Source organism: Vanellus vanellus (genome assembly GCF_965231255.1).
Source record: "Vanellus vanellus genome assembly, contig: HAP1_SCAFFOLD_70, whole genome shotgun sequence".
NCBI classification, from domain to species: domain Eukaryota; kingdom Metazoa; phylum Chordata; class Aves; order Charadriiformes; family Charadriidae; genus Vanellus; species Vanellus vanellus.
In genome coordinates, this window is record NW_028128467.1 from 201,590 (window position 1) to 438,262 (window position 236,673).

The 236,673-nt window shown below is 52.2% G+C and overlaps 10 protein-coding genes across 10 annotated transcripts; 6 read left to right on the forward strand and 4 right to left on the reverse strand.

Moving 5' to 3' along the window:
- Positions 1-14,472: 14,472 nt before the first annotated feature.
- On the reverse strand, positions 14,473-224,548 carry LOC309684387 (olfactory receptor 14A16-like; the record flags this gene model as incomplete). Its single annotated transcript, XM_082500311.1, has 2 exons — positions 14,473-14,478; positions 223,703-224,548. 2 exons carry the CDS (start codon positions 224,546-224,548, stop codon positions 14,473-14,475), a joined length of 852 nt encoding a protein of 283 aa, XP_082356437.1.
- Positions 20,824-21,759, forward strand: LOC309684388 (olfactory receptor 14I1-like; the record flags this gene model as incomplete). Its single annotated transcript, XM_082500312.1, has 1 exon — positions 20,824-21,759. The coding sequence occupies one exon, from the start codon at positions 20,824-20,826 to the stop codon at positions 21,757-21,759; it is 936 nt and encodes a 311-aa protein (XP_082356438.1).
- LOC309684391 (olfactory receptor 14I1-like) lies at positions 32,094-46,527 on the reverse strand (the record flags this gene model as incomplete). Its single annotated transcript, XM_082500315.1, has 2 exons — positions 32,094-32,729; positions 46,234-46,527. 2 exons carry the CDS (start codon positions 46,525-46,527, stop codon positions 32,094-32,096), a joined length of 930 nt encoding a protein of 309 aa, XP_082356441.1.
- On the reverse strand, positions 54,670-55,629 carry LOC309684392 (olfactory receptor 8A1-like; the record flags this gene model as incomplete). The annotated part of the gene is made up of 1 exon (XM_082500316.1): positions 54,670-55,629. One exon carries the CDS (start codon positions 55,627-55,629, stop codon positions 54,670-54,672), a length of 960 nt encoding a protein of 319 aa, XP_082356442.1.
- Positions 63,032-63,967, forward strand: LOC309684435 (olfactory receptor 6E1-like; the record flags this gene model as incomplete). Its single annotated transcript, XM_082500353.1, has 1 exon — positions 63,032-63,967. The coding sequence occupies one exon, from the start codon at positions 63,032-63,034 to the stop codon at positions 63,965-63,967; it is 936 nt and encodes a 311-aa protein (XP_082356479.1).
- On the forward strand, positions 76,234-77,169 carry LOC309684394 (olfactory receptor 14A16-like; the record flags this gene model as incomplete). The annotated part of the gene is made up of 1 exon (XM_082500317.1): positions 76,234-77,169. The coding sequence occupies one exon, from the start codon at positions 76,234-76,236 to the stop codon at positions 77,167-77,169; it is 936 nt and encodes a 311-aa protein (XP_082356443.1).
- LOC309684395 (olfactory receptor 14I1-like) lies at positions 86,703-87,632 on the reverse strand (the record flags this gene model as incomplete). The annotated part of the gene is made up of 1 exon (XM_082500318.1): positions 86,703-87,632. One exon carries the CDS (start codon positions 87,630-87,632, stop codon positions 86,703-86,705), a length of 930 nt encoding a protein of 309 aa, XP_082356444.1.
- On the forward strand, positions 110,142-152,692 carry LOC309684396 (olfactory receptor 14A16-like; the record flags this gene model as incomplete). Its single annotated transcript, XM_082500319.1, has 2 exons — positions 110,142-110,286; positions 151,902-152,692. The coding sequence occupies 2 exons, from the start codon at positions 110,142-110,144 to the stop codon at positions 152,690-152,692; spliced, it is 936 nt and encodes a 311-aa protein (XP_082356445.1).
- LOC309684397 (olfactory receptor 14I1-like) lies at positions 124,176-125,111 on the forward strand (the record flags this gene model as incomplete). The annotated part of the gene is made up of 1 exon (XM_082500320.1): positions 124,176-125,111. One exon carries the CDS (start codon positions 124,176-124,178, stop codon positions 125,109-125,111), a length of 936 nt encoding a protein of 311 aa, XP_082356446.1.
- LOC309684398 (olfactory receptor 14C36-like) lies at positions 213,790-214,758 on the forward strand (the record flags this gene model as incomplete). The annotated part of the gene is made up of 1 exon (XM_082500321.1): positions 213,790-214,758. The coding sequence occupies one exon, from the start codon at positions 213,790-213,792 to the stop codon at positions 214,756-214,758; it is 969 nt and encodes a 322-aa protein (XP_082356447.1).
- Positions 224,549-236,673: the final 12,125 nt, after the last annotated feature.

Sequence of the window (236,673 nt, forward strand, 5' to 3'; positions counted from 1 at the left end):
GGGCACCTCTGGGGCACGAGTCAGAGGCAGAGTCAGAGGCAGAAGAGAAGCTGACCCGCACCCCCTCCCAAACTCCTTAGATGCAGAGTTCAACAGAGGGGTGGGGAAACGAGGAGAAACACGTCTGTGCTCTGAAAAAATGAAGCGAGGAGAGGGAGTCAGGCAGGCGTGCAGTGAAGCCTTCTCCTCAGTGACAGTGTCTCCAGACAGAGACGCTGCAGGGCACTTGCTTTTATGTTGTGCATCACTTGTAGGACACAAACACATCTCCTGGACTGGAGGTGCAGCTGCTGAGAAGGCATCTTGGGCTCTGGACCCTTTGGCTGTGGGGCGGGCGGGAGAGAAGAGCAGAGGCTTCCTGCGGAGAAGTTGTCTGAAGTTCAGGGGGTGGCCGGAGGTGCCAGGATCATCCTGCCTGGGCACTTCTTGCAGCAGCTCCCTCTCTGTCCCTGCCTGTGTCTGGGCTGCCAGGAGCTGCCCCTGCCTGGAGCTGCTTCTCTGCCCCCGGGTCTCCTCCCTGCCAGTGCCCCAGAGCCCATCCCACCCGCTGTGTGTTCAGCTCTGCCCTGCAGACCCCTCCTGGCAGCACAGCGCTGCCCGGGGGCATCTCTGGGTGTGTGGGGGCTCAGGAGCAGCTCAGGGAAGTGCTATCGAGAACGGGGGTCTTTGTGCCTTCTCCACAAAGGAGAAATCCATTCTCACCACCCACTGCCCACCCAGCAGCAAAGAGGAGAAATCCCACAGCACAGACTTGTTCTCTTTCAGGGGAAAGGTGCCTCGATATCCTTCTTCAAAAGGGCCCTCTGCAAATGTCCTGGGGGTGATGTGGATCTGGAGCAGCCCTGACCCACACAGGTCCATCTCAGCAACAGAAGGCATCTGCCTTGCTGGCAGTCACTCCTTCCACCCACTGCTTCTCCCCACAGAAGCTCCGTGGGAGCTCCCCGGGCAGGCGCAGAGCTGACCCTGGCAGAGTCCCTGCCCCGGCACACAGCCCCTGGGGTTCATGGACCCTGCTGGCAAGGACAGCCCTGGCCACCCCTGCCTGCACACCCCTATGCACACCTCCACCACCATCCCCAGCAGAAGGCAGCCCTCGGGCCCCCTCCCTCTCACCGGGCAGCAGGGAAGCCCTGCTCTGGAGCACATCCTCCTCCTCTACAGCACTGAAAATGAGAGAGTCCTCCTGACAGAGCCCAGCAGCTCTCAGATGGACCAGCTTGAGGAGATCCCTCCAGGAACTGGAGCTGCATAGCCTGGCACCCCGACACTTACCACGCAGAGGGCGGTGAAGATTTCTGCCCCAGTGAGCTCTCAGCACCCCCTACTCCAGACTGCCTTTAAGCTCTCCCTGCCTCGCAGGTCTCCCCTCTCTGCCTGCAGGCAGTGCCCCCAGCCCTGCTCCTGGGCAGAGCTGTCTCTCTGCAGCGCTGCCCACTTGCCAGGAGCTCCCTCCGGCCCAGCAGCCTGGCCCAGCTCAGCAGCAGAGGACCAGCTCATGGTGCCACTCTCTCTGTCCCCTCTGGGCTCCTCCTTGGAGGTGTCCCTGGGGCTCCAGGGCAACCGCCTGTGAAAAAGCCTGATGCAATCTCTCATGTTCCCTCCCTCTGCTGCGCAGAGACACTTACTTCCAGCAGTGTTCTTTCTCTCAGCAGAAGAAGAGCTGGCCATGAGTACCCCCTCTTCTTGTCCCATCAGTAGCACACACGAGGTCTTGGACTCTTGGTACCAGGAGTCCTTATGGCAAGTCACCGCTTGCCTGGTGCCACAGCTGGGGGGCTTCAGCCCAAACGTGCAGCAATGATCTCAGCCAGGGGCACAGACAGGACGAGCTGGAGCCGTTCCTGTGGCAGACAGAGCTGTGACATGGTGGCAGAGCTCAGTCCAGCTGGTCTTCAAGGACAGCCTCCTCCAAGCTCTGCTATAGTCCAGATCGCAATTCAATCTAACCCTGAAAGGCAATTCAAGGGCACCAGAATGAGTGTTTACTCCTTCAGGAACAGTTTGAGGAGAAACAAAGCCACTGTGTGGCCACTGCTGAGTTTCAGAGAGCGGGTGGAGCTATATGGGAGATTCTCTACATCCTCTTTGCCTCACTCTGCCCCAGCAAGGTCTCCCAGGGCTCTGAGACAAGGGGCAGGAATCTGGAGGAACGCCACCAGCAGTGGATTGTTCCCAAGTCACCTTAACTAAGACAATCCTTACCAGTCTATGGGACAGGAGGGGTGGCAGCTGAGGGAGATGACAGGGTAAGCCAATGTCCCAGCGTGTCCAATGACACTCCGTAATCATTGAAAGGCCATGGAGGTTGAGGGAGGGAACTCCCTGATGACTGGCAGCATCCAAATATTGCATGCTCTTTTAAAAATTGGCCAACGGATAAGCAGGGGAAGTCAAGGCTGTGCCCCAGAGTGTGTCCACTCAGAACCCATTTGTGGGTGTCTGAAACCCTGGATTTACCCAGGGCTGCTTGTGTCCCACCGTTCTCTGCTTCCTGTGATGAAGGAACAGGATTGCTCAGCGCAGGGAGAGAAGCGCTCGTCTTTTAAGTTGGAAGTCAGCAAAGTTTTCAACATCTTCCCCCACAATATGCTTGTGCCTGAATTAGGATGTCATCGCTTGCATGGGTGCATAAGGAGATGGGTAACTAACCAGACGGCTGTTTTGGCTCAGAGGTGTGTGGTCAATGTGTGGTACTCTCCCTTGAGGCATCTAGCTTTAAAGCTCCTGCAAGGGTCTGTCCTGCCACCTGCCCTGTTTATCATGTTTTTAAGGACCTGGAGAAGACTCAAGTGTTCTTTTTCATAGGATTTGCAGACACTACTCTGGCGGGAAGGGCTGGCATGCCAAAGGACATAGACAGGCCAGAGGGATGGGCCAAAAGTAATATCATGATGTCCGATAAAGAGAACTCTGAAGTCCTGCCCTTGAGGTGCACTAACCCCATGCAATGACAGAGGGCAGGGGCGGTGTGGCTGGGTGGCAGCTTTGCGGGAAAGGCTCTGCTGGTCCTTCAGTTTCATTAGGCAAAACAGGAGCAGGGGGCAAAGAAGGCCAACAGCATCCTTTGCTTCTCTTTCCATTCCCTGAAATCCCGAGTGCTTCTCTTTTATTCTCCTTATGCCCTCCCAAAAGAACAGCCCACCTGTGCTGGTTTGAGGTGAAACAGAACCCATTTTGTGTTCAGTAATTTGACTTTGCAGCCAAGCCTCCTCGAACTAACTGAACTCTCTGAAATTTAATGCATATTGGCCATAAGCTGTTTGCTTACCAGGCCAGGTTGGCCGGGGCTTGGAGACAGCTCATCCAGTTGAAGGTGTCCCTGCTCATGGCAGGGGGAGGGTGCACTAGATGGCCTTTAATGGTCCCTTCCAACCCAAACCATTCCATGATTCTAACCAGAGCTCGTTTTTACTGGGAGGGGACCAAGTCTGTACTGGAAGGGTTTAATGAAATCCAGTTTGAAATGGCACAGTGCAAATCGTACTGGGAGGGGATGAGAGGATGCAGTTTATACTGGGAGCATGCTCAGCCTGTACTTGGAGGGGTTAAAGAGGACTAGTTTGTAGTGGGAGGGGCCAAGTTTGTACTGGCAGGGGTTAAAGCAACCCAGTTTGTACTGTGACAGAGACCAGACTGTAGTGGGAAGGGGCCAGGGGCTCCAGTGTGGACTGGGAGGGTGGCCCAGTGTACCCTGGGAGGGTCTAAAGGCATAAAGTTTGTACTGGGACAGGGCCCAGTCTGTTTGTACTGAGACGAGGCCCAGACTCTGCTGGGATTGGCTCAGAGGATCCCATTTCTACGTGGAGAGGGCCCAGTCTGTACTGTGAGGAAACTGGGGGATCCAGTCTGTACTGAGATGAGGCCCAGTCTGTACAAGGCAGCGTTAAAGCAATCCATTTTGTACTGGTACACAGAGCAGTCTGCACTGGGAGCTGGGCTGGGATCCACTTTGGACTAGGAAGAGGCTCTTTCTCCACTGGGAGGAATTAAAGGGATTCTCTTTATACTGGGACAAGGCCCCTTCTGTACTGGGAGGGAATCAGGGGATGCAGTTTGGACTGGGACAGGGCCCAGTCTGTCCTGGCATAAGTTAGAGGATCCAGATTGTATTGGAGGTGGCCAGTTGGTAGTGGGTGGGGACCGGGGAGTCCATTTTGGACTTGGCATTGGCCCAGTCTGTACTTGGAGGAGTTAAATGGAGTAATCTCTATTTGTTGACAGTCAGTTCTGTACTGGGAGGGGAGCACGGGATCCAGTTTGTACCAGGAGGGGACCCAGTCTGTACTGGGAGGGGGCCACAGCATCTAGTTCGTACTGCCATGGGGACCAGTCTGTAGTGGGAGGGGTTAAGGGATTTGGAGTGTACTGGGAAGGGCGCAGTGTATACCGGGAGGGTTTAAAGAGGTAAAGTTTCTCATGGAATGGGGCCCAGTGGTTACAGGGAGGGGGCCATGGGATCCAGTTTGTACTGGCACCTGACCCAGTTTCTGTGTGGAGGGGATGAGGTGGTGGAGTTTGTACTGGGACAGGAACTAGTTTTTACTAAGAGGGGATCGAGTGATCCAGTTTGTACTAGGAGAGGGCCCCATCTGTACTGGCAGAGGTTGAGGGGATCCACTTCATACTGGGTCAGGGCCCAGTCTCTACTGGGAGGGGTTGAGGAGATCCACTTTCTAGTGGGACAGGGGCCCAGTCTGTCATGGGAGGGGTTAAAGGGATGCAGTTTATACTGGGACAAGGCTCAGTCTGTACTGGGAGGGGATTGGGGATCCAGTTTGTACAGGGACGAGGCCCAGTCTTCTTGGGCTTGGTTCAAAGGGCCCCATTTTGGACTTGAAAGGGCCCAGTCTGTGCTGGGAGGTTGCCAGGAGATGCAGTTTGTACTTGGATGGTGCCCAGTCTGCATTCAGAGGGGATCAGGGGATCCCACTGACACTGGGATTCGGCGCAGTCTATACTGGGACACGTTAAAATGATCCACTTTGTACTGGACAGGACCCAGTCTGTACTGGGAGGTGTTAAATAAAGGCCGACAAGGCAGATATCATGGTGGGAGTCTGTTATAGACCACCCAACCAGGATGAAGAGACAGATGAAATATTCTAGAAGCAGCTGGGACAAGTGTCACGATAGTCAGCCCTTGTCCTCGTGGGGGACTTCAACTTACTGGATGTCTGCTGGAAATGCAATACAGTGGAGAGGAAACAGCCCAGGAGGTTCCTGGAGTGTGTTGAGGATAACTTCCTGACACAGGTGGGGAGGGAGCAGAGGAGGGAAGCACCCCACTGGGCCTGTTGTTTGCCAACAGAGAAGGGCTTGTGGGGGATGTGAGGATTGGAAGCCGTCTTGGGCATAGTGATCATGAAATGACAGAATTTTCAATTCTTGGTGAAGTCAGGAGGGGGGTCAGCAGAACTGCCACCTGGGACTTCCGGAGGGCGGGCTTTGGCCTGTTTAGGGGTGTGGTTAACAGAGTCCCTTGGGAGGAAGTCCTGAAGGGCAAAGGAGTCCAGGAAGGCTGGACATTCATCAAGAAGGAACTTTTAAAGGCACAGGAACAGGCTGTCACCATGTGCCAAAAGACGAGCCATCAGGGAAGAAGACCTGGCTGAACAGAGAGCTTTGGCTGGAACTGAGGGGAAAAAAGGGGTTTATGACAGTTGGAAGAAGTGGCAGGCAACTCGGTTGGACTGCAAGGATGTCATGAGGTTATGCAGGGAGAAAAGTAGAAGGGCTAAAACCCAACTAGAAATTAATCTGGCCATGCCATAAAAGACAATGAAAAATGTTTCATAAATACATCATCAACAAAAGGAGGGTTAAGAAGAATCTCCATCCTTTATTGGATGTGGAGGGAAAGATGGTGACCAGGGATGAGGAAGAGGCTGACGTACTTAATGCCTTCTTTGCCTCAGTCTTTAAGAGTAAGACCAGTTGCTCTCTGGGTACCCAGCCCCCTGAGCTGGAAGACAGGGTTGGGGAGCAGAATGAAGCCCCGCAATCCAAGGGGAAATGGTGAGGAACCTGCTACATCACTTAGAAATACACAAGTCTATGGCGCCGCTTGAGATCCACCCAAGGGTACTGAGGGAACTGGCGGGAGTGCTCAGCAAACCACTTCCCATCATCTATCAGCATTCCTGGCTAACTGGGGTGGTCCCAGTTGACTGGAAGATAACAAACGTGGCGCCCATCTACAAGAAGGACCAGAAGGAGGACCTGGGGCATTACAGGCCTATCAGTCCGACCTCGGTGCTGGGAAAGGTTACGGAGGAGATCATCCTGAGTTCCATCATGCAGCACATACAGGACAACCAGGCGATCAGACCCAGCCAGCATGAGTTTATGAAAGGCAAGTCCTGCCTGAGAAACCTGACCTCCTTCTATGACAAGGTGACCAGCTTAGTGGATGAGGAAAAGGCTGTGGATGTTGTTTACCTGCGCTTCATTAAAGCCTTTGACACTTTTTCCCACAGCGTTCTCCTGGAGAAACTGGCTGCTCATGGCTTGGACAGGTGTACACTCTGCTGGGTAAAACACTGGCTGGACGGCCGGGACCAAAGAGTGGTGCTGAATGGAGTTCAATCCATTTGGCGGCCGGTCACAAGTGACGTTCCCCGGGGCTCAGTACTGGGACCGGTTGTCTTCAATATCTTTATCAATGATCTAGACAAGGGGGTGGAGTGCCCCCTCAGTAAGTTCGCAGATGACACCAATTAAGGTGGGAGTGTTGATCTGCCTGAGTGTTGGAAGGCTCTACAGAGGGATCTGCACAAGCTGGATCCATGGGCCCCAAATAGTGTGGGGTTCAACAAGGCCAAGAGCCGGGTCCTGCCCTTGGGTCACAACAACCTCACGCAGCGCTACATGCTTGGGGCAGAGTGGCTGGAAAGATGCCCAGCAGAAAAGGACCTGGGGGTGTTGGTGGCTGAATATGAGCTGGCAGTGTGCCCAGGAGGCCATGAAGGCCCACAGCATCCGGGCTTGTACCAGTAATAGTGTGGTGAGCAGGACTAGGAAAGTGATCGTCCCCCTGTACTCTGCATTGGTGAGGCCCCACCTTGAGTACTGTGTTCAGTTTTGGGCCCCTCAGTATAAGGAAGACATTGAGGTGTTGGAGCGTGTCCACAGAAGGGCAACGAAGCTGGTGAGGGGTCTGGAGGACAAGTCTTGTGAGGAGCGGCTGAGGGAACTGGGGTTGTTCAGACTGGAGAAGAGGAGGCTGAGGGGAGACTTTCTCGCTCTCTACAGTTCCCTGAAAGGACGTTGTAGCGAGGTGGGGGTTGGTCTCTTCTCCCAAGTAATGAGAGAGAGGACTTGAGGGAAATGGCCTCAAGTTTCTCCAGGGGAGATTTACATTGCGTATTAGGAAAAATTTCTTCAGCTAAAGGGCTTTCGAGCACTGGAACAGGCGGCCCAGAGAAGTGGTTGAGTCACTATCACTGGGAGTATTTAATGGATGTGCAGATTTGGCACACAGGGACATGGTTTAGTGGTGGACTCGGCAGTGTTAGGTTTACAGTTGGACTCTATGATCTTAAAGGTCTTTTGCAATTCTCAATGATTCTATGATTCTTTTGGGACTCTGGATTTTGTTCTGTCCTTGCCCCTTTTTGGGAGGGCAGGAGTTGTCACAGAATTTTCCTACACTCAGGCTCGCTCACCCTCACACCCCACGGCGACCTGGAAGAGCCCTGAGCCACCAGTGGGCAGGACTTGCCTTCCCAGGGCCTGAGGGTCAAGGTTTGGCCTTTCTGCTGCATCAACCAAGCCAAGGGGTTCCTCAGCATTACAGCCACCTGCACAGTGCCTTTGCCTACCTGCAGCCACAGCCTCCAGTTATCTCCTCTAACGAGTCCCTGGGGAGACTTTGGCAGTAAGGACCCTCAGTGGGGCCAATCAAGGCTTCAAGGTACTTTGCTTCTGACTTGGACTTCTGGAGCACTTTGTTCAATCTTCTCTCAGTGCCTGAGGCTCATGGACTCAGCACCAAATACACCGTGGGGCTCATTAAAAGACAGAAAGCTCTAACAAGGTGTTCATTGTTCTTGTACTTTTCTTCAAATCTTCAAGACTTGTACAGCCAATTAGAGAGGTTTCAGAGTGTAGTTAAGGAGGAGATTTCAAAGTGCACCTAAGAAAAATGTCTTTTTTTATTTTAAAGGATATACTATATTACTCCCGATTATCACTTACGATTAGGATAGAAGCATTCTCTGATTGTTCTGGATACAGGGTGTCCCTTCAGGGGGTCTGGACAGGGAGGAGAAGCAGTCCCTGGAGGTCTGACACTGTAGGACAGCTTTGCTCCTCACCTCCCCACCCTCCCCATTTCTGACATTGGCCACCTGGGACTGACACCCCTGGTCCTTGCATCAGACTTCTCCACTGAAGTCTGCAGCTGGATGTCACAGCTCCATTGCCCCATCTCCCACCTGCGCTCCTCAGAGCCCTGGCTGCACCCAGGCGCAGGAGAACTTTTCCTGTTTGTAAGAAAAGAAAAGTAAAGCATAATCAGTTTTCCTAAACAATAACACACAGTCCGCAATCACACGCTCAGGACAAGCTACCTCTAATGAGGCTGCCTTTCTACAAGGGAGTTCTTATGAGAAAGAGTTTAGGAAGGTAGATAGACAAGACAGATATAAACACAATTAAGGAGTTGGCTGAGGAGACAATTAGATTGTTGAAAGACAGGCAAGCTTTGAACTCCTTGAAAGTCAAAGCAGCAGCACAGGTGAGAGGTATCTGAGCGAAGAAAGAGTAAGGGGAGGAGAAAACTGGCGAAGAAAGGAAAGGGCCTTTGCCCAGAGAGTCTGCATCTGCAAAGATGACTTTAGAAATGAACATTGTCTCAGGAGAAGGGTAAGCATCTGAAAGATTAGAGAAAGTACACACAGTGTGTAACAGGGAGAAGAGTGGTAATGAGGTTACAGGGGAAGATCAATATTTCTTTGGAATATCCCTTTTGAAAGGTCATGGGATTGCAGAGGTCTCTGGTGAGAGAGGACAAGCAAGTGTAGCACCTGTCTTTGAAAGAGTCCAAATGTGCAACCCAGGGAGCCACTGGCTGTACAAGCTCACTTTGGTGAGGAGTGTTGTGCCATCAGTCAGAGCCCTCCTTGGTGGCATTTCTGGACACCGATAACAGAAGAATGTGTCGAAGAAACATCAGCATGGATTTCATAGAATAGAATCACAGAATCATAGAATTGTTGAGGTTGGAAGGGACCTTTAAGATCATCAAATCCAACCATTAACCTACCCTGGCAGAACCACTTCTAAACCATGTCCCCAAGTACCACATCTACCCTTTTTTTAAACACCTCCAGGCATGGCAAATCCATCACCTCCCTGGGCAGCCTATTCCAATGCTTGATAACCCTTTCAGTGAAAAAAAAAAATAAAATCCTAATATCCAATCTAAACCTTGCCTGGCATAACTTGAACCCATTTTCTCTTGTCCTATCACTTGTCACTAGGGAGAAGAGGTCAGCCCCCACCTCTCTACAAGCTCCTTTCAGGGAACTATAGAGAGCAATAAGGTCTCCCCTCAGCCTCCTCTTCTCCAGGCTAAACAACCCCAGGTCCCTCAGCCGCTCCTCATAAGATTTGTCCTCCAGACCCCTCACCAGCTTCGTTGCCTTTCTCTGGACACGCTCCAACACCTCAATGTCCTTCTTGTAGTGAGGGGCCCAAAACTGAACACAGTACTCGAGGTGGGTCCTCACCAGCGCTGAGTACAGAGGAATGATCACTGTCCCAGTCCTGCTCACCAAACTATTTCTGATACAAATCAGGATGTCATTGGCCTTCTTGGCCACCTGGGCACACTGCTGGCTCATATTCAGGCAGCTGTCAACCAACACCCCCAGGTCCTTCTCCCCCGGGCAGCTTTCCAGCCCCTCTGCCCCAAGCCTGTAGTGTCCATGGGGTTGTTGTGACCCAAGGGCAGGACCTGGCACTTGGCCTTCTTGAACCTGAAACCTTGTTGAACCTAAAGCCTTGTTGAACCTGTTCTTATGGAAATAAGCACAAATGAAGAGTTTCCTAAAACCAGAATTCAACAGACTACTGACAGTCAAATTTTAACTGCCTGAAGCTCAAAGCAGCAGTGGGATTGTTGAGAGGTGTCTGAATGATGAAAGAGGAAGGGGAAGGGGAATGTAGAGAGCAGTCGCAAGTGCTTCTGTTCACGTGCATTGCTGGAAAGGTGCCTTCAGACATGGTCACTTCCTTTAGGATAGGTGGAAATACGTGAAAGGTGAGGGAGATTAAATTCAGAGGCTGAGAGAGAGAGTCCTGACAATGCAAAGAGAGGGAAAGGTCAGTAGCTCTCGTCTTGCTGTCAATGGACATCCTGAAAACTCCTCATCTACATCTCATGGGAGAACACCAAATGTTTATTAAAAGTATTCTCTTGTTTTAGCTGATGAGGTCATGCTCATACACATGTCAAAATGTCTCAGGCTTCCAGGCAGCGCTCCGCTGTCTGACCATCAGTACCCAGTGGTACCTCCAGAGGACCCTGTGTCTCTGAAGCACCTGCCTGGGCCTGGCCGCTGTCCCAGAGGAGCTGCTGGAGACCAGAGCCCCTGGGAAGCTGCAGCTGGAGCCTGAGCAGAGGGTCCCAGGCACCTACACTGGCACCGCACTCCCGTGTCCCTGCCAATGCATCCCACCCCAATTTTATGATCACTTGCCTTTGCAAACAAAGGCAGCACACAAAATCGCTGAGAAATCACTTATTAAAACAAGACAAAACCAAGCAAAGAGAATAACAACACCAAAAATGTTTGAAGTTTAGAGTTGCAAGAGGAGATCAACCAAAGCACAAATACAGGCTGGGTGCAGAATGGATAGAGAGAAGCCCTGAGGAGAAGGACTTGGAGGTGTTGGTGAATGAGAAGCTCAACATGAGCCAGAAATGTGTGCCTGCATCCCAGAAAGCCAAGCACATCCTGAGCTTCATTAAAAGCAGCATGGCCAGCAAGTTGAGGGAGGTGATTCTTCCCCTCTACTCTGCTCTTGTGAGACTCCACCTGGAGTACTGCATCCAGCTCTGGAGCCTCCAACAGAAAAAGGACATGGAACTGTTGGAGTGAGTCCAGAGGAGGCTCACAAAGATGATTAGAGGGCTGGAGCGCCTCTCCTCTGAAGACAGGCTGAGAGAGTTGGGGTTGTTCAGCCTGCATATGAAAAGGCTTCAAGGAGATGTTATAGACCCTTCCAGTACCTAAAGGGGGCCTACAGGAGAGCTGGGGAGGCACTGTTTTCAGGGAGTGTAGCAATAGGATGAGGGGTAATGGTTTTAAACTGAAAGAGGGGAGATTGAGATTAGATATTAAGAACAAATTCATTACTCCAAGGGTGGTGAGACACTGGAACATGTTGCCCAGGGAAGTGGTGGATGCCCCGTCCCTGGAGGTGTTCAAGGCCGGGCTGGATGGGGCTTTGAGCAAGCTGGTCTAGTGGGAGGTGTCCCTGCCTATGGCAGTAGGGTTGGAAGTAGATGGTTTTTAAATTCCCCTCCAACCTAAACCATTCTATGATTCCATGAAATATAGAGATGACATAAGCTCTCTGAGAGATCTCCTCCAGTGCTTGACTATCTTGATGGGGAGAAAGATTTTCTTCATGTTTTTCAGCTGATGCCCGTTGGCCTTCCTCCTCCCATCATGCACAACAAGGAAGAGCCTGGCAGCCTTTTAATGCAAGAAGATACGGGGCAAGTCATGAAAGAGGATGAAGAGATTTGTCAAAGTGTTGGTGATGTTCCCCATTTGCAGGAGGGGAAACTGCATCAAGGAGGTTTGATTGTCCCCCTCCCCTGAGCCTGTCCAAGGCAGGTGAGATGAACCTCACTGGGATAGTGGGGGTTGTTCCTGAAGTCAGTCACACAAATGTCAGGGCTGTGAGGAGTCCCCACCTCATTTGGCCTCATGCACTCCTCGTACACACAGGGGTGTTTGGAGACACGAGTCCTTCCCTTCCACAGGCAGAGGCAAAGCACTGCAGCAGTCGTAGTGTCTCCCTGGCCTCCTGTTGCCAGTGCCAGAGGCTGGCCGGCACCTCAGCCCTGTGGTGTGTCCTCCTGCTCTTCACTCATCTGAGATGCCCCAAATCGTGAAGAATGAACAGGGGGACCTCAGTTCAAGGAAGCACATTCCAGTGCTGCATTATGGGGGTTTCCCAGGGGACCTTACTCTCCAGGTGGAGTGACCTCAAGACACCGTCTGTCCCACAGTCCTTCATGGCATCCCTAAGAACAGCTGATGGCGTTTGTGCTCACTTGGGTTCATCTTACCACCCGCACGCAATGTGTATACTTCTGTCTCCTCTGTACAACGCAAACATGGTCTTCACACCTCGTCTTTCAATGTTCCTCTGTGGAGGGAAGAACAACCTCTCTGAGCTGGGCAAGAGGGCAGTGCTGGAAACGGTGCTTGTTAGTGGCTGCCCTGTGACGATTGCCCCGGGGCAGCTTCCCTGGGGTGTCCCATGAACAAAGGCAGAGACATCACCCTGCTCTGCTGCTCCTGTGTGTCTCTCCCAGGAGCCCGGGCTGTGTGAGGACACTGCTGTGTGCCCCTACCCTGCACGCTCACACACTTTAGCTGTACATTGGTGTTTCTTCCTCCCCAGCGTTTCCGAGCCCAGCCGTCCCAGCCCCTTCCCAGCTCTCCCCACTCCTCTACCTTCTCCCCAGCCGAGCAGAGCAGCCCGGTCTGGTTGGGCCCTGCAGCAAGGAGGAAACGGAGGTAAGTAGCAGTGTCTCTTCTGCTGTCATGTCCTGGAGATCCCATCCCAGGAAGCGTGCAGCCCCCGTTACCAGCGGCGCTCCCCAGGAAAGCACAGAGTCCTGGCCCCGGCGCTCCTCTGGCAGCTTCAGCTGTCCCAGCCGCAGGGCAACCTGGCCCAAGCTGGCACTCACAGCCAAGTGTTTCTCTTTCCATGTCTCCCCTGCACACACACCGTTCCCTGCTCTTCTCCCAGGACATCCCACCTGCCCACAGAGCCTTTCCCAAGGTCAGCACGTCTGTGCTGGCTCAGCCAGTCATTGCTGCGCCCTGTCCCCATGGTCCCCACAGCCCCCGAGCTGGTGATGCTGCTCTGCAGAGCAAGTGAGCTGTGGTGCCCAGGACCAATGGGGTGATTCTGCTGGGCTGTGCTGGTCAGGCTGGGAGGCAGACCCAGCTGATGGTGGTCACTGCCACTGAGCACCTCCCACACAGGCTCTTATGTGGCCATGGAAGGTGCTCAGAGGTACCCTGCCTTACTCCAGTGCTGTGAGATGTGTTTGGGTGCTGCGCTGGATCCAGTCTGTGAAAGTTCACTGAGGGTAAAATGAATCACTTGCCAGACTCCTTTCCCTGTGCCAGCTGTCTCCCTCGCGGCTGCAGAGCTCTCATTTGCAGGCTTATATACAGACTTGGTGTATTGTCTGTGGGTGACACCACAATGGACAGGCTCGTGCTCAGTCGGCACCATTCACTGCTGACTCCCTGGCACACGCTGTCCCTGCAGATCCCTTGTGCTCTTCTGGCAGCTCCCAAGTCCCTCCAGAAAAACGCTGCTCTGCCATCAGCCCTATGAACTGCTGCAGAGCCCCAGGCAGGTTCGTTGGAGACCATTCACTGTCTGCATGGGCCCTGGCCACCAACAAGCAACACCTGAACCAGCCCTAAGTCCCTAGAAGGCCATCCTGGGACCACAGTCTCATGGCACTGAGCCCACAGAGAACAAACAAACAAGGCTCTTTAGAGTCTATTCCTTGGGCATGTTCCTGAGAGCAACTTTGGAAGAAGACCGAAGATTTCAAGCACTGTGCTGAGGACATCCCCTGTCATGATGGAGATGCCGTTATAGAGGTCAGCTGTGTCACAGAAGTGCTCATGGCCTGTCCCTGCCTGCAGTCACAGGACTACCACACAGCAGGACTGTGACCCCTGAGGCCTTACACCTACACAAGGGCTCCAAAGGAGAGCGTGGGAGTGGCAAGAGAGCAGCTCTGGCAAGACCGAGGCTGGTGCGCCCTGGCAGTGCTGCTGTGCTGGGACTCGTTCCCCTCCACCTCTGCACACAGGCACTGCCCTGTGTCTTTACAGAGGTCTCAGAGGAAGGATCTAAGACAAACAAGTCACTGCAGGATCCTTTCGTTTGTTTGAATACACAGAGAGCACTGCACCTGATTTACACAGTCTGTGGGTCAAATTTTACAGGTACACAATGAATTACAAGTGGGAAGAATAATAAAATTTTGCTGAGCACAACATTATAACAAGAAAAACAAAGAAGCACACATACACACAGCAAAAACCTGAGAAGACATTCTGGGCCTGCTATGAGTTACACTCTGAATGCTGTGCAGAAGAAAACAGGCACTCTGTTGCTTCTGAAAAACATCCAACCATCATTTTTCTCAGAGCACCCTTGAGCTCCTGGTTCCTCATGCTGTAGATGAGGGGTTCACTGCTGGAGGCACCACTGAGTACAGCACTGACACCACCAGGTCAAGGGATAGGGAGGTGAGATAGACAGGGGCTTCAGGTGGGTAAACGCTGATGTGCTGACAAACAGAGGCCATGAGGAGGTGAGGGAGGAACATGGGAAAGGCTTTGTGCTGCCCCTGCTCCGAGGGGATCCTCATCACAGCCCTGAATATCTGCACATAGGACAGCACAATGAAAACAAAACCGCCAAATCCAAGAACGATACTAATCACAAGTACTGCATCTTCTCTGTGGTAGGTGTCTGAGCACGGGAGCTTGAGGATGTAGGCATTTCACAGAAGAACTGGTCCAGAGAAAGCTCTGCTGCAACACAGAAAATGAAAAAAAAAAACAACCAAACACCTGAAGAGCACATCCTGAGTAAGAGATGGCCGTTGTGTCCCACAGAGAATTGGCCATGGCTTTGGGTACGGTGGTGGAGATGCAGCCCAGGTCAAGAACAGAGAGGCTGATGAGGAAGAAGTACATGGGGGTGTGGAGGCGGTGGTCGCAGGCGATGGCGGTGATGATGAGGCCGTTTCCCAGGAGGGCAGCCAGGTAGATGCCCAGGAAGAGCCAGAAGGTCAAGAGCTGCAGCTCCCGAGTGTCTGCACATGCCAGGAGGAGGAACTGGGTATTGGAGCTGCTATTGAACAGCTACTCTGGGCATGGCGCACTGCTGAAAGAGAAGACATTGACAAGTTAAGGGAGACATCTTTGAGCCCATCCTGTGCTGTTTCCCAACAAATCCCCCGATAATGACTTCTTTTTTCTTTGGCATAATTTCCTCCATTTCTGGGAGGACATGTGTTGAAGGACATGTGTCTGAACAACATGTGTTGGGCACAAGTACTAAAGGACAGCAGTAAAATGATGAGGCTTCTGGGTCAATACTTCCTTCAGTGAAAACCCTGACACAGTGTCCCAGCCTTCCTTTCCACAAAACCCTTCCGGAGGGGATGATGGCCAAAGGGCCATGGTCTCATTGCAATTACAGAGACATGGTGGGATAGCTCGCAGGACTGGAATGCTGTCACGGACGGCTACGTACTGTTTCGGAAAGACAGGCCAGCAGGGTGAGGTGGTGGAGTTGCTTTCTACAAGACAGAGCAACTGGAATGTCTTGAGCTCTGCCTGCAGCTGGATGAAGAACGTGTTGAGAGCTTATCATTAAGAATTAAGGGACAGGCGATGTGGGAGACACTGCTGTGGGTGTTTACTACAGACCACCAGATCAGGAAGAGGAAGTTGATGAGGCCTTCTACAGACAGCTGGAAATAGCCTCATGGTCACAGGCCCTGGTTCTCACGGGGGACCTCAGCCACCCCGATATTTGCTGGAAACAACACAGCCAGTCACACCCAGTCCCGGAGGTTTCTGCAGAGCATTGATGAGAACTTTCTGACACAGTTGGTGGGGAAACCAACGAGGAGAGGTGCACTGCTGGACATATTACTGACAAATAAAGGAGGACTAGTTGGGGATGTGAAGGCTGGGGGTAGCCTTGGCTGCAGTGACCATGAGATGGTGGAGTTCCCGAAACCTATGTGGAAGAAGCAGGGCAAAAAGTAGAATTACAAGCCCGGACTTCAGGAGAGCTGACTTTGGCCTCTTCAAAGACATACTTGGAGGAATCCCATGAGCAAAGGCTTTGGCAGGAAGGGGGGTGCAGGAGAGCTGATTAATAGAAAAGCTCCACTTCCTCCAAGCTCAACATCAGTGCATGCCTATGAGTAATAAATCAGGCAGAGGAGGCAGGAAAGCTGCATGGACAAGCAAGGACCTTCTGAAAAAACTCAGGTGCGAGAGGGAAGTTTACAGAATGTTGAAAAAGTGAGTGGCGACTTGGGAGGAGTATATAAACATTGCGAGAGTAAGTAGGGATGTAACGAGGAAGGCTGAAGCACACGTGGAAATAAACCTGGCCAGGGATGTCAAGGACAATAAGAAGGGCTTCTCCAAGTACATCAGTAGTAAAAGGCAGACCAGGGAAAATGTGGGCCTGCTACTGAATGAGGTGGGTGCCCTGGTGACGGAAGATGCAAAGAAGGTGCAGTTACTGAATGCCTTCTTTGCTTCAGGCTTTACTGCTAAGGCCGGCCCTCAGCAATCCCAGGCCCAGGAGCGAAGAGAAAGAGTCTGGAAAAAGGAGGACATTCCCTTGGTTGAGGAGGATCGAGTTAGAGATCATTTAGGCAAACTTGACACCCACCGCCCTGATGGGATGAACCCAGGGGTGTTGAGGGACCAGGCAGATGTTATTGCAAAGGTGCTCTCCATCATCTTTGAATGGTCACAAGGGACAGGAGAGGTGCCTGAGGACTGGTGGAGAGCCAAAGTCATGACAGTCTTCAAAAAGGGCAGGAAGGAGGACCCAGGAAACAGCAGGCCGGTCAGTGAGACCTGGAAAGGCTGGAGAGCTGGGTGGAGAGGAACAAAATGAAATACAACAAGGGCAAATGTAGAGTCCTGCACCCTGGGAGGAAAAATGCCATGCACCAGTAAAGGTTGGGGGTTCACCTGCTGCAAAGCAGCTTTTCTAAGAGGGACCTGGGAGTCCTGGTGGACAATAAGTTGACCATAAGCCAGCAATGTGCCCTGTTGGCGAAGAAGGCCTATGGTCTCCTGGGGTGCATTACAAAAGAGTGTGGCCAGCAGGTGGAGGGAGGCCATCCTTCCCCTCTGCTATTCCCTGGTGAAGCCACATCTGGAGTACTGTGTCCAGTTCAAGAAACACAGGGAACTACTGGAAAGAGTCCAGTAGAGCGCTACAAAGATGTTCAGGGGACTGGAGCACCTCTCTTATGAGAATCAGCTGAGAGAGGTGGGTACATATAGCCTGGAGAAGAGAAGGCTGAGAGGGGATCTCCTCAATGCTTATCACTTTCTAAAGGACGGGTGTCAAGAGGAAGGGGCCAGACTGTGCTGCCCAGTGACAGGACAAGGGGAAACGGGCACAAACTGGAACAGAGGAAATTCCATCTGAACACAAGGAAAAACATTTTTACTTTGAGGGCACCAAAGATCTGGAAGAGGCTGTCCAGAGAGGCTGTGGAGTCTCCTTCTGTGGAGATATTCAAAAGCCGCCTGTCTGCATTGCTGTCCAGCCTGCTGCAGGGGACCCTGCTTTCGCAAGGGGGTTGCACTAGACAATCTCCAAGGGTTCCTTCCAACCCCTACCATTCTGTGATTCTGTGATCCTGTGATTCTGTGATCTTCTATGTTTTCTGTTGGCCAAAGGGATTCCCCACCAGTGCCCACCGATGCTGCCCTGTCTCTCACAATTGCTCCATTAGAGCATGCAGTTCTCTGTACATGTCCTGAACCACCTCTGGCACCACAAATGTCACCCGGTGTTTGCATCGGAAAAGCTCCCTCCTGGCCTCTGTCTCCATTACTCACAGGGCAGCTCAGAGAAGGAGCTCACACTGATTTAGGGCAGCTGAGCTGAGGCAAGAGGAATCCTCCCTCTGGTGGGTCTGTGGGGTGCACTGGAGAAGCTGAATGTCCCTCCGGCCTCAGAAACACTGCTGAGAGCTGAGATGCCTCATTGACTTGGCTCAATCCCTGCCCTGCACTGGTGGAAATGATCCCTGGCATGTCACTGCCTCCGTGCCCTGCCTGGCAATGGGGCAGGAATGGGGGTTTCCAGAGGGGAACACGGACGCCTCCTGTAGGTCCGTACAGCCTGGAAGACAATTCCCACTGCAGGAATCAGTCCGTCCAGGGTTCAGAAAGAGACAGTCAGCGATGACTTCATTCTGCTTCAAACTCTGCTACCCAGGGGAGACCCTGCTGCCTTGGAGGAGCTGTCAGCCCTGGAGGCGCAGGGACACCTCGAGGGATTGGGACAATGCGGGGAGGAGGCAGAGAAAGGCCCAGCGGGTCCTCTGCTGCTTAGCTGGGCCGGGCTGCTGGGACGGAGGAAGCTTCTGGCAAGCGGGCAGCGCTGCAGAGAGACAGCTCTGCCCAGGAGCAGCTCCTCTGCACAGCGCAGCAGGGCTGAGGGCACTGCCTGCAGGCAGCGAGGGCAGAGCAGGGAGGCAGAGAGAGGTTAAGGGCAGTTTGGAGAGGGAGGATGCTGAGGGCGAATGGGGGCAGAACTCTTCCCAAAGCAGAGCAGCTGCAGTAGTCAGAGAGATCTCCAAAAGTTGGCACCTCCCACAGCCCGTGGGATCTTTCAGGAGGACGCTCAGAACTTCTCTGCTGTGGAATAAGAGGACATTTTCTAAATCGGAGCTTCCCTGCTTCACCATCAGAGGCACGAGCATGACGGCTGCCTTCTCCCAGGAATGGTCAACGGGCTGTGAAGGTGGGTGTGCAGGCAGGGGTGGGCAGGGCTGTCCTTGCCAGCAGGGTCCCTGCACCCCGGGGGCTGTGTGCCAGAGCAGGGATTCTGCCCCCTGCCAGGGTCAGCTCTCCGCCTGCCCAGAGAGCTCCCACGTAGCTTCTGTGGGGAGAAGCTGTGGGTGGAAGGAGTGACCCCTGGCTGGGCAATGTCCTTCTGCTTTGAAGAGGGTGCTGTGTGGGTCAGGGCTCTTTACACCTCCAGATGACCTCTGGTCATTCCTGGAGGGACTTTTCAAGATGGAGTTCCCTTAATATGAAGTTAAATTTCTTTTGCTGTTTCTTCTCTTGGTTGGCTGGGTGGGCAGTAGCACATGTCCAAGAGGAATTTCAAATGAAAGATCAAAGGAGGGTTCGTGTAGAGATAAGGAGCTTTCCTGAGGCTGTGTCTTCGGTTTCCAGCTCCGGGGGCTACAGACAGCACCAGCATCCCCTTTCCAGTCTCACCAGGGTCTGTGGGACCTGCCCTTTAGCCCCTGCACACACGCAGAGACTGCAGGGCAGAGCTGGGCACACGGGGGCTGCCATGGGGTCTGCGAGCACTGGCAGGGAAGAGACGTGGGGGCAGGGAAAAGGCTGCTGGCAGGGAGAGCTCCAGACAGTGGAGATGGGCAGGGAAGGAGGGAGCTGCTCCTGGAAGCCCTGCTGCAGGGGAGATAGGGGCACCTCCAGCCACCCCTGCAGTGCAGATGCCTTCCCTGAGCCCCCCATCACAGCCCTCAGCCCTCACGGCCATGGGCTCTGGGGTGGGAGTCAGCTCTGTGCCCGGCAGAGCAGCAGGAGAGGCGAAGGGCATCCCTCCTGCCACGTGCCCCATTGCTGCTGCCCAGCGGTGGGGCTGAGGGCACCTGCCCTGCATGATCAGTGTCTGGGTGGTGGCGTGCCCAGCAGGGTGAGGGTAACGCTGTCCTGAGTGCCCGGCTGCCTCTCCCCGTGCCTCTCCCAGCCAGACCCTCATGGGATTTCTTCTGGTTTCTCCACATGTCTCCTTTAAAGTTATCTTTTTATTGCTGTCAGCCTCCCTGGGGATGGGAATTTCAGCTGCAGAGTCCCACACTGATCTTCATCCACTCATGACTGTGTGTCCATGGGAACCAGTGTCCCAGCTTTCCTCTGACCTGTGGGGCTGTGGGCAATGCAGGCCGTGGGGGTGGGGAAGGAGTCCATTTTCTCTCACTGAGATGCCAAAAACTGGGTATGTCCTTTGGGTGTCCATGGAAGCTGTGAGCTGCCCTCCAGGATGCCAACCTGTCCCATAGCACCTTTGTGTTATCGGAAAGCCCCACAGAGAAACACAGAGACTCTGTGACTGAGGAAATGCTGTTGGGTGGGTGAAATGAGCTGTGGGTGTCCTTGGCTAGAGGTGGGCTGCTGAGACCTTGAGAAAGGGTGAGACATTTCATGGTCTGAGATGGATCCTTCTGCTCTCAGCACTGTCTGATGGCATAACAGAAGAGGGTAATCCCCCTCCATCTCATGACGGTGCAAGATGGAGGGACAAACCATCTCCCCTGACTCTGCTCTCTGCCCCAGGCAATCCTCATGTCTCACAGCATTCACTCTGTTCTCCTGGAGTGCAGCAGAAATGCTGAGGGTTTCTGACATCCCAGAACACTGCCCAGGGGAGGTGGGGGAGCTTTAAAATACCCAAAGCCTCTCCAACTGCCTTCTGCCATCCTGGTTCCTTAGCAGTGCATGTGCAGATGCTGACAAGCCCTTCTGCATTGTAGGTGGTTCCATCAGAACAGGCAGAACATCGGCACGGACCCCAGTCCTCACTCTTCCCAGGAACTCTTCCCTCCTCACAGCACAATCAGCAAGAGTAAACCAGAGCTCGAGTCAGGAAGCTGTGGAATGTCTCCTGGAAAAGGAAAAGGGCGTATTACAGGAGGGGCAAAGTCTATGGGAAATGGCTTTCAGTTTCCTTAGGGAAATCTCTGGTAACAGACCTCGACCACGTCCCCCTGCCCAGAAGCAGCAAATGTCCAACAGCAGCTCCATCACACAGTTCCTCCTCCTGGCATGTGCAAACACTCAGGAGCTGCAGCTCTTGACCTTCGGGCTCTTCCTGGGCATCTACCTGGCTGCTTTCCTGGGAAACGGCCTCATCATCACCGCTATCGCCTGCGACCACCGCCTCCACACCCCCATGTACTTCTTCCTTCTCAACCTCTCTGTTCTGGACCTGGGTTGCATCTCCACCACTCTCCCCAAAGCCATGGCCAATTCCCTCTTGGACAGCAGGGCCATCTCCTATGCAGGGTGTGCTGCTCAAGTCTTTCTGTTTGGCTTCTTCATTTCAGCAGAATTTTCTCTTCTCACCATCGTGGCCTATGACCGCTACGTTGCCATCTGCCAACCTCTGCACTACGGGACCCTCCTGGGCAGCAGAGCTTGTGTCCGCATGGCAGCAGCTGTCTGGGGCGGTGTTTTTCCCTATGCTGTGCTGCACACGGCCAATACATTTTCACTGCCCCTCTGCCAGGGCAATGCCCTGCACCAGTTCTTCTGTGAAATCCCCCACATCCTCAAGCTCTCCTGCTCACACTCCTACCTCAGGGAAGTTGGGCTTCTGGTGGTTAGTGTCTGTTTAGCCTTTGGGTGTTTTGTTTTCATTGAGGCGTCTTATGTGCAGATATTGAGGGCTGTGCTGAGGGTCCCCTATGAGCAGGGACGGCACAAAGCCTTTTCCACGTGCCTCCCTCACCTGGTGGTTGTCTCCCTCGTTATCAGCACTGGTATGTTTGCCTACATGAAGCCCCCCTCCATCTCCTCCCCATCCCTGGACCTGGTGGTATCATTTCTGTACTCGGTGGTGCCTCCAGCAGTGAACCCCCTCATCTACAGCATGAGGAACCAGGAGCTCAAGGATGCCCTATGGAAACAAGCCCAATGGACGCTGTTTCCCAGAAAATAACCTGCTACCCCTTCTCTGCACATTGCCCAAGGCTTATCTTAGATCATGAGCCTAATTTTTCTCTTGTCATAATCCTGCTTATTGATATTTTTCTGTGTTTATACTACTTGTTCTGAGGCTTGATCCTACTGTGTCTGACTCTTGCACAACACTGTGTCAGGTGTGGCTTGACAGATAACAGCTCTTAAATGAAACGGGATGTCTCAGGTAGAAGAGCGAGAAAAGGGAAAAGCAGGGGAAAAAAAAAACATGGGCTGAGATAAATATTGTTTAAAAGAACAGTAACAGAAAATAAAAGCAGTAGCAGTAACAACAACAATAATAATAAGTATAAGTATATATAGAATAAAGTGATGCAAAATATATTACTGTCACCACCCAATGATCATTTGCCCCGCCTGTCCAGAGAAGTGATCACCGATTCCTTCCCCCAAGCCAACTCCCATTTATATACTGAGCATGACGTCTATGGGATGGAACATTCCTTTGGCCAGCTTGTCTTGTCTGTGCCCCCCCACCTTCTACGGGAAGTTGAAAATGTCCGTGACTTAATATAAGCATCACTCAGCAACAACTAAAACAATATGAGTTAACAATGTTATTCTCATAGTCAATCCAAAACACAGCAGCTACCAGGAAGGATATTAACTCTATCCCAGGCAAAACCAGGACAGCGTCCGCCCCTTATTCTATACCATCTACCTCATGCCCAGGTCTTACACTTTTCCATAAATCACCTTTCATATATGTATATATGCACACAGATATCATTCCCTTAGTCCATGGCCCATCCCACTGAAATGTCCCTTGAGTTCATTTAGTCCATGACTTTGGGCTCCATCTCTTGTAACTGTCTTTCCCGGCAGGAGACGTGGTGTGTGATGTTGAATTGTTGCATGCTGCATCTGGAGCTCGCAGCTGGTGTAGGCGGCATGGCCCATGCCCATCATCTGTGGGTTGAAGATGTCGATCTCAAGACAATTCCCGGGTGCCAGTTGCTGCAGCCACTTCTGTTTTCATCACTTCTGCACTTTGCTCAGTTTCATCAAAGTTCATTCTTCATTAATTTAGGTCACTTTCACTGCAATGCCATAGATAGAGCATATAGCAACCGTATCAGTGATGACATATAGTGGTAATTTAGCAATAAATATCATATCATTTGATTCATTGGCCATTCTCACCAAAATCAAATCCCCTTGAGGAACACATCGATCATCCCCATCCTCCTGCATCACCCACCAAGTGCACTCAGGGCCTTAAAAAAAAGCAATCCCACAGATAGTTTTGCCTTTGCTTGTGTCAGGAATAATCCAGACTGTCTTCCTGAATATATTCAGATCCTCAAATGTTCCCTAACCAGGTGGCCTTTGCCAAATGTGTATCCCGACTTTTGAAGGTCCCACCCCCATGGCTCTCAGTGTAGTTTATAGCAGTCCGTTGTATTGTTTCATTTTCCCAGAGGCTCGTGCACGGTAGGGGATGTGATACACCCGCCCAATGCCATGCTCTTTGGCCCAGGTGTCTATGAGGCTGTTTGGAAATGAGTCCTACTGTCTGACTCAATTCTCTCTGGGGTGCCATGTCGCCATCAGACTTGCTTTTCAAGGCCCAGGATAGTTGTTCAGGGCGGTGGCATGGGTCACAGGGTGTGTTTTCAGCCATCCGGTGTTTATTTCCACCGTTGTGAGCACGTGGCGCTTGCCTTGGCGGGTTTGAGGGAGTGTGATAGAACCAATCTGCCAGGCCTCCCCATATTGATATTTCAGCCAACGTCCTCCATATCAAAGAAGCTTTAACCGCTTGGCTTGCTTAAATGCAGCACACGTTTCACATTCGTGGATAACCTGTGCAATAGTGAACATGATCAAGTCCACCCCCTGGTCACAAGCCCATCTATATGTCGCATCTCTTCCTTGATGGCTTGAGGCGTCATGGGCCCACCAAGCTATGAATAGTTCACCCTTACGTTGCCAGTCCATGTCCACCTGAGCCACTTCAATCTTAGCAGCCTGATCCGCCTGCTTGTTGTTTTGATGTTCCTCAGTGGCCTGACCCTTGGGTACGTGGTCATCTACATGATGTACTTTCACAACCAGATTCTCTATCTGGGCAGCAATGTCTTGCCACAGTTCAGCCGCCCAGATGGGTCTACCTCTGCACTGCCAGTTGCTCTGCTCCCACTGCTGTAACCACCCCCACAGAGCATTTGCCACCACCCATGAATCAATATGGAGGTAAAGCACCAGCTGCGCAGGGGCTCACAGCCGGTCCCGGGTCACCCCTGCGCCTGTGATTTCACTTTGGGGCACATTCCAGAGCCACCAGACAGGCAGGGGTTGGGAGACGGTGTTGGAGGGAGGGCACAGACAAAGTGCTGTAGCACCTCCAGGAGAAGCACTTTCCACTGCCACAGGCTGTGATGTGGGCGATAGCTTGGCTCCCAGCGACACTCATCCTCACCCAGGGAGAGGAAGAGGAGTGCTGTGCTTTGCACCATCTTTAGTGAGCTTTGCCTGGAGGAGAGAGTCTGCGATGTGGTTATCAGCGTGGGTGGCATTGAGTTCAGTGGTCACAAGAACATCCTCAGTAGCTGCAGTCAATACTTCAGGTCAGTGCTTGGAACAAGAGGGGATGGGGACACACAGCATTTCCAGGCTGTGTCACGCTGCCTTAGTGTCTCTCCAGCGCTTCCCTCGGCACTGAACCTCTTTTCCAGCACTTCCCCACAGTCCTGGTGCCTCCTTGGACACCAGAATTCATCCCCAACCCAAGATCTCACAGCAGCGCTGGAAGCGGTGTCTGACGAACCCCCAGATGCGGTGCAGGGCTGGAGCGTGGCCAGCCGGGCTTGTCTGCCGTGGGGCGGGAGGTGGTCCTTCCCCACACAGCGCCATTCTCTGGTGGTCTTGTTGAAGCAAGGAGGGCACTGGCCCTGTGGCTCTCTGTGCACAGCCGGAGGCGGTGACTCCTTGTTAAAACAACCGGCTCGTAACACATGAATTAATAAACCCCACGGCCTCCCAGCGTGGCTACTGCATGTGACCAAATTGGTGCCCCAGGAAGGAGGCACAGGGGATAATAGGGTACGGGTTTAATGGAGCAAAGATGCTTTTTCCCCCAGCACTGCTTTGCTTTTTTCAGGGCTTTGTTTTCCACCCGCTGGAGCAATGCCGGGAACGTTGTCTATAAAATCCCCGGCACTTCACCTGAAATGATGCGGCTCATTATCGAGTACGCCTACACCGGCACAGTACCGGTCAAGGCCATCAACGTTGAACGTTTGCTGATAGCGGCTGACCAGTTCAACGTCATGGGCATCGTCAGACTGTGCTGCGAGTTCTTAAAGTCCCAGCTGTGCTTGGAGAACTGCGTCGGCATCTGGAGATTCACCGAGTATTACTACTGCCTTTATTATTGACTTTATTATTGACCTGCGAGAAGACGCCCATGCTTTCATCCTCCATCACTTGGAGGGTGTGACCAGGGTGTCGAGAGAGTTTCTGGAGCTCTCCGTCAACGAGCTCCAGCGCGTCCTGCAGAAGGAGGAGCTCCGTGGGAAAGAAGAGGCCGTGTTCAAGGCTGTTCTGCAATGGATGGCTCACGACCCGCAGAACAGGAGGCAGCAGGTTGCACTCTTGCTGGGCGAGGAAGAGTGGAATGGGGGACAGAGGGCATTTATTTAAAACAAAGAAAGTCTAGGTTATTCTTACCTTAGAAAAAATAAACTCAGCATTTTTGACAGTAAGGGCTTTGCTTGAAACTTTTGAAATCCTGCCTTCACAAGGGTATAAATTTGCACTTCATATTCACTGTACATACACGCCACTCACCCAAATCCCATTGATTGTTAGCACGTGCATGGTTTCCGAAGGCACACACACTGACACTGACACTATGGAAATGATCAGGTATGTGTTGTCTATGAGTGCCCAGGCCACAGTTGTGTGAGGCATTGCACAAGCATCGGAAATCCTTGCCCAAAAGAGTTTGCAAACCACCCGTTCCTTTCGACTGGGCTCGAAAGGGGGAGCATCTTGCATAGGGGAGGATGGCACATCGCTCTCATGTTCTTGAGGCAGTCCTATTCGAGTCATGGTTTCAGTCAGAGTCCTTCCTGAACGATCATTGCCTGGGAGGACAGCACCATAAAGGCAGTCAAGTGCCTTCTGGGCCACCTCTGGGGACAATTCTCGACCTTCGAGGATAACATCATGAAAACTTTCCAACTGCCCATGCTGTCCCAGGAGAGAGATTGGGACACAAAGTATGGAATTACACGAGTGATTCTCTGTTCACGAGCACGAGTGGTCCCAGTCAAATTGGGACACCCCAAATGCAGTTTCACACATGGTTCTTATACCTTTAGAGCATTCAGGTACAACACAATTTGAGTGATCGCTACTTAACACGCACACACAGACTGCTGTTTGGCAAAGCAACTCTCATGCTGTGGCATCATCATCCACCTGCTGCTCTCCTAATGGAGACGTCCCTGGAGTCGGTCTTGCTGCAGTTCCTTATCTCTGATGCCAGATGAGGGGAGGGTTTCACAGGGGTGTCAGAGGGGCTGGGAGGCTGGCGTCATCCAGGCAGTGCTGGAGTATCCTTTCTTCTTCAGGCTGGGGGCTGTCTTCTCCTCCCGACAATGAGCTGGGTCCTGTAGTCATGCTGACTGAACCACGGCTATGCAGTACGCAATAGAAATGCTGTATATCTTAAGAAAGTTCATACAATTTCATACTCTAAAGAGTAATTGTTACAATAGTTCAGGAATGAGATTTTCCTAACAGTCCCTCCTTTTCCTTTCACCGTCAGGGTCACACTATACTCTTCATTATTTAAGTTGTAAGTCAAGTTCATAAGGTAATACACACCCATCTAATTAGAAAGCAAAACAAGAGAGTGAATACAACAACCCAAATCCTTTCAGTTCACAGTCCTGTTCCTAAGTCTGGGAGCCAAGAGGTTAGCCACCCAAAGAGATTTAGGGGAGATCCCTGCCCTATTTTGTGTAATATTTTTAAATGAGTCTTTCTCTTGTTTCTCTCAGTTTTGTTTTTCTGGTCTTGACTGACATAAAAACCCCAGCAGCTGTTATTCAAGAACGCACCTACTCTGTCCTGCACTTCTAAAAGGTGCTCTAGAGCTAAGCCATTCTATATTACCATTTTTAAGAATAATTTGATTTCTTCCTCTAAGGCTGTCATACTGCCTGCCCTCATTAATGGCTTTTTCTAATTCTCTTGGCACATTTGCAGTAGCCCTTTCTAGTTTTGCAGTCCCTCACTGTGGGATAAAATCTGATACGGACAGGTGGAACTCAGTGCCACATTATCAAAGATATTTGTGAAAGGCAGGTCCTGCTTGACTAACCTGATCTCCTTCTACAATGTGGTCACGCGCTCAGTGGATGAGGGAAAGACTGTGGATGTTGTCTATCTGGACTTTAGTAAAGCCTTTGACACTGTTTCCCACAGCATTCTCCTGGAGAAACTGGCTGCTCATGGCTCGGATGGGCACACGCTTTGCTGGGTAAAAAACTGTCTGGAAGGCAGTGCCCAGAGAGTGGTGGTGAATGGAGTTAATTGCAGTTGGCGGGCGGTCAGGAGTGGTGTCCCCCAGGGCTCAGTGCTGGGGCCAGTCCTGTTTAACATCTTCATCAATGATCAGGATGAGGGGATGGAGTGCTCCCTCAGTCAGTTTGCGGATGACACCAAGCTGGGTGGGAGTGTTGATCTGCCTGAGGGTAGGGAGGCTCTGCAGAGGGATTCGAACAGACTGGACCCATGGGCCAAGACAGACTGTAGGAGTTTCAATGAGGCCAAGTGCTGCGTCTCACACTTTGGCTACAACAACCCCCGCCAATGCTACAGGCTTGGGAAGGAGTGGCTGGAAAGCTGCTCAGCAGAGAAGCACCTCTGTTGTTGGTTGATAGCGGCTGAACGTGAGCCAGCAGTGTGCCCAGGTGGCCAAGAAGCCCACCAGCATCCTGGCGTGTATCAGGACTAGTGTAGCCAGTAGGACCAGGGAGGTGATTTTCCCCCTGTACTGGGCACTGGGGAGGCCACATCTTGAGTACTGTGTTCAGTTTTGAGGCCCTCACCACAAAAAGGACATTGAGGCACTGGAGCGTGTCCAGAGAAGGGCAATGAAACCGGTGAGAGGTCTGGAGCACATGTCTTATGAGGAGCGGCTGAGGGAACTGGGGTTGTTTAGCCTGGAGAAAAGGAGGCTGAGGGGAGACCTTATTGCTCTCTAAAACGATCCGAAAGGAGGCTGCAGAGAGGTGGGGGCTACAAGTTTAGTCAAGGGAAGTTTCGACTGGATATTAGGAAGAATTTCTTTACTGAAAGGGTCATCAGGCATTGGAATGCGTTACCCAGGGCAGTGGTGGAGTCCTCATCCCTGGAGGTGTTTAAGTATCATATAGTTATAGTGCCGAGGGACATGCTTTAGTGGTGGGCTTGTCTGTGTTAGGTTAATGATTAGACTATGTGATCTTACAGGTCTTCTCCAATATAGGAAATTCCATGATAGTGCAATTCTGTGATGATGGCGCTGGGACAACTTCCCTGGGGTGTCCAGTGGGCACAGGCACAGCCCAGACCCTGCTCTGCTGGTCCATCATGTCTCTCGCAGGAGCCCGGCTGTGCCAGGACACTGCTATGTGCCCCCACCCTGCACACTCCCCCACCTCAGCTCTTCCCTGAGGTTTTCCTCTCTGGGGCACTTGCCAGCCCCGCCAGCCCACACCCTCCCTGAATCTGGACACCTCCTGCTCTCTCCCAGCACAGACCAGCAGAGCAGCCTCATTGGCAATGGTCCAGCCAGCCTTCATGCTGAGGAGATATCCACCCCAGGCAGCTTGCAGCCCCCCGTGCCAAACGTCCTTCCCAGGATGGCATGAGAGAATTGGCCCAGGGCACCCTCAGGAAGGTCCTTTGGCCCCAGGGACAGGGCAGCCTGCCGTGAGCTGTCCCACCAGAGCAAAGGGTTCCTCTTTCCATGGCTGCCCTGCACACACACGGTGCCCTGCTCTTCTCCCACCACAGCCCATCTCCCCTCAGAGCCTTTTCCTGAGACAGCTCATCCGTGCTGGCCTGGCCAGCCGTTCCTGTACCCCCTCCCCAGGTGTCCCACAGCCCCCGAGCTGGTGGTGCAGCTCTGCAGAGCCGGGGGCTGTGGTGCCCAGGGCCATGCTGGTCAGGCTGGGAGGCAGACCCAGCTCGGGTGGCTCCTGTCCCCTTCACCTCAGCACACAGACGTGGCCCCTGTAGCTCCAGAGAAGTTCTCGGAGAAAGGATGTCAGACAAACAAGTCAGTGCAGGGTCCTTCAGTTTTTCAAAAACAAAGAGAGAACAGTTTCTTATTTACACAAAGTCTGTGGCTCCCACAACACAAACAGATCCTGACATAGCAATAGGATAAAGGATGATTCTTCACTTTTATTGACAGCATTAACAAAACCCAGAAAAGCTAAAAAACAAACAAATGAAAGGAAAAAAAGTACTAAAGACAATCTGGGCCTGTAATGAGTTACATCATGTGTGATATGTAGAAGATGGGCAGTTCATTGCTGCTTCTGACAAGATACCAGTCATCAGTTTCCACAGGGCATCCTTGAGTTCCTGGTTCCTCATGCTGTAGATGAGAGGGTTCACTGCTGGAGGCACCACTGAGTACAGAAATGACGCCAACTGGTCCAGAGATGGGGAGGAAATGGAGGGGGGCTTCAGGTAGGCAAACATGGCAGTGCTGTTAAACAGGGAGATCACAATCAGGTGAGGGATGCCCGTGGAAAAGGCTTTGTGCCGTCCCTGCTCCGAGGGGATCCTCAGCACAGCCCTCAACATCTGCACATAGGAAAAGAGAATGAAAGCAAAAGCCCCGAATGCTAGTAAGACACTAAGCACCAGAAGCCCAACTTCCCTGAGGTAGTCTGAATGTGAGCAGGAGAGCTTGAGGATGTGTGGGATTTCACAGAAGAACTGGTCGAGGGCATTGCCCTGGCAGAGGGGCAGTGAAAATGTATTGGCCGTGTGCAGCACAGCATAGGGAAAACACTGCCCCAGGCAGCTGCTGCCATGCGGACACAAGCTCTGCTGCCCAGGAGGGTCCCGTAGTGCGGGGGATGGCAGATGGCAATGTAGCGGTCATAGGCCATGATGGTGAGAAGAGAAAACTCTGCTGAAATGAAAAAGACAAACAGCAAGGCCCGTGTAGCATAACCTGCTTAAGAGATGACCCTGGTGTCCCAGAGGGAATTGGCCATGATTTTGGGGAGAGTTGTGGAGATGGAGCCCAGGTCAAGAACAGAGAGGTTGAGGAGGGAGAAGTACATGGGGTTACCAAGAAGACCGAGTGGATAAGGTCCTCTATAGACAGATTGGAGTAGGCTCACATTCACAAGCCCTGGTCCTCAGAGGGAACTTCAGCCACCCTGATAACTGTTGGAAGGAAAGCACAGCAGCGCATACGCAATCCAGGAGGTTCCTGGAACACATTAACGATTACATCCTTCTCCAAGTGACAGCAGAGCCAATGAGGAGAGGTGCCATGCTGGACTTTGTCCTGACCAAGAAAGAGGGGCCCATGGGGAATGTCATGGTCGAGGGCAGCCTTGGCTGCAGTGACCATGAGGTGGCAGAGTCTGGGATCTTTAAGGTGGCTAGGAGAGCACACAGTAAGCTTGCTATCCTGGACTTCAGGAGATAGACTTTGGCCTCTTCAGGGATCTGCTTGGTGGAGTACATTGGGACAAAGCCCTGGAAGGAAGAGGGGCCCATGAAAGTTGGCTAATATCCAAGCGCTACCTCAGCCAAGCTCAGGAGCAACACATCCCGGCAAAGAGGAAGTCAGGCAAAGACAGCAGGAGGCCTGTGTGGATGACCAAGGAGCCTCCTTGTCAATCTCAAAGAGACAAAGGAAGCCTACAGAGGGTGGAAGCAAGGACAGGTATCCTGGGAGGAATTGTCCGAGCAGCCAGGGATCAGGTTAGGAAAGCTAAAGCCCAGGTAGAGGTGAATCTGGCCAGGTGCATCAGGGGCAACAAGAAAGCCTTCTATAGGTATGTGGGTGACAAAAGAAAGACTAGGGAACATATGGGCGCACCCAGGAAGGAACCGGGAGACCTGGTCACCCGGGACATGGAGAAGGCTGAGATACTCAATGCCTCAGTCTTCCCTGGAAAGGGTTCTAACACTGCCATTGTCCTCTCCCAGGCACTTCCCAGCACTCCCCAGCCCCTGCCCAGCTCTGCCCACCTCCCCTACCCTCTCCCCAGGACAGCCCAGCCCAGCAGCCCAGTCTGGACTGGCCCCACAGCACTGCCCGCCGCAGGCTGATGCAGAGCTCTGGGCACTCACCGCACAGCCCCAGCTCCTCCCAAGGGCACAGCAGCTCCTGGGGGGCAGACAAGGAGGTCAGCCTGCCCATCAGCCCCGGGGCTCGTGCTGGCACCGAGGAAACGAGGAAAGAGTCTAGTCACTCTCTGCATCTCCGGAATTCATGTTGTGCGTGATCCCCAGCCCTGACTGAATTTGCCCCCTGCTCTCCCCAGTCAGCCCCATGCCCCAGGACAGCACAGCAGACCTGGCCCTGGGGTCCCCTCAGGCACCTCCTGTGTCTCCCCACTCTCCCCTCCCTGTGCCTGATGAGTCCCTGCTGACTCCCTCGACACTGCAGCGTCCTTGTGCGTGGACACATTGATTCAGTGCTTTATATTGGTGGACTTCACCTTTGAGGGTGTTTCACCTCCGGAGTCTCCATCCGTTCCAGTCCAAGGGCAAGTGTTGAGTCCCTAATCCCGCCTCTCCTCCCCCCTAAAAGATTCATTTCCAGAATGTCCGGTATATGCCATCAGTCCTGTCATACATGAAGAAGACTGAGGAGAGAATGGGAGCTCATGGACCGTCTCCCCTTCCATTGGGTACCAAGAAGAGCGCTTCTAAATCCAGAATATTTGGTGCAGTGGAACCCAATAATACCATCATCTTAGCTCCAGAAACATTGAAAACACAAGGAGAAGAGATTCATTAAAATATTGATTCCTTGAACATGTTCTTGGAAGGAACTTTGGAGGAACAGCCCATCCTTCAGGCACTGCACTTGGGAGGTGACCTTTTATTGAAGAGCTGTTATCTGTCAGGTCACACCTGACACAGTGTCAGGTCAGACACAGCAAGGGTCAGACACAGTAGGATCAAGCCTCAAAAAAAGTAGTATAAACTCAGAAAATTATTTATAAGCAGGATTATCACGAGAGAAAAAAGCAGACTCACAGCCTAAGATAAGCCTTGAGCAATGTGCATGGAAGGGGCAGCAGGTTATTGTCAGTGAAACAGTGTCCATTGGGCCTGTTTGCGCAGGGCATCCTTGAGCTCCTGGTTCCTCATGCTGTAGATGAGGGGGTTCACTGCTGGAGGCACCACTGAGTACAACACTGCCACCACCAAGTCCAGAGATGGGGAGGAGATGGAGAGGGGCTTCAGATGGGCAAACACTCCAGTGCTGAGGAAGAGGGAGACCACGGCCAGGTGAGGGAAGCATGTGGAAAAGGCTTTGTGCCGTCCCTGCTCAGAGGGGATCCTCAGCACCGCCCTCAGGATCTGCACGTAGGACACCACAATGAAAACAAAACACCCAAAGACTAAACAGGCACTAACCACAAGAAGTCCAAATTCCCTGAGGTAGGAGTGTGAGCAGGAGAGCTTGAGGATGTGGGGGATTTCACAGAAGAACTGTGCCATGGCATTGCCCTGGCAGAGGGGCAGTGAAAATGTATTGGCCGTGTGCAGGAGAGAATTGAGGAACCCACTGCCCCAGGCAGCTGCTGCCATGCGGACACAAGCTCTGCTGCCCAGGAGGGTCCCGTAGTGCAGGGGATGGCAGATGGCAACGTAGCGGTCATAGGCCATGACGGTGAGGAGAGAACACTCTGTTGACATAAAAAAGAAAAAGAAAAAGAGCTGGACAGCACAGCCAAAGTAAGAGATATCCTGTGTGTTCCAGAGGGAATTGGCCATGGCTTTGGGGAGAGTGGTGGAGATGCAGCCCAGGTCTATGAGGGAGAGGTTGAGGAGGAAGAAGTACATGGGGGTGTGGAGGTGGTGGTCGCAGGCGATGGCGGTGACGATGAGGCCGTTTCCCAGGAGGGCAGCCAGGTAGATGCCCAGGAAGAGCCCAAAGTGCAAGAGCTGCAGCTCCCGTGTGTCTGCGAATTCCATGAGGAGAAAATAGGTGATGGAGCTGCTTTTGGACATTTGCTGCGTCTGGGCATTGGGACCTATCCAAGGAGGAAAAGACAGTGACAAACTAGGAGAGACTTCTCTGAGGAAATCCCAATGCCATGAGGAGCAGGGCGCTGCCCAGTGGTGGCCGAGGAGTTAGCCCTGCTCTGCAGCAGGGAGTTCATAGGGAGGGTGGTGGCAGGAGCCAGTCCTGGTGTTCTGCTTTGGCTGAGGAACCCACACCTAATGCAGATGGGCTTTTCAACATCTGAACTCTCACTGCTATGGAACAGGGATGGCAGAAGGCAGTTGGAGAGGTTTGGGGTATTTTAAAGCTGCCCCATCTCACCTGGACAGTGTTCTTGGATGTCAGAAACCCTCAGCATTTCTGCTGCCCTCCAGGGGAACAGAGTGAGTGCTGTGAGACATGAGGATTGCCTGGGGCAGAGAGCAGAGTCAGGGGAGATGGTTTGTCCCTCCATCTTGCACCGTCATGAGATGGAGGAGGATTCCCCTCTTCTATTATGCAATCAGATAGTGCTGAGAGCAGAAGGATCCATCTCAGACCACTAAATGTCTCACCCTTTCTCAAGGTCTCAGCACCCCACCTCTAGCCAAGGACACCCACGGCTCATTTCACCCACCCAACAGCATTTCCTCAGTCACAGAGTCTCTGTGTTTCTCTGTGGGGATTTCCGATAACACAAAGGTGCTATGGGACAGGTTGGCATCCTGGAGGGCAGCTCACAGCTTACATGAACACCCAAAGGACTTACCCAATTTTGGGGATCTCAGTGAGAGAAAATGGACTCCTTCCCCACCCCCACGGCCTGCATTGCCCACAGCCCCACAGGTCAGAGGAAAGCTGGGACACTGGTTCCCATGGACACACCGGCAGGAGTGGAAGAAGATCAGTGTGGGACTCTGCAGCTGAAATTCCCATCCCAGGGAGGCTGACAGCAATAAAAAGGTAACTTTAAAGGAGACGTGGAGAAACCAGGAGAAATGCCGTGAGGGTCTGGCTGGGAGAGGCACGGGGAGAGGCAGCCGGGCACTCAGGGCAGCATTACCCTCACCCTGCTGGGCACACCACCACCCAGACACTGATCATGCAGGGCAGGTGCCCTCAGCCCCACCGCTGGGCAGCAGCAATGGGGCACGTGTCAGGAGGGATGCCCCTCGCCTCTCCTGCTGCTCTGCCGGGCACAGAGCTGACTCCCACCCCAGAGCCCATGGCCGTGAGGGCTGAGGGCTGTGCTGGGTGGCTCAGGGAAGGCATCTGCACTGCAGGGGTGGCTGGAGGTGCCCCTATCTCCCCTGCAGCAGGGCTTCCAGGAGCAGCTCCCTCCTTCCCTGCCCATCTCCACTGCCTGGAGCTCTCCCTGCCAGCAGCTCTTTCCCTGCCCCCACATCTCTTCCTTGCCAGTGCTCACAGACCCCATGGCAGCCCCCGTGTGCCCAGCTCTGCCCTGCAGCCTCTGCGTGTGTGCAGGGGCTAAAGGGAAGGTGCCACAGACCCTGGTGAGACTTGAAAGGGGATGCTGGTGCTGTCTGTAGCCCCCGGAGTTGGAAACCGAAGACACAGACTCAGGAAAGCTCCTTATCTCTACACGAACCCTCCTTTGATCTTTCATTTGAAAGTCCTCTTGGACATGTGCCACTGCCCACCCAGCCAACCAAGAGAAGAAACAGCAAAAGAAATTTAACTTCATATTAAGGGAACTCCATCTTGAAAAGTCCCTCCAGGAATGACCAGAGGTCATCTGGAGGTGTAAAGAGCCCTGACCCACACAGCACCCTCTTCAAAGCAGAAGGACATTGCCCAGCCAGGGGTCACTCCTTCCACCCACAGCTTCTCCCCACAGAAGCTACGTGGGAGCTCCCCGGACAGGCGGAGAGCTGACCCTGGCAGGGGGCAGAATCCCTGCTCTGGCACACAGCCCCCGGGGTGCAGGGACCCTGCTGGCAAGGACAGCCCTGCCCACCCCTGCCTGCACACCCACCTTCACAGCCCGTTGACCATTCCTGGGAGAAGGCAGCCGTCATGCTCGTGCCTCTGATGGTGAAGCAGGGAAGCTCCGATTTAGAAAATGTCCTCTTATTCCACAGCAGAGAAGTTATGAGCGTCCTCCTGAAAGATCCCACGGGCTGTGGGAGGTGCCAACTTTTGGAGATCTCTCTGACTACTGCAGCTGCTCTGCTTTGGGAAGAGTTCTCCCCCCATTCGCCCTCAGCATCCTCCCTCTCCAAACTGCCCTTAACCTCTCTCTGCCTCCCTGCTCTGCCCTCGCTGCCTGCAGGCAGTGCCCTCAGCCCTGCTGCGCTGTGCAGAGGAGCTGCTCCTGGGCAGAGCTGTCTCTCTGCAGCGCTGCCCGCTTGCCAGGAGCTTCCTCCGTCCCAGCAGCCCGGCCCGTCTAAGCAGCAGAGGACCCGCTGGGCCTTTCTCTGCCTCCTCCCCGCATTGTCCCAATCCCTCGAGGTGTCCCTGCGCCTCCAGGGCTGACAGCTCCTCCAAGGCAGCAGGGTCTCCCCTGGGTAGCAGAGTTTGAAGCAGAATGAAGTCATCGGTGACTGTCTCTTTCTGAACCCTGGACGGACTGATTCCTGCAGTGGGAATTGTCTTCCAGGCTGTACGGACCTACAGGAGGCGTCCGTGTTCCCCTCTGGAAACCCCCATTCCTGCCCCATTGCCAGGCAGGGCACGGAGGCAGTGACATGCCAGGGATCATTTCCACCAGTGCAGGGCAGGGATTGAGCCAAGTCAATGAGGCATCTCAGCTCTCAGCAGTGTTTCTGAGGCCGGAGGGACATTCAGCTTCTCCAGTGCACCCCACAGACCCACCAGAGGGAGGATTCCTCTTGCCTCAGCTCAGCTGCCCAAAATCAGAGTGAGCTCCTTCTCTGAGCTGCCCTGTGAGTAATGGAGACAGAGGCCAGGAGGGAGCTTTTCCGATGCAAACACCGGGTGACATCTGAGGTGCCAGAGGTGGTTCAGGACATGTACAGAGAACTGCAAGTTCTAATGGAGCACTTTTGAGAGACAGGGCAGCATCCGTGTGCACTGGTGGGGAATCCCTTTGGCCAGAAGAAAACATAGAAGATCACAGAATCACAGGATCACAGAATCACAGAATGGTAGGGGTTGGAAGGAACTCTTGGAGATTGTCTAGTGCAACCCCCCTGCGAAAGCAGGGTCCCCTACAGCAGGCTGGACAGCAATGCAGACAGGCGGCTTTTGAATATCTCCACAGAAGGAGACACCTCAGCCTCTCTGGACAGCCTCTTCCAGATCTTTGGTACCCTCAAAGTAACGACGTTTTTCCTTGTGTTCAGATGGAATTTCCTGTGTTCCAGTTTGTGCCCGTTTCCCCTTGTCCTGTCACTGGGCAGCACAGAAAAGAGTCTGGCCCCATCGTCTTGACACCCGTCCTTTAGATACTGATAAGCATTGAGGAGATCCCCTCTCAGCCTTCTCTTCTCCAGGCTAAATGTACCCACCTCTCAGCTGATTCTCATGAGAGGTGCTCCAGTCCCCTGAACATCTTTGTAGCCCTCTACTGGACTCTTTCCAGTGGTTCCCTGTCTTTCTTGAACTGGACACAGTACTCCAGATGTGGCTTCACCACGGCAGAGCAGAGGGGAAGGATGGCCTCCCTCCACCTGCTGGCCACGCTCTTTTGTAATGCACCCCAGGAGACTATAGGCCTTCTTCGCCACCAGGGCACATTGCTGGCTTATGGTCAACTTATTGTCCTCTAGGCCTTCCAGGTCCCTCTCAGCAAAGCTGCATTGCAGCAGGTGAACCCCCAACCTTTACTGGTGCATGGCATTTTTCCTCACCAGGTGCAGGACTCTACATTTGCCCTCGTTGAACTTCATTATGTTCCTCTCCACCCAGCTTTCCAGCCTTTCCAGGTCTCGCTGACTGGCCTGCTGTTTCCTGGGTCCTCCTTCCTGCCCTTTTTGAAGACTGGCATGACTTTGGCTCTCCTCCAGTCCTCAGGCACCTCTCCTGTCCCTCGTGACCATTCAAAGATGATGGAGAGCACCTTTGCAATAACATCTGCCAGGTCCCTCAACACCCCTGGGTTCATCCCATCAGGGCGGTGGGTGTCAAGTTTGCCTAAGTGATCTCTAACCCGATCCTCCTCAACCAAGGGAAAGTCCTCCTTTTTCCAGACTCTCTCTTCGCTCCTGGGTCTGGGATTGCTGAGGGCCGGCCTTAGCAGTAAAGGCTGAAGCAAAGAAGGCATTCAGTAACTGCACCTTCTTTGCATCTTCCGTCACCAGGGCACCCACCTCATTCAGTAGCAGGCCCACATTTTCCCTGGTCTGCCTTTTACTACTGATGTGCTTGGAGAAGCCCTTCTTATTGTCCTTGACATCCCTGGCCAGGTTTAATTCCAAGTGCGCTTCAGCCTTCCTCGTTGCATCCCTACATACTCTCGCAATGTTTATATACTCCTCCCAAGTCGCCACTCCCTTTTTCCACATTCTGTAAACTTCTCTCTCACGCCTGAGTTTTTCCAGAAGGTCCTTGCTTGTCCATGCAGCTTTCCTGCCTCCTCTGCCTGATTTATTACTCATAGGCATGCACTGATGTTGAGCTTGGAGGAAGTGGAGCTTTTCTATTAATCAGCTCTCCTGCACCCCCCTTCCTGTAACAGCCTTTATCCGTGGGATTCCTCCAAGTATGTCTTTGAAGTGTCCAAAGGCAGCTCTCCTGAAGTCCGGGCTTCTAATTCTATTTTTTGCCCTGCTTCTTCCACACAGGATTCAGAACTCCACCATCTCATGGTCACTGCAGCCAAGGCTACCCCAGCCTTCACATCCCCAACTAGTCCTTCTTTATTTGTCAGTAAAATGCCCAGCATTGCACCTCTCCTCATTGGTTTCCCCACCAACTGTGTCAGAAAGTTCTCATCATTGCTCTGCAGAAACCTCCGGGACTGTGTGTGCCTGGCTGTGTTGTTTCCAGCAAATATCGGGGTGGCTGAGGTCCCCCGTGAGAACCAGGGCCTGTGACCATGAGGCTATTTCCAGCTGTCTGTAGAAGGCCTCATCAACTTCCTCTTCCTGATCTGGTGGTCTGTAGTAAACACCCACAGCAGTCTCTTCCACATCTCCTGTCCCTTAATTCTTAATGATAAGGTCTCAACACGTTCTTCATCCAGCTGCAAGCAGAGCTCAAGACATTCCAGTTGTGCTCTCTTGTAGAAAGCAACTCCACCACCTCCCCCTGCTGGCCATCTTCCCAAAAAAGTGCATAGCCATCTGTGACAGCATTCCAGTCCTGCGAGCTATCCCACCATGTCTCTGTAATTGCAATGAGACCATGGCCCTGTGACCGCACACAGATCTGTGGTTCTTCCTGTTCATTCCCCACGCTGCGTGTGTACAGGCATTTCAGAGAGGTCATCGAGCATGCAGGGTTCCCTGGAGGAGAGCGAGAGGATCCATCACAGTCATGCACACCCTGGAGGTGGTTGGCGTTCTGGATATCACCTTGGGAGTCCGCCAAGGAATATTTGTCACTGCTCTGATTGGCCGTGGTTATTGCCCAGCTGGATGTGACAGTTTCAAGCCCGCCTCACCAAGCTGGCCAGCCTGCTGCCAAAGACTCCCTTGCCTCTTCTAGACAGGTGGATCCCATCCCTCTCTAAAAGACCATGTTCATATTTTATTGTCATAAAGCAAAAACCCTCATGATAGCACCAGCCACGTAGCCCGGATTTGACATGCATTATGCGTCCGTTTCTGGCTGCTCCCTTCTCTACCTGGTAAAACAGAGGAAAAGACTTCTATGTAGTATAAATCGACCCTCTTTTGCCTTAAAACCTCTACCCATTGCCCTGTCACAGCAGGCACTGCCCAAAGGGCAATGATGCCACGCTTGGTTTGTTCCTGCGAGCTGTCAGCAGGCAGTGCTTGGATCCAGGCACTGCTGCCTGCTACAGGGCCTGCACACCCTCATCCCACAGGCAGAGCATTCAGTGGGGTCTCTCGGGGGTGTCCCATCCCAGCTTCTGCCTCCCCTCCTGCTTGGAACCACCCAGGCTGCCCCTCCTTCCCTTTGAGAGGCCACCGTGCCCAGTGCCCAGAATCAGCGACTCTGTGACATCAGCCCCGGGAACAAGGGCACCGCAGGCACTGTGAGGACTGTGGGCACTACGTCAGCTGCTGCACTGGTTGTGACAACCCCTCAGCTCTTGTGGCTGCCACGTGCCGCCGCTGACAGTGATGAATGTGCTCCCTGGCCTCGTCCTGCTAGCCCTGTGCTGGGCTGTGAACAGCACATGGGCAGCAGTGGGTAAGGTGCCCGAGGTTCTGGGAGGGAGTTTGAGCAATTCTTAGGGGCTTCACTGGAGGTCCCGCTTGTCCCCTGTGGCCACTCCACAGCTTCCCAAACCCAATGTGGGAGCCTCAGACCCTTGCCAGCACCCAGGCTGCTGGCCCATCTCAGCTGTGAGGCTCAACCAGAAACAGAGGCAGGCATACGCATGCCCCACAGGGTTCCCTGGCCCTACTGTCCATGCAAGACCTTGTGGGGAGGGGAGATGGCTGACCTTCAGCCTGAACCGCAGCAAGCCATCGAGAAGGGCAGTCAAGAGTTCCTAGTGAAAGAGGGACCTGCAGGCTCTGGCCCATGGGTTCCAGCTATGGCACGTCGCATGTGGTGGGCGGCACTGATGCCCGGCCAGGCATCTGGCCCTGGATCATCAGCATCCAGCCTGGAGAAGAGAAAGCTCTTTGGGAGACCTTATAGTGGCCTTCCAGTATCTGAAGGGGGGCAACAGGAAAGCTGGGGAGGGACTTTTCACAAGGGCAAGTAGGGACAGCACAAGGGGATTGCTTTCAAACTGGAAGAGGGGAGATTTAGAATAGATATTTGGAAAAAAATATCACTGTGAGTGTGGTGAGACAGTGGCCCAGGTTGCCCAGGGAAGCTGTGGCTGCCCCATCCCTAGAGGTGTTCAAGGCCAGGTTGCATGGGGCTTGGAGCAACCTGGTCTAGTGGGATGTGTCCCTGCCCAGGGCAGGGGGGTTGGGACTTAGTGATCTTTAATTTCCTTTCATATCTAAACTATTCTAGGAGTCTATGATTCTACCATTCTACTCACACTGCTCAAGCTGCACCATCTATTTGATGCTGTGCACTTCCCATACTGCCTCTACAGGGGCAAACACTCACAGAATTTTGCTGCCTCAACCAGATTAAACATTTTCATGGTGTTTTCCGTATGCTCCAAATCCAGATTTACTGCACTTCAGTGTTCCATTGGTTCGGAGTGTCCAGAGAGCCAGACCAAAAGCTGCATGACGTGTCATTGCAGTCACCACCATCACCCACGAACCTTCCACTTCAACAGCAACGCGTGGCCCTAAGTTTACAGAACACAGAATGAAGTTGATATGAGGCAGTTCCTCCAGACAGCTTCCCAGAGAAAACTCTGTTTGAGTCCAGCCAAGGGAGTGTCAGGGACAATTCCTTGAGGCAGCCAACCAAATATTAAATGAACACAAGTTATTTGTTGACAGAATTCCATGTGCAAGATCAAGGACTGCCTTCAGTCCAACAGTACAGTTCCCTTATTCTTACTGCGGTTTGGAGCACACTGGCCATTGCAGCAAACAATAGACGCTCTCCCCTACCCCTCTCTCCATGGACAGGAAGAAGAGAAAAATACTTATGAACTTAGAAGAAAGTCTGGTACTTTAACACAATATTAATAACAAAATAAAAAAGAAATAATGACATACATACTGAACTGGATCAAAATCCCAGGATGATAATCACGTCACCAGCAGGCCTGGGGAAAGTCCCCAGCTCAACTCTGGGATGGATGAGAACTGCATTCAGGAATGCACAGATAGCAATCAAAGGCAGACAAACAACCAGAAACCTCCCAAGACAACAGCCATTGAAGGAAAAAACCTGACCCTTTGATCCCTCAGCTTTTATACTGAGCATGAAACAGATGGGATGAATTACCCTGATGGTCAATTTGGGGTCACCTGTCCTGGCCCCTCCTCCAGACAGGTGCGACTCCTCTATGCTCTTCTGCTTCTGACCTTCCAATGGGGCAAAGAACCAAGTCAGCTGGCCTTGGGGGTTATACCAATAAGTATGAGAAAGAGAATTCTGCAGACCATTCCTCGGCATACATTACAACTAATCAGGCTTGATCGCTCTGAACAGTGTCACCACAATATGCTGTTAATTTCAGAGAGTTCAGTTAGTTCGAAGAGGCTCAGCTGCAAAGTAAAGTTGCTGAACAGAAGAGGGGTTCTGTTTCACCTCAAACCAGCACAGGTGGGCTGTTCTTTTGGGAGGGTATGAGGAGAAGAAAAGAGAAGCACTTGTGATTTCAGGGAATGACAAGAGAAGCAAAGGATGCTGTTGGCTGTCTTTACTGAGGGCTCCTGTTGTACCAAATGAAACCCAAAGACCACCAGAGCCTTTCCTGTGGAGCTGCTACCCAGCCGCACAGCCCCTGCCCTCTGCCATTGACAGCGATGGAGTCACTGCAAAGGTGCAGTAGAAGAAATGAAACAGTTTGTGGTGCTGCAATGGATGGGCACATAGTTCTCAGTACAGACAGGCTGGAAGGCTCAGGGGTGGGGTTCCCTCTTGTGGCTCCATCTCTGGAGACAGAGGAGCATTAGGAGGGCTTTGGAAGAAGCTGCACAGGTTATGGGGAACTCATTGGCAAAAGCTCAGAAAAACATGGCTTTGTGTTTGAAGAATTAGTGAAGACAGAGAGTCATGAGTAAAGCTTGGGCCAGCACGGGGTGGGAGTGAGGTGGGGAAGCAGGGGTGGTGGTTGAAATCTGTAGAGAAACAGGCACAGGCAGAGGAAAGTGTAGGACAGCCTGTGGTCAGCATGCACGACATCCCCCCCACCCCGCCCCAGCAGAACTGAAATCCTTGTCCTTTCCACAATGGCTGTGGACTCTTCCACTGGAACCCCTGAGAGAACTCCAGTTCCTCACAGACACACTGCTTCGCTGCCTCTTCACCCACCCTCCAGACAGCCCGAGACGTTTCCTACACACACTCCCTCATCTCACCGCTCCAAGGAAGAGCCCTGAGCATCCCTTGAAGGAAGAAGTCCCCATTGCCAGGGTGTGGGGGTCAGCGCTTGAATATCCTGCTTGATGAGACACGGCAAGGGCTTTCACAGACACTTTCACATTTCATTTCCAACTGGAAGCAGTGCCTCTGGCTTTCTGCTTCAGGGACAGTCAGGGATGGCCCTCAGTGGGGACCGCTGACGCCCTCAGAACCTTGGAGGCTGACTTGCACTGCTCTAGAGACCACTTCAATCCACCCTCAGTACCTGCAGTTCAGGAACTGGGCACCAGAGGGCTCATTAACATGCAAAATGCCATAACGAGCAATGGCTCTGGGCATAATTTTCTTATTATACAATTCTGCTGTGGTTAATTAGAGAGATTTCAGAAGTTAAAAGGTTTCAATAGTAAATAATGAGAAGAAAGGATTTATTTTTCTTACTTTTTTTTTATTTGTCTGCTTAATTTCTCTGTCTATTGATATCAGCAATTTCAAATGACACTGAAACTGGACCTCTCCAAACAGAGTCTGACTGAGTAGGGCAGTCAAGACCCTGTATGTCAGACACTCTGTGGGCAGCCTTTGTCCTCACCTCCAACCCCGCCTTTCTCTCATCAGCCACCTGGGACTTACACCACCTTTCCTCAAATCTCAGCTTTCTCTGCTACACTCTGGAGTTGCAGGTTTCAGCCCTTTGGCACCAGTTTCCACCTGTTTCACTTGGGGAATGAACTGCACCCAGACACAGAATTTTCTTTGCAGCCCAAAAACAAGCCCAAAGGAAGGCATGGTTGAATAGAAAAATAAAATATACAAAATGCAAAATACACTCCTCTGCTGTACATTAAGTCCACCTTACCTCCGCTGAAGTCCACTCTCCACAGTGGATAGCCTTAGACCAAAGGAAAACACATTTTTGTGCCAAACTGGGATCCCACGAACACCAAAGCACTCCCTGCCCTGGACTCGGTTCACATGGGCTCACAGCGAGTCACACGCTAAGGTCACGAGCTCCCTCCATTCACAGAGGGAAGCAAAGAGACAAAGTGAACGGCATGCTCTTTTGAAGGGGTCTGGGTTACGGGAACATCTCCAAGCAGACTCTGCAACATCCGCACCCACTCCTTGCCCATCCTCCTCCAGCGATGGACAGCTTGGGTGCAATTGTCCAGGCTTCCTTTTCTCCCGGAGGGAGAGAAATCAGTTGTCTCAGCTGAGATGCTTTGGCCTACCTTGACTGTCCACCAGCTCCAGCTCCACAACTACCACTTGTAAAAAGTCCCTCTCCAGCTTTCCTTTAGGCCCCCTTCAGCTACTCGGTCTGCTATAAGGTCTCCCGGAGTCTTCTCTTCTCCAGGCTCAACAACCCCAACTCTCTCAGCCTGTCCTCACAGCAGAGGTGCTCCACCCCTCTGATCACCTTTGTGGCCTCCTCTTTTCCCACTCCAACAGATCCATGTCCTCCTTATGCTGGGGCCCAGCAGCTGGATGAAGCACTGCGGGGTCTCCCCAGAGTGAGTAGAGGGGCAGAACCACCTCCCTCGCCCTGCTCGCCATGCTACTGGTGATGCAGCCCAGGATGCGGTTGACATTTTTGGGCTGCCAGCACACATTGCAAGCTCATCTTGAATTTCTCATCCACCAGCACCTCCAAGTCCTTTTTCTCAGGGCTGCTCTCAAGCCATTCTTCACCCAGCCTGGATTTGTTCACAGGATTGCCCTGACCCACATGCAGGACCTTGCCCTTGGCATAATAGAACTTCACGAGGTTTGCACAGGCCCACCTCTCAAGCCTGTCCGGGTCCCTCTGGATGGCATTCCTCCCCTCCAGAATGTCGACCGCTCCACACAGCTTGGTGCCATTGGCAAACTTGCTGAGGGTGCACTCCATCCCAACATCCATGTCACCAACAATGATGTTAAACAGCACCAGACCCAATACGGACCTCTGAGGAACGCCACTCGTCACTGCCCACCATTTGGACAGGGAGACCTTGACCACAACTCTAATTTTCTTTCCAGTGGCTGCTGTGTTTCAGATTTGGTAGGAAAAGAATGTCAGTAATGCATATTGTTTTAGTTGTTGCTAGGTGTTGTTCATATTTTTCAAGGACTTTTTTTTCAGCTTTCTGTAGAAGCTCAAAGGGGCCGAGAGAGAATGATGGAATGGGCAATGAAATATTCCATTCCACAGAAGTCATGCTCAGTATTTGGATGGGTTTAACCAGGGGGCGGGTACGTGCAAACGCTGCTCGGGAAGGCACCAATTCACTGAGTGGTGACAGTGACTTGTATTGTCATTAGTAGCAGTAGTAATATTGTTGTTGCTGTTGTTGTTGTTTTCCTTTTCTGTTATTGTTCTATTAAGCTCTCTTTACCTCAACGCATGACTTTGGGTGTTTTTTTTTTTGTTTGCTTATTTGTTTTATTTCCCTTTCCACTCTTTTTCACCCTCTTCTCCCTTTCCTCCTGGGGGAAGGGGGAGAACTGCACCGGTGGGTGCATGGTCCTAGCTGCTGGCTGGGGTTAAACCACGACACCTGTGCTGAGGGCTCCAGAGCTGGAGGCAGCACTCCATGTGGGGTCCCATGAGAGCAGAATAGAGGGGCAGAACCACCTCCCTTTCCCTGCTGGCCATGCTTCTTTTGATGGAACCGAAGACACGGCTGGATTTCTGGGCTGTGAGTGCACATTGTCAGCTCATGTCCAGCTTTTCATTGCCCCATACCCCCGGGTCCTCCTCAGCGGGGCTGCTCTCAATCCCTTCATCCCCCCGACCTATACTGATATGGGAGGTTGCCCCAACCCATGTGCAGGACCCCGCACTTGGCCTTGTTGAACTTCATGAGGTTCAAATGGGCCCACTTCTCCATCTTGTCCAGGTCCCTCTGGATGCCATCCCATCCCTCAGGCAAGTCAACAGCACCACTCAACTTGGTGTCTCCATCTTGGGTGATTTCTCACTTTGTGGGGCTCCATTCCGTGCCTACCCCAGGCAAATGCTGCTTGTGGAGAGCCCAGGGGATCTCCAGGAAACTCCATTTCCCCCTTGAGAATAAAGTTGTCTGTCACGGCTTGTATGTGACAACCTTGGCTATGTCACTCAGTGACCAGCCATTGCTTCCACTGTCACTACATGCTGACGAGTGAGTCCTAAATCCAATCCTCGAGCTCTAAAAGAACCCAAAAGCAACAGTCCTTTTGGGGATGCCATTGCTCAAGCCTTCTCCTGAGACCAGCTTTAGAAGTAAGGACCAGTGTTTCTGCATAGCACAAAGTAGATCCCATTTTGTTATAGGGATGCTGTGAGAGTTTCAGTCCTGACCTGGTGTTAGACACTGTTATAGAGGCACCAGTGGAGAGATAGTGGGTTAATGCCTCTTTTGAAGTGGAAGGCATCGAAACCTTTCTGCAGGAAAAATCTAAAAAAAAAAGTAAGAATGAAAGTAAGAATGAAGAGAAGAAAGAGAGCTCAGGACTGGCGTAGAACATCCTATGAGTCATCTGTGGAGAGAGATGGTAATTTTACTGCTGCTTAGAAGGTGACCATGAAATCAGTTTCTGAATGGAATCTTTGAGCTCCTGGTTCCTCATGCTGTAGAGGAGGGGGTTCACTGCTGGAGTCACCACCGAGTACAGAAATGACACAACCAGGTCCAGAGATGGGGAGGAGATGTTGGGGGGCTTCAGGTGGGCAAACACTCCAGTGATGATAAAGAGGGAGACCACAGCCAGGTGAGGGACACACGTGGAAAAGGCTTTGTGCCGTCCTTGCTCTGAGGGGATCCTCAGCACCGCCCTCAGGATCTGCACATAGGACACCACAATGAAAACAAAACACCCCAATGCTAACCAGGCACTGACCACAAGAAGCCCAACTTCCCTGAGGTAGGAGTGTGAGCAGGAGAGCTTGAGGATGTGGGGGACTTCACAGAAGAACTGGTCGAGGGCATTGCCCTGGCAGAGGGGCAGTGAAAATGTATTGGCCGTGTGCAGGAGAGAATTGAGGAACCCACTGCCCCAGGCAGCTGCTGCCATGTGGACACAAGCTCTGCTGCCCAGGAGGGTCCCGTAGTGCAGGGGATGGCAGATGGCAATGTAGCGGTCATAGGCCATGACAGTGAGAAGAGAAAACTCCGCTCCGAGCAAGAAGAAAAGCAGAAATACCTGTGCAGCACATCCTAAAAAGGAGATGTCCCTTGTGTCCCAGAGGGAATTGACCATGGCTTTGGGGAGAGTGGTGGAGATGGAGCCCAGGTCGAGGAGGGAGAGGTTGAGGAGGAAGAAGTACATGGGGGTGTGGAGGCGGTGGTCGCAGGTGATGGCAGTGATGATGAGGCCGTTTCCCAGGAGGGCAGCCAGGTAGATGCCCAGGAAGAGCCAGAAGGTTAAGAGCTGCAGCTCCCATGTGTCTGCAAATGCCAGGAGGAGGAAGTGGGTGATGGAGCTGCCATTGGGCATTTTCTTCTTCTGGGCACAGGGACCTTTTCAAAATGTAAAGACAGTGACAAGTTAGGGTAGAATTCATAGAATCATAGAATGGTTTATGTTGGAAGGGACCTTGAAGATCACTGAGTTGCAACCCCCTTGCCATGGGCAGGGACACCTCCAACCACACCAGGTTGCTCAAAGCTCCATCCAGCCTGGCCTTGAACACCTCCAGGGTTGGAGCTTCCGCAACTTCTTTGGGACACCTGCTCCAGTGCCTTAACACCATAAAAGTGAAAAATTTCTTCCTAATATAAATCTACCTTCTTCCAGTTGAAAGCCATTCCCCCTCAGCCTGTCACTACATGCCCCTGTAAAATGTCCTTCCCCAGCTCTCCTGTAGCCCCTTTAGTTACTGGAGGGCCGCAGTAAGTTCTCCATGGAACCGTCTCTTCTCCAGGCTGAGAAACTCTAACTCTCCCAGCCTGTCCTCATCGGAGAGGGCCTCCAGCCCTCTGATCATCTTTGTGGCCATCCTCTGGACCCACTCCAACAGGCCCATGCCCTTCTTTTGTTTGGGGCTCCAGAGCTGGAATTCTCTGAGTATAATCTATTCAATTTCTCATAAAACACCCCCAAACCACTTTTACCTTTCCAGGAAGACCTTTTGTGAGCTGAGATTGGTGCTGTCTGAGGGTGCCCCAGAGAACAGGAGGTTCTGCTGTTGGCTCTGCAGGACTTAGACACGCCCTACAGCAAAAGGAAAATAGGAACTTGGGGTGATCTCAGATTAAATCCACTTTTGATAGCAAAGAGCTGTTCAGCATTGTGGCTCCCAATGCACCCGGCTGCAGAGCAGAGCTGTGGGGATTTTGTTGTGTTCGTACTGTTTTAGTTGCCCCAACACACCTTGGGAGTGTTTTTAAGACAGAAATCCTGCTGCGCCTTGTGGGTCCTGAGACACAAACGGGCTGTCATTGCAGGGGGTTGACTAGGTGACCCGTAAAGGCCCCTTCCAACCACACCATTCTAGGAGTCTACGATTCTGTGGCACTGGTGAGAGCAGAGGAATGTGCCTTCTAAGTGCATCTCTCTAAAGCCCTCAGCCCCTCTAATCGTACCTGAGGAAGACCTCAGCTCTGCCCTCCCAGCCAGGGACACAGAGGGCTCATTACAGCTGCCCACAGACAGCTGCCCAGCAGCGTTTCCATGGCTTTAGCACCACGATGTCTTCTCTGTGGGACTGCTAGATAACACAGAGATGCCGTGGGAGAACTGTGTCCTTCTGGAGGGCAGCCTGCAGCCCAGCAGGACCCCTCAAAGAAGGAATCACTTATCTTAAATTTGCTTATCCTGAAGGCACGGTCAGGTCATTTTCAGCCGCATACACTGTGATACCCAGAGCACCAAAGGCAGACAGGATGCAAGTTGGCTGCTTTTCCTCCATGGACATACGTGCACGAAAGGACGTGCAGTGTTGGTGTCTCAGCTGCGCTTCAATCCTTAGCCCCCCCCACCAGGGAGTGTAACAGTAAGAACAAGGGCAGACGGGAGAAGAGGGGATGCCAAGGTACCTCTTCCAGGGCAGGCAGGTGAGGGAGACACAGTCGGACACTTGAGCAAATCTCCTCTGTGGTGGTCAGGTTGCTGGAAAGGCAACTCATGACCAAACCCGCATGACACGAAGGGCAGAGGCTCTGCTGTGTGAGCGAGGGGACCAGGGGTTGCTCCAGGGAAGGCATCTGCACTGTCGGGGAGGGCAGGGAGATGCCTGTATCCCCCTTCCCACAGCATTTCTGGGAGCCCGGCTCTCTTCCTCCCTGCCCATGACTCTCTTACCTGGAGCTTGTCTTGGCCAGGACCTGTTTCTCTCTCCCCATATCTCCTCCCTCTTCATGCTCACAGACCCCATTCCGCCTGCTGCGTGCACAGCTCTGCCCTGCAGACCCCTCCTGGCATCAGGGCACTGCCCAGGGACATCTTCGTGTGCAGGGGTTAACGAGAACCTCAGACAAGTCCTATCAACAAATGGGGTCTCAGAGCCTTGTGCACGGTGGAGAAATCCATTCCCATCTCTCCCTGCCCATCCAGCCGACCAAGAGGAGAAAACTCACAGCATAGACTTGTTCCCTTGCAGGTGACTAGTTCCTTGACATTGTTTTTCAAAAGAACCCTCTGCAAATGTCCTTGGGGTGACCTGGAGCTGGGACCAGTCCTCAACCCTGCAGTTCCCTTGCACAAGCAGAAGTAATCTGCCTCACTGGCGGTCACTCCTTCCACCCACAGCTTCTCCACACAGCGCCATGGGAGCTCCCCGGGCAGGCTGAGAGCATACCCTAGCAGGCGGCAGAGCCCCTGCCCCGGCACACAGCCCCCGGGGTGCAGGGACCCTGCTGGCAAGGACAGCCCTGCCCACCCCTGCCTGCACACCCAGTGTCACCTCCTGCAGACGTCTCCAGGAACAGGCAGCCATCGTGCCCTGTGCCTCTGATGGTGGGGCAGGGAAGCCCTGCTCTGGAGCACGTCCTTCTCCTTTGCCCCAGCCATGGAAGGTGCCAGCTGTAGATAGTGCCAGGAGCTGCAGCTGCACTGCCCCGCAGCCAGAGACTTACTGTGCCGAGGGCTGTGGAGATGCCTCCCCTGGTGAACACTCTGCTCTGCCCTCGCTGCCTGCAGACAGTGCCCTCAGCCCTGCTGCGCTGTGCAGAGGAGCTGCTCCTGGGCAGAGCTGTCTCTCTGCAGCGCTGCCCGCTTGCCAGGAGCTCCCTCCGTCCCAGCAGACCGGCCCAGCTCAGCAGCAGAGGACCAGCCCACGCTGGCACTCTCTCTGTCCCCTCTGGGCTCCCTGGAGGTGTCCCTGGGGCTCCAGGGGAACCCGCTGGAAAACAGCCTGATGCAATCCCTGATGTTCCCTCCCTCAGCTGCGCAGAGACACTTACTTCCAGCTGTGTCCTTTCTCCCAGCAGAAGAAGAGCTGGCCATGAGTAACCCCTCTTCTTGTCCCATCAATAGCACACACAGGGCTTTGCACACCAGGATTCCTTATGGCAAGTCACGGCTTGCCTGGTGCCACAGCTGGGGGGCTTCAGCACAAACGTGCAGCAATGATCTCAGCCAGGGGCACAGAGAGGACGAGCTGGAGCCGTTCCTGTGGTAGACAGAGCTGTGACATGGTGGCAGAGCTCAGTCCAGCTGGTCTTCAAGGACAGCCTCCTCCAAGCTCTGCTATAGTCCAGAGCACAATTCAATCTAACCCCGAAAGGCAATTCAAGGGCACCAGAATGAGTGTTTACTCCTTCAGGAACAGTTCAAGGAGAAACAAAGCCACTGTGTGGCCACTGCTGAGTTTCATAAGAACTGGTGCTGATAGATCTGAAATACCCCATGTCCTTTTTGCCTCAGTCTGCCCCAGCAAGGTCTCCCAGGCCTCGGGCTCAAGGATGGAACCTGCAGGAGAACCACCAGCAACGGCTGGGGTCAAGTCCTCGAGCAAACACAATCCTTACCAGCCTATGGACAGGAGGGGCGGAAGCTGAGGGAGCTGAGGGGGCAGCCAGTGTCACAGTGGTCACTCTGTGATTTGGAAGATCACGGAGACTGGGGGTATTGTCTGCTCACTGGCAGCGCCCAAAAAGTGCATGCCCCAAAGGATTAGCAGGGGAGCTGAAGGCTGTGCCCCAGAGCATGTCCACTCAGGGCCTTTTTCTGTGTGTTTGAAACAGAAGGTGACGGGTTTTACCCAAAGCAGATCGCACCTGGCCATCCTCTTTGCTTTCTGTGCTGAAAGGACAGGATTACTGGGCAGAGAGAGCGGTAACTTTTACTGGGAAGTCAGAAGGGCATTCAGCATCACCCCCACCTTGTTTCTAACTGAGGACAGTAGAATCTGCATGGGTAGATAAGCAGGTGGGTAAAAAAACAGCTGAACTGCTGGGCTTGGAGGCACGTGGTTCCTGCATGGTACTATGTCTGGAGGTATCTCTCCAGTAGGGTTCTGCAGGGGTCGATATCGTAATATGCCCTGTTTGAAATGTTTATAATGACCTGGAGGACATAAGAGTGAAAACTGAGTAGGAGGGTGGTGCTGCACCGCAGCGGGACCCTCCCAGAGGATCTTTGATCTCCATGTTTGGAGGTTTTCAGGTTTCAGCTCCACAGTCACAGCTGACCAGAGTCTGAGGTTGGCGATTTCCCACCCTTTGGTGGGAGGCTGGACCAGAGACCCCAACAGACCCTTTCCCTACAGCCCTTCCCTGAGCCTGGATGTGAGGGTGGCTACAGCAGATGCTCATGGGACAATTCAGGGTGGAACTGTCCTGTGATCAGTGGGTCTCTACTTCGACCTTTAGTTCCAAGCAGGGCTAGTTCTGAGGTCAAGCAGGTTGCTCAAGAAACAGCAGCGTCCCTGTGCAGACTCTGCACACGAGAGCCCAACATCGAAGCCACCATTACAGACACGGGGACAAGGCATTTGACCAGCTCGTTGAACCCAGAAATCGGTATGCCACGCCTCCTGAGATTCCCACAAGCACCTAAGATTTTGTCCAGGGAAGTGGGGAAGTGTGATTCCTCTTTCAGTGTCCTGCCTGTCTCCGGCCCCATGTGGTGCTTTAGGATGTGAAGAGAATCAAACCCAACCTTTGGACTAGATTAGTTTCATTTTCCATGCTGGAATGCGGGGCAGATGAAGGCAGCTCTGAGCTCTCTGCTGCACAGCTCGGACTTCCGAGAATGGAAACGCAGGTAATCTTCTGGTGTGATCACCGATTTGCCTGCCTTTGTGCCCTTTCACTAACCTGGGATCTATCCGTTGGCCTGAGAAACTACTCCCCTATTCCACCTCCCTCTCTTCATAAAAGGAGGGAACAAAGATATGGAGCATGGATGACTTAAGGACACTATTGTAATCTTTACATTATAGGAGAGAGAAAAGATAGTACAACTAATTCCAAACTATCCTTGAGATGCATTCTGATTCTTCCTTCTTTCCAAAGCTCAGCCACCTTAGATCTTGAAAGGACTGCCTCAAATCTCTGCAACGAAAATCCCACAAGCCTTCTCAGAGAAGTCCTTTTAGCACAGGACACCTCTGCCCGTCACTTCTGCCCTATGCCCAAACTCTGTTTTGCAGTTGGGCGAAGTCAAGGTGTCAAGGTACTCCCTTGCAACATCTTCCCTACAAAAGTTGTCTTCTCTTCATGCTGATCCCACTTGCATGGCCTCATGTTATGTACAGCTCCATCCTCCTCTTGCACAGCTCCACTGGGTGACCAGTTTTCCGTTTCTTTCCTGCCCATTCACCTTCACAACCTTTTTGTATTTTATGCGTACCAAATATTATCTGAAGCAACATATTTATTGCCCCCAGCTTCACCCATTTCCAACTGCAGGCTGAGCTATTTCTCCTCTTTGAGCAGACATTGTGCAAAGCTGCTCCAGGTATGGAAACTCACTTAAATGCAGCACATTAATTGGGGCTCAATCAAATATAAAAAACGTATCCTGAGCTAGTTTTTCAGAGACAGTTTCAAAGTGGCAAAGCAGATTCAAAGTGTCTGAAGGAACTGGGGGTTTTTAACCTGGAGAAAAGGACGCTGAGGGGAGACCTTATTGCTCTCTACAACTACCTGAAAGGAGGTTGTAGCCAGGTGGGGCTTGGTCTCTTCTACCAAGTAACAAACGATATGACAAGAGGAATTGGGCTTGAGTTGCACTGGGGGAGATTTAGATTAGACATTAGGAAAAAACGTCTTGACTGAGAGGGTTATCAAGCATCGGACCAGGCTACCCGGGAAGGGGTTGAGTCACCATCCCTGGAGGTATTGAAAAGACATGTTGGGATGGTGCTGAGGGACATGGTTTAGTGGTGGACTTGGTTAACAGTTGGACTCGATGATCCTAAAGGTCCCTTCCAACCTAAACGATTCCATGATTTTATGATTCTATGATTCCATGATTCTATGATTCCATGATTCTATTCTACATAAATTCTGAGAGCCAAGTTACAAAGAAAGGGAAAAATAGGTGAAGCTGTATTTTCTAGACTCACTAATTCTCTGTCAGTAAAGAGAAGGTCCCACAGCCTGTGGCACGTTTTCATTAGTTGGCCCTATGGGAAGTTTTGTTTCTTGGGTCTCTTGGCTCGAGCCTGCTGCGTTCCTATTTCCAGCAAGGGCAAAAGTTCCCGTTCAGGTATCAAACTTTTGCCCATCCTGCCCGGAGAGCCAGGACAGTTGTGTCACACAACATTCAGTGTCAGAGTGAAGATGGAAAAGAAGTGTGAATTGAAATGATTTGTCCTCCAATGGAAACTCAAATCCTGAGCTGGCTGGACCACATTGGCTGCAGTTAGACATAAGTTACCTGAGACAAATGTGAGTTCAGACCTGGTTGGCAGAGTTTCTCACAGCCCTCACTGAGGAGAGCAGGGTGTTGCGAGAGGGGAGCGAGTATCTGTTCCCCAAATCCCAAGGTAGTGCCCAAAACATCTTTCCCTTGGCCTCTGGCATCTCATGTCTTGAGATGCAAGAAATGCTGGGCCTTCTGTCAGTAATCCTCCAACAATCCTTCAGGCGGTTGTGTGAGTTCCCTATCAGTATCTAAAAAAAGTAACACCCTCCCCCAAAACTAAACAAACAAAAGCCCCACCAATCACAAAAAAACAATCCAAAGTCACCCACAAACATTAATCTGCCTAAATCTAAATGCAGCAGTTTGCATCTTGGACAGCTGCTCTGGGCAGTGCCAGTGAAATCAGTATTTGCAGCGTGAGCCGTGATACCCCATCCTCAAGAACAAATCCAAAGCAGTTCAGAGGAAGGGTGGTCTTTCAAAAGGCACTGTTTGAGTCCCCAGGTGGCATGGACACTGCTGATTCCCCACTCCAGAGCGGCAGAGGCTGGAGCCCTTTTGCAGGATGGACTTCTTGCCAGGAAGCCACAGCTATGGGGGTGTCTCACCTGGTTCTTACTGTCCCTTAGCTCAGCATCCATTTCCGTGTATTTCACTCTTTTCTATGTCTACTCTTTCTATATGTCGGAATGACAGAAAAGCAAACATTTCCTAAAAGTTTGTCATAATGTCCTTGCTATAGACAAGAAGCCCATCAACCCTGGAGGCAGCCAAGAACATTGCCATGAGCACCAAGAAGATCCAAGAAGCTCAAGGCCTCTTCTGAAGGGCAGCAAATTCTTGCAACTGTGATTTGAGCCTGGAAGTGGGAAGGAATTTTCGTCTGTGCTTGGAGGAGGAATAAGCGTGTTGTGGCAGTATGTCAGGGCCGAAGGCCCTTGCGCAAATCAGGGATGATGGAGACATTTCCATCTTGTGTGCGTGCCTCAGGGCAGGAAATGGGGCACGCCCGCTGCTGGGGGTGTGTGTACTCAGTCAAGCCTCATGAGCTGACCTTGTTCTCTCATGCAAGAAAGAAGAAAACAGGAGGACTGAGTTTGCCATACCTCAGTCAGCCAGTGGGAAACAAAAAAGTAAAGACATTGGGAGAGGAGGGTCGGAGAGGGGGAGGCAGATTAGGAGGAGGAAAGAAGGGGGAAAGTGATGATTGCTGTGTTCAAACATTGGGAAGCCAAGACCCAGCTTGTTTGCCTTTCTTCTGAAGATGGATCTTGGTTTTTCTTTTCGGGGGGAGGGAGGGCGGAGGTGTGTGACCCTGTCAGACTAGCTTTCACAGTTGTCCTCTGCTAGGAAGCCCAGAGAACACGAGGGCTGGCATGCATCTACTGGGATTTAGACGTGTCCACTAGCGGGGCTTGATTCAGCTGCCCACTTCTCACTGCCAATAGGGAGGTGCCCTGAGGAGTCCCAGGCATGCAAGAATGGCAGCCCTCAGCTTGGCTGGGTAACGGAAGAGGAAACAGCATGTTTAGCGTAAGTTTTCTCCCACTCCTGGGCAGGTGTGGCATTTCACAGCTCCCACCTGCAGGATCACAATCGTGTTTACTTTAAAGAAGGAAGCAAGCCAGGGAAGATTTGACACTCTTCAACACCAGACCTGTATTTCTTTAAGACACAAATTCCCCTCTCCCACTTCTCATTCCACAACCAGTCCACAGATTCTGCACTTCTAAAGATGGACCTGGGACACAAAATATGCACTTACGAATTGTCCATGCTTGGTCAAAGGAGACCCACAACCTGTGTCTTCCTGGTGGATCTCAACTAGTATGAGCTCTCGACGCAGGCCACAGTTTTTCTGAGTGCATTTCCTAGAGCCCCCTTGACCTCCCTGTTCCGCAGGCTGTAGAGGAGAGGATTGACCATGGGCGTGAGGATGGTGTAGAAAAAGGAGAGCACTTGATTGAGCTGCCTCAGTGAGGCTGTCCTGGGTATCATATAGACAACGACGAGGGTGCCATAGAAAACAGTGACCACCATGAGGTGAGAGGAGCAGGTGGAGAAGGCCTTCTGCCTCCCCATGGTGGTGGGGATCCTCAGGATCGCAGCTATGATGCAGATGTAGGATACCAAAGTGACTACAAACGGGACGACTACATCCAGAAAACAGATTATGAAAGTCACCAGTCTAAGCACGGTGGTGTCACTGCAAGCGAGCTCTAGCAACGGGGCAAAATCACAGAAGAAGTGATCAATTGCATTGGGACCACAGAAGTGTAACTTGGAAAATTGTCCAGTGACTATGGTAGACATCAGTAATCCTGCTAGCCAGGACCCAGCCGCCAGCTGGAGACAGAGCTTCCAGTTCATGAGGCTTGCATAGAGCAGGGGTTGACATACGGCCAAGTACCGATCATAGGACATGGTGGCCAGCAGATAGCACTCAGCACCTGCAAAACAGCCAAAGAAAAAGAACTGCGTCATGCAGCCTTGAGCAGAAATGGTTCTGTCCCTGGTTAGGAAGCTGGCCAGCAGCCTGGGCAGGATAGTGGAGGTATAGCAGATTTCTACACTGGATAAATTCCCCAGGAAGAAGTACATGGGAGTGTGAAGATGCCGATGTGCCACCACCAGCACAACAACGAGGATGTTGCCAAACATGGTCACCATGTAGATCATGAGAGAGAGGATGAAGAGAGGCACCTGAAGCTTGGGGACATTACTCAGTCCCAGCAGGAGGAACACCACTGGTGAGGTCTGGTTGTCCCATTCTTCTTTCTCCATGAGGTGCTGTAGGACCTTCTTTTCCCCATGAGGCAGGAAGGGAACCTGGGGAAGGGCATGCGTTTCTGTGCTTTTTGTGAAAATGAACTGGGAAGAAGTCACTGCCAGAGATAACATGGAGGTTTTCCCCCATTTGACTGAATTCCGACTTGGTTTAGGGGCACTATTCCTGGCGAAAGGGCAAGAAAAGGTTCTTTGAGAGGGCCAAACTGCTCTTCTTTGAAGAATCTCCTTTGATTAGAGAGGTGAGTTGCCGCATCGAGGTGCCTATTTCTGTGGAATGAAAGAAAATGTTCATTTGATCACAATTAGATTGTGATGCGTGAAGTTATTGCCAGGAGTACCCAGCATAGGTTTTAGCCAAATTTCAAGCAACAGAAAGACGGGCCAGAGAGGAAAACTCCATCATGCAAAAAAAGCCTTTAGGGGAACGCATCGTGCCATAGACAGCTTCTTTCCACTGAGGAAGAATGGACACTGAAGAGGGCTAGAGGTCTCAACTCCCTGAAACATTTGCTTTCTGATGACACAATTCTGTCCCTGGACAGTCCATCTCTTTCCACTGACCAAGAGTGGCCAGGACTTACTAGCTTGGTAGCTGAAGGCACTGCAAAGGGTCTGTTAGACAGGAGACTCACAAGCAGATTTGAACTTGGGAGAGAAGGGTGGGGAAAACGGGATTCCAGAGAAGAGGTCCCTGAGGTTCTAAGCCAAATGAGGAAAAGCGACGTTGCACAAGGAGGAGGCAAAAAGGACAGGGGTGACGATCATTTGCTGGACATCTCTTCCTCCTCACCTTACATTTCTGGGTGCATTTGGGCTGCCTCCCTGCAGCAGCACAGCACCTGGACCTCAGCATTGCCACCTGAGTGCTCAGGGCTCCCTGTTCAGCACTGCAGTGAAGACACAAGAGTGTCCCGGGGGTGAGTGGGGGCTGAGGCAGAGAAGGATCCTCATGAAGCACACGTTTCCAGTAAATGCCTGATACACACCTGGTTGCCTGCCCAGGGAACGCCTGTGGCTGAAAGAGAAAGCCCACACCACCTCTCTGGGCTTCCATAATACTCGGGTCAGACAAAACACTGTCCCTGATGATGCTCTGCCTCAAACTTCACACATTTGACAGAGAGTTGGAGATGGCCAAGGCAGGCACCTGGTGAGCCCAGAGAGTTCCTGGGACGGAGGAGCCCTTTGACTCAGTGATTCAGCGCACCTACACTGGGATGCATTGTTCCAGAAGGTGCTTCCATGGGGAGGGTGCCCCAGAGTCAGTGCTCTCAGTAAATCACACCCCATGTGGATGGCTGAGAGACAGCTGTGAGAGAGCTGAGGCATTGAGGTGAAGCCCTAAGACACAAGCAAGATGGAGAAAGAGACAGAGAGAGAATAAGAGTTGAGACATTAAAGGACGTGTGTTGGCACGCTGGCCCCATACCCTCCTCTCCAACCTCTTCATGTCCATGGAGGTGTCCGAGTGCCCATCAGCTGATGCCCCGCAGCTCTGTCTCTGCACTGACAACCACGCTGCCTGTATCTGTTCAGTGGTGTCAAAGACCCAGGGAGGGTATCCAGAGGAAAGAGTGAGCTGGAAGAAGAAGACATGCAGGACAGGGCTGTACCAAGACACATGGTCCCACTTCCTAGTGGCCGCTGTGCAAAGAGCCATTGGCACATTAATGATACCCACCTCAGCAAACCCAGCACCTACCTGTAGTCCCCAGCAGGATGTCACAGCCCTTCCTCTGAGGGGAATGGAGCATGAAAGGCAAGGTCTGGGGGCTATCTCCTGCCTCGTCCCCATTCCACCCTCCCCTTTCCAATTCTGCCTGCAGACCCTGACCCATGACTTAGTCACTGCTCTGTCCTTGCACTCACCTGTCACCATCTCCTTCTGAGAGTCTTCAGCAGCACCTGAATATCCCCTTCTCTGCAGTGCCTCCCGGGTTTATAGAAGAGGCTCCTGAAGGTTCCTGCTGCAGCTCAACTCTCTGTGTCACAGCAAGTGAGCCCTGTGCAAGTGAAGCCCCGGGGGGATAAAAGCCCTGAGCTGCCCTCCCTTGGACCTCTGTGCTCTTCGGAGGTGGGGAAACAAGCCGGGGAATGAGCCGTGATCTCTTCCAGCTCACAGAGCAGAACTATAATGAGATGCTCCTCACAGCTTCTCCTTCTAGACTCCACGAATGGTTGTTGGGGAGGGAGGAGTGATTTCCTCCAAGCTAAGGAGACTGGGAATGTGGGACAGGATAAGTCCCCAACAGGGGTGCCAGGCTCTGCCCTTTAAGGAGAGAGGAAACCCAAACCTTCCCCAGAGGTCAAGGTGCTTCACTTGCTGGGGGCTAAAGTGAGCTCAGCTGCTGATCTAGTGACAGTTAGGACTCCACCCTCCTAGAGGAATGGTGCACAGGGTTCTGCTTGGCTCCAGCTTTAGGTTAAGGGAGCTGACTTAGGTTAAGCTCTGCTGACTTGCTCCTCATGACAGGTGGACCCCTCAGGTCTCTCCTCTGAGTGCAAAGGGAGAGAAGGACCCTGAGACATCATTTAGGGTAGCAATTGCACAGAGCATTGTCTCCAGTGAAGTCAGACTTGGTGGTCAGGGCTGTGTCCCAGTAGGGTCTTGAAAACTTCAAAGAGTAGACGTTCCATAGCCTGCCTGGACAACTTGCTCCAGTGTCTGTCTGTCTGATGTTCTTCCTGTTCCAGGTCAGAATCTCCCGTTTCAGGTTATAGAATCATAGACCCTAGGATGGTTAGAGTTGGAAGGGACCTTAAAAATCATCTTGTTCCAACCCCCTGTCATGGGCACCTTCCATCAGTCCAGGTTGCTCAAAGCCCCATCCAGCCTGGCCTTGAACACCTCAAGGGATGGAACAGCCACAGCTTCTCTGGGCAACCTGTGCCAGTGTCTCACCACCCTCAGAGTGAAGAATTTCTTTTCCCATATCCAATCTAAATCTCCTCTTTTCCAGTTTGAAGCCATTCCCCCTCGTCCTATCACTACATGCCCTTGTAAAAAGTCCCTCTCCAGCTTTCTTGTAGGCCCCCTTTAAGTACTGGAAGGCCACTGTAAGGTCTCCCTGGAGCCTTCTCTTCTGCAGACTGAAGAACCCCAACTCTCTCAACCTTTCTTCATAAGAGAGGTCTCCATCCACCTGCATCATAAGAATGGAACCACCTAGTTACCAAGGCTAATGGTTTCTTCACAAGCAGAGTCCTTTTGTAACTGTAAGGTTGCAGCCATTCCTGGTGGGGGTCTCTGCAGATCCATCTCTGATCACACATGAAGCCTTGCTCCAGATGTGCCCCAGCTGTTGGTCGCTCTTGATGTGTGTGAGGCCAGAGCGGGGGGACGAGGGGCCCATGAGCAGCCTTCCCTGAGCAGATCCCACCACCCTTCAGGCACATTAACTGAAGGGGGGTTTAGCAGGTGGGTGAGACAAGACAATCTCCACAGACCACCTCCAAAACCCTACCGGTGTGATCCTGGGATTCTGTGAGTGATCTGGTTTGAGCCAGTGCACCTGAAGGAATTTTTTCCTGGATGATATTTACGTTCACTCTTGGCTCTAGTTAAGGTCTGACCCACGCTTTGACTCCAGGGGAGCTTTTCTGTCAAAAACAAGAGCATTTTTCCTTTCCCACTTGGGTTCTGATAGTGACTCCCAGACACCTTGGCCCCCTTTTTCTTCCACAAGACAACTTGCTTACAGACACCGCTCCCCTGACTGAAGGGAGCTGAGGGTCCTCACTGGTGCCTACCTGATGCTGGTGGCGGCTGAAGAACCGTGTCCTGATCAAGCTGTGCAGGTACAGTCTGGAGAGCCAGGACCGGCAAGGACTCAAAGCCCATTTTGCCAATTTGTACCATGCTGTTCCTCCATGAGTTCCTCAGCTCTTGCAACGTTGAGGTCTATGGTCAGCAGGGCCCTGTGAGCCTTGTGCAGAGGGCAGGAGAGAGCCAGTCAGCCTTCTCCAGCCCATGAGTCTCTCTAGGAGAAGACCCAGGTCTGCCTTAGGCACTGGTTCTATCCAGCTGCTGGACCCTGGTCTTCATGGTCTCCTCATTGCCTGCACCCGGGCATTGGAGTCCAGGATGTTTGCAGCCCTGCTCCAGTTGCTGGAAGACAGACCTCGTATCCTCCTCACCGGTGATTCCAGCTTGAAGTTCACTGCCATTCACACATGCCCACTAAGAACAGAGGATGCGCCCGCACAGAAGGTAGTTGGAAATTGGCTCCAATGAGAACACGGGACACAGGCTACTGCAGGGCTCCATCAGAGAAGCCTGCTGACTAGAAACCTGTTTCCACTCACACGGTCCCTTTTTCCCCCTTTGCTCTGTTTTCCTATTTTGTTGCCAAACCACTTTCCTGCTGGTTCTGTTTTCCTTTACACTCAAAAGGAGTTTTCCAGGGCTACACACAACAGGGACTTATCCGAGAGTGCCGATTTCAGTACGTATATAGCAACACACGGATTATGGTGCTGTAGGCATCCTAGTCAAGGGAAGGCTTAAAGGGAAATTGCAAGGAGACTTTTGCAATGGCTGCGTGGGTCTGTAGAAGAGATGCTTCTGAAATGATCATAGAATTATAGAGTGATTGAGGTTGGAAAAAGCCTTTAAGATCATCGAGTCCAACTGTGAACCTAACACTGCCAAGTCCAGCAGTTAATTTTGAAGGTGACTCATTTTGGCTCATTTTGGAGCTGGTTAATTTTGAAGGGGGTGACTCAACTCAATCCTTTGGTTCCATGTCAAATGTCAATCCCCTCTCTCAGACCAGTGTCTCCTCTTGTCGATGTAGATGATGAGTTGGGAGGGTCCCTGGACCACCCAGGGGATTAATGACTGTAGAGCTCTGGCTGCACACTTGCACAGGCTTGATGCCCAGCTACACCACCATGAGAAATGTAACAGAATTCATACAGCTTTTGCCAGAAATATCAGTTCCTAGCTGGCAGTCCAGAATACCCATGCAAGCCAGCAAGGCTGGAGAGGCATTTCCTGAGTCTGAAGACAAGTGGGCTGGATCAATATTTGTTTCATGCCACTGGGTAAAAACACAGAGAAAAGCAGAATCCTTACAGAGGGCAGTTCTGGTGTCCCATTTCAAGAAGGAAGAGGAAGCCCAAGAAAAGGGAAGGAAGGGTCAAAAACACAACATGGTATTAGTTACCCTTGTCATGCGTTCAGCTGACTGGGTACAGAAATGGATCCTCACAACCATACCACATCTTTCCTGAAGACCTTTCCAGTCATTCCAGAGTGGAAAGTCCTCCTTTTCACACTGCTGCTGGTGATTTATCTGCTCACTGTCACGGGGAATGCAGTCACCATTGCCGTCATTTGACTCTGCCGCTATACCACACCCCCATGGATCCCTTCCTCAGCATCTTGTCCTTCTTGGCCATTTAATTCACTTTGGTCATTCCCCTAACATGTTTGGCAGTCTCTGTGGCTGCTTACAAGTCACAGACCTTCTCCTCTGTCTTCCTGGGCCCAGCTGAGTTTAACCTATGTGCTGGGATGTGTTTCCTTTGCTGCAGCGCCATTTGCAACCCCTCATACTATTCTGTCCTTACGAACTCCTGGTTGTGCTCCATGCTTATCTTTAGCTGCTGGGCAATGACAACTCTATCCATGCTCAGCCCACCAACTTGTATGCCATCGGACCCTCTGTGCCCAGTGTAGAGACTGCTTCTTCTGCGGCATTGTCCCTTTGCCGGGAGCAGCCCGCGTGGGCTCCAGCTACTATGAAACATGAGCGTTGCTCTCTCCTCTTATTTTCAGATAATTTAGGTGTCACCCAACAGAGTAAGAACACACAACCCTTTGGGTGTTTGAACTGACCCAGAAAATGGAAACTGGGACTGTGACCTCTGTTGCACTGACTCACTATGCTCATCCTGCTGTAGGTGACTGAGCCTGAGCCGCATCCAGCCAGTGGTTTAACCTCAGAAAGTTTTCCAGGCAAGAGCCAGTGCAGAAATTCCCCTGTGCCAGACTAGAGGCAAAGAACAAGCCGGGCGATTGGGTTCTAAGACAAGCCTGAGCCCTAAGCTCAAATGTCCATGCAAGCATGGGGCACCGCCCTATACTGAACTTCCCATTTTACTCCTTGGGTGAGTGCTACCCATTCTGCCCTGGACAGAGCCTGCGGGGACAACACAGGCTGTGGAGAAGCTTTGCATCCCTGCTTCAAACCCACCGTCTCCTCCCCTCCCTCTCCTCCCCTTCCATTTTGAATCATCCTAATTTGGGGGGGTCATCTGCTCTGCTTCTTTCTATGTCTAAAAGCAAATGCAAAGATGAAGGGAAAAACATCAGTCTTTATTGCATGTATTTTTTCTTGTGCTTCCTTCTGTTAGATGTGTATTTTGATGTAAAAAACAACAGTAAGTTAATGAGTCAGAGATTTGAGACTTGAATAATGAGTTTCATGTACTTCGTTGCAGGTGCCTATGAGAACTTGTTTCCCCAAGGCTCCCTCTACAGTCAATGGAGACACAAGAAAATGCTAGAGGCTGGGTCCTCCCAACCCATAACTGGCATGCCAAAGAAAGATTACAAATCTCTTCCAGACACTCTTCTCTTGCCCTGCATTTAGGTCAGGACATTTGGTAGTAATAGCAATGAGCCGCTGTTTGGAAAGCACTGCATTTCGGCACAGACAAATGTCAGAGGAGACCGTGTGACAGAGTGTGTGGAACCATGGTAAATTTCAATCATTATTTAGAATACGGAAGAAGACAAGTTCTATGTGGTCCCTATTCCACCCACTCCCCCTTTCCTGAAGAAAGCAAGAAGAGAACAAGAATCTGTGGAGGAGAGCAGGGGATTACAAAAGAGGTGCTTGATATTACTTGGTTTGAAATCAACAAATCCTCAGGGATTCCTAGCCCAAAAAGGCAAGTACTGAAAAGTACAAAAAAGAGCTTTCAACATACACATTTGATTTGATTTGATTTGATTTGATTTGATTTGATTTGATTTGATTTGATTTGATTTGATGGTTTAGCATTTGTGCAATAGAAGAGATGAGTTTGGCACATAGGTATGACAGATGTTTGCAATAGGTCTGAGTGAATTTGGAATTTCCCAGGAATGGGCTGAAATGGCTAAAAGCCTCTTTAAAATCTTCTGTTCTGCAGAAAGAACCCTTTGTGAGTGTTTGAAAAAGGTAGAAAGAAGATGACAAATACTCTGGGGACTCTAACTGAAATGTAAAACATAAAAGCTAGGGTGTGAGAAATGCTTGGAGGACTATCTCTGTGTTCTATAGGAAGACTGCAGGAAAACAAAGGCGTAGAAGAGGAAGGACAGACCTGGTCATCCAGACCATGAAATTATCACACTTGGCTTTGTGCCGTGTTCCTGTCTCGGCAGGATGAACTGAAATTCAGCATGGGACCAGAAAATGAAACTGCAGTTACTGAGTTCATCCTCGAGGGTTTCTCGGGGCTTGATCAAAGACTACAGCTATTTCTCTCTCTGGTCCTTCTGCTCATATACCTGACAACAGTGATGGGGAACACAACCATCATTTTCCTCGTGTGTGTGGATCACCGCCTGCAAACCCCCATGTACTTTTTCATCAGCAACCTGTCCTTCCTGGAAATCTGCTTTACGTCCTCCACGAGCATCAAATTGTTTGTGATCCTGGGTTCTGGTAGGAGAACAATCTCACTAAGCAGCTGCTTTGCCCAATCCTATTTCTATTTTGCCCTGGGCTGTACAGAGTTTGTTCTACTTGTTGTCATGTCCTTTTACCGCTATGTTGCCATCTGCCAGCCTTTGCGTTACACTGCCATCGTGAAGCCTCAGCTCTGCATCCACCTGGTTCTTGCTGCTTGGGTCATGGGCATCACACTCTTGACTTACCGTCCGGTCCTCCTCTACAAGCTGACTTTCTGTGGCTCAAACAAGATCCATCATTTTTTTTGTGACAACTCCCCCTTATTCAAATTGTCCTGCTCTGACACCAGCCTGATTTGGAAAATAGACTCGGTTTTATTATCGTTTGTTGTTCTCAGTTCCTTATGTTTAACTCTGACATTTTACATAGGCATCCTTCCCTGTATTCTACACCTCCCAGCAGCCTCCGGCAGGAAGAAGGCCTTTGCTACATGTTCTTCTCATCTCACCACCTTGGCCATTGTATACGGGAGCTGCATTGCTCTCTATGTGCATCCTTCAGGAGATGTTTCCTTGGAGGCAAACAGAATGGTAGCTTTGCTGAACACTGTCCTGTACCCATTCTTAAATCCATTCATCTACAGTCTTAGAAACAAGGCTGTGATACTGGCCCTGAATGAAGCCATTGCCCGTGCAACACGATAGCTTTTCCCTCAATCATGATGCCTTTCTGGACAGCAACTCCAATGATCTGCTCTCCTATGTTAAATAATACCAATGAATATGCATATAACCTCCAAACGCAGATGTCTCAGGAGATTTATGTTCTCATTGGATTGTTTTAGGTTGAGTGATAAGAAGCTCATCTGCAACTGAAGAAGGCACAAGCAATGTCAGGGGTGTAAACCCATCAAGATGAATCACAGAGAGCAGCTCTCTGGATCACCATTTGGACTACGGGGATTGTTGCCTAGGGCTGTAGGACACATTATGGGTACGCTCCTTTTGATGCAGCCCAGGATGTGGTTGGCTTTCTGGGCCAGTAGTTCCCTGAGCTGCACTTTTGGCCTCCTTCAAAGTTGGGTCCAACACTTGATTGTCCTCTCTCACAAGACCTCTACAAATCCAATGACCTTTCAAAAATTACATTCCACAGAATTATAGATCTTCCCCTGTGACTTCATTGCCACTATTCTGCCTGTTAATAAAGTGGTTTTAATTTCCCTCAACTTTCAGACATGTATCACCTGTTTATATACAATGACCATTTCTAAAGTCAGCTTTTCAGATGCAGACTGTCTCGACAAAGGCCTTTTCTATTGCACTCCACTTTTCTCCTGCCCTTCCTCTTTGGTCATTCAGATTCCTGTCACCTATCCAGCTGCTGCTTTGAGCTTCAGGGAGTTACAAGTTTGCCTGTCTTTCCGTCGTCTAATTATCTCCTTTAGCCAAGTCTGTAACTACGTTTATATCTCTCTTTTTGTACCTGTCCATCTACAGCATTTCTGATAAGATCATCCCTTGTAGCAAAGCAACCGCATTAGAGGCAGCTTGTCCTGAGCATCTGGTTGCAGAGGGTGTTTTATTGTTTATCAAACTTGATCATGCTTTACTTTTCTCTGCTTGCGAAGAGGAAAACTCCTCCTGCGCCTGGGTGCAGCCAGGTCTCTGAGGAGCGCAGGAGGGAGATGGTGCAATGGAGCTGTAACACCCAGCTGCAGAGTTCAGTGGAGAAGTCTGAGGTAAGGAAAAGTGATGCAAACCCCAGTTGGCCAATGACAGGGATGGGGAGGAAGGGGAGGTGAGGAGCAAGGCTGTCCATACAGTCTCAGACCTCAGGGGACTGCTTTTCCTGGCTGCCCGGACCTCCTGAGGATACTCTCTGCATCAATATCAACTGCTGACTGCTTCTATCGCCTCTTCTCTAACTGAACTGTTAATAAAAAAACCCTTTGAAATAAAAAAAAATTAATATTTTCTGTTAGGTTCTCTTTAAAATCTTCCTTCTAAATTACAGTATGAAACATCTCCAATTAGCTTTATTGAATACGTGAAGAATATTACAGGGAGAGAAATAGCTCGTTTGGACTTTCTGTACTTTAACGAGCCCCATGGTGTATTTGGCCCTGACTCCATTAACCGCAGACACTGAGAGGAGACTGAACAAAGTGCTCCAGAAGTCCAAGTCAGAAGCAAAGTACCTTGAAGCCTTGATTGGGCCCACTGAGGGTCGTTACTGCCAAAGCCTCCCCATGGGCTCGTTAGAGGAGATAACTGGAGGCTGTGGTTGCAGATAGGCAAAGGCACTGTGCAGGTGGCTGTAATGCTGAGGAACCCCTTGGTTGGTTTGATGCAGCAGAAAGGCCAACCCCTGACCCCCAGGCCCTGGGAAGGCAGGTCCTGCCCCTCACTGGTGACTCAGGGCTCTTCCTGGGGGTGGTGGGGTCTGAGGGTGAGCGAGGCTGAGTGTAGGAAAACCGCACACCACCTCCCGGCTTCCCCGAGCAATGGGGAAGAAGAAACCAAGTCCAGAGCCTCACCATAAAGTTGTGCCTGTGTTATGGTTTGAGAAATCCCTCACAATTTATTGTCCTTTAGACAATCACTCTGTCACCCGATGACCCCTGCCCACCCAGGAAGGGGAATCAGGCAAAAACAAGCAAACACATGGGTGGAAATGTCAACAGATTTAATAGACAAAGATTGGATAATTTACATTAATAACACTAAAGAACCAATAGGGATCCAGATACCAATACAAAATATACAAAGACTACACTCAGCCAACGATATCAGTCAGAAGCTGTGCACTCCCAGCAGTGGACAGTAAATGTGGGACACTGCGAGCGCTACGGCTTCGGGAGGAGGGGGAGGGCTGGGGGATCTGGCACTGGGGAAGAAGTTCTCAGGATGGCAGCCATCAAGGGAGAGAATGAACTTTGCAGCAAACTTTCTAATCTGTATTGAATGTGACGACGCTCATGGTATGAAATAACCGTGGTGGCAGCTTGGGTCGAGTGCTGAGGTCTCCCTCCTGAGGTCCCCGCTCCGGGCAAGCTCGAAAACGCTGAGACATCGAAACCCACACACCACAGCTGGCTATAAAGTAAATATAGTCACAAATTCAGACACTAGAGTCCTCTAAAAGTGCAGTCTCACTCAAATTACTGTTGTATTTGTCTTCTAATGTATATATACACACACACAAAAAAATATAATTCTCTAAAGTGATGAACTATTCCTTTACGAGGTCTGTTGAATTTCTGTAGTTCAAAACGAGGAGTCCCATCTATCGTAATTGTCAGCAGAACTGCTACCCTGGACTTCCGGGGGGCAGACTTGGGGCTTTTCAGGAGCCTGGTTGACAAAGTCCCCTGGGAGGCAGTCCTCCAGGGCAAAGGAGCCCAGGAAGCCTGCATGGTTTTCAAGAAGGAAGTCTTAAAGGCGCAGGAGCAGGCTGTCCCCCTGTGCCAAAAGACAAGCCGTTTGGGAAAAAGACCGGCCTGGCTGAACGGGGAGCTAGGGTTGCAACCTAAGGAGAAAAAGAGGATTTATGGCCTTTGGAAGGGCAGGCCACTCATGAGGACTACAAAGAGGTAGAGAGGCTATGTAGGGAGAAAATCAGAAGGGCCAAAGCCCAGCTAGAACTAAACCTGGTTTCTGTTGTCAAGGGCAACAAACAAAGTTTCTATAAATGTATTAGCAATAAAAAGAAGACTGAGGATAATCTCTATCCTCTAGTAGATGGGACCAGTAACATCGTGACCAAGGATGAGGAAAAGGCTGAGGTACTTAATGCCGTCTTTGCCTCAGTCTTCAGCAGTAGAACCAGTTGTTCTCTGAGTGCCCAGACCCTTGAGATGGAAGACAGGGATGGGGAGCAGAACGCATCCCCTGTAATCCAAGGGGAAATGGTGAGGGACCTGCTTCAGCACCTGGAGGTACACAAATCAATGGGGCCAGATGGGATCCACCCAAGGGTACTGAGGGAGCTGGCGGAAGTGCTCACCAGCCCACTTTGCATCATTTATGAGAAGTCCTGGCTAACCGGGGAGGTCCCAGCTGACTGGAGGTTGGCAAACATGACACCCATCCACAAGAAGGGCAGGAAGGAGGATCCAGGGAACTACAGGCCGGTCAGTCTGACCTCGGTGCCTGGGAAGGTCATGGAACAGATCATCCTCAGGGCCATTACATGGCACATGCAGGAGAATAGGGTGATCAGGCCCAGTCAGCATGGGTTTGTGAAAGGCAGGTCATGCCTGACAAACCTCATCTCCTTCTATGACAAGGTGACCCACTTAGTGGATGAGGGAAAAGCTGTGGATGTTATCTACCTGGATTGTAGCAAAGCTTTTGACACCGTTTTCCACAGCATTCTCCTGGAGAAACTGGCTGCTCATGGCCTGGACCAGGTGTACTCTTCGCTGGGTAAAAAACCATCTGGATGGCCGTGCCCAGAGAGTGGTGGTGAATGGAGTTCAATCCAGTTGGTGTCCGGTCACAAGTGTTGTATCCCAGGGCTTGGTGCTGGGGCCGGTTCTCTTTAATATCTTTATCAATGGTCTGGATGAGGGGATCGAATGCACCCTCAGTAAGTTCGCAGATGACATTAAACTAGGTGGGCGTGCTGATCTGCTTGAGGGTAGGTTGGCTCTGCAGAGGGATCTGGACAGGCTGGACTAATGGGCCGAGGCCAATGGTGTGAGGTTCAACAAGTCCAAGTGCCGGGTCCTGCACTTGGGTCACAACAACCCCCTGCAGCACTACAGGATGGGGGCGGTGTGTCTGGAAAGCTGCCCGGCAGAAAAAGACCCGGGTGGACAGCCGGCTGAATGTGAGCCGGCAGTGTGCCCAGGTGGCCAAGAAGGCCAACAGCATCCTGGCCTGTATCAGGACTAGTGTGGCGAGCAGGACTGAGGCAATGATCATCCCCCTGTACTCGGCCCAGTGAGACCCCAACTCGAGTACTGCGTTCAGTTTTGGGCCTCTCACTACAAGAAGGACATTGAGGTGTTGGAACGTGTCCAGAGAAGGGCAACGAAACTGGTAAGGGGTCTGGAGGACAAATCTTATGAGGAACGACTGAGGGAACTGGGGTTGTTTAGCCTGGAGAAGAGGAGGCTGAGGGGAGACCTTATCACCCTCTACAACTACCTGAAAGGAGGTTGTAGAGAGGTGGGGGCTGACCTCTTCTCCCTGGTGACAAGTGATAGGACCAGAGGAAATGGGTTCAAGTTATGTCAGGGGAGGTGTAGATTGAATATTAGGAAACACTTTTTCACTGAACGGGTTTTTATAATTGGAATAGGCTGCCCAGGGAGGTGGTGGATTCACCATCCCTGGAGGTGTTTATAAAAAGGGCAGATTTGGTACTTAGGGACATGGTTTTGAAGTGTTTTTTGTCAGGGTAGGTTAATGGTTGGACTTGATGACCTTAAAGGTCCCTTCCAACCTCAGCAATTCTATGATTCTATGATTCTACAACATGTACTGCTGAATGGTGTTACTGCTGCCTGGGCATTTCCCCTTGTTGAACTCGGTGAAGTTCCCCTCTGCTCCTTTCTCCAGCCTGCTGAGGTCCCTCAGCAGGGCAGCACAACCATCTTGTGTAGCAGCAGCTCCTCTCAGTTTCATATCATCTGCAACCCGCTGAGGGTGAACTCTGCCCCACCATCCAGGCCATTAACCTAGTTGTTAAAGAGTGTTGGTCCCAGTGTCGACTCCCCACGTACAGACGTAGTAAATGACCTCTAGATGGATTGCGTATCTCTGGACACAACCTTCTGACCCCAGGTGTTCAGCAAGCTTCCAATCGACCGCCCTTTCACAGAACCACAGAATCATAGAACCTATGATAGAGAACTCCTATATTCTTTTCTGTGTTCTCTCTCTAATCATAGAGATCTGCAGTGACAATAATGGCATTGTTCCCCTGTTCAGCCCCACATTGCCTGACAGAATTTGGGGCAGCTACTCAATTTCATGTTCAAACCTAGGCCCAGAGAGCTACATGAGATGCCAAGGCTGGCATGGACCACACGGGACCTACGAGAAAACAGTTCCCATTCAGGGTGGATGCATCACAGATGCCCCAGACAGCATCGCAGAGAGTGCTATTTGGTGTCTGTTCTGTTGTGTGATGCCATCATTCAGAGGCATCAGTCAGAGGCATCAGTCACCAGGTCTATTCAGAGGCAAGGTCTGACCCCTCTCTATCCCACAGTGACACGCGTTGCATGGCCATGAAGCACATCGCACAGGCATCTTCACTCACTCCCTTGGTGATACAGTCAATGAAAAGACCAATAACTTGAACAGTGTGCCTGGATACATCTTGCCCTAAAGGAGAGCACTGTCCAGGCCCAGCAATGGTCCATATCAAAACTGAATTGAAACTCAAAAGGAATTCCAGGGCACCAAGATGAGCTTTTGCTACTTCTGGAACAGTTAAAGAAGCCCAAGGGATAATGTAGCAGCACTGCTGAATTTAGTAGGAGTAGGTGTAGATAGATCTGAGACACTTGATGTCCTCTTTTCTACTGTTACCACCAGCAAGGTCTCCCAGGCCTTTGTGCTTTGAGGCAGGATTCCGGAGGAGAACAACCAGCAGTGGATGGGGAACAAGCCAGGGTTCACATGAGCCAACTACACACTTACCAGTGCGTAGGACCAGAGAGTTTGCATCCAAGGGTGTTTTTTTTCACCAGGAGGTGCTGGTCTGTGATGATCCCAGCAAGAAAGGCACTCAGCCTCCATAAGGGACCTTTGAAACTCTTCTGACATCTACCCAGAGAAGCCTCCAGGTTCATGAGCAGGTTCCCATGAAGAACCGTAAGTATCCTGGCATTCAGTGGCCAGGCAAAGCAACAGGGTGCCAACAGTCTGGAGGATCTTGGGATGACTTCTTAACACAGCTGCCAGGTGGGCCAGGAAGGGTGGTGCTCACCTAGCCCAGGTACTGGCCAACATGGAAGAGCTGGTCAGGATGTGATCAACAGTGTCAGCCCTGGCTGTCGTGACCAGGAAATAGTGGTGTCCCAGGTGCCAAAGAGGAGTGAGGAAGGCCAGCAGCGGAGCACAGATGGGCGGGCTCCAGAGAAGACGACTTTGATGTGTGTGGGAGACTGATACAAGCGGTGCCCTGGGAAGCAGCTCTGAAGGGTGAAGGAGCTCAGGGAATCTCATAGGCCTTTCAGGACAGCCTCCTCCAAGGGCGGGAAGGATCTCTCTGAATAGCCATGAAGAGAAACATCCCTCTGAGGAGGCTGCTGGTGTAAAGTGAGTGAGCGCCAGGGCCAAAAGGCAGCAGGCAGGAGGTGGGAGCAGGGGCAGCTGCCAAGGAGGAACTGGGAACCCTTGGCCCAGCATGGAGGGAGGGTGTCAAAGCCAAAGCTGCCATGGGCTGGAGCGTTGCAGTGCTGGGGAGCAAAAGCCCAATGAGCTGATGCAGGCTTGGAGGGTCATGGGGAATGAGTCAGCCTCTGCCAGGAGGCCTGTGACAAGTGGGCACTGCAGAGGTTTGCATCTTGAATGCATGCCTCAGCCTAGGAGAGGGGGGGTGCCTCCTGCAAGGGATGGTGTGGGGTCTGTGCCAGTCCATCCATATGGCTCTGGATGGTGCCGACTCTACTTGAAGTCATTCCTCTAAGCCAAACGCATTGGCATTAATGCCAAAGGGGCTAGTTAAAATCAAACATGTTATTCCCTTTGTCTCTCTGCTTTGACATCTTTTCACTTTGACTGCACTCCCAAAATCTCTTTAATGAGCCACATCAGACCTGAAGACTAAAGGAAAATTATGCCCCAACTTGGTTCCTTCGGGTGGTTTTTTTTGTGGGAATGAGCCCTCTGGTGCCGAGTTCCTGAACTGCAGCTCCTGAAAGGCTGACCAAGCTTCTGGAGAAGCAGCAAACCTGGAGGTTTCTGAGGGTGTTGGCAGGCCCTGCTGACGTCCCTCACTGAAGAGACCATGGAGGGAATGAGCAGGCAAAGCACCTGTCTCTGGGGACTGGTAAAGCAGGAAGTCGAAGGCACTTGGTACAGGAGGAAATTTAAATGTGAAGACCCCTGTGAAAACCCTTGATGTGCTTTACCAAGCAGAATGGTCAAGCCCAGAGCCCAGCCCTGGGAAGGGGTATCCTTGGCCTCTTAAAATACTCTGGTCACTTTGTGGGGGCAATGCAATGTGGGAATGTGTAACACCAGGTGCAGATCAGCAGTAGCGCACGTCCCAGGCTCTGTGGAGGGCAGGTGAGGAGAAAAAATGCACTGGAGCTGTCAGAATCTGGTGTCCTCTCGTGGCACACAGTGGAAGAGACAGAAGCCATAGCTGAGCAGACAAGGCTCTCAGTTCTGTTTGGGTGTCAAAGCCCCACCAAGGTCCTTGGCCGTCCCCACCACAGCTACACACTCCTACTCCTGTGCCTGCTTCCTTCCTGCCAGCACTGGGGTTTTCTGGGGCTATGCCAATGCCTGTGATTTCCCGACAATGCATGTGGATTCTTCAGTCATGATGACCTTCCAAAATGTATCACAGCAGCCCTCTTGTGACATTGGGCTGCTCTCCCAACATCTTTAGATTCATCCCATCTGGTCCAATGGACTACTAAGGGTTGACCTTAGCTAAGTATCCCCAGACTTGATCTCCATCCACTGCTGGGTTTTGCATGGGGTTTTGCCTCTTAGGCACATGGAACTGGGAGGCCTTGCTGGTGAAGAAGGAGGAGAGAAGAGAACAGAGAAAAACTTGGATCTACACATGCTCTTAGCGAATTCGGCAGTGGTCACACACGATGTTCAATTCTTCTTTCAAAGTTCATGGAGTAGTAACAGCTCATCCTTATGCCCTTGAACTTCCGTGCAAGTGTCAGCTCTATAGGACCTGTGGCTTTTCTAAAACCAACCGTATTTCTGAATTCTTCCTTTGTTTTAACACATGCCTCCTCATCTCACATGCTTCATTTTCTCTATAGAGCTTCCCCATGAATTTTCTGTTTCCCCAAGCTCCTCTCCTGACAGCTGGGCTTGTTTTTTTCTGACTATTGGTATGACTACACTCTCATACTTGACACATGCTGTCCTTGCAGATGAGGTATACTGAGCTCTGCTGCCCTTCTGTGCTGCTCACATGTGCTCCCCGACTAAAAGTCACAAGATGAGGCCAAAGGCTGCTCCTCTGAGGTCTAGCATCTACATTCTTCTATTCTCCTTCCCTCTGGGGGGACAGGCCCCACTATTTCATGGACATGATAGCCAAAACTGACATTCTTTAGACGTCCATGTCCAGCTCTACCTTCATGGAAATTAACAGATGCAGATGAGCATTACCATTGTTGGCCGATCTGGCAGCTGTGCTATAAAGACTGGGGTCCTCAGCTGTGTCTTGACCAATATTCTCGAGAAGCCTCCAGGACAGTTTGCATGCAGTTGTGGTCCCCTTCCAGTGAATGCCAGGGCAATTAAAGTTGACAGGGTGATGTAAATAGGTTTGTTGTCTCCCACCACAATGTAACCCTTACCAGTCTCTTTTCTGACCCTTACTGGTTCACCCAGTTTATTTATCACCTAGAGGAGCTCCACAAATCTAAGCAGGTCCTTCACTCTGAGGGCAAGCCTCTCTCAAAATTTCTGGCCTCCTGATCATCCTGCACCCACCCATCACAGCACCCCAGTCATGGGAGATGTCCAAACACCCCTCAGCTCTTCTTCCCTCCAAGTGGAATGAAGAGATGGCACACACAGCTCCAGCCCCTCCTCTCTGTGCCCAGGCTGAAGACCTTGGGGCATGGCTGGGCTGCGGCACCTGAGCTGTGGCACACTTGGGCTGAGAGCAGACTCGCAAGACCTGCTTCCAAGGCCCCAAGACCTCAGTTGCACAAAGGATTTGCTTCAGAGCAGAGACATGCTGGAGTGGATGGCAAAGGGCAGTGTGAAGAGGAACTGAGGTGCACACAAAGGGAGCAAACTCTGTGGTGGAGATGAAGCTGGTCTGAGGAAGAACAAGATGGTGTTGAAAATGTCCTTGGTGTGAACATGCTGTGATTCAGGCCCACTGTGAAAATCATTGGCCTGATCCATGATTCTATCATCAAGGGGATGGCTAAACAATTCAGGAGAGAAGAACCAGCATAGTTTGAGAGTGAAGGAGCATGAGAGGAGACCCTGGTGTGATGTGCTTGCTGTTCAGGCGCTGCCCAGTTTCTCTGGAGAGAGAAAGGGACAGAGCTTGTGCCAGTGCAGGGGTGGGACTCAGTCAGTGGCCCAAAGGCACCCACTCTGTCTGAGATGCTCTGGGTGATGGCTGTCACACAGCCAGGCTGGATGGGGACGGGGTTCCTGTACAGGACCTCGGCTGTCCCTGTCAGGCACATGCAGTTGTGCTGGAGAGCCCTGGCACCTCCCCTACCACTACAGCCCTGAATTTGTAAACTAAATTGAGGTTCAGCTGCCCTGAATTAGGTCAGGCAATGAAGGGATGCACGTGAGACACCTGCCATTCTACTCCAGGGACATGTGGAAAAGACAACTGATGGAGAAGAGAGAGACTTAACTCTGCCCGTGCCGCACGACTCCATTTGGTCAGCTGAATCCCTCTATGGGCTGCCCTGGGCAGAAGGAAGAGTTACAGGGGCACTTGTCCTCCACGTGGACACCTTCTGTCATTGAAGTTGGCCAAAGGGATTTCCCTCCAGCCTCCACCAAGATGCCCCCAGATGCTGCCCTGTCTCTCTGAACTGCTCCAATAGAGCTTGCAGTTCCCAACATGCCTCTTGGTCACCTCTGGCACCACAGATGTCCCCAGGTGTCTGTGTCCGAACATCTTCCTCCTGCCCTCCCTCTCCACTCATTCACAAGTGAGCTGAGACCAGGAGCTCTCATGCAGGAGCTGCTCTTGTGCCCATGTGAAGTGAGGCCAGAGGAATGCCACCTGCTGGGGGTTTGTGGTGGGCATGGGATGGAGCTCTTGTAGCCCCAGGGACTACAAACCCAGGCTGAGAAGCCTCCATTGACTCAGCTGAATCCCTTCCCTCCAAAGAAGAAAAGGAGATTGCTCCCTGGCATTATCCTGCTGTCATGTCTAATACTAAAACAAAACAGTTACTCTTAGACTTAAATTTGCAACAGCTAGAAATAAGTCTCTCTCCACATCTAAGGGTGGGAACACGAGGGACTCCTTCAGGCTGTTTACCAGTAGGTTCCCCTGGAGCCCCAGGGACACCTCCAGGGAGCCCAGAGGGGACAGAGAGAGTGCCACCGTGGGCTGGTCCTCTGCTGCTGAGCTGGGCCGGGCTGCTGGGACAGAGGGAGCTCCTGGCAAGCGGGCAGCGCTGCAGAGAGACAGCTCTGCCCAGGAGCAGGGCTGGGGGCACTGCCTGCAGGCAGAGAGGGGAGACCTGCAAGGCAGAGAGAGCTTAAAGGCAGTTGGGAGTGGGGGGTGCTGAGAGCTCAATGGGGCAGAAATCTTCACCGCCCTCTGCGTGGTAAGTCTCGGGGTGCCGGGCAATGCAGCTCCAGTTCCTGGAGGGATCTCCTCAAGCTGGTCCATCTGAGAGCTGCTGGGCTCTGTCAGGAGGACTCTCTCAGTTTCTGTGCTGTAGAGGAGGAGGATGTGCTCCAGAGCAGGGCTTCCCTGCTGCCCGGTGAGAGGGACAGGGCCCGAGGGCTGCCTTCTGCTGGGGATGGTTGTGGAGGTGTGCGTAGGGGTGTGCAGGCAGGGGTGGGCAGGGCTGTCCTTGCCAGCAGGGTCCTTACACCCCAGGGGCTGTGTGCCGGGGCAGGGACTCTGCCAGGGTCAGCTCTGCGCCTGCCCGGGGAGCTCCCACGGAGCTTCTGTGGGGAGAAGCAGTGGGTGGAAGGAGTGACTGCCAGCAAGGCAGATGCCTTCTGTTGCTGAGATGGACCTGTGTGGGTCAGGGCTGCTCCAGATCCCCATCACCCCCAGGACATTTGCAGAGGGCCCGTTTTGAAGAAGGACATCGAGGCACCTTTCCCCTGAAAGGGAACAAGTCTGTGCTGTGGGATTTCTCCTCTCGGCTGTTGGGTGGGCAGTGGGAGGTGGGAAAGGATTTCTCCTTTGTGGAGAAGGCACAGAGACCCTCGTTCTCAACAGCACTTCCCTGAACCCCTCCTGAGCCCCCACACACCCAGAGATGCCCCCGGACAGCGCTGTGCTGCCAGGAGGGGTCTGCAGGGCAGAGCTGAGCACACAGCGGGTGGGATGGGCTCTGGGGCACTGGCAGGGAGGAGACCCGGGGGCAGAGAAGCAGCTCCAGGCAGGGGCAGCTCCTGGCAGCCCAGACACAGGCAGGGACAGAGAGGGAGCTGCTGCCAGACATGCCCAGGCAGGGGGGATCCTGGCACCACCGGCCACCCCCTGAACTTCAGACAACTTCTCGGCAGCAAGCCTCTGCTCTCCTCTCCCGCCCGCCCCACAGCCACAGGGTCCAGAGCCCGAGATGCCTTCTCAGCAGCTGCACCTCCAGTCCAGGAGAAGTGAGTGTGTCCTACAAGTGATGCACAACATAAAAGCAAGTGCCCTGCAGTGTCGCTGTCTGGAGACACTGTCACTGAGGAGAAGGCTTCACTGCACGCCTGCCTGACTCCCTCTCCTCGCTTCATTTTTTCAGAGAACATACGTGTTTCTCCTTGTTTCCCCACCCCTCTGTTGAACTCTGCATCTAAGGAGTTTGGGAGGGGGTGCGGGTCAGCTTCTCTTCTGCCTCTGACTCTGCCTCTGACTCGTGCCCCAGAGGTGCCCTCATGGAAAGTTGGTGTCGAGGCAGTATTTTACCCGATAAGGGAGAGTGTCACTGAGTTTGTGGGGTTGGGAATGAGCTGGGTCATTCCTCATTCAGCTGTGGGAGGGGGATTTCTGTGAGGAATGGCATTGGGATTTCCTCAGAGAAGTCTCTCCCAGTTTGTCACTGCCTTTTCCTCCTTGGACAGGTCCCCCTGCCCAGAGGCAGCAAATGTCCAACAGCAGCTCCATCACCCACTTCCTCCTCCTCGCATTCGCAGACACACGGGAGCTGCAGCTCTTGACCTTCGGGCTCTTCCTGGGCATCTACCTGGCTGCCCTCCTGGGAAACGGCCTCATCATCACCGCCATCACCTGCGACCACCGCCTCCACACCCCCATGTACTTCTTCCTCCTCAACCTCTCTGTTCTTGACCTGGGCTCCATCTCTACCACTCTACCCAAAGCCATGGCAAACTCCCTCTGGAACACCAGGGCCATCTCCTATGCAGGATGTGCTGTCCAGCTCTTTTTCTTTCTCATTTTTACTTCAGCTGAGTATTCTCTCCTCACCATCATGACCTATGACCGCTACGTTGCCATCTGCCATCCCCTGCACTACGGGACCCTCCTGGGCAGCAGAGCTTGTGTCCACATGGCAGCAGCTGCCTGGGGCAGTGGGTTTCTCAATTCTTTCCTGCACACGGCCAATACATTTTCACTGTCCCTCTGCCAGGGCAATGCCGTGGACCAGTTCTTCTGTGAAGTCCCCCACATCCTCAAGCTCTCCTGCTCACACTCCTACCTCAGGGAAGTTGGGCTGATTGTGGTTAGTGCCTGTTTAGCATTTGTGTGTTTTGTTTTCATTCTGCTGTCCTATGTGCAGATCCTGAGGGCGGTGCTGAGGATGCCTTCTGAGCAGGGACGGCACAAAGCTTTTTCCACATGCCTCCCTCACCTGGCCGTGGTCTCCCTCTTTATCACCACTGGAGTGTTTGCACATCTGAAGCCCCCCTCCATCTCCTCCCCATCTCTCGACCTGGTGGTGGCAGTGTTGTACTCGGTGGTGCCTCCAGCAGTGAACCCCTTCATCTACAGCATGAGGAACCAGGAGCTCAAGGATGCCCTGTGGAAACAGGCCCAATGGACGCTGTTTCACCGACAATAACCTGCCGCCCCTTCTCCGCACATTGCCCAGAGTTGATCTTAGACCACGAGCCTGAATTTTTCTCTTGTGATAATCCTGCTTATTGATATTTTTCTGGGTTTATACTACTTTTTTTGAGGCTTGATCCTACTGGGTCTGACCCTTGCACAACACTGAGTCAGATGTAGCTGGTCAGATAACAGCTCTTAAATGAAATGGGATGTCCCAGGTAAAATAGGGAGAAAAGGGAGAAACAGAAATAAAAGACATGGGCTGAGATAAATATTGTTTAAAAGAACAGTAACAGAAAAGATATTATTACTACTACTACTAATAATAATAATAATAATAAAATATAGTGATGCAACACAAATTGCTGACACTTCCCAATGATTAACTACCCAGCCTGTCCGGAGATGTGATCACCGATCCCTGCCCCTCTGCTAACTCCCATTTATATACTGAGCATGACATCTATGGGATGGAATATTCCTTTGGCCAGCATGTTTTGTCTGTGGCCCCCCACCTTCCACAGGAAGTTGAAAAAGTCCGTGACAATATAAGCATCACTCAGCAACAACTAAAACAATATGTGTTAGCAATGTTATTCTCAAAGTCAATCCAAAACAGAGCAGCTACCAGGAAGGATATTAACTCTATCCCAGGCAAAACCAGGACAGCGTCCGCCCCTTATTCTATACCATCTACCTCATGCCCAGGTCTTACACTTTTCCATAAATCACCACCATTTTCCTGTCTTTCATATATGTATATATGCACACAGATATCATTCCCTTAGTCCATGGCCCATCCCACTGAAATGTCCCTTGAGTTCATTTAGTCCATGACTTTGGGCTCCGTCTCTTGTAACTGTCTTTCCCGGCAGGAGACGTGATGTGTGGTGTTGACTTGTTGCGTGCTGCATCTGGAGCTCACAGCTGGTGTAGCCGGCATGGCCCATGCCCATCATCTGTGGGTTGAAGATGTCGATCTCAAGACAATTCCCGGGTGCCAGTTGCTGCAGCCACTTCTGGTTCCATCACTTCTGCACTTTGCTCAGTTTCATCAAAGTTCATTCTTCATTAATTTAGGTCACTCTCACTGTAATACCGTAGGTAGAGCATATAGTGGTAATTTAGCAATAAATATCATATCATTTGATTCATTGGCCATTCTCACCAAAATCAAATCCCCTTGAGGAACACATTGATCATCCCCATCCTCCCGCATCACCCACCAAGTGCACTCAGGGCCTTTAAAATAAAGAAATCCAACAGATAATTTTGCCTTTGCCTGTGTTAGGAATATCCCAGACTGTCTTCCTGAACATATTCAAATCCTCAAATGTTACCTAACCAGGTGGCCTTTGCCAAATGTGTATCCCGACTTTTGAAGGTCCCACCACCCATGGCTCTCAGTGTAGTTTATAGCAGTCCGTTGTATTGTTTCATTTTCCCAGAGGCTCGTGCATGGTAGGGGATGTGATACACCCGCCCAATGCCATGCTCTTTGGCCCAGGTGTCTATGAGGCTGTTTTGGAAATGAGTCCCACTGTCTGACTCAAATCTCTCTGGGGTGCCATGTCGCCATCAGACTTGCTTTTCAAGGCCCAGGATAGTTGTTCAGGGCGGTGGCATGGGGCAGAGGGTGTGTTTCCAGCCATCCGGTGTTTGCTTCCACCGTTGTGAGCACGTGGTGCTTGTCTTGGCGGGTTTGAGGGAGTGTGATAGAACCAATCTGCCAGGCCTCCCCGTATTGATATTTCAGCCAACGTCCTCCATATCAAAGAAGCTTTAACCGCTTGGCTTGCTTAAATGCAGCACACCTTTCACATTCGTGGATAACCTGTGCAATAGTGAACGTGATCAAGTCCACCCCCTGGTCACGAGCCCATCTATATGTCGCATCTCTTCCTTGATGGCTTGAGGCGTCATGGGCCCACCAAGCTATGAATAGTTCACCCTTACGTTGCCAGTCCATGTCCACCTGAGCCACTTCAATCTTAGCAGCCTGATCCACCTGCTGGTTGTTTTGATGTTCCTCAGTGGCCTGACCCTTGGGTACGTGGTCATCTACATGATGTACTTTCACAACCAGATTCTCTATCCGGGCAGCAATGTCTTGCCACAGTTCAGCAGCCCAGATGGGTCTACCTCTGCACTGCCAGTTGCTCTGCTCCCACTGCTGTAACCACTCCCACAGAGCATTTGCCACCACCCATGAATCAATATAGAGGTAAAGCACCAGCTGCACGGGGGCTCACAGCCGGTCCCAGGTCACCCCTGCACCTGTGATTTCACTTTGGGGCACATTCCAGAGCCACCAGACAGGCAGGGGTTGGGAGACGATATTGGAGGGAGGGCACAGACAAAGCGCTGTAGCACCTCCAGGAGAAGCACTTTCCACTGCCACAGGCTGTGACGTGGGCGATAGCTTGGCTCCCAGCGACACTCATCCTCACCCAGGGAGAGGAAGAGGAGTGCTGTGCTTTGCACCGCCTTCAGTGAGCTTTGCCTGGAGGAGAGACTCTGTGATGGGTGGCATTGAGTTCAGTGGTCACAAGAACATCCTCTGTAGCTGCAGTCAATGCTTCAGGTCAGTGCTTGGAACAAGAGGGGATGGGGACACACAGCATTTCCCAGGCTGTGTCACGCTGCCTTAGTGTCTCTCCAGCGCTTCCCTTGGCACTGAACCTCTTTTCCAGCACTTCCCCATAGTCCTGGTGCCTCCCTGGACACCGGAATTCATCCCCAACCCAAGATCTCACAGCAGCACTGGAAGCGGTGTCTGACGAACCCCCCGATGCGGTGCAGGGCTGGAGCGTGGCCAGCCGGGCTTGTCTGCCGTGGGGCGGGAGGTGTTCCTTCCCCACACAGCGCCATTCTCTGGTGGTCTTGTTGAAGCAAGGAGGGCACTGGCCCTGTGGCTCTCTGTGCACAGCCGGAGGCGGTGACTCCTTGTTAAAACAACCGGCTCGTAACACATGAATTAATAAGCCCCACGGCCTCCCAGCATGGCTACTGTGTGTGCCCAAATTGGTGCCCCAGGAAGGAGGCACAGGGGATAATAGGGTCCGGGTTTAATGCAGCAAAGATGCTTTTTCCCCCAGCACTGCTTTGCTTTTTTCAGGGCTTTGTTTTCCACCCGCTGGAGCAATGCCGGGAACAATGTCTATAAAATCCCCGGCACTTCACCTGAAATGATGCAGCTCATTACCAAGTACGCCTACACCGGCACAGTACCGGTCACGGCCGACAATGTTGAACGTTTGCTGATAGCAGCCGACCAGTTCAACGTCATGGGCATCGTCAGACTGTGCTGCGAGTTCTTAAAGTCCCAGCTGTGCTTGGAGAACTGCGTCGGCATCTGGAGATTCACCGAGTATTACTACTGCCTTTATTATTGACTTTATTATTGACCTGCGAGAAGACGCCCATGCTTTCATCCCCCATCACTTGGAGGGGGTGACCAGGGTGTCGAGAGAGTTTCTGCAGCATTCCGTCAAAGACCTCCTGTGTGTCATGCAGAAGGAGCAGCTCCGTGGGAAAGAAGAGGCCGTGTTTAAGGCTGTTCTGCAATGGATGGCTCACGACCCACAGAACAGGAGGCAGCAGGTTGCAGTCTTGCTGGGCAAGGAAGAGTGGAAGGGGGGACAGAGGGCATTTATTTAAAACAAAGAAAGTCTAGGTTATTCTTAGCTTAGAAAAAATAAACTCAGCATTTTTGACAGTAAGGACTTTGCTTGAAACTTTTGAAATCCTGCCTTCACAAGGGTATAAATTTGTAGTTCATATTCACTGTACATACACGCCACTCACCCAAATCCCATTGCTTGTTAGCACGCGCATGGTTTCCGAAGGCACACACACTGACACTGACACTATGGAAATGATCAGGTATGTGTTGTCTATGAGTGCCCAGGCCACAGTTGTGTGAGGCATTGCACAAGCATCGGAAATCCTTGCCCAAAAGAGTTTGCAAACCACCCGTTCCTTTCGACTGGGCTCGAAAGGGGGACCATCTTGCATAGGGGAGGATGGCACATCGCTCTCATGTTCTTGAGGCAGTCCTATTCGAGTCATGGTTTCAGTCAGAGTCCTTCCTGAACGATCATTGCCTGGGAGGACAGCACCATAAAAGCAGTCAAGTGCCTTCTGGGCCACCTCTGGGGACAATTCTCGGCCTTCGAGGATAACATCATGAAAACTTTCCAACTGCCCATGCTGTCCCAGGAGAGAGATTGGGACACAAAGTATGGAATTACATGAGTGATTCTCTGTTCACGAGCACGAGTGGTCCCAGTCAAATTGGGACACCCCAAATGCAGTTTCACACATGGTTCTTATACCTTTAGAGCATTCAGGTACAACACAATTTGAGTGATCGCTACGTAACACGCACACGCAGGCTGCTGTTTGGCAAAGCAACTCTCATGCTGTGGCATCATCATCCACCTGCTGCTCTCCTAATGGAGACGTCCCTGGAGTCGGTCTTGCTGCAGTTCCTTATCTCTGATGCCAGATGAGGGGAGGGTTTCACAGGGGTGTCAGAGGGGCTGGGAGGCTGGCGTCATCCGCGCAGTGCTGGAGTATCCTTTCTTCTTCAGGCTGGGGGCTGTCTTCTCCTCCCGACAATGAGCTGGGTCCTGTAGTCATGCTGACTGAACCATGGCTATGCAGTACACAATAGAAACGCTGTATATCTTAAGAAAGTTCATACAGTTTCGTACTCTAAAAAGTAATTGTTACAATAGTTCTGGAATGAGATTTTCCTAACAGTCCCTCCTTTTCCTTTCACCGTCAGGGTCACACTATACTCTTCATTATTTAAGTCGTAAGTCAAGTTCATAAGGTAATATTACACTGTAAACACACCCATCTAATTAGAAAGCAAAACAAGAGAGTGAATACAACCACCCAAATCCTTTCAGTTCACAGTCCTGTTCCTAAGTCTGGGAGCCAAGAGGTTAGCCACCCAAAGAGATTTAGGGGAGATCCCTTCCCTATTTCGTGTAATATTTTTAAATGAGTCTTTCTCTTGTTTCTCTCAGTTTTGTTTTTCTGGTCTTGACTGACATAAAAACCCCAGCAGCTCTTATTCAAGAACGCACCTACTCTGTCCTGTACTTCTAAAAGGTGCTCTAGAGCTAAGCCATTCTATATTACCATTTTTGATAATAATTTGATTTCTTCCTCTAAGGCTGTCATACTGCCTGCCCTCATTAATGGCTTTTTCTAATTCTCTTGGCACAATTGCAGTAGCCCTTTCTAGTTTTGCGGTCCTTCGCTGTGGGATAAAATCTGATACAGACAGGTGGAACTCAGTGCCACATTATCAAAGGCATTTGTGAAAGGCAGGTCCTGCTTGACTAACCTGATCTCCTTCTACAACGTGGTCACGCGCTCAGTGGATGAGGGAAAGACTGTGGATGTTGTCTATCTGGACTTTAGTAAAGCCTTTGACACTGTTTCCCACAGCATTCTCCTGGAGAAACTGGCTGCTCATGGCTCGGATGGGCACACGCTTTGCTGGGTAAAAAACTGTCTGGAAGGCCGTGCCCAGAGAGTGGTGGTAAACGGAGTTAATTGCAGTTGGCGGGCGGTCAGGAGTGGAGTCCCCCAGGGCTCAGTGCTGGGGCCAGTCCTGTTTAACGTCTTTATCAATGATCGGGATGAGGGGATGGAGCGCACCCTCAGTCAGTTTGCGGATGACACCAAGCTGGGGGGGAGTGTTGATCTGCCTGAGGGTAGGGAGGCTCTGCAGAGGGATTCGGACAGACTGGACCCATGGACCAAGGCAGACTGTAGGAGTTTCAATGAGGCCAAGTGCTGCGTCTCACACTTTGGCCACAACAACCCCCGCCAATGCTACAGGCTTGGGGATCAGTGTCTGGAAAGCTGCTCACAGAGAGGGACCTCTGTTGTTGGTATAGCAGCTGAACATGAGCCAGCAGTGTGCCCAGGTGGCCAAGAAGCCCACTGGCATCGTGGCCTGTATCAGGACTAGTGTAGCCAGTAGGACCAGGGAGGAGATTTTCCCCCTGTATTGGGCACTGGGGAGGCCGCATCTTGAGTACTGTGTTCACTTTCGGCCCCCTCACCACAAAAAGGACATTGAGGCGCTGGAGCGTGTCCAGAGAAGGGCAACGAAATGGGTGAGGGGTCTGGAGAACATGTCTTATGAGGAGCGGCTGAGGGAACTGCGGTGGTTTAGCCTGGAGAAAAAGAGGCTGATTGGAGACCTTATCGCTCTCTAAACATATCTGAAAGGAGGTGGCAGAGAGGTGGGGGTCGACGTGTTCTGTCAGGTAACGGGTGTTAGAACAAGAGGAAATGGCTTCAAGTTGCGCCAAGGGAAGTTTTGACTGGGTATTAGGAAGAATTTCTTTACTGAAAGGGTCATCAGGCATTGGAATGCGTTACCCAGGGCAGTGGTGGAGTCCCCATCCCTGCAGGTGTTTAAGGGTCATGTAGTTATTGTGCTGAGGGACATGGTTTAGTGGTGGGCTTGTCTGTGTTAGGTTAATGATTAGACTATGATTAGATCTTACAGGTCTTCTCCAATATAGGAAATTCCATGATAGTGCGATTCTGTGATGATGGCGCTGGGACAACTTTCCCGGGGTGTCCAGTGAGCACAGGCACAGCCCAGACCCTGCTCTGCTGGTCCCTCATGTCTCTCGCAGGAGCCCGGCTGTGCCAGGACACTGCTATGTGCCCCCACCCTGCACACTCCCCCACTTCAGCTCTTCCCTGAGGTTTTTCCTCTCTGGGGCACTTGCCAGCCCCGCCAGCCCACACCCTCCCTGAATCTGGACACCTCCTGCTCTCTCCCAGCACAGACCAGCAGAGCAGCCTCATTGGCAATGGTCCACCCAGCCTTCATGCTGAGGAGATAACCACCCCAGGCAGCTTGCAGCCCCCCGTGCCAAACGTCCTTCCCAGGATGGCATGAGAGAATTGGCCCAGGGCACCCTCAGGAAGGTCCTTTGGCCCCAGGGACAGGGCAGCCTGCCGTGAGCTGTCCCACCAGAGCAAAGGGTTCCTCTTTCCATGGCTGCCCTGCACACACACGGTGCCCTGCTCTTCTCCTACCACAGCCCATCTCCCCTCAGAGCCTTTTCCTGAGAGAGCTCATCCGTGCTGGCCTGGCCAGCCGTTCCTGCACCCCTCCCCAGGCGTCCCACAGCCCCCGAGCTGGTGGTGCGGCTCTGCAGAGCTGGGGGCTGTGGTGCCCAGGGCCATGCTGGTCAGGCTGGGAGGCAGACCCAGCTCAGATCACTCCTGCCCCCTCCACCTCAGCACACAGACGTGGCCCCTGCAGCTCCAGAGAAGTTCTCGGAGAAAGGATGTCAGACAAACAAGTCAGTGCAGGGTCCTTCATTTTTTTAAAAACAAAGAGAGAAGAGCTTCTTATCTACGCGAAGTCTGTGGCTCCCACAACACAGACGGATCCTGACATAGCAATAGGATAAAGGATGATTCTTCACTTTTATTGACAGCATTAACAAAACCCAGAAAAGATAAAAAACAAATAAATGAAAGGAAAAAAAGTACTAAAGACAATCTGGGCCTGTAATGAGTTACATCATGTGCGATATGTTAGAAGATGGGCAGTTCAGTGCTGCTTCTGACAAGATACCAGTCATCAGTTTCCACAGGGCATCCCTGAGTTCCTGGTTCCTCATGCTGTAAATGAGAGGGTTCACTGCTGGAGTCACCACTGAGTACAGAAATGACACCAACAGGTCCAGAGATGGAGAGGAAATGGAGGGGGGCTTCAGGTAGGCAAACATGGCAGTGATGATAAACAGGGAGATCACAACCAGGTGAGGGAGGCCCGTGGAAAAGGCTTTGTGCCATTCCTACTCCGAGGGGATCCTCAGCACAGCCCTCAAGATCTGCACATAGGAAAAGAGAATGAAAGCAAAAGCCCCGAATGCTAGTAAGACACTAAGCACCAGAAGCCCAACTTCCCTGAGGTAGTCTGAATGTGAGCAGGAGAGCTTGAGGATGTGGGGGATTTCACAGAAGAACTGGTGCAGGGCATTGCCCTGGCAGAGGGGGAGTGAAAATGTATTGGCCGTGTGCAGCACAGCATAGGGAAAAACACTGCCCCAGACAGCTGCTGCCATGTGGACACAAGCTCTGCTGCCCAGGAGGGTACCGTAGTGCAGAGGTTGGCAGATGGCAATGTAGCGGTCATAGGCCATGATGGTGAGAAGAGAAAACTCTGCTGAAATGAAAAAGAAAAACAGCAAGGCCCGTGTAGCACGTCCTGCATAAGAGATGACCCTGGTGTCCCAGAGGGAATTGGCCATGATTTTGGGGAGAGTTGTGGAGATGGAGCCCAGGTCAAGAACAGAGAGGTTGAGGAGGGAGAAGTACATGGGGGTACCAAGAAGACCAAGTGGATAAGGTCCTCTATAGACAGATTGGAGTAGGCTCACATTCACAAGCCCTGGTCCTCAGAGGGAACTTCAGCCACCCTGATAGCTCCCCAGCCCCTGCCCAGCTCTGCCCACCTCCCCAGCCCTCTCCCCAGGACAGCCAAGCCCAGCAGCCCAGTCTGGACTGGCCCCACAGCACTGCCCGCCGCAGGCTGATGCAGAGCTCTGGGCACTCACCGCACAGCCCCAGCTCCTCCCAAGGGCGCAGCAGCTCCTGGGGGGCAGACAAGGAGGTCAGCCTGCCCATCAGCCCCGGGGCTCGTGCTGGCGCTGAGGGAACGAGGAAAAAGAGGCTGGTCACTCTCTGCTTCTCTGGAATTCATGTTGTACGTGATCCCCAGCCCTGACTGAATTTGCCCCCTTCTCTCCCCAGTCAGCCCCACGCCCCAGGACAGCACAGCAGTCCTGGCCCTGGGGTTCCCTCAGGCACCTCCTGTGTCTTCCACTCTCCCCTCCCTGTGCCTGATGAGTCCCTGCTGACTCCCTCGGCACTGCAGCGTCCTTGTGCGTGGACACATTGATTCAGTGCTTTATATTGGTGGACTTTACCTTTGAGGGTGTTTCACCTTCAGAGTCTCCATCTGTTCCAGCGCAAGGGCACGTGTCGAGTCCCTAATCCCGCCTCTCCTCCCCCTAAAAAATGCATTACCAGAACATTCGGTATATGCCATCAGTCCTGTCATACATGAAGAAGACTGAGGAGATAATGGGAGCTCATGGACCATCTCCCCTTCCACTGGGCACCAAGAAGAGCGCTTTTAAATCCAGAATATTTGGTGCAGTGGAACCCAATAGTACCGTGAGCTTACCTCCAGAAACATTGAAAACACAAGAAGAGACTCATTAAAATATTGATTCCTTGAATATGTTCCTGGAAGGTACTTTGGAGGAACAGCCCATCCTTCAGGCACGGCACTTGGGAGGTGCCCTTTTATTAAAGAGCTGTTATCTGTGCAAGGGTCAGGCACAGTAGGATCAAGCCTCAAAACAAGCAGCGTAAACTCAGAAAAACGTCTATAAGCAGGATTATCACAAGAGAAAAAAGCAGACTCACAGCCTAAGATAAGCCTTTGGCAATGTGCGGAGAAGGGGCGGCAGGTTATTGTCAGTGAAACAGTGTCCATTGGGCCAGTTTCCACAGGGCATCCTTGAGCTCCTGGTTCCTCATGCTGTAGATGAAAGGGTTCACTGCTGGAGGCACCACCGAGTACAACACTGCCACAACCACATCCAGACATGGGGAGGAGATGGAGGGGGGCTTCAGGTGGGCAAACACTCCAGTGCTGATAAAGAGGGAGACCACAGCCAGGTGAGGGAAGCATGTGGAAAAGGCTTTGTGCCGTCCCTGCTGTGAGGGGATCCTCAGCACCACCCTCAGGATCTGCACATAGGACACCACAATGAAAACAAAACACCCAAAGGCTAAACAGGCACTAACCACAATCAGCCCAACTTCCCTGATGTAGGAGTGTGAGCAGGAGAGCTTGAGGATGTGGGGGATTTCACAGAAGAACTGGTGCAGGGCATTGCCCTGGCAGAGGGGCAGTGAAAAGGTATTGGCCGTGTGCAGGAGAGAATTGAGGAACCCACTGCCCCAGGCAGCTGCTGCCATGCGGACACAAGCTCTGCTGCCCAGGAGGGTCCCGTAGTGCAGGGGATGGCAGATGGCAATGTAGCGGTCATAGGCCATGACTGTGAGAAGAGAAAAATCTGCACCAAACAAGAAGGAAAAAAAAAAGACCTGTGCAGCACATCCTGCATAGGAAATGTCCCTGGTGTCCCAGAGGGAATTAGCCATGGCTTTGGGGAGAGTGGTGGAGATGGAGCCCAGGTCAAGAACAGAGAGGCTGAGGAGGAAGAAGTACATGGGGGTGTGGAGGCGGTTGTCACAGGCGATGGCGGTGATGATGAGGCCGTTTCCCAGGAGGGCAGCCAGGTAGATGCCCAGGAAGAGCCCGAAGGTCAAGAGCTGCAGCTCCCGAGTGTCTGAGAATGTCAGGAGGAGGAAGTGGGTGATGGAGCTGCTGTTGGACATTTGCTGCCTCTGGGCAGGGGGACCTGTTCAAGGAGGGAAACAGAGTAAGTCAATGCAGACTTCTGTAAGCAAAATCAAAGCCATTTTCGGTGGGCTCAGTCCCGGCTGCATACACTCCCTTCCTCACGTCCATGGCTGGAGCTCTGGTTGGCGTTGGCTGCCTCTGCCGTGAGGAGCAGGGCGCTGCCCACTGGCTGCCGAGGGGTCAGCCCTGCTCTGCAGCAGGGAGTTCATAGGGAGGGTGGCGGCAGGAGCCAGTCCTGGTGTTCTGCTTTGGCTGATGAATCCACTTCTTACGCAGATGGGCTTCTCAACATCTGAACACCCACTGCTACGGAACAGGGATGGCAGAAGGCAGTTGGAGAGGTTTGGGGTATTTTAAAGCTCCCCCATCTAACCTGGGCACTGTTCTGGGATGTCAGAAACCCTCAGCATTTCTGCTGCACTCCAGGAGAACGGAGTGAGTGCTGTGAGACATGAGGATTGCCTGGGGCAGAGAGCAGAGTCAGGGGAGATGGTTTGTCCCTCCATCTTGCACTGTCATGAGATGGAGGGGGATCACCCTCTTCTATTATGCAATCAGACACTGCTGAGAGCAGAAGGATCCATCTCAGACTATGAAATGTCTCACCCTTTCTCAAGGTCTCAGCAGCCCACCTCTAGCCAAGGACACCCACAGCTCATTTCACCCACCCAACAGCATTTCCTCAGTCACAGAGTCTCTGTGTTTCTCTGTGGGGATTTCCGATAACACAAAGGTGCTATGGGACAGGTTGGCATCCTGGAGGGCAGCTCACAGCTTCCATAAACACCCAAAGGACTTACCCAGTTTTGGGGATCTCAGTGAGAGATTTTGCAGGGGCTAAAGAGCAGGTGCCACAGATCCCGGTGAGACTGGAACAGGGATGCTGATGCTGTCTGTAGCCCCCAGAGATGGAAACCAAAGACACAGACTCAGGAAAGCTCCTTATCTCTACAGGGTCCCTCCTTTGATCTTTCATTTGAAAGTCCTCTTGGACATGTGCCACTGCCCACCCAGCCAACCAAGAGAAGAAACAGCAAAAGAAATTTAACTTCATATTAAGGGAACTCCATCTTGAAAAGTCCCTCCAGGAATGACCAGAGGTCATCTGGAGGTGTAAAGAGCCCTGACCCACACAGCACCCTCTTCAAAGCAGAAGGACCCTGCCCTGCCAGTAGTCACTCCTTCCACCCACAGCTTCTCCCCACAGCGTTGTGGGGAGCTGCCCTGGCAGGCGGAGAGCTGACCCTGGCAGGCGGCAGAGTCCCTGCCCCGGCACACAGCCCCCGGGGTGCAGGGACCCTGCTGGCAAGGACAGCCCTGCCAACCCCTGCCTGCACACCCACCTTCACAGTCCTTTGGCTGGTCCTGGGAGAAGGCAACAGTCATGCCCTGTGCCTCTGATGGTGAAGCAGGGAAGCCCAATCTAGAGAATGTCCTCTTCTTCCGCAGCAGAGAAGTTATGAGCGTCCTCCTGAAAGATCCCACGGGCTGTGGGAGGTGCCAGCTGTTGGAGATCTCTCCAGCTACTGCAGCTGCTCTGCTTTGGGAAGAGTTCTCCCCCCACTCACCCTCAGCATCCTCCCTCTCCAGACTGCCTTCAACCTCTCTCTGCCTCCCTGCTCTGCCCTCGCTGCCTGCAGGCAGTGCCCTCAGCCCTGCTGCGCTGTGCAGAGGAGCTGCTCCTGGGCAGAGCTGTCTCTCTGCAGCGCTGCCCGCTTGCCAGGAGCTCCCTCCGTCCCAGCAGCCCGGCCCAGCTCAGCAGCAGAGGACCAGCTGTGGCTTTCTCTGCCTCCTCCCCGCACTGCCCCAATCCCTCGAGGTGTCCCTGCGCCTCCAGGGCTGACAGCTCCTCCAAGGCAGCGGGGTCTCTCCTGGGGAGCAGAGTTTGAAGTAGAATGAAGTCATCACCGACTGTCCCTCTCTGAACCCTGGACAGACTGATCCCTGTGGTGGAAATTGCTCTGCCAGGGTGTGCAGACCTACAGGAGGTATCCGTGTTCCCCTCTGGAAACCCCCATTCCTGCCGCATTGCCAGGCAGAGCACGGAGGCAGTGACGGGCCGGGGATCATGCCCACCGGTGCAGGGCAGGGATGGAGCCAAGTCGATGAGGCATCTCAGCTCTCAGCAGTGTTCCTGAGGCCGGAGGGACATTCAGCTCCCCCTCTACTGGACTCTCTCCAACAGTTGCCTGTCTTTCTTGAACTTGGGTATTTAGAACTAGACACAGTACTCCAGATGCAGGGAGAGAGCAGAGGGGGAGGAAGACCTCCCTCCACCTGCTGCCCACGCTCTTTTGTAATGCACCCCAGGAGACCATAGGCCTTCTTGCCCACCAGGGCACATTGCTGGCTTATGGTCAACTTATTGTCCACCAGGACTCCCAGGTCCCTCTTAGCAAAGCTGCTTTGTAGCAAGTGAACCCCCAACCTTTACTGGTGCATGGGTTTTTTCCTCCACAGGTGCAGGACCCTACACTTACCCTTGAACTTTATTATGTTCCTCTCCACCCAGCTCTCCAGCCTTTCCAGGTCTCGCTGACCGGCCTGCCATTTCCTGGGTCCTCCTTCTTGCCCTTTTTGAAGACTCGCGTGACTTTGGCTTTCCTCCAGTCCTCAGGCACCTCTCCTGTCCCCCTGACCTTTCAAAGATGATGGAGAGCACCTTCGCAATAACATGTGCCAGGTCCCTCAACACTCCTGGGAGTGACCCATCAGGGCGCTGGGTGTCAAGTTTGCCTAAATGATCTCTAACCCGATCTTCCTCAACCAAGGGAAAGTCTTCATTTTCTCAGATCCTTTTCTTCACTCCAGAGTCTGGGATTGCTGAGGGCCGGCCTTACCAGTAAAGACTGAAGCAAAGAAGGTATCAGTAATTCTGCCTTCTCTGCATCCTCCGTCACCGGGGCACCCACCTCATTCAGTAGCAGGCCCACATTTTCCCCGGTCTGCCTTTTACTACTGATGTACTTGGAGAAGCCCTTCTTATTGTCCTTGACATCCCTGGCCAGGTTTATTTCCACGTGCGCTTCAGCCTTCCTCGTTGCACCCCTACATACTCTCGCAATGTTTATATACTCCTCCCAAGTGGCCAGTCCCTTCTTCCACATTCTGTAAACTTCCCTCTTGCACCTGAGATTTTCCAGAAGGTCCTTGCTTATCCATGCAGATTTCCTGCCTCCTGTGCCTGATTTATTACTCATAGGGATGCACTGATGTTGAGCTTGGAGGAAGTGGAGCTTTTCTATTAACCAGCTCTCCTGCACCCCCCTTCCTGCTAGAGTCTTTGCCCATGGGATTCCTCCAAGTATGTCTTTGAAGAGGCCAAAGTCAGCTCTCCTGAAGTCCGGGCTTGTAATTCTACTTTTTGCCCTGCTTCTTCCACACAGGATCCAGAACTCCACCATCTCATGGTCACTGCAGCCAAGGCTACCCCCAGCCTTCACATCCCCAACTAGTCCTCCTTTATTTGTCAGTAATACGTCCTGCAGTGCACCTCTCCTCGTTGGTTTCCCCACCAACTGTGTCAGAAAGTTCTCATCAATGCTCTGCAGAAACTTCCAGGACTGTGTGTGCCTGGCTGTGTCTTTTCCCGCAAATATCGGGGTGGCTGACGTCCCCCGTGAGAACCAGGGCCTGTGACCATGAGGCTATTTCCAGCTCTCTGTAGAAGGCCTCATCAACTTCCTCTTCCTGATCTGGTGGTCTGTAGTAAACACCCACAGCAGTGTCTCCCATATCGCCTGTCCCTTAATTCTTAACGATAAGCTCCCAACACGTTCTTCATCCAGCTGCAGGCAGAGCTCAAGACATTCCAGTTGCTCTGTCTTGTAGAAAGCAACTCCACCATCTCACCCTGCTGGCCTGTCTTTCCGAAACAGTACATAGCCGTCCGTGACAGCATTCCAGTCCTGCGAGCTATCCCACCATGTCTCTGTAATTGCAATGAGACCATGGCCCTGTGGCCATCATCCCCTCCGGATGGGTTTTGTGGAAAGGAAGGCTGGGACACTGTGTCAGGGTTTTCACTGAAGGAAGTATTGACCCTGAAGCCTCATCATTTTACTGCTGTCCTTTAGTCCTTGTACCATACACATGTTGCTCAGACACATGTCCTTCAACACATGTCCTCCCAGAAATGGAGGAAAGTATGCCAAAGAAAAAATTATCAGGGGATTTGTTGGGAAAGAGCACAGGATGGGCTCAAATATGTCTCCCTTAACTTGTCAATGTCTTCTCTTTCAGCAGTGCGCCATGCCCAGAGTAGCTGTTCAATAGCAGCTCCATCACCCACTTCCTCCTCCTGGCATATGCAGACACTGGGGAGCTGCAGCTCTTGACCTTCTGGCTCTTCCTGGGCATCTACCTGTCTGCCCTCCTGGGAAATGGCCTCATCATCAGCGCCATCGACTGCGACCACCGCCTCCACACCCCCATGTACTTCTTCCTCCTCAACCTCTCTGTTCTTGACCTGGGCTCCATCACCACTCTCCCCAAAGCCATGGCCAATTCTCTGTGGGACACAAGGGCCATCTCTTACTCAGGATGTGCTCTTCAGGTGTTTGGTTGTTTTTGGTTTTTTTTTTTTTTTCTGTGTTGCAGCAGAGTTTTCTCTTCTCACTGTCATGGCTTACAAACACTACGTTGCCATCTGCCATCCCCTGCACTACGGGACCCTCCTGGGCAGCAGAGCTTGTGTCCGCATGGCAGCAGCTGTCTGGGGCAGTGTTTTTCCCTATGCTGTGCTGCACACGGCCAATACATTTCACTGCCCCTCTGCTAGGGCAATGCCCTGCACCAGTTCTTCTGTGAAATCCCCCACATCCTCAAGCTCTCCTGCTCACACTCCTACCTCAGGGAAGTTGGGCTGATTGTAGTTAGTATCTGTTTAGCATTGGGATGTTTTGTTTTCATTGTGGTGTCCTATGTGCAGATCTTCAGGGCTGTGATGAGGATCCCCTTGGAGCAGGGGCAGCACAAAGTCTTTTCCATGTTCCTCTCTCACCTCCTCATGGCCTCAGTTTGTCAGCACATCAGCGTTTACCCACCTGAAGCCCCTGTCTATCTCACCTCCCTATCCCTTGACCTGGTGGTGTCAGTGCTGTACTCAGTGGTGCCTCCAGCAGTGAACCCCTCATCTACAGCATGAGGAACCAGGAGCTCAAGGATGCTCAAAAAAATGATGGTTGGATGTTTTTCAGAAGCAATAGATTGCCTGTTTTCTTCTGCACAGCATTCAGAGTGTAACTCATTACAGGCCCAGCCTGTCTTCTCAGGTTTTTGCTGTGTGTGTGTGTGTGTTTCTTTGTTTTTCTTGTTATAATGTTGTGCTCAGCAAAATTTTATTAGTCTTCCCACTTCTAATTCATTGTGTACCTGTAGAATTTGACCCACAGACTGTGTAAATCAGGTGCAGTGCTCTCTGTGTATTCAAACAAAAGAAAGGACCCTGCAGTGACTTGTTTGTCTTAGATCCTTCCTCTGAGACCTCTGTAAAGACACAGGGCAGTGCCTGCGTGCAGAGGTGGAGGGGAACGAGTCCCAGCACAGCAGCACTGCCAGGGCGCACCAGCCTCGGTCTTGCCAGAGCTGCTCTCTTGCCACTCCCACGCTCTCCTTTGGAGCCCTTGTGTAGGTGTAAGCCTCAGGGGTCACAGTCCTGCTGTGTGGTAGTCCTGTGACTGCAGGCAGGGACAGGCCATGAGCACTTCTGTGACACAGCTGACCTCTATAACGGCATCTCCATCATGACAGGGGATGTCCTCAGCACAGTGCTTGAAGGCTTCGGTCTTCTTCCAAAGTTGCTCTCAGGAACATGCCCAAGGAATAGACTCTAAAGAGCCTTGTTGCTTTGTTTGTTCTCTGTGGGCTCAGTGCGATGAGACTGTGGTCCCAGGATGGCCTTCTAGGGACTTAGGGCTGGTTCAGGTGTTGCTTGTTGGTGGCCAGGGCCCATGCAGACAGTGAATGGTCTCCAACGAACCTGCCTGGGGCTCTGCAGCAGTTCATAGGGCTGATGGCAGAGCAGCGTTTTTCTGGAGGGACTTGGGAGCTGCCAGAAGAGCACAAGGGATCTGCAGGGACAGCGTGTGCCAGGGAGTCAGCAGCGAATGGTGCCGACTGAGCACGAGCCTGTCCATTGTGGTGTCACCCACAGACAACACACCAAGTCTGTGTATGAGCCTGCAAATGAGAGCTCTGCAGCCGCGAGGGAGACAGCTGGCCCAGGGAAAGGAGTCTGGCAAGTGATTCATTTTACCCTCAGTGAACTTTCACAGACTGGATCCAGCGCAGCACCCAAACACATCTCACAGCACTGGAGTAAGGCAGGGTACCTCTGAGCACCTTCCATGGCCACATAAGAGCTTGTGTGGGAGGTGCTCAGTGGCAGTGACCACCATCAGCTGGCTCTGCCTCCCAGCCTGACCAGCACAGCCCAGCAGAATCAGCCCATTGGTCCTGGGCACCACAGCCCACTTGCTCTGCAGAGCAGCATCACCAGCTCGAGGGCTGTGGGGACCATGGGGACAGGGCGCAGCAATGACTGGCTGAGCCAGCACAGACGTGCTGACCTTGGGAAAAGGCTCTGTGGGCAGGTGGGATGTCCTGGGAGAAGAGCAGGGAACGGTGTGTGTGCAGGGGAGACATGGAAAGAGAAACACTTGGCTGTGAGTGCCAGCTTGGGCCAGGTTGCCCTGCGGCTGGGACAGCAGAAGCTGCCGGAGGAGCACCGGGTCCAGGACTCTGTGCTTTCCTGGGGAGCGCCACTGGTAACGGGGGCTGCACGCTTCCTGGGATGGGATCTCCAGGACATGACAGCAGAAGAGACACTGCCACTTACCTCCGTTTCCTCCTTGCTGCAAGGCCCAACCAGACCGGGCTGCTCTGCTCGGCTGGGGAGAAGGTAGAGGAGTGGGGATTGCTGGGAAGGGGCTGGGACGGCTGGGCTTGGAAACGCTGGGGAGGAAGAAACACCAATGTACAGCTAAAGTGTGTGAGCATGCAGGGTAGGGGCACACAGCAGTGTCCTCACACAGCCCGGGCTCCTGGGAGGGACACACAGGAGCAGCAGAGCAGGGTGATGTCTCTGCCTTTGTTGATGGGACACCCCAGGGAAGCTGCCCCGGGGCAATCGTCACAGGGCAGCCACTAACAAGCACCGTTTCCAGCACTGCCCTCTCACCCAGCTCAGAGAGGTTGTTCTTCCCTCCACAGAGGGACATTGAAAGACGAGGTGTGAAGACCATGTTTGCGTTGTACAGAGGAGACAGAAGCATACACATTGCGTGCGGGTGGTAAGATGAACCCAAGTGAGCACAAATGCCATCAGCTGTTCTTAGGGGTGCCATGAAGGACTGTGGGACAGACGGTGTCCTGAGGTTACTTCACCTGGAGAGTAAGGTCCCCTGGGAAACCCCCATAATGCAGCACTGGAATGTGCATCCTTGAACTGACGTCCCCCTGTTCATTCTTCACGATTTGGGGCATCTCAGATGAGTGAAGAGCAGGAGGACACACCACAGGGCTGAGGTGCCGGCCAGCCTCTGGCACTGGCAACAGGAGGCCAGGGAGACACTACGACTGCTGCAATGCTCTGCCTCTGCCTGTGGAAGGGAAGGACTCGTGTCTCCAAACACCCCTGTGTGTACGAAGAGCGCATGAGGCCAAATGAGGTGGGGACACCTCACAGCCCTGACATTTGTGTGACTGACTTCAGGAACAACCCCCACTATCCCAGTGAGGTTCATCTCACCTGCCTTGGACAGGCTCATTACCAATTCCTCTGTCTGCTATGTTATCCCTCCTTGGCTTTCTGGCCAAGAAAGGGAAGGGGGACAATCAAACCTCCTTGATGCAGTTTCCCCTCCTGCAAATGGGGAACATCACCAACACTTGACAAATCTCTTCATCCTCTTTCATGACTTGCCCCGTATCTTCTTGCATTAAAAGGCTGCCAGGCTCTTCCTTGTTGTGCATGATGGGAGGAGGAAGGCCAATGGGCATCAGCTGAAAAACATGAAGAAAATCTTTCTCCCCATCAAGATAGTCAAGCACTGGAGGAGATCTCTCAGAGAGCTTATGTCATCTCTATATTTCATGGAATCATAGAATGGTTTAGGTTGGAGGGGAATTTAAAAACCATCTACTTCCAACCCTACTGCCATAGGCAGGGACACCTCCCACTAGACCAGGTTGCTCAAAGCCCCATCCAGCCTGGCCTTGAACACCTCCAGGGATGGGGCATCCACCACTTCCCTGGGCAACATGTTCCAGTGTCTCACCACCCTTGGAGTAATGAATTTGTTCTTAATATCTAATCTCAGTCTCCCCTCTTTCAGTTTCAAACCATTATCCCTCATCCTATCGCTACACTCCCTGAAAACAGTGCCTCCCCAGATCTCCTGTAGGCCCCCTTTAGGTAATGGAAGGCCACAGTAAGGTCTCCTTGGAGCCTTTTCTTATACAGGCTGAACAACCCCAACTCTCTCAGCCTGTCTTCAGAGGAGAGGTGCTCCAGCCCTCTAATCATCTTTGTGAGCCTCCTCTGGACTCACTCCAACAGGTCCATGTCCTTTTTCTGTTGGAGGCTCCAGAGCTGGATGCAGTACTCCAGGTGGAGTCTCACAAGAGCAGAGTAGAGGGGAAGAATCACCTCCCTCGACCTGCTGGCCATGCTGCTTTTAATGAAGCTCAGGATGTGCTTGGCTTTCTGGGCTGCAGGCACACATTTCTGGCTCATGTTGAGCTTCTCATCCACCAACACCTCCAAGTCCTTCTCCTCAGGGCTTCTCTCTATCCATTCTGCACCCAGCCTGTATTTGTGCTTTGGTTGACTTCCTCTTGCAACTCTAAACTTCAAACATTTTTGGTGTTGTTATTCTCTTTGCTTTGTTTTGTCTTGTTTTAATAAGTGATTTCTCAGCGATTTTGTGTGCTGCCTTTGTTTGCAAAGGCAAGTGATCATAAAATTGGGGTGGGATGCAGTGGCAGGGACACGGGAGCGCAGTGCCAGTGTAGGTGCCTGGGACCCTCTGCCCAGGCTCCAGCTGCAGCTTCCCAGGGAGTCTGGTCTCCAGCAGCTCCTCTGGGACAGTGGCCAGGCCCAGGCATGTGCTTCGGAGACACAGGGTCCTCTGGAGGTACCACTGGGTACTGATGGTCAGACAGCGGAGCGCTGCCTGGAAGCCTGAGACATTTTGACATGTGTATGAGCACGACCTCATCAGCTAAAACAAGAGAATAATTTTAATAAACATTTGGTGTTCTCCCATGAGATATAAATGAGGAGTTTTCAGGATGTCCATTGACAGAAAGACGAGAGCTACTGACCTTTCCCTCTCTTTGCATTGTCAGGACTCTCTCTCAGCCTCTGAATTTAATCTCCCTCATCTTTCACGTATTTCCACCTCTCCTAAACGAAGTGGCCATGTCTGAAGGCACCTTTCCAGCAATGCACGTGCACAGAAGCACTTGCGATTTCTCTCTACATTCCCCTTCCCCTTCCTCTTTCATCATTCAGACACCTCTCAACAATCCCACTGCTGCTTTGAGCTTCAGGCAGTTAAAATTTGACTTTCAGTAGTCTGTTGAATTCTGGTTTTAGGAAACTCTTCATTTGTGCTTATTTCCATAAGAACAGGTTCAACAAGGCTTTAGGTTCAACAAGGTTTCAGGTTCAACAAGGCCAAGTGCCGGGTCCTGCCCTTGGGTCACAACAACCCCATGGACACTACAAGCTTGGGGCAGAGGGGTTGGAAAGCTGCCTGGGGGAGAAGAACCTGGGGCTGTTAGTTGACAGCTGCCTGAATATGAGCCAGCATTGTGCCCAGGTGGCCAAGAAGGCCAATGACATCCTGATTTGTATCAGAAATAGTGTGGTGAGCAGGACTGGGGCAGTGATCATCCCTCTGTACTCAGCACTGGTGAGGACCCACCTCGAGTACTGTGTTCAGTTTTGGGCCCCTCACTACAAGAAGGACATTGAGGTGTTGGAGCGTGTCAAGAGAAAGGCAATGAAGCTGGTGAGGGGTATGGAGGACAAGCCTTATGAGGAGCGGCTGAGGGACCTGGGGTTGTTTAGCCTGGAGAAGAGGAGGCTGAAGGGATACCTTGTTGCTCTCTACAGTTCCCTGAAAGGAGCTTGTAGAGAGGTGGGAGCTGACCTCTTCTCCCTGGTGACAAGTGATAGGACAAGAGGAAATGGGTTCAAGTTATGCCAGCAAGGTTTAGATTGGATATTAGGATTTTTTTTTTTTTCACTGAAAGGGTTATCAAGCATTGGAATAGGCTGCCCAGGGAGGTGGTGGATTCAACATGCCTGGAGGTGTTTAAAAAAAGGGTAGATGTGGTACTTGGGGACATGGTTTAGAAGTGGTTCTGCCAGGGTAGGTTAATGGTTGGATTTGATGATCTTAAAGGTCCCTTCCAACCTCAACAATTCTATGATTCTGTGATTCTATTCTATGAAATCCATGCTGATGGTTCTTAGACACATTCTTCTGCTGCTGGTGCCCAGAAATGTCACCACGGAGGACTCTGATGGCACAACACTCCTCACCAAAGTGAGCTTGTACAGCCTGTGGCTCCCTGGGTTGCACATTTGGACTCTTTCAAAGACAGGTGCTACACTTGCTTGTCCTCTCTCACCAGAGACCTCTGCAATCCCATGACCTTTCAAAAGGGATATTCCAAAGAAATATTGATCTTCCCCTGTAACCTCATTACCACTCTTCTCCCTGTTACACACTGTGTGTACTTTCTCTAATCTTTCGGATGTATACCCTTCTCCTGAGACAATGTTCATTTCTAAAGTCATCTTTGCAGATGCAGACTCTCTGGGCAAAGGCCCTTTCCATTCTTCGCCAGTTTTCTCCTCCCCTTACTCTTTCTTCGCTCAGATACCTCTCACCTGTGCTGCTGCTTTGACTTTCAAGGAGTTCAGAGCTTGCCTGTCTTTCAACAATCTAATTGTCTCCTCAGCCAACTCCTTAATTGTGTTTATATCTGTCTTGTCTATCTACCTTCCTAAACTCTTTCTCATAAGAACTCCCTTGTAGAAAGGCAGCCTCATTAGAGGTAGCTTGTCCTGAGCGTGTGATTGCGGACTGTGTGTTATTGTTTAGGAAAACTGATTATGCTTTACTTTTCTTTTCTTACAAACAGGAAAAGTTCTCCTGCGCCTGGGTGCAGCCAGGGCTCTGAGGAGCGCAGGTGGGAGATGGGGCAATGGGGCTGTGACATCCAGCTGCAGACTTCAGTGGAGAAGTCTGATGCAAGGACCAGGGGTGTCAGTCCCAGGTGGCCAATGTCAGAAATGGGGAGGGTGGGGAGGTGAGGAGCAAAGCTGTCCTACAGTGTCAGACCTCCAGGGACTGCTTCTCCTCCCTGTCCAGACCCCCTGAAGGGACACCCTGTATCCAGAACAATCAGGGAATGCTTCTATCCTAATCATAAGTGATAATCAGGAGTAATATAGTATATCCTTTAAAATAAAAAAGACATTTTTCTTAGGTGCGCTTTGAAATCTCCTCCTTAACTACACTCTGAAACCTCTCTAATTGGCTGTACAAGTCTTGAAGATTTGAAGAAAATTACAAGAACGATGAACACCTTGTTAGGGCTTTCTGTCTTTTAATGAGCCCCACGGTGTATTTGGTGCTGAGTCCATGAGCCTCAGGCACTGAGAGAAGATTGAACAAAGTGCTCCAGAAGTCCAAGTCAGAAGCAAAGTACCTTGAAGCCTTGATTGGCCCCACTGAGGGTCGTTACTGCCAAAGCCTCCCCAGGGACTCGTTAGAGGAGATAACTGGAGATTGTGGTTGCAGGTAGGCAAAGGCACTGTGCAGGTGGCTGTAATGCTGAGGAACCCCTTGGCTTGGTTTGATGCAGCAGAAAGGCCAACCCCTGACCCCCAGGCCCTGGGAAGGCAGGTCCTGCCCCTCACTGGTGGCTCAGGGCTCTTCCTGGGGGCCGTGGGGTGTGAGGGTGAGCGAGGCTGAGTGTAAGAAAATTCTGTGACACCTCCTGGCCTCCCAAAAAGGGGCAAGGACTAAACAAAATCCAGAGTCCCAAAAGAATCATAGAATCATTTCGAATTGCAAAAGACCTTTAGGATCATAGAGCCCAACTGTAAACCTAACACTGCCGAGTCCACCACTAAACCATGTCCCTGTGTGCCACATCTACACATCCATTAAATACCTCCAGTGATAGTGACTCAAACACTTCCCTGGGCCGCCTGTTCCAGTGCTCGAAAGCCCTTTAGCTGAAGAAATTTTTCCTAATACGCAATGTAAATCTCCCCTGGAGAAACTTGAGGCTATTTCCTCAAGTCCTCTCTCTCATTACTTGGGAGAAGAGACCAACCCCCACCTCGCTACAACGTCCTTTCAGGGAACCGGAGAGAGCGAGAAAGTGTCCCCTCAGCCTCCTCTTATCCAGGCTAAACAACCCCAGTTCCCTCAGCCGCTTCCCACAAGACTTGTCCTCCAGACCCCTCACCAGCTTCATTGCCTTTCTCTGGACACGCTCCAACACCTCAATGTCCTTCTTGTAGTGAGGGGCCCAAAACTGAACACAGTATTTGAGATGGAGCCTCACCAGTGCTGAGTACATGGGGACGATCACTTTCCTAGTCCTGCTCACCACACTCTTACTGGTACAAGCCCGGATGCTGTGGGCCTTCATGGCCACCTGGGCACACTGCCAGCTCATATTCAGCCACCAACATCCCCAGGTCCTTTTCTGCTGGGCATCTTTCCAGCCACTCTGCCCCAAGCATGTAGCGCTGCGTGAGGTTGTTGTGACCCAAGGGCAGGACCTGGCTCTTGGCCTTGTTGAACCCCACACTATTTGGGACCCATGGATCCAGCTTGTCCAGATCCCTCTGTAGAGCCTTCCGACACTCAGGCAGATTAACACTCCCACCTTAATTGGTATCATCTGCGAACTTACTGAGGGGGCACTCCACCCCCTTGTCTAGATCGTTGATAAAGATATTAAAGAGAACCGGTCCCAGTACTGAGCCCCGGGGAACATCACTTGTGACCGGCCGCCAAATGCATTGAACTCCATTCAGCACCACTCTTTGGTCCCGGCCGTCCAGCCAGTGTTTTACCCAGCAGAGTGTACACCTGTCCAAGCCATGAGCAGCCAGTTTCTCCAGGAGAACGCTGTGGGAAAAAGTGTCAAAGGCTTTAATGAAGCGCAGGTAAACAACATCCAGAGCCTTTTCCTCATCCACTAAGCCGGTCACCTTGTCATAGAAGGAGGTCAGGTTTCTCAGGCAGGACTTGCCTTTCATAAACTCATGCTGGCTGGGTCTGATCGCCTGGTTGTCCTGTATGTGCTGCATGATGGAACTCAGGATGATCTCCTCTGTAACCTTTCCCAGCACCGAGGTCGGACTGATAGGCCTGTAATTCCCCAGGTCCTCCTTCTGGTCCTTCTTGTAGATGGGCGCCGCGTTTGTTATCTTCCAGTCAACTGGGACCACCCCAGTTAGCCAGGAATGCTGATAGATGATGGAAAGTGGCTTGCTGAGCACTCCCGCCAGTTCCCTCAGTACCCTTGGGTGGATCTCATGCGGCGCCATAGACTTGTGTATTTCTAAGTGATGTAGCAGGTTCCTCACCATTTCCCCTTGGATTGTGGGGGCTTCATTCTGCTCCCCAACCCTGTCTTCCAGCTCAGGGGGCTGGGTACCCAGAGAGCAACTGGACTTACTCTTAAAGACTGAGGCAAAGAAGGCATTAAGTTCGTAAGCCTTTTCCTCATGCCTGGACACCGTCTTTCCCTCCACATCCAATAAAGGATGGAGATTCTTCTTGGCCCTCCTGGTGTTGATGGTGTATTTACGAAACATTTTTCATTGTCTTTTATGGCATGGCCAGATTAATTTCTAGTTGTGTTTTAGCCCTTCTACTTTTCTCCCTGCATAACCTCATGACATCCTTGCAGTCCAACCGAGTTGCCTGCCACTTCTTCCAACTGTCATAAACCCCTTTTTTCCCCTCAGTTCCAGCCAAAGCTCTCTGTTCAGCCAGGTCTTCTTCCCTGATGGCTCGTCTTTCGGCACATGGTGACAGCCTGCTCCCGTGCCTTTACAAGTTCCTTCTTGATGAATGTCCAGCCTTCCTGGACTCCTTTGCCCTTCAGGACTTCCTCCCAAGGGACTCTGTTAACCAGACCCCTAAACAGGCCAAAGCCCGCCCTCCGGAAGTCCCAGGTGGCGGTTCTGCTGACCCCCCTCCTGACTTCTCCAAGAATTGAAAATTCTGTCATTTCATGATCACTATGCCCAAGACGGCCTCCAATCCTCACATCCCCCACAAGCCCTTCTCTGCTGGCAAACAACAGGCCCAGTGGGGTGCTTCCCTCCTTTGCTCCCTCCCCAGATGTGTCAGGAAGTTATCCTCAACACACTCCAGGAACCTCCTGGGCTGCTTCCTCTCCACTGTATTGCATTTCCAGCAGACATCCAGTAAGTTGAAGTCCCCCACGAGGACAAGGGCTGACTATCGTGACACTTGTCCCAGCTGCTTCTAGAATATTTCATCTGTCTCTTCATCCTGGTTGGGTGGTCTATAACAGACTCCCACCATGACATCTGCCTTGTCGGCCTTTATTTAACACCTCCCAGTACAGACAGGGTCCTGTCCAGTACAAAGTGGGTTATTTTAACGTGTCCCAGTATAGACTGGGCCGAATCCCAGTAGCAGGGGGATCCCCTGATCCCCTCAGAATGCAGACTGGGCACCATCCAAGTACAAACTGCATCTCCTGGCAACCTCCCAGCACAGACTGGGCCCTTTCAAGTCCAAAATGGGTCCCTTTGAACCAAGCCCAAGAAGACTGGGCCTTGTCTCTGTACAAACTGGATCCCCAATCCTGTACAGACTGAGCCTTCTCACAGTATAAACTGCACCCCTTTAACCCCTCCCATGACAGACTGGTCCCTGTCCCACTAGAAAGTGGATCTCCTCAACCCCTCCCAGCAGAGACTGGGCCCTGACCCAGTATGAAGTGGATCCCCTCAACCTCTGCCAGAACAGATGGGGCCCTCTCCTAGTACAAACTGGATCACTCGATCCCCTCTTAGTAAAAACTAGTTCCTGTCCCAGTACAAACTCCACCACCTCACCCCCTCCACACAGAAACTGGGTCAGGTGCCAGTACAAACTGGATCCCATGGCCCCCTCCCTGTAACCCCTGGGCCCCATTCCACTAGAAATTTTATTCCTTTAAACCCTCCTGGTATACACTGCGCCCTTCCCAGTACACTCCAAATCCCTTAACCCCTCCCACTACCGACTGGTCCCCGTGGCAGTACGAACTAGATGCTGTGGCCCCCTCCCAGTACAGACTGGGTCCCCTCCTGGTACAAACTGGATCCCGTGCTCCCCTCCCAGTACAGAACTGACTGTCAACAAATAGAGATTACTCCATTTTACCCCTCCAAGTACAGACTGTGTTCTGTCCCTTTATAAACTGGATCCCTTAAACACCTGACAGTAAAGACTGGGCTCCGTCCAAATAGAAACTGGATCCCTTTAACCCCTCCCAGTACAGACTGGGCCAATGCCGAGTCCAAAATGGACTCCCCGGTCCCCACCCACTACCAACTGGCCACCTCTAATACAATCTGGATCCTCTAACTTATGTCAGGACAGACTGGGCCCTGTCCCAGTCCAAACTGCATCCCCTGATTCCCTCCCAGTACAGAAGGGGCCTTGTCCCAGTATGAAGACAATCCCTTTAATTCCTCCCAGCGGAGAAAGAGCCTCTTCCTAGTCCAAAGTGGATCCCAGCCCAGCTCCCAGTGCAGACTGCTCTGTGTACCAGTACAAAATGGATCGCTTTAACACTGCCCTGTACAGACTGGGCCTCATCTCAGTACAGACTGGATCCCCCACTTTCCTCCCAGTACAGACTGGGCCCTCTCCACGTAGAAACGGGATCCTCTGAGCCAATCCCAGCAGAGTCTGGGCCTCGTCTCAGTACAAACAGACTGGGTCCTGTCCCAGTACAAACTTTATGCCTTTAGACCCTCCCAGGGTACACTGGGCCACCCTCCCAGTCCAAACTGGAGCCCGTGGCCCCTTCCCACTACAGTCTGGGCTCTATCACAGTACAAACTGGGTTGCTTTAACCCCTGCCAGTACAAACTTGGCCCCTCCCACTACAAACTAGTCCTCTTTAACCCCTCCAAGTACAGGCTGAGCACGCTCCCAGTATAAACTGGATCCTCTCATCCCCTCCCAGTACGACTGGGCACTGCCATTTCAAACTGGATTTCATTAAACCCTTCCAGTACAGACTTGGTCCCCTCCCAGTAAAAACAGGCTCTGTTTAGAATCATGGAATGGTTTGGGTTGGAAGGGACCATTAAAGGCCATCTAGTGCAACCCCCCTGCCATGAGCAGGGACACCTTCAACTGGATGAGCTGTCTCCAAGCCCCGGCCAACCTGGCCTGGAATGTTTCCAGGGATGGGGCATCTCCTGTCTCTCTGGGCAACCTGGGCCAGTGTCTCACCATCCTCATTGTTAACAGGTCTTTATATCGAGTGTAAATTTCCCCCCTTTTAGTTTAAAGCCCTCACCCTTTGTCCTATCGCAACAGGCCCTGCTAAAAACTCTGTCCCCAGCTCTCCTGTAGGCCTCCTTTAGGTACTGGAAGGCCCAAATAAAGTCTCCCCAGAGCATTCTCTTCTCCAGGCTGAACAAACCCAACTCTCTCAGCCTTTCCTCACAGCAGAGGTGCTCCAGCCCTCGGAGCATCTTTGTGGCCTCCTCTGGACCCACTCCAATAGGTCCATGTCTGTCCTGTGCTGAGGGCTCCAGAGCTGGAGCAGCACTGCAGGTGGGGTCTCACCAAAGCAGAGCAGAAGGGCAGAATCCCCTCCCTCGACCTGCTGGTAATGCTTCTTTTGATGTATCCCAGGATACCGTTGGCTTTGTGATCTGCGAGCGCACATTGCCAGCTCATGTCCAGCTTTTCATCCCCAAGTATACCCAAGTCCTTCTCGGCAGGGCTGCTCTCCATCCCTTCATCCCACAGGCTGTATTGATATCACAGATTGCCCCAACCCACGTGCAGGACCCTTCACTTGGCCCTGTGGAACCTCATGCTGTTTATACGGGCCCACTTCTTGAGCCTTTCCAGGTCCCTCTGGATGACATCCTGTCCGCTGGGAGTTTCAATTGCACCACTCAGTGTGGTGTCATCAGCATACTTGCTGATGGTGCACTCGATCCCACTGCCTATGTCATTGATGAAGATATTGAATAGTACTGGTCCCAGTACGGACTGCTGAGGTTCACCGCTTGTCACCAGTCTCCATCTGGACATGAGGCCGTTGACCACTACTGGATGGGACCATCAAACCAGTTCCTCATCCACCGAACAGTCCACCCTTCAAATCCACATCTCTCCAGTTTCACAGAATCACAGAGTGGTCAGGGTTGGAAGGGTCTTCTCGAGATCATCTAGTCCAAGCCCCCTCCAAGAGCAGGGTCACCTACAGCAGGTTGCACAGGATGGCAACCAGGCGGGTTTGGAATGTCTCCAGAGTGGGAGACTCCCCCACCTCTCTGGGCAGCCTGTGCCAGTGCTCTGCCACCCTCAAAGGAAAGAACTTCCTCCTCATGTTAAGATGGAACTTCCTACATTCAAGTTTGTGCCTGTTCCCTATAGTCCTATCACTGGGCACCACTGACAAAAGACTTCCCACCCCCCTGGCACCCTCCCTTTAAGTATTTATAAGCATAGATAGGGTCCCCCCTCAGCCTCTTTTTTTCTCCAGACTAAAAAGCCCCAAGTCCCTCAGCCTTTCCTCATAAGAGAGATGTTCCAATCCCCTCATCATCTTCGTAGCCCTTTGCTGGACCCTCTCCAGCAGTTCCCTGTCCTTCTTTAAGTGGGGATCCCAGATCTGGACACAGTACTCCAGATGAGGCCTCACCAGGGCAGAGTAGAGGGGGAGGATGACCTCCCTCGACCTGCTGGCCACACTCTGCTTGATGCACCCCAGGATGCCATTGGCCTTCTCGGCCACCAAGACACATTGCTGGCTCATCGTCATCCTGTTGTCCACTGGGACATGCTGCTGCATGTTCCCGCAAGATCTTCCTTCCTTCCAGCTGGACAAGCCCAGCTTTTTCAGCTTCTTCTCACAGCACAAGTGCTCCAACCATGACCTTGGTGGCCCTCCACTGAACGGGCTCTTTTAACAGTGTCTCTCAGGCATTGCAGCGGGTCAGAACCTGGGGGAGTATTCTGGATCAGTTCTCAAATGTGCGGAGCCCAGGGCGATAATCACTCCCACTGGCTGTGCTCCTGCTCATACTGCCCAGGATGCTTTTGGCGTTTGCAGATGGCTCCATGTTTTGCCTAATGAAACAGAAGTACCACCAGAGCCTTTCCTGCAGTGCTGATACCAACCTAGGCAGTCCCTGCCCTCTGTCACTTCAGGCCCTTAGTCAACCTCAGCAAAAAAACTTTAGATCTGTCTTTGTTGGATAACATGATGTTACTAGTGGCCTGTCCTTGTCTAAGTCCCTTGGGATGGCAACCCTGCCTTCTAATATAGTGTCTGCTCTCCTCATTGAGGTGTCATCTACAAATGGTTTAAAAAAAGGATTTTGTCATCTCCTTTGTGTAATTAAAAGCCCTTGAAACATGGTGGAACCCGACTAGATACATCCCTCTGGGCAGAACACTATGCGTTCACCAAGTTCCTTCAAGCCCGAGTACTGATCTCAGTTATTACCCATCTACTTATCCACCCAATCAGACCATAATGTTGTAACTGGACACAAGAATACTGTGGGGAATGAGGCTGATAGCATAGTGTTCGGCGCAGAGTCTAGTTGGAGGCCTGTAAGTAGCAGTGCTCCCCAGGGGTCAGTACTGGCCAGTCTTGTTCAACATGTTAATCAACGTCCTGGATGAGGGCACAGAGTGTACCCTCAGCAAGTTTGATGACATCTGTTGGAAGGGTAACACAGCAGGGCATAGGCAGTCCAGGAGGTTCTTGGATTGTATTGACAACGTTTTTCTCCCAGTGGTAGAGGAGTCAACGAGGAGAGGAGCTCTGCTGGACCTTGTCCTTACCAACAAGGAGGGGCTGGTAGGCAGTGTCAAGCTCAAGGGCAGCCTGGGCTGCCGTGACCATGAAATGGTAAAGTTTGAGATCATCAAGGCAGCGAGGAAGGTGCGCAGCAAGCTGACCACCCTGGGCTTTAGCAGAGCTGACTGTGTCTTCTTGAAGAATCTGCTCAGTATAGTGCCATGGGATGAAGTGCTGGAGGGAAGAAGGGCCCAAGTAAGCCAGTTAATATTCAAGGCTCACCTTCTCCAAGCTCAGGAGTGATGCATCCCTACAAAGAAGAAGGCAGGCAGAAAAGCCAGGAGGCCTGCATGGATGAACAAAGAGCTCCTGGACATGCCCACAAGTGAAAAGGAGGCCTACAGGGGGTGGAAACAGGGGCGGGAAGCCTGGGAAGAATACAGAGAAATTGTTCAAGCAGCCCCGGATCAGTTTAGGCAAGCTAAAGCCCAGATTGAACTAAATCTGGCCTGGGGCATCAAGACAAACAAAAGTCCTTCTTTAAGTATGTCAGCGAGAAAAGAAAGACTAGGTAAGAGCATGCAATATTTGGATGCTGCCAGTCATCAGGGAGTTCCCTCCCTCAACCTCCATGGCCTTTCAATGATTACGGAGTGTCATTGGACACGCTGGGACATTGGCTTACCCTGTCATCTCCCTCAGCTGCCACCCCTCCTGTCCCATAGACTGGTAAGGATTGTCTTAGTTAAGGTGACTTGGGAACAATCCACTGCTGGTGGCGTTCCTCCAGATTCCTGCCCCTTGTCTCAGAGCCCTGGGAGACCTTGCTGGGGCAGAGTGAGGCAAAGAGGATGTATAGAATCTCCCATATAGCTCCACCCGCTCTCTGAAACTCAGCAGTGGCCACACAGTGGCTTTGTTTCTCCTTGAACACTTCCGGAAGGAGTAAACACTCATTCTGGTGCCCTTGAATTGCCTTTCAGGGTTAGATTGAATTGTGATCTGGACTATAGCTGAGCTTGGAGGAGGCTGTCCTTGAAGACCAGCTGGACTGAGCTCTGCCACCATGTCACAGCTCTGTCTGCCACAGGAACGACTCCAGCTCGTCCTGTCTGTGCCCCTGGCTGAGATCATTGCTGCACCTTTGGGCTGAAGCCCCCCAGCTGTGGCACCAGTCAGCTGGGGACTTGTCATAAGGACTCCTGGTACCAAGAATCCAAGAACCCGTGTGTGCTACTGATTGGACAAGAAGAGGGGTTACTCATGGCCAGGTCTTCTTCTGCTGGGAGAAATACCACTGGTGGAAGTAAGTGTCTCTGCGCAGCTGAGGGAGGGAACATCAGAGATTGCATCAGCCTTTTTCACAGGCGGTTCCCCTGGAGCCCCAGGGACACCTCCAGGGAGCCCAGAGGGGACAGAGAGAGTGTCACCGTGGGCTGGTCCTCTGCTGCTGAGCTGGGCCGGGCTGCTGGGCCAGAGGGAGCTCCTGGCAAGCGGGCAGCGCTGCAGAGAGACAGCTCTGCCCAGGAGCAGCTCCTCTGCACGGCACAGCAGGGCTGAGGGCACTGTCTGCAGGCAGCGAGGGCAGAGCAGGGAGGCAGAGAGAGGTTAAGGGCAGTCTGGAGAGGGAGGATGCTGAGAGCTTACTGCGGGAGAAACCTTCATAGCCCTTGACATGGTAAGTCTCTGGGTTAGGGCAATTGCAGCTGCAGTTCTTGGAAAGATGTCCAAAAGCTGCTCCTCCCATGGCCTATGGGATCTTTCAGGAGGACTCTGACACTTCCTCTAGTGTAGAGGTGAAGAATGTGCTCCAGAGGAGGAATGCCCTGCAGTGCCTTCAGAGGGAGAGGGCACGACGGCTGCCTTCTCCTTAGGACCACTGCCATGTGTGATGGTGGGTGTGCAGGCAGGGGTGGGCAGGGCTGTCCTTGCCAGCAGGGTCCCTGCAACCCAGGGGCTTTGTGCTGGGGCAGGGACTCTGCCGCCTGCCAGGGTCAGCTCTCCGCCTGCCCAGGGAGCTCCCACGGAGGTGCTGTGGGGAGAAGGTGTGTGTGGAAGGAGCAACTCCTTGCATGGCAGGGTCCTGGTGTTGCCGAGAGAGAACTGCGTGGGTCAGGGCTGCTCACAGCTGAAGGGCAGTGGCAGAGGAAACTTTTCAAGAAGAACCTCAAGGCAGGGGCTACCTGAAAGCGAAGGAGTTTGTGCTTTCAGTCTTCTGCTTTTTTTTTTTTTTTTTTGTGTGGGGAGTGAGACGTGGAGATTTGTCTCCCCGTTCTTCAGAAGGCACAGAGCCTCCAAATCTTTTTCACTTAGAGGTGAATAAATCAGGGAGTAAGAAAAATCCATATGCTACAGCTTACAGAGAGCACCCAGCATCACCTTTCCAGCCTTATCAGCGTTGGTCAGATGTTCCTGTCAGAGCCTGCACCCACAGAAATGCTCCTGGGCAGTGTTCTGCTGCCAGGAGGTGTCTGCGGGACAGAGCTGAGCACACAGCATCTGTGATGGGTTCTGTGTGCACTGCCGGCGAGGAGACGCGCTGCCAGAGAAAGAGCTCCCAGCAGGGACAGCTCCAGGCAGCAGAGCCCTGGGCTGGGAAAGAGAGGGAACAGCTCCCATGTGCCTTGGGAGGGTGATTCGGGCACCTTCCTGCCATCTCCTGTAATGAGGGCGCCTTCTACTGGCCTCCTCTCTCGCCCAGCAGAGCTTCTGACATCAAGGCTGTGGGGTTTCTGGCTGAGGTGCCTCCTCAGCAGCCACACACCAAGGAGGAGAAACTCCTTAGTTCTATGGGTCTCTGTCTTCTCTCAGCAGGAGCATTTCTCCACCTTCCCCTCCTGTCCATGCTGCTCTTGTTCTTACATCCATACTCTCTAGTAAGAGGGGGTTCAGGTGTGGCTCACACGCCAACATTGCCATGCAGCTGTGTCCGTGGGACCAAAGTCCTTCAAACCACCCAAACCTGTGGGGCTGTGGAAAATGCAGTGTGGAGCTGGGGGGTGAGCTGGCTCTGCTGAGATCACTGCACTTTGAGCACTTGTGGGAGTTTCCCTGGCATTCTCCTGCTGGAAAATGCTGACCAGCTTGTCTTCATGACACAGGGATTACTGATGAGGCAAACGGTGACTTTCAGAAGCTGCCCCACCTTTCCCAGATGCCCACTGCTGTCAAGCAGGGGTGACTGCTCGGGAGCCCATGGGCAGAAGCCTCCTTCTCGTGTCATGTTTGGCCAGCACAAAGCAGAGCTCAGAACTTGGGGAAGTCCAAAGGTGCTGAAAGGAAGGAGGAAGGCAATGTGTGTTTGGGAAGGACAGAGGAGAATGGGACACAGGAATGTGAAGAGATGTGCTCAGAGCAGTCCTAACCTGTGAGTGTGTTTTCCTCCTTTGGCAGAACCTCATGAACAAAGGGATCAGATGTCCAACAGCAGCTCCATCACCCACTTCCTCCTCCTGGCGTTCGCAGACACACGGGAGCTGCAGCTCTTGACCTTCTGGCTCTTCCTGGGCATCTACCTGGCTGCCCTCCTGGGAAACGGCCTCATCATCACCGCCATCGCCTGTGACAACCGCCTGCACACCCCCATGTACTTCTTCCTCCTCAGCCTCTCTGTTCTGGACCTGGGCTGCATCTCCACCACTCTCCCCAAAGCCATGGCCAATTCTCTGTGGGACACCAGGGCCATCTCCTATGCAGGATGTGCTGTCCAGCTCTTTTTCTTTGTCTTTTTCATTTCAGCAGAGTTTTCTCTTCTCACCATCATGGCCTATGACCGCTACATTGCCATCTGCCAACCCCTGCACTACGGGACCCTCCTGGGCAGCAGAGCTTGTGTCCGCATGGCAGCAGCTGCCTGGGCCAGTGGGTTTCTCTATGCTCTCCTTCACACGGCCAATACATTTTCACTCCCCCTCTGCCAGGGCAATGTTATGAACCAATTCTTCTGTGAAATCCCCCACATCCTCAGGCTCTCCTGCTCAGATGCTTACCTCAGGGAAGTTGGGCTTCTTGTTGTTAGCACCTGTTTAGCCTTTGGGTGTTTTGTTTTCATTGTGGTGTCCTATGTGCAGATCTTGAGGGCAGTGCTGAGGATCCCCTCTGAGCAGGGAAGGCACAAAGCCTTTTCCACGTGCCTCCCTCACCTGGCCGTGGTCTCCCTCTTTCTCATCACTGCCATGTTTGCCTATCTGAAGCCCTCCTCTGTCTCCTCCCCATCCCTGAACCTGTTGGTGTCATTCCTGTACTCAGTGGTGCCTCCAGCTATGAACCCCCTCATCTACAGCATGAGGAACCAGGAACTCAAGGATGCTCTAAGAAAATGGATGACTGGTTTCTTTTCAGAAGCAGCAATGAACTGCACATTTTCTTCTACATATCACTCATCATGTAACTCATTACAGGCCCAGACTTTCTTTGCTAGGTTTTTTTCCTTTCATTTCTTTGGGTTTTAGCTTTTCTGGGCTATACTAATGCTGTCAACAAAAGAACAGAGTCATCCTTTATCTTATTTCTATGTCAGGATCTGCCTGTCTTGTTTGATCCAGAGACTTTGTATAAATAAGGAGCTCCTCTCTCTGTGTGTTTAAACAAAATAAAGGACTCTGCACTGAGTTTTGTGTCTGAGATCCCTTCTCTGAGACCTTCTCTGGAGCTGCAGGGGCCTCATCTGTGTGCTGAGGTGGAGGGGGCAGGAGCCATCTGAGCTGGGTCTGCCTCCCAGCCTGACCAGCATGGCCCTGGGCACCACAGCCCCCGGCTCTGCAGAGACGCACCACCAGCTCGGGGGCTGTGGGACGCCTGGGGAGGGGTCCAGGAACGGATGGCCAGGCCAGCATGGATGAGCTCTCTCGGGAAAAGGCTCTGAGGGGAGATGGGCTGTGGTGGGAGAAGAGCAGGGCACCACGTGTGTGCAGGGCAGCCATGGCAAGAGGAACCCTTTGCTGCGGTGGGGCAGCTCGGGGCAGGCTGCCTGTCCCTGGGGCCAAAGGGCCTTCCTGAGGGTGCCCTGGGCCAATTCTCTCATGCCATCCTGGGAGGACGTTTGGCAGCTGGGGCTGCAAGCTGCCTGGGGTGGAGGTCTCCTCAGCATGCCGGCTGGGTGGACAGTCTCACTGGCCTGCACATCCTGCTGTGGGACCATTCCCAATGGGGTTGTCTCTGCTGGTCTGTGCTGGGGAGAGGGCAGGAGGTGGCCAGATTCAGGGAGGGTGTGGGCTGGCGGGGCTGGCAAGTGCCTCAGAGAGGAAAACCCCAGGGAAGAGCTGAAGTGTGGGAGTGTGCAGGGTGGGGGCACACAGCAGTGTCCTGGCGCATCTGGGCTCCTGCGCGAGACATGAGGGACCAGCAGAGCAGGGTCTGGGCTGTGCCTGTGCCCACTGGACGCCCCGGGGAAGTTGCCCCAGGGCCACCATCATGGGCCAGCCAAAAACAACCTCCATTTCCAGCACTGGACTCTCATCCCACCTCAGAGAGGTTCTTTGTCCCTCCACAGAGGGACACCAAAGACAAGGTCCATCTTTGCATTGTACAGATGAGACTTAAGCATGCACATCTTGTGCGTGTGGGGAGATGGACACGTGTGAGCACAAATGCCATCAGCTATTCCTGGGGCTGCCATGAAGGCGTGTGGGACAGACGAGGTCACTTCACTTGGAGTGTAACATCCCCTGGGGAAACAGCTGGATGCAGCACTGGGATGTGCTTCCTTGAACCGAGGTCCCCGTGTCCATTCCTCATGAGGAGTGCAGAGCATGGCGACACACTGCAGGGCTGTGGTGCCTCCCAGCCTCTAGGGTTGACTGCAGGAGGTCAGAGAGACACTGTGACCTCTGCAGTGCATTGCTTCTGCACGGGCAAGGGAAGGACTCGTGTCTCTGATCACCCATGTGTGTATGAGAAGTGCCCGAGGCCAGCTGAGGTGTGGGCACCCGACAGAGCTCTGACATTTCTGTGTGTGACCTCACAAACAAATCCCCACTGTCCCAGGGACAGTCATCTCAGCTGCCGTGGACAGGCTCATTGCAAGTGCTCCTCTCTGCTCCATCACCCTGTCCTGTGACTCTGGATTGTGCCCTCAAAAGTGCCAGAGCAGCCAGACAGGTTCCGGGGTCCTTGGAAAAAGCAGATGTCAAACCCATCTTCAAGAAGGGCAGGGGTGAGGATTGGGAGAATTACAAGGTGGTGTGCCTTCCTCAGTCCCTTAGAAGGTGGTGGGGTATGTCCTCCCGCAGCCGTCTCCAGGCACTGGAAGGAGAAGAAAGGCATTGCTGGACCAGGATGGTTAGGGGAAACAAGGGCATGTTGTGTACCTGGCCTTGTGCACGGCCTTTGACATCATCTCCCACAGTCTCCTTATGGCCAGATTGATGCTCTCTGGACTGAAGCAGTGGATGGTCTGGTAGGAGGGAAGTTGGCTAGATGATCAGGCACAAAAGTCAACAGCGGTACAAAGTCCTGCCTGAAGCCAGTCATAACAAGAATCCCTCAGTGATTAGCATTTGGGCCAACGTTGTTGAATGTCCTTATAATCCCCCTGTACGGTGGAGCCCCATCCAAGAAGAGGACGTGGATGTGGGCTGGCATGTCCCTTCTGCCTGAGTACCTGATGGGACAGCAGCAGGCAGATGGCTTGTTTGTGTCTTTCCAAGAAGCTGAAAGGCCAGCAGTAGTCACATGGTTTAGAAGATCATGGTGAGGTTACTTCTGTCTGGTCAAGTGAAAGGCCACAAGAAGGCTGATGAGTGAGGTCACCTGCCTGGAGGGTGCTTCCTCAGATTTTTGAGCTTTCCTTGGAAGTGGGACAAAGCAGGAGAGAGCAAAACTGCTACAAAGTGCAGCTGGGAAAGTGGAGACTGGACATAAGGAAGAAGCAATTTCCCTGGAAAGGTAGAGCTGTGATGCAAGAGGTCACCCAGAGAGAGCTGGTGTCCCGGTTTGAGGTATAACAGGGACCATTTTCTTCAGTAACTTTGCTTCTTAGCCGGGTCTCTTCTAACTGCTGAAATTAACAGCGTATTGTGCAGACACTATTTGCTCTCATAGTGATCAGACCTTTATAGTTGATGCCCAGGCATGGTGTGCAGAGAGGATCTTGCTTATACTTATTGCTATAACAACCAAGGCCAACCAACGTTGTTATTTGCCCCGTTGGAGGGTCAGAAGTGGAAAAGCGCGGTGGGGTCCAACCAAATATACCAATACCAATACAAAATATACCAGGATTATACTCAGCCAACTATAACCGTAGGAAGCTGTGCACTCCCAGCAGTGGACAGCAAATGTGGGACACTGTGGGCGCTGCGGATTCAGGAGGAAGGGAAGGGCTCAGGGCTCTGGCACCAGGGCATGAAGTTCTCAGGATGGCAGCCATCAAGGGAGAGAGGGCACTTCACAACAAACTTTATATTGAATGTGACAATGCTCATGGTATGAAATAATCCTGTTGGCAGCTCGGGTCAAGTGCTCGGGACTCGCTCCTCCTCATCCCTGCACCCGGCAAGCTCGAAAACATTGAGACCTTGAAACCCCCACACCATAGTTGGCTATAAAGTATATATATTGACAAATTCAGAACCCAGAGCCTTCTAAAAGTGCAGTCTTCCCAAGTATTAAAAGAGAATTTAGTCCTGTCTCACTCAAACCAGGAGAACGGATCACAAGGTTGACCTCTTTGCTTAATCCAAGGAGAAAGAGGCCTATTTGAGGTGAGCCTCTTCTTGGCACCAGCTTTGAGAGCAGAGCTGAGATTTCAGGCAGTGCACTTGGGAAATCACGTTGTATTACAGACCAACGAAGAGAACTTCAGCTCTTCCACAGTGTTAGATGTACATATATATGGGCTCCAGGTGAGACAGCGTGGGTTCATTCCTTGCTAGAAGTACGCTGAATCTAAACAATTGTGGGGGATCATCATAACCACCGATTATCACAAAAGATTATTCATGGCAAAAATAAAAATGCTGATAATGATAATGAAAATGATGCCAATAATGGCAAGGTAGATAAGGGAAAGGATAAGCCACACAAACAACAAACAGGTCTGGAATGGGATAACCCAGGATTCATTCCTGGACTGTGGGTGAAATGTTACCACTCTTGACAAACATCCGTGAAATCACTTTCCTACTGCCCTGCTTCAGCTTCTCATTCCTCATGCTGTAGAAAAGGGGGTCACAGCTGGAGGTACCACAGAGTACAGGACTGCCACCACCAAATCAAGGGATGGGGAGGGCCTTCTGGTCAGCAAAGTGCTGACAGAGAGAGCACGACCAGGTGGGGCAGGCACCTGTACAAGGCTTTGTGCCGTCCCTGCTCAGAGGGGATCCTCAGCACATCCCTCAAGATCTGCATACAGAAGAAAAGAATGAATATAAAACACCCAAAGGCCATACAGAGGCCATCCACAAGTACCAAAACTTCCCTGAGGCAGGAGTCTGAGCAGGAGAGCTTGAATGTCTGGGGGATGCTCTTACTGCTCCAGGGACAGGGCAGCCTTCCCCAGGCTGGTACAGCCAGAAAGGTGTTTTCACTTCCCATTCCTTCCTGCTGTGTTAAGAAGGGTTCTTAGGCAAAGAAGTTGATGCAAGGTAATTATTATTTTTTTTTTATTAAATGCAATGAGACACTGGATCCCCATTTACAGAAGTCTCTGGGTCAAACAAGATGTGTGGATACGTAAGTAGGAAGAGATTAATAATGACATTTCTTTGAATACAAAATCATCACAAGTGGAAAAAAAATATAAAGAAACAGTCTTATTTGGTCATGACATACAGTGGGAATCCTTTGTAGAAGCACATAGGTAGTCTATGGCTACCGAAAAATTTCCAGTCAGTTTCCTAAGGTCATCCTTGAGCTCCTGGATCCTCACACTCTTGATGAGGGGCTTCAGTGTTGGAGGTACCACCAAATGACAACCAGCCATCACCACATGCAGGGCTGGGGAGGAGATGGAGGGGGACTTCAGGCAAAGATGGCAGTACTGACAGACAAACAGCCAGGTGACAGAGGCATGTGGAGAAGGCTTTGTGTCGCCCTTGCTCAGAGGGCATCCTCAGCACCACTCTCAAGATCTGCACATAAGAAAGCATGAGGGGGAAAAAAAAAAAGGCACCAAAAATAGAAAGGCACTAAAAGCAATAAGCCAACTTCCCTGAGGTAGGAACGTGAGCAGGAGAGCTTGAGGATGTGGGGGATTTCACAGAAGAACTGGTGCAGGGCATTGCCCTGGCAGAGGGGCAGTGAAAGTGTATTGGCCGTGTGCAGCACAGCATAGGGAAAAACACTGCCCCAGGCAGCTGCTGCCATGTGGACACAAGCTCTGCTGCCCAGGAGGGTCCCGTAGTGCAGGGGATGGCAGATGGCAACGTAGCGGTCATAGGCCATGATGGTGAGGAGAAAATACTCAGCTGAAATGAAGAAACTGAAAAGTAAGGTTTGATCAGCACATCCTGCATAGGAGATGGCCCTGGTGTTCCAGAGGGAATTGACCATGGCTTTGAGGAGAGTGGTGGAGATACAACCCAGGTCTATGAGGTAGAGGTTGAGGAGGAAGAAGTACATGGGGGTGTGGAGGCGGTGGTCGCAGGTGATGGCGGTGATGATGAGGCCGTTTCCCAGGAGGGCAGCCAGGTAGCTGCCCAGGAAGAGCCAGAAGTACAAGAGCTGCAGTTTCTGTGTGTTCAGGAACGTCAAGAAGATGGAATCTGTCATGGAATTTCCATTGCACATTTGGTCCATCAGGATATGGAGGGCTCTTCATAGAGGAAAACGCATCAATACATTTGGACAGACTTCTCATTTCTCTCTATTCCCTTTGTCATGGGGCTGCTGGATATCAGAGAGATGCCATGGGTGAGCTGTGCTCTTCAGGAGCCCAGCTGGATTCAGCCCAGTAGGACCTCATTGGAAAGAGTGGAATGTCCTAAAGATGGGATGTCCTGAAGGGCGACTTAGCTCATTTGTATCACCCTGACTGTGCAGATTAGGAGGACATTTTACTCCCATGGAAGCATCCGCATAGCAGCAACCACAGATATTTTTCACGGCTGAATCCAACCCAACCCCAGAAACTCCGGTGATACCAACAAGGGGAGCAGAGGCAGAAGGGGAAATGTGGAGAAATGCCAGGAGTGTTTCTGTGAGGAGGCAATAGAAGGACAGAGGGTTGGGCTGTGCTGGGTGGAAGAGGAGACCAGGGCGTTCCTTCAGAGTGGGTGTCTGCGCTGCAGGGGATGGCAGGGAGGGTGCCCAAGTGCCCTCTCCCAGGGTGTTTGTGGGAGCAGGTCCCTCCGACTCCCTGCCCACGTCTCTGCTGCCTGGAGCTGTCCCTGCCGGGAGCTGTTTCTCTGTCCCAACATCTCCTCCCTGCCAGTGCTCACTGACCCCATCCCTCCCGCTGTGTGCTCAGCTCTGCCCTGCAGATCCCTCCTGGCAGCAGGGCACTGCCCAGGGACATCTCTGCATGCCAAGGGGATAAGAAGAGGCTCAGACAAATGCTAACGAGAACTGGGGTCTTTGTGCCTGCTCCAGAGTGGAGAAAAAAAATTCCCATCTCCCACTGTCAGGGATGTCACAGTCAGGGATGAGAAGGTAGAGTTGAGGCTCCTGAAAGAAGGGAACAAGGCCAAGAGGGGGACTTCAGGAGAGCAGGCTTTGGCCTTCTGAGGGACCTGATCAGAAGAATCCCATGGGATAGGGCCCTGTGGAGAAGAAAGCTCTTTGCTAGTCAAGGATGGACTCTTGCAGCTCCAGAACAGTCCACCCCATCATATAGGAAGTCTGTCAAAGCTGTCAGGAGCCTGGCATGGGTGAGAAAGGAGGTCCTGACTAAAATGAAGCATGAAGGGGCAGCCCAGAGAAGTTGGACGCTGACTGGTTTCTGGCCTCAATGATTCTTTGACTCTGTGCTGGAGAGAGCCATTTGTGTGAGCATGTGCTTGTCTGTGCCTGAGGTCGAGCAGGGGGACGAGGGGATCCCGGGGCCAGGTTCTGGATACATGGAAGGTGTCAGACCAGCTCTTGGAAGGATCCATTTTTGCTGTGTGTCTATATGGGTAGATATCTTACACTAACATAATACAGCACACAAAGAGCCCACCCTTGTTTCCCTCTCTCCACTGAGCATGGTTTTGATTGCCCTAGAAACCTCTTTGTGTACCACAAGTCTTCCCGTGATGATAATGCATTTGGGGGCGGGGGTGGGTGCAGGGAGGCTGGGTGAGTAGAGGGACGAGGCTGGCTCTGACAGGGGCCATGAAGCAGCTGCCCGGAGGTGACAGCAAGGACATTACAAGGAAGAAACTTATCTCTGTTGACGTCATTGTTTTTAGGAAGGCAAAGCTCCCCTTGAGCCAGTGGTTGCAAGGAAGGTCAAGAGCAGAAAGAAGGGTTACGGGGACCTCCTTGCAGCCTGTCAGAACCTAGGAGGAGGTCAAAAAAATACAGAGATTGGCTCTCCACCTCTGGTGCATATTAAGAGGATGAAAGAGAAGTGTTGGGTGAAAGAGGGGATGTTCAACCTGGAGATAAGGAGAAGATTTTCTGCCAGTGTCAGGGCTCGTCCTGAGCCAGGTGGCCATGAGCCCCACCTGCCCTTCCGTCTGCCATGGTTGGTCAGGTTGCTGTAACAGAGGTGCCCCCAGGATCAGAACCCAGGTGGGCCTCTTCCACCTGCCTCACCCCCTCCCCTCCCCAAGGATGGGGTTCCTCTCGGGTGGGGACTCTGATGCGCTGGATAACCTCAGAATGACTGCTGGCCAGCATGTCTCCTGAGGGCCAACCAGGCTGCTGCTGTGGAAGTGCCCTCAGAATCATCACCATGCCAGCCATCTCCCCTTGGCCTGCCGCTCCCCTTTCCCTCTGCCCCTATCTTGGCTCTGCTGGGAAGAGCGGTTTTGTGATAAACCTCTTGTCCCCAAACTGCTGGGGCCAGCTGCTGCACAGTCATGCTCCTACAACTGTAGTGGCCTCACAATCAAGATCAGAACTTGTCTCACCTTTGCCTATCTCTCCCCATCCACTCCCTTGACTCCTCATCTCTGCTGGACCCCACCTTCAACATCCAAACCCCGTTACTGGCTTTTCCCTCTCCTCTGCCCCACGGGTTGCCAGAGACAGGGTGGCACATCTTACATTTAGGATTTGCAGTGCTCATGCATAATTCTTGTGGTAAAGTCAGTACTGAGATCAGACTCTATGGTGTGGAGCAGTTAAAGCAGCAGATTGGCAGTGGTGACCAACCATGTTGGTTTTGCAAGGGGGGGCTTCTGTCTGTTTTAGAAAAGGAAAATTTGCTTTCCCTTATGATGCAGGTTGACTTGATGGGTCTTTTCACATTAATTCCTTTCATTGCCCTGGTTGGAAGATGACATTTTCCCACCTTGGGTCAAGACGATGGGCTCTCTCATAGCCACTCAAAGTGACTATAACAAAGTGACTCTACTCTGGAGTTATTTAGCCTGAGTTTGCCATACATGAAGAGGGTCCGTGCATGTTCATGCGTCCTCTAATAATAGGGCCAAGTTTCTCCTATTCCCAATGGCCACTTCAGCTGTGCGTTATCCCCAAGAATCTGCTGGCAAGCACTCCAGGATCCCTGGTGCCAGCCCACAAGAACCTGGGCCTTCCCAGTAGACCCTATGGATCTTGTCCAAGACATACTCTTGAATTCCCAGACTGAGGGGAGTGCGCTGCATTGATTGTGACTTCTGTTCATGACTATATGTTACTCTGCTGGAAGCTGAGCTGCTGTTCCAGCTTTCTGTAGCTCAGTTTCTAAAACCTTTAGTTCTGTTTCTAAATCTTGTGCTTGTCCAACTTGTAAGTCCAGCTGTTTCATTTGTAACCAGGGTCTATGTCTGTTTACCCTGAGATCTTCCTATCAAACTTTGATTAAGATGATTGTCTTTATTTTGGGAAATTCCTCCTCCTTCAATTTACGGGTGTCTTTTTTTCACATTCTTTACCTCGTCATCCATTTCTCTCAGGAGATCCTGTGAATCATACATGGCACACCACAGGGTTCCAATGGCACCGGCTTCCTTTTTCACTTTGCCATGACTAACGTAAACTTGACAGGCTGGAGAAGTAGGATCTGCTACTTTAAGACAGTGGGATCTCCTAGGGCATTGCCCTGGTTCAATCACCTGCTTATTGAGTTTGTAACATCCTTTTCCTCCTTAACGCATATTTTAGCTCAAGCTGCATGGTCTGTTTTATGCTGTGCACTTCCCATACAGCCTTTACACAGGCAAACACTAACAGGAATTTTGCTGCTCCAAGCGACTCAGTAGAAAAGAGTTTTAAATGTGTTTTCTGTAAGCTCCAATTCCAGATTGACTTTCCTTCAGAGGTCCATTGGTTCTGAGCATCCAGAAAGCCACACCAAAGATGCATTGTGGGTCATTTCAGTCACCACCATCACCCACAAACCTTCCACTTTGACTGCAGGGCTTGCCTCTCCATTTACAGACCACGCAATGAAGTTGGGATGAGGCTGTTCATTAGGAGAGCTTCCCAGACAAAATGCTGTTTGAGCCCAGCCAAGGGTGTGTCAGGGGCAATTCCTCGAGGCAGCCAACCAAATATTAAATGAGCACAGAGCTACTTGTGGCTGGAATTCTGTGTGCAGGAGCAAGGACTGCCTTCATTCCAACAGTGCAGTTCCTTCACCCTTGTCGTGGTTTGGGCCGGCCTGGCCACTGCAACAAACGACAGATGCTCTCCCTCACCTCTCTTTCCAAGGAGAGGAGGGAGAGAGAGAAAGGACTTGTCAGTTTAGATAAGTTAGTCAGTTTTGGGTCACTTCTCATCTCCGCTCCTATCCAAAGGTGTGACCCCTCTACACTTTATGGCTTCCGACCCTCCAACGGGGCATATAACAAAGTGAGCTGCCCTTGGTTGTTATAGCAAAAAGTCTAAGCAAGAGCCTCTCTGCATACCATGCCTTGGCATAAATTATAGATGATCAGGTTTTGTCACTCTGAGAGCCAACAGCTTATGGACAATATGCATTAAATTTCAGAGAGTTCAGTTAGTTCGAGGAGGCTTGGCTGCAAAGTCAAATTACTGAACAGAAAATGGGTTCTGTTTCATTTCAAACCAGCACAGGTGGGCTGTCCTTTTGGGAGGGCATAAGGAGAATAAAAGAGAAGCACTCGGGATTTCAGGGAATGGAAAGAGAAGCAAAGGATGCTGTTGGCCTTCTTTGCCCCCTGCTCCTGTTTTGCCTAATGAAACTGAAGAACCAGCAGAGCCTTTCCCGCAAAACTGCCACCCAGCCACACCGCCCCTGCCCTCTGTCATTGTATGGGGTTAGTGCACTTCAAGGGCAGAACTTCAGAGTTCTCTTTATCGGACATCATGATATTACTTTTGGCCCATCCCTCTGGCCTGTCTATGTCCTTTGGCATACCAGCCCTTCCCGCCAGAGTAGTGTCTTCAAATCCTATGAAAAAGAACACTTGCATCTTCTCCAGGTCCTTATAAACATGATAAACAGGGCAGGTGGCAGGACAGACACTTGCAGGAGCTTTCAAGCTAGATGCCTCAAGGAAGAGTACCACACATTGACCACAGACCTCTGAGCCCAATCTGCCATCTGGTTAGTTACCCATCTCCTTATGCACCCATGCAAGCCATGACATCCTAATTCGGGCACAAGCATATTGTGGGGGAAGATGCTGAAAACTATGCTGACTTCCAACTTAAAAGACCAGCACTGCTCTCCCTGCGCTGAGCAATCCTGTTCTTCCATCACAGGAAGCAGAGAACGGTGGGACACAAGCTGTCCTGGGTAAATCCAGGGTTTCAGACACCCACAAATGGGTTCTGAGCGGACACACTCTGGGGCACAACTTCCCCTATTTATCGGTTGGCCATTTTTTTAAAAGAGCATGCAATATTTGGATGCTGCCAGTCATCAGGGAGTTCCCTCCCTCAACCTCCATGGCCTTTCAATGATTACGGAGTGTCATTGGACATGCTGGGACATTGGTTTACCCTGTCATCTCCCTCAGCTGCCACCCCTCCTGTCCCATAGACTGGTAAGGATTGTCTTAGTTAAGGTGACTTGGGAACAATCCACTGCTGGTGGCGTTCCTCCAGATTCCTGCCCCGAGTCACAGAGCCCTGGGAGACCTTGCTGGGGCAGACTGAGGCAAAGAGGATGTAGAGAATCTCCGATATAGCTCCACCCGCTCTATGAAACTCAGCAGTGGCCACACAGTGGCTTTGTTTCTCCTTGAACTGTTCCTGAAGGAGTAAACACTCATACTGGTGCCCTTGAATTGCCTTTCGGGGTTAGATTGAATTGTGATCTGGACTATAGCAGAGCTTGGAGGAGGCTGTCCTTGAAGACCATCTGGACTGAGCTCTGCCACCATGTCACAGCTCTGTCTGCCACAGGAACGGCTCCAGCTCGTCCTGTCTGTGCCCCTGGCTGAGATCATTGCTGCACGTTTGGGCTGAAGCCCCCCAGCTGTGGCACCAGGCAAGCGGTGACTTGCCATAAGGACTCCTGGTACCAAGAGTCCAAGACCTCGTGTGTGCTACTGATGGGACAAGAAGAGGGGGTACTCATGGCCAGCTCTTCTTCTGCTGGGAGAAATACCACTGGTGGAAGTAAGTGTCTCTGCGCAGCTGAGGGAGGGAACATGAGAGATTGCATCAGCCTTTTTCACAGGCGGTTCCCCTGGAGCCCCAGGGACATCTCTGAGGGAGGCCAGAGGGGACAGAGAGAGTGCCACCGTGGGCTGGTCCTCTGCTGCTGAGCTGGGCCGGGCTGCTGGGCCGGAGGGAGCTCCTGGCAAGAGGGCAGCACCGCAGAGAGACAGCTCTGCCCAGGAGCAGGGCTGGGGGCACTGCCTGCAGGCAGAGAGGGGAGACCTTCGAGGCAGAGAGAGCTTAACGGCAGTCTGGAGTAGGGGGCGCTGAGAGCTCACTGGGGCAGAAATCTTCACCGCCCTCTGCGTGGTAAGTCTCAGGGTGCCGGGCAATGCAGCTCCAGTTCCTGGAGGGTTCTCCTCAAGCTGGTCCATCTGAGAGCTCTGGGCTCTGTCAGGAGGACTCTCTCAGTTTCTGTGCTGTAGAGGAGGAGAATGTGCTCCAGAGCAGGGCTTCCCTGCTGCCCGGTGAGAGGGACAGGGCCGGAGGGCTGCCTTCTGCCGGGGATGGTTGTGGAGGTGTGCATAGGGGTGTGCAGGCAGCGGTGGGCAGGGCTGTCCTTGCCATCAGGGTCCCTGCACCCCATGGCTGTGTGCCGGGGCAGGGACTCTGCCAGGGTCAGCTCTGCACCTGCCCGGGGAGCTCCCACAGAGCTTCTGTGGGGAGAAGCAGTGGGTGGAAAGAGTGATGGCCAGCAAGGCAGATGCCTTCTGTTGCTGAGATGGACCTGTGTGGGTCAGGGCTGCTCCCGGATCCCCATCACCCCCAGGACATTTGCACAGAGTCCTTTTGAAGAAGGACATCGAGGCACCTTTCCCCTGAAGGGGAAGAATTCTGTGCTGTGGGATTTCTCCTCTCGGCTGCTGGGTGAGCAGTGGGGGGTGGGAATGGAGTTCTCCTTTGTGGAGAAGGCACAGAGACCCCCGTTCTCGATAGCACTTCCCTGAAGCCCTCCTGAGCCCCCGCACACCCAGAGACGCCCCTGGGCAGCGCTGTGCTGCCAGGAGGGGTCTGCAGGGCAGAGCTGAGCACACAGCGGGTGGGATGGGCTCTGGGGCACTGGCAGGGAGGAGACCCGTTGGCAGAGAAGCAGCTCCAGGCAGGGGCAGCTCCTGGCAGCCCAGACATGGGCAGGGACAGAGAGGGAGCTGCTGCCAGACATGCCCAAGCAGGGGGAATCCCGGCACCTCCTGCCATACCCTCACCTTCAGACAACTTCTCCGCAGCAAGCCTCTGCTCTCCTCTCCCGCCCACCTCACAGCCAGAGGGTCCAGAGCCCGAGATGCCTTCTCGGCAGCTGCACCTCCAGTCAAGGAGACGTGTGATTGTCCTACAAGTGATGCACAACATAAAAGCAAGTGCCCTGCAGTTTCTCTGTCTGGAGACACTGTCACTGAGGAGAAGGCTTCACTGCACGCCTGTCTGACTCCCTCTCCTCGCTTCCTTTTTTCAGAGCACAGACACATTTCTCCTCTTTCCCCATCCTTCTGTTGAACTCTGCATCTCAGGAGTTGGGAGGGGGTGCGGGTCAGCTTCTCTTCTGCCTCTGACTCTGGGAGTCCTGCCCCAGAGGTGTCCTCATGGAAAGTAGGTGTCGAAGTAGTATTTTACCTGATAAGGGAGTGTGTCATTGAGTTTGTGGGGTTGGGAATGAGCTGGGTCATTCCTCATTCAGCTGTGGGAGGGGGATTTCTGTGAGGAATGGCATGGGGATTTCCTCAGAGAAGTCTCCGAGTTTGTCACTGCCTTTTCCTCCTTGGACAGGTCCCCCTGCCCAGAAGCAGCAAATGTCCAATGGCAGTTCCATCACACAGTTCCTCCTCATGGAGTTTGCAGAAACACGAGAGCTGCAGCTCTTGACCTTCGGGCTCTTCCTGGGCATCTACCTGGCTGCCCTCCTGGGAAACGGCCTCATCATCACCGCCATCGCCTGCGACCACCACCTCCACACCCCCATGTACTTCTTCCTCTTCAACCTCTCTGTTCTTGACCTGGGATCCATCTCCACCACTCTCCCCAAAGCCATGGCAAACTCCCTCTGGAACACCAGGGCCATCTCCTATGCAGGATGTGCTGTCCAGCTCTTTTTCTTTCTCTTTTTTATTTCAGCTGAGTATTTTCTCCTCACCATCATGGCCTATGACCGCTACGTTGCCATCTGCCATCCCCTGCACTACGGGACCCTCCTGGGCAGCACAGCTTGTGTCCGCATGGCAGCAGCTGCCTGGGGCAGTGGGTTCCTCAATGCTGTGCTGCACACGGCCAATACATTTTCACTGCCCCTCTGCCAGGGCAATGCCCTGCACCAGTTCTTCTGTGAAATCCCCCACATCCTCAAGCTCTCCTGCTCACACTCCTACCTCAGGGAAGTTGGGCTTCTTGTGGTTAGTGCCTGTTTAGTCTTTGGGTGTTTTGTTTTCATTGTGGTGTCCTATGTGCAGATCCTGAGGGTGGTGCTGAGGATCCCCTCACAGCAGGGACGGCACAAAGCCTTTTCCACGTGCCTCCCTCACCTGGCCGTGGTCTCCCTATTTATCATCACTGGAGTGTTTGCCCACCTGAAGCCCCCCTCCATCTCCTCCCCATCTCTGGAACTGGTGGTGTCATTTCTGTACTCGGTGGTGCCTCCAGCAGTGAACCCCCTCATCTACAGTATGAGGAACCAGGAGCTCAAGCATGCCCTATTGAAACTGACCCAATGGACGCTGTTACACCGACAATAACCTGCCACCCCTTCTCTGCACACTGCCCAGGGGTTATCTTAGATCATGAGCCTAATTTTCCTCTTGTCATAACCCTGCTGATTGATATTTTTCTGGGTTTATACTACTTGTGTTGGGGCTTGATCCTACTGTGTCTGACCCTTGCACAACACTGAGTCAGATGTGGCCGGTCTGGTAACAGCTCTTAAATGAAACGGGATGTCTCAGGTAGAATAGCAAGAAAAGGGAAAAGCAGGGAAAAAAAAAAAAAAACAAACATGGGCTGAGATAAATATCGTTTAATAGAACAGTAACAGAAAATAAAAGCATTAGCAGTAACAACATCAATAATAATAATAAGTATAAGTATATATAGAATAAAGTGATGCAAAATATATTACTGTCAACACCCAATGATCATTTGCCCCGCCTGTCTGGAGAAGTGATCACCGATTCCTTCCCTCAAGCCAACTCCCATTTATATACTGAGCATGACAGCTATGAGATGGAACATTCCTTTGGCCAGCTTGTCTTGTCTGTGCCCCCCCACCTTCTACGGGACGTTGAAAAAGTCCGTGACTTAATATAAGCATCACTCAGCAACAACTAAAACAATATGAGTTAGCAATGTTATTCTCATAGTCAATCCAAAACAGAGCAGCTACCAGGAAGAATATTAACTCTATCCCAGGCAAAACCAGGACAGCGTCCGCCCCTTATTCTATACCATCTACCTCATGCCCAGGTCTTACACTTTTCCATAAATCACCACCATTTTCCTGTCTTTGATATATGTATATATGCACACAGATATCATTCCCTTAGTCCATGGGCCATCCCACTGAAATGTCCCTTGAGTTCATTTAGTCCATGACTTTGGGCTCCATCTCTTGTAACTGTCTTTCCCGGCAGAAGACGTGGTGTGTGATGTTGAATTGTTGCGTGCTGCATCTGGAGCTCGCAGCTGGTGTAGCCGGCAGGGCCCATGTCCATCAACTGTGGGTTGAAGATGTCGATCTCAAGACAATTCCCGAGTGCCAGTTACTGCAGCCACTTCTGGTTCCATCACTTCTGCACTTTGCTCAGTTTCATCAAAGTTCATTCTTCATTAATTTAGGTCACTTTCACTGCAATGCCATAGATAGAGCATATAGCACCTGTAGTAGTGATGACATAGAGTGGTAATTTAGCAATAAATATCATATCATTTGATTCATTGGCCATTCTCACCAAAATCAAATCCCCTTGAGGAACACATCGATCATCCCCATCCTCCCGCATCACCCACCAAGTGCACTCAGGGCCTTACAAAAAAGCTATCCCACAGATAGTTTTGCCTTTGCTTGTGTCAGGAATAATCCAGACTCTCTTCCCGAACATATTCAGATCCTCAAATGTTCCCTAACCAGGTGGCCTTTGCCAAATGTGTATCCCGACTTTTGAAGGTCCCACCACCCATGGCTCTCAGTGTAGTTTATAACAGACCGTTGTATTGTTTCATTTTCCCGGAGGCTCGTGCATGGTAGGGGATGTGATACACCCGCCCAATGCCATGCTCTTTGGCCCAGGTGTCTATGAGGCTGTTTGGAAATGAGTCCCACTGTCTGACTCAATTCTCTCTGGGGTGCCATGTCGCCATCAGACTTGCTTTTCAAGGGCCAGGATAGTTGTTCAGGGCGGTGGCATGGGGCAGAGGGTGTGTTTCCAGCCGTCCGGTGTTTGCTTCCACCGTTGTGAGCACGTGGCGCTTGCCTTGGCGGGTTTGAGGGAGTGTGATAGAACCAATCTGCCAGGCCTCCCCGTATTGATATTTCAGCCAACGTCCTCCATATCAAAGAAGCTTTAACCGCTTGGCTTGCTTAAATGCAGCACACGTTTCACATTCGTGGATAACCTGTGCAATAGTGAACGTGATCAAGTCCACCCCCTGGTCACAAGCCCATCTATATGTCGCATCTCTTCCTTGATGGCTTGAGGCGTCATGGGCCCACCAAGCTATGAATAGTTCACCCTTACGTTGCCAGTCCATGTCCACCTGAGCCACTTCAATCTTAGCAGCCTGATCCACCTGCTGGTTGTTTTGATGTTCCTCAGTGGCCTGACCCTTGGGTACGTGGTCATCTACATGATGTACTTTCACAACCAGATTCTCTATCTGGGCAGCAATGTCTTGCCACAGTTCAGCAGCCCAGATGGGTCTACCTCTGCACTGCCAGTTGCTCTGCTCCCACTGCTGTAACCACCCCCACAGAGCATTTGCCACCACCCATGAATCAATATAGAGGTAAAGCACCAGCTGCACGGGGGCTCACAGCCGGTCCCGGGTCACCCCTGCGCCTGTGATTTCACTTTGGGACACATTCCAGAGCCACCAGACAGGCAGGGGTTGGGAGACGGTGTTGGAGGGAGGGCACAGACAAAGTGCTGTAGCACCTCCAGGAGAAGCACCTTCCACTGCCACAGGCTGTGACGTGGGCGATAGCTTGGCTCCCAGCGACACATCCTCACCCAGGGAGAGGAAGATGAGTGCTGTGCTTTGCACCATCTTCAGTGAGCTTTGCCTGGAGGAGAGACTCTTTGATGGGTGGCATTGAGTTCAGTGCTCACAAGAACATCCTCTGTAGCTGCAGTCAATAGTTCAGGTCAGTGCTTGGAACAAGAGGGGATGGGGACACACAGCATTTCCCAGGCTGTGTCACGCTGCCTTAGTGTCTCTCCAGTGTTTCCCTCGGCACTGAACCTCTTTTCCAGCACTTCCCCACAGTCCTGGTGCCTTCCTGGACACCGGAATTCATCCCCAACCCAAGATCTCACAGCAGCGCTGGAAGCGGTGTCTGACGAACCCCCCGATGCGGTGCAGGGCTGGAGCATGGCCAGCCGGGCTTGTCTGCCGTGGGGCGGGAGGTGTTCCTTCCCCACACAGCGCCATTCTCTGGTGGTCTTGTTGAAGCAAGGAGGGCACTGGCCCTGTGGCTCTCTGTGCACAGCCGGAGGCGGTGACTCCTTGTTAAAACAACCGGCTCGTAACACATGAATTAATAAGCCCCACGGCCTCCCAGCGTGGCTACTGCGTGTGCCCAAATTGGTGCCCCGGAAAGGAGGCACAGGGGATAATAGGGTCCGGGTTTAATGCAGCAAAGCTGCTTTTTCCCCCAGCACTGCTTTGCTTTTTTCAGGGCTTTGTTTTCCACCCACTGGAGCAATGCCGGGAACGATGTCTATAAAATCCCCGGCACTTCACCTGAAATGATGCGGCTCATTACCAAGTACGCCTACACCGGCACAGTACCGGTCAAGGCCATCAACGTTGAACATTTGCTGATAGCGGCCGACCAGTTCAACGTCATGGGCATCGTCAGACTGTGCTGCGAGTTCTTAAAGTCCCAGCTGTGCTTGGAGAACTGCGTCGGCATCTGGAGATTCACCGAGTATTACTACTGCCTTTATTATTGACTTTATTATTGACCTGCGGGAAGCAGCCCACGCGTTCATCTCCCATCACTTGGAAAGGGTGACCAGGGTGTTGAGAGAGTTTCTGGAGCTCTCCATCAATGACCTCCTGTGTGTCCTGCAGAAGGAGGATCTCCGTGGGAAAGAAGAGGCCGTGTTCAAGGCCGTTCTGCAATGGATGGCTCACGACCCGCAGAACAGGAGGCAGCAGGTTGCAGTCTTGCTGGGCAAGGAAGAGTGGAAGGGGGGACAGAGGGCATTTATTTAAAACAAAAAAAGTCTAGGTTATTCTTACCTTAGAAAAAATAAACTCAGCATTTTTGACAGTAAGGACTTTGCTTGAAACTTTTGAAATCCTACCTTCACAAGGGTATAAATTTGTAGTTCATATTCACTGGACATACACACCACTCACCCAAATCCCATTGATTGTTAGCACGTGCATGGTTTCCGAAGGCACACACACTGACACTATGGAAATGATCAGGTATGTGTTGTCTATGAGTGCCCAGGCCACAGTTGTGTGAGGCATTGCACAAGCATCTGAAATCCTTGCCCAAAAGAGTTTGCAAACCACCTGTTCCTTTCGACTGGGCCTGAAAGGGGGACCATCTTGCATAGGGGAGGATGGCACATCGCTCTCATGTTCTTGAGGCAGTCCTATTCGAGTCATGGTTTCAGTCAGAGTCCTTCCTGAACGATCATTGCCTGGGAGGACAGCACCATAAAGGCAGTCAAGTGCCTTCTGGGCCACCCCTGGGGACAATTCTCGGCCTTCGAGGATAACATCATGAAAACTTTCCAACTGCCCATGCTGTCCCAGGAGAGAGATTGGGACACAAAGTATGGAATTACATGAGTGATTCTCTGTTCACGAGCACGAGTGGTCCCAGTCAAATTGGGACACCCCAAATGCAGTTTCACACATGGTTCTTATACCTTTAGAGCATTCAGGTACAACACAATTTGAGTGATCGCTACTTAACACGCACACGCAGGCTGCTGTTTGGCAAAGCAACTCTCATGCTGTGGCATCATCATCCACCTGCTGCTCTCCTAATGGAGACGTCCCTGGAGTCGGTCTTGCTGCAGTTCCTTATCTCTGATGCCAGATCAGGGGAGGGTTTCACAGGGGTGTCAGAGGGGCTGGGAGGATGGTGTCATCCGCTCAGTGCTGGAGCATCCTTTCTTCTTCAGGCTGGGGGCTGTCTTCTCCTCCCGACAATGAGCTGGGTCCTGTAGTCATGCTGACTGAACCATGGCTATGCAGTACGCAAAAGAAACGCTGTATATCTTAAGAAAGTTCATACAATTTCATACTCTAAAGAGTAATTGTTACAATAGTTCTGGAATGAGATTTTCCTAACAGTCCCTCCTTTTCCTTTCACCGTCAGGGTCACACTATACTCTTCATTATTTAAGTCGTAAGTCAAGTTCATAAGGTAATACTACACTGTAAACACACCCATCTAATTAGAAAGCAAAACAAGAGAGTGAATACAACAACCCAAATCCTTTCAGTTCACAGTCCTGTTCCTAAGTCTGGGAGCCAAGAGGTTAGCCACCCAAAGAGATTTAGGGGAGATCCCTGCCCTATTTCGTGTAATATTTTTAAATGAGTCTTTCTCTTGTTTCTCTCAGTTTTGTTTTTCTGATCTTGACTGACATAAAAACCCCAGCAGCTCTTATTCAAGAACGCACCTACTCTGCCCTGTACTTCTAAAAGGTGCTCTAGAGCTAAGCCATTCTATATTACCATTTTTGATAATAATTTGATTTCTTTCTCTAAGGCTGTCATACTGCCTGCCCTCATTAATGGCTTTTTCTAATTCTCTTGGCACATTTGCAGTAGCCCTTTCTAGTTTTGCGGTCCTTCGCTGTGGGATAAAATCTGCTATAGACAGGTGGAACTCAGTGCCACATTATCAAAGGCATTTATGAAAGGCAGGTCCTGCTTGACTAACCTGATCTCCTTCTACAACGTGGTCACGCACTCAGTGGATGAGGGAAAGACTGTGGATGTTGTCTATCTGGACTTTAGTAAAGCCTTTGACACTGTTTCCCACAGCATTCTCCTGGAGAAACTGGCTGCTCATGGCTCGGATGGGCACACGCTTTACTGGGTAAAAAACTGTCTGGAAGGCCGTGCCCAGAGAGTGGTGGTGAACGGAGTTAATTGCAGTTTGCGGGCGGTCAGGAGTGGTGTCCCCCACGGCTCAGTGCTGGGGCCAGTCCTGTTTAACATCTTTATCAATGATCGGGATGAGGGGATGGAGTGCTCCCTCAGTCAGTTTGCGGATGACACCAAGCTGGGTGGGAGTGTTGATCTGCCTGAGGGTAGGGAGGCTCTGCAGAGGGATTCGGACAGACTGGACCCATGGGCCAAGGCAGACTGTAGGAGTTTCAATGAGGCCAAGTGCTGCGTCTCACACTTTGGCCACAACAACCCCCGCCAATGCTACAGGCTTGGGGAGGAGTGTCTGGAAAGCTGCTCAGCAGAGAGGGACCTCTGTTGTTGGTTGATAGCAGCTGAACATGAGCCAGCAGTGTGCCCAGGTGGCCAAGAAGCCCACCGGCTTCGTGGCCTGTATCAGGACTAGTGTAGCCAGTAGGACCAGGGAGGAGATTTCCCCCCTGTACTGGGCACTGGGGAGGCCGCATTTTGAGCACTGTGTTCAGTTTTGGCCCCCTCACCACAAAAAGGACACCAGAGCGTGTCCAGAGAAGGGCAACGAAATGGGTGAGGGGTCTGGAGCACATGTCTTATGAGGAGCGGCTGAGGGAACTGCGGTGGTTTAGCCTGGAGAAAAGGAGGCTGAGGGGAGACCTTATTGCTCTCTAAACATATCTGAAAGGAGGTGGAAGAGAGGTGGGTGTCGACGTGTTCTGTCAGGTAACGGGTGTTAGAACAAGAGGAAATGGCTTCAAGTTGCGCTAAGGGAAGTTTCAACTGGATATTAGGAATAATTTCTTTACTGAAAGGGTCATCAGGCATTGGAATGCGTTACCCAGGGCAGTGGTGGAGTCCCCATCCCTGGAGGTGTTTAAGGGTTGTGTAGATATAGTGCTGAGGGATATGGTTTAGTGGTGGGCTTGTCTGTGTTAGGGTAATGATTGGACTATGTGATTTTACAGGTCTTCTCCAATATAGGAAATTCTGTGATACTGTGATTCTGTGATGATGGCGCTGGGACAACTTCCCCGGGGTGTCCAGTGGGCACAGGCACAGCCCAGACCCTGCTCTGCTGGTCCCTCATGTCTCTCGCAGGAGCCCAGCTGTGCCAGGACACTGCTATGTGCCCCCACCCTGCACATTCCCACACTTCAGCTCTTCCCTGGGGTTCTCTTCTCTAGGGCACTTGCCAGCCCTGCCAGCACAGACCCTCCCAGAATCTGGCCACCTCCTGCCCTCTCCCAGCACAGACCAGCAGAGCAGCCCCATTGGGACTGGTCCCACAGCAGGACACAGAGGCCAGTGAGAATTTCCACACAGCCAGCATGATGAGGAGATCTCTGCCCCAGGCAGCTTGCAGCCCCACCTGCCAAATGTCCTCCCAGGATGGCATGAGAGAATTGGCCCAGGGCACCCTCAGGAAGGTCCTTTGGCCCCACGGACAGGGCAGCCTGCCCCGAGCTGTCCCACCAGAGCAAAGGGTTCCTCTTGCCATGGCTGCCCTGCACACACGCGGTGCCCTGCTCTTCTCCCGCCACAGCCCATCTCCCCTCAGAGCCTCTTCCCGAGAGAGCTCATCCGTGCTGGCCTGGCCAGCCACTCCTGCACCCCTCCCCAGGCGTCCCACAGCCCCCGAGCTGGTGGTGCGGCTCTGCAGAGCTGGGGGCTGTGGTGCCCAGGGCCATGCTGGTCAGGCTGGGAGGCAGACCCAGGTCGGGTGGCTCCTGCCCCCTTCACCTCAGCACACAGACGTGGCCCCTGTAGCTCCAGAGAAGTTCTCGGAGAAAGGATGTCAGACAAACAAGTCAGTGCAGGGTCCTTCAGTTTTTCAAAAACGAAGAGAGAACAGTTTCTTATTTACACAAAGTCTGTGGCTCCCACAACACAGATCCTGACATAGCAATAGGATAAAGGATGATTCTTCACTTTTATTGACAGCATTAAGAAAACCCAGAAAAGCTAAAAAACAAAGAAATGAAAGGAAAAAAAGTACTAAAGACAATCTGGGCCTGTAATGAGTTACATCATGTGTGATATGTAGAAGATGGGCAGTTCATTGCTGCTTCTGCCAAGATACCAGTCATCAGTTTCCACAGGGCATCCTTGAGCTCCTGGTTCCTCATGCTGTAGATGAGAGGGGTCACTGCTGGAGTCACCACTGAGTACAGAAATGACACCAACAGGTCCAGAGATGGGGAGGAAATGGTGGGGGGGTTCAGGTAGGCAAACATGGCAGTGCTGTTAAACAGGGAGATCACAACCAGGTGAGGGATGCCCGTGGAAAAGGCTTTGTGCCATCCCTGGTCCGAGGGCATCCTCAGCACAGCCCTCAAGATCTGCACATAGGAAAACAGAATGAAAGCAAAAGCCCTGAATGCTAGTAAGACACTAAGCACCAGAAGCCCAACTTCCCTGAGGTAGTCTGAATGTGAGCAGGAGAGCTTGAGGATGTGGGGGATTTCACAGAAGAACTGGTGCAGGGCATTGCTCTGGCAGAGGGGCAGTGAAAATGTATTGGCCGTGTGCAGGAGAGAATTGAGGAACCCACTGCCCCAGACAGCTGCTGCCATGCGGACACAAGCTCTGCTGCCCAGGAGGGTCCCGTAGTGCAGGGGATGGCAGATGGCAACGTAGCGGTCTTAGGCCATGATGGTGAGAAGAGAAAACTCTGCTGAAATGAAAAAGACAAACAGCAAGGCTCGTGTAGGACGTGCTGCATAAGAGATGACCCTGGTGTCCCAGAGGGAATTGGCCATGACTTTGGGGAGAGTGGTGGAGATGGAGCCCAGGTCAAGAACAGAGAGGTTGAAGAGGAAAAAGTACATGGGGGTACCAAGAAGACCGAGTGGATAAGGCCCTCTATAGACAGATTGGAGTAGGCTCACATTCACAAGCCCTGGTCCTCAGAGGGAACTTTAGCCAGCCTGATAGCTGTTGGAAGGAAAGCACAGCAGCGCATAGGCAATCCAGGAGGTTCCTGGAACACCTTAACGATTACATCCTTCTCCAAGTGACAGCAGAGCCAATGAGGAGAGATGCTATGCTGGACTTTGTCCTGACCAAGAAAGAGGGGCCCATGGGGAATGTCATGGTCAAGGGCAGCCTTGGCTGCAGTGACCTTGAGGTGGCAGAGTCTGGGATCTTTAAGGTGGCTAGGAGAGCACACAGTAAGCTCGCTATCCTGGACTTCAGGAGATAGACATTGGCCTCTTCAGGGACCTGCTTGGTGAACTACATTGGGACAAAGCCCTGGAAGGAAGAGGGACCCATGAAAGTTGGCTATTATCCAAGGGCTACCTCAGCCAAGCTCAGGAGCAATACATCCCGGCAAAGAGGAACTCAGGGAAAGACAGCAGGAGGCCTGCGTGGATGACCAAGGAGGTCCTGGTCAATCTCAAAAAGGAAAAGGAAGCCTACAGAAGGGTTGAAGCAAGGACAGGTATCCTGGAAAGAATTGTCCGAGCAGCGAGAGATCAGGTTAGGAAAGCTAAAGACCAGGTAGAAGTGAATCTGGCCAGGCGCATGAGGGCACAGCAGTCCTGGCCTTGGGGTCCCCTCAGGCACCTCATGCGTCTCCCCACTCTCCCCTCCCTGTGCCTGATGAGGCCCTGCTGACTCCCTCGGCACTGCAGCGTCCTTGTGCGTGGACACATTGATTCAGTGCTTTATATTGGTGGACTTCACCTTGGAGGGTGTTTCACCTTCGGAGTCTCCATCCGTTCCAGTCCAAGGGCAAGTGTTGAGTCCCTAATCCCGCCTCTCCTCCCCCCTAAAAAATGCATTTCCAGAATGTCCGGTATATGCCGTCAGTCCTCTCATACATGAAGAAGACTGAGGAGATAATGGGAGCTCATGGACGGTCTCCCCTTCTATTGGGCACCAAGAGCGCTTTTAAATCCAGAATATTTGGTGCAGTGGAACCCAATAGTACCGTGAGCTTGGCTCCAGAAACATTGAAAAAACAAGAACAGACTCCTTAAAATATTGATTCCTTGAACATGTTCTTGGAAGGAACTTTGGAGGAACAGCCCATCCTGCCCTTGGGAGGTGCCCTTTTACTGAAGAGCTGTTATCTGTCAGGCCACACCTGACTCAGTGTTGTGCAAGGGTCAGACACAGTAGGATCAAGCCTTAAGACAAGCAGCGTAAACTCAGAAAATTATCTATAAGCAGGATTATCACGAGAGGAAAAAGCAGAATTGCAGCCTAAGATGAGCCTTTGGCAATGTGCAGAGAAGGGGCAGAAGGTTATTCTCAGCGAAACAGTGTCCATTGGGCCTGTTTCCGTACGGCATCCTTGAGCTCCTGGTTCCTCATGCTGTAGATGAAGGGGTTCATTGCTGGAGGCACCACCGAGTACAGAAATGACACCACCAGGTCCAGAGATGGGGAGGAGATGGAGGGCGGCTTCAGGTGGGCAAACACTCCAGTGCTGATCAAGAGGGAGACCACGGCCAGGTGAGGGAAGCATGTGGAAAAGGCTTTGTGCCGTCCCTGCTCCGAGGGGATCCTCAGCACTGCCCTCAAGATCTGCACATAGGACACCACAATGAAAACAAAACACCCAAAGGCTAAACAGACACCAACCACAAGAAGCCCAACTTCCCTGAGGTAGGAGTGTGAGCAGGAGAGCTTGAGGATGTGGGGGATTTCACAGAAGAACTGGTGCAGGGCATTGCCCTGGCAGAGGGGCAGTGAAAATGTATTGGCCGTGTGCAGGAGAGAATTGAGAAACCCACTGGCCCAGGCAGCTGCTGCCATGTGGACACAAGCTCTGCTGCCCAGGAGGGTCCCGTAGTGTAGGGGATGGCAGATGGCAACGTAGCGGTCATAGGCCATGACGGTGAGGAGAGAACACTCTGTTGACATAAAAAAGAAAAAGAAAAAGAGCTGGACAGCACAGCCAAAGTAAGAGATATCCTGGGTGTCCCAGAGGGAATTGGCCATGGCTTTGGGGAGAGTGGTGGAGATGCAGCCCAGGTCTATGAGGGAGAGGTTGAGGAGGAAGAAGTACATGGGGGTGCGGAGGTGGTTGTTACAGGTGATGGCAGTGATGATGAGGCTGTTTCCCAGGAGGGCAGCCAGGTAGATGCCCAGGAAGAGCCAGAAGGTCAAGAGCTGCAGCTCCCGTATGTCTGCCAATGCCAGGAGGAGGAAGTGGGTGATGGAGCTGCCGTTGGACATTTGCTGTGTCTGGGCAGGGGGACCTGTCCAAGGAGGAAAAGGTAGTGACAAACTGGGACAGACTTCTCTGAGGAAATCCCAATGCCATTCCTCACAGAAATCCCCCTCCCACAGGTGAATGAGGAATGACCCAGCTCATTCCCAACCCCACAAACTCAATGACACACTCCCTTATCAAGTAAAATACTACTTCGACACCTACTTTCCATGAGGACACCTCTGGGGCAGGACTCCCAGAGTCAGAGGCAGAAGAGAAGCTGACCCGCACCCCCTCCCAAACTCCTGAGATGCAGAGTTCAACAGAGGGGTGGGGAAACAAGGAGAAACACGTCTGTGCTCTGAAAAAATGAAGCGAGGAGAGGGAGTCAGACAGGCGTGCAGTGAAGCCTTCTCCTCAGTGACAGTGTCTCAAGACAGAGACACTGCAGGGTACTTGCTTTTATGTTGTGCATCACTTGTAGGACACAAACACTTCTCCTGGACTGAAGGTGCAGCTGCTGAGAAGGCATCTCGAGCTCTGGACCCTGTGGCTGTGGGGTTGGCGGGAGAGGAGAGCAGAGGCTTGCTGCGGAGAGGTTGTCTGAAGGTCAGGGGATGGCGGGAGGTGCCGGGATCCCCCCTGCCTGGGCACTTCTGGCAGCAGCTCCCTCTCTGTCCCTGCCTGTGTCTGGGCTGCCAGGAGCTGCCCCTGCCTGGAGCTGCTTCTCTGCCCCCGGGTCTCCTCCCTGCCAGTGCCCCAGAGCCCATCCCACCCGCTGTGTGCTCAGCTCTGCCCTGCAGACCCCTCCTGGCAGCACAGCACTGCCCGGGGGCATCTCTGGGTGTGCTGGGGCTCAGGAGGGCTTCAGGGAAGTGCTATCGAGAACGGGGGTCTTTGTGCCTTCTCCACAAAGGAGAAATCCACTCCCACCTCCCACTGCCCACCCAGCAGCAAAGAGGAGAAATCCCACAGCACAGACTTGTTCTCTTTCAGGGGAAAGGTGCCTCGATATCCTTCTTCAAAAGGGCCCTCTGCAAATGTCCTGGGGGTGATGTGGATCTGGAGCAGCCCTGACCCACACAGGTCCATCTCAGCAACAGAAGGCATCTGCCTTGCTGGCAGTCACTCCTTCCACCCACTGATTCTCCCCACAGAAGCTCCGTGGGAGCTCCCCGGGCAGGTGGAGAGCTGACCCTGGCAGAGTCCCTGCCCCAGCACACAGCCCCCAGGGTGCAGGGACCCTGCTGGCAAGGACAGCCCTGGCCACCCCTGCCTGCACACCCCTACGCACACCTCCACAACCAACCCCAGCAGAAGGCAGCCCTCGGGCCCTGTCCCTCTCACCGGGCAGCAGGGAAGCCCTGCTCTGGAGCACATCCTCCTCCTCTACAGCACTGAAACTGAGAGAGTCCTCCTGACAGAGCCCAGCAGCTCTCAGATGGACCAGCTTGAGGAGATCCCTCCAGGAACTGGAGCTGCATTGCCCGGCACCCCGACACTTACCACGCAGAGGGCGGTGAAGATTTCTGCCCCAGCGAGCTCTCAGCACCCCCTACTCCAGACTGCCTTTAAGCTCTCCCTGCCTCGTAGGTCTCCCCTCTCTGCCTGCAGGCAGTGCCCCCAGCCCTGCTCCTGGGCAGAGCTGTCTCTCTGCAGCGCTGCCCACTTGCCAGGAGCTCCCTCCGGCCCAGCAGCCCGGCCCAGCTCAGCAGCAGAGGACCAGCCCACGGTGGCACTCTCTCTGTCCCCTCTGGGCTCCTCCTTGGAGGTGTCCCTGGGGCTCCAGGGGAACCGCCTGTGGAAAATGCTGATGCAATCTCTCATGTTCCCTCCCTCCGCTGCGCAGAGACACTTACTTGCAGCAGTGTTATTTCTCCCAGCAGAAGAAGAGCTGGCCATGAGTACCCCGTCTTCTTGTCCCACCAGTAGCACACACGGGTTCTTGGACTCTTGGTACCAGGAGTCCTTATGGCAAGTCACCGCTTGCCTGGTGCCACAGCTGGGGGGCTTCAGCCCAAATGTGCAGCAATGATCTCAGCCAGGGGCACAGAAAGGACAAGCTGGAGCCGTTCCTGTGGCAGGCAGAGCTGTGACATGGTGGCAGAGCTCAGTCCAGCTGGTCTTCAAGGACAGTCTCCTCCAAGCTGTGCTATAGTCCACATCACAATTCAGTCTAAGCCTGAAAGGCAATTCAAGGGCACTAGAATGAGTCTTTACTCCTACAGGAACAGTTTGAAGAGAAACAAAGCCACTGTGTGGCCACTGCTGAGTTTCAGAGAGCGGGTGGAGCTATATCGGAAATTCTCTACATCCTCTTTGCCTCAGTCTGCCCCAGCAAGGTCTCCCAGGGCTCTGAGACTCGGGGTAGGAATCTGGTGGAAGACCATCAGCAGTGGATTGTTCCCAAGTCACCTTAACTAAGACAATCCTTACCAGTCTATGGGACAGGAGGGGTGGCAGCTGAGGGAGATGACAGGGTAAGCCAATGTCCCAGCATGTCCAATGACACTCCGTAATCATTGAAAGGCCATGGATGTTGTGGGAGGGAACTCCCTGATGACTGGCAGCATCCAAATATTGCATGCTCTTTTAAAAATTGGCCAACGGATAAGCAGGGGAACTCAAGGCTGTGCCCCAGAGTGTGTCCACTCAGAACCCATTTGTGGGTGTCTGAAACCCTGGATTTACCCAGGGCAGCTTGTGTCCCACCGTTCTCTGCTTCCTGTGATGGAAGAACAGGATTGCTCAGCGCAGGGAGAGCAGTGCTGGTCTTTTAAGTTGGAAGTCAGCAAAGTTTTCAACATCTTCCCCCACAATATGCTTGTGCCCGAATTAGGATGTCATGGCTTGCATGGGTGCATAAGGAGATGGGTAACTAACCAGACCGCTGTTTCGGCTCAGAGGTGTGTGGTCAATGTGTGGTACTCTGCCTTGAGGCATCTAGCTTGAAAGCTCCTGCAAGGGTCTGTCCTGCCACCTGCCCTGTTTATCATGTTTTTAAGGACCTGGAGAAGACTCAAGTGTTCTTTTTCATAGGATTTGCAGACACTACTCTGGCGGGAAGGGCTGGCATGCCAAAGGACATAGACAGGCCAGAGGGATGGGCCAAAAGTAATATCATGATGTCCGATAAAGAGAACTCTGAAGTCCTGCCCTTGAGGTGCACTAACCCCGTGCAATGACAGAGGGCAGGGGCGGTGTGGCTGGGTGGCAGCTTTGCGGGAAAGGCTCTGCTGGTCCTTCAGTTTCATTAGGCAAAACAGGAGCCGGGGGCAAAGAAGGCCAACAGCATCCTTTGCTTCTCTTTCCATTCCCTGAAATCCCGAGTGCTTCTCTTTTATTCTCCTTATGCCCTCCCAAAAGAACAGCCCACCTGTGCTGGTTTGAGGCGAAACAGAACCCATTTTCTGTTCAGTAATTTGACTTTGCAGCCAAGCCTCCTCGAACTAACTGAACTCTCTGAAATTTAATGCATATTGGCCATAAGCTGTTTGCTTACCAGGCCAGGTTGGCCAGGGCTTGGAGACAGCTCATCCAGTTGAAGGTGTCCCTGCTCATGGCAGGGGGGTTGCACTAGATGGTGTTTAATGGTCCCTTCCAACCCAAACCATTCCATGATTCTAACCAGAGCTCGTTTTTACTGGGAGGGGACCAAGTCTGTACTGGAAGGGTTTAATGAAATCCAGTTTGAAATGGCACAGTGCAAATCGTACTGGGAGGGGATGAGAGGATGCAGTTTATACTGGGAGTGTGCTCAGCCTGTACTTGGAGGGGTTAAAGAGGACTAGTTTGTAGTGGGAGGGGCCAAGTTTGTACTGGCAGGGGTTAAAGCAACCCAGTTTGTACTGTGACAGAGCCCAGACTGTAGTGGGAAGGGGCCAGGGGCTCCAGTGTGGACTGGGAGGGTGGCCCAGTGTACCCTGGGAGGGTCTAAAGGCATAAAGTTTGTACTGGGACAGGGCCCAGTCTGTTTGTACTGAGACGAGGCCCAGACTCTGCTGGGATTGGCTCAGAGGATCCCGTTTCTACGTGGAGAGGGCCCAGTCTGTACTGGGAGGAAACTGGGGGATCCAGTCTGTACTGAGATGAGGCCCAGTCTGTACAAGGCAGCGTTAAAGCAATCCATTTTGTACTGGTACACAGAGCAGTCTGCACTGGGAGCTGGGCTGGGATCCACTTTGGACTAGGAAGAGGCTCTTTCTCCACTGGGAGGAATTAAAGGGATTCTCTTTATACTGGGACAAGGCCCCTTCTGTACTGGGAGGGAATCGGGGGATGCAGTTTGGACTGGGACAGGTCCCAGTCTGTCCTGGCATAAGTTAGAGGATCCAGATTGTATCGGAGGTGGCCAGTTGGTAGTGGGTGGGGACCGGGGAGTCCATTTTGGACTTGGCATTGGCCCAGTCTGTACTTGGAGGAGTTAAATGGAGTAATCTCTATTTGTTGACAGTCAGTTCTGTACTGGGAGGGGAGCACGGGATCCAGTTTGTACCAGGAGGGGACCCAGTCTGTACTGGGAGGGGGCCACGGCATCTAGTTCGTACTGCCACGGGGACCAGTCTGTAGTGGGAGGGGTTAAGGGATTTGGTGTGTACTGGGAAGGGCGCAGTGTATACCAGGAGGGTTTAAAGGGATAAAATTTCTAGTGGAATGGGGCCCAGGGGTTACAGGGAGGGGGCCATGGGATCCAGTTTGTACTGGCACCTGACCCAGTTTCTGTGTGGAGGGGATGAGGTGGTGGAGTTTGTACTGGGACAGGAACTAGTTTTTACTAAGAGGGGATCGAGTGATCCAGTTTGTACTAGGAGAGGGCCCCATCTGTACTGGCAGAGGTTGAGGGGATCCACTTCATACTGGGTCAGGGCCCAGTCTCTGCTGGGAGGGGTTGAGGAGATCCACTTTCTAGTGGGACAGGGGCCCAGTCTGTCATGGGAGGGGTTAAAGGGGTGCAGTTTATACTGGGACAAGGCTCAGTCTGTACTGGGAGGGGATTGGGGATCCAGTTTGTACAGGGACGAGGCCCAATCTTCTTGGGCTTGGTTCAAAGGGCCCCATTTTGGACTTGAAAGGGCCCAGTCTGTGCTGGGAGGTTGCCAGGAGATGCAGTTTGTACTTGGATGGTGCCCAGTCTGCATTCAGAGGGGATCAGGGGATCCCACTGACACTGGGATTCGGCGCAGTCTATACTGGGACACGTTAAAATGATCCACTTTGTACTGGACAGGACCCAGTCTGTACTGGGAGGTGTTAAATAAAGGCCGACAAGGCAGATATCATGGTGGGAGTCTGTTATAGACCACCCAACCAGGATGAAGAGACAGATGAAATATTCTAGAAGCAGCTGGGACAAGTGTCACGATAGTCAGCCCTTGTCCTCGTGGGGGACTTCAACTTACTGGATGTCTGCTGTAAATGCAATACAGTGGAGAGGAAACAGCCCAGGAGGTTCCTGGAGTGTGTTGAGGATAACTTCCTGACACAGGTGGGGAGGGAGCAGAGGAGGGAAGCACCCCACTGGGCCTGTTGTTTGCCAACAGAGAAGGGCTTGTGGGGGATGTGAGGATTGGAGGCCGTCTTGGGCATAGTGATCATGAAATGACAGAATTTTCAATTCTTGGAGAAGTCAGGAGGGGGGTCAGCAGAACTGCCACCTGGGACTTCCGGAGGGTGGGCTTTGGCCTGTTTAGGGGTGTGGTTAACAGAGTCCCTTGGGAGGAAGTCCTGAAGGGCAAAGGAGTCCAGGAAGGCTGGACATTCATCAAGAAGGAACTTGTAAAGGCACGGGAGCAGGCTGTCACCATGTGCCAAAAGATGAGCCATCAGGGAAGAAGACCTGGCTGAACAGAGAGCTTTGGCTGGAACTGAGGGGAAAAAAGGGGTTTATGACAGTTGGAAGAAGTGGCAGGCAACTCGGTTGGACTGCAAGGATGTCATGAGGTTATGCAGGGAGAAAAGTAGAAGGGCTAAAACCCAACTAGAAATTAATCTGGCCATGCCATAAAAGACAATGAAAAATGTTTCGTAAATACATCATCAACAAAAGGAGGGCTAAGAAGAATCTCCATCCTTTATTGGATGTGGAGGGAAACACAGTGACCAGGGATGAGGAAAAGGCTGACGTACTTAATGCCTTCTTTGCCTCAGTCTTTAAGAGTAAGACCAGTTGCTCTCTGGGTACCCAGCCCCCTGAGCTGGAAGACAGGGTTGGGGAGCAGAATGAAGCCCCGCAATCCAAGGGGAAATGGTGAGGAACCTGCTACATCACTTAGAAATACACAAGTCTATGGCGCCGCATGCGATCCACCCAAGGGTACTGAGGGAACTGGCAGGAGTGCTCAGCAAGCCACTTTCCATCATCTATCAGCATTCCTGGCTAACTGGGGTGGTCCCAGTTGACTGGAAGATAACAAATGCGGGACCCATCTACAAGAAGGACCATAAGGAGGACCTGGGGAATTACAGGCCTATCAGTCCGACCTCGGTGCTGGGGAAGGTTACGGAGGAGATCATCCTGAGTTCCATCATGCAGCACATACAGGACAACCAGGCGATCAGACCCAGCCAGCATGAGTTTATGAAAGGCAAGTCCTGCCTGAGAAACCTGACCTCCTTCTATGACAAGGTGACCAGCTTAGTGGATGAGGAAAAAGCTGTGGGTGTTGTTTACCTGCGCTTCATTAAAGCCTTTGACACTTTTTCCCACAGTGTTCTCCTGGAGAAACTGGCTGCTCATGGCTTGGACAGGTGTACACTCTGCTGGGTAAAACACTGGCTGGACGGCCGGGACCAAAGAGTGGTGCTGAATGGAGTTCAATGCATTTGGCGGCCGGTCACAAGTGATGTTCCCCGGGGCTCAGTACTGGGACCGGTTGTCTTCAATATCTTTATCAACGATCTAGACAAGGGGGTGGAGTGCCCCCTCAGTAAGTTTGCAGATGACACCAATTAAGGTGGGAGTGTTGATCTGCCTGAGTGTTGGAAGGCTCTGCAGAGGGATCTGGACAAGCTGGATCCATGGGCCCCAAATAGTGTGGGGTTCAACAAGGCCAAGAGCCGGGTCCTGGCCTTGGGTCACAACAACCTCACGCAGCGCTACATGCTTGGGGCAGAGTGGCTGGAAAGATGCACAGCTGAAAAGGACCTGGGGGTGTTGGTGGCTGAATATGAGCTGGCAGTGTGCCCAGGTGGCGAAGAAGGCCCACAGCATCCGGGCTTGTACCAGTAAGAGTGTGGTGAGCAGGACTAGGAAAGTGATCGTCCCCCTGTACTCTGCACTGGTGAGGCCCCACCTCGAGTACTGTGTTCAGTTTTGGGCCCCTCAGTATAAGGAAGACATTGAGGTGTTGGAGCGTGTCCACAGAAGGGCAATGAAGCTGGTGAGGGGTCTGGAGGACAAGTCTTGTGAGGAGCGGCTGTGGGAACTGGGGTTGTTCAGACTGGAGAAGAGGAGGCTGAGGGGAGACTTTCTCGCTCTCTACGGTTCCCTGAAAGGGCGTTGTAGCGAGGTGGGGGTTGGTCACTTTTCCCAAGTAACGAGAGAGAGGACTTGAGGAAATGGCCTCAAGTTTCTCCAGGGGAGATTTACATTGCGTATTAGGAAAAATTTCTTCAGATAAAAGGGCTTTCGAGCACTGGAACAGGCGGCCCAGGGAAGTGGTTGAGTCACCATCCCTGGGGGTATTTAATGGATGTGCAGATGTGCCAAACAGGGACGTGGTTTAGTGGTGGACTCGGCAGTGTTAGGTTTACAGTTGGACTCTATGATCTTAAAGGTCTTTTGCAATTCTCAATGATTCTGTGATTCTTTTGGGACTCTGGATTTTGTTCTGTCCTTGACCCTTTTTGGGAGGGCAGGAGTTGTCACAGAATTTTCCTACACTCAGCCTCGCTCACCCTCACACCCCACTGCCCCCAGGAAGAGCCCTGAGCCACCAGTGGGCAGGACTTGCCTTCCCAGGGCCTGAGGGTCAAGGTTTGGCCTTTCTGCTGCATCAACCAAGCCAAGGGGTTCCTCAGCATTACAGCCACCTGCACAGTGCCTTTGCCTACCTGCAGCCACAGCCTCCAGTTATCTCCTCTAACGAGTCCCTGGGGAGACTTTGGCAGTAAGGACCCTCCGTGGGGCCAATCAAGGCTTCAAGGTACTTTGCTTCTGACTTGGACTTCTGGAGCACTTTGTTCAATCTTCTCTCAGTGCCTGAGGCTCATGGACTCAGCACCAAATACACCGTGGGGCTCATTAAAAGACAGAAAGCCCTAACAAGGTGTTCATCGTTCTTGTAATTTTCTTCAAATCTTCAAGACTTGTACAGCCAATTAGAGAGGTTTCAGAGTGTAGTTAAGGAGGAGATTTCAAAGTGCACCTAAGAAAAATGTCTTTTTCATTTTAAAGGATATACTATATTACTCCTGATTATCACTTATGATTAGGATAGAAGCATTCTCTGATTGTTCTGGATACAGGGTGTCCCTTCAGGGGGTCTGGACAGGGAGGAGAAGCAGTCCCTGGAGGTCTGACACTGTAGGACAGCTTTGCTCCTCACCTCCCCACCCTCCCCATTTCTGACATTGGCCACCTGGGACTGACACCCCTGGTCCTTGCATCAGACTTCTCCACTGAAGTCTGCAGCTGGATGTCACAGCTCCATTGCCCCATCTCCCACCTGCGCTCCTCAGAGCCCTGGCTGCACCCAGGCGCAGGAGACCTTTTCCTGTTTGTAAGAAAAGAAAAGTAAAGCATAATCAGATTTCCTAAACAATAACACACAGTCCGCAATCACACGCTCAGGACAAGCTACCTCTAATGAGGCTGCCTTTCTACAAGGGAGTTCTTATGAGAAAGAGTTTAGGAAGGTAGATAGACAAGACATATAAACACAATTAAGGAGTTGGCTGAGGAGACAATTAGATTGTTGAAAGACAGGCAAGCTCTGAACTCCTTGAAAGTCAAAGCAGCAGCACAGGTGAGAGGTATCTGAGTGAAGAAAGAGTAAGGGGAGGAGAAAACTGGCGAAGAAAGGAAAGGGCCTTTGCCCAGAGAGTCTGCATCTGCAAAGATGACTTTAGAAATGAACATTGTCTCAGGAGAAGGGTAAGAATCTGAAAGATTAGAGGAAGTACACACAGTGTGTAACAGGGAGAAGAGTGGTAATAAGGTTACAGGGGAAGATCAATATTTCTTTGGAATATCCCTTTTGAAAGGTCATAGGATTGGCAGAGGTCTGTGGTGAGAGAGGACAAGCAAATGTAGCACCCGTCTTTGAAAGAGTCCAAATGTGCAACCCAGGGAGCCACAGGCTGTACAAGCTCACTTTGGTGAGGAGTGTTGTGCCATCAGTCAGAGCCCTCCTTGGTGGCATTTCTGGGCACCGATAACAGAAGAACATGTCCAAGAAACATCAGCATGGATTTCATAGAATAGAATCATAGAATCATAGAATTGTTGAGGTTGGAAGGGACCTTTAAGATCATCAAATCCAACCATTAACCTACCCTGGCAGAACCACTTCTAAACCATGTCCCCAAGTACCACATCTACCCTTTCTTTAAACACCTCCAGGCATGGCGAATCCACCACCTCCCTGGGCAGCCTATTCCAATGCTTGATAACCTTTTCAGTGAAACAAAAATTCCTAATATCCAATCTAAACCTTGCCTGGCATAACTTGAACCCATTTCCTCTTGTCCTATCACTTGTCACTAGGGAGAAGAGGTCAGTTCCCACCTCTCTACAAGCTCCTTTCAGGGAACTGTAGAGAGCAATAAGGTCTCCCCTCAGCCTCCTCTTCTCCAGGCTAAACAACCCCAGTTCCCTCAGCCGCTCCTCATAAGATTTGTCCTCCAGACCCCTCACCAGCTTCGTTGCCCTTCTCTGGACACGGTCCAACACCTCAATGTCCTTCTTGTAGTGAGGGGCCCAAAACTGAACACATTACTCGAGGTGGGGCCTCACCAATGCCAAGTACAGGGGTATGGTCAGTTCCCTAGTCCTGCTGGCGACACTATTCCTGATACAGGCCAGGATGCTGTTGGCCTTCTTGGCCACCTGGGCACACTGCCGGCTCATATCTGCCGGTCCTTTTCTGCCGGGCATCTTTCCAACCCCTCTGCCCAAGGCCTGTATTGTCCATGGGGTTGTTGTGACCCAAGTGCAGGACCTGGCACTTGGCCTTGTTGAACCTGAAACCTTGTTGAACCTAAAGTCTTGTTGAACCTGTTATTACGGAAATAAGAACAAATGAAGCGATGTCCTAAACCCAGAATTCAACAGACTACTGAAAGACAAATTTTAACTGCCTGAAGCTCAAAGCAGCAGTGGGATTGTTGAGAGGTGTTCCTAATGATGAAAGAGGAAGGGGAAGGGAAATGTAGAGAGCAATCACAAGTTCTTCTGTGCACGTGCACTGCTGGAAAGGTGCCTTCAGACATGGCCACTTCGTTTAGGAGAGGTGGAAATACGTGAAAGATGAGGGAGATTAAATTCAGAGGCTGAGAGAGAGAGTCCTGACAATGCAAAGAGAGGGAAAGGTCAGTAGCTCTTGTCTTTCTGTCAATGGACATCCTGAAAACTCCTCATCTACATCTCATGGGAGAAGACCGAATGTTTATTAAAAGTATTCTCTTGTTTTAGCTGATGAGGTCATGCTCATACACATGTCAAAATGTCTCAGGCTTCCAGGCAGCGCTCCGCTGTCTGACCATCAGTACCCAGTGGTGCCTCCAGAGGACCCTGTGTCTCCGAAGCACCTGCCTGGGCCTGGCTGCTGTCCCAGAGGAGCTGCTGGAGACCAGAGCCCCTGGGAAGCTGCAGCTGGAGCCTGGGCAGAGGGTCCCAGGCACCTACACTGGCACCGCACTCCCGTGTCCCTCTCACTGCATCCCACCCCAATTTTATAATCACTTGCCTTTGCAAACAAAGGCAGCACACAAAATCGCTGAGAAATCACTTATTAAAACAAGACAAAACCAAGCAAAGAGAATAACAACACCAAAAATGTTTGAAGTTTAGAGTTGCAAGAGGAAGTCAACCAAAGCACAAATACAGGCTGGGTGCAGAATGGATAGAGAGAAGCCCTGAGGAGAAGGACTTGGAGGTGTTGGTGGATAAGCTCAACATGAACCAGAAATGTGTGCCTGCATCCCAGAAAGCCAAGCACATCCCGAGCTTCATTAAAAGCAGCATGGCCAGCAGGTCGAGGGAGGTGATTCTTCCCCTCTACTCTACTCTTGTGAGACTCCACCTGGAGTACTGCATCGAGCTCTGGAGCCTCCAACAGAAAAAGGACACGGAACTGTTGGAGTGAGTCCAGAGGAGGGTCACAAAGATGATTAGAGGGCTGGAGCGCCTCTCCTCTGAAGACAGGCTGAAAGAGTTGGGGTTGTTCAGCCTGCATAAGAAAAGGCTTCAAGGAGACGTTATAGACCCTTCCAGTACCTAAAGGGGGCCTACAGGGGAGCTGGGGGGGCATTTTTTTCAGGGAGAGGAGGAGTATATAAACATTGTGAGAGTACGTAGGGATGCAACGAGGAAGGCTGAAGCCCACTTGGAATTAAACCTGGCCAGGGATGTCAAGGACAATAAGAAGGGCTTCTCCAAGTACCTCAGTAGTAAAAGGTAGACCAGGGAAAATGTGGGCCTGCTACTGAATGAGGTGGGTGCCCGCCCTGGTGACGGAAGATGCAGAGAAGGCAGAATTACTGATACCTTCTTTGCTTCAGTCTTTACTGGTAAGGCCGGCCCTCAGCAATCCCAGACCCAGGAGCGAAGAGAAAGAATCTGAGAAAATGAAGACTTTCCCTTGGTCGAGGAAGATCAGGTTAGAGATCATTTAGGCAAACTTGACACCCACCGCCCTGATGGGTCACTCCCAGGAGTGTTGAGGGACCTGGCAGATGTTATTACAAAGGCGCTCTCCATCATCTTTGAAAGGTCACGGGGACAGGAGAGGTGCCTGACGACTGGAGGAAAGCCAAAGTCACACCAGTCTTCAAAAAGGGCAAGAAGGAGGACCCAGGAAACGGCAGGCCGATCAGTGAGACCTGGAAAGGCTGGAGAGTTGGGTGGAGAGGAACATAATGAAGTTCAGCCAGGGCAAGTGTAGGGTCCTGCACCTGGGGAGGAAAAACCCCATGCACCAGTAAAGGTTGGGGGTTCACCTGCTGCAAAGCAGTTTGCTGAGAGGGACCTGGGATTCCTGGTGGACAATAAGTTGACCATAAGCCAGCAATGTGCCCTGTTGGCCAAGAAGGCCTATAGTCTCCTGGGGTGAATTACAAAAGAGCATGACCAGCAGGTGAAGGGGGGTCATCCTTCCCCTCTGCTCTGCCCTTCTGAGGCCGAATCTAGAGTAGTGTGGCCAGTTCCAGGTACACCAGTGCAAGAAACACAGGGAACTGCTGGAGAGAGTCCAGTAGAGGGCTACAAAGATGTTCAGGGGACTGGAGCACCTCTCTTATGAGAAACAGCTGAGAGAGCTGCGTCTGTTGAGCCTGGAGAAGAGAAGGCTGAGAGGGGATCTCCTCAATGCTTATCAATATCTAAAAGACGGGTGTCAAGAGGATGGGGCCAGACTCTTTTCTGTGCTGCCCAGCAAAAGGACAAGGGGAAATGGGCACAAACTGGAACACAGGAAATTCCATCTGAACACAAAGAAAAATGTCTTTACTTTGAGGGCAACAGAGCACTGGAACAGGCTGTCCAGAGAGGCTGTGGAGTCTCCTTCTGTGGAGATATTCAAAAGCCGCCTGGCTTCATTCCTGTCCAACCTGCTGAAGGTGACCCTACTTTGGCAGGGGTGTTGCACTAGACTATCTCTGAGGGTTCCTTCCAACCCCTACCGTTCTGTGATCCTGTGATTCTGTGGTCTTCTATGTTTTTGTTGGCCAAAGGGATTCCCCACCAGCATCCAGGACAATGCCCCCAGATGCTGCCCTGTCTCTCACAATTGCTCCATTAGAGCTTGCAGTTCCCTGCACGTGTCCTGAACCACCTCTGGCACCTCAGATGTCACCCGGTGTTTGCATTGGAAAAGCTCCCTCCTGGCCTCTGTCTCCATTACTCACAGGGCAGCTCAGAGAAGGAGCTCACACTGATTTAGGGCAGCTGAGCTGAGGCAAGAGGAATCCCCCCTCTGGTGGGTCTGTGGGGTGCACTGGAGAAACTGAATGCCCCTCCGGCCTCAAGAATACTGCTGAGGAACACTGAACATTGATGCCTCCTGTAGGTCCACACACCCTGGCAGAGCAGAGATTCCTTCCCACCACAGGGATCGATCCGTCCAGGGTTCAGAGAGGGACAGTCAGTGATGACTTCATTGTGCTTCAAACTCTGCTCCCCAGGAGAGACCCTGCTGTTTTGGAGGAGCTGTCAGCCCTGGAGGCGCAGGGACACCTCGAGGGATTGGGGCAGCGCGGGGAGGAGGCAGAGAAAGTCAGAGCAGGTCCTCTGCTGCTGAGCTGGGCCGGGCTGCTGGGACGGAGGAAGCTCCTGGCAAGCGGGCAGCGCTGCAGAGAGACAGCTCTGCCCAGGAGCAGCTCCTCTGCACAGCGCAGCAGGGCTGAGGGCACTGCCTGCAGGCAGCGAGGGCAGAGCAGGGAGGCAGAGAGAGGTTGAAGGCAGTCTGGAGAGGGAGGATGCTGAGGGCGAGTTGGGGGAGAACTCTTCCCAAAGCAGAGCAGCTGCAGTAGATGGAGAGATCTCCAACAGCTGGCACCTTCCACAGTCTGTGGGATCATTCAGGAGGATGCTCACACTTCTCTGCTGTGGAAGAAGAGGACATTCTCTAGATTGGGGCTTCCCTGCTTCACCATCAGAGGCACAAGCATGACGGCTGCCTTCTCCCAGGAATGGTCAAAGGGCTGTGAAGGTGGGTGTGCAGGCAGGGGTGTGCAGGGCTTTCCTTGCCAGCAGGGTCCCTGCACCCCGGGGGCGTTGTGCTGGGCAGGGACTCTGCTGCCTGCCAGGGTCAGCTCTCCGCCTGCCCAGAGAGGTCCCACGTAGCTTCTGTGGGGAGAAGCTGTGGGTGGAAGGAGCAACCCCTGGCAGGGCAGGGTCCTTCTGCTTTGAAGAGGGTGCTGTGTGGGTCAGGGCTGTTTACACCTCCAGATGACCTCTGGTCATTCCTGGAGGGACTTTTCAAGATGGAGTTCCCTTAATATGAAGGTAAATTTCTTTTGCTGTTTCTTCTCTTGGTTGGCTGGGTGGGCAGTAGCACATGTCCAAGAGGACTTTCAAATGAAAGATCAAAGGAGGGCTCATGTAGAGATAAGGAGCTTTCCTGAGTCTGTGTCTTCGGTTTCCAGCTCTGGGGGCTACAGACAGCACCAGCATCCCCTTTCCAGTCTCACCAGGGTCTGTGGCACCTGCTCTTTAGCCCCTGCACACACGCAGAGGCTGCAGGGCAGAGCTGGGCACACGGGGGCTGCCATGGGGTCTGCGAGCACTGGCAGGGAAGAGACGTGGGGGCAGGGAAAAGGCTGCTGGCAGGGAGAGCTCCAGGCAGTGGAGATGGGCAGGGAAGGAGGGAGCTGCTCCTGGAAGCCCTGCTGCAGGGGAGATAGGGGCACCTCCAGCCACCCCTGCAGTGCAGGTGCCTTCCCTGAGCCACCCAGCACAGCCCTCAGCCCTCACGGCCATGGGCTCTGGGGTGGGAGTCAGCTCTGTGCCCGGCAGAGCAGCAGGAGAGGCGAGGGGCATCCCTCCTGCCACGTGCCCCATTGCTGCTGCCCAGCGGTGGGGCTGAGGGCACCTGCCCTGCATGATCAGTGTCTGGGTGGTGGCGTGCCCAGCAGGGTGAGGGTAATGCTGTCCTGAGTGCCCGGCTGCCTCTCCCCGTGCCTCGCCCAGTCAGACCCTCATGGGATGTCTCCTGGTTTCTTCATGTGTCTCCTTTAAAGTTATCTTTTTATTGCTGTCAGCGTACTTGGGGATGGGAATTTCAGCTGCAGAGTCCCACACTGATCTTCTTCCACTCCTGCCGGTGTGTCCATGGGAACCAGTGTCCCAGCTTTCCTCTGACCTGTGGGGCTGTGGGCAATGCAGGCTGTGGGGGTGGGGAAGGAGTCCATTTTCTCTCACTGAGATCCCATAAATTGGGTATGTCCTTTGGGTGTCCATGGAAGCTGTGAGCTGCCCTCCAGGATGCCAACCTGTCCCATAGCACCTTTGTGTTACCGGAAAGCCCCACAGAGAAACACAGAGACTCTGTGACTGAGGAAATGCTGTTGGGTGGGTGAAATGAGCCGTGTGTGTCCTTGGCTAGAGGTGGGCTGCTGAGACCTTGAGAAAGGGTGAGACATTTCATAGTCTGAGATGGATCCTTCTGCTCTCAGCACTGTCTGATGGCATAATAGAAGAGGGAATCCCCCTCCATCTCATGACGGTGCAAGATGGAGGGACAAACCATCTCCCTTGACTCTGCTCTCTGCCCCAGGCAATCCTCACGTCGCACAGCACTAACTCTGTTCTCCTGGAGTGCAGCAGAAATGCTGAGGGTTTCTGACATCCCAGAACAGTGCCCAGGGGAGGTGGGGGAGCTGTAAAATACCCAAAGCCTCTCCAACTGCCTTCTGCCATCCTGGTTCCTTAGCAATGCATGTGCAGATGCTGACAAGCCCTTCTGCATTGTAGGTGGTTCCATCAGAACAGGCAGAACATCGGCACGGACCCCGGTCCTCACTCTTCCCAGGAACTCTTCCCTCCTCACAGCACAATCAGCAAGAGTAAACCAGAGCTCGAGTCAGGAAGCTGTGGAATGTCTCCTGGAAAAGGAAAAGGGCGTATTACAGGAGGGGCAAAGTCTATGGGAAATGGCTTTCATTTTCCTTAGGAAAATCTCTGGTAACAGACCTCGACCATGTCCCCCTGCCCAGAAGCAGCAAATGTCCAACAGCAGCTCCATCACACAGTTCCTGCTCCTGGCATGTGCAAACACTCGGGAGCTGCAGCTCTTGACCTTCGGGCTCTTCCTGGGCATCTACCTGGCTGCTTTCCTGGGAAACGGCCTCATCATCACCGCTATCGCCTGTGACCACCGCCTTCACACCCCCATGTACTTCTTCCTTCTCAACCTCTCTGTTCTGGACCTGGGTTGCATCTCCACCACTCTCCCCAAAGCCATGGCCAATTCCCTCTGGAACACCAGGGCCATCTCCTATGCAGGGTGTGCTGCTCAAGTCTTTCTGTTTGGCTTCTTCATTTCAGCAGAGTTTTATCTTCTCACCGTCATGGCCTATGACCGCTACATTGCCATCTGCCATCCCCTGCACTACGGGACCCTCCTGGGCAGCAGAGCTTGTGTCCGCATGGCAGCAGCTGTCTGGGGCAGTGGGTTCCTCAATTCTCTCCTGCACACGGCCAATACATTTTCACTCCCCCTCTGCCAGGGCAATGCCCTCGACCAGTTCTTCTGTGAAATCCCCCACATCCTCAAGCTCTCCTGCTCACACTCCTACCTCAGGGAAGCTGGGCTTCTGGTGGTTAGTGTCTGTTTAGCCTTTGGGTGTTCTGTTTTCATTGTGGTGTCTTATGTGCAGATCTTGAGGGCGGTGCTGAGGATCCCCTCTGAGCAGGGACGGCACAAAGCCTTTTCCACGTGCCTCCCTCACCTGGCCGTGGTCTCCCTCTTTATCAGCACTGGTATGTTTGCCTACCTGAAGCCCCCCTCCATCTCCTCCCCATCCCTGGACCTGGTGGTATCATTTCTGTACTCGGTGGTGCCTCCAGCAGTGAACCCCCTCATCTACAGCATGAGGAACCAGGAGCTCAAGCATGCCCTATCGAAACTGACCCAATGGAGGCTGTTTCACCGACAATAACCTGCCGCCCCTTCTCAGCACATTGCCCAGAGTTTATCTTAGATCAGGAGCCTAATTTTTCTCTTGTCATAATCCTGCTGATTGATATTTTTCTGGGTTTATACTACTTATTCTGAGGCTTGATCCTACTGTGTCTGACCCTTGCACAACACTGAGTCAGATCTGGCCGGTCTGGTAACAGCTCTTAAATGAAACGGGATGTCTCAAGTAGAATAGCGAGAAAAGGCAAAAACAGGGAGAAACAAAACATGGGCGGAGATAAATATTTTTTAATAGAACAGTAACAGAAAATAAAAGCAGTAGCAGTAACAACAACAACAACAACAATAATAATAATAATAATAATAATAATAATAATAATAATAATAAGCATATATAGAATAAAGTGATGCAAAATATATTACTGTCAACACCCAATGATCATTTGCCCCGCCTGTCCAGAGAAGTGATCACCGATTCCTTCCCCCAAGCCAACTCCCATTTATATACTGAGCATGACGTCTATGGGATGGAATATTCCTTTGGCCAGCTTGTCTTGTCTGTGCCCCCCCACCTTCTACGGGAAGTTGAAAATGTCCGTGACTTAATATAAGCATCACTCAGCAACAACTAAAACAATATGAGTTAACAATGTTATTCTCATAGTCAATCAAAAACACGGCAGCTACCAGGAAGGATATTAACTCTATCCCAGGCAAAACCAGGACAGCGTCTGCCCCTTATTCTATACCATCTACCTCATGCCCAAGTCTTACACTTTTCCATAAATCACCACCATTTTCCTGTCTTTCATATATGTGTATATGCACACAGATATCATTCCCTTAGTCCATGGGCCATCCCACTGAAATGTCCCTTGAGTTCATTTAGTCCATGACTTTGGGCTCCATTTGTTGTAACTGTCTTTCCCGGCAGGAGACGTGGTGTGTGGTGTTGAATTGTTGCGTGCTGCATCTGGAGCTCGCAGCTGGTGTAGCCGGCAGGGCCCATGCCCATCATCTGTGGGTTGAAGATGTCGATCTCAAGACAATTCCCGAGTGCCAGTTGCTGCAGCCACTTCTGTTTTCATCACTTCTGCACTTTGCTCAGTTTCATCAAAGTTCATTCTTCATTAATTTAGGTCACTTTCACTGCAATGCCATAGATAGAGCATATAGCAACTGTATCAGTGATGACATACAGTGGTAATTTAACAATAAATATCATATCATTTGATTCATTGGACATTCTCACCAAAATCAAATCCCCTTGAGGAACAAATCGATCATCCCCATCCTCCTGCATCACCCACCAAGTGCACTCAGGGCCTTAAAATAAAGCAATCCCACAGATAGTTTTGCCTTTGCTTGTGTCAGGAATAACCCAGACTGTCTTCCCGAACATATTCAGATCCTCAAATGTTACCTAACCAGGTGGCCTTTGCCAAATGTGTATCCCGACTTTTGAAGGTCCCACCCCCATGACTCTCAGTGTAGTTTATAGCAGTCCGTTGTATTGTTTCATTTTCCCAGAGGCTCGTGCATGGTAGGGGATGTGATACACCCGCCCAATGCCATGCTCTTTGGCCCAGGTGTCTATGAGGCTGTTTGGAAATGAGTCCCACTGTCTAACTCAATTCTCTCTGGGGTGCCATGTCGCCATCAGACTTGCTTTTCAAGGGCCAGGATAGTTGTTCACGGCGGTGGCATGGGGTAGAGGGTGTGTTTCCAGCCGTCCGGTGTTTGCTTCCACCGTTGTGAGCACGTGGCGCTTGCCTTGGCGGGTTTGAGGGAGTGTGATAGAACCAATCTGCCAGGCCTCCCCGTATTAATATTTCAGCCAACGTCCTCCATATCAAAGAAGCTTTAACCGCTTGGCTTGCTTAAATGCAGCACACGTTTCACATTCGTGGATAACCTGTGCAATAGTGAACGTGATCAAGTCCACCCCCTGGTCACTAGCCCATCTATATGTCGCAATCTCTTCCTTGATGGCTTGAGGCGTCATGGGCCCACCAAGCTATGAATAGTTCACCCTTACGTTGCCAGTCCATGTCCACCTGAGCCACTTCAATCTTAGCAGCCTGATCCACCTGCTGGTTGTTTTGATGATCCTCAGTGGCCTGACCCTTGGGCACGTGGTTATCTACACGATGTACTTTCACAACCAGATTCTCTATCTGGGCAGCAATGTCTTGCCACAGTTCAGCAGCCCAGATGGGTCTACCTCTGCACTGCCAGTTGCTCTGTTCCCACTGCTGTAACCACCCCCACAGAGCATTTGCCACCACCCATGAATCAATATGGAGGTAAAGCGCCAGCTGCACGGGGGCTCACAGCCGGTCCCGGGTCACCCCTGCGCCTGTGATTTCACTTTGGGGCACATTCCAGAGCCACCAGACAGGCAGGGGTTGGGAGACGATATTGGAGGGAGGGCACGGACAAAGCGCTGTAGCACCTCCAGGAGAAGCACTTTCCACTGCCACAGGCTGTGACGTGGGCGATAGCTTGGCTCCCAGCGACACTCATCCTCACCCAGGGAGAGGAAGATGAGTGCTGTGCTTTGCACCGCCTTCAGTGAACTTTGCCTGGAGGAGAGACTCTGCGATGTGGTTCTCAGCGTGGGTGGCATTGAGTTCAGTGCTCACAAGAACATCCTCTGTAGCTGCAGTCAATAGTTCAGGTCAGTGCTTGGAACAAGAGGGGATGGGGACACACAGCATTTCCCAGGCTGTGTCACGCTGCCTTAGTGTCTCTCCAGTGCTTCCCTCGGCACTGAACCTCTTTTCCAGCACTTCCCCATAGTCCTGGTGCCTCCTTGGACACTGGAATTCATCCCCAACCCAAGATATCACAGCAGCACTGGAAGCGGTGCCTGACGAACCCCCAGATGCGGTGCAGGGCTGGAGCGTGGCCACCCGGGCTTGTCTGCCGTGGGGCGGGAGGTGTTCCTTCCCCACACAGCGCCATTCTCTGTTGGTCTTGTTGAAGCAACGGGGGCACTGGCCCTGTGGCTCTCTGTGCACAGCCGGAGGCGGTGACTCCTTGTTAAAACAACCGGCTCGTAACACATGAATTAATAAACCCCACAGCCTCCCAGCGTGGCTACTGCGTGTGCCCAAATTGGTGCCCCGGGAAGGAGGCACAGGGGATAACGGGGTCCGGGTTTAATGCAGAAAGATGCTTTTCCCCCAGCACTGCTTTGCTTTGAAAAAAGCCCTGAAAAGGGCTTTGTTTTCCACCCACTGGAGCAATGCCGGGAACGATGTCTATAAAATCCCCGGCACTCCACCTGAAATGATTCGGCTCATTATCGAGTACGCCTACACCGGCACAGTACCGGTCACGGCCGACAACGTTGAACGTTTGCTGATAGCGGCCAACCAGTTCAACGTCATGGGCATTGTCAGACTGTGCTGTGAGTTCTTAAAGTCCCAGCTGTGCTTGGAGAACTGCGTCGGCATCTGGAGATTCACCGAGTATTACTACTGCCTTTATTATTGACTTTATTATTGACCTGCGGGAAGCAGCCCACGCGTTCATCCCCCATCACTTGGAAAGGGTGACCAGAGTGTCGAGAGAGTTTCTGGAGCTCTCCGTCAATGACCTCCTGTGCGTCCTGCAGAAGGAGGAGCTCCGTGGGAAAGAAGAGGCCGTGTTCAAGGCCGTTCTGCAATGGATGGCTCACGACCCGCAGAACAGGAGGCAGCAGGTTGCAGTCTTGCTGGGCAAGGAAGAGTGGAAGGGGGGACAGAGGGCATTTATTTAAAACAAAAAAAGTCTAGGTTATTCTTACCTTAGAAAAAATAAACTCAGCATTTTTGACAGTAAGGACTTTGCTTGAAACTTTTGAAATCCTGCCTTCACAAGGGTATAAATTTGTAGTTCATATTCACTGTACATACACGCCACTCACCCAAATCCCATTGCTTGTTAGCACGTGCATGGTTTCCGAAGGCACACACACTGACACTGACACTATGGAAATGATCAGGTATGTGTTGTCTATGAGTGCCCAGGCCACAGCTGTGTGAGGCATTGCACAAGCATCTGAAATCCTTGCCCAAAAGAGTTTGCAAACCACCCGTTCCTTTCGACTGGGCTTGAAAGGGGGACCATCTTGCATAGGGGAGGATGGCACATCGCTCTCATGTTCTTGAGGCAGTCGTATTCGAGTCATGGTTTCAGTCAGAGTCCTTCCTGAACGATCATTGCCTGGGAGGACAGCACCATAAAGGCAGTCAAGTGCCTTCTGGGCCACCCCTGGGGACAATTCTCGGCCTTCGAGGATAACATCATGAAAACTTTCCAACTGCCCATGCTGTCCCAGGAGAGAGACAGGGACACAAAGTATGGAATTACACGAGTGATTCTCTGTTCACGAGCACGAGTGGTCCCAGTCAAATTGGGACACCCCAAATGCAGTTTCACACATGGTTCTTATACCTTTAGAGCATTCAGGTACAACACAATTTGAGTGATCGCTACTTAACACGCACACACAGGCTGCTGTTTGGCAAAGCAACTCTCATGCTGTGGCATCATCATCCACCTGCTGCTCTCCTAATGGAGACGTCCCTGGAGTCGGTCTTGCTGCAGTTCCTTATCTCTGATGCCAGATGAGGGGAGGGTTTCACAGGGGTGTCAGAGGGGCTGGGAGGCTGGCGTCATCCGCGCAGTGCTGGAGTATCCTTTCTTCTTCAGGCTGGGGGCTGTCTTCTCCTCCCGACAATGAGCTGGGTCCTGTAGTCATGCTGACTGAACCATGGCTATGCAGTACGCAATAGAAATGCTGTATATCTTAAGAAAGTTCATACAATTTCATACTCTAAAATGTAATTGTTACAATAGTTCGGGAATGAGATTTTCCTAACAGTCCCTCCTTTTCCTTTCACCGTCAGGGTCACACTATACTCTTCATTATTTAAGTTGTAAGTCAAGTTCATAAGGTAATACACACCCATCTAATTAGAAAGCAAAACAAGAGAGTGAATACAACAACCCAAATCCTTTCAGTTCACAGTCCTGTTCCTAAGTCTGGGAGCCAAGAGGTTAGCCACCCAAAGAGATTTAGGGGAGATAGCTTCCCTATTTCGTGTAATATTTTTAAATGAGTCTTTCTCTTGTTTCACTCAGTTTTGTTTTTCTGGTCTTGACTGACATAAAAACCCCAGCAGCTCTTATTCAAGAACGCACCTACTCTGTCCTGTACTTCTAAAAGGTGCTCTAGAGCTAAGCCATTCTATATTACCATTTTTGATAATAATTTGATTTCTTCCTCTAAGGCTGTCATACTGCCTGCCCTCATTCATGGCTTTTTCTAATTCTCTTGGCACATTTGCAGTAGCCCTTTCTAGTTTTGCAGTCCCTCACTGTGGGATAAAATCTGATACAGACAGGTGGAACTCAGTTCCACATTATCAAAGATATTTGTGAAAGGCAGGTCCTGCTTGACTAACCTGATCTCCTTCTACAACGTGGTCACCCGCTCAGTGGATGAGGGAAAAACTGTGGATGTTGTCTATCTGGACTTTAGTAAAGCCTTTGACACTGTTTCCCACAGCATTCTCCTGGAGAAACTGGCTGCTCATGGCTCGGATGGGCACACGCTTTGCTGGGTAAAAAACTGGCTGGAAGGCCGTGCCCAGAGAGTGGTGGTAAACGGAGTTAATTGCAGTTGGCGGGCGGTCAGGAGTGGTGTCCCCCAGGGCTCAGTGCTGGGGCCAGTCCTGTTTAACCTCTTTATCAATGATCGGGATGAGGGGATGGAGCGCACCCTCAGTCAGTTTGTGGATGACACCAAGCTGGGTGGGAGTGTTGATCTGCCTGAGGGTAGGGAGGCTCTGCAGAGGGATTCGGACAGACTGGACCCATGGGCCAAGGCAGACTGTAGGAGTTTCAATGAGGCCAATTGCCGCATCTCACACTTTGGCCACAACAACCCCCGCCAATGCTACAGGCTTGGGAAGGAATGTCTGGAAAGCTGCTCATCAGAGAGGGACCTCTGTTGGTTGACAGTAGCTGAATGTGAGCCAGCAGTGTGCCCAGGTGGCCAAGGCGGCCACCATCATCCTGGCCTGTATCAGGACTAGTGTAGTCCTGATTTTCCCCCTGTACTGGGCACTGGGGAGGGCGCATCTGGAGTGCTGTGTTCAGTTTTGGGGCCCTCACCACAAGAAGGACATTGAGGCACTGGAGCATGTCCGGAGAAGGGCATCGAAACAGGTGAGGGGTCTGGAGCACATGTCTTATGAGGAGTGGCTGAGGGAACCGGGGTTGTTTAGCCTGGAGAAAAGGAGGCAGAGGGGAGACCTTATTGCTCTCTAAAACGATATGAAAGGAGGTTGCAGAGAGGTGGGGGTCCACCTGTTCTGTCAGGTAACAGGTGTTAGAACAAGAGGAAATGGTTCAATTTGCACCAAGGAAAGTTTCAACTGGATATTAGGAATAATTTCTTTATTGAAAGGGTCATCAGGCATTGGAATGCGTTACTCAGGGCGGTGGTGGAGTCCTCATTCCTGGAGGTGTTTAAGGGTCATGTAATTATAGTGCTGAGGGACATGGTTTAGTGATGGGCTTGTCTGTGTTAGGGTAATCATAGAATCATAGAATCATAGAATTAGTGAGGTTGGAAGGGACCTTTAAGATCATCAAGTCCAACCGTTAACCTACCCTGATAAAAACACCACCACTTCTAAACTATGTTCCTAAGCACCTCATCTACCCTTTTCTTAAACACCTCCAGGGATGGTGAATCCACCACCTCTCTGGGCAGCCTATTCCAATGTTTAATAACCCTTTCAGTGAAAAAATGCTTCCTAATATCCAATCTAAACCTGCTCTGACATAACTTGAACCCATTTCCTCTTGTCCTATCACTTGTCACCAGGGAGAAGAGGTCAGCTCCCATCTCTCTAAAACCTCCTTTCAGGTAGTTGTAGAGGGTGATAAGCTCTCCCCTCAGCCTCCTCTTCTCCAGGCTAAACAACCCCAGATCCCTCAGTCGTTCCTCATAAGGTTTGTCCTCCAGACCCTTCACCAGCTTTGTAGCCCTTCTCTGGACACGCTCCAACACCTCAATGTCCTTCTTATAGTGAGGGGCCCAAAACTGAACACGGTACTCGAGGTGAGGCCTCACCAGTGCCGAGTACAGGGGGATGATGACTTCCCTAGTCCGGCTCACCACACTATTCCTGATGCAGGCCAGGATGGTGTTGGCCTTCTTGGCTGCCTGGGCACACTGCTGGCTCATGCTCAGCCGGCTGTCCACCAACACCCTCAGGTCCTTTTCTGCCAGGCAGCTTTCGAGCCACTCCGCCCCCAGTCTGTAGCGCTGCATGGGGCTGTTGTGACCCAAGTGCAGGACCCGACACTTGGCCTTGTTGAACCTCATACCATTGGCCTCTGCCCATCTGTCCAGCCTGTCCAGATCCCTCTGCAGAGCCAATCTACCCTCAAGCAGATCAACACGCCCATCTAGCTTAGTGTCGTCTGCGAACTTACTGAAGGTGCATTCGATCCCCTCATCCAGATCATTGATAAAGATCTTAAAGAGAACGGGCCCCAGCACCGATCCCTGGGGGACACCACTTGTCACTTGACACCAACTGGATTTAATTCCATTTACCACCACTCTCTGGACACGGCCATCCAGCCAGTTTTTTACCCAGCGAAGAGTACACTTATCCAGGCCATGAGCAGCCAGTTTCTCCAGGAGAATGCTATGGGAAACGGTGTCAAAAGCCTTGCAGAAATCCAGGTAGATAACATCCACAGCTTTTCCCTCCACCACTAAGTGGGTCACCTTGTCATAGGAGATCAGGTTTGACAGGTTTTAATGATTGGACTGTGTGATCTTACAGGTCTTCTCCAATATAGGAGTTTCTGTGATACTGTGATTCTGTGATGATGGCCCTGGGGCAACCTCGCCGGGGTGTCCAGTGGGCACAGGCACAGCCCAGACCCCGCTCGTCTGGTCCATCATGTCTCTCGCAGGAGCCCGGCTGTGCCAGGACACTGCTGTGTGTCCCCACCCTGCACACTCCCACACTTCAGCTCTTCCCTGGGGTTGTCCTCTCTGGGGCACTTCCCATCCCCACCAGCCCAGACACTCCCTGAACCTGGCTATCTCCTGCCCTCTCCCCAGCACAGACCAGCAGAGCAGCCCCATTGGGACTGGTCCCACAGCAGGATGTGCAGGCCAGTGAGGCTGTCCACCCAGCCGGCATGCTGAGGAGACCTCCACCCCAGGCAGCTTGCAGCCCCAGCTGCCAAATGTCCTCCCAGGATGGCATGAGAGAATTGGCCCAGGGCACCCTCAGGAAGGTCCTTTGGCCCCAGGGACAGGCAGCCTGCCCCGAGCTGCCCCACCGCAGGTAAGGGTTCCTCTTGCCATGGCTGCCCTGCACACACACAGTGCCCTGCTCTTCTCCCGCCACAGCCCATCTCCCCTCAGAGCCTTTTCCCGAGAGAGCTCATCCGTGCTGGCCTGGCCAGCCGTTCCTGCACCCCCTCCCCAGGCGTCCCACAGCCCCCGAGCTGGTGGTGCGGCTCTGCAGAGCCGGGGGCTGTGGTGCCCAGGGCCATGCTGGTCAGGCTGGGAGGCAGACCCAGCTCAGATGGCTCCTGCCCCCTCCACCTCAGCACACAGATGAGGCCCCTGCAGCTATAGAGAACATCTTGGAGAATGGGTCTCAGACAAACAAGTCAGTGCAGGGCCCTTTATTTTGTTTAAACACACAGAGAGAGCAGCTCCTTATTTACAGAAAGTCTCTGCCTCACACAAGACAGGCAGATGCTGACATCGAAAAAGGATAAAGGATGGCTCTGGTCTTTTGTTGACAGCATTCATACAACCATGAAATCCAAACACCAAAGACACAAAAGGAAAAACTCTACCAAAGAGAGTCTGGGCCTGTAATGAGTTACATTATGAGTGATATGCAGAACAAGATGGGCAGTTCATTTCTGCTTCTGAAAAGAAACCAGTGATCCATTTCCTTAGGGCATCCTTGAGCTCCTGGTTCCTCATGCTGTAGATGAGAGGGTTCACTACTGGAGGCACCACTGAGTATAGAAATGACACCAACAGGTTCAGGGATGGGGAGGAGACAGATGGGGGCTTCAGATAGGCAAATATGGCAGTGCTGACAAAGAGGGAGACCACAGCCAGGTGAGGGAGGCACGTGGAAAAGGCTTTGTGCCGTCCCTGCTCAGAGGACATCCTCAGCACAGCCCTCAAGATCTTCACATACGAAAAAAGAATAAAAGCAAAACAAATGAATCCTAGTAAGATGCTAACTACCAGAAGCCCAGCTTCCCTGAGGTAGTCTGAATGAGAGCAGGAGAGCTTGAGGATGTGGGGGATTTCACAGAAGAACTGGTGCAGGGCATTGCCCTGGCAGAGGGGCAGTGAAAATGTATTGGCCGTGTGCAGCACAGCATAGGGAAAAACAATGCCCCAGACAGCTGCTGCCATGCGGACACAAGCTCTGCTGCCCAGGAGGGTCCTGTAGTGCAGGGGATGGCAGATGGCAACGTAGCGGTCATAGGCCATGATGGTGAGAAGAGAAAACTCTGCTGACATGAAAAAGCCGAACAAAAAGACCTGAGCAGCACATCCTGCATAGGAGATGGCCCTGGTGTTCCAGAGGTAATTGGCCATGGCTTTGGGGAGAGTTGTGGAAATGGAGCCCAGGTCAAGAACAGAGAGGTTGAGGAGGAAGAAGTACATGGGGGTGTGGAGGCGGTGGTCGCAGGCGATGGTGGTGATGATGAGGCCGTTTCCCAGGAGGGCAGCCAGGTAGATGCCCAGGAAGAGCCAGAAGGTCAAGACCTGGAGCTCCCGTGTGTCTGCGAACGGCAGGAGGAGGAAGTGGGTGATGGAGCTGCTGTTGGACATCTGAACCCTTTGCTCAAGAGGTTCTGCCAAAGCAGGAAAGCACACTCAGAAGTTAGGACTGCTCTGAGCAAATCTCTTCTCATTCCGTGTGTCCCATTCTCCCCTGTCCTTCCCAAACACACATTGCCTTCCTCCTTCTTTTTAGGACTTCCTTTTGACTACCCCAAGTTCTGAGCTCTGCTTTGTGCTGGCCAAACACGACATGAGGAGGAGGCTTCTGCCCATGGTCTCCGGAGCAGTCACCCCTGCTCGACAGCAGTGGGCATCTGGGAAAGGTGGGGCAGCTTCTGAAAGTCGCCGTTTGCCTCATCGGTAATCCCTGTGTCATGAAGACAAGCTGGTCAGCATTTTCCAGCAGGAGAATGCCAGGGAAACTCCCACAAGTGCTCAAAGTGCAGTGATCTCAGCAGAGCCAGCTCACCCCCCAGCTCCACACTGCATTTTCCACAGCCCCACAGGTTTGGCTGGTTTGAAGGACTTTGGTCCCACGGACACAGCTGCATGGCAGTGTTGGCGTGTGAGCCACACCTGAACCCCCTCTTACTAGAGAGTATGGATGTAAGAACAAGAGCAGCATGGACAGGAGGGGAAGGTGGAGAAATGCTCCTGCTGAGAGAAGACAGAGACCCATAGAACTAAGGAGTTTCTCCTCCTTGGTGTGTGGCTGCTGAGGAGGCACCTCAGCCAGAAACCCCACAGCCTTGATGTCAGAAGCTCTGCTGGGCGAGAGAGGAGACCAGTAGAAGGCGCCCTCATTACAGGAGATGGCAGGAGGTGCCCGAATCACCCTCCCAAGGCACATGGGAGCTGCTCCCTCTCTTTCCCTGCCCAGGGCTCTGCTGCCTGGAGCTGTCCCTGCTGGGAGCTCTTTCTCTGGCAGCGCGTCTCCTCGCCGGCAGTGCACACAGAACCCATCACAGATGCTGTGTGCTCAGCTCTGTCCCGCAGACACCTCCTGGCAGCAGAACACTGCCCAGGAGCATTTCTGTGGGTGCAGGCTCTGACAGGAACATCTGACCAACGCTGATAAGGCTGGAAAGGTGATGCTGGGTGCTCTCTGTAAGCTGTAGCATATGGATTTTTCTTACTCCCTGATTTATTCACCTCTAAGTGAAAAAGATTTGGAGGCTCTGTGCCTTCTGAAGAACGGGGAGACAAATCTCCACGTCTCACTCCCCACACAAAAAAAAAAAAAAAAAAAAAGCAGAAGACTGAAAGCACAAACTCCTTCGCTTTCAGGTAGCCCCTGCCTTGAGGTTCTTCTTGAAAAGTTTCCTCTGCCACTGCCCTTCAGCTGTGAGCAGCCCTGACCCACGCAGTTCTCTCTCGGCAACACCAGGACCCTGCCATGATAGGAGTTGATCCTTCCACACACACCTTCTCCCCACAGCACCTCCGTGGGAGCTCCCTGGGCAGGCGGAGAGCTGACCCTGGCAGGCGGCAGAGTCCCTGCCCCGGCACACAGCCCCTGGGGTGCAGGGACCCTGCTGGCAAGGACAGCCCTGCCCACCCTTGCCTGCACACCCACCTTCACACATGGCAGTGGTCCTAAGGAGAAGGCAGCCATTGTGCCCTGTCACTCTGGAGGCACAGCAGGGCATCCCTGCTCTGGAGAACATTCTTCACCTCTACACTAGAGGAAGTGTCGGAGTCCTCCTGAAAGATCCCATAGACCATGGGAGGAGCAGCTTTTGGACATCTTTCCAGGAACTGCAGCTGCAATTGCCCTAACCCAGAGACTTACCATGTCAAGGGCTATGAAGATTTCTCCCCCACAGTGAGCCCTCAGCATCCTCCCTCTCCACACTGCCTTCAACCTCTCTCTGCCTCCCTGCTCTGCCCTCGCTGCCTGCAGGCAGTGCCCTCAGCCCTGCTGTGCCGTGCAGAGGAGCTGCTCCTGGGCAGAGCTGTCTCTCTGCAGCGCTGCCCGCTTGCCAGGAGCTCCCTCTGGCCCAGCAGCCCGGCCCAGCTCAGCAGCAGAGGACCAGCCCACGGTGGCACTCTCTCTGTCCCCTCTGGGCTCCCTGGAGGTGTCCCTGGGGCTCCAGGGGAACCGCCTGTGAAAAAGGCTGATGCAATCTCTCATGTTCCCTCCCTCAGCTGCGCAGAGACACTTACTTCCAGCAGTGTTATTTCTCCCAGCAGAAGAAGAGCTGGCCATGAGTACACCCTCTTCTTGTCCCATCAGTAGCACACACGGGGTCTTGGACTCTTGGTACCAGGAGTCCTTATGGCAAGTCACTGCTTGCCTGGTGCCACAGCTGGGGGGCTTCAGCCCAAACATGCAGCAATGATCTCAGCCAGGGGCACAGACAGGACGAGCTGGAGCCGTTCCTGTGGCAGACAGAGCTGTGACATGGTGGCAGAGCTCAGTCCAGCTGGTCTTCAAGGACAGCCTCCTCCAAGCTCTGCTATAGTCCAGATCATAATTCAATCTAACCCTGAAAGGCAATTCAAGGGCACCAGAATGAGTGTTTACTCCTTCAGGAAGAGTTCAAGGAGAAACAAAGCCACTGTGTGGCCACTGCTGAGTTTCAGAGAGCGGTGGAGATATATCGGAGATTCTCTACATCCTCTTTGCCTCAGTCTGCCCCAGCAAGGTCTCCCAGAGCTCTGAGACTCGGGGCAGGAATCTGGAGGAACACCACCAGCAGTGGATTGTTCCCAAGTCACCTTAACTAAGACAATCCTTACCAGTCTATGGGACAGGAGGGGTGGCAGCTGAGGGAGATGACAGGGTAAGCCAATGTGCCAGCGTGTTCAATGACACTCCGTAATCATTGAAAGGCCATGGAGGTTGAAGGAGGGAACTCCCTGATGACTGGCATCATCCAAATATTGCATGCTCTTTTAAAAATTGGCCAACGGATAAGCAGGGGAACTCAAGGCTGTGCCCCAGAGTGTGTCCACTCAGAACCCATTTGTGGGTGTCTGAAACCCTGGATTTACCCAGGGCAGCTTGTGTCCCACCGTTCTCTGCTTCCTGTGATGGAAGAACAGGATTGCTCAGCGCAGGGAGAGCAGTGCTGGTCTTTTAAGTTGGAAGTCAGCAAAGTTTTCAACATCTTCCCCCACAATATGCTTGTGCCTGAATTAGGATGTCATCGCTTGCATGGGTGCATAAGGAGATGGGTAACTAACCAGACGGCTGTTTGGGATCAGAGGTGTGTGGTCAATGTGTGGTACTCTGCCTTGAGGCATCTAGCTTGAAAGCTCCTGCAAGGGTTTGTCCTGCCACCTGCCCTGTTTATCATGTTTTTAAGGACCTGGAGACTATGCAAGTGTTCTTTTTCATAGGATTTGCAGACACTACTCTGGCGGGAAGGGCTGGCATGCCAAAGGACATAGACAGGCCAGAGGGATGGGCCAAACGTAATATCATGATGTCCGATAAAGAGAACTCTGTTCTGCCCTTGAGGTGCACTAACCCCGTGCAATGACAGAGGGCAGGGGCGGTGTGGCTGGGTGGCAGCTTTGCGGGAAAGGCTCTGCTGGTCCTTCAGTTTCATTAGGCAAAACAGGAGCAGGGGGCAAAGAAGGCCAACAGCATCCTTTGCTTCTCTTTCCATTCCCTGAAATCCCGAGTGCTTCTCTTTTATTCTCCTTATGCCCTCCCAAAAGAACAGCCCACCTGTGCTGGTTTGAGGCGAAACAGAACCCATTTTCTGTTCAGTAATTTGACTTTGCAGCCAAGCCTCCTCGAACTAACTGAACTCTCTGAAATTTAATGCATATTGGCCATAAGCTGTTTGCTTACCAGGCCAGGTTGGCCGGGGCTTGGAGACAGCTCATCCAGTTGAAGGTGTCCCTGCTCATGGCAGGGGGGGGGTGCACTAGATGGCCTTTAATGGTCCCTTCCAACCCAAACCATTCCATGATTCTTACCAGAGCTCGTTTTTACTGGGAGGGGACCAAGTCTGTACTGGAAGGGTTTAATGAAATCCAGTTTGAAATGGCACAGTGCAAATCGTACTGGGAGGGGATGAGAGGATCCAGTTTATACTGGGAGCATGCTCAGCCTGTACTTGGAGGGGTTAAAGAGGACTAGTTTGTAGTGGGAGGGGCCAAGTTTGTACTGGCAGGGGTTAAAGCAACCCAGTTTGTACTGTGACAGAGCCCAGACTGTAGTGGGAAGGGGCCAGGGGCTCCAGTGTGGACTGGGAGGGTGGCCCTGTGTACCCTGGGAGGGTCTAAAGGCATAAAGTTTGTACTGGGACAGGGCCCAGTCTGTTTGTACTGAGACGAGGCCCAGACTCTGCTGGGATTGGCTCAGAGGATCCCGTTTCTACATGGAGAGGGCCCAGTCTGTACTGGGAGGAAACTGGGGGATCCAGTCTGTACTGAGATGAGGCCCAGTCTGTACAGGGCAGTGTTAAAGCGATCCATTTTGTACTGGTACACAGAGTAGTCTGCACTGGGAGCTGGGCTGGGATCCACTTTGGACTAGGAAGAGGCTCTTTCTCCGCTGGGAGGAATTAAAGGGATTCTCTTCATACTGGGACAAGGCCGCTTCTGTACTGGGAGGGAATCAGGGGATGCAGTTTGGACTGGGACAGGGCCCAGTCTGTCCTGGCATAAGTTAGAGGATCCAGACTGTATTGGAGGTGGCCAGTTGGTAGTGGGTGGGGACCGGGGAGTCCATTTTGGACTTGGCATTGGCCCAGTCTGTACTTGGAGGGGTTAAATGGAGTAATCTCTATTTGTTGACAGTCAGTTCTGTACTGGGAGGGGAGCACAGGATCCAGTTTGTACCAGGAGGGGACCCAGTCTGTACTGGGAGGGGGCCACGGCATCTAGTTCGTACTGCCACGGGGACCAGTCTGTAGTGGGAGGGGTTAAGGGATTTGGTGTGTACTGGGAAGGGCGCAGTGTATACCGGGAGGGTTTAAAGAGGTAAAGTTTCTCATGGAATGGGGCCCAGGGGTTACAGGGAGGGGGCCGTGGGATCCAGTTTGTACTGGCACCTGACCCACTTTCTGTGTGGAGGGGGTGAGGTGGTGGAGTTTGTACTGGGACAGGAACTAGTTTTTACTAAGAGGGGATCGAGTGATCCAGTTTGTACTAGGAGAGGGCCCCATCTGTACTGGCAGAGGTTGAGGGGATCCACTTCATACTGGGTCAGGGCCCAGTCTCTGCTGGGAGGGGTTGAGGAGATCCACTTTCTAGTGGGACAGGGGCCCAGTCTGTCATGGGAGGGGTTAAAGGGGTGCAGTTTATACTGGGACAAGGCTCAGTCTGTACTGGGAGGGGATTGGGGATCCAGTTTGTACAGGGACGAGGCCCAGTCTTCTTGGGCTTGGTTCAAACGGCCCCATTTTGGACTTGAAAGGGCCCAGTCTGTGCTGGGAGGTTGCCAGGAGATGCAGTTTGTACTTGGATGGTGCCCAGTCTGCATTCAGAGGGGATCAGGGGATCCCACTGACACTGGGATTCGGCGCAGTCTATACTGGGACACGTTAAAATGATCCACTTTGTACTGGAAAGGACCCAGTCTGTACTGGGAGGTGTTAAATAAAGGCCGACAAGGCAGATATCATGGTGGGAGTCTGTTATAGACCACCCAACCAGGATGAAGAGACAGATGAAATATTCTAGAAGCAGCTGGGACAAGTGTCACGATAGTCAGCCCTTGTCCTCGTGGGGGACTTCAACTTACTGGATGTCTGCTGTAAATGCAATACAGTGGAGAGGAAACAGCCCAGGAGGTTCCTGGAGTGTGTTGAGGATAACTTCCTGACACAGGTGGGGAGGGAGCAGAGGAGGGAAGCACCCCGCTGGACCTGTTGTTTGCCAACAGAGAAGGGCTTGTGGGGGATGTGAGGATTGGAGGCCGTCTTGGGCATAGTGATCATGAAATGACAGAATTTTCAATTCTTGGAGAAGTCAGGAGGGGGGTCAGCAGAACTGCCACCTGGGACTTCCGGAGGGTGGGCTTTGGCCTGTTTAGGGGTCTGGTTAACAGAGTCCCTTGGGAGGAAGTCCTGAAGGGCAAAGGAGTCCAGGAAGGCTGGACATTCATCAAGAAGGAACTTTTAAAGGCACGGGAGCAGGCTGTCACCATGTGCCAAAAGACGAGCCATGAGGGAAGAAGACCTGGCTGAACAGAGAGCTTTGGCTGGAACTGAGGGGAAAAAAGGGGTTTATGACAGTTGGAAGAAGTGGCAGGCAACTCGGTTGGACTGCAAGGATGTCATGAGGTTATGCAGGGAGAAAAGTAGAAGGGCTAAAACCCAACTAGAAATTAATCTGGCCATGCCATAAAAGACAATGAAAAATGTTTCGTAAATACACCATCAACAACAGGAGGGCCAGAAGAATCTCCATCCTCTATTCGATGTGGAGGGAAACCCAGTGACCAGGGATGAGGAAAAGGCTGACGTACTTAATGCCTTCTTTGCCTCAGTCTTTAAGAGTAAGACCAGTTGCTCTCTGGGTACCCAGACCCTTGAGCTGGAAGACAGGGTTGGGGAGCAGAATGAAGCCCCCACAATCCAAGGGGAAATGGTGAGGAACCTGCTACATCACTTAGAAATACACAAGTCTATGGCGCCGCATGCGATCCACCCAAGGGTACTGAGGGAACTGGCGGGAGTGCTCACCAAGCCACTTTCCATCATCTATCAGCATTCCTGGCTAACTGGGGTGGTCCCAGTTGACTGGAAGATAACAAATGCGGGACCCATCTACAAGAATGACCAGAAGGAGGACCTGGGGAATTACAGGCCTATCAGTCCGACATCAGTGCTGGGGAAGGTTACGGAGGAGATCATCCTGAGTTCCATCATGCAGCACATACAGGACAACCAGGTGATCAGAACCAGCCAGCATGAGTTTATGAAAGGCAAGTCCTGCCTCAGAAACCTGACCTCCTTCTATGACAAGGTGACCAGCTTAGTGGATGAGGAAAAAGCTGTGGGTGTTGTTTACCTGTGCTTCATTAAAGCCTTTGACACTTTTTCCCACAGTGTTCTCCTGGAGAAACTGGCTGCTCATTGCCTGGACAGGTGTACACTCTGCTGGGTAAAACACTGGCTGGATGGCCGGGACCAAAGAGTGGTGCTGAATGGAGTTCAATCCATTTGGCGGCCGGTCACAAGTGATGTTCCCCGGGGCTCAGTACTGGGACCGGTTCTCTTTAATATCTTTATCAACGATCTAGACAAGGGGGTGGAGTGCCCCCTCAGTAAGTTCGCAGATGACACCAATTAAGGTGGGAGTGTTGATCTGCCTGAGTGTCGGAAGGCTCTGCAGAGGGATCTGGACAAGCTGGATCCATGGGCCGAGGCAAATGGTGTGGGGTTCAACAAGGCCAAGAGCCGGGTCCTGCCCTTGGGTCACAACAACCTCATGCAGCGCTACATGCTTGGGGCAGAGTGGCTGGAAAGATGCCCAGCAGAAAAGGACCTGGGGGTGTTGGTGGCTGAATATGAGCTGGCAGTGTGCCCAGGTGGCCATGAAAGGCCCACAGCATCCGGGCTTGTACCAGTAAGAGTGTGGTGAGCAGGACTACGAAAGTGATCGTCCCCCTGTACTCTGCACTGGTGAGGCCCCACCTCGAGTACTGTGTTCAGTTTTGGGCCCCTCATGACAAGAAGGACATTGAGGTGTTGGAGCGTGTCCACAGAAGGGCAACGAAGCTGGTGAGGGGTCTGGAGGACAAGTCTTGTGGGGAGCGGCTGAGGGAACTGGGGTTGTTCAGACTGGAGAAGAGGAGGCTGAGGGGAGACTTTCTCGCTCTCTACGGTTCCCTGAAAGGACGTTGTAGCGAGGTGGGGGTTGGTCACTTTTCCCAAGTAATGAGAGAGAGGACTTGAGGAAATGGCCTCAAGTTTCTCCAGGGGAGATTTACATTGCGTATTAGGAAAAATTTCTTCAGCTAAAGGGCTTTTGAGCACTGGAACAGGCGGCCCAGGGAAGTGGTTGAGTCACCATCCCTGGAGGTATTTAATGGATGTGCAGATGTGGCACACAGGGACATGGTTTAGTGGTGGACTTGGCAGTGTTAGGTTTACAGTTGGACTCTATGATCCTAAAGGTCTTTTGCAATTCTAAATGATTCTTTGATTCTTTTGGGACTCTGGATTTTGTTCTGTCCTTGACCCTTTTTGGGAGGGCAGGAGGTGTCACAGAATTTTCTTACACTCAGCCTCGCTCACCCTCACACCCCACTGCCCCCAGGAAGAGCCCTGAGACACCAGTGAGGGGCAGGACCTGCCTTCCCAGGGCCTGGGGGTCAGGGGTTGGCCTTCCTGCTGCATCAACCAAACCAAGGGGTTCCTTACCGTTACAGCCACCTGCACAGTGCCTTTGCCTACCTGCAGCCACAGCCTCCAGTTATCTCCTCTAACGAGTCCCTGTGGAGACTTTGGCAGTAACGACCCTCAGTGGGGCCAATCAAGGCTTCAAGGTACTTTGCTTCTGACTTGTTCTGATTGTTCTGGATACAGGGTGTCCCTTCAGGGGGTCTGGACAGGGAGGAGAAGCAGTCCCTGGAGGTCTGACACTGTAGGACAGCTTTGCTCCTCACCTCCCCACCCTCCCCATTTCTGACATTGGCCACCTGGGACTGGCACCCCTGGTCCTTGCATCAGACTTCTCCACTGAAGTCTGCAGCTGGATGTCACAGCTCCATTGCCCCATCTCCCACCTGCGCTCCTCAGAGCCCTGGCTGCACCCAGGCGCAGGAGAACTTTTCCTGTTTGTAAGAAAAGAAAAGTAAAGCATAATCAGATTTCCTAAACAATAACACACAGTCCGCAATCACAGGCTCAGGACAAGCTACCTCTAATGAGGCTGCCTTTCTACAAGGGAGTTCTTATGAGAAAGAGTTTAGGAAGGTAGATAGACAAGACAGATATAAACACAATTAAGGAGTTGGCTGAGGAGACAATTAGATTGTTGAAAGACAGGCAAGCTTTGAACTCCTTGAAAGTCAAAGCAGCAGCACAGGTGAGAGGTATCTGAGCGAAGAAAGAGTAAGGGGAGGAGAAAACTGGCGAAGAATGGAAAGGGCCTTTGCCCAGAGAGTCTGCATCTGCAAAGATGACTTTAGAAATGAACATTGTCTCAGGAGAAGGGTAAGCATCTGAAAGATTAGAGAAAGTACACACAGTGTGTAACAGGGAGAAGAGTGGTAATGAGGTTACAGGGGAAGATCAATATTTCTTTGGAATATCCCTTTTGAAAGGTCATGGGATTGGCAGAGGTCTCTGGTGAGAGAGGACAAGCAAGTGTAGCACCTGTCTTTGAAAGAGTCCAAATGTGCAACCGAGGGAGCCAGTGGCTGTACAAGTTCACTTTGGTGAGGAGTGTTGTGCCATCAGTCAGAGTCCTCCGTGGTGACATTTCTGGGCACCAGCAGCAGAAGAATGTGTCCAAGAACCATCAGCATGGATTTCATAGAATAGAATCATAGAATCATAGAATTGTTGAGGTTGGAAGGGACCTTTAAGATCGTCAAATCCAACCATTAACCTACCCTGGCAGAACCACTTCTAAACCATGTCCCCAAGTACCACATCTACCCTTTTTTTAAACACCTCCAGGCATGGCAAATCCATCACCTCCCTGGGCAGCCTATTCCAATGCTTAATAACCCTTTCAGTGAAAAAAAAAAAAAATCCTAATATCCAATCTAAACCTTGCCTGGCATAACTTGAACCCATTTCCTCTTGTCCTATCACTTGTCACTAGGGAGAAGAGGTCAGCCCCCACCTCTCTACAAGCTCCTTTCAGGAAACTGTAGAGAGCAATAAGGTCTCCCCTCAGCCTCCTCTTCTCCAGGCTAAACAATCCCAGTTCCCTCAGCCGCTCCTCATAAGATTTCTCCTCCAGACCCCTCACCAGCTTCATTGCCTTTCTCTTGACACGCTCCAACACCTCAATGTCCTTCTTGTAGTGAGGGGCCCAAAACTGAACACAGTACTCGAGGTGGGGCCTCACCAGTGCTGAGTACAGAGGGATGATCACTGCCCCAGTCCTGCTCACCACACTATTTCTGATACAAATATGGATGTCATTGGCCTTCTTGGCCACCTGGGCACACTGCTGGCTCATATTCAGGCAGCTGTCAACCAACACCCCCAGGTCCTTCTCCCCTGGGCAGCTTTCCAGCCCCTCTGCCCCAAGCCTGTAGTGTCCATGGGGTTGTTGTGACCCAAGGGCAGGACCTGGCACTTGGCCTTGTTGAACCTGAAACCTTGTTGAACCTAAAGCCTTGTTGAACCTGTTCTTATGGAAATAAGCACAAATGAAGAGTTTCCTAAAACCAGAATTCAACAGACTACTGACAGTCAAATTTTAACTGCCTGAAGCTCAAAGCAGCAGTGGGATTGTTGAGAGGTGTCTGAATGATGAAAGAGGAAGGGGAAGGAGAATGTAGAGAGCAATCGCAAGTGCTTCTGTTCACGTGCATTGCTGGAAAGGTGCCTTCAGACATGGCCACTTCGTTTAGGAGAGGTGGAAATACGTGAAAGATGAGGGGGATTAAATTCAGAGGCTGAGAGAGAGTCCTGACAATGCAAAGAGAGGGAAAGGTCAGTAGCTCTCATCTTTCTGTCAATGGACATCCTGAAAACTCCTCATCTACATCTCATGGGAGAACACGAAATGTTTATTAAAATTATTCTCTTGTTTTAGCTTATGAGGTCGTGCTCATACACATGTCAAAATGTCTCAGGCTTCCAGGCAGCGCTCCGCTGTCTGACCATCAGTACCCAGTGGTACCTCCAGAGGGCCCTGTGTCTCTGAAGCACCTGCCTGGGCCTGGCCGCTGTCCCAGAGGAGCTGCTGGAGACCAGAGCCCCTGGGAAGCTGCAGCTGGAGCCTGGGCAGAGGGTCCCAGGCACCTACACTGGCACCACGCTCCCGTGTCCCTGCCACTGCATCCCACCCCAATTTTATGATCACTTGCCTTTGCAAACAAAGGCAGCACACAAAATCGCTGAGAAATCACTTATTAAAACAAGACAAAACCAAGCAAAGAGAATAACAACACCAAAAATGTTTGAAGTTTAGAGTTGCAAGAGGAAATCAACCAAAGCACAAATACAGGCTGGGTGCAGAATAGATAGAGAGAAGCCCTGAGGAGAAGGACTTGGAGGTGTTGGTGGATGAGAAGCTCAACATGAGCCAGAAATGTGTGCCTGCATCCCAGAAAGCCAACCACATCCTGAGCTTCATTAAAAGCAGCATAGCCAGCAGGTCGAGGGAGGTGATTCTTCCCCTCTACTCTACTCTTGTGAGACTCCACCTGGAGTACTGGATCCAGGTCTGGAGCCTCCAACAGAAAAAGGACATGGACCTGTTGGAGTGAGTCCAGAGGAGGGTCACAAAGATGATTAGAGGGCTGGAGCACCTCTCCTCTGAAGACAGGCTGAGAGAGTTGGGGTTGTTCAGCCTGTATAAGAAAAGGCTCTGGGGAGACCTTATTGTGGCCTTCCAGTACCTAAAGGGGGCCTACAGGAGAGCTGGGGAGGCACTGTTTTCAGGGAGTGTAGCGATAGGATGAGGGATAACGGTTTGAAACTGAAAGAGGGGAGACTGAGATTAGATATTAAGAACAAATTCATTACTCCAAGGGTGGTGAGACACTGGAACATGTTGCCCAGGGAAGTGGTGGATGCCCCGTCCCTGGAAAGCTGGATGGGGCTTTGAGCAAGCTGGTCTAGTGGGAGGTGTCCCTGCCTATGGCAGTAGGGTTGGAAGTAGATGGTTTTTAAATTCCCCTCCAACCTAAACCATTCTATGATTCCATGAAATATGGAATAAGAAATATGAAATAAGAGATGACATAAGCTCTCTGAGAGATCTCCTCCAGTGCTTGACTATCTTGATGGGGAGAAAGATTTTCTTCATGTTTTTCAGCTGACGTCCATTGGCCTTCCTCCTCCCATCATGCACAACAAGGAAGAGCTTGGTAGCCTTTTAATGCAAGAAGATACAGGGAACTCATGAAAGAGGATGAAGAGATTTGTCAAAGTGTTGGTGATGTTCCCCATTTGCAGGAGGGGAAACTGCATTAAGGAGGTTTGATTGTCCCCCTCCCCTTTCTTGGCCAGAAAGCCAAGGAGGGATAACATAGCAGACAGAGGAATTGGTAATGAGCCTGTCCAAGGCAGGTGAGATGAACCTCACTGGGATAGTGTGGGTTGTTCCTGAAGTCAGACACAAATGTCAGGGCTGTGAGGTGTCCCCACCTCATTTGGCCTCATGCACTCCTTGTACACACAGGGGTGTTTGGAGACACGAGTCCTTCCCTTCCACAGGCAGAGGCAGAGCACTGCAGCAGTCGTAGTGTCTCCCTGGCCTCCTGTTGCCAGTGCCAGAGGCTGGCTGGCACCTCAGCCCTGTGCTGTGTCCCCCTGCTCTTCACTCATCTGAGATGCCCCAAATCGTGAAGAATGAACAGGGGGATGTCAGTTCAAGGAAGCACATTGCAGTGCTTCATTAAGAGGGTTTCCCAGGGGACCATACTCTCCAGGTGGAGTGACCTCAGGACACCATCTGTCCCACAGTCCTTCATGGCATCCCTAAGAACAGGTGATGGCGTTTGTGCTCACTTGGGTTCATCTTACCACCCACATGCAATGTGTATACTTCTGTCTCCTCTGTACAACGCAAACACGGTCTTCACACCTCGTCTTTCAATGTCCCTCTGTGGAGGGAAGAAGAACATCTCTGAGCTGGGTGAGAGGGCAGTGCTGGAAGCGGTGCTTGTTAGTGGGTGCCCTGTGACGATTGCCCCGGGGCAGCTTCCCTGGGGTGTCCCATGAACAAAGGCAGAGACATCACCCTGCTCTGCTGCTCCTGTGTGTCTCTCCCAGGAGCCCGGGCTGTGTGAGGACACTGCTGTGTGCCCCTACCCTGCACGCTCACACACTTTAGCTGTACATTGGTGTTTCTTCCTCCCCAGCGTTTCCGAGCCCAGCCGTCCCAGTCCTTCCCAGCTCTCCCCACTCCTCTACCTTCTCCCCAGCCGAGCAGAGCAGCCCGGTCTGGTTGGGCCCTGCAGCAAGGAGGAAACGGAGGTAAGTAGCAGTGTCTCTTCTGCTGTCATGTCCTGGAGATCCCATCCCAGGAAGCGCGCAGCCCCCGTTACCAGCAGCGCTCCCCAGGAAAGCACAGAGTCCTGGCCCCGGCGCTCCTCTGGCAGCTTCTGCTGTCCCAGCCGCAGGGCAACCTTGCTCAACCTGGCCCAAGCTGGCACAGCGAAGTGTTTCTCTTTCCATGTCTCCCCTGCACACACACCGTTCCCTGCTCTTCTCCCAGGACATCCCACCTGCCCACAGAGCCTTTCCCAAGGTCAGCACATCTGTGCTGGCTCAGCCAGTCATTGCTGTCCCCTGTCCCCATGGTCCCCACAGCCCTCGAGCTGGTGATGCTGCTCTGCAGAGCAAGTGAGCTGTGGTGCCCAGGACCAATGGGGTGATTCTGCTGGGCTGTGCTGGTCAGGCTGGGAGGCAGAGCCAGCTGATGGTGGTCACTGCCACTGAGCACCTCCCACACAAGCTCTTATGTGGCCATGGAAGGTGCTCAGAGGTACCCTGCCTTACTCCAGTGCTGTGAGATGTGTTTGGGTGCTGCGCTGGATCCAGTCTGTGAAAGTTCACTGAGGGTAAAATGAATCACTTGCCAGACTCCTTTCCCTGGGCCAGCTGTCTCCCTCGCGGCTGCAGAGCTCTCATTTGCAGGCTTATATACAGACTTGGTGTGTTGTCTGTGGGTGACACCACAATGGACAGGCTCGTGCTCAGTCGGCACCATTCACTGCTGACTCCCTGGCACACGCTGTCCCTGCAGATCCCTTGTGCTCTTCTGGCAGCTCCCAAGTCCCTCCAGAAAAACGCTGCTCTGCCATCAGCCCTATGAACTGCTGCAGAGCCCCAGGCAGGTTCGTTGGAGACCATTCACTGTCTGCATGGGCCCTGGCCACCAACAAGCAACACATGAACCAGCCCTAAGTCCCTAGAAGGCCATCCTGGGACCACAGTCTCATCGCACTGAGCCCACAGAGAACAAACAAAGCAACAAGGCTCTTTAGAGTCTATTCCTTGGGCATGTTCTTGAGAGCAACTTTGGAAGAAGACCGAAGCCTTCAAGCACTGTGCTGAGGACATCCCCTGTCATAATGGAGATGCCGTTATAAAGGTCAGCTGTGTCACAGAAGTGCTCATGGCCTGTCCCTGCCTGCAGTCACAGGACTACCACACAGCAGGACTGTGACCCCTGAGGCCTTACACCTACACAAGGGCTCCAAAGGAGAGCGTGGGAGTGGCAAGAGAGCAGCTCTGGCAAGACCGAGGCTGGTGCGCCCTGGCAGTGCTGCTGTGCTGGGACTCGTTCCCCTCCACCTCTGCACACAGGCACTGCCCTGTGTCTTTACAGAGGTCTCAGAGGAAGGATCTAAGACAAACAAGTCACTGCAGGGTCCTTTCTTTTGTTTGAATACACAGAGAGCACTGCACCTGATTTACACAGTCTGTGGGTCAAATTCTACAGGTACACAATGAATTAGAAGTGGGAAGAATAATAAAATTTTGCTGAGCACAACATTATAACAAGAAAAACAAAGAAACACACACACACACAGCAAAAACCTGAGAAGACATTCTGGGCCTGTAAAGAGTTACACTCTGAATGCTGTGCAGAAGAAAACAGGCACTCTGTTGCTTCTGAAAACCATCCAACCATCATTTTTCTCAGAGCATCCTTGAGCTCCTGGTTCCTCATGCTGTAGATGAGGGGTTCTCTGCTGGAGGCACCACCGAGTACAGCACTGTCACCACCAGGTCAAGGGATAGGGAGGTGAGATAGACAGGGGCTTCAGGTGGGTAAACGCTGATGTGCTGACAAACTGAAGCCATGAGGAGGTGAGGGAGGAACATTGGAAAGACTTTGTGCTGCCCCTGCTCCGAGGGGATCCTCAGCACAGCCCTGAAGATCTGCACATAGGACACCACAATGAAAACAAAACCGCCAAATCCAAAAACGATACTAATCACAAGTACTGCATCTTCTCTGTGGTAGGTGTCTGAGCACGGGAGCTTGAGGATGTGGGGGATTTCACAGAAGAACTGGTGCAGGGTATTGCCCTGGCAGAGGGGCAGTGAAAATGTATTGGCCGTGTGCAGCACAGCATAGGGTAAAACACTGCCCCAGGCAGCTGCTGCCATGCGGACACAAGCTCTGCTGCCCAGGAGGGTCCCGTAGTGCAGGGGATGGCAGATGGCAATGTAGTGTTTGTAAGCCGTGAAAGTGAGAAGAGAAAACTCTGCTGCAACACAGAAAAATAAAAAAAAAAACCCAAACAACCAAACACCTGAAGAGCACATCCTGAGTAAGATATGGCCCTTGTGTCCCACAGAGAATTGGCCATGGCTTTGGGGAGAGTGGTGATGGAGCCCAGGTCAAGAACAGAGAGGTTGAGGAAGAAGTACATGGGGGTGTGGAGGAGGTGGTCGCAGGCTATGGCGGTGATCATGAGGCCGTTTCCCAGGAGGGCAGCCAGGTAGATGCCCAGGAAGAGCCAGAAGGTCAAGAGCTGCAGCTCCCGAGTGTTTGCACATGCCAGAAGGAGGAACTGGGTATTGGAGCTGCTATTGAACAGCTACTCTGGGCATGGCGCACTGCTGAAAGAGAAGACATTGACAAGTTAAGGGAGACATCTTTGAGCCCATCCTGTGCTGTTTCCCAACAAATCCCCTGATGATTTTTTCTTTGGCATACTTTCCTCCATTTCTGGGAGGAGATGTGTTGAAGGACATGTGTCTGAACAACATGTGTTGGGCACAAGGCCTGAAGGACAGCAGTAAAATGATGAGGCTTCTGGGTCAATACTTCCTTCAGTGAAAACCCTGACACAGTGTCCCAGCCTTCCTTTCCACAAAACCCTTCCGGAGGGGATGATGGCCACAGGGCCATGGTCTCATTGCAATTACAGAGACATGGTGGGATAGCTCGCAGGACTGGAATGCTGTCACGGACGGCTATGTACTGTTTTGGAAAGACAGGCCAGCAGGGTGAGGTGGTGGAGTTGCTTTCTACAAGACAGAGCAACTGGAATGTCTTGAGCTCTGCCTGCAGCTGGATGAAGAACGTGTTGAGAGCTTATCGTTAAGAATTAAGGGACAGGCGATGTGGGAGACACTGCTGTGGGTGTTTACTACAGACCACCAGATCAGGAAGAGGAAGTTGATGAGGCCTTCTACAGACAGCTGGAAATAGCCTCACGGTCACAGGCCCTGGTTCTCACAGGGGACCTCAGCCACCCTGGTATTTGCTGGAAAGGGAACATAGCCAGGCACACAGAGTCCTGGAGGTTTCTGCAGAGCATTGATGAGAACTTTCTGACACAGTTGGTGGGGAAACCAACAAGGAGAGGTGCACTGCAGGACGTATTACTGACAAATAAAGGAGGACTAGTTGGGGATGTGAAGGCTGGGGGTAGCCTTGGCTGCAGTGACCATGAGATGGTGGAGTTCTGGATCCTGCGTGGAAGAAGCAGGGCAAAAAGTAGAATTACAAGCCTGGACTTCAGGAGGGCTGACTTTGGTCTCTTCAAAGACATACTTGGAGGAATCCCATGGGCAAAGGCTTTGGCAGCAAGGGGGGTGCAGGAGAGCTGATTAATAGAAAAGCTCCACTTCCTCCAAGCTCAACATCAGTGCATCCCTATGAGTAATAAAGTAGACAGAGGAGGCAGGAAATCTGCATGGATAAGCAAGGACCTTCTGAAAAATCTCAGGTGCAAGAGGGAAGTTTACAGAATGTGGAAAAAGGGACTGGCCACTTGGGAGGAGTATATAAACATTGCGAGAGTATGTAGGGATGCAACGAGGAAGGCTGAAGCCCACTTGGAATTAAACCTGGACAGGGATGTCAAGGACAATAAGAAGGGCTTCTCCAAGTACATCAGTAGTAAAAGGCAGACCAGGGAAAATGTGGGCCTGCTACTGAATGAGGTGGGTGCCCCGGTGACGGAGGATGCAGAGAAGGCAGAATTACTGATACCTTCTTTGTTTCAGTCTTTACTGGTAAGGCCGGCCCTCAGCAATCCCAGACGCTGGAGCGAAGAAAAAGAATCTGAGAAAATGAAGACTTTCCCTTGGTCGAGGAAGATCGGGCTAGAGATCATTTAGGCAAACTTGACACCCACCGCCCTGATGGGTCACTCCCAGGAGTGTTGAGGGACCTGGCAGATGTTATTACGAAGGCGCTCTCCATCATCTTTGAAAGGTCAGGGGAAGAGGAGAGGTGCCTGAGGACTGGAGGAAATCCAAAGTCATGCCTATCTTCAAAAAGGGCAAGAAGGAGGACCCAGGAAACGGCAGGCCGGTCAGTGAGACCTGGAAAGGCTGGAGAGTTGGGTGGAGAGGAACATAATGAAGTTCAGCAAGGGCAAGTGTAGGGTCTTGCACCAGGGGAGGAAAAACCCCATGCACCAGTAAAGGTTGGGGGTTCACCTGCTGCAAAGCAGCTTTGCTGAGAGGGACCTGGGAGTCCTGGTAGACAATAAGTTGACCATAAGCCAGCAATGTGCCCTGTTGGCCAAGAAGGCCTATAGTCTCCTGGGGTGCATTACAAAAGAGCGTGGGCAGCAGGTGGAGGAAGGTCATCCTTCCCCTCTGCTCTGCCCTGCTGAGGCCGAATCTGGAGTACTGTGGCCAGTTCTAGGTACACCAGTGCAAGAAACACAGGGATCTGCTGGAGAGAGTCCAGTAGAGAGCTACAAAGATGATCAGGGGACTGGAGCACCTCTCTTATGAGAAACAGCTGAGAGAGCTGCCTCTGTTGAGCCTGGAGAAGAGAAGGCTGAGAGGGGATCTCCTCAATGCTTATCAATATCTAAAGGAAGGGTGTCAAGAAGATGGGGCCAGACCCTTTTCTGTGCTGCCCAGCAACAGAATCAGGGGAAACGGGCACAAACTGGAACACAGGAAATTCCATCTGAACACAAGGAAACATGCATTTAATTTGAGGGCAACAGAGCACTGGAACAGGCTGTCCAGAGAGGCTGTGGAGTCTCCTTCTGTGGAGATATTCAAAAGCCGCCTGGCTTCATTCCTGTCCAACCTGCTGTAGGTGAGGCTACTTTGGCAGTGGGGTTGCACTAGACGATCTCCAATGGTTCCTTCCAACCCCTACTGTTCTGTGATCCTGAGATTCTGTGGTCTTCTATGTTTTCTGTTGGCCAAAGGGATTCCCCACCAGCACCCAGGACAATGCCCGCAGATGCTTCCCTGTCTCTCAGAATTGCTCCATTAGAGCTTGCAGTTCCCTGCAGGTGTCCTGAACCACCTCTGGCACCTCAGATGTCACCCGGTGTTTGCATTGGAAAAGCTCCCTCCTGGCCTCTGTCTCCATTGCTCACAGGGCAGCTCAGAGAAGGAGCTCACACCGATTTAGGGCAGCTGAGCTGAGGCAAGATGAATCCCCCCTCTGGTGGGTCTGTGGGGTGCACTGGAGAAGCAGACTGTCCCTCCGGCCTCAGCAACACTGCTGAGGAAGACTGAACATTGATGCCTCCTGTAGGTCCACACAACCTGGCAGAGCAGAGATTCCTTCCCATCACAGGGATCAGTCAGTCCAGGGTTCAGAGAGGGACAGTCGGTGATGACTTCATTGTGCTTCAAACTCTTCTCCCCAGGAGAGACCCCGCTGCCTTGGAGGAGCTGTCAGCCCTGGAGGCGCAGGGACACCTCGAGGGATTGGGGCAGTACGGGGAGGAGGCAGAGAAAGGCCCAGCGGGTCCTCTGCTGCTGAGCTGGGCCGGGCTGCTGGGACGGAGGGAGGTCCTGGCAAGCGGGCAGCGCTGCAGAGAGACAGCTCTGCCCAGGAGCAGCTCCTCTGCACAGCGCAGCAGGTCTGAGGGCACTGCCTGCAGGCAGTGAGGGCAGGGCAGGGAGGCAGAGAGACGTTAAGGGCAGTTTGGAGAGGGAGGATGCTGAGGGCGAATGGGGGGAGAACTCTTCCCAAAGCAGAGCAGCTGCAGTAGTCAGAGAGATCTCCAAAAGCTGGCACCTCCCACAGCCCGTGGGATCTTTCAGGAGGACGCTCAGAACTTCTCTGCTGTGGAATAAGAGGACATTTTCTAAATCGGAGCTTCCCTGCTTCACCATCAGAGGCACGAGCATGACGGCTGCCTTCTCCCAGGAATGGTCAACGGGCTGTGAAGGTGGGTGTGCAGGCAGGGGTGGGCAGGGCTGTCCTTGCCAGCAGGGTCCCTGCAACCCGGGGGCTATGTGCAGGGCAGGGATTCTGCCCCCTGCCAGGGTCAGCTCTCCGCCTGCCCAGAGAGCTCCCATGTAGCTTCTGTGGGGAGAAGCTGTGGGTGGAAGGAGTGACCCCTGGCTGGGCAATGTCCTTCTGCTTTGAAGAGGGTGCTGTGTGGGTCAGGGCTCTTTACACCTCCAGATGACCTCTGGTCATTCCTGGAGGGACTTTTCAAGATGGAGTTCCCTTAATATGAAGGTAAATTTCTTTTGCTGTTTCTTCTCTTGGTTGGCTGGGTGGGCAGTGGCACATGTCCAAGAGGACTTTCAAATGAAAGATCAAAGGAGGGTTCGTGTAGAGATAAGGAGCTTTCCTGAGTCTGTGTCTTCGGTTTCCAGCTCTGGGGGCTACAGACAGCACCAGCATCCCCTTTCCAGTCTCACCAGGGTCTGTGGCACCTTCCCTTTAGCCCCTGCACACACGCAGAGGCTGCAGGGCAGAGCTGGGCACACGGGGGCTGCCATGGGGTCTGTGAGCACTGGCAGGGAAGAGACGTGGGGGCAGGGAAAGAGCTGCTGGCAGGGAGAGCTCCAGGCAGTGTAGATGGGCCGGGAAGGAGGGAGCTGCTCCTGGAAGCCCTGCTGCAGGGGAGATAGGGGCACCTCCAGCCACCCCTGCAGTGCAGATGCCTTCCCTGAGCCACCCAGCACAGCCCTCAGCCCTCACGGCCATGGGCTCTGGGGTGGGAGTCAGCTCTGTGCCCGGCAGAGCAGCAGGAGAGGCGAGGGGCATCCCTCCTGACACGTGCCCCATTGCTGCTGCCCAGCGGTGGGGCTGAGGGCACCTGCCCTGCATGATCAGTGTCTGGGTGGTGGTGTGCCCAGCAGGGTGAGGGTAATGCTGCCCTGAGTGCCCGGCTGCCTCTCCCCGTGCCTCTCCCAGCCAGACACTCATGGGATTTCTCCTGGTTTCTCCACGTCTCCTTTAAAGTTGTCTTTTTATTGCTGTCAGCCTCCCTGGGATGGGAATTTCAGCTGCAGAGTCCCACACTGATCTTCTTCCACTCCTGCCGGTGTGTCCATGGGAACCAGTGTCCCAGCTTTCATCTGACCTGTGGGGCTGTGGGCAATGCAGGCGGTGGGGGTGGGGAAGGAGTCCATTTTCTCTCAGTGAGATCCCATAAACTGGGTATGTCCTTTGGGTGTCCATGGAAGCTGTGAGCTGCCCTCCAGGATGCCAACCTGTCCCATAGCACCTTTGTGTTATCGGAAAGCCCCACAGAGAAACACAGAGACTCTGTGACTGAGGAAATGCTGTTGGGTGGGTGAAATGAGCCGTGGGTGTCCTTGGCTAGAGGTGGGCTGCTGAGACTTGAGAAAGGGTGAGACATTTCATAGTCTGAGATGGATCCTTCTGCTCTCAGCACTGTCTGATGGCATAATAGAAGAGGGAATCCTCCTCCATCTCATGACGGTGCAAGATGGAGGGACAAACCATCTCCCCTGACTCTGCTCTCTGCCCCAGGCAATCCTCATGTCTCACAGCACTCACTCTGTTCCCCTGGAGGGCAGCAGAAATGCTGAGGGTTTCTGACATCCCAGAACAATGCTCAGGGGAGGTGGGGGAGCTGTAAAATACCCAAAACCTCTCCAACTGCCTTCTGCCATCCTGGTTCCTTAGCAGTGCATGTGCAGATGCTGACAAGCCCTTCTGCATTGTAGGTGGTTCCATCAGAACAGGTACAGAACATTGGCACAGACCCCAGTCCTCACTCTTCCCAGGAACTCTTCCCTCCTCACAGCACAATCAGCAAGAGTAAACCAGAGCTCGAGTCAGGAAGCTGAGGAATGTCTCCTGGAAAAGGAAAAGGGCGTATTACAGGAGGGGCAAAGTCTATGGGAAATGGCTTTCATTTTCCTTAGGGAAATCTCTGGTAACAGACCTCGACCACGTCCCCCTGCCCAGAAGCAGCAAATGTCCAACAGCAGCTCCATCACACAGTTCCTCCTCCTGGCATTCGCAGACACACGGGAGCTGCAGCTCTTGACCTTCTGGCTCTTCCTGGGCATCTACCTGGCTGCCTTCCTGGGAAACGGCCTCATCATCACTGCCATCGCCTGCGACCACTGCCTCCACACCCCCATGTACTTCTTCCTCCTCAACCTCTCCCTCATAGACATGGGCTCCATCTCCACCACTCTCCTCAAAGCCATGGCCAATTCCCTCTGGAACACCCAGGATATCTCTTACTTTGGCTGTGCTGTCCAGCTCTTTTTCATGCTCTTTTTTATGTCAACAGAGTGTTCTCTCCTCACCGTCATGGCCTATGACCGCTACGTTGCCATCTGTCATCCCCTACACTACGGGACCCTCGTGGGCAGCAGAGCTTGTGTCCGCATGGCAGCAGCTGCCTGGGGCAGTGGATTCCTCAATTCTCTCCTGCACACGGCCAATACATTTTCACTGCCCCTCTGCCATGGCAATGCCATGGACCAGTTCTTCTGTGAAATCCCCCACATCCTCAAGCTCTCCTGCTCACACTCCTACCTCAGGGAAGTTGGGCTGATTGTGTTTAGTGCCTGTTTAGTCTTTGGGTGTTCTGTTTTCATTATACTGTCCTATGTGCAGATCTTGAGGGCAGTGCTGAGGATCCCCTCTGAGCAGGGACGGCACAAAGCCTTTTCCACGTGTGTCCCTCACCTGGCTGTGGTCTCCCTCTTTATCAGCACTGCCATGTTTGCCCACCTGAAGCCCCCCTCCATCTCCTCCCCATCTCTGGACCTGGTGGTGGCAGTGTTGTACTCGGTGGTGCCTCCAGCAGTGAACCCCCTCATCTACAGCATGAGGAACCAGGAGCTCAAGGATGCCCTATGGAAACTGGCCCAATGGACGCTGTTTCACCGACAATAACCTGCCACCCCTTCGCTGCACATTGCCCAGGGCTTATCTTAGATCATGAGCCTAATTTTTCTCTTGTCATAACCCTGCTGATTGATATTTTTCTGGGTTTATACTACTTGTGTTGGGGCTTGATCCTACTGGGTCTGACCCTTGCACAACACTGAGTCAGATGTGGCCGGTCAGGTAACAGCTCTTATATGAAACAGGATGTCTCAGGTAGAATAGCAAGAAAAGGGAAAAACAGGGAAAAACAAAACATTGGCGGAGATAAATATTTTTTAATAGAACAGTAACAGAAAATAAAAGCAGTAGCAGTAGCAGTAACAACAACAATAATAATAATATCTAGAATAAAGTGATGCAAAATATATTACTGTCAACACCCAATGATCATTTGCCCACCTGTCCAGAGAAGTGATCACCGATTCCTTCCCCCAAGCCAACTCCCATTTATATACTGAGCATGACGTCTATGGGATGGAACATTCCTTTGGCCAGCTTGTCTTGTCTGTGCCCCCCCACCTTCTACGGGAAGTTGAAAATGTCCGTGACTTAATATAAGCATCACTCAGCAACAACTAAAAGAATATGAGTTAACAATGTTATTCTCATAATCAATCAAAAACACGGCAGCTACCAGAAAGAATATTAACTCTATCCCAGGCAAAACCAGGACAGCGTCCGCCCCTTATTCTATACCATCTACCTCATGCCCAGGTCTTACACTTTTCCATAAATCACCACCATTTTCCTGTCTTTCATATATGTATATATGCACACAGATATCATTCCCTTAGTCCATGGGCCATCCCACTGAAATGTCCCTTGAGTTCATTTAGTCCATGACTTTGGGCTCCATTTGTTGTAACTGTCTTTCCCGGCAGGAGACATGGTGTGTGGTGTTGAATTGTTGCGTGCTGCATCTGGAGCTCACAGCTGGTGTAGGCGGCATGGCCCATGCCCATCATCTGTGGGTTGAAGATGTTGATCTCAAGACAATTCCCGGGTGCCAGTTGCTGCAGCCACTTATGTTTTCATCACTTCTGCACTTTGCTCAGTTTCATCAAAGTTCATTCTTCATTAATTTAGGTCACTTTCACTGCAATGCCATAGATAGAGCATATAGCAACCGTATCAGTGATGACATATAGTGGTAATTTAGCAATAAATATCATATCATTTGATTCATTGGCCATTCTCACCAAAATCAAATCCCCTTGAGGAACACATCGATCATCCCCATCCTCCCGCATCACCCACCAAGTGCACTCAGGGCCTTAAAAAAAAGCAATCCCACAGATAGTTTTGCCTTTGCTTGTGTCAGGAATAACCCAGACTGTCTTCCTGAGCATATTCAGATCCTCAAATGTTCCCTAACCAGGTGGCCTTTGCCAAATGTGTATCCCGACTTTTGAAGTTCCCACCCCCATGGCTCTCAGTGCAGTTTATAGCAGACCGTTGTATTGTTTCAGTTTCCCAGAGGCTCGTGCATGGTAGGGGATGTGATACACCCGCCCAATGCCATGCTCTTTGGCCCAGGTGTCTATGAGGCTGTTTGGAAATGAGTCCTACTGTCTGACTCAATTCTCTCTGGGGTGCCACGTCGCCATCAGACTTGCTTTTCAAGGCCCAGGATAGTTGTTCAGGACAGTGGCATGGGTCACAGGGTGTGTTTCCAGCCGTCCGGTGTTTGCTTCCACCGTTGTGAGCACGTGGCGCTTGCCTTGGCGTGTTTGAGGGAGTGTGATAGAACCAATCTGCCAGGCCTCCCCATATTGATATTTCAGCCAACATCCTCCATATCAAAGAAGCTTTAACAGCTTGGCTTTCTTAATTGCAACACATGTTTCACATTCGTGGATAACCTGTGCAATAGTGAACGTGGCCAAGTCCACCCCCTGGTCACGAGCCCATCTATATGTCACATGTCTTCCTTGATGGCTTGATGCGTCATGGGCCCACCAAGCTATGAATAGTTCACCCTTACGTTGCCAGTCCATGTCCACCTGAGCCACTTCAATCTTAGCAGCCTGATCCACCTGCTTGTTGTTTTGATGTTCCTCAGTGGCCTGACCCTTGGGTACATGGTCATCTACATGATGTACTTTCACAACCAGATTCTCTATCCGGGCAGCAATGTCTTGCCACAGTTCAGCAGCCCAGATGGGTCTACCTCTGCACTGCCAGTTGCTCTGCTCCCACTGCTGTAACCACCCCCACAGAGCATTTGCCACCACCCATGAATCAATATAGAGGTAAAGCACCAGCTGCAAAGGGGCTCACAGCCGGTCCCGGGTCACCCCTGCGCCTGTGATTTCACTTTGGGGCACATTCCAGAGCCACCAGACAGGCAGGGGTTGGGAGACGGTGTTGGAGGGAGGGCACGGACAAAGCGCTGTAGCACCTCCAGGAGAAGCACCTTCCACTGCCACAGGCTGTGACGTGGGCGATAGCTTGGCTCCCAGCGACACTCATCCTCACCCAGGGAGAGGAAGATGAGTGCTGTCCTTTGCACCATCTTTAGTGAGCTTTGCCTGGAGGAGAGACTCTGTGATGGGTGGCACTGAGTTTAGTGCTCACAAGAACATCCTCTGTAGCTACAGTCAATAGTTCAGGTCAGTGCTTGGATTAAGAGGGCATGGGGACACACAGCATTTCCCAGGCTGTGTCACGCTGCCTTAGTGTCCCTCCAGTGCTTCCCTCGGCATGAAAACTCTCCTCCAGCACTTCCCCATAGTCCTGGTGCCTCCCTGGACACTGGAATTCATCCCCAACCCAAGATCTCACAGCAGCGCTGGAAGCGGTGCCTGACGAACCCCCAGATACGGTGCAGGGCTGGAGCTTGGCCAGCCGGGCTTGTCTGCCGTGGGGCGGGAGGTGTTCCTTCCCCACACAGCGCCATTCTCTGATGGTCTTGTTGAAGCAAGGAGGGCACTGGCCCTGTGGCTCTCTGTGCACAGCCGGAGGTGGTGACTCCTTGTTAAAACAACCAGCTCGTAACTTATGAATTAATAAACCCCACGGCCTCCCAACGTGGCTACTGCTCGTGACCAAATTGGTGCCCCGGGAAGGAGGCACACGGGATAACGGGGCCCGGGTTTAATGCAGAAAGATGCTTTTCCCCCAGCACTGCTTTGCTTTGAAAAAAGCCCTGAAAAGGGCTTTGTTTTCCACCCACTGGAGCAATGCCGGGAAGGTCGTCTATAAAATCCCCGGCACTTCGCCTGAAATGATGCGGCTCAGTATCGAGTACGCCTACACCGGCACAGTACCGGTCACGACCGACAACATTGAACGTTTGCTCATAGTGGCCGACCAGTTCAACGTCATGGGCATCGTCAGACTGTGCTGCGAGTTCTTAAAGTCCCAGCTGTGCTTGGAGAACTGCGTCGGCATCTGGAGATTCACCGAGTATTACTACTGCCTTTATTATTGACTTTATTATTGACCTGCGAGAAGAAGCCCATGCTTTCATCCTCCATCACTTGGAGGGGGTGACCAGGGTGTCAAGAGAGTTTCTGGAGCTCTCCGTCAATGAGCTCCAGCGCGTCCTGCAGAAGGAGCAGCTCTGTGGGAAAGAAGAGGCCACGTTCAAGGCCGTTCTGCAATGGATGGCTCACGACCCGCAGAACAGGAGGCAGCAGGTTGCAGTCTTGCTGGGCAAGGAAGAGTGGAATGGGGGACAAAGGGCATTTATTTAAAAGAAAGAAAGTCTAGGTTATTCTTACCTTAGAAAAAATAAACTCAGCATTTTTGACAGTAAGGACTTTGCTTGAAACTTTTGAAATCCTGCCTTCACAAGGGTATAAATTTGTAGTTCATATTCACTGTACATACACGCCACTCACCCAAATCCCATTGCTTGTTAGCACGTGCATGGTTTCCGAAGGCACACACACTGACACTGACACTATGGAAATGATCAGGTATGTGTTGTCTATGAGTGCCCAGGCCACAGTTGTGTGAGGCATTGAACAAGCATCGGAAATCCTTGCCCAAAAGAGTTTGCAAACCACCTGTTCCTTTCGACTGGGCTCGAAAGGGGGAGCATCTTGCATAGGGGAGGATGGCACATCGCTCTCATGTTCTTGAGGTAGTCCTATTCGAGTCATGGTTTCAGTCAGAGTCCTTCCTGAACGATCATTGCCTGGGAGGACAGCACCATAAAGGCAGTCAAGTGCCTTCTGGGCCACCCCTGGGGACAATTCTCGGCCTTCGAGGATAACATCATGAAAACTTTCCAACTGCCCATGCTGTCCCAGGAGAGAGATTGGGACACAAAGTATGGAATTACACGAGTGATTCTCTGTTCACGAGCACGAGTGGTCCCAGTCAAATTGGGACACCCCGAATGCAGTTTCACACATGGTTCTTATACCTTTAGAGCATTCAGGTACAACACAATTTGAGTGATCGCTACTTAACACGCACACACAGGCTGCTGTTTGGCAAAGCAACTCTCATGCTGTGGCATCATCATCCACCTGCTGCTCTCCTAATGGAGACGTCCCTGGAGTCGGTCTTGCTGCAGTTCCTTATCTCTGATGCCAGATGAGGGGAGGGTTTCACAGGGGTGTCAGAGGGGCTGGGAGGCTGGCGTCATCCGCGCAGTGCTGGAGTATCGTTTCTTCTTCAGGCTGGGGGCTGTCTTCTCCTCCCGACAATGAGCTGGGTCCTGTAGTCATGCTGACTGAACCACGGCTATGCAGTACGCAATAGAAATGCTGTATATCTTAAGAAAGTTCATACAATTTCATACTCTAAAGAGTAATTGTTACAATAGTTCGGGAATGAGATTTTCCTAACAGTCCCTCCTTTTCCTTTCACCGTCAGGGTCACACTATACTCTTCATTATTTAAGTCGTAAATCAAGTTCATAAGGTAATACACACCCATCTAATTAGAAAGCAAAACAAGAGAGTGAATACAACAACCCAAATCCTTTCAGTTCACAGTCCTGTTCCTAAGTCTGGGAGCCAAGAGGTTAGCCACCCAAAGAGATTTAGGGGAGATCCCTGCCCTATTTTGTGTAATATTTTTAAATGAGTCTTTCTCTTGTTTCTCTCAGTTTTGTTTTTCTGGTCTTGACTGACATAAAAACACCAGCAGCTCTTATTCAAGAACGCACCTACTCTGTCCTGTACTTCTAAAGGGTGCTCTAGAGCTAAGACTTTCTATATTACCATTTTTGATAATAATTTGATTTCTTCCTCTAAGGCTGTCATACTGCCTGCCCTCATTAATGGCTTTTTCTAATTCTCTTGACACATTCGCAGTAGCCCTTTCTAGTTTTGCAGACCCTCACTGTGGGATAAAATCTGATACAGACAGGTGGAACTCAGTGCCACATTATCAAAGATATTTGTGAAAGGCAGGTCCTGCTTGACTAACCTGATCTCCTTCTACAACGTGGTCACGCGCTCAGTGGATGAGGGAAAGACTGTGGATGTTGTCTATCTGGACTTTAGTAAAGCCTTTGACACTGTTTCCCACAGCATTCTCCTGGAGAAACTGGCTGCTCATGGCTCGGATGGGCACACGCTTTGCTGGGTAAAAAACTGTCTGGAAGGCCGTGCCCAGAGAGTGGTGGTAAACGGAGTTAATTGCAGTTGGCGGGCGGTCAGGAGTGGTGTCCCCCAGGGCTCAGTGCTGGGGCCAGTCCTGTTTAACCTCTTTATCAATGATCGGGATGAGGGGATGGAGTGCTCCCTCAGTCAGTTTGCGGATGACACCAAGCTGGGTGGGAGTGTTGATCTGCCTGAGGGTAGGGAGGCTCTGCAGAGGGATTCGGACAGACTGGACCCATGGGCCAAGGCAGACTGTAGGAGTTTCAATGAGGCCAAGTGCTGCGTCTCACACTTTGGCCACAACAACCCCCGCCAATGCTACAGGCTTGGGGAGGAGTGTCTGGAAAGCTGCTCACAGAGAGGGACCTCTGTTGTTGGTTGATAGCAGCTGAACATGAGCCAGCAGTGTGCCCAGGTGGCCAAGAAGCCCACCGGCATCGTGGCCTGTATCAGGACTAGTGTAGCCAATAGGACCAGGGAGGTGATTTTCCCCCATGTATTGGGCACTGGGGAGGCCGCATCTTGAGTACTGTGTTCACTTTCGGCCCCCTCACCACAAAAAGGACATTGAGGCACCAGAGAGTGTCCAGAGAAGGGCAACGAAATGGGTGAGGGGTCTGGAGCACATGTCTTATGAGGAGCGGCTGAGGGAACTGCGGTGGTTTAGCCTGGAGAAAAAGAGGCTGATTGGAGACCTTATCACTCTCTAAACATATCTGAAAGGAGGTTGCAGAGAGGTGGGTGTCGACGTGTTCTGTCAGGTAACGGGTGTTAGAACAAGAAGAAATGGTTCAAGTTGAGCCAAGGGAAGTTTTGACTGGGTATTAGGAAGAATTTCTTTACTGAAAGGGTCATCAGGCATTGGAATGCGTTACCCAGGGCAGTGGTGGAGTCCCCATCCCTGCAGGTGTTTAAGGGTCATGTAGTTATTGTGCTGAGGGACATAGTTTAGTGATGGGCTTGTCAGTGTTAGGGTAATGATTGGACTATGTGATCTTACAGGTCTTCTCCAATCTAGGAAATTCTGTGATACTGTGATTCTGTGATGATGGCGCTGGGACAACTTCCCCGGGGTGTCCAGTGAGCACAGGCACAGCCCAGACCCTGCTCTGCTGGTCCCTCATGTCCCTTGTAGGAGCCCGGCTGTGCCAGGACACTGCTGTGTGCCCCCACCCTGCACATTCCCTCAGTTCAGCTCTTCCCTGGGGTTCTCTTCTCTAGGGCACTTGCCAGCCCTGCCAGCCCAGACCCTCCCTGAATCTGGCCACCTCCTGCCCTCTCCCAGCACAGACCAGCAGAGCAGCCCCATTGGGACTGGTCCCACAGCAGGACACAGAGGCTAGTGAGAATTTCCACCCAGCCGGCATGATGAGGAGATCTCTGCCCCAGGCAGCTTGCAGCCCCACCTGCCAAACGTCCTTCCCAGGATGGCATGAGAGAATTGGCCCAGGGCACCCTCAGGAAGGTCCTTTGGCCCCACGGACAGGGCAGCCTGCCCCGAGCTGCCCCACTGCAGCAAAGAGTTCCTCTTGCCATGGCTGCCCTGCACACACGCGGTGCCCTGCTCTTCTCCCGCCACAGCCCATCTCCCCTCAGAGCCTCTTCCCGAGAGAGCTCATCCATGCTGGCCTGGCCATCCGTTCCTGGACCCCTCCCCAGGCGTCCCACAGCCCCCGAGCTGGTGGTGCAGCTCTGCAGAGCCGGGGGCTGTGGTGCCCAGGGCCATGCTGGTCAGGCTGGGAGGCAGACCCAGCTCAGATGGCTCCTGCCCCCTTCACCTCAGCACACAGACGTGGCCCCTGTAGCTCCAGAGAAGTTCTCGGAGAAAGGATGTCAGACAAACAAGTCAGTGCAGGGTCCTTCAGTTTTTCAAAAACAAAGAGAGAACAGTTTCTTATTTACACAAAGTCTGTGTCTCCCACAACACAGATCCTGACATAGCAATAGGATAAAGGATGATTCTTCACTTTTATTGACAGCATTAACAAAACCCAGAAAAGCTAAAAAACAAACAAAGGAAAGGAAAAAAAGTACTAAAGACGGTCTGGGCCTGTAATGAGTTACATCATGTGTGATATGCAGAAGATGGGCAGTTCATTGCTGCTTCTGACAAGATACCAGTCATCAGTTTCCACAGGGCATCCTTGAGCTCCTGGTTCCTCATGCTGTAGATGAGAGGGTTCACTGCTGGAGTCACCACTGAGTACAGAAATGACACCAACAGGTCCAGAGATGGGGAGGAAATGGTGGGGGGGTTCATGTAGGCAAACATGGCAGTGCTGATAAACAGGGAGATCACAACCAGGTGAGGGATGCCCGTGGAAAAGGCTTTGTGCCATCCCTGGTCCGAGGGCATCCTCAGCACAGCCCTCAAGATCTGCACATAGGAAAAGAGAATGAAAGCAAAAGCCCCTAATGCTAGTAAGACACTAAGCACCAGAAGCCCAACTTCCCTGAGGTAGTCTGAATGTGAGCAGGAGAGCTTGAGGATGTGGGGGATTTCACAGAAGAACTGGTGCAGGGCATTGCCCTGGCAGAGGGGGAGTGAAAATGTATTGGCCGTGTGCAGCACAGCATAGGGAAAAACACTGCCCCAGACAGCTGCTGCCATGTGGACACAAGCTCTGCTGCCCAGGAGGGTCCCGTAGTGCAGGGGTTGGCAGATGGCAACGTAGCGGTCATAGGCCATGATGGTGAGAAGAGAAAACTCTGCTGAAATGAAAAAGACAAACAGCAAGGCCCGTGTAGCACGTCCTGCATAAGAGATGACCCTGGTGTCCCAGAGGGAATTGGCCATGACTTTGGGGAGAGTTGTGGAGATGGAGCCCAGGTCAAGAACAGAGAGGTTGAAGAGTAAGAAGTACATGGGGGTACCAAGAAGACCGAGTGGATAAGGTCCTCTATAGACAGATTGGAGTAGGCTCACATTCACAAGCCCTGGTCCTCAGAGGGAACTTTAGCCACTCTGATAGCTGTTGGAAGGAAAGCACACAGGCAATCCAGGAGGTTCCTGGAACACATTAACGATTACATCCTTCTCCAAGTGACAGCAGAGCCAATGAGGAGAGATGCCATGCTGGACTTTGTCCTGACCAAGAAAGAGGGGCCCATGGGGAATGTCATGGTCAAGGGCAGCCTTGGCTGCAGTGACCTTGAGGTGGCAGAGTCTGGGATCTTTAAGGTGGCTAGGAGAGCGCACAGTAAGATCGCTATCCTGGACTTCAGGAGATAGACTTTGGCCTCTTCAGGGTACTGCTTGGTGAACTACATTGGGACAAAGCCCTGGAAGGAAGAGGGACCCATGAAAGTTGGCTAATATCCAAGGGCTACCTCAGCCAAGCTCAGGAGCAATACATCCCGGCAAAGAGGAACTCAGGGAAAGACAGCAGGACACCTGCGTGGATGACCAAGTAGGTCCTGGTCAATCTCAAAAAGGAAAAGGAAGCCTACAGAAGGGTTGAAGCAAGGACAGGTATCCTGGAAAGAATTGTCCGAGCAGCGAGAGATCAGGTTAGGAAAGCTAAAGACCAGGTATAGGTGAATCTGGCCAGGCGCATGAGGGCACAGCAGTCCTGGCCTTGGGGTCCCCTCAGGCACCTCATGCGTCTCCCCACTCTCCCCTCCCTGTGCCTGATGAGGCCCTGCTGACTCCCTCGGCACTGCAGCGTCCCTGTGCGTGGACACATTGATTCAGTGCTTTATATTGGTGGACTTCACCTTGGAGGGTGTTTCACCTTCAGAGTCTCCATCCGTTCCAGTCCAAGGGCAAGTGTTGAGTCCCTAATCCCGCCTCTCCTCCCCCGTAAAAGATTCATTTCCAGAATGTCCGGTATATGCCGTCAGTCCTCTCATACATGAAGAAGACTGAGGAGATAATGGGACTGTCTCCCCTTCTATTGGGCACCAAGAAGAGCGCTTTTAAATTTAGAATATTTCGTGCAGTGGAACCCAATAGTACCGTGAGCTTGGCTCCAGAAACATTGAAAAAACAAGAACAGACTCCTTAAAATATTGATTCCTTGAACATGTTCTTGGAAGGAACTTTGGAGGAACAGCCCATCCTTCAGGCACTGCACTTGGGAGGTGCCCTTTTACTGAAGAGCTGTTATCTGTCAGGCCACACCTGCCTCAGTGTTGTGCAAGGGTCAGACACAGTAGGATCAAGCCTCAAGACAAGCAGCGTAAACTCAGAAAATTATCTATAAGCGGGATTATCACGAGAGAAAAAATCAGAATTGCAGCCTAAGATGAGCCTTTGGCAATGTGCAGAGAAGGGGCAGCAGGTCATTGTCAGTGAAACAGTGTCCATTGGGCCTGTTTCCGCAGGGCATCCTTGAGCTCCTGGTTCCTCATGCTGTAGATGAGGGGGTTCACTGCTGGAGGCACCACCGAGTACAACACTGCCACCACCAGGTCGAGAGATGGGGAGGAGATGGAGGTGGGCTTCAGATGTGCAAACACTCCAGTGCTGATAAAGAGGGAGACCACAGCCAGGTGAGGGAGGCATGTGGAAAAGGCTTTGTGCTGCCCCGGCTCAGAGGGGATCCTCAGCACCGCCCTCAGGATCTGCACATAGGACAGCAGAATGAAAACAAAACACACAAATGCTAAACAGGCACTAACCACAATCAGCCCAACTTCCCTGAGGTAGGAGTGTGAGCAGGAGAGCTTGAGGATGTGGGGGATTTCACAGAAGAACTGGTGCAGGGCATTGCCCTGGCAGAGGGGCAGCGAAAATGTATTGGCCGTGTGCAGGAGAGAATTGAGGAACCCACTGGCCCAGGCAGCTGCTGCCATGTGGACACAAGCTCTGCTGCCCAGGAGGGTCCCGTAGTGCAGGGGATGGCAGATGGCAACGTAGCGGTCATAGGCCATGACTGTGAGGAGAGAACACTCTGTTGACATAAAAAAGAGCATGAAAAAGAGCTGGACAGCACAGCCAAAGTAAGAGATATCCTGGGTGTTCCAGAGGGAATTGGCCATGGCTTTGGGGAGCGTGGTGGAGATGGAGCCCAGGTCTATGAGGGAGAGGTTGAGGAGGAAGAAGTACATGGGGGTGTGGAGGCGGTGGTCGCAGGCGATGGTGGTGATGATGAGGCCGTTTCCCAGGAGGGCAGCCAGGTAGATGCCCAGGAAGAGCCCGAAGGTCAAGAGCTGCAGCTCCCGTGTGTCTGCGAACTCCATGAGGAGGAAGTAGGTGATGGAGCTGGTGTTGGACATTTGCTGCCTCTGGGCAGCGGCACCTGTCCAAGAGGGAAACAGAGTAAGTCAATGCAGACTTCTGTAAGGAAAATGAAAGCCATTTCCCGTAGGCTCTGTCTCTGTTGCAAACACTCCCTTTTCATTTTCCAGGAGACCTTCCTCACCTCCATGGCTGGAGCTCTGGTTGGCGTTGGCTGCCTGTGCCGTGAGGAGCAGGGTGCTGCCCACTGGCTGCCGAGGAGTAAGCACTGCTCTGCAGCAGGGAGTTCATAGGGAGGGTGGTGGCAGGAGCCAGTCCAGGTGTTCTGCTTTGGCTGAGGAACCCACACCTAATGCAGATGGGCTTTTCAACATCTGAACCCCCACTGCTATGGAACAGGGATGGCAGAAGGCAGTTGGAGAGGTTTGGGGTATTTTAAAGCTCCCCCATCTCAACTGGGCAGTGTTCTTGGATGTCATAAACCCTCAGCATTTCTGCTGCACTCCAGGAGAACAGAGTGAGTGCTGTGAGACATGAGGATTGCCTGGGGCAGAGAGCAGAGTCAGGGGAGATGGTTTTTCCCTCCATCTTGCACCGTCATGAGATGGAGGGGGATTCGCCTCTTCTATTATGCAATCAGATAGTGCTGAGAGCAGAAGGATCCATCTCAGACTATGAAATGTCTCACCCTTTCTCAAGGTCTCAGAAGCCCACCTCTAGCCAAGGACACCCACGGCTCATTTCACCCACCCAACAGCATTTCCTCAGTCACAGAGTCTCTGTGTTTCTCTGTGGGGCTTTCCGATAACACAAAGGTGCTATGGGACAGGTTGGCATCCTGGAGGGCAGCTCACAGCTTCCATGAACATCCAAAGAACTTACCCAATTTTGGGGATCTCAGTGAGAGATTTAGCAGGGGCTAAAGAGCAGGTGCCACAGATCCCGCTGAGACTGGAAAGGGGATGCTGGTGCTGTCTGTAGCCCCCAGAGCTGGAAACCGAAGACACAGACTCAGGAAAGCTCCTTATCTCTACAGGGATCCCTCCTTTGATCTTTCATTTGAAAGTCCTCTTGGTCACGTGCCACTGCCCACCCAGCCAACCAAGAGAAGAAACAGCAAAAGAAATTTACCTTCACATTAAGGGAACTCATTAAGGGAATATCTTGAAAAGTCCCTCCAGGAATGACCAGAGGCCATCTGGAGGTGTAAAGAGCCCTGACCCACACAGCACCCTCTTCAAAGCAGAAGGACATTGCCCAGCAGGGGTCACTCTTTCCACCCACAGCTTCTCCCCACAGAAGCTACGTGGGAGCTCTCTGGGCAGGCGGAGAGCTGACCCTGGCAGGTGGCAGAGTCCCTGCCCGGCACAACACCCCCGGGGTGCAGGGACCCTGCTGGCAAGGACAGCCCTGCCCACCCCTGCCTGCACACCCACCTTCACAGCCCTTCGACCGTTCCTGGGAGAAGGCAGCTGTCATGCCCTGTGCCTCTGATGGTGCAGCAGGGAAACCCCAATCTAGAGAATGTCCTCTTCTTCCACAGCAGAGAAGTGTGAGCGTCCTCCTGAAAGATCCCAAAGGCTGTGGGAGGTGCAGCTTTTGGAGATCTCTCCAGCTACTGCAGCTGCTCTGCTTTGGGAAGAGTTCTCCCCCCACTCACCCTCAGCATCCTCCCTCTCCAGACTGCCTTCAACCTCTCTCTGCCTCCCTGCTCTGCCCTCGCTGCCTGCAGGCAGTGCCCTCAGCCCTGCTGCGCTGTGCAGAGGAGCTGCTCCTGGGCAGAGCTGTCTCTCTGCAGCGCTGCCCGCTTGCCAGGACCTCCCTCCGTCCCAGCAGCCCGGCCCAGCTCAGCAGCAGAGGACCAGCTGTGGCTTTCTCTGCCTCCTCCCCGCACTGTCCCAATCCCTCGAGGTGTCCCTGCGCCTCCAGGGCTGACAGCTCCTCCAAGGCAGCGGGGTCTCTCCTGGGGAGCAGAGTTTGAAGCACAATGAAGTCATCACTGACTGTCTCTTTCTGAACCGTGGACGGACTGATTCCTGTGGTGGGAATTGCTCTGCCAGATTGTGCGGACCTACAGGAGGCGTCTGTGTTCCCCTCTGGAAACCCCCATTGCTGCCCCATTGCCAGGCAGGGCACGGAGGCAGTGACGGGCCGGGGATCATTCCCACCGGTGCAGGGCAGGGATTGAGCAAAGTCCAATGAGGCATCTCAGCTCTCAGCAGTGTTCCTGAGGCCGGAGGGACATTCTGCTTCTCCGGTGCACCCCACAGACCCACCGGAGGGGGGATTCCTCTTGCCTCACCTCAGCTGCCCTAAATCGGTGTGAGCTCCTTCTCTGAGCTGCCCTGTGAGTAATGGAGACAGAGGCCAGGAGGGAGCTTTTCCGATGCAAACACCGGGTGACATTTGAGGTGCCAGAGGTGGTTCAGGACATGTACAGAGAACTGCAAGCTCTAATGGAGCACTTTTGAGAGACAGGGCAGCATCCGTGGGCACTGGTGGGGAATCCCTTTGGCCAACAGAAAACATAGAAGATCACAGGATCACAGAATCACAGAATGGTAGGGGTTGGAAGGAACCCTTGGAGATTGTCTAGTGCAACCCCCCTGCGAAAGCAGGGTCCCCTACAGCAGGCTGGACAGCAATGCAGCCAGGCGGCTTTTGAATATCTCCACAGAAGGACACTCCACAGCCTCTCTGGGAAGGATGGCCTCCCTCCACCTGCTGGCCACACTCTTTTGTAATGCACCCCAGGAGACCATAGGCCTTCTTGCCCACCAGGGCACATTGCTGGCTTATGGTCAACTTATTGTCCACTAGGCCTCCCAGGTCCCTCTTAGCAAAGCTGCTTTGCAGCAGGTGAACCCCCAACCTTTACTGGTGCATGGGGTTTTTCCTCCCAGGGTGCAGGACTCTACATTTGCCCTCGTTGAATTTCATTATGTTCCTCTCCACCCAACTCTCCAGCCTTTCCAGGTCTCACTGACCGGCCTGCCGTTTCCTGGGTCCTCCTTCCTGCCCTTTTTGAAGACTGGCATGACTTTGGCTCTCCTCAAGTCCTCAGGCACCTCTCCTGTCCCTCGTGACCATTCAAAGATGATGGAGAGCACCTTTGCAATAACATCTGCCAGGTCCCTCAACACCCCTGGGTTCATCCCATCAGGGCGGTGGGTGTCAAGTTTGCCTAAATGATCTCTAACCCGATCCTCCTCAACCAAGGGAAAGTCCTCCTTTTTCCAGACTCTCTCTTCACTCCTGGGTCTGGGATTGCTGAGGGCCGGCCTTAGCAGTAAAGCCTGAAGCAAAGAAGGCATTCAGTAACTGCACCTTCTTTTCATCTTCCGTCACCAGGGCACCCACCTCATTCAGTAGCAGGCCCACATTTTCCCTGGTCTGCCTTTTACTACTGATGTACTTGGAGAAACCCTTCTTATTGTCCTTGACATCCCTGGCCAGGTTTAATTCCAAGTGTGCTTCAGCCTTCCTCGTTGCATCCCTACATACTCTCGCAATGTTTATATACTCCTCCCAAGTCGCCACTCCCTTTTTCCACATTCTGTAAACTTCCCTCTCGCACCTGAGTTTTTTCAGAAGGTCCTTGCTTGTCCATGCAGATTTCCTGCCTCCTCTGCCTGATGTATTACTTAAAGGCATGCACTGATGTTGACCTTGGAGGAAGTGGACCTTTTCTATTAATCAGCTCTCCTGCACCCCCCTTCCTGCCAAAGCCTTTGCCCATGGGTTTCCTCCAAGTATGTCTTTGAAGAGGCCAAAGTCAGATCTCCTGAAGTCCGGGCTTGTAATTCTACTTTTTGCCCTGCTTCTTCCACACAGGATCCGGAACTCCACCATTTCATGGTCACTGCAGCCAAGGCTACCCCCAGCCTTCACATCCCCAACTAGTCCTTCTTTATTTGTGAGTAAGACATCCTGCAGCACACCTCTCCTCGTTGGTTTCCCCACCAACTGTGTCAGAAAGTTCTCATCAATGCTCTGCAGAAATCTCCAGGACTGTGTGTGCCTGGCTGTGTTGTTTCCAGCAAATATCGGGGTGGCTGAGGTCCCCCATGAGAACCAGGGCCTGTGACCAGGAGGCTATTTCCAGCTGTCTGTAGAAGGCCTCATCAACTTCCTCTTCCTGATCTGGTGGTCTGTAGTAAACACCCACAGCAGGGTCTCCCACATTAGCCTGTCCCTTAATTCTTAACGATAAGCTCTCAACACGTTCTTCATCCAGCTGCAGGCAGAGCTCAAGACATTCCAGTTGCTCTGTCCCGTAGAAAGCAACTCCACCACCTCACCTTGCTGGCCTGTCTTTCCGAAAGAGTACATAGCCGTCCGTGACAGCATTCCAGTCCTGCGAGCTATCCCACCATGTCTCTGTAATTGCAATGAGACCATGGTCCTGTGGCCATCATCCCCTCCGGAAGGGTTTTGTTGAAAGGAAGGCTGGGACACTGTCTCAGGGTTTTCACTGAAGGAAGTATTGACCCAGAAGCCTCATCATTTTACTGCTGTCCTTCAGGCCTTGTGCCCAACACATGTTGTTCAGACACATGTCCTTCAACACATCTCCTCCCAGAAATGGAGGAAAGTATGCCAAAGAAAAAATTATCAGGGGATTTGTTGGGAAACAGCACAGGATGGGCTCAAAGATGTCTCCCTTATCTTGTCAATGTCTTCTCTTTCAGCAGTGCGCCGTGCCCAGAGTAGCTGTTCAATAGCAGCTCCAATACCCAGTTCCTCCTTCTGGCATGTGCAGACACTCGGGAGCTGCAGCTCTTGACCTTCTGGCTCTTCCTGGGCATCTACCTGGCTGCCCTCCTGGGAAACGGCCTCATGATCACCGCCATAGCCTGCGACCACCTCCTCCACACCCCCATGTACTTCTTCCTCAACCTCTCTGTTCTTGACCTGGGCTCCATCACCACTCTCCCCAAAGCCATGGCCAATTCTCTCTGGGACACAAGGGCCATCTCTTACTCAGGATGTGCTCTTCAGGTGTTTGGTTGTTTTGGTTTTTTTTTTTTATTTTTCTGTGTTGCAGCAGAGTTTTCTCTTCTCACTTTCATGGCTTACAAACACTACATTGCCATCTGCCGTCCCCTGCACTACGGGACCCTCCTGGGCAGCAGAGCTTGTGTCCACATGGCAGCAGCTGTCTGGGGCAGTGTTTTACCCTATGCTGTGCTGCACACGGCCAATACATTTTCACTGCCCCTCTGCCAGGGCAATGCCCTGCACCAGTTCTTCTGTGAAATCCCCCACATCCTCAAGCTCTCCTGCTCACACTCCTACCTCAGGGAAGTTGGGCTTATTGTAGTTAGTATCTGTTTAGCATTGGGATGTTTTGTTTTCATTGTGGTGTCCTATGTGCAGATCTTCAGGGCTGTGCTGAGGATCCCCTCGGAGCAGGGGCAGCACAAAGTCTTTCCCACGTTCCTCCCTCACCTCCTCATGGCCTCTGTTTGTCAGCACATCAGCGTTTACCCACCTGAAGCCCCTGTCTATCTCACCTCCCTATCCCTTTACCTCGTGGTGTCAGTGCTGTACTCAGTGGTGGCTCCAGCAGTGAACCCCTCATCTACAGCATGACGAACCAGGAGCTCAAGGATGCTCTGAGAAAAATGATGGTTGGATGTTTTTCAGAAGCAACAGAGTGCCTGTTTTCTTCTGCACAGCATTCAGAGTGTAACTCATAGCAGGCCCAGAATGTCTTCTCAGGTTTTTGCTGTGTGTATGTGTGTTTCTTTGTTTTTCTTGTTATAATGTTGTGCTCAGCAAAATTGTATTATTCTTCCCACTTCTAATTCATTGTGTACCTGTAGAATTTGACCCACAGACTGTGTAAATCAGGTGCAGTGCTCTCTGTGTATTCAAACAAAAGGAAGGACCTTGCAGTGACTTGTTTGTCTTAGATCCTTCCTCTGAGACCTCTGTAAAGACACAGGGCAGTGCCTGTGTGCAGAGGTGGAGGGGAACGAGTCCCAGCACAGCAGCACTGCCAGGGCGCACCAGCCTCGGTCTTGCCAGAGCTGCTCTCTTGCCACTTCCAAGATCTCCTTTGGAGCCCTTGTGTAGGTGTAAGGCCTCAGGGGTCACAGTCCTGCTGTGTGGTAGTCCTATGACTGCAGACAGGGACAGGCCATGAGCACTTCTGTGACACAGCTGACCTCTATAACGGCATCTCCATCATGACAGGGGATGTCCTCAGCACAGTGCTTGAAGGCTTCGGTCTTCTTCCAAAGTTGCTCTCAAGAACATGCCCAAGGAATAGACTCTAAAGAGCCTTGTTGCTTTGTTTGTTCTCTTTGGGCTCAGTGCGATGAGATTGTGGTCCCAGGATGGCCTTCTAGGGACTTAGGGCTGGTTCAGGTGTTGCTTGTTGGTGGCCAGGGCCCATGCAGACAGTGAATGGTCTCCAACGAACCTGCCTGGGGCTCTGCAGCAGTTCATAGGGCTGATGGCAGAGCAGCGTTTTTCTGGAGGGACTTGGGAGCTGCCAGAAGAGCACAAGGGATCTGCAGGGACAGCGTGTGCCAGGGAGTCAGCAGTGAATGGTGCCGACTGAGCACGAGCCTGTCCATTGTGGTGTCACCCACAGACAACACACCAAATCTGTGTATGAGCCTGCAAATGAGAGCTCTGCAGCCGCGAGGGAGACAGCTGGCACAGGGAAAGGAGTCTGGCAAGTGATTCATTTTACCCTCAGTGAACTTTCACAGACTGGATCCAGCGCAGCACCCAAACACATCTCACAGCACTGGAGTAAGGCAGGGTACCTCTGAGCACCTTCCATGGCCACATAAGAGCTTGTGTGGGAGGTGCTCAGTGGCAGTGACCACCATCAGCTGGGTCTGCCTCCCAGCCTGACCAGCACAGCCCAGCAGAATCACCCCATTGGTCCTGGGCACCACAGCTCACTTGCTCTGCAGAGCAGCATCACCAGCTCGAGGGCTGTGGGGACCATGGGGACAGGGCGCAGCAATGACTGGCTGAGCCAGCACAGACGTGCTGACCTTGGGAAAAGTCTCTGTGGGCAGGTGGGATGTCCTGGGAAAAGAGCAGGGAATGGTGTGTGTGCAGGGGAGACATGGAAAGAGAAACACTTCGCTGTGCCAGCTTGGGCCAGGTTGCCCTGCGGCTGGGACAGCAGAAGCTGCCAGAGGAGCGCCGGGGCCAGGACTCTGTGCTTTCCTGGGGAGCGCTGCTGGTAACGGGGGCTGCACGCTTCCTGGGATGGGATCTCCAGGACATGACAGCAGAAGAGACACTGCTACTTACCTCTGTTTCCTCCTTGCTGCAGGGCCCAACCAGACGGGGCTGCTCTGCTCGGCTGGGGAGAAGGTAGAGGAGTGGGGATTGCTGGGAAGGACTGGGACGGCTGGGCTCGGAAACGCTGGGGAGGAAGAAACACCAATGTACAGCTAAAGTGTGTGAGCGTGCAGGGTAGGGGCACACAGCAGTGTCCTCACACAGCCCGGGCTCCTGGGAGAGACACACAGGAGCAGCAGAGCAGGGTGATGTCTCTGCCTTTGTTCATGGGACACCCCAGGGAAGCTGCCCCGGGGCAATCGTCACAGGGCACCCACTAACAAGCACCGTTTCCAGGACTGCCCTCTTGCCCAGCTCAGAGAGGTTGTTCTTCCCTCCACAGAGGGACATTGAAAGACGAGGTGTGAAGACCATGTTTGCGTTGTGCAGAGGAGACAGAAGTATACACATTGCATGTGGGTGGTAAGATGAACCCAAGTGAGCACAAACGCCATCAGCTGTTCTTAGGGGTGCCATGAAGGACTGTGGGACAGACGGTGTCTTGAGGTCACTTCACCTGGAGAGTAAGGTCCCCTGGGAAACCCCCATAATGAAGCACTGGAATTTGCATCCTTGAACTGAGGTACCCCTGTTCATTTTTCACGATTTGGGGCATCTCAGATGAGTGAAGAGCAGGAGGACACACCACAGGGCTGAGGTGCCGGCCAGCCTCTGGCACTGGCAACAGGAGGCCAGGGAGACACTACGACTGCTGCAATGCTCTGCCTCTGCCTGTGGAAGGGAAGGACTCGTGTCTCTAAACACCCCTGTGTGTACGAGGTGTGTACGAGGTGTACGAGGAGTGCATGAGGCCAAATGAGGTGGGGACACCTCACAGCCCTGACATTTGTGTGACTGACTTCAGGAACAACCCACACTATCCCAGTGAGGTTCATCTCACCTGCCTTGGACAGGCTCATTACCAATTCCTCTGTCTGCTATGTTATCCCTCCTTGGCTTTCTGGCCAAGAAAGGGGAGGGGGACAATCAAACCTCCTTGATGCAGTTTCCCCTCCTGCAAATGGGGAACATCACCAACACTTGACAAATCTCTTCATCCTCTTTCATGACTTGCCCTGTATCTTCTTGTATTAAAAGGCTGCCAGGCTCTTCCTTGTTGTGCATGATGGGAGGAGGAAGGCCAATGGGCATCAGCTGAAAAACATGAAGAAAATCTTTCTCCCCATCAAGATAGTCAAGCACTGGAGGAGATCTCTCAGAGAGCTTATGTCATCTCTATATTTCATGGAAACATAGAATGGTTTAGGTTGGAGGGGAATTTAAAAACCATCTACTTCCAACCCTACTGCCATAGGCAGGGACACTTCCCACTAGACCAGCTTGCTCAAAGCCCCATCCAGCCTGGCCTTGAACACCTCCAGGGACGGGGCATCCACCACTTCCCTGGGCAACATGTTCCAGTGTCTCACCACCCTTGGAGTAATGAATTTGTTCTTAATATCTAATCTCAGTCTCCCCTCTTTCAGTTTCAAACCGTTATCCCTCATCCTATCGCTACACTCCCTGAAAACAGTGCCTCCCCAGCTCTCCTGTAGGCCCCCTTTAGGTACTGGAAGGCCACAATAAGGTCTCCCCAGAGCCTTCTCTTCTCCAGGCTGAACAACCCCAACTCTCTCAGCCTGTCTTCAGAGGAGAGATGCTCCAGCCCTCTAATCATCTTTGTGAGCCTCCTCTGGACTCACTCCAACAGGTCCATGTCCTTTTTCTGTTGGAGGCTCCAGAGCTGGATGCAGTACTCCAGGTGGAGACTCACAAGAGCAGAGGGGAAGAATCACCTCCCTCGACCTGCTGGCCATGCTGCTTTTAATGACGCTCAGGATGTGCTTGGCTTTCTGGGCTGCAGGCACTCATTTCTGGCTCATGTTGAGCTTCTCATCCACCAACACCTCCAAGTCCTTCTCCTCAGGGCTTCTCTCTATCCATTCTGCACCCAGCCTGTATTTGTGCTTTGGTTGATTTCCTCTTGCAACTCTAAACTTCAAACATTTTTGGTGTTGTTATTCTCTTTGCTTGGTTTTGTCTTGCTTTAATAAGTGATTTCTCAGCGATTTTGTGTGCTGCCTCTGTTTGCAAAGGCAAGTGATCATAAAATTGGGGTGGGATGCATTGGCAGGGACACGGGAGCGTGGTGCCAGTGTAGGTGCCTGGGACCCTCTGCCCAGGCTCCAGCTGCACCTTCCCAGGGGCTCTGGTCTCCAGCAGCTCCTCTGGGACAGCGGCCAGGCCCAGACAGGTGCTTCGGAGACACAGGGTCCTCTGGAGGAACCACTGGGTACTGATGGTCAGACAGCGGAGCGCTGCCTGGAAGCCTGAGACATTTTGACATGTGTATGAGCACGACCTCATCAGCTAAAACAAGAGAATACTTTTAATAAACATTCAGTCTTCTCCCATGAGATGTAGATGAGGAGTTTTCAGGATGTCCGCTGACAGCAAGACGAGAGCTACTGACCTTTCCCTCTCTTTGCATTGTCAGGACTCTCTCTCTCAGCCTCTGAATTTAATCTCCCTCACCTTTCACGTATTTCCACCTATCCTAAAGGAAGTGACCATGTCTGAAGGCACCTTTCCAGCAGTGCACGTGCACAGAAGCACTTGTGATTGCTCTCTACATTTCCCTTTCCCTTCCTCTTTCATCATTAGGAACACCTCTCAACAATCCCACTGCTGCTTTGAGCTTCAGGCAGTTAAAATTTGTCTTTCAGTAGTCTGTTGAATTCTGGGTTTAGGACATCTCTTCATTTGTTCTTATTTCCGTAAGAACAGGTTCAACAAGACTTCAGGTTCAACAAGGTTTCAGGTTCAACAAGGCCAAGTTCCGGGTCCTGCCCTTGGGCCACCACAACCCCATGGACACTAAAGGCTTGGGGCAGAGGGGTTGGAAAGATGCCCGGCAGAAAAGGACCGGCAGATATGAGCCGGCAGTGTGCCCAGGTGGCCAAGAAGGCCAACAGCATCCTGGCCTGTGTCAGGAATAGTGTGGCCAGCAGGACTAGGGAACTGACCATCCCCCTGTACCGGGCACTGGTGAGGCCCCACCTCGAGTACTGTGTTCAGTTTTGGGCCCCTCACTACAAGAAGGACATTGAGGTGTTGGAGCGTGTCCAGAGAAAGGCAACGAAGCTGGTGAGGGGTCTGGAGGACAAGTCTTGTGGGGAGCGGCTGAGGGAGCTGGGGTTGTTTAGCCTGGAGAAGAGGAGGCTGAGGGGAGACCTTATTGCTCTCTACAGTTCCCTGAAAGGAGCTTGTAGAGAGGTGGGGGCTGACCTCTTCTCCCTAGTGACAAGTGATAGGATGAGAGGAAATGGGTTCAAGTTATGCCAGGCAAGGTTTAGATTGGATATTAGGAATTTTTGTTTCACTGAAAGGGTTATCAAGCATTGGAATAGGCTGCCCAGGGAGGTGGTGGATTCAACATGCCTGGAGGTGTTTAAAAAGGGGTAGATGTGGTACTTGGGGACATGGTTTAGAAGTGGTTCTGCCAGGGTAGGTTAATGGTTGGATTTCATGATCCTAAACGTGCCTTCCAGCCTCAACAATTCTATGATTCTATGATTCTATTCTATGAAATCCATGCTGATGTTTCTTGGACATGTTCTTCTGTTATCGGTGCCCAGAAATGTCACCAAGGAGGGCTCTGACTGATGGCACAACACTCCTCACCAAAGTGAGCTTGGACAGCCAGTGGCTCCCTGGGTTGCACATTTGGACTCTTTCAAAGACAGGTGCTACACTTGCTTGTCCTCTTTCACCAGAGACCTCTGCAATCCCATGACCTTTCAAAAGGGATATTCCAAAGAAATATTGATCTTCCCCTGTAACCTCATTACCACTCTTCTCCCTGGTACACACTGTGTGTACTTTCTCTAATCTTTCAGATGCTTACCCTTCTCCTGAGACAATGTTCATTTCTAAAGTCATCTTTGCAGATGCAGACTCTCTGGGCAAAGGCCCTTTCCATTCTTCGCCAGTTTTCTCCTCCCCTTACTCTTTCTTCACTCAGATACCTCTCACCTGTGCTGCTGCTGTGACTTTCAAGGAGTTCAAAGCTTGCCTGTCTTTCAACAATCTAATTGTCTCCTCAGCCAACTCCTTAATTGTGTTTATATCTGTCTTGACTATCTACCTTCCTAAACTCTTTCTCATAAGAACTCCCTTGTAGAAAGGCAGCCTCATTAGAGGTAGCTTGTCCTGAGCGTGTGATTGTGGACTGTGTGTTATTGTTTAGGAAATCTGATTATGCTTTACTTTTCTTGTCTTACAAACAGGAAAAGTTCTCCTGCGCCTGGGTGCAGCCAGGGCTCTGAGGAGCGCAGGTGGGAGATGGGGCAATGGAGCTGTGACATCCAGCTGCAGACTTCAGTGGAGAAGTCTGATGCAAGGACCAGGGGTGTCAGTCCCAGGTGGCCAATGTCAGAAATGGGGAGGGTGGGGAGGTGAGGAGCAAAGCTGTCCTACAGTGTCAGACCTCCAGGGACTGCTTCTCCTCCCTGTCCAGACCCCCTGAAGGGACACCCTGTATCCAGAACAATCAGAGAATTCTTCTATCCTAATCATAAGTGATAATCAGGAGTAATATAGTATATCCTTTAAAATGAAAAAGACATTTTTCTTAGGTGCACTTTGAAATCTCCTCCTTAACTACACTCTGAAACCTCTCTAATTGGCTGTACAAGTCTTGAAGATTTGAAGAAAATTACAAGAACGATGAACACCTTGTTAGGGCTTTTTGTCTTTTAATGAGCCCCACGGTGTATTTGGTGCTGAGTCCATGAGCCTCAGGCACTGAGAGAAGATTGAACAAAGTGCTCCAGAAGTCCAAGTCAGAAGCAAAGTACCTTGAAGCCTTGATTGGCCCCACTGAGGGTCGTTACTGCCAAAGCCTCCCCATGGGCTCGTTAGAGGAGATAACTGGAGGCTGTGGCTGCAGGTAGGCAAAGGCACTGGGCAGGTGGCTGTAATGCTGAGGAACCCCTTGGCTTGGTTGATGCAGCAGAAAGGCCAACCCCTGACCCCCAGGCCCTGGGAAGGCAGGTCCTGCCCCTCACTGGTGGCTCAGGGCTCTTCCTGGGGGCCGTGGGGTGTGAGGGTGAGCGAGGCTGAGTGTAGGAAAATTCTGTGACACCTCCTGCCCTCCCAAAAAGGGGCAAGGACAAAACAAAATCCAGAGTCCCAAAAGAATCACAGAATCATTGAGAATTGCAAAAGACCTTTAGGATCATAGAGTCCAACTGTAAACCTAACACTGCCAAGTCCACCACTAAACCATGTCCCTATGTGCCACGTCTACACATCCGTTAAATACCTCCAGGGATGGTGACTCAACCACTTCCCTGGGCCGCCTGTTCCAGTGCTCGAAAGCCCTTTAGCTGACGAAATTTTTCCTAATACGCAATGTAAATCTCCCCTGGAGAAACTTGAGGCCATTTCCTCAAGTCCTCTCTCTCATTACTTGGGAGAAGAGACCAACCCCCACCTCGCTACAACGTCCTTTCAGGGAACCGTAGAGAGCGAGAAAGTCTCCCCTCAGCCTCCTCTTCTCCAGGCTAAACAACCCCAGTTCCCTCAGCCGCTCCTCACAAGACTTGTCCTCCAGACCCCTCACCAGCTTCATTGCCTTTCTCTGGACACGCTCCAACACCTCAATGTCCTTCTTGTCATGAGGGGCCCAAAACTGAACACAGTACTCGAGGTGGGGCCTCACCAGTGCAGAGTACAGGGGGACGATCACTTTCCTAGTCCTGCTCACCACACTCTTACTGGTACAAGCCCGGATGCTGTGGGCCTTCATGGCCACCTGAGCACACTGCCAGCTCATATTCAGCCACCAACACCCCCAGGTCCTTTTCTGCTGGGCATCTTTCCAGCCACTCTGCCCCAAGCATGTAGCGCTGCATGAGGTTGTTGTGACCCAAGGGCAGGACCCGGCTCTTGGCCTTGTTAAACCCCACACCATTTGCCTCGGCCCATGGATCCAGCTTGTGCAGATCCCTCTGCAGAGCCTTCTGACACTCAGGCAGATCAACACTCCCACCTTAATTGGTGTCATCTGCAAACTTACTGAGGGGGCACTCCACCCCCTTGTCTAGATCGTTGATAAAGTTGATAAAATGTTATGAAAAAAGCATTTTCTCATCTCCTTTGGGTAATTAAAAGCCCTTGAAACATGGTGGAACCCGACTAGATACATCCCTCTGGGCAGAACACTATGCGTTCACCAAGTTCCTTCAAGCCCAACTACTCATCTCAGTTATTACCCATCTACTTATCCACCCAATCAGACCATAATGTCCTAACTGGACACAAGAATACTGTGGGGAATGAGGCTGATAGCATAGTGTTCGGCGCAGAGTCTAGTTGGAGGCCTGTAGTAGCAGTGCTCCCCAGGGGTCAGTACTGGCCAGTCTTGTTCAACATGTTAGTCAACGTCCTGGATGAGGGCACAGAGTGTACCCTCAGCAAGTTTGCTGACATCTGTTGGAAGGGTAACACAGCAGGGCATAGGCAGTCCAGGAGGTTCTTGGATTGTATTGCCAATGTCTTTCTCCCAGTGGTAGGGGAGCCAACGAGGAGAGGAGCTCTGCTGGACCTTGTCCTTACCAACAAGGAAGGGCTGGTAGGCAGTGTCAAGCTCAAGGGCAGCCTGGGCTGCCATGACCATGAAATGGTCGAGTTTGAGATCCTCAAGGCAGTGAGGAAGGTGCGCAGCAAGCTGACCACCCTGGGCTTTAGCAGAGCTGACTGTGGCTCCTTGATGCAACTGCTCAGTATAGTGCCATGGGATGAAGCGCTGGAGGGAAGAAGGGCCCAAGTAAGCCAGTTAATATTCAAGGCTCACCTCCTCCAAGCTCAGGAGTCATGCATCCCTACAAAGAAGAAGGCAGGCAGAAAAGCCAGGAGTCCTACATGGATGAACAAGTTGCTCCTGGACATGCTCACAAGCGAAAAGGAGGCCTATAGGGGGTGGAAACAGGGGCGGGAAGCCTGGGAGGAATACAGAGAAATTGTTCAAGCAGCCCGGGATCAGGTGAGGCAAGCTAAAGCCCAGATTGAACTAAATCTGGCCAGGGGCATCAAGACAAACAAAAAATCCTTCTTTAAGTATGTCGGTGAGAAAATAAAGACTAGGGAAGATGTGGGCCCTCTCCGGAAGGAAATGCAAGAACTGGTCACCCGGGACAGAGACAAAGCTGAGGTCCTCAATGACTTTCTTGCCTCAGTCTTCACTGGCAAAGACTGCAGCCGCACTGCCCATGATGCAGAGGGCAAAGGCAAGGAGTGGGAAAATGAAGAACCACCCCCTGTAGGTGAAGATCATGTATAAACCACCTGAGGAACCTGAAGGTGCACAAGTCCATGGGACCTGATGAGACACATCCGCGGGTCCCGAGGGAACTGGCAGATGAAGTTGCTAAGCCACTGTCCCTCATATTTGAGAAGTCGTGGCAGTCTGGTGAGCTTCCTGCTGACTGGCCAAGGGGAAACATAAGCCCTGTTTTCAAAAAGGGAAATAAGGAAGACCTGGGGGACGACAGGCCAGTCAGTCTCACCTCTGTGCCTGGCCCGATCATGGAGTGGATGATCCTGGAAACTCTGCTGAGGCACATAGAAAATAAGGAGGTGATAGGTAGCATCCAGCATGGCTTCACCAAGGGCAAGTCATGCCTGACAAAATTTGATGCCCTTCTATGAACGGGTTACATAGTCTATGTTACATGTCTATGTCCTTTGCCATGCCAGCCTTTCCTACCAGGGTAGTGTTTTCAAATCCTATGAAAAAGAACACTTGCATCTTCTCCAGGTCCTTAAAAACATGATAAACAGGGCAGGTGGCAGGACAAACCCTTGCAGGAGGTTTCAAGCTAGATGCCTCAATGCAGAGTACCACGCATTGACCACACACCTCTGAGCCAAATCAGCCGTCTGGTTAGTTACCCATCTACTTATCTACCCATGCAAGCCATGACATCCTAATTCGGGCACAAGCATATTGTGGGGGAAGATGTTGAAAACTTTGCTGACTTCCAACTTAAAAGACCAGCACTGCTCTCCCTGCGCTGAGCAATCCTGTTCTTCCATCACAGGAAGCAGAGAATGGTGGGACACAAGCTGCCCTGGGTAAATCCAGGGTTCAGACAACCACAAATGGGTTCTGAGGGGACGCACTCCGGGGCACAGCCTTGAGTTCCCCTGTTTATCCATTGGCCATTTTTATAAAAGAGCATGCACTATTTGGATGCTGCCAGTCATCAGGGAGTTCCCTCCCTCAACCTCCATGGCCTTTCAATGATTACGGAGTGTCATTGGACACGTTGGGACATTGGCTTACCCTGTCATCTCCCTCAGCTGCCACCCCTCCTGTCCCATAGACTGGTAAGGATTGTCTTAGTTAAGGTGACTTGGGAACAATCCACTGCTGGTGGTGTTCCTTCAGATTCCTGCCCCGAGTCTCAGAGCCCTGGGAGACCTTGCTGGGGCAGACTGAGGCAAAGAGGATGTAGAGAATCTCCGATATAGCTCCACCCGCTCTATGAAACGCAGCAGTGGCTTTGTTTCTCCTTGAGCACCTCCTGAAGGAGTAAACACTCATTCTGGTGCCCTTGAATTGCCTTTCAGGATAGACTGAATTACGATCTGGACTATAGCTGAGCTTGGAGGAGGCTGTCCTTGAAGACCAGCTGGACTGAGCTCTGCCACCATGTCACAGCTCTGTCTGCCACAGGAACGGCTCCAGCTCATCCTGTCTGTGCCCCTGGCTGAGATCATTGCTGCACGTTTGGGCTGAAGCCCCCCAGCTGTGGCACCAGGCAAGCGGTGACTTGCCATAAGGAATCCTGTTACCAAGAGTCCAAGACCCCGTATGTGTTACTGATGGGACAAGAAGAGGGGGTACTCATGGCCAGCTCTTCTTCTGCTGGGAGAAATGACACAGCTGGAAGTAGGTGTCTCTCCCCAGCTGACAGAGGGAACATGAGAGATTGCATCAGTCTTTTACACAGGCGGTTCCCCTGGAGCCCCAGGGACACCTCCAGGGAGCCCAGAGGGGACAGAGAGAGTGCCAGCGTGGGCTGGTCCTCTGCTGCTGAGCTGGGCCGGGCTGCTGGGCCGGAGGGAGCTCCTGGCAAGCGGGCAGCGCTGCAGAGAGACAGCTCTGCCCAGGAGCAGCTCCTCTGCACAGCGCAGCAGGGCTGAGAGCACTGCCTGCAGGCAGCGAGGGCAGAGCAGGGAGGCAGAGAGAGGTTGAAGGCAGTCTGGAGAGGGAGGATGCTGAGGGCTCACTGTGGGGGAGAAATCTTCATAGCCCTTGACATGGTAAGTCTCTGGGTTAGGGCAATTGCAGCTGCAGTTCCTGGAAAGATGTCCAAAAGCTGCTCCTCCCATGGTCTATGGGATCTTTCAGGAGGACTCCGACACTTCCTCTAGTGTAGAGGTGAAGTACGTGCTCCAGAGCAGGGATGCCCTGCTGTGCCTCCAGAGGGACAGGGCACGATGGCTGCCTTCTCCTTAGGACCACTGCCATGTGTGAAGGTGGGTGTGCAGGCAGGGGTGGGCAGGGCTGTCCTTGCCAGCAGGGTCCCTGCACTCCAGGGGCTGTGTGCCGGGGCAGGGACTCTGCTGCCTGCCAGGGTCAGCTCTCCCCCTCCCACGGAGGTGCTGTGGGGAGAAGGTGTGTGTGGAAGGATCAACTCCTTGCATGGCAGGGTCCTGGTGTTGCCGAGAGAGAACTGCGTGGGTCAGGGCTGCTCACAGCTGAAGGGCAGTGGCAGAGGAAACTTTTCAAGAAGAACCTCAAGGCAGGGGCTACCTGAAAGGGAAGGAGTTTGTGCTTTCAGTCTTCTGCCTTTTTTTTTTTTTTTTTTTTTTTTTTGGGGGGGGGGGGGGTGAGACGTGGAGATTTGTCTCCCCGTTCTTCAGAAGGCACAGAGCCTCCAAATCTTTTTCACTTCGAGGTGAATAAATCAGGGAGTAAGAAAATCCATATGCTACAGCTTACAGAGAGCACCCAGCATCACCTTTCCAGCCTTATCAGCGTTGGTCAGATGTTCCTGTCAGAGCCTGCACCCACAGAAATGCTCCTGGGCAGTGTTCTGCTGCCAGGAGGTGTCTGCGGGACAGAGCTGAGCACACAGCGTCTGTGATGGGTTCTGTGTGCACTGCCGGTGAGGAGACGCGCTGCCAGAGAAAGAGCTCCCAGCAGGGACAGCTCCAGGCAGCAGAGCCCTGGGCTGGGAAAGAGAGGGAGCAGCTCCCATGTGCCTTGGGAGGGTGATTCGGGCACCTTCCTGCCATCTCCTGTAATGAGGGCGCCTTCTACTGAAAATCCCATGGTCTCCTCTTACGCCCAGCAAAGCTTCTGACATCAAGGCTCTGGGGTTTCTGGCTGAGGTGCCTCCTCAGCAGCCACACACCAAGGAGGAGAAACTCCTTAGTTCTATGGGTCTCTGTCTTCTCTCAGCAGGAGCATTTCTCCACCTTCCCCTCCTGTCCATGCTGCTCTTGTTCTTACATCCATACTCTCTAGTAAGAGGGGGTTCAGGTGTGGCTCACACGCCAACACTGCCATGCAGCTGTGTCCGTGGGACCAAAGTTCTTCAAACCACCCAAACCTGTGGGGCTGTGGAAAATGCAGTGTGGAGCTGGGGGGTGAGCTGGCTCTGCTGAGATCACTGCACTTTGAGCACTTGTGGGAGTTTCCCTGGCATTCTCCTGCTGGAAAATGCTGACCAGCTTGTCTTCATGACACAGGGATTACCGATGAGGCAAACGGTGACTTTCAGAAGCTGCCCCACCTTTCCCAGATGCCCACTGCTGTCAAGCAGGGGTGACTGCTCTGGAGCCCATGGGCAGAAGCCTCCTCCTCATGTCGTGTTTGGCCAGAACAAAGCAGAGCTCAAAACTTGGGGAAATCAAAAGGTCCTAATCAAAAGGACACAGGGAATGTGAAGAGACTTGCTCAGCGCAGCCCTAACTTCTGAGTGTGCTTTCCTCCTTTGGCAGACCCTCATGAACAAAGGGATCAGATGTCCAACAGCAGCTCCATCACCCACTTCCTCCTCCTGGCGTTCGCAGACACACGGGAGCTCCAGGTCTTGACCTTCTGGCTCTTCCTGGGCATCTACATGGCTGCCCTCCTGGGAAACGGCCTCATCATCACCGCCATTGCCTGCGACCACCGCCTCCACACCCCCATGTACTTCTTCCTCTTCAGCCTCTCCCTCTTTGACCTGGGCTCCATCTCCACCACTCTCCCCAAAGCCATGGCCAATTCCCTCTGGAACATCAGGGCCATCTCCTATGCAGGGTGTGCTGCTCAAGTCTTTCTGTTTGTCTTTTTCATTTCAGCAGAGTTTTCTCTTCTCACAGTCATGGCCTATGACCGCTACGTTGCCATCTGCCATCCCCTACACTACGGGACCCTCATGGGCAGCAGAGCTTGTGTCCGCATGGCAGCAGCTGCCTGGGGCAGTGTTTTACCCTATGCTGTGCTGCACATGGCCAATACATTCTCACTGCCCCTCTGCCAGGGCAATGCCCTGCACCAGTTCTTCTGTGAAATCCCCCACATCCTCAGGCTCTCCTGCTCAGATGCTTACCTCAGGGAAGTTGGGCTTCTTGTTGTTAGCGCCTGTTTGGCCTTTGGGTGTTTTATTTTTATTTTGGTCTCCTATGTGCAGATCTTGAGGGCTGTGTTGAGGATCCCCTCGGAGCAGGGACGGCACAAAGCCTTTTCCACGTGCCTCCCTCACCTGGCCGTGGTCTCCCTCGTTATCAGTACTGCCATGTTTGCTAACCTGAAGCCCCCCTCCATCTCCTCCAAATCCCTGAATCTGTTGGTGTCATTCCTGTACTCAGTGGTGCCTCCAGCAGTGAACCCTCTCATCTACAGCATGAGGAACTGGGAGCTCAAGGATGCCCTAAGGAAATGGATGACTGGTTTCTTTTCAGAAGCAGAAATGAACTGCCCATCTTGTTCTGTATCTCACTCATAATGTAATACATTACAGGCCCAGACTCTCTTTGGAAAGTTTTTTCCTTTTGTTTCCTTGGTGTTTGGCTTTTCATGGTTGTATGAATGCTGTCAACAAAAGAACAGAGTCTTCCTTTATCCTATTTCTATATCAGCATCTGCCTGTCTTGTGTGAACCAGAGACCTTATGCAAATAAGGAGCTGCTCTCTCTGTGTGTTTAAACAAAATAAAGGGCCCTGCACTGACTTGTTTGTCTGAGACCCATTCTCCAAGATGTTCTCTATAGCTGCAGGGGCCTCATCTGTGTGCTGAGGTGGAGGGGGCAGGAGCCACCCGAGCTGGGTCTGCCTCCCAGCCTGACCAGCATGGCCCTGGGCACCACAGCCCCCGGCTCTGCAGAGCCGCACCACCAGCTCGGGGGCTGTGGGACGCCTGGAGAGGGGTGCGGGAACAGCTGGCCAGGCCAGCACGGATGAGCTCTCTCGGGAAAAGGCTCTGAGGGGAGATGGGCTGTGGCGGGAGAAGAGCAGGGCACCGCGTGTGTGCAGGGCAGACATGGCAAGAGGAACCCTTACCTGCGGTGGGGCAGCTCGGGGCAGGCTGCCCTGTCCCTGGGACTAAAGGACCTTCCTGAGGGTGCCCTGGGCCAATTCTCTCATGCCATCCTGGGAGGACATTTGGCAGGGGGGGCTGCAAGCTGCCTGGGGTGGAGATCTCCTCAGCATGAAGGCTGGGTGGACAGTATCACTGGCCTGCACATCCTGCTGTGGGACCAGTCCCAATGGGGCTGCTCTGCTGGTCTGTGCTGGGGAGAGGGCAGGAGATAGCCAGGTTCAGGGAGTGTCTGGGCTGGTGGGGATGGGAAGTGCCCCAGAGAGGAAAACCCCAGGGAAGAGCTGAAGTGTGGGAGTGTGCAGGGTGGGGACACACAGCAGTGTCCTGGCACAGCCGGGCTCCTGCGAGAGACATGATGGACCAGACGAGCAGGGTCTGGGCTGTGCCTGTGCCCACTGGACACCCCGGCGAGGTTGCCCCAGGGTCATCATCACAGAATCACAGTATCACAGAAACTCCTATATTGGAGAAGACCTGTAAGATCACATAGTCCAATCATTAAAACCTGTCAAACCTGATCTCCTTCTATGACAAGGTGACCCACTTAGTGGTGGAGGGAAAAGCTGTGGATGTTATCTACCTGGATTTTTGCAAGGCTTTTGACACCGTTTCCCATAGCATTCTCCTGGAGAAACTGGCTGCTCATGGCCTGGACAGGTATACTCTTCGTTGGGTAAAAAACTGGCTGGATGGCCGTGTCCAGAGAGTGGTGGTAAATGGAATTAAATCCAGTTGGTGTCCAGTGACAAGTGGTGTCCCCCAGGGATCTGTTCTCTCTCAGGCTGGGGCATGTTCTCTTTAATATCTTTATCAATGATCTGGATGAGGGGATCGAATGCACCTTCAGTAAGTTCGCAGACGACACTAAGCTAGATGGGCGTGTTGATCTGCTTGAGGGTAGATTGGCTCTGCAGAGGGATCTGGACAGGCTGGACAGATGGGCAGAGGCCAATGGTATGAGGTTCAACAAGGCCAAGTGTCGGGTCCTGCACTTGGGTCACAACAGCCCCATGCAACGCTACAGACTGGGGGCGGAGTGGCTCGAAAGCTGCCTGGCAGAAAATGACCTGAGGGTGTTGGTGGACAGCCGGCTGAGCATGAGCCAGCAGTGTGCCCAGGCAGCCAAGAAGGCCAACAGCATCCTGGCCTGCATCAGGAATAGTGTGGTGAGCCGGACTAGGGAAGTAATCATCCCCCTGTACTCGGCACTGGTGAGGCCTCACCTCGAGTACTGTGTTCAGTTTTGGGCCCCTCACTACAAGAAGGACATTGAGGTGTTGGAGCGTGTCCAGAGAAGGGCTACAAAGCTGGTGAAGGGTCTGGAGGACAAACCTTATGAGGAACGACTGAGGGATCTGGGGTTGTTTAGCCTGGAGAAGAGGAGGCTGAGGGGAGACCTTATCACCCTCTACAACTACCTGAAAGGAGGTTTTAGAGAGATGGGAGCTGACCTCTTCTCCCTGGTGACAAGTGATAGGACAAGAGGAAATGGGTTCAAGTTATGTCAGGGCAGGTTTAGATTAGATGTTAGGAAGCATTTTTTCACTGAAAGGGTTATTAAACATTGGAATAGGCTGCCCAGAGAGGTGGTGGATTCACCATCCCTGGAGGTGTTTAAGAAAAGGGTAGATGAGGTGCTTAGGGACATGGTTTAGAAGTGGTGGTGTTTTTATCAGGGTAGGTTAACGGTTGGACTTGATGATCTTAAAGGTCCCTTCCAACCTCACTAATTCTATGATTCTATGATTCTATGATTACCCTAACACAGACAAGCCCATCACTAAACCATGTCCCTCAGCACTATCTCTACACAACCCTTAAACACCTCCAGGGATGAGGACTCCACCACCGCCCTGAGTAACGCATTCCAATGCCTGATGACCCTTTCAATAAAGAAATTATTCCTAATATCCAGTTGAAACTTCCCTTGGTGCAAATTGAACCATTTCCTCTTGTTCTAACACCTGTTACCTGACAGAACAGGTGGACCCCCACCTCTCTGCAACCTCCTTTCAGATCGTTTTAGAGAGCGATAAGGTCTCCCCTCACCCTCCTTTTCTCCAGGCTAAACAACCCCGGTTCCCTCAGCCACTCCTCATAAGACATGTGCTCCAGACCCCTCACCGGTTTCGATGCCCTTCTCCGGACACGCTCCAGTGCCTCAATGTCCTTCTTGTGGTGAGGGCCCAAAAACTGAACACAGTACTCAAGATGCGCCCTCCCCAGTGCCCAGTACAGGGGGAAAATCAGGACTACACTAGTCCTGATACAGGCCAGGATGATGGTGGCCGCCTTGGCCACCTGGGCACACTGCTGGCTCACGTTCAGCTACTGTCAACCAACAGAGGTCCCTCTCTGCTGAGCAGCTTTCCAGACACTCCTTCCCAAGCCTGTAGCATTGGCGGGGGTTGTTGTGGCCAAAGTGTGAGAGGTGGCGTTTGGCCTCATTGAAACTCCTACAGTCTGCCTTGGCCCATGGGTCCAGTCTGTCCGAATCCCTCTGCAGAGCCTCCCTACCCTCAGGCAGATCAACACTCCCCCCAGCTTGGTGTCATCCGCAAACTGACTGAGGGTGCGCTCCATCCCCTCATCCCGATCATTGATGAAGACGTTAAACAGGACTGGCCCCAGCACTGAGCCCTGGGGGACACCACTCCTGACCGCCCGCCAACTGCAATTAACTCCGTTTACCACCACTCTCTGGGCACGGCCTTCCAGCCAGTTTTTTACCCAGCAAAGCGTGTGCCCATCCGAGCCATGAGCAGCCAGTTTCTCCAGGAGAATGCTGTGGGAAACAGTGTCAAAGGCTTTACTAAAGTCCAGATAGACAACATCCACAGCTTTTCCCTCATCCACTGAGCGGGTGACCACGTTGTAGAAGGAGATCAGGTTAGTCAAGCAGGACCTGCCTTTCATAAATGCCTTTGATAATGTGGCACTGAGTTCCACCTGTCTGTATCAGATTTTATCCCACAGTGAGGGTCTGCAAAACTAGAAAGGGCTACTGCGAATGTGTCAAGAGAATTAGAAAAAGCCATTAATGAGGGCAGACAGTATGACAGCCTTAGAGGAAGAAATCAAATTATTATCAAAAATGGTAATATAGAAAGTCTTAGCTCTAGAGCACCCTTTAGAAGTACAGGACACAGTAGGTGCGTTCTTGAATAAGAGCTGCTGGGGTTTTTATGTCAGTCAAGACCACAAAAACAAAACTGAGAGAAACAAGAGAAAGACTCATTTAAAAATATTACACAAAATAGGGTAGGGATCTCCCCTAAATCTCTTTGGGTGGCTAACCTCTTGGCTCCCAGACTTAGGAACAGGACTGTGAACTGAAAGGATTTGGGTTGTTGTATTCACTCTCTTGTTTTGCTTTCTAATTAGATGGGTGTGTATTACCTTATGAACTTGATTTACGACTTAAATAATGAAGAGTATAGTGTGACCCTGACGGTGAAAGGAAAAGGAGGGACTGTTAGGAAAATCTCATTCCCGAACTATTGTAACAATTACTCTTTAGAGTACGAAATTGTATGAACTTTCTTAAGATATACAGCGTTTCTATTGCGTACTGCATAGCCATGGTTCAGTCAGCATGACTACAGGACCCAGCTCATTGTCGGGAGGAGAAGACAGCCCCCAGCCTGAAGAAGAAAGGATACTCCAGCACTGCCCGGATGACGCCAGCCTCCCAGCCCCTCTGACACCCCTGTGAAACCCTCCCCTGATCTGGCATCAGAGATAAGGAACTGCAGCGAGACCGACTCCAGGGACGTCTCCATTAGGAGAGCAGCAGGTGGATGATGATGCCACAGCATGAGTTGCTTTGCCAAACAGCAGCCTGCGTGTGCGTGTTACGTAGCGATCACTCAAATTGTGTTGTACCTGAATGCTCTAAAGGTATAAGAACCATGTGTGAAACTGCATTTGGGGTGTCCCAATTTGACTGGGACCACTCGTGCTCGTGAACAGAGAATCACTCGTGTAATTCCATACTTTGTGTCCCAGTCTCTCTCCTGGGACAGCATGGGCAGTTGGAAAGTTTTCATGATGTTATCCTCGAAGGCCGAGAATTGTCCCCAGGGGTGGCCCAGAAGGCATTTGACTGCCTTTATGGTGCTGTCCTCCCAGGCAATGATCGTTCAGGAAGGACTCTGACTGAAACCATGACTCGAATAGGACTGCCTCAAGAACATGAGAGTGATGTGCCATCCTCCCCTACGCAAGATGCTCCCCCTTTCGAGCCCAGTCGAAAGGAACAGGTGGTTTGCAAACTCTTTTGGGCAAGGATTTCAGATGCTTGTGCAATGCCTCACACAACTGTGGCCTGGGCACTCATAGACAACAGATACCTGATCATTTCCATAGTGTCAGTGTCAGTGTGTGTGCCTTCGGAAACCATGCACGTGCTAACAAGCAATGGGATTTGGGTGAGTGGCGTGTATGTACAGTGAATATGAACTACAAATTTATACCCTTGTGAAGGCAGGATTTCAAAAGTTTCAAGCAAAGTCCTTACTGTCAAAAATGCTGAGTTTATTTTTTCTAAGGTAAGAATAACCTAGACTTTCTTTGTTTTAAATAAATGCCCTCTGTCCCCCCTTTCACTCTTCCTTGCCCAGCAAGACTGCAACCTGCTGCCTCCTGTTCTGCGGGTCGTGAGCCATCCATTGCAGAACAGCCTTGAACACGGCCTCTTCTTTCCCACGGAGCTCCTCCTTCTGCAGAATGCACAGGAGGTCATTGACGGAGAGCTCCAGAAACTCTCTCGACACCCTGGTCACCCCCTCCAAGTGATGGAGGATGAAAGCATGGGCGTCTTCTCGCAGGTCAATAATAAAGTCAATAATAAAGGCAGTAGTAATACTCGGTGAATCTCCAGATGCCGACGCAGTTCTCCAAGCACAGCTGGGACTTTAAGAACTCGCAGCACAGTCTGACGATGCCCATGACGTTGAACTGGTCGGCCGCTATCAGCAAACGTTCAACGTTGTCGGCCGTGACCGGTACTGTGCCGGTGTAGGCGTACTTGATAATGAGCCGCATCATTTCAGGTGGAGTGCCGGGGATTTTATAGACATCGTTCCCAGCATTGCTCCAGTGGGTGGAAAACAAAGCCCTTTTCAGGGCTTTTTTCAAAGCAAAGCAGTGCTGGGGGAAAAGCATCTTTCTGCATTAAACCCGGACCCCGATATCCCCTGTGCCTCCTTCCTGGGGCACCAATTTGGGCACACGCAGTAGCCACGCTGGGAGGCTGTGGGGTTTATTAATTCATGTGTTACGAGCCGGTTGTTTTAACAAGGAGTCACCGCCTCCGGCTGTGCACAGAGAGCCACAGGGCCAGTGCCCTCCTTGCTTCAACAAGACCACCAGAGAATGGCGCTGTGTGGGGAAGGAACACCTCCTGCCCCACGGCAGACAAGCCCGGCTGGCCACGCTCCAGCCCTGCACCGCATCTGGGGGTTCGTCAGGCACCGCTTCCAGTGCTGCTGTGATATCTTGGGTTGGGGATGAATTCCAGTGTCCAAGGAGGCACCAGGACTATGGGGAAGCGCTGGAAAAGAGGTTCAGTGCCGAGGGAAGCGCTGGAGAGACACTAAGGCAGCGTGACACAGCCTGGGAAATGCTGTGTGTCCCCATCCCCTCTTGTTCCAAGCACTGACCTGAAGTATTGACTGCAGCTACAGAGGATGTTCTTGTGAGCACTGAACTCAATGCCACCCACGCTGAGAACCACATCGCAGAGTCTCTCCTCCAGGCAAAGTTCACTGAAGGCGGTGCAAAGCACAGCACTCATCTTCCTCTCCCTGGGTGAGGATGAGTGTCGCTGGGAGCCAAGCTATCGCCCACGTCACAGCCTGTGGCAGTGGAAAGTGCTTCTCCTGGAGGTGCTACAGCGCTTTGTCCGTGCCCTCACTCCAACACCGTCTCCCAACCCCTGCCTGTCTGGTGGCTCTGGAATGTGCCCCAAAGTGAAATCACAGGCGCAGGGGTGACCCGGGACCGGCTGTGAGCCCCTTTGCAGCTGGTGCTTTACCTCCATATTGATTCATGGATGGTGGCAAATGCTCTGTGGGGGTGGTTACAGCAGTGGGAGCAGAACAACTGGCAGTGCAGAGGTAGACCCATCTGGGCTGCTGAACTGTGGCAAGACATTGCTGCCCGGATAGAGAATCTGGTTGTGAAAGTACATCATGTAGATGACCACGTACCCAAGGGTCAGGCCACTGAGGAACATCAAAACAACAAGCAGGTGGATCAGGCTGTGGTGAACTATTCATAGCTTGGTGGGCCCATGACGCCTCAAGCCATCAAGGAAGAGATGCGACATATAGATGGGCTTGTGACCAGGGGGTGGACTTGGCCACGTTCACTATTTCACAGGTTATCCACGAATGTGAAACATGTGCTGCAATTAAGAAAGCCAAGCTGTTAAAGCTTCTTTGATATGGAGGACGTTGGCTGAAATATCAATACGGGGAGGCCTGGCAGATTGGTTCTATCACACTCCCTCAAACCCGCCAAGGCAAGCGCCACGTACTCAGAACGGTGGAAGCAAACACCGGATGGCTGGAAACACACCCTGTGACCCATGCCACCACCCTGAACAACTATCCTGGGCCTTGAAAAGCAAGTCTGATGGCGACCTGGCACCCCAGAGAGAATTGAGTCAGACAGTGGGACTCATTTCCAAACAGCCTCATAGACACCTGGGCCAAAGAGCATGGCATTGGGCGGGTGTATCACATCCCCTACCATGCACGAGCCTCTGGGAAAATGAAACAATACAACGGACTGCTATAAACTGCACTGAGAGCCATGGGTAGTGGGACCTTCAAAAGTCGGGATACACATTTGGCAAAGGCCACCTGGTTAGGTAACATTTGAGGATCTGAATATGTTTGGGAAGAGAGTCTGGGTTATTCCTGACACAAGCAAAGGAAAAACTATCTGTGGGACTGCTTTTTTTTAAGGCCCTGAGTGCACTTGGTGGGTGATGCAGGAGGATGGGGATGATCGATGTGTTCCTCAAGGGGATTTGATTTTGGTGAGAATGGCCAATGAATCAAATGATATGATATTTATTGCTAAATTACCACTATATGTCATCACTACTACAGTTGCTATATGCTCTATCTATGGCATTGCAGTGAAAGTGACCTAAATTAATGAAGAATGAACTTTGATGAAACTGAGCAAAGTGCAGAAGTGATGGAACCAGAAGTGGCTGCAGCAACTGGCACCCCGGAATTGTCTTGAGATCGACATCTTCAACCCACAGATGATGGGCATGGGCCATGCTGGCTACACCAGCTGCAAGCTCCAGATGCAGCACGCAACAAGTCAACACCACACACCACGTCTCCTGCCAGGAAAGACAGTTACAACAGATGGAGCCCAAAGTCATGGACTAAATGAACTCAAGGGACATTTCAGTGGGATGGGCCATGGACTAAGGGAATGATATCTGTGTGCATATATACATATATCAAAGACAGGAAAATGGTGGTGATTTATGGAAAAGTGTAAGACCTGGGCATGAGGTAGATGGTATAGAATAAGGGGCGGACGCTGTCCTGGTTTTGCCTGGGATAGAGTTAATATCCTTCCTGGTAGCTGCTGTGTTTTGGATTGACTATGAGAATAACATTGCTAACACATATTGTTTTAGTTGTTGCTGAGTGATGCTTATATTAAGTCACGGACTTTTTCAACGTCCCGTAGAGGGTGGGGGGGCACAGACAGGACAAGCTGGCCAAAGGAATGTTCCATCCCATAGACGTCATGCTCAGTATATAAATGGGAGTTGGCTTGGAGGAAGGAATCGGTGATCACTTCTTCGGACAGGCGGGGCAAATGATCATTGGGTGTTGACAGTAATATATTTTGCATCATTTTATTCTATATATACTTATTATTATTATTATTATTATTATTATTATTGTTGTTGTTACTGCTACTGCTTTTATTTTCTGTTACTGTTCTATTAAAAAATATTTATCTCTGCCCATGTTTTGTTTCTCCCTCTTTTTGCCTTTTCTCGCTATTCTACTTGAGACATCCCGTTTCATTTAAGAGCTGTTACCTGACCGGCCAGATCTGACTCAGTGTTGTGCAAGGGTCAGACACAGTAGTATCAAGCCACAACACAAGTAGTATAAACCCAGAAAAATATCAATCAGCAGGGTTATGACAAGAGAAAAATTAGGCTCCTGATCTAAGATAAACTCTGGGCAATGTGCTGAGAAGGGGCGGCAGGTTATTGTCGGTGAAACAGCGTCCATTGGGCCAGTTTCCATAGGGCATCCTTGAGCTCCTGGTTCCTCATGCTGTAGATGAGGGGGTTCACTGCTGGAGGCACCACCGAGTACAGAAATGATACCACCAGGTCCAGGGATGGGGAGGAGATGGAGGGGGGCTTCAGGTAGGCAAGCATACCAGTGCTGATAAAGAGGGAGACCACGGCCAGGTGAGGGAGGCACGTGGAAAAGGCTTTGTGCCGTCCCTGCTCAGAGGGGATCCTCAGCACCGCCCTCAAGATCTGCACATAAGACACCACAATGAAAACAGAACACCCAAAGGCTAAAAAGACACTAACCACCAGAAGCCCAACTTCCCTGAGGTAGGAGTGTGAGCAGGAGAGCTTGAGGATGTGGGGGATTTCACAGAAGAACTGGTCGACGGCATTGCCCTGGCAGAGGGGCAGTGAAAATGTATTGGCCGTGTGCAGGAGAGAATTGAGGAACCCACTGCACCAGGCAGCTGCTGCCATGCGGACACAAGCTCTGCTGCCCAGGAGGGTCCCGTAGTGCAGAGGTTGGCAGATGGCAACGTAGCGGTCATAGGCCATGACGGTGAGAAGATAAAACTCTGCTGAAATGAAGAAGCCAAACAAAAAGACTTGAGCAGCACACCCTGCATAGGAGATGGCCCTGGTGTTCCAGAGGGAATTGGCCATGGCTTTGGGGAGAGTGGTGGAGATGCAACCCAGGTCCAGAACAGAGAGGTTGAGAAGGAAGAAGTACATGGGGGTGTGGAGGCGGTGGTCGCAGGCGATGGCGGTGATGATGAGGCCGTTTCCCAGGAGGGCAGCCAGGTAGATGCCCAGGAAGAGCCAGAAGGTCAAGAGCTGCAGCTCCCGAGTGTTTGCACATGCCAGGAGGAGGAACTGTGTGATGGAGCTGCTGTTGGACATTTGCTGCTTCTGGGCAGGGGGACGTGGTCGAGGTCTGTTACCAGAGATTTCCCTAAGGAAAATGAAAGCCATTTCCCATAGACTTTACCCCTCCTGTAATACGCCCTTTTCCTTTTCCAGGAGACATTCCTCAGCTTCCTGACTCGAGCTCTGGTTTACTCTTGCTGATTGTGCTGTGAAGAGGGAAGAGTTCCTGGGAAGAGTGAGGACCGGGGTCCGTGCCGATGTTCTGCCTGTTCTGATGGAACCACCTACAATGCAGAAGGGCTTGTCAGCATCTGCACATGCACTGCTAAGGAACCAGGATGGCAGAAGGCAGTTGGAGAGGCTTTGGGTATTTTACAGCTCTCCCACCTCCCCTGGGCAGTGTTCTGGGATGTCAGAAACCCTCAGCATTTCTGCTGCACTCCAGGAGAACAGAGTGAGTGCTGTGAGACATGAGGATTGCCTGGGGCAGAGAGCAGAGTCAAGGGAGATGGTTTGTCCCTCCATCTTGCACTGTCATGAGATGGAGGGGGATTCCCCTCTTTTATTATGCAATCAGACAGTGCTGAGAGCAGAAGGATCCATCTCAGACTATGAAATGTCTCACCCTTTCTCAAGTCTCAGCAGCCCACCTCTAGCCAAGGACACCCACGGCTCATTTCACCCACCCAACAGCATTTCCTCAGTCACAGAGTCTCTGTGTTTCTCTGTGGGGCTTTCCGATAACACAAAGGTGCTATGGGACAGGTTGGCATCCTGGAGGGCAGCTCACAGCTTCCATGGACACCCAAAGGACATACCCAATTTATGGGATCTCAGTGAGAGAAAATGGACTCCTTCCCCACCCACACAACCTGCACTGCCCACAGCCCCACAAGTCAGAAGAAAACTTTGACACTGGTTCCCATGGACACACCGGCAGGAGTGGATGAACAATATCAGTGTGGGACTCTGCAGCTGAAATTCCCATCCCACGGAGGCTGACAGCAATAAAAAGATAACTTTAAAGGAGACATGTGGACAAACCAGGAGAAATGCCGTGAGGGTCTGACTGGGAGAGGCACGGGGAGAGGCAGCCGGGCACTCAGGGCAGCATTACCCTCACCCTGCTGGGCACACCACCACCCAGACACTGATCATGCAGGGCAGGTGCCCTCAGCCCCACCGCTGGGCAGCAGCAATGGGGCACATGGCAGGAGGGATGCCCTTCGCCTCTCCTGCTGCTCTGCCGAGCACAGAGCTGACTCCCACCCCAGAGCCCATGGCCGTGAGGGCTGAGGGCTGTGCTGGGTGGCTCAGGGAAGGCATCTGCACTGCAGGGGTGGCTGGAGGTGCTCCTATCTCCCCTGCAGCAGGGCTTCCAGGAGCAGCTCCCTCCTTCCCTGCCCATCTCCACTGCCTGGAGCTCTCCCTGCCAACAGCTCTTTCCCTGCCCCCACGTCTCTTCCCTGCCAGTGCTCGCAGACCCCATGGCAGCCCCCGTGTGCCCAGCTCTGCCCTGCAGCCTCTGCGTGTGTGCAGGGGCTAAAGGGCAGGTGCCACAGACCCTGGTGAGACTGGAAAGGGGATGCTGCTGCTGTCTGTAGCCCCCAGAGCTGGAAACCGAAGACACAGACTCAGGAAAGCTCCTTATCTCTACATGAACCCTCCTTTGATCTTTCATTTGAAAGTCCTCTTGGACATGTGCCCCTGCCCACCCAGCCAACCAAGAGAAGAAACAGCAAAAGAAATTTACATTTATATTAAGGGAACTCCATCTTGAAAAGTCCCTCCAGGAATGACCAGAGGTCATCTGGAGGTGTAAAGAGCCCTGACCCACACAGCACCCTCTTCAAAGCAGAAGGACATTGCCCAGCCAGGGGTCACTCCTTCCACCCACAGCTTCTCCCCACAGAAACTACGTGGGAGCTCTCTGGGCAGGCGGAGAGCTGACCCTGGCAGGCGGCAGAGTCCCTGCCCTGGCACACAGCCCCCAGGGTGCAGCGACCCTGCTGGCAAGGAAAGCCCTGCCCACCCCTGCCTGCGCACCCACCTTCACAGCCCTTTGACCATTCCTGGGAGAAGGCAGCCGTCATGCCCTGTGCCTCTGATGGTGCAGCAGGGAAGCCCCAATCTAGAGAATGTCCTCTTCTTCCACAGCAGAGAAGTGTGAGCGTCCACCTGAAAGATCCCACGGGCTGTGGGAGGTGCCAGCTTTTGGAGATCTCTCCAGCTACTGCAGCTGCTCTGCTTTGGGAAGAGTTCTTCCCCCACTCTCCGTCAGCATCCTCCCTCTCCAGACTGTCTTCAACCTCTCTCTGCCTCCCTGCTCTACCCTCGCTGCCTGCAGGCAGTGCCCTCAGCCCTGCTGCGCTGTGCAGAGGAGCTGCTCCTGGGCTGAGCTGTCTCTCTGCAGCGCTGCCCGCTTGCCAGGACCTCCCTCCGTCCCAGCAGCCCGGCCCAGCTCAGCAGCAGAGGACCTGCTGTGGCTTTCTCTGCCTCCTCCCCACACTGCCCCAATCCCTCGAGGTGTCCCTGCGCCTCCAGGGCTGACAGCTCCTCCAAGGCAGCGGGGTCTCTCCTGGGGAGCAGAGTTTGAAGCAGAATGAAGTCATCACTGACTGTCCCTCTCTGAACCCTGGACGGATCGATCCCTGTGGTGGGAATTGCTCTGCCAGGTTGTACGGACCTACAGGAGGTGTCCATGTTCCCCTCTGGAAACCCCCATTCCTGCCCCATTGCCAGGCAGTGCATGGAGGCAGTGACGGGCCAGGGATCGTTCCCACCGGTGCAGGGAAGGGATTGAGCCAAGTCAATGAGGCATCTCTGCTCTCAGCAGTGTTCCTGAGGTTGGAGAGACAGTCTGCTTCTCCAGTGCACCCCACAGACCCACCGGAGGGGGGATTCCTCTTGCCTCAGCTCAGCTGCCCAACATCATTGTGAGCTCTTTCTCTGAGCTGCCCTGTGAGCAATGGAGACAGAGGCCAGGAGGGAGCTTTTCCAATGCAAACACCGGGTGACATCTGAGGTGCCAGAGGTGGTTCAGGACACGTGCAGGGAACTGCATGCTCTAATGGAGCAATTGTGAGAGACAGGGCAGCATCTGGGGGCATTGTCCTGGATGCTGGTGGGGAATCCCTTTGGCCAACAGAAAACATAGAAGACCACAGAATCACAGAATCACAGAATCACAGAATGGTAGTTGTTGGAAGGAACCCTCGTAGATCGTCTAGTGCAACCCCCGTGCAACCCCCGTGCCAAAGTAGGGTCACCTAAAGCAGGTTGGACAGGAATGAAGCCGGGCAGCTTTTGAATATCTCCACAGAAGGAGACTACACGGCCTCTCTGGACAGCCTGTTCCAGTGCTTTGGTGCCCTCAAAGTAAAGACATTTTTCCTTGTGTTCAGATGGAATTTCCTGTGTTCCAGTTTGTGCCCGTTTCCCCTTGTCCTGTCAGTGGGCAGCACAGAAAGGAGTCTGCCCCCATCTTCTTGAAACCCTCCCTTTAGAAACTGATAAGCATTGAGGAGATCCCCTCTCAGCCTTCTCTTCTCCAGGCTAAACGTACCCACCTCTCTCAGCTGATTCTCATAAGAGAGGTGCTCCAGTCCCCTGAACATCTTTGTAGCCCTCTACTGGACTCTCTCCAGTAGTTCCCTGTGTTTCTTGCACTGGGGTACCTAGAACTGGCCACACTACTCCAGATTCGGCCTCAGCAGGGCAGAGCAGAGGGGAAGGATGACCTCCCTCCACCTGCTGCCCACGCTCTTTGGTAATGCACCCCAGGAGACCATAGGCCTTCTTGGCCAACAGGGCACATTGCTGGCTTATGGTCAACTTATTGTCCACCAGGAGTCCCAGGTCTCTCTCGGCAAAGCTGCTTTGCAGCAGGTGAACCCCCAACCTTTACTGGTGCATGGGGTTTTTCCTCCCCTGGTGCAGGACCCTACACTTCCCCTCGCTGAACTTCATTATGTTCCTCTCCACCCAACTCTCCAGCCTTTCCAGGTCTCACTGACCGGCCTGCAATTTCCTGGGTCCTCCTTCTTGCCCTTTTTGAAGACTGGCGTGACTTTGGCTTTCCTCCAGTCCTCAGGCACCTCTCCTGTCCCCCTGACCTTTCAAAGATGGTGAAGAGCGCCTTCATAATAACATCTGTCAGGTCCCTCAACACTCCTGGGAGTGATCCATCAGGGCGGTGGGTGTCAAGTTTGCCTAAATGATCTCTAACCTGATCTTCCTCGACCAAGGGAAAGTCTTCATTTTCTCAGATTCTTTCTCTTCGCTCCTGGGTCTGGGATTGCTGAGGGCCGGCCTTAGCAGTAAAGACTGAAGCAAAGAAGGTATCAGTAATTCTGCCTTCTCTGCATCTTCCGTCACCAGGGCACATACCTCATTCAGTAGCAGGCCCACATTTTCCCTGGTCTGCCTTTTACTACTGATGTACTTGGAGAAGCCCTTCTTATTGTCCTTGACATCCCTGGCCAGGTTTAATTCCAAGTGGGCTTCAGCCTTCCTCGTTGCATCCCTACGTACTCTCGCAATGTTTATATACTCCTCCTCTCCCTGAAAAAAGTGCCTCCCCAGCTCTCCTGTAGGCCCCCCTTAGGTACTGGAAGGGTCTATAACGTCTCCTTGAAGCCTTTTCTTATGCAGGCTGAACAACCCCAACTCTCTCAGCCTGTCTTCAGAAGAGAGGCGCTCCAGCCCTCTAATCATTTTTGTGAGCCTCCTCTGGACTCACTCCAACAGGTCCATGTCCTTTTTCTGTTGGAGGCTCCAGAGCTGGATGCAGTACTCCAGGTGGAGTCTCACAAGAGTAGAGTAGAGGGGAAGAATCACCTCCCTCGACCTGCTGGCCATGCTGCTTTTAATGAAGCTCAGGATGTGCTTGGCTTTCTGGGATGCAGGCACACATTTCTGGCTCATGTTGAGCTTATCCACCAACACCTCCAAGTCCTTCTCCTCAGGGCTTCTCTCTATCCATTCTGCACCCAGCCTGTATTTGTGCTTTGGTTGATTTCCTCTTGCAACTCTAAACTTCAAACATTTTTGGTGTTGTTATTCTCTTTGCTTGGTTTTGTCTTGTTTTAATAAGTGATTTCTCAGCGATTTTTTGTGCTCTGTTTGCAAAGGCAAGTGATCATAAAATTGGGGTGGGATGCAGTGAGAGGGACACGGGAGCGCAGTGCCAGTGTAGGTGCCTGGGACCTTCTGCTCAGGCTCCAGCTGCAGCTTCCCAGGGGCTCTGGTCTCCAGCAGCTCCTCTGGGACAGCGGCCAGGCCCAGGCAGGTGCTTCAGAGACACAGGGCCCTCTGGAGGCACCACTGGGTACTGATGGTCAGGCAGCAGAGCGCTGCCTGGAAGCCTGAGAAATATTAACATGCATATGAGCATGACCTCATCACCTTAACAAGTGAATACTTGTAATAAATATCAGTCTTTTCCCATAAGATCAAATGAGTTTATTTTATAGGAAGAGGAGAGCTATTGATCTTCCCCTGTACTTGCATTGTCAGGACTCCCTCTCTCAGGCTCCGCATTTAATCTTCCTCATCTTTCTCATATTTCCCAACTAAACTGACCATGTCTGAAGGCACCTTTCCAGCAGTGCATCTGCACAGAAGCACTTGCGATTGCTCTCTACATTTCCCTTCCCCTTCCTCTTTCACCATTCAGACACCTCTCAACAATCCAGTTGTGGCTTTGAGCTTCAGGCACTTAAAAGCTGGCCTATCTTTCAGTAGTCTAATTCTGTTATTACCAAACTCTTTAATTGTGCTTATTTTGTAATTTCCCATCTGTCTGAAACATGTATTGTATTTCTTCATCTGTGGAAATATCCAAACCCACCTAGACAAGCCCTGAAAAAGCTGATCTAGCTGAGCCTGTCTCAGCTGGAAGGCTGGACTAGGTGATATCTAGAGGTCTCTTCCAAACTCCATATTTCTGTGATTTTGTGAGTATAAAGGAGAGAAGTAAGACTGAAGGAAATTAACAACACGTAGCCTGTACCAGAAATAGGGTGAGATCCTGTGGAGAGGACCCATGCCGGGAAGGGTAAAAGTGTAAAGAGGAAGGAGATGCAGAGGTTCTGTGCTGACCATAACCCCCCATTCACCACCCCCACCCCCCACATGTCTCAGAGTCAGGGTGGGTAGAAGAATGGGGAATGATGGAGTAATCTGAGCCTGGGAAAAAGGAGTGGGGAAGGAGAATGGTCTTTAATATTTTATTATATTATATTTTATCACTATCAAAATCTATTTTAATTGGCAATGAATTAAACTGATCATCCCCAAGTCAACTCTTCTTTGCCCCTGACAGTAATTCGTAAGTCATCTCCTTGTCTTTATCTTGACTCGTGAGCTATTGCATCTTATTTTCTCCTTTTGTCCTTTTGAGTCTGGGGTGTGAAGGAGCAGCTGGGTGGGTGTCTGGCAGCTGGTCAAGGCTGACCCACCACAGGACCACCACATCAGGATGGCTGTGTCCAATCTGGGGCTCCCCAGCACAAGAAAGACCCTGACAGGAGGGAGCAAGTCCTGCAAAGGCCAGAAAGATGGGCGAGGCCTGGAGCACATTATATACAAGGAAAGGCTGAGAGAAATGTTTGTTTGTTGTTTTATCTTTCCAGAAATCTCTCAGAGCCATACACTGGAGCACAGACCCAGGCAACTTGGCGGAGTCTACAACAATGTAGATTTGCAATATCTCTCGAGACAAGGCCATGAGCACCTGATGGAGCCAGAGCTGTCTCACAACAGGCTTGGATGAGGGACCAGCAGTGGCAAGAGCTTCTGGGATTTGGTGTGTAATGAGTGTCAGTAGGAAACTGGTTTCCTTTTTATTAATAATTGCAGTGTATTTGGGTATCACGAAGCTGCAAAGGATGGGGATGACCATGAAGCAAAGGTCCCTCCTCAGAGCTGGGCTGTACGGCCAGAGATGGAAAGCCCGGTGTGTGGAGTGGTCAGAAAGAATGCCTCTCGTGCAGCTTCCCCGGGGTGTCCAGGGAACATGGCATAGACCGGGCCCCTCTCTTCTGCACCTTTGCTGACTTGTTTCCCTCACTGTGTCACCTGGCTCTGCCCTGTGGGCACCCTGTTAGGTGCCCTCCCCCTGCACACCCAACCAGCTGAGCTCTACATGGGTGTTTTCCTCTCCCAGACACTTTCCTGCCCAGACCAGCCCAGGAGAGAAGTCCAGCCTGGGCCGGCCCTACAGAAATCCCCACCACAGGGTGCTGCAGAGCTCTGGGCGCTCACCCCGCAGCCACAGCCCCTCTGAAGAGCACAGCAGGTCCCGGGGAGCAGAGAGAGGTGGTCTCAGCCTTCCTCATCAGCCCCAGGGCTGAGGGCCAGCCATAGCAGAAGAAGACAGAGGCCAGTGTCTCTCACTGTCCCCTGCATTTGTCTCCAAGAGACCCTTATCACCAACTGCTGGCAGCCCCGCTGAGCCAGCCCCTCTCCCCAGCACAAGACTCCTGACCCAGGGGCTCCTCAGGCTTCTCCTGCGGCCCCAGCAACAGTGCAAAATGCCCTGAGCTGCTGCGTACAGAAACAGGTCTCTTTTTTCATTTACCTCCCCTGTGGAAGCATGGAGTTGCTCCTTTGCTCGTGTCCAGGGGTGTCCCTGTCCCCAGAGACCCTTTTCCTGGGGGACTGCGTCCGTGTTGGCCTGGCTGGCCACTCCAGCTCCATCCCCACGGTCCCCACAAGACCCTGAGCTGGCAGTGCTCTTCTGCAGGGTGAGTGGGCTGCGGTGCCCAAAAGCCACAAGGAGACAGTCCCAGGCAGGTCCCTGTTGGTCATTCATCGAACTGGGTGCCCACACGTAAAGGCTCAGGACAGACCCATTCCCCAACACATCACCCCATGCCATCCACCCCTGAGGCCATGACGAACCCCAGCTCAGCAGCATGGTCTCATGGCTGCAATCTTCAGCCTATTCCTGACCTCAGCTTTGGAAGAAGAGCTCAAACTCCAGACACTGGGACTGAGAAAATCCACTTTTATTAGAAAGCTGTGGCATGGGAGAAAAACTCTACCATCATGAAAGACACACGTATAAAGCCTTTGAGTCAGACTGGTCAGGCTGGGTTCATGCCTCTGGAGAGGTGGAGTGGATGTAGACACTCCTGGGCAAACAGGACTATCACAGGTAAAATGCCCAAAGCACAGGAGGTTGCTGATAGGAATTCAAAATCACTTTTGAAGAGACATGGGCTGCTTATCACTGCTGAAAGACAAGTGATTGAAGAAGTTTCTTCAGTGCGTCATTGAGCTCCTGGTTCCTCATGCTGTAGATGAGGGGGTTCACTGCTGGAGGCACCACCAAATAGAGGAATGCCACCACTAGGTGCAGTAATGGGGAAGAGATGGAGGGGGGCTTCAGGTAGGCAAATGTAGCAGTGCTGATAAACATGGAGACCACAGCCAGGTGAGGGAGGCACGTGGAAAAGGCTTTGTGCCGTCCCTGCTCAGAGGGGATCCTCAGCACAGCCCTGAAGATTTGCATGTAGGACACCACAATGAAAACAAAACAGACTGAAGATAATGAAAAACCAAACACAAGCAGCCCAGCGTTCCGGAGGTTGGAATGTGAGCAGGAGAGCTTGAGGATGTGGGGGATTTCACAGAAGAACTGGTGCAGGGCATTGCCCTGGCAGAGGGGCAGTGAAAATGTATTTGCCGTGTGCAGGAGAGAATTGAGGAACCCACGGGCCCAGGCAGCTGCTACCATGCGGACACAAGCTCTGCTGCCCAGGAGGGTCCCGTAGTGCAGGGGTTGGCAGATGGCAATGTAGCGGTCATAAGCCATGATGGTGAGAAGGCAATACTCCCCTACAATCAAGAAGACAAAGAAAAAGAACTGGACAACACATCCCCAGTAGGAGATGGCCCTGGTGTCCCAGAGGGAATTGGCCATGGCTTTGGGGAGAGTGGTGGAGATGCAGCCCAGGTCAAGAACAGAGAGGTTGAGGAGAAAGAAGTACATGGGGGTGTGGAGGTGGTGGTCGCAGGTGATGGCGGTGATGATGAGGCCATTTCCCAGGAGGGCAGCCAGGTAGATGCCCAGGAAGAGCCCGAAGGTCAAGAGCTGCAGCTCCTGTGTGTCTGCGAATGCCAGGAGGAGGAAGTGGGTGATGGAGCTGCTGTTGGGCATTTGCTGCCTCTGGGCATGTGGTCCTGTCCTTAGAGGAAGGGTCAATGAAGAGTTAGGGGAGATTTTTTTGATGAAAATCAAAGCCTTTCCCCTTAGACCCTTGACGGCTATACACAAACCCCATTCCTTTTCCAGGTGACCTTCCTTCATCACTGGTCCTGCAGCTCTGGTTGGTGCTGGTTGAGTGTGCTGTGAGGAGCAGGGCCTCTGCCTGTTGGCTGCTGAGGAGTCAGCCCTGCCCTGCAGCAGTGGGTGTGTGGGCATGGTGGGGGCAGGAGCCAGTCCTGGCACTTGACTTAGAGGAACCTACTTCTAACGCAGAAGGGCTTTTCAGTGTCTGCACTCCCAGTGCTAAGGAACCAGGATGGTAGAATGCATGTTGCAAGGTTTGGGTATTTTACTGCTTCCCTCATCCCACATGGGGGGTGTTATTGGATGGCAGAAAGCCCCAGCATTTTTGCTGTGCTCAGGGAGAACAGAGCGAGTCCTGTGAGGCAAGAGGATTGCCTCTGGCTCAGTGCAGGGTGAGAGGAGCGTGTCTGCCTCTCCATCTTCTTCCCAGAGCCTTGGGCTTCCACCTTTCTCACATGGAGGTTGATCACACTCCCACCTTACCCTGGAAGTCAACCAGAAACTGGTGTCACCAGTGGTGACACTGGTCACTGCAGACCGCTAAATGTCTCACCCTTTCTCAAGGTCTCAGCCCCCCACTTCTAGCCAAGGACACACATGGATCATCTCACCAACTCAACAGCATTTCCTCCATCATAACATCTCAGTGCTTCTATCTGGGGCTTTCAGATAAAACAGAAGTGCTCTGAGGACAGGTTTGCATCCTGAGGGAAGGTCACAGCTTGGAAGGACACCTCAGGGAGGAAGCCTGTTGTCCTTATGATGATATATCATTAAGTAAGAGCCGGCTCATATCCCAGCCCTACAGACTGCATTGACCACATCTCCACGTGTGCCAGGAAATCTGGGACTTGTTCCCATAGACACAGCTGAGTGAAAGGACACACAAGATCAGTGTGTGTCCGCAGCGGAAACTCTACCTCCCCAGAGAGCCTGACAGCCAGAACAAGATAACAATAGCAATAGCACAGACCCGTAGAGGAAGAAGGAAAAGTAGAGGAAGAAGGAAAATCACAGTGAGCTTATAGAAGCCATGGGAGAGGCAGCCGGGCACTCAGGATAGCCTTACCCTTACCCAGCCGGGCACGTCACCTCCCGGACACCAGCACTGCCCGGCAGTCGCTCTCAGCCCCTGTGCTCTGCAGAGGGCAATTGGCACATGGCTGGAGACCTGCACCGTGCTCTGCTGGAGCTCTGGCTGCAGAGGAGGTGGTTCACGCCTTGGACCCCACAGCTCTGAGGGCAGAGGCTTTGCTGGGTGGGAGAGGAGGCAAGGGGGCTTGCTCAGAGGAAGGGGTCTGCACTGGAGGGGATCACATGGAGATTTCTGAATTCTCCCTCCCACCACCTTTCTGGTTTTAGTTTCCTCTCATTCCCTGATCATATCCCTGCTGCCTGGAGATTTTCCTCCTGAAAGGTGTTTCCCTGTCCCATGTCTTTTCCCTGTGAGTGCTCACAAATCCCATCCCAACATCTGTGCGCTCACCTGGGCTGGACAGAAACCTGCCTGTTTGCATGTTCCTCTTTGCAGGTGGAAAAGGGCAGGTCAGGACAACCCTGACAGGTCCAGCAGAGGGGATGTTGGTGCTGTCGTTAGGCAGAGGAGTGGCTGAAGGCACCTTAGGAGGCTTGTGGCAGATCTACTGACCTCTCAGAGTTGAATTTCAGGAGTCTCAGTGACTTGTTAAAACTTGAAAGCTCCTTTTCCAGGTACACTTTTCTCTTCCCCCATCCCCTTCCCAGAATAGGAAACTGAAAAGACAGACTCAGGAAAGCTCCTTATCTTCATAGTGATTCCTGCTTTGATCTTCTTTTTGAGACATTCCCTTGGAAATATCCTGGGGGTGATTTGCATCCTTGAGCAGCTCTGACCTGTGAGCAGCAACCCTCAAGAGCAGGAAGACGCTACCCTGCTGGGGGATGCTCCTTCCACCCACAGCTTCTCCCCACAGAAGCGCCGTGGGAGCTCCCCGGGCAGGCGGAGAGCTGACCCTGGCAGGTGGCAGAGTCCCTGCTCCAGCACACAGCCCCCGGGGTGCAGGGACCCTGCTGGCAAGGACAGCCCTGGGATACCACACAAGCACATCCACCTTTACACTCCTGCAGACATTAGGAGAATGTCACCTCCCTCAGCTGGGCAGAAGTACTTCTTTCATGCACTGTCATTTCTCCTATTAGGAAAAGATTTTTGCGTTTGAGAATCACCTTTCCTGGTCCCATCGTTTGACGGGATACCCAGTCAGCTACTGGGAGGGATCTCCTTTACCCCTGCTGAGGGAAGGGATGCACATGAGTCAATAGGCGCATCTCATTTGTCCATTTGTAGTCCTGGGGCCAGAAGGGCGCTCAGCTCCCTCCCACGCACAGCACAAACCCACAGGAGGTGGGATTCCTCTTGCCTCAGGTCTTCAGGTGTGCACAAAATCGACAGCTACACGTGAGCTCCTTGCCTCAGCTCCCTTGCCGGTTAATGGAGGTGGAGGGCAGGGTTGGGCTGTTCAGACACAACGCCTGGTGACATTTAAGGTGTCGGGGGTGGACGAAGATATGTGCAGGCAACTGCAAGCCCTACTGGAGCAGTTCATAGCGACAGGGCAACTTCTCTTAAAGGCTGCTGGGAATTTCCTTTGGCCAGCTGGAAGGAGAGCTGATGCCCAAATTATGGCCACTGAACGTATCCCCACTCATTATTTTCAGGGCAGCTTTTAGAGTTATTCGTTTGAACAACTGGAGTCATGTGCCACAGGGAGAGCTCTGGCTCTCTGTCTCTCTCTCCATCAGTTGTGTTCACCAGGTCTCCACTCACTAGATTGGCAGTTGCTTCATGCTCATCTCCACCTTGCCTGTCAAAACTAAATGC